Here is a 237,740-nt window from a genome sequence, read left to right as displayed (position 1 = left end):
TTCTGGCAAAAGAGAGTGTGTTAAATCCCAACCGCCAGATCTAATTTCATTCCAGGAAACTACCTTCTGCTGCTCTACACGTCTCATTTAGATCCCATTAGAAAGAGTTTCCTTTCCTCCTAAACAGCATTCAGTAATGTGAAACAGCAACAGAGTAAATACAGAAACTACTGCTACACTATTCCACTCCTTACATGTACAAATTCCCAGTTGCCTTCCCACTAGTGCTGGGGTCAGGCTAGCATGGTTTCTGCTGCCTTTGGTGCAAGAGGTCCACATGTGGTAGACCTTCCTTTGTACTTATCTAGAAGATGCTTGGTCTTGTTCTTCTGTTGAGGAGCAGAGTGTTAAGAGCACTTGCCTAAGAAAACAATAAAGAGAATTTTTAAAGGGATGAAACACGCACACCATTGAATCTCAAGCATCGTTTTCCCTTCAGTGGATTCACTAAACCCATTCATTTTTCTCACAATGTAGGTTTATCCCTGGCTACACTGTGTTAATCTGTGTTAAATTAAAAGTTAAAAGCTCCCCTGATACCAAGCCAGACTAATTGTTTCCTAATTGTTATTTTTTTGACAGGGTGCCAAGGGAGTGCCCAGTGTCACTACTACCATTTTACAGCTGGGATGAACAACTGAGCAAGTAAAAAATTTGTCCTTGACCTCAAAATGGCCCAAAGTATCTAAACACATGCTCTGGCCTCTTGTTTATCCCAGGGTTGTAGATCTGTGAGATAATCTGGTGAGAGAGGGAAAAAAAAAACAACACTAAAAAAACAACAGCAAAGACAGTTCATAGGAGGGATAAGGAAAGGCAAAGTAGAGATACCAGCAGGTACTTCAGGTACAAGACAAAAGGGAAACACACTTGGGATGTAACAATGCACAGTAGGGTTGCAGAGGAGACCACTGTCACATCCATACCCCCAAGCACTCGGGTAATAAGGGGACAATATTTTCAGTAATCCTGCTGGAAGCATGCTCTCTCCAGGACAGATACTGGTCATGTTTTCCAGATGAAGAAACCTTTTGGTTCTCTGAGCAAACCTATGGCAGAAGTTGAAATAAGAAATAGAACGAGGCCAGGATTCTGTCCACAGAGCTATACGAAATGCAGGGTGATTTCTGATTTTTGGAGCTTTTGGCAAAGAAGCTAGCATCAGGATAAACCTCTTAACATCTAATATCACTGTAAACAAACACAAATTGAACTCTATCCAAATGCACGACACAGTGTCCTAAAAGAGTGTAGTCAGAATCCAGAATTCAAAACTCAACAGAATCCAAAATAAATCAGTACAATTTAGATGTAAGCACAGGTCAGCTAGGTCCAAGGAAAAAAAAAAAAAGAAAAAACCAAAACCCAACATATTAGTTACGCTGCATGTGCAATTTTCTGACTCCTGATAGAAATCCATAGCAGTAAATCTGGTTGATTTTTTGTTTTGTTTTTACAAGAGGTTTGTACCTTTATCTATACCATAATTTCTGGGAAATCTGTATCCGTAGGGGAGAGACAATGCTTCTGATTTGCCAGCTCTGAGAAAATATGCCCAACCTGAAATATTTTTGTTCGCTGTGTTTAATGTGACCACTTCTGATCGCTAATCATGTTCATTCCCTACCACAGTCAAACAAAATTACTTAAAATAATGTGAAATACTTTCCTGCATAGCATTTATAAATTATTTACTATGTTTTTTAATGTTACATTATATTCCCAGAAGACTGCTTTGTACTTCAAATCAGGTTCTTTGTGCCAGAGATTACAGGGAAAGGAAGAGATCAAAATAAAACTGGATAAGATGCTATACTGAAATCTATCCCAGTAAGTAATTTTGTCTAGGAGGTCAAAAAAGACAAATCTTCAAGCTTGGGAAACAATAACGTCAATCATAATGAGAAAGTGAAAAATGGTTTTGAACAGGTATTGCAGTAACTCATGCGAGAAGAGGAAGGTGACAAGGTCCTTGGTTGGTTCACAATGCTTACTTGCAAAACCAATCCATCATCCCTTGAGAAAACAGAGGAATCAGTTTCTGGGTAGAATTGCAATGGTGGCGCTACAAGCACAAGAGCCCTGATAAAAACGTTCTTTTAAAATGCCAGCTGCGGGGATGGTCACCAGAGCAGATCTTACATCTCCCTTGCACATTACCTTTTCTTTTAAAAGGACACTAAATAATTGAATATCTCAATTCAGGCTCTTGTGGCCAGCACCAAGCCCAAGAGAATAAACATTATTAGTTTGAAAAGCCAGGCATGAAAGTTAAAAAAAAATAAAAAGGAAATATTTTAATCTAGGTTGCTAATTTTTTTCTCACACATTTTCAATTTTTTTAGGCAGAGCTGTGCTGAGAGTAGGACAAGAAGGATGACCACTATTGAGGGTCTGTTGGGAGTGTGGGGTATATAGGCTACACTGTGTTGTTCTAGACAACATTACAGATCTGCAATGCGTGCTGAAGAAAAACAGGATGAGAAAGAGAGCCTGGGGCAGGGCACAAGTGCCAAACTATATCACTTTTTGAGTGTCTCTTCTAGAGCCTGAGCCATCAAACAAGCCAGTCTGGGTGGATAAGCATCCCTCTCAAGAAGGCTACACCCTGCACATAGCAGAAAGAAATGTTTGGAGTCAAATAAAGTTTATAAAACCCCTGAAACCCTGAAGAGCAACATCAGAATGTAAATGCCTTAACCAGTCAGGCCTCATGCCGTCCCTACGACCTGGGCACATTGTATCTGCTCGCCCCTACAGGCCCCACTGCCCCACAGCGGCCACCTGGTTCCTCCTGCCGTAACACACCAAGTCACTTGACACTGAGAGTATGAGGATATGCCTGGAAAAGGGGTGAGAGGATCCCCATCTTGTAGCAGAATCAAATGACTGCCTCAGATGTTCTTTTCACAACTGATTCCCTTTGTACACCACTGCCCCAAGCAAAATCTACTTTTTCCTTCAAAAGAAAATCCACATTTAACCAGCCTGGCCCCAGGCTTTCCGCCTCTGTACAATTCTGAGTGGCCCTGAAGCTTCACAAAGGGACAACATTTTGCACGGCAGCATCAATGCAGCCCATGCAGAATGAACTGGAAGTCACCGTGGGACACAGATAGGGACATCTTTCCACTCCCTATCCAGAAGCGGGTCACTGCAGTGGATATTTTCTCAGTACTCTCTCAAATGACAATTATATTATATTTTATATATAATTATGTTATATATAATTATATATAATTCAGCCTCCTGAATTAAGGACATGATGGACTGCACACACAGAACTGTACAGATCATCCATTCAACCACACCAAGCCCCAGTGCAGAATTTTCTTTACATTTCGCTACTGTTTTGACCCTTCTTGTACAATCCCTCACCTCAACATCAGCTTACCTTACACAGAAGGCACTATCACACACCTCTATACACCTTGACATCAGCACGTCATTCTTGGGCTGCAGCTTACATTTCCTAGCTGAAAACCTGGCCTGTTAGTTATAAAGCTGCCCACACTGAGCAGTGGTTCTCAGCAGCTCAACTGTCCAGGTATTTCTAATGTGCAATTGTTCCCCTCTAAGCATTCACACATCCCTCAGACAACACATTTCTTTCATGATGGGTTTGCCATGCCACTCCCTGCTGCCAGGCTACGCCTCTTGTTTTAAGAAACCACACTTAAAGCCTTTGCCTTTGTATCCCTGGTTTTCTATGGAGAGTATTGCATGGTGCCTTGCCTTTTCTAATACCAAGACCCTTTCATTTCCAATCCTGTGGCATACTTTCCACTTGCATCTCTGTAAGCTCTAATCTCCCGAGCCCGAGGAAACTGTGGCTGTGTCTTTACCCCACTGTCCCAAGTGTTCTTATCCTTATGGCCTTGCACTCGTCAATTCTGAAATATTTTTACGTTGGAAATGTCTGCCTTTCGTGTTTAACTCATCCCATTTCCCCCTCTGCCTCCTGACATTTTAGTTTCCAGTCTTTAGCTCCATTGTAAGAGCTCTTCAGCCTTCCCCTCAGAGTTTTTAGCAGGTAACTTTAGCACCTACAAGGGTAATGGCTTTTTACTTATGCAGCAGACATTGCCCACCAACACACGTGCACGAGGCACGGCAGCCAGTCAGCATAAGCAGCACAGGCACTGCATCAAGTGTGACACAATTGATGCAAACGGTGTCATAAAGCAAAAACAGCCAGTGGGGACTTTGAGCAGCTTCCACAGAGTCATGCTCAGCACTGTCACACAGCACCTGCTGCACCAACAGGACACCCCAAGGAGGAGGACACCTGCCTGGCAGTCCTGCACTTCCCGCCTGACTGATGGGGAGTTTTCCCTTTTCTCTGCCCCTTCAGGTACAACTGCAGTCCATGCATGCCATCAGCTCTGCTTTATCATTTATTAACATTTATTATCATGCATTTAAGGCTGACCTGCCTTTGTGTAACAAGGCTCATACCCTAAAATCTAGGCTTGGCTGCAATTTTGCTGGCCAGCTGAACCATTAACAAGTGCACTTGAGAAAAGAAATAAAGATTTTGTCATGTCTGCAGATTTGGGTCCTTTTTTATATACAGGATTTTCTTAATGCATTTTATTTCTATAGCAAACTTTATTCTACAGGTTGCAGGAGGCTGTGCATCTTCTCCATAAGTTCGAAGTAGAAATCTTTAGAGTCAAATCAGGAGATTAAGCTTCAGGATGTGCAGGCTGAATTGGAACTGTATACAAACTGTGTTTTAGTTCACGCAAAAAGAGGTACAAAATTACTCAAAGCCTCTCAGTTGATGTTCTGTTAAATAACACAGTTCATATGGATTCAGAAGTCCACAGACACGAATAATTTTCACTCCTGTCCAGAAGGGCCAAAAGCCAAGGGTCTCGCTTGGCTTTTCCTTGACAACTGAGTACAACACTGAGTGTATCCTGATTTTGCAAATGTTTCAAGCATTTTAATAATGGCAAATGAAGAGTTGCAGATTCATTGTTAGTGATGGGCAATATCAGGGCCTCTCTGAGTCTGTAATCAGAGACAATAACCTGTAAGAGGGTGTGTCAATAACTACAGTTCTCTGTGGAGCCGCACCTGGCTTTAAAGGGATGACAAAGGACTTTTAAGTTAGTTTGCATTTTTTCCACTCTGATGAAAAACTGAGCTAGTTTTAGAAGCTAGAAGAGCAATTGCTTCTCCAACAGCACTCTCCTGACGCTGGTTTTAAGCAACAATGTCAGAAAGAATAATTCCTTTGGAATCTAAAGATAATAGATTTTTGGCAGCAGCAGATGATACTAATCAAATCAGGCTATAAAGATATGATCATGCTTTTGAATGAAATCTACTGTGTTAGCAACAAGTAGTGACACAGAGACTGCTGTACTTGAATACAGTCTCAAGAGATTTCATTCAGGGATTCACAATATTCTAGCAGAAAATTGCATCAGTTTGAACAAAGAATTGAACACAAGACTGCAGATAGCTTGAGAGTTCCATGTCTAAAGCCTGCCAACCAATACACAAGGTCAACAACCAGGGTAAGCAACATCAAATACAATGAACAATAAGGTAAATCTTAGAAGTTTACTTTTAAAAGCTCACCTGAAGGTTAACCACACATTCACATTTCTCCTTAGAAGTTTATTTCCCTGTGTTGGTGTCATGGTTTAGGAATGGCACTCCCCAATTTAGTGTTTCCCACTGAAACTCCAAACCACACACCACTTGGTCACCCTCCCCCTTTTCTCCTCCTCCCCTCTGCAGAGGATTGGAGAGGAGAATCGGAGCCACAAAAGGCGAATATCATGGGTTGAGATAAGAACTATTTACCAGAAACAGCAATGAGATAAGAAAATGAACAATATTAATAAGGAAAGTGTACAAAAGAGAGAGTGTAGAGCTCAACCCGCCTGCAGCCATGGCACCCAAAACGCTCCCTGTGGTCAGGACCAGCATTACCCCACCACTCTGTCCACCATATTTTCTCACCTGGAAGGAGCCCCTTCACCTTGGAAGAGAGTCTCTTTCTCTCACCCCTGGCAATGACACGTCCTGGCCATGGCCCCTCCCAGATACTGCAGAAACTTAGCCCTGTCCTGGCCAGAACCTGGACAACTGGCAAATACTACGGGACGAAAGCAGCAAAAGAAATAAAGTGTGGACAAGGGTTACAAAAAACCTGTGTGCCATTCTTTAAGATCAGGGTAACAAACACTGCTTCTGCTCTGCTTCCCAAAGCCTTGTAAAAGGACAGATACATCCATCATTTCAGATACTACAAATATTGTAATTTATAATGTTGCCCATAGTTGGTATTTGAATGCAGGCAAATTTTACAGCTATATTAGATAATCTATTGAGTAAAGATACCACAGACATAGAATATTTCTTATTATTGTTATTGTCAAGATAGAAATAGTTCAGCCTTATTTTTAATGGTTTAACTTAAATTACATTGCATTCCTGATATTAAAATGGGATTAACTTTATTTAAAAGAAACTGTAAAGAGGAGACATATATTGCTACCAAATTAATAATTTCTGTAGGAAGTCCCAGCACAGGTTTTCTCAGTTATATTTAAGGAGTTACTATTTTTTACTTACGGGGGACTTTATTTATTTTTATATACTGCAATAAGAAAGCTTTCACTAGATATGGGATGAGGTCTCCCCCTCCTTGCAACACTTGCCTCTTCTTCTTCACAGCCAGGCACAGACACTCCTTCACAGCTGCCTTCCTCCCTCTCTCTATACTCATCTTCTGGCTACCTGCTGCCATGGAGCTTTTGCCCCCTTTGGATATGCCAGGAGTGTCGGACATTTCTCCCTAGTTAGTGCCTTTCCATTTCCTCACTCCCTTTGCCCAAAGCATTTCTAATCCATTTTGTTTCTTTTTAGAATATCTTCCTTATAAAGTAGCAAAATACTTAATCTCTCACTAAGGTTAAGGCAACACTTCTAAAAGCAAATGCAACTAAAAGCATAATGTGGTCAGCTGGTTCTTCAGAATTGCTGAAAAAAACCCAAATCACCAAAAATCCAACCCCAACACCAATCCCTCCACCACCCCCTCCCCCATAAGCAAAGAATTTCTATAGTTTGCCTAAATAGGAATGAAATGTCATACAGTGTGTACTGGCAGACATGCACTCTTAAATAGAATGGCAGATTTTTCTCTTAAATAAGAGAAAACAGGAATTCAGTGTAAGGGTGACCAAATGCAAATGAAGGTGATCAGACCTAGACTGATAGAAATCACAAAAAAAGTACATAATAAAACCCCACAGCTCTAGACAGTATCATCAGATGGATACTGCTCAGCCACCAGAACTCTGCCATGACCACAGAGCTTTTCAAGCCTTATCACACTCACAGAACTCTGAGGGACATTCTGTAGGAGACAACCATGCTCTGGCAGCAGCCTGAGGTCTGTCCCTGGCACTCTCTAATGGTTTTGCTTTTACCCATCTGCAGCAAAGGGATCTGGGATCAATAACTCAACAGTACCTCCCCCTGCCGCCGACTCCAAGGGACAGTATCAGTGTGCACACGTTTTGTAGCTGGGTCTCCCTGCCTCTGTTTCTACAGGCTGTGAGTACATCCCTCCCTGTCCTCAAACACTGCTCTCCAGAGCTATGGCAGAGCTACGCCAGCTTGTGTCTCTCCTTTGAAGTAACAGTGGGTTTAGTTTGGTGGGGAGAGGAGATTGCTCTTCAGAAGTTGCTTTGGTTTTGGAAAATAAATGTATTGATAATTAACCCCCCCCCAAAAAAAAAAACCAAAAAAAAAAAAAAAACCCCAACAAAAAGTAAAGCTAAAATCTCAATCTAATGAAAATTTATCAAAAAAAGTACAAAACAGAATTGCTTAATTACCCAAGTAGGAGGGAATGGACAGAAGCCAGCACCACTCCCACCTGAAGGATACAGCAGCACCTGCCAACTGGTTATAAGCAAAAGTCATCATCTCCCTCCATTTCTCCTGATGAATCTACACCTGTCAACACAGTACTGCTAACAGTGGTAACACCTCACTCACTAAAATTCTAGTTTTGCATTATTCAGCTTAGCTCTCTCCATCTCTCACAGCATCACAGTCATTCAAGCAGGGAAGTTTCATTGCCATCTGTGGGCAGCAGTAAAAGAAACTGGGGGAAGAAAGTAGCAAGAAACTTGAAAGGTATCTAGGGCACTGTGGATATTGTGTTCCCTACCAATATTAGAGGCAATACAGCCTAGAATTACACTGCTAGCCTCGAACGTCTCAGCAAATCAGAGATTAATAATTTATGACTGGCAATCTGAGCTTCGAACTGAGGACAGTGGAGGCGCCTATTTTCTGCAGTGGCTTCTTCAGAAAGTCTCTCCCTGCTTCTCAGCTAGGACATTGGAAGTAATAATAGCAACACTGCCTCAGTTAAAAACATCATGTTGGCACTGTTTCACAAACCTTTACCAAACTTTGATTAAAGTCAGTGGTACTATTCTATGTTGGCTATATTCTCCAGATTGTTTGACCAGACAACTTCTAGATCACACTATTTCAAAGAACAAAGCCAGTGGAGAAGGAGGGCAGGACATTTTGTCCATGTCAACATCTGATGACCTCTGAACCCGACCCACACTTCAAAGTGGCTAGCCTGACATCTGGCCAAGGGGCTTGGAATTAAGGATGAGCCTCCTCCCCGCAGCTTTCACATTACAGCATACCCAAGATATGATGGTATTTATGAACTCCTTGTGAGAAGGAAAAATAAGTGTCAGGTGTGCCACACAGGGTTGGCAGAAATCTGCAACAGATTTGCCATCACAAACCTGGTCTTGAGTGGTTCTGTTTCAGTTCTGCACAAGAGCCGATCTGCTCTACAAAGGAAGTGCAGCAAATGGGCACCTGATCCCTGGCAGCAGAAAGAGGATACCCCAATCATGCTCACTAATCTTGCTGCTGGCTCGACTGATGATATAAAAAGCCAGAGAGACAATCATTATTTTATATTCTAATTACCTGCATGACAAAAGTCACTGCATTTCCCCAAATTCCCATTTGGCCTCAGCTCTACAAAGTTAAATCATTCTTATACATTTTCCAGAGGTCAAGAATTCAAAGCAGCACTTGACAAATCAGGTCAGTGAGTCTGAAGAGTGCACACCTTATTTTTCTTGGCTAAAATTCATCAACTAGAATCCAAGGATGCCAGACAGGGTGTTTATACTGTAAGGAGACATATATTTTTACTTCTCCTCATTATTCATGCACAGTCCCAAAGCAAATTTATAGCAAGCTTTTAAAAATAGCACGAATAATCTTAGGGGCTGCACTAAGACCCTAATTAAGACGGTATATGAATGTTTCCTGCTTGCACGTAAGATTATAGATTTAAGCTGCAGAGTCTCAAGGCTCCTTAAGGAATTTCTTTTCTTAACACTGGTTTGGGAAAGATGATCGTCATTCCTGCTTTTATACAAGGTGTTGAGACACCAAGTGAAATATTTTGCTACCTTGACCTGTGACTTGTTAAACCATGTTTAGGACCTGGCTTCTCAGTGGACATTATAACTCACAGTGTAACTGCCCTGGGCCTGGTGAAGCTGGACACACTCACCACCTCTGAAAGTACTTTCCAAGATGATGAGTGAGGCATCGAGGAGAGGAGGGGTCTTCTCACAAGCATGCAAAGGCTTTGCTGAGGTGAGACTTCTAGCTTCACACGGGACCTCCTCAGCAGAAGCAAGAGTTTGGTTTCCAACAAATGATGTGGCTGCTTCAGCAGCAAGACCAGCCCCTCATGCAATATTGTTGTTCCCTGTCCACTGCTCACCTGGCAACTTCATTAATAAAATGGGATAGATTTATCAAGCTATCACCTCTCTTTCCCACAGCCATGGCTCGCCTGCAGGGTGAATCCTTCCTGAAAGATGCAGACACAGGGATCACAGCCAGTTTTGGAACAGGTTCTTCCAGGGTCCTCTCCTTAGAAACAGCGAGTGCTGGCACTGCTGATTGCCATTGTTGGAGCTGCAGGAGTACAGCCTGCTGCCTCCAAGTAGGCCTGCAATTTTCTAGGAGCCATGAACTAAAAGAAGAGTTGATGAAAAAAAGTCCAAGCAAGAAAGAAGAGGTTAGGATTCTAACCCCAAATTTCCATCATCAGTCCTAAACACAACTGTTGCTCGGACTGACAAGCCTTGAGATATCATGCAAAACACACCACAGTTGAAAGGGACATTTAGGAACAGCCTTTCGCTCTGCTCGCAGCACGGCAGCAAAACACACCTCCAACTTTTCAGCATGAGTTAAACCTTGATACAACTTGCAGCTTAGGTTAAATATTCCTCCCTTCAGAAGTTACCACACATCGGTGAAATAAGTTCGTGTTGCTTTTCTGTATAAACATCTCAGAGTCTTCTCACTGGAAACAATTGCCATTTAACGAGTATCCTAGAAAGCTGTAAACCTGATTTAACTGAACTGACAGCTCATTCTTACCAGAAGCAATCATACACTCTCACAGTGACCAAAGCTTTCCTGGCAGAGCTCTCTCTCTGGATTTATCATTAACATCTACATCCTAACACTGCTAAATAATTCAGTACAGCATTTAGCCCTGTGTCCTTGCCTCTCTACTCAGAAACCACTCTCTTTTCTGTATGTTTCAGCAACAGGGAAGAAAAACCTGCCTGGATTGTGATTCTTCCTTGTGCTCTGTAACTGAGGGGGGAACCTCAGTTACCCTTTCACTCTCAACATAGAAGCACAGGTTTTATTTATTTCATTTTATTTTGTTGGAAATAGTGTTTATTAGATAACTAAATATAAAGCGTTATTTATCCACACGGAGTCACAATCATGTGGGCTCAGATTCACATGCAAATTCCCCTTTTAATAATCCTAATGCAGGGAGTGCTCCAATCAGAGCGCTATCAGCCCCAGCTCCCAGATACCTGATGCCAGCTTTGCTGGTAATGTAGGCCACCGAAGCAAATCCAGAGAGATTGAGTTGGAATTGGAGAGAGGCTCTGAGATCTATTTGCTTGGCTTCTTGACGACTAGGGGGTGTCTAACGTCTTTTTTTTTTTCTTTCCCACTATAAAGGGGATATCACTTAAGAGGGATCATTAGCTGCGAGCAGCCCGGCTGGGTCAAGGCTGGGAGGCGGAGACACAGTTGCAAGCAGCGAAGCAAGGTGGAGGCACGAAGACAGAAGACCAGGTTAATGAAAGCATGAGGAGGCTCTTGGGCAGCAGCTTGAAAAATTTTGGACATGCTGACAGGGGAAACTATGACTGGCTAAACAGTGAACCAGGTGGGCCACTTCTGGAAACAGAGCTTCAGGTCTGTACCCCCCCGCTCATCTCTGTGGCATTCCTTTGACTTTGCATGTGTGTATATGTCTGTGTAATGCCTCAGTGTACAGTGCAGAGTAAATACCTGGGTATTGGGATGTATCAAAGCAGTACTGCTCAATTACATAGAGTCAGAGCATTTCTTTATTGCTGTTAAGTCTTTTTAAACACATTTGTGGCAAAGAAAAACATTAGATGGAATAATTTTGCTGGGGTGGCAGGTAAGGAAGTTTAATTACTTCTTTTAAGCATAACACATCCTCGATTTCCTTTTTGTTAAACGCGTGTTTACGCCTTGGATCTGGTCCCGTGAAGCCTTTCTGCAGATGTTACCAGTCAGTAGCAGGCAGCAATGAACTCTTGTTCCCTAAGCTGTGCACTGATTACTTCTGCGAGAGAGGATCACACGCAGCCGAGTGGGGGAAGGGAAGTAGCCCCCAGAGATGAAAACACAGCCTGCTTTCTGGCTTTGTCTGGGATACAGCAGAAGTGTTTCTCTGATCAAAAATAATAATTTAAGGTGCACGTACTTCTAGGTAAGTGTCCGAAGTAAGATGCATTAGCAAATGAACTGGCCGCACTACTCAGCTGATATATATAAAGTGTACTGTTGCAAAATAAAAGGGGGTAGGAGTGTGGGTGGGTGTCAGAACAGGAAAAAAAGCAGTATTTAAATGCCTCCACAATTTTAACAAAGTCTACCTCACCAGTAACATTGTCAGAGTTAGAATAGCAATGGCAATGTCTTCACACCTCAAGACTGGTTTTATCTGACAATGAGAAACAAACAGCATCACTAGAGTCACATTTCAACAAATATTTGAAAATTCTGTGTAAATCCAGGCTCACTTCTAAACTTGTGTCATTACTAATGTATACAAAAACACATAAAAATGTTTTTCTATTTGCCAGAGTTACATGTTTTTGCTTTTTACAAGCAATAATGAATCAGCTTCAAGAAGCAGGATAGAGCTTGGAAAAGCACCTATGGGTGGACCACACCCTAATGACTTCAAAGCAAACTTTGTTCCCAATCCGCTTAAAACATTTCAGAAGTATCAGCTTCCTGATTCAACTTCAAAAGATATTAGTATAAATATGGGCTATATTAACAAAATAATTTTAATGGAGTTCCTATTACTCTAGCAAATCATTAACAACACAATAAATCTTAGCACAACTCAGTCACTTCAATGGGAATTTCAATAAGCAAAATAAACTTTCATTTTTCTACCCTTACACAAAAGCTTTCCTTAAACTCATGTTTTACCCTCCCAAGGCAGGTACTACCCCTCTTTCATCTAGACACTAGTTCAGCTCCAAGCCCATTCCATTACTCATCACAGACATACCACACAACTCAGCCACGCTCTGCATTTCATTCTTTTACCAACAGGCATGAGTAAAAGCTCATCTTAACTGATATGGGTCACATAATCTGTAAGCTGGCAACTGTACATGCTCAGCATGTTCAAAAAACATAGGCAGGCAGATTACTAATGAAAGGCTTTACTGCTTCGAGTATGTGCTCAGTGGCTGGGGGAAACTGACCCTCTGCTTCAGTCCCTACAAATATATAAAGGAAAGGAGGAGAATAAACATGAGCCTACAATGTCCAAACTGTCCTACTAAGAATCAATTCTGGGAAAACAGAGGACTTTTTAGAAATATGATCCCTTTTACTCCCATGCTACTTTCTGACTTTCTCTGTTTCATAAAGGATATTTTCCCATATTTATGTGTCTGTAACTTATTTCATGCTGGAAGTCGGATCCTTATTTTTGTCACTTACAAACCTGACAATAGATACTTGTGATGACACAGGCAGAGCATGCTGATCTCCAGTGAAGCAGCATCAAACAAAACCAGTCAATTAATAATTCCATCAGTCACTTCATATGCCTGGTGTGGAAACTTTCAAATGTAAAAGACTAGAGGATTTTACCTTAAATATATTCTGCAGTCATTTTACTTTCAATTAATGAAGATTCAGTTTGATTTCTAGATCATTTTATTTTGCAGTTCTGGCAGCTATTCCTGATACCTATACACAGTGGTTACTAGTTTTAGAGCCACAGCTTCAGAAGTTAGTTTTAGGTCAGTGTAGAATTTCAGTTTTTAGTTTAGAATTTCAGAATAAGGGGGTTTTTTTAAGTGGCCTTTGATACATTGCATTAAAATTATTCCTATTTTTAGTATAATTTTTTAATGCCTATTAGATTTTCTAGTCTTTATGTCAAAATTTTGCAACATTCTTCAGTAGCCCTTTAGGCAGTCATTGCAGAAATGGGCACAAAGCCACAATAGAAAAAGAGGAACTAATATTGATCAATTGTCTCCTAATACATTTGATATATGTATATGGATAAATGTACAAGAAGTCCATAAGCTTTTGGAACTACATCTCCAAGTAAAATCAGTCCACGTAATGTTTGGCAGGAGGCAGCATCAAAATGGATATATAATTCCCTGTTCAGGTTCAGGGCATCTGTGGGGCAGTATTAACTTATGAAAGATTATTTCAACTCAAATAATACACTAGGTAGCCTACAAATTATTTCACCCAGATAGGAAAGTCTTAACATTAGCTGTATTTAAAAAGCTATGAACACTCTGAAACACAGACTGAGCAAAACTGATCTTTATTGTCACCTGTTAGCATACAGAAAAGCATGAAGCTGAGTCAGGGGAGGTTTAGGTTAGATATGAGGAAAAATTTTGCACTCAGAGGGTGATTGGGCACTGGAACAGGCTCCCCAGGAAAATGGTCACAGCACCAAGCCTGACAGAGTTCAAAAATCGTTTGGAAAATGCTCTCAGACACCTGGTGTGTCTCTTGGGGTGTCCTGCACAGGGTCAAGAGTTGGGCTCAATGATCCTGATGGGTCCCCTCTAACTCAGCATATTTTATAATTCTATAATATTGCCTAATTCTTAATCCTATCTGCTTTACATAGTACTATTTTTCAGATCATAGTAAAACACACTTACTGCTCTTTCACAACTATACAGGGCACGGTATTCACTTAATTACTGGCCATTCAGTGTGCTACTTCCCTCACCTTTCCCAGCATCTTTCACTGCATCTCCTTCAAACAACAAATGTATTATGTCTTCTTTTGCACACATTACTGAATAGATAGCCACCAGGCACTTGTGTGGTTATTTTGAAATAGAATAGGATAAAATAGGAGTCGTTCAGTTGGAAGGTGCCTGCAATGAATATCTAGTCCAACCACCTGACCACTTTAGGGAGTGCAAGAGAACATGAGCTACTTTGTAATAACCTATGTCGTTTTTGCCCAAATCCCTCAGTGCAATAAAGTACTTGCAGGTTCAGGGCACTGCCTTTTCACCTTCAGAGACAGCAATACAGATGCAGAATTTCTGCAGACCATACCCAAGGATCTCAAGCCAGGCACTCAAATGAAGTATAACCAACGAGCAACCCACAAGAAACACCTCCACTGATCTGTCTTGCCCCTTCTGTAGAGCATTTAGTAGCAGAGACAGAAATACAGCTCCCCAGGAGAATATTTGCTATCCCACACTAGCAGGCAGTCCTCTCTCTTCCCACAGTCTTCTGACTCAGTCACTACATACTCTACACATCCTGCAACACACAATACCTTGTGGTATTGTGGTGTTCATCTTCTTCCCTAAGCAATCTATCACAACCCCGACGAGGCACTTTGTGCACAATAATGTAATTAAAAATTATATGTATTGCAGAGCAAATTAAGGAATCACAGATTTCAGAAATGCTGTCATTTATTCAGCCTTGAGAGCTTGATTTTGCAACTTTAGAAGCAATGCTACAGGTTACTCTTGGAGGGCCTTTAAATAAGAGTTTTCAGGCCAGTAACCCACTGACACCCTAAGGTGTCCTTTTGTAGCTACTTCACAGACTGTGGCCATCTGAGCTAGCTCATACTACCTGTAGTTTCACTGCTTCCAGTTTTTACCATTAGATGCAAACTGTCCCCTCCACCAATAATATATTTTGCACCTTTCTCTTGATGGGTATTTCATTGCAAGGCTTTGGAGCAAAGTATTTCCCTGAGATCCAAGATAATTTGTAATTTCTTCCATCATGCTTAGCCTTTTTCTGAAGTCCAGTATTTGTATCAGGCCATGTCTTACAGCTCTAACTCTTGTCTGTGCTTCCACCAGCACACAAAGGATACACTGTCCTTGGCCATTATTTACACCCGAATATTGTTTCAGTGAAATTTATAGGGAAGCTGCACTGAACTTAAATTATAATCGGGGCTTTATATACCTTTGACTAGTCTCATGTAGGAAACACTGGCAATCTCACTCTCTGTCCTCACAAACCACCAGAATACTGTACAACTTACAGATCCTAAGACCAACACTTAACCCTGGTGAAAGCCTGCTCCCTACAAATTAAACCCAAAACCTGGACTTGGATTTTAAAAACAAGCTCTTCACTGATTGTGAATAATGCTGTCCAGTATAAGATCAGCTCTTCTAAATATTTACTGTAAGACTATCGGTAACATACCAGTGAGTCTCCACATACGTAGTGCACAAACATAGTATTGAATGCTTTTTTCTCATTTTCCCTTGACGTGTTTTATGCACCTCATAAGACACACCAAAAAAGCATTAACAAACTTTTTAAAAAATCCACTCATTTTAAAGGGATTATTTAATGTCTGCACTAGATGGAAGAACAGCTGGAACAATTTCTTCCAATTCTGCTATTTCCTGTCACTCATTGAATGGCCAGGTAAGACAACAGCTTGTACAGTCAGAAGTTCTTTAATTAAAAACTATCAGTAAATATTAAATACTTCTTTAATATGCTTTTTTTGGGTAAAAGATAGTTGGGGAAGAATAGCTTAATAGTTAATCTGCAAAGGTTTCAGTGTATTTTAAAATTATTTTCATGCATTTAGCTTCCGACCCACAATACCTTAGGGAAAAAATAAAAAAAGTAGAAATTTCCCCTGCATTATTTGTTAGGAGTCAAAGACTAGTTACATTGTTTTTCTTAGGCATCGCCACATAATAATAATTTCATAATATGATGACAAAGCAAAGAGGTTACAAATGCCTGGTAGATAATCAGTTGAATGTAAGTTACAGTGTGATTTTGTAGCTAGAAGAATGGCTGTGATTCCCGGAAGAACGAGCATAGAAAGTTTTTGTAGACTAAGAAGGAGACACTGAGTTACTGTCCTTTCCACAAAGCCATTGCTGCAAACGGCCAGTTTGCATCCCTGCTTCCAAACGCTTTGAGGAAAGAATCACTCGAGTTCTCCCAGCTTGAATAGGCAGCTTCACTCAAAGTAAAGGAAATCTGATCCATTGTTTAGTCTCACCATACAAATGTGAAAAAGCCATCTGATAGCATTTCTTAAAAACTTACAAAGGGAATGAGTTGATAATAAACAGCAGTATAGGGTCTGTGTTTTCCTCCCTCCCTAGACTAGACTCTGAATGAGATCCAATTATTAGAAGATAGAGCCAGACTGGAAACAGGATATACTAAATTTTAAAGCTAATACAACAGAAGAGCACAAATGGCTTTGTTTGTTCTTCTCATAGCTTATGACCCCAGTTAACATTACATCACAATTCAAAAGCTGTGGGACAGAGGTCTTTTGTGCTACATTTTGGAGAAAACAAAGATGACACACCAGTCCCAACTGTTACTTCTCTTACACCAGAAGTTCTTTTTTCCATAGTTTTAAATAGGGAAATAAGAATCTTGGATCACTGGCAGAACAAGCTCAAGAGCCCCACTCCAAGCTGTCCTGACACTGTGTTTTATTTGGAACTGGCCTGTGAGGTTAGAACAACACAAAGAGCAGGTATTGTAGGCAACAGGCCCTGTTTGAAAGGGCTAGTTGTTGTAATAGTTGTTCTTTAAACAATTTTCCAAATACAAAGAAACAACACTAGATGGTGGATCACCAGCCTTATTCATCTGCAATTCAGTGTTCTCCCAAATTTTAAAGGCTTGACTGATCTCCTGCAAAGCCAACTGGTCCCGCTATAATCCAAGAGTAATAAAATGTCATGCAAAATTACATATACTTCCAGGTTGTTGGGTTTTTCCCCCCATTGGAGATAGGGTTTTCTGAAAACACAATACTCTTTGCAACTTCTCTGGGGTTTTTTGTCTCTGGTTGTGATTTGCTTTAATTGGCCAGGAAATAGAATTCATGAGACTGCACAACATATTACTTGAATGATATTAGTGCAAAGAGAAAGATATTTGGAAAAGCAGCTGCTATGTCATGAGGCGGAGATGGGGAATGTGTTTTTGCTCTCTGATTAAGAGATCTCCAGGAATCCAACACACTTCCTATTTGCTTTGGTTACAGAGCAGACAACAGACAAGTTCAACCAAAGACGACATAGAACCATTTCTGTGTATCATATTGCCTGCCACCATGATGCTCTTCCTGGCATTCCTGCTACTCTTCCTGTACCGCCGTTGCCAGCGCCGCACTCAGCAGGGGCAGATCTTCAGCATTGACCTTCCTGAGGCCCTGCCTGAGCACGATGTGTCCCATTTCCTTTCTGCGCTGCCCTGGAGCAGTGAACAGAGTTTCCACTACTCCACGCTGCTCCCTGATGCCACATTCCTCTCTGTGTGTTTGCCTCCATCATATGAGGAAGCCACCATGAAGACTTCCATGGGAGAGGCTCACATTGAGCTTTCTCCAGACCCAGTGCCTCCTTATGAAGAGAGCACGCTGCAGGCCAGCAGCACCAAATAAACTTCCTATGGAAGCACCTTAGCTGAAGCGTGAAGCACAAAGGTAGAACTGCTATGGCCTTTAAAATTTGGGAAAAGATTCCAAATGAGGCACATTTATGAAGGAAGAAACTTGAAGAGACAGGGAATGAGTCTCTTCACCTCATCATAGGATTCTCTACCTTCCATTTTTGACAAGTGTACACACGGTGTAGCACCAAATCCAATCCAGACTAGTAACACAGGGATTCGAGTTAACAAACATGTCATGCAAGGTTTAAACTTATGGAAAGCTGGGAAGCTCTTCCTCTGTAATCCCTCAGCTACAAGGAAATGGCAATAACACTATAGATTCAGCAGTCACAAAAAGGGCTTTTAGCACATACCTATTTCAGTTTGGTTTTTTTTCTACTTTATGCATTTATTTTCAAACGAGTTTTTGACAAGCTGAGTCACTCAGCCTGCGTGTGTTAACATCACATCATTCTGCAGTGCTCTGGAATGATCAATCAGCTCTCAGGAAAGCAAGTAAACATATAACCTCTACAAAATTTCCAGTAACTGTCCCCAAAGGTTCAAATGTGCACTATGAATAAAGGTTGTCTTTTCTCATGATTGAACACGAGGACAACCAGAGGAGATCTGTTTATTCTGGGTGAGGAAGACTCCATACAAGAGTACACTCACACTATTGCTGCAAGCTGCTTGCCAAGTCTGCAAGGTCCCAACATTCCAGACTACTCGCTTGACTTCTTTTCCAAGTCTAAAATAATAATAAATCATGCAACTTACTTGGTGCAGCGTGTAAACAACTTGGGGAAAAATTAATAAAATCTAGTGCACCAAAAAAAAAATCTTGTCTGTTGTTGCTGTTGTCCGCAGGGACAGCACGAAGAACGACCCAGAATTCAGGTCCAGGATAGAATGGAATTATTTAATTAATTACCACTGCATTTATATAACTTGATTCACAAGAGTGGCATAACAACATTGGGTGCTTGACCATCCACCTCCCAGAGTGATTGGCTGAACAGTATAACACCTATTTCAAAATATTTTCTTCAGTGTACCATAACAAGGCCATGCAAAACAAGTTTGCACCTGTGAGATAAAGTCTTGGTTTACAAAATAGCAAACCATTTCTCAGCTAGTTTGCATGAGAACAAAGACTTTCACAGGAGGCAAGCAGGAAAATTTCTCTGCTAGCTTTTTTAGCATCCATAATTCCCCCTTCTTGTTTTAAAGACCAAAACAGTAGCGTTTGTAATCCTCTGCGGGATCCCTTGCAGCAAGGAGAACAAACACAGCATAAGGATCCATTTGGTAGTGGCTGTTACCAAACTAAACCCAAATCAGATACTAACTTAGAGTAGGCAGAGAGATTCTCCAGCAACGCCAGGGGAGATACCTCTAGCGAATCCAGCTATACGTCCAGTCATTAATTCTGAATAGCTTTAAGGGCTCTAACATTCTGCATAACATTCTGACTCCATAACATAAGAAACTTGAAATTCACTCTCTGAAATTCAGTCTCTGCTTGTAGAAGGACCAGGCTGATGGTCAACATCTTGGTCACCATCAGAGGGATCATTCGATGAATGATCTGCATTCTGGTCATCATTTGAAGGTTGCCTTTGAGGATGCCTGTTCTGCTTCTGGTGCTGCAGGTCAGGGTGAACACATCTTGCAGGTAGCCATCGCACCCCAGTATCTGTGGAAACACAAGCATACCCACGACCCCAAGCAATAAGCTCATGCAGGCCTTCCCACTTCTCAGTGAGGAGGTCCCGTACCCAGACTTTCGCTCGAGGCAGGTGCGTCTCGCCTGCAGACTGCAATGAGAGAAAATGATTCAAAATAACAGGATTGTTTGAATTTAGTGGCGCTGTAAGATGATTAGTTGTATATAAAGCTTTTTCTAGTCAGCTCTGTGGGGTTTCTCCATGCATTCCCCCTTTTTGTTTCTCCAGAACACACTTCAAGGTACCATGAGCGTGTTCAACAATGGCTTGGCCAGTAGGAGAATAAGGAATACCCAAGGTATGATCTACATCCCACAGGTGCAGAAACTGCCGTGTCTTCTGATAGACATAGGCAGGGCCATTATCGGTTTTCATAGAAGAAGGCACGCCCAAAATCACGGAAGTGAGTTTCCTATGGGAGATAACATCACGGCCTTTCTCCCCAGTATGAGCAGATGTCCACATAGCTGAGGAGAATGTGTCAATAGACACATGCACATGCTTAAATCTGCCAAATTCAGGAATGTGTGTTACATCCGAACAGCCAAAGCTGCAAGGCCTGTAGGCCTCTAGGGTTTACCCCTGACAGCGGAGGTGCAGCGAGCCCGTGACCGTCAGCACAAGCACTGACAATGTCCCGAGCCTCAGCTGGCGTCAAATGAAACTGTTTCTGCAGGGAATGCGCACTTTGATGGAAGAAATTGTGCGATGCTTTTGCTTGTGCAATTTTGTCAGGCTGAGGCGCTACTCAGGCAGGGTTAGCTAACCTGTCAGCCCTGGCATTGCCTTCTGTTGTGAAACCTGGCAAATTAGTGTGGCTTTGAATATGCCAAATGTAATATGGATGCACTTGAGCTTGAATTGCACTCCACAAGGCCTTCAATAGTGAAAACAGAGCTGCATTATTCACTTCCTTCAAAAGTGAGCAATCTAAGCACTGAGTTATGTCTGCTACATAGGCAGAGTCAGTGACCAAATTCAAAGGAACCTGAGAAAACTGCTGAAAAGCCATGGCAACAGCCCTCAGTTCAACCAGCTGGGCTGAGCCTGACTCATGACCTTCCAGCACCTGCCACTCAGATTCTTCCCTCCGGCTAACTACAGGTCTCCCAGTTTTCCCAGACCCATTGGTGAAGACGGTGGGCCCTTTCACTGGCACCCGACTATTTTTTGGTCGTAAGGTGAAGCTGGTCAATTTTGCCATTCGCAGTATTTTATGGCTGGGCAGATGTTGAGCAATCTGTCCCGAAAAGTTTTGCAGCGCACTTTGCAAAGGAGCACTGTTAGTAAGGCTCCACTCAAAGTGTTCCTGCTGTATCGGAAGAACAATTGTTGCAGGATCCGCTGCCATTAATTGCGGACACTGTTGGCGGCATTTGATTATCAAACAAGCGATCAATTCAAACAATGTGGTGCTGTCTCTTTTGGCTGATGTGGCAAGAAGACCCATTCTAGGATATGTAAAGGGTTGGGCCACTCTTTATTCCATTGGCCAATGATACCTGTGGGATGAAGATCTGGAGTGGTAATGAAAACGGTGATATCAATGGAGGGATCCACTCAATGAACCTGATGAGCAGAAACAGCCTGTTGCACCTCCTCCAGCGCTCGTCGCGCTTCAGGAGTCAATTTTAGAGGTGAATTCAACTCAGGGTCCCCCTTTAAAATATTAAAAAGCAGGGCAAGCTGGGCCGTGGTTAGCCCTAAATAAGGACATGACCAATTAATGATACCCAGCAATTTCTGAGCATCATTCAAAGTCTTAATAGAATCCGAGAATTGCACCTCCTGATGTTGTATGGTCTGATCCAGAATTTTGACTCCTAAGTATTTCCAAGGAGGTTGCCGTTGAACTTTCTCCAGAGCCACCTGCAATCCATAAGAATGCAGAGCAGCAAACAGCCGAGGCTGAATCCTCAGCATCTCGTCCTGGGTGGATGCTGCCACCACGATACCATTCATGTACTGGTAGCAGTATGCCCCAGGAAACTGCTCACGGACTCCGGACAAAGCTTGAGCGACATACCATTGGCAAATAGTTGGGCTGTTCTTCATGCCCTGAGGTAGAACCTTCCATTGATACCTCTGCGCAGGTAACCGCAGGCATTGTTAACTGCAGGCACAGTAAAAGCAAATTTTGGCTTATCATTAGGATGTAAAGGAATAGTGAAAAAACAATCCTTCAAATCAATGATCAGGATTTCCCACCCTGTTGGGATCATGGTGGGTAAGGGCATGCCAGCCTGCAATGCCCCCATACTTTCCATCACTTCATTGACTTCTCGGAGATCCTGTAACAATCTCCATTTCCCTGATTTTTTCTTGATTACAAAACAGGAGTATTCCAGGGACTAGTAGAAGGCTCAGGATGCCCCTGTTGTAACTGTTCCTGGACTAACTGGCGAAGGGCAACTAATTTCTCTTTTGGTAGGGGCCACTGATGAATCCAGATAGACTTGTGTACTAGCCACCACAAAGGCAGCGTAGGATATACTGCGCCCTTCAGTACAGTAGCCCCCATCAAAAATTTGTCCCAATCCGTACCCCCCAAGCTGCCAACACATCCTGCCCCCAGAGGTTAAGCGGAGCTGTAGTGACATAGGGCCGAACTGTAGCTGTTTGCCCCTCTGCATTTTTCACCAGCACAGGTTGCTCGCTTAAATAGCTCTGTGTGGTTCCTCCCAACCCTGCGATGGCTGACCCCACAGGGGCCAGAGGCCACGTGAGAGGCCATGCAGAGAAGGAGATAATTGTCACATCAGCGCCCGTGTCGATCAAACCTCGGAGATGGATCTGGGGTGGATGGGCATTTGGCAGGATTAGGGTACACGTCATCTGAGGCTTTTGGCTGGAGATGTCTGCAGTCCAGAAGACCTGCGGAAGTCCCGTAGAGCCAAAGCTACCATCTCCACGACTTCGTTGTTCTGCCCTAGGAACACAAGACTTAAAAGGGACAAGTTGAGCAATTCTAGTCTTTTCAGGAATAGTAACAGGGGGGGTGGATGTGGAAACCATAGCACAAATCTGGCCTGTAAAATCAGCATCAATAACTCCTGGGTGTACAAAGATCCCCTGAATGGTAACACTAGATCTACCCACAAGCAGTGCGCTGAAGCCTTGACCTAGGGGTCCATAAGCATCAAAGGGAACCTTATAAACACGACTGGAGTCTAAGACAACTGTTACTGCGGTGTACACATCCACCCCGGCTGATCCCCGGGTGCTGGCTGAAAGCCGGCTGAGTAGGCCTGTGTCAGAGGAGCCTGGGGAAACATTTGTATCTGGGCGCAATTCCCCTGTGTGCCCCTCAGCCCATTTTTTCCCGGGCATATCAGGGATTGACCATTGACATGGTAGATAGATTGACAGTAGTCTGAGCTGTTGTTTTATCTCGTGCAAATCTGCCAAGATTTGTTCCCCGAGAGAGTCAGATATTGGGGAGCATGGCCACTGCTGCTTCCTCCCCTGAGCCGAAAAATCCCCAACTGTTGGGACATGTGTATGATAACCAAGGGCTACAGGGCTCGGAGTGGGACAAGAGGACACCGAACACGTGGGTGCGGGTGACCAAGGGTGCTGCACTGAGCCCAGGTACAGGGCTGATGGCGCGGGAGCCGCTTGTGGTGCCAGCGTGGCCGGTTGCGCCATCGTAGGCAGCGGTGCCGAGGCGGCAGTCGCCATGACCCCCACCGCCGCTTCCACGGATGGCAACGGCAGGGCCGCAGGGAGGGCAGATCCCACCGTGGCAACCGAAGCAGGGGCTAAAGAGAGGGGGCACCCCGATCCTCCTACGGGTGAGGGATGGATATATTTCCGGGGACAGGGGTACACACCCTTTGTCTTCCTGCGGGAGGGTATCGGGAGCCGGATGACCGAACTTCCCACACTACTCGGGGTCCCAGGGAGGGCAGATCCCACTGCGGTAACTGAAGCAGGGGCTAAAGACGGGGGGTGCCCCGATCCTCCTACCAGTGAGGGATGGATATATTTCAGGGGGCAGGGGTACGCACCTTTCGTCTTCTCCCGAGAAGGTATCGGGAGCTCGACGACCGAACTTCCCGTGCTACTCGGGGTCCCGCCACCCTCAGAGAACTCACCATCCCCATCTGAGCTAGGGAAGCCCCCAGACTCAGATTCATCTGATCCTGGGTTGACTTTTCTGTCTCTGCTTTTTGTCCATTTTTCCATTGCTTCGTGTAAAGTCCCCCAGGTACGTATCAAATCAGCTACCCCTGCGTCGCCAGCTGAAAATTCATGGATTAGGGCATCCCCCAGTCCCCTCCAGGTGTCTGGGTTCAAAACATTATCAAAGTCTGCAAAATATCCGTGTCCGATGGACCAGGTAGATAACGCAGTGAGCTCCTCCTCACTTATATTAACTCCCGCGATCTGTATCACAGACTTGAAGGCAGAAAATACCTTGCTTTCTTTGAAGGATTTATGCTCCATGTCTCAGTCTATAGTTTCGTGCAGCCCCAGAGGGGGGCCGGTCGCGGTCTGGCACGTACCTTCTTAGGGGCTGCGGTTGCAGTACACGTCGCGGGGTCACCAGATGTTGCTGTTGTCTGCAGGGACAGCACGAAGAACGACACGGAATTCAGGTCCAGGATAGAATGGAATTATTTAATTAATTACCACTGCATTTATATAACTTGATTCACAAGAGTGGCATAACAACATTGGGTGCTTGACCATCCACCTCCCAGAGTGATTGGCTGAACAGTATAACACCTATTTCAAAATATTTTCTTCAGTGTACCATAACAAGGCCATGCAAAACAAGTTTGCACCTGTGAGATAAAGTCTTGGTTTACAAAATAGCAAACCATTTCTCAGCTAGTTTGCATGAGAACAAAGACTTTCACAGGAGGCAAGCAGGAAAATTTCTCTGCTAGCTTTTTTAGCATCCATAGTCTGTATTTCAAAATGGCATTATAATCCTTTCCCCCACATCACTAGGGCAAGGTGAGGCTAATTCAAGTGTGTTGGTGGCAGTGGTTCAGAGGGTTTGCATATGCATACTTTCAGACAATGATGTATGTTATCTTTAACTCTTTCTTACAGGGTAGCATTTTCCCTATGTTAATAGATGCTCTTGTTACAGAAGGTGGTTACTACAGATCCTGACAGCCTCAAAAGTTATGTTGGCAAGCCACAGACAAATGCAGTGTCATGGAATAGCTGACACCTGCAAGGAAGAAACTGTCGTAGCAGCTTGTGCGGTCTTGGTGTAACTTACAAACCCAAACGCTGTCCTGACTTGCACTTGGTGATTTCAACAACTGTCAAGAGGCGTCAACACCAGCCAGTCCTACTTTATGAACTTAGCACATTCCTTAAAAAAAACCAACAAAAACAACAGAAAGAAAAAATCATCACTGTACAGCAGAAGAAAGGCCACTTTAGAGCTGCAAGGTGGTTAAATTTTGTGTTATGTCAACAGTGACACAATCACAGTAACCAAATAGTTCACATCAAAACTGATGCTCCTATTCATATGTTTCTCTTACAACAAGAAAAGAATATGCCTTTTTAATTCAGAAAAGGGGCTATTTTCTTGAACTACAAATTTGAGATCATTCTTTTTCTAATGCTCCATTTGGGTTGTCAAACTGAAGCAGCAGATGTTTTGGAAAACTCCAAATTCAATCAACCATTTTTCTTTTCAGATCTGATCTGGGAACCGTTCCCAGTATTTGCTCATGTGTTTGAAAGTACCATATTCTACTGCCTCCTTGCATTTTCTTTATCTTCTTAATATTTGGTACATGCAGTTATTTCCAAGGAAAGCTGGAAAAATACAAGAGCCCCAAACAACATAACTGATTACAAAGGTGCAAAGGTTTGAGGTTCAAAGATAAACCACTTCTGCCTCTGGTGTTTGTATATTCCACTAACTTCAGCGGAATTTTATGGATATGCTTGAAAACTCAGACATTGTCATATCAAGCTGGTATATTTTGCCTTAAGAAACCTTAAGAGATCTGCTGTGTTCTGAAATGAGTTATGCTGTTCTTCAGCACAATCTCTTGTTTACCCTTTGCCTGGGTAGAGCCTGATACTCAGCCACTGGGCTCATCATTCTAAACTGCTCTCCAGTTACCTTAGTTAACTACTTAGTAGCAGGTTTTCTTAGTTTTAAGAAAAATTTTGACTGGTATTTCTTGTGATCAAGACTGATATACTTCTATCACTAGTTGGGAATTGTTAATTCTCTGCAAGAATATAGAGTCATTGTGTTTCACACAGTATTTATTGGACAACCCTCACATCCGGCTTTAGACAAATGGTTTCTGACTGTTAGCATTGCTATAGACAATTAAAAACAGACACTTGCTCAACCCAAATTAACGGAAACGGTGCCATGACTTAAATTCTTCTTTCTAGTAAACTGCTTTTTAATCCATCTGGAATTAGTATCCCTTATCTCATTCCAACACAGATTTGCCTAGACTTGTATGTTAATAGTCCCTAGTGGGTTTCAACATAACCAGCATCTCCACTCTTAAATCTCCACCCCAAAGAGAAGGTCCACTAAAAAAAATAGAGGATGTTTCTCATGCAAACATACTGAAATTAAATCTCCATTGCCTAGAAGCTGCCTCTGATCCTGTCAGGCTGCAGTGACACACCTCTCAGCAGGCACCGTGTTACTGATGTTAGCGCTACTGATTGTGGAGCAGCTGTCAGGTCCTCTGGGCAAACACCTTGTGCATCAATGCAGAGAGCTCATGACCTGAAAGGAATTCGTGCCTGGCAATAGAGCAACCACAAATGTAATGGGAAGATCTTTCATTTTCTTAGCTGCAGTAATCTGAAAGGTAAAAGTTTAGAGCACCCCATCAAAAAGGAAGATGTTGGAGTTGAGACCACAAACAAAAAGACTGAGGAGAGACATTAAGTTTTCAATAACATAAATGGTAACTGCAAATAAAGTAAAATAAGGATCCCCCATGCCTGCACCAATCTGAACTGGTACTAGTGATTTTAATCTTGAAGAAAGATTCAATCAGAAAAGAAATTTCTAAAAGTGAAGTGCAATCTGAAAAGGCAGTGAAGCAGTGGCAACACCATCTCTGGACACATTGAAAAGGTAGACAAACATCTGTCTAGAGTGATAAAGGCTCCTGATTGGAGCAGAAAATGGATTAGATGTCTTCTCTGTGTCCTTTTCTGTTCCTACGCCCTAAAGTTATATAAAAGTAAATTTTGTTCATTGTTTCCAAATTGTATGAAATCAGACGTCTGTTTCTTTGAAAATCTCGTACTATGAGATTTCATGTGCATCCAGAAATCACTGTAATATTAGCAGTGGACTTTATAGCCACAAGGTTCTCTTTCTTTTTTGTTTAAATCTTGTATCTGCTAGTACACATACAAAGTCTTACAAATTATGAACTTACTTTGATGTGAAGGGTAATTGCATTTCAGTTTTCTATTAGGAAAATACTGAGGAACCACAATGAGATTAATTATGTATACACTACCCCTTGTTTCTATTTAGTAGGAAACTATGGAACAATACAGGCCCCCTCATTAAGGAGGCTTCACCAGCGTAGAGGGCAATCTCTGTGCTTGTCTTCCCTGTGAGAGCTGCAGAGTCCCTCACTGACATGGATCCATTGTTCTGCAGACCCACATGAATACACGTCTTGCACACATGGCAGATTCTTGATCAAAAGACATTTAATGGAAAACAACACAGGTAATTTATACAAAATAGCTCTTCTAAATATCCACTGAAAGTATTCAGCACGCATCTCCAATAATGATACAGTGGTTTCATCTTAATAGAATAGCCTGTCTCTCTCATTTTAGCTGAAGGATGAAAAGATGACACAGCTCTTTGCAACTACTATGGGAGCTCAGAAACTAACATCTTGGATAAAATTGATTCATGCTTGTGCATAGATTGAGCATCTGGCACCTGATCTTTGCTGAACTTAAAACTAACTCATGACTCACTGGTTTGCACTTGCCAGTGATAAAATGTGTTTTTTGAAACAGAATAGTCATTGCTTGGCCTTATGAAGTAACCCTTGGTCTAGGAAAGGCAGAATAAGTGTTTCAGTGCAGATATTTCACTTCAGAGAGATGCTGACCTGCAACGAGTATCTTGACTAGAAATTTAGATCCTGTACTAAAGTGGAAAAAACTTTAAAAAAAACCCAAACACACCCTGACATCAAGTCAGAATATCTTTATGGAAGTTCAATAATATCACAGTGGTCAAGAAAGAACTGCTCCCAAAATAAAACTTCGCTTAATCCATGCTTACAAGGATTTTACTTGGATCCCTATGCCAGCAAAGCCTCCAAATACAGACACACAACTACTTTCACTAGTACAAACTCCACTGGCATGAACTATATATGCTCCAGTAGTGAAAACTCTTACAAATGTAGGTTTTATCAGTATGAGAAAGTGAGTGGGTAGTCTTTTTCTGGCTAGGAGAGTAATTTTATTTGGGTGTGGGGTTTTTTGTTGTTATTGTTTTTTGTTGGGGTTTTTTTACACATTTTCAAGAAGGAACATTGCACAAAAACATCAGATAAGGATGAGCTGAATGCTTATGGCAAATAAATTATTCACCGACTCCTCTCTCAAAAACTGTCATAAGTGAAACAGTTATGAATTTTTAATAATGGAATTTCTTAATTACAGTCTGTTAGTAAATGATCATGTCATGTCATGACTTCCGTTACCAAGTAGCTCTATTCATCACTTGGATAACGAGGTCTTCTGCAGAACAGGAAAGGCATGTGAGTGTGGGGCCTAAGGAAGGTGTCCTCCGTAGTAAAGACAGCCTGCCATTCTCAGCGGTATGGCTAGCAAGGCTGGGCACAGCCAATAAATCAATGCTGCAGATGCATGGCTGCTGATGAAGACAGCAAAACCTCACTGAAGACTCTTGGATACATGACTAGGCTGACAGGAGTGTAAGTGTAGTTTCACACTTTCACAAGCTTTTCATTAAAAAGGTAAAAAAATGCCAATGTCTTTCATGTTTGTTGAGGGTATGAAAGAATCAAACTTGTCCGTGACTTTGGCTCCATCAGTGGTTTCACTTCTGATTATTCACAGGAATATCATGTCTATGAGAGTTACCTGTCAGAAATTAAGTTTAAGGAAGAAGCAGCAATCAAAACTGTAGTACTCAGAATTTCATAGAAACAAATCATAGAATCATTGAGGTTGGAAAAGGCCTCTAAGATAAAGCCCAACTTTTAACCCAGCATTGCCATGTTCACTGCTAAACCATGTCTGTAAATGACATATCTACATATTTTTTTAACTCTTCCAGGGATGGTGACACCACCACTTTCCTGGACAGCCTGTTTCAATGTTTGATAACCCTTTCAGTGAAGAAATTTTTCCTAATATCCAATTTAAACCTTCCCTAGTGCAATTTTTCCTCTCTTCTTGTCACTTTTTACTTGGGAGAAGAGACCAACCCTTAGCTCACTACAAACATCCTTTCAAACCAGTTGTGACATTAATATCAGGTTATCTTCTCCAGCCCCTTCTATATTCATTTGTCCCTATAATGTCAGCATTATTTTATTCTCGAATGCTTATTCTTGTTATTTTTTTTCTTGAATGCTTACCTTAGAACTTTTCAAACATTTCCAGCTGTGACAAAAATAAATATTTCAAAGCAAGAGAGCATGGACAGGCAATCCTCTCTAGTCATGTCAAGCACCTTCATAGGTTTATCTTTTATTTTGTAGTGTTTTGGTGTTGGGGTTTTAGTTCTTCTTCTGCTTTTCTTTTTCTCTTAAAGGAATTTTCCCCATACATGTTGCCAAGGGGACAAATTACTGGGTGCTTAAGGAAAACAAAGGACCTGGCCATAGGGGGAGGGGTCCATCTCTTTCACCTGGGTTTGTGGGCAGTCAGTTCCTGGCGTTTGGACAGAGAGAGAGGTTGCTTCTTCGGCTGCCTTCCTTCTACCAGAGAAACCCCAGGATCCCAAACCCGCCTTCCCTGCCCCGCTGGGAGCCGGGCCGTGGCCAGCCTGCCCCCACTGTTGCTGCTTTGAGCCTTCGCTGCTCTGCAGCCCCGCCGTGCCCTGCCCGCCAAGATCTCTGGGGGGTTCCCACCACAGCTCCGCAGTTTGGATACATCTCATCTGCCACCCGGGATTTGTGCTCGTCCCTGCTGTTCCAGCCTGCTGTTCCCGAGGGTGCGGCCGGACACCGGGATCGGCTGCCCAGGGGTTTGTGAAGCCTTTGTTCCATCCTTCCCCGGGATCCCAGGGCACCGGTGCCGCGTGCTCCCCGAGCTCGCTCCGGAGCGCCCCCTGCAGCCGCGGGGGAACCATCGCACCTGCCCTGCTCACCGGGAGCCGCCAGCGCCCCTGCCGGCTGCGAGCGGAACTGCACCCGAGGGGAAAGGGCCCGACAGCCGAGAAGGCTGGCACTGGGTTTGTGATTGTTTGCTGTTACTGCTGTTTGTTTGACTGGTTATACACATATAGATATATCATAGTAAAGAACTGTTATTCCTATTCCCCGTATCTTTGCCTAAAAGCCCCTTGATTTCAAAATTACAATAATTCGGAGGGGAGTTGCATCTGCTGTTCCAAGGGAGGCTCCTGCCTTCCTTAGCAGACACCTGTCTTTCAAACCAAGACATTTGGTTTCTTGTTTTGGTTTGTTTTTTCCAGGTTCAAACTAGGAGAACTGAATGCATGTTGTTTTGGTTCTTTGAGTGCTAATGAACTGAATTGCTTTAGTGGCCTTCCAAGCACAGAGGGCAGGAAGAAAAGCCATACTTTTCCTGCCCTACCTCATCAAGTATCCTAAAGGGAAAGGAATGTGAAAAAGATCATAAATCAGGATGAAAAAAGGTAAGAGAAATGCCCATCCAGAAATAAGCCTCTCACAAATTTGCTTTCTCCTCCCCGACTTCCTATTTTTCACTTTCCTCTCCTTTAGCTTAATTTCAATTTTCTGCCAGCTATAAAAAAGACAACACAGAAAGGAAAACTACCTCCACAGACTGACCCACAGCTGTAAAGAGCAAAACTAAGTGTCATTTATTATGGTCTTTTAGTAATCTGGAATATCTTTTTGTCATTATAAAGTGCTTTTTTTTTTTTAAGTGGAAGTCAGTTTCCACTACAGGTAAACCAGACAAATTCAGACATTTCTACAAACACGTTTCCCTGGTTATTATTATTTAAATTATTTAAACAGCACAATTAAAAACTCAGTATGTGTTTCAGTTCTGTGGCATTTTTTCTCTCTCTTTTTCTTCCATTTTGGAAAACTCGCAGTTGACAACAGTCTCAGAGGTTAGTATGGCCTAAGGTTCTTCAGAAAGACTGTACACTTATGTTTTAGAAAAATAAATAAACTTGAAGGGAATTAGCTTGTTTATAAACCCTATCTTCAACTAACACTCACCCTTTCTCAATTCTGTTAATGATGCAGAACCTAAACATTTCTATAAATAGCTGATTTCTAGTAGTTTCTAGCAGCAAAACATTGTGGTCATCAGAAACGAAAAAATGCTGCTGTCATATGCAACGAAAGGAAAAAAAAAAAGCAGATCCATTAGCACAACCCTTCAGTGTTTGGCTGCATCAGGAAGATCAAAGCAAACAGAGGACATTAGTTTGGAGACAGAAGAAGCCACATAAATACAGTCCTGTCTAGCACAATTCTGAAACTATCACAGTAGTTCTTCTCCACAGCATTACCAGAAATCATCACCTGGAGAAGAAGCACAGTGCTGCATGACAGAGGAGCATGGTGCCCTGATGCATGACTGGTGACACCTGAGGCATTGTCATCAATGGGCCCACGTGGTGCCACGCTCCACCATGAGGTCCTGCATCTCTCCAGCAGCCCCAGTCCTGACACTCCCACCCATGAAAAAGAAAGGCTGACTGGTCTCAACCTGCCCAGTAAGACCTCTACTGGAACCAAAATAAAATAATCAAGTTTTAGACCCTTAGAGCATATTTTTATTACAAAAGTAGCAAGTTAATACCCTGCTAACATCTAGACCTTGTGCCAGTTGTTATGGCAGACTCTATAAAATACAGACACAAATTCTACTTTCTTTACCTAAAAGCATGACCTAACATAAACTAGAGCACACGGAAAGAACTAATGTTTGATATTGCATTTTATGCTTTGCAGATCATCCTGCAAGTCAGAGGGCTTATTTTCTAATCTATTATTCTTCATCTAGTTTATGCATACCTTATTTTAAATAAGGTTAATAGATATTGTAGGGATGGCAGGCAAGCTAAACTATAAGCATGAAGTATGCCTGGATACTGTATCTGAGAGCTCCACATGAACAGCTCTCTCTCTTTAGCTAACATCACTCCAAAAAATTATCACCTCCTATGTATTTTCAGTTATCTGGACTCCTTCCACATGCCCACTCCAACTACCAACTGACCACACAGTTGTTGGAAACATTTATGACTTTGGTTTGTCCAGTCTTATTAAATAACAGGTTTTCTGTTTTAGCTGGGACTGAGTTTCAGGAAATATTTACACTACATGCATTAACTTCCAGTAAATATAATTTTCTAGTTTTGTTACAAGACAACGAATATTTCCAGAATGGCTTGCATTTAGAGCAATTATACTGATTTTTAAGGAGCTGAAAAGAAATTTTTATGAGAATGACAACCTGCTTCCCTGACCCAAGGTGTGCTGGGCACCACTCCCAGCTACCAGAAGAGGGGAGATTGGCAAGGCCTTCTCTCCATTAGGTAGCTTGCCATCATGTTTAACAGACACTAAGATTAAATTCCCAATTTTTCCAGGCTTCTTTGGTGGAACTGGATACCACCACATCCAACAGCTACTCCAAGGGAGGTTGGATTTCACTGCTGGTGGGCCTTAGAGAGTTTCCAGTGACTCCTGTTCACTGGGGGCCTCTTGCCCCCAGTGCTGTATCAGCCCTTTTAAAAGTTGTATGCCTTTATTTAGTACTTCTCATAAATTACCACAATGGTACCCAACAACACAGACTACTCCAAATGGTATTTTTCCTGCTAAGACTGTTTTGAACAATAAATTTTGACAAAATATGTATTATTCTTAACCCCGGTCTTTAGTTCTCAACTGCCTCGCTCCCGGTTTGTGACAGCTGCACAGTAAAGGTTCCTTTCTGCTCATGTCTGCCCAAAGCAGCAAAACAGTTGTCAGTGCCTAAATAATGCCTAGTTCCTTGGGCTGGTACAGGATCAACTGCCCTGAATGGCACCAGGGCTTCTGATGGAGCCTGTCAGGAGATGTTTCCCTGCATCCTCCAAGTTTCTGGAAATAAGAGGGAACTGCCAAAGCTGGACCAAGTGGCAGCTTCATCCAGAGACCCCAGTGACAGTTCAATAGCTCTGCATCGAACCATTAAGTGTCTGGCAAATCAGCACAGTTGTAAATATTTAATACCAGATAGTCTGCTCAGAGTAGACCAGCACTTACTCATATCTGTCTCAGTTTCCTTCCCTAGGCACTCTGCACAGAGAGGACAGACAAATGGCCTCCAAGCCCCATCAGTGTTTGCTCCTGTGTCCCCCTGCCTGCACACTTTCCTCGGGGGGGTGTCTGTGACTGGCAGATACCCTGATGAGGTAACAGCCCGAGCAGGTACAAGGCCTTAACAGATGGAAAAGGGTGAGTAAAGTACATATAGGAGGATTAGGAGTGCTTTTTCCAACACCAAGGGAAGAGCCTGGACACCCTGCCAGATTCCTAGTAAGGGTCACCAAGTACCTGCTGAATTATGAAGGTTGCTTCACATCCACAAGGATCCATCAGCACAAATTACTTTAATTCGCTAAACACAAAACTGCAGCAACCCAGAAGGAGACTCACAGTTCTGGCTTTAGAGCCTTACAGAGAGTGGTAATTGGCAAACATGACACATACTGCTGCCCAATTTTAACCCACATCCTCCATACCTCTGCCAGTCAGGGCACCCTTAATCTAGCTGCTGGTTCAATCAAGGGCACAGAAGCTAATGGGTAGTAGCAGTCCTTACAGCAGTCAGCTTAAGAACTAGAATGAAAAGCAAAGGCTTTAAAGTCACACCCTGTTCACCAGAAGTGTTTACATAGCTCCTTCTACTGTCCAACTTCTTCCTCTTAAAGAGGAAGTTTTGCATCCTCTGGTTCCACTACTCACCACTCAGAAAGTTATAATTTCAGATTAAATGCAATTTGTATCAAAGAATAAAAAATGATATGACAATTTCTATACTGTTTAAGGCAATTGAAAATTTGACCTACATTGAAATACTTGATTACAACCATTTTGAGAGGATTTAAATAGCTGTTTTCCATTCTGTACACAGGCTTTCTTCAGTTTTGATATAGCTCCCTGAACAACAAATTTTTCCTGATATGGTATTATGAAGGCAAGGATACTTTCAACAGAGGGAATTCTGTTCTGGGTAACAGTCAATAAAATAGCAATAAATCTTTTAACTCAGTGCATTTAAAAGTATTTAAAAGTACCTATAGCAAACACTGTTGATAAGCCATGGGAAAGCAAGACACAGCCTTACAGACGACTTCAGGTATAACTACCTCTTTCATTGTGCTTTTCAAAGCTCCCCCCCAAATTAACTTTAACTTGCAATCAGATTTCACCTGTGGCTTGTTTCCTGCAGAGCAATCAAGGGGTTCTCAGGACTTAAAGGAACCCTTAAGAAATCATTATGCAGCCAAAATTTAACTTTCTTGGTTAGTCTGGCTAGTTTCAAATAGGTGCTAGTGCTGCTCCAGACTTTGACTTGGGTGCTACAACCTGGCCTAGTCTTCCCAATCCCACAGGCAGCTGTGGTCTTTTCTTGTGCCCACCCCTGACTAACTTAACACTTTCCAGTTCTCAGTGAGGAGAAAACGACTGAGCTGAATAAAGACCACTTAGGGGTAGGAACATTTGTTTTGTCAGGTCTGCAAAGTGCATGGCCCACAGAGAGCTGCCTCCATTCCCAGCAGGCTTGCTGCAAAACAGTGTTCAGGATTAGTAGTGATGCTTCAGATGTACTTCCTTGGGAGCTGAGGAAAAAGGGTGTGCTGGGTAGCAAGGTTTCCTCAGAACACTAGTCTAATGTAATGTGATTATGCTGCATGGGTTCTGAGTCTATTCTCTTACTGGCTTTTCTGCCCTGTTAAGGCCTCTCTGTGAAATCTGTATGAAGTCAGGTAATTTCAAAAATATGAAGTTTCTTCAAGTTTCATGGAAACTCAAATTTCAAGGAAAGTGACTACAACAATGACCTCACTATGGGAAGGACTGTAGTATTCATCTCTTGTAAGACACTGAGGAAAACCCACGTAGAAGAAAGCCTCTGTATATATGGTAAAAATGTTATTGCAGTGTGCCCTCTGCAATGCAGCAGAGAATCCAACAAGTTGTAAAGGTACAGAAAAACAGCCATTTGTACTTTGTTGCCCTCAGAACTACAGCAGAACAACAAAGTTATATTAGATTTATTTGCAGAATTAAAGGAGCAAATGAAGCCACTGAGACAGATGCTTTCTTGAACTCCATGCTCTTTAGCTGATCTGCCTGAGTTTCTGTGCCATTGAGTTGTTTTCACTTACCTGATCTTCTGAAGGGATGAAAATATTGATGGTGCCCCAAGTGAGCCTGGTGCACATCCACTCTGCATCCGCCTTTGCAGTCTTCTCTTAATGCCATTCAAACACAGGATAATGGAATTAATCTCTTGGAATTGGGTATCTTTGCTGAAGAAAGAGGAGAAACATGTGGGTCTGCCAGGTGTGAATTAATTTGTGTGGAGCTGTAAAATGGTTTGTGTCCCTATAATCCAAAGGGAATCTCCAGAATAATAAATTTGGATAAAGTACCTACTTTCCTGCATTAGGGAACTAAGTTTTCATTTTCATCAACCAAATCATGTGCTGCCTGGAGACAAAACCTGGTCTGAATTAGCCTGTAGTACAGGAAGTCATTACCCTCTTACCATAGGCATTCACTGCCTATGAATTCAATTCTCACACAAAAACCTCACATTTTCCTTTTATTCATCTTACGAAGGCCACAAGTTATGCAGATTCTGTCTCACCAGATTATGTATTACTTTCTATAATCACATGCTTTCCCTGCTTGATTGCGTGAGTCAGCACAGGCGAGACACAGGAGCAACCACAAAAACACAAAGATGATGTTCATTTCCCTTACCTCATTGACCAGGAGATCCCCAAAGCAGCACCCAGGCAGAGGCACACAAGTGGGACACAGGCACCACAGAGCTTGGTCCATGCTAGAGGATCACCAAACCTGCTGCCCTTGCCTGTTTGTCAGGGATTCACACAGGTATTTCGCCACTGTGCTTTGATCTTTCCTGAAGCAGAGCAGGAATCTCAAGCATGTCTGATAGGGTGCCTCTAAGTCTCTCACAGGCTTATGTTATCTAAACACAGATGTTCTACTTGTCAAACACACAAGGCTAAACAACAATTAGTATGATGTATGTGTTTTTCTACACCCCAGCTGCAAGTCACTTCAGTGTGTTTATAATCCTACTCACCAGTCTTCTGCTATTATCCCAAGCTGGTTGTTCATATCACAATAAAAACATTGTGCCACCAGGAGCTAGGGAGGGAGGAAAAACTTGAACACTCTGCAAATGTGAAGGAAACAAATTGAATCCACATTCCAGTATCTCCTCAGAGTTACAAACTGCTAAAAAATGGAATTGAAGACTACCAGGTAAAATTTAAGATTAATTTCCAGTGTTCCCAATTAGGCCCTATTTGATGGAATTCTACTTTTGAGGTAGAGTGTCTCAGGACATCAGGTTCTTAAGAAATGTGAATCAAGATGTGCAGCCAGTTATCTCACCAGTTTACATCACCAGTTTGTTCATTGAAAAGTTGTTTAGTATTTGCCATCTTCTGTCCTAAGGGGCACCTCTCTTCAAAGGCATTTTGGAAACCCAAACATTTGCAGGTGAGGAGAGGCCAGTAAAATAGACCGTAGGCACGAGTCTTGCAAGGTTTAGGCTAACAGACTGCAGGAGAGACCCCCACACTGTGGGCACAAACCACAGCCTGATGTCAGGTGCTGAGGGCAGAGACACCTCCCTCACCACGAGCGCACAGCCAGGAGAGCCTGCCTGTACTGTTACTGCTGGAGTGGTGCCACTGCTGTCTGCAGGCCTTTCATGGCTGCAGGGATGAGGTGGAGTGGCTGAGGACACAGACCTGAGCTTCTCGTTAGAGGGACATGGGTGTGAAATGGGACAGTGAGCGAGAGCTTGGAGGTCAGTGCCAGTCTCTGGAGCTCTGCTGGAGCAGAATGAAAAGGTGGCACCTGGGGCTGGCATTAAGGAAAGCAGGCATTCCAAGAGGCATGTCAAAGATTTGGCAGGTCATGCTAGAAAATGTGAGAGTACCTGCAGGAAACTCTTCTCTGAATCCACAGTTTAGCAAAAAGGTTTTGGCTGTCTGTACCAGCTGAAGAGCCAACAAGGCTGGAGGCCCCTGTGCTGTCAGGTATGCATGTGGACTGGCACAAAAGCAGGAGTTGCTTTGCCTGATGGCATTTTCCTAGAAAGATGAACTTTGGGAAGTCCATGGTCTACAGACTAGGGCATAAAGGACAATCAAGCTCAGATTCCCTTAATATTTATTATTCTTGGCACGCCTTCCAAAAGATGTATCAATATCACATAGAAAGACTCTTGATGCTAGCAAGATGTTTCAAGCAGGATGAGGAAATACCTGTTGAAAGAGTACTGCTAAGGCACTCTACAGGAATTAATAGATGACATGAGATTTGGCTTATCCAAAGAAGGAAAAGTCCAACAAACAAGAGTAACAACCAGAATGACTTTTGAGAAAGACATTTCAGTTTATTGTCAAGACACTTTCTTCCCTCTTTTCTCAGCAAGTATTTTAGATAATTTCTAACATGGACTTTTAGTTCAAAGAGGTCACTACAATTTCCCAGACACTGGTGATCATTTGAGAGAGCAAGTTTGTGGCACAGAAAATAATTTTTTAGATTCTTTGTTCCCAAAATACAACAGGGCTCCACATGAGGTTGTCACATCATGCAAGAAACTCATCCCATGAATTTGATGACTAAGTTGTTGCAGTCAGTCCTGGACTTCAAAGCTGCACTTCAGAAAAAGTTTGCTTGCCTTGGGTTGTGCTTAAGTCTAAAACCAGAGTACTGCTTGTGGTTTTTTAAACTCAGAAATAACCTATCAACTACTTTTCATGTTTCCACAAGTCACAATCTTAAATTCTGACAAATTTTGCAAGGCAATGCAGTGAATATAGAAATCAGTCTTAGTGTTTGTTGGAACAAATAAAGGGCTGTCTCTTGAATATGACATTGAGGTACACTTTTTTCCTGTATATCACATCACAAGAGACCTTTCTGTGTAATTTAAGTTTGTTTGACGTTTGCCCTAAAGATCCAAGTGTGCTGTGTATGGGGATATGCCAACCTCCTTTGGGATCACCAGTGGTTTGATACTCTGTATCCATGACTTGCAAATAGACTTAAGCTACCTTAGACCCAAATCTTGACTTCTGTGCAACTGCACGACCTCTGCTCACAGCCACATGCTCCCTGTGCACACGTTTCCCTTAAGATCTCCTTTCTGAAATGTACTTGTGTTTTGTATTAGGACTCTATAAAAAAAGTAAATACATTAAAATCATTATCACTCCATAGTCTGTGATGGCTGTACTTCCAGGCAGCACACTACAACATCCCGATGAAGGCAAAAAGGATGGGACCATCTTCTACTAAGGCAGCTTCTCAGCTGGTGACCCTGCACTGGGCACCGAATTCTTGTGTCATTGTAATGCTCTTTCACCTGTTTTAAATTGACCTAGAAATCAGGATTTTTTTCCAAATTTAACTCCTAAAGGCAGGAATTTCTGTGTCCATTTTCTGCAACCCAGTGTGAAAGGACTGTCAGAAACAGACAGTAATTTCATTTGGAAAAAGTAAACTGAGTTGATATTCGACTGACTTTTGAAGAAGACATTAGTGCACTACCGAGATGCACATGAGTAACATTCCTCTCCAGATGACAGACAGGTCACTTAGTTTCTTTTATTTCTTCTTTGTTTGTAGGATTTAATCTTGTGGTGTTTTGGGGTTTTGGATTTTTTTGCAGGGTTTTGTTTTGGGTTTGGTTTTGGTTTTGTAATTTACACATTTTGTTCCTCCCAAATTAGTTTTTACTATCCAAACATGGAACTTAAATTTTTACCGTTTTTTTCCAAAGATAGTGAAAATGCAGGAACTTCTGTTACCTTATGTGTCCTGACAGATTTTCTTTTTTTTTTTCCTTCAGTAGCTAACAATTCTGGTTTTATACTGAAGGTTGGTGCACAAACAGAGCAGTATACTACAGACAGAAGCAACTCATGTACATTTGGATTGGACTTTCTTCTCTATATACCTCCTCTCATGCTTATACACATACATTTTGGATTCACTACTAACAGACAATTTCCTACTAAAAATGGATGACATTTTCCATTAGCATTGTTGGGAGAAGCATTGATTGGCCCTTAAAAGGTTGGTTGCACATTATGTGAAAGAACCCAACTGCAAAGAGCTAAATTTGCAACATAAAATGTACCCAACATTCTGCAGGGGAAGCATTATCAAGGCTTTTACCAAGTTTTTCAGGATAAGATATGACACAGCACATCTTTATCAAACATTGCTGTATTTTTACTCTGTTGAGTGTTAATTAATTCACACCAGTGTAGCCACAGTTACAACCCAGCACTGAATGGTTGCAAGATTTTAATCCTGCACTCTGATTTAAGTTGGTAACACCTCTTTAGAAGCAAGAAAATTATCAATTTTGTCAGAAGACTTTTCTAGTCTTAACTATGCAAGAAATCCCTTCTGAAAGTTACTCAGAAAATAAGGTGTAAGGGGGGGAACTCATAAAGCTACCAAGGGCATTATGTGTTCCCTTTGGTGAGTACTGAAGTTATTTTAAATAAAACAGATAAAATGATTCCTCATTGCCACTGTAAGTTATGGAACACACGGTTTTACCGTTGAAGTCCATCCTTTTAATTCTCCCCTATAAAAGCAAACAATGCATCATTTTGAATCACTCAAATGTACTGTGGCAACAGCTTTGTTTGAACAGTAACTGCTGCTATGAATGGCTTTTCCAGAATTTTGGGGTATCCAAAGAATACCTGACAAGATCTATTAACACATTCATCCCTGTGCTGCATGCATCAGTGGCCTCTCTTTGCTTCAGGAAATGACTGAAGGTTTAGCAGGTTATCCCAGTGCAGGTGTCTGGAGATCTGTAGCCAGTCCATTGGGACCAATGGATGCAGAGTTCTTGGTAGAAATTAGACAAGATCAGTCTGAGCTTTGATCTTCCCAATCCCCTTTACTTTTTCTAGACTTCAGGCCTGGTGTTTCTACAGAACTCTCCCAAGAGCCACCTATCCAGTGCTGCCTGAGGTCTCCTAGAGCATTCCTCACTCCAGCCTGTTACTGCTCCTCTAAGCTCACCCAATTTTGCATTTTCCTCCTCTAAATTGTTAGGAGTTTTGGTTTTGGCTTTTTTTTCCCTCCATGTTTGACTGTCTTCAGACTTCTGCACCCTTTGAATTAGAATGAAACACACAGACTAAACTTTCTTTTTCCCCTTGCTGTGTTATTCCATTGTTCCTTCGCCTTTTTCTCTCTTCTGTACTTGCTGAAACTTCTTTATCATCTAGAATCTGCAGTAGCCTGCCCACCCCATACCTTTTTCTGTGCATTCACTGTACTTCTCAGTAATCTCCTTGCTTCACCTTTTCTGCCAGTGCCTTCTTTCAGGCAGAGCCTTATGCATGAACCAGCATCCCAGTCCTGGTTTCTCAAAATCCTGTCTCCATCATAACCCACTTCTTTCCCAATTCTTTTAACTGATATCCAGTAGCCTTCCAAACCTCCGCTCACCAAGCTATTGCTCCTTGCATAACCTCCATCATTTCAATTAAGGTATTAAGTTCTCCTTTCCAGTATACAAACAGTAGTTGAAGGCTTGTAAATGCCCCAGAGCCTTGTGAACATATTAACAGAATAACTGGAGAGCTCCAATTCACAGGGGGACAGGGGCTGCCTACATCTGACAGCAGAACTTTGAACATAAAGGAATGAAACAAGTTAATATAGGGCAAAATTTAGAAAAAGACTGAAGTTGAAAACCATTCCAAATAAAAGGAAAACCAGAAACTGATCTCACATCGAGCTTCAATAAAGATTCTTGTTTCAGAGGCAAACTGCAGACCAGCTGTAAACTCCGAACAAGCCCTGTAACAGTATGATGCATTAAGCATCAGGATGACAAGTCTGCTTTTTCTCTTCAGTACAGCCAAGTTTGCAAGTGTCCTCTCTCCTGCTCTGGATGTCTTTAGCAGAGATTTGCTAAACTTAATCTACAATTGTAGACCAATAAAACCACAACTGCAAAACCTCCCTATGGAGAAACCTTACTGTCTAAGAAAGTAACTTTGAAGTTGTAAGAGTGACAAAATAATTAACCAGTTCTGCCTGCGGGGAGATGACACGGTGACACCTCCGTGAGAAAGTTTCATCACCTACCTAAGTAAATATTATAAGCACCATTAAACACATTTCAGCACATTTACAGCATTTCACTACATCTTGTACTGTGCAAAATGTAGTCATGCAGCAACATCAGTAGGGCTGCATAAACACTGCCTTCTGCATTATCAGCCAAAGCTTGAGCTTCAGCCCAAGTTCACCTTATATCAGATGGGGGTGTTAGAGGAGCAGACCAGAGGAGCAGGCCAGAGAGGGAGAGAGGAAATTCAGCCCATGCAACACTCAAGTTTAATCTCATGTATCTGCACTGACAAAATGGGTGTGCATTTAGCCTGGCTTTTCCAGAGAGTTCCCCACATAGCCCATAAAAACAACGGGCAGCATCAGCTGGCCAGCACCAGGGAACAAACTGGCTATGCTCCCTCCTACAGGCACTTGATGCATAATGCTGAAAAGGGCTGCAGAAGTTGCAGTCACCAGAGCTATAATTTTCCCCAGTGCATCAATTTTTCACTTAGATGATTTTCCCATTTGTAAACAATAACATAAAGCCTGAGTATTTTTTATTACACATTATCCTGTCAGGATGGTGGCATGAGGACTGGCTAGCATTTAGCGTGGCTTTTAAAGGAACAGTACCTGCTGTGAAAAGGACGTAGTCCTTTCATGTTTCATATGATCAGCTGTGGGAGACAGACCAAAGCAACATTCACAAGATGTTTAGCGCAAAACATTCTGCCACTGCTACTCTTTGTAACAGAACATAGTTCAGATCAGTATTAATAATATCTGAAACAACCTACTTTATCCAATTACGTTGTATTTTCATTTTAAAAATCCAATGGTTCTTTAAATATCATTGGCATATAAAAATGGTAGAAAGTTCACTGCGCACCAGTTAATCCCACCCTTGTTCCACTGAGTGCAGCTGCATTCAACTTGTCCATTTCACTTCTCACTCACTCTGCTTATAATCTGGTTCTCCAAGAATTTTAGTTTTCTGGGACAGGTTGCAAGCAGGAGAGAAGTAGTAGAAACACTCACCCGACACTGGAAAAATCTTAGGATTATTTCAACTTTTTTAGTCTCAGAATTGAGATACCAAAATGGGATGGATGTGTAAGTACACTTTAGTTGTCTCTAAAGTGCATTAGCAAATTTTGCAATGAAGGCTGGAGATTAGTAGCAAGATGTATGGATTATGGCATTCAGTGGGTTGCCATATGCTGTGGGACACATCTTTTGAAGGAGATTTTAATCAACTCAAAAGACAATATGGCAACTGGCAGGCTTTTTCTTTATTGAAGCAAAGTCACAGCATTTTCAGCACTATTCCCCTCTTGTGAAGGGAAGAGTTAAACGAAGGCCCCTGAAATTTACATAACTAACAAGTAAAGGATTGAAGAAAGAGATTACAAGCATATTTCTCTAAAATAAATAATCTACAAAGAGTGCTTTTTCTTCTTAAAAGCAATCTAAAAATGTAAAAATTCTACGGTAAGGAGATCAAAAGATATTTTAACAACTTTCAATATTTACAAACAATACAAAAACTGCGCATGCCATCAAATGATGCAAAATTCATATTAAAAATTAAAAGGTTCATTCCTACCAAGAACCAAAAACTCCAGCCAATATTTCAGTTCTAATTAAATGGTCTTCTTTACAATTGGAAAACCCTTAAATGTTTTTATTATCTGTAAAATATACAATAAAAATGAACCTCACTAAATTATTAAGGTTAAAAAAGAAGACCAATACTGCAGGCAAATCAGAAAGGAAAGTAACTGTAACTTATTCTTTGGTAACGAAAAGTTAGCAAGTATCTGTATTTCAAGTGATGAAAAGTAATAGTCTCCCCATTTTGACAAATGAACGACAGATTTCTGGCAAAACACAACTCCCAAGTTTCAGTTTTGAAAGATGGGCTCCACCTACAGCTTTGTAGTGCAAGTCAACTTTCTAATTCAGAAACACAACTGTCCTGGTTCCGGCCAGGACAGGATTCATTTTTTGCAGTAGCCAGGAGGGGCTGTGGCCAGGACACAGAGGTTATTCTACACCACCTCACAACACTGCTGGGAACAAGGAAGTGGGGCAGCAGGTCACACATTACCGGGCTCTGCTCTGTGTGGTGAGCAGTCACATGTGAACCATTTCTCTTATGTGTGCACTGTAACTATTGTTGCTGTTACTGTCCATTTTCTTATTTCACTGTTGTTTCCAGTAGATTTTTCTTCTATCAGCTCCCAAACTTCACCTTTTGTGCCTCCAATTCTCCTCTCCAGTCACCCGCAGAGGTAAGAGCAGAGGGGAGTGAGTGAGCGGAACACGGCTTGGAGTGTTTTGGTGGGAACACTAAATTGGGGAATACCATTCCTAAACCATGACAGGAACCCTTCCAAATTCTGGCAGTACACTGCTTCATTCATCTCCCACTTTCCTGTTGTCTGCTTGCATCCTCCGCACACATCCAGCTGTTCTAGTTCTCTAAGGGAATACTCCAGCCAAGGAAGCAAATCACTTGGAAATGAGTGTTTCACCAAGCGTATGTGTGTGGCTGCATAGCAGCTAGTAGTGTGTTATAAAATCAGCTCCCTTTTCCACATCAACTACATAGTTCATTTTCCCTCAGGAAAAAGAATTAAAAGTACAGTACCCTGGACCAATCCATAACCTGGTGAGCTCATTGCTCGAGCAGGACACACTTCATCAAACACGGGGTCATACCCACTAAGGAGCCATGTAATCCCAGCACCAACCCTACCAGCTTCTCTCAGAGGTGAATGTGCCTCATTGTGCCTCTCTCTGCTTAACAAATGCACTACACTGCATAACTACAATGCTTCTGAACCAAATGTCCAGCTTGTACCACAGGAGCCTTCCCACTTCAGGCTTATTCCTAAATTTTGCTTGCACAATTGCAGTCTCAAGAAAAAGAAAAACTTCACACCCTGACAGACTCTGAGAAAACTTCCTCACCCCACCCCACAAGAGGACTTCTAAGGCTTTACACAAAAAATTCAACTGTTAACTTTCCTTAAGCCACAGACCACTCATTCAAAGCAAGTGCTCCCCACCCCAACCCAACCATGCAAAACCATCATTGCTTTAGCATTTAAACATACACATGCAGTTCGTGAAATAAATGCTCAGCAAAGTAACCTTGTCCTGGTCTGGGCTTTCTTCTGGAATCTAGTCCCTGTGATTTTCTAGACTAATATCCAAAGCCTTTAGTCACACTGCCTTTTAACTTTCTTCAGCTGAAGAGTTTAGACACTTCCTTGAAGCACCTGGTTGAGTCATTAAGTCTACATGGGCTGGATCCAAGGTCTCCTTGCAGCTTGCCTCCTCAGCATACGGAAAGTCATTCATGTCCATTTCATCACTGTTAAACATATCAAGCTGCCTCTCTTGCTGCTCTTCCAAAGTCCTCCGGACCCTGCCCTCTGACTGTTCCACCACTTCCCCATCTCCTTCACTAATGACAGTCATGGGGCTGCTCTGGATGCGGTTGCGGACATTGTACTTGCTGCTGGCAGCAGATGGGGGTGTCCGTGACCGGCCGTACCTCGTGCCAGAGAAGGACATGCTCCTTGGCATCAGGCCCTCACTCTTGGCCCACTCTTCCTGGGCCCGTTTGCTCTTGCTGGGTGAGCAGCTGGCAGGGATGTCGGAAAGGTCAGGGGAGGCATCTGTCTTTGTCCGGTGGAACCTCGGGTCCGTGTTCTTCAACATCTCTGCTGCGGACATACGGGAACTGGTGTCACAGCGGCTCCCTTTCTTCAGCAGCAGGGCTTTGAAGTTGTCATTGCTGGTGCTGCTCTTGCGAACGCTTCTCTGAATAGATCCGGCTTGTTTGAGGGTAGCTAAATTTGGGGAAGCACCAGTGGGAGTTACGGGGGGCGATGGAGAATGGTTGCGGGTACGGTCGTCTTCAGAATCTTTACGGCCAAGGACTTTCCTTTTGGATCTGAGTTTGAAACACACACAAAAAAGAGGACAACACAAAAATGAAACATTTTACCTCCCCTAAGTAAACTCAGTTTAGAGGGATGACAATGAATTAAGCTAAAACAGAGACAGGGAAAAGGGAGAAGTGATCTAAATCTAAAGCATGAGTAAGAACACCACCAGAACTGCACAGGCACTAACGCAGGTATCGGAGATGTAAGTTTATTACTCTTTTTCTGCAAATCTGGAACAATGAAACTACCAAAACTGGCAATACTGATGTTCAAAACACTTCTGCAAATTTAGTGAATTGGGTTTTCTGGAGTCAGTATTCAACTGCTCAGACTAATGCGCTATAAAGATTTATACACCATGCTGTTCCTCTTTACTTTGGGGACTTGATTCAAAGTATGTCATCTAGAGTATATGGGTTGTTTTGTTTCATTTTATGATTTCATTTGACACTCTCTGGAGAATTAGAGGTGTCGTTTAGTGCACTTTCCTTTAGAGAAAAGGACACAGCAATGCACTGCTGCTGAAGATGAAGAAATGGGTGCCACATATAACAATTCCAGATTAAATGATTTTAAAAAAGAACCTCCCTAATCCAAATATTAAATAAATAGCCAAAAAAACTTCTCCAGCTCCTCTCAAGATGCACAGACAAAATTCACAGTTATGTTGGTGCTCTGTCATTGCAATTTTTGACTAAATGAAGGAGAGACCAACTTCCTGACAAGAAAGTTATCTTTCCAAATGAAAAAGCAGAGTGTTTATCTATTTAAATGCAAAGTGCAGGGGTAACACATAAAAAAAAAAAATTAAGAAATAACCATGGAACTGGGAATAAGTGGAAACTGGACTTTCATTGCCTCATTTTCACATTACTAGAAATCTTAAAGAAATGTCCATGCCTGGGATCTGCAGCACAGCTGCTTTGTTTCTTTGCTGAGCAAGAATTAATTAAAAAAGATTGTATAAAGCCTAATATGATATTTTTGCACAAACTTGAAACAAGTCGACGGACTTCTTAGAAATATAAAATTATAATGCTATAAAACTCCATATTAATTTTTATCAAGCATGTGTTCAATCCAGACCATTCCCCTTGTAAAACAGATTTCTACTTAATGTGATCTTTAGCTTTACTTTCTTAAAAGCCTTGAGATTCTGCCAAGGCAAGCTCAAATGTGTTCATGCATCACAGCCTACTGATAATTTAAAAACCCCCAAAAACAAAGAAGCAAGATCCATCAGCTGAGTAGGTGGCAGCAATGGACACTGCCATAGGCTGTGCCAAGACCTTGGAGTGATCCCATCTCTCCTAAGTGGTGCAGTTTATACATAGCTCACTTGTGATACCCCCAAAGGCAGCTGTACCAGCTGTTATTTACAGCAGCTGCTGCTGCCTCCACCTGTCTTTCTGGAATAAGAATGTAATACCAATGCCCATTCAGCCTGAGGATGAATGGACACCAGAAGACAGCAAAGGGATAAAATGATGACTTCAGAAGAGGCCAGTGTAGGAACCTCATCTAGATTTAACTGTGTTAATGTGTAGGCAGCAGATAATCTTGGTGCTTGGATCCTCTGCGAGTCTGTATGTGAACATTTCTGCATTTGTTACAGGGAAAAGATTTTCCTTCCTTAGGGTTTTGGCTACCTATGGCTATCTTTAAACACTGCAATGCTGGGGTTGTATTGCTAGCAAACCCGTAATTAAACTGGAAAAAAAAATTCAATTGCAAAGATCTGCAGGGAAAGGCTTTGTGATCCTAACTTGGAGTGATCCAGTAAGACTGCGAATGCAGGGCAGAGCAGTCAGTTTGCTGTCAGCACCTAGCCAGCTTTCCTCAGTATATATTAATTATGGAAGAAACTTGAAATTAAGAACCAAATTTGGTTTCGGTGGCTTTTAAGACACAGACAGGGTATATGTTCAAACAAAACTGTGACTTAAAATTGAGGACTGTTCTTCCTGTCCTTAATGTACATACCACTAAATTTCTTATCTTGCTCCAAAGCACATATTCAAGAGTGCCAATTACTGAAATAATACCTCTTAGGAACAGTGGGGGCAAACCAAAGCCTTTTTTATTAATTAACAACCCAGGAAGATATTGGTTTAAGTCAAAAGCCAGCAAAAGCAAGGTCTTAATAAAAAATGTGTCAAGTCTGTCACATCCAGTTCCACTGTCCATTTCCCCACAGACTCATGAATTAGGGGTATGTGCATATACACAGAGATCCACTCTGTATCTGCATACATAAAGGAGAAAGGCTACTGGCCAGAATATCTCATTCTAAAACCAGATTTGCCACAGTTCTAGCAAGTGCCATGCAACATGAATGCAACAGACCATTTTCAGAATGGCTCCTACAGGTCAAGTCCTAAGGGGTAACAGTAAATTATAAAAAGTCAGTATCACATATATTAAATTTTTGTATTGTCTGGAACGGACTTGTTTTCAAAGACGGAAAACAAATAGCATTTACATCCAAAATGCTGCAGCCTCCCAGCTTCCAGCTGCTCTCTTCCCGTCCGTCCCTCCCGATGCAGACCTCGGGCAGAGCCGTGCGAACTGACGGCACACCGGGATAAGCCCCGGCTCGCCGGCAGGGAGGCGGCCCCTCTGCGGGTTGCAGTGCGCGGCGCAGCCACGCGATGGCGCCGGCGCCACGCCCAGCCCGGCCCGGGGCGGCTCCGGCCGCGCTGCGGGAGCGCCGCTCGAAGGCAGCGCGCGTTCCCTGCTCTGCCTCTGGGCGCTCCTTTCCTTGGGGCTTTCTTGGGTTTTTTGCTTTTTGACACCTAACGTGAACAACACGTTATCTAGCTGCCATTCGGGACGATTTTGTTTTCAAGGGAAATGAATGATGTCATTAGTAATAGGGCCAGTATTGCACATTTCATTCACGAATCAGTTTGACACAAAACACCCGACCTCAGGCTGGATTATGGCAAACTATAATCCAGCGTTTGCCATATGTTTTGCCATATGACTGACATGTTGTGTTACTTGCCAGTTTCAGCCACGCTTGCCATGAAGCATTAGCGTTGAGCCTCTGTCCCAAACTGCACCATATAAGCAGCGAAGAGAGTAAAAAGAGATGGAGAAGAACGAGAATGAAAACGAAAAGATACACAGAAAAAGCAACAGTAGAGTTAATAGGGCAGATTGAGAACAGTACAATAAATACTAGACGTAACTTGATATTTTAAAGGGCAAGGTATTTATAATATAATTTACATCCATTTAATCAGGTTGGTTTTAGTTCAGAATGGACTAAATACATTTGTAAAACAATAAAATGTAAGTTCTTTTCCTCATCTTTTTCACATACAGGCTTAGTAGAAAGTTGATAAATATATGCTTTCTCTTAAAGCAATGACTGTTGTAATTGGGTGTTTTAGTAAAACAATGTTAAATTTATTTTTCCGAGACCTACCGGACGTCACAGTACAGGAAAGGCAGTTTCTGCAGTACCTGTGAATGGCTGCAAAAAGATCCTCAGTAGTCCTTGGTCTTGCTGGTGTTGCCACTCCATCTGTCTCTTCCCCATAGCCACTGCTCGGCAGGAATGAACTGTTGGCTGTGTCTGATTCAAACACCTCCACTGTGCAAAGAGAATGAACAATGCAGTCAGTCTGTCATGCTAACGCCACGGGCATGTAATCCTGAAACCAGCCCTCACTGCCACTAAGGAGAAGCATCCAATGGACTGAGTACAGCGCTGTCATTATGGTGATTTCAGATCAACGCTTGCTTAGGGAACTGCAGTGCATGAAATGCCTGTGCTTGCTCACACACAACAGGCGGAGAACAGTAACAAAAGAAAACTTGTATGGTTTCCACTAAAATACAAAACCAAAATTAACGAATTGTTTTCATAGCATGCTTTAATACTAGCACGGGTAAATAAAGCATCATTTTCTTTCTGTGTCTGCAACAATGCAAAGTCAGAAAAGAACTGCAAGAAAACTCATTAAATATAATCAGATCCCTGCGACGTTTTAGTTGTAAAAATCACAAGAGGTTCTGCCCTCTACAGAATCCCACCTCAATGCTAGGATGGCTATTCTCACTCCCCACCTTCTCTGAAATAGCTACTGCTACATCTGAGTTAGTCAGAAAAGAGACTCACCACTTTCGTTCTCTTGAGATAGGTGCCCGTCAGTGTTACTGCCACTGTCTTGGCTGCTCCCTGAACTGCTTCCTTCATCAAAAGCAGACTGCTCCTCCTGCCTGGGTTCTTCTTGAACTGGTGATGCAGCAGGCTGTACCACAAAGGCATTCGCTCCCACTGTCTCAGAGAAGGTGAATCCAGCAGCTCCTCCCTCAGGAACCAGGCTGCCAGAGTCCATCTCGCTAGAACCGAGTCCATCTGTAAGACAATTTCTCGCCTCCTCACAGTGTGCAAGCACAGCGTCTCTCTTAGTTGGGCTTCTGGCAGTATCACTCACTTCAGCTGCTTTCTCCACTGTAAGGTCTAACTGTGGAGGTGGTACCAGAAGGAACAGCTTGGGTTTCTTTGATATAGGAGGTGGTTTCTTGCTTGGCAATACAACCAGAGTCTTGTCAGGAGATGTTGGTGACCCCTGAAGTGACACGCCAGAAAGGAGGTCTTCACTCTGCACTGAGGACTCAGGTGTGTCATCAGTGGCTGACCCCAGAGCATCAGCTTCAGGAGACTTCTTCAGACCTACTGCACTCACAGGCTTTTGATCACAGTCAAGTACACGTGTGTTATCAGAGAGAATGAGAGGAGAACCCCGAGACAGTGTTTCAACTACATTTTTAAATGAAGTGCCTGGAGTTTTCATTTCCTCGTCACCTAAGCTGCTACTGAGTTTTAGTGAGAGAGATGGCTTTAGCGAAGACTGTGATGATGAATTTGCAGTACCCTTTTCCTGAGAAGTGGTTTCAGAAGCAGATTCAGCTGATGGTTCACCTTCTGTTGATTTTTTCACAGACCTCAACTGCACCATTTGCAGTGCTTTGGTGGTTACTAATGGCATCACAGGTCTCGATGCATCTTGCTTAGTGAGTGGCTGTTTCACTGGACTGTAGCAAGAATCGTCCTGGTTGCGTTTCTTAAAAGAAAACTGCGGGTATATTGTTGCACCTTTTGTTATTTTGGGATCAAGCGGTGGTGCTGGTGGCGGGACAGCTATGGAGCAAGAAGGAGGAGGAGGAACAGGCGAAGAGAATGAACTGATGGAGGCTTCTTGAGGAAACCATGGAACAGTCTGAGCAAAGGAAGAATTTACACTGGCTTCTGGCGGAGGAGGGGGAAACGTGGGAGAGGCAGACAATGGTGACAGATCCATGACTTCTGCTGGAGGAGGAGGAGGGGGAGGAGAAAGTTCAGGGCAATGTGGAGGTGTTGGAAGAGGAGGTGGTGGAGGAGGCGCACCAGAATCCGGAGGAGGGCTCAGAGCAGGGTCCAGTTTCTTCACACTCACACTCCCTTCAGTAGATGTATTTGAAGAAAGAGAAGTGGATGATGAAGACATGGAGACTGAAGACAGAAGAGAGGACTTCCTTTCAGGCACTTTAGGCTTCAGCTTGGATTTCCCACTTCCTGATGATGCAGATTTTACAAGTACAGGCACTGGAGTAAGCGCAGTGGGTGTATTGGACTGGCTGGAGTACCCACTTGATGGTGATGTGACTCGGTGGGATTTCTCTGGAGAAGCACTCTTTGGTTTGGCCAGTCCACTGGGCACTTGTGGCACAGAAGCCCTTGAGCCATCACTGAAGTGGCTGATGCTGTAATCGCTCAGAGCAGATGATGTACTGGCAGAATGGGTCACCGGAGATTTCACCTGGTCGTCTGCCACTGCGGCATAGTCGCTGTAGTAACCCCACTGATCAGCGTACTCCGACTTTATGCTACTTGTCTCACTCTGGGAGGGAGTGACTGTGCAGATGGAGTACAGGTTTGGAGCAGTGGTGGACATCATGCTGCTGCTCGCACTGACCGAGCTTTGGCTGCGGGAGCGCAACACCCAGGGATCCTCATAATCACTGCAGGGGCTCTGGGAAGGGGAGCTGCCATTTTTGCACTTAAGATTCAGCTGCAGAGAATGCTGGAGCGTGGCAATGAGTGTTTCATCAAGTACCTGTCCATTGGATTGGGCTTTTTTCTTAGGTATCCTTCTGAGTGAGTCTGTTCTGGATGGTGGCAAAGGTGGCTTCTTTGCCTTTTTCAGTGAGATGTTTCTTGCAAGGGATTTGTCACCTTGGCCTGACTGGTCATCCTGATGTTTCTTCTCCTTTCCTTCAAAGACATTTACCACGTTGTCTCTGGGGTTCTCAAAACCATTAGTACTGTTGCATGGAATGTCTGACTTCAGTCTGGAGTCCATATGCATGGGGCCGTAATAGCCATCGTGGTCCAAAGAATACAGGGAAGTCGAATCGTCCCTGACCGACGTCCTCTCCAGGCTGCTGCTGCTCAGGTTGCTGCCGGGCGTGGCACAGCCTGGTGTGGTACAAACCACCTTGCGTGAAGGGGTCTCACTGTTTTCTGAAGACTTGTACAACCAATGCTCTGTGCTGCTCACTGCTGCGTGTGCTCTCTCTCCAGAATAGCTGGATTCACTCCGACCATCGCTGTCCTGGGAAGGGCTTGCTAAAGCAGCAGTGTTCCTACAGCTGTAGCTCATGCTCTGAGACCCAGCCTCTGCATTCCCAGGAGTGCTAAGAGAGACAGCAGAGTCACCAAGAGAAAGCATCATGACGGTGTTAGATGGGATGGTATCTGAAGTCTGTGAGTGACGTGTGGAGCTACTCTCACTCCAGTTACCACTTGAAGAATGGTGATCTTCTTTCCCACTTATTGCACTGCTGGCAGCAGGATTGTCTCTTGGATTTGGGTAGGCAGTGGAGCTGGTAATTTTACTATCCAATGATCCAACACTCTGGGCAGCGTGAATAAGGATAACTTCTGAGGAGGATGACAGTGTTGCATTGGGTATGATGCTCGTTGAGTAGGTGGCATGAGGAGAGACCACACATGCTGGGCTTGAGGACTTCTCGCTATCACAGCTTCTCACCTCTTGGGACTTTGGCCTCGACAGGGTCCCCATCGTGGGATTATTCCTCAGATGCACAACACTATCATCCACTTGCAATTTACTTATCTGGTGGGGTAAAGTGCCAGCAATGTCTTCTGTCTGCCTCAACATCATGCTCTGTGTCTGATCTAGGGACTGCAGAGACACTCTCGCACCAACCCGAGGCAAGCTGTGAAAACCTATGTCGTCGTTTTGGCGGGAAGCAAAAACTGCAGCAGAGTCACTCATCACCGACATGTTTCCAGATGAGCTGGAGAACTGAGACATCTGGGCTGCAATGCCTTGTCCTTTCTGTGCTCGTATTCTTCTCATTGAAGGGGGCACAACTTTAACTTCCTCCGTCTGGCAGCTGGTGTCCTTGGTTTCGGAGCGCTGCATAGCAGAGCGATAGCTGTCTAGTCTCCCTAGCGTGGAACAGTGATCTGGGACATACATCGAATGCCCTCGGAAATCACTTTGGCCAGTACCAACTGCTGGAGTCAAAATAAAATAATTATTTCTTGAAGTGCAAATTCACATTTATCTTCTCACTCATTCAAAAAAAACCCAACCCAGCAAACTGCTCGATCCCCTGCTCCTTCTTCTGAAGAAGAATCTGCAACAATGGATTTTTCAGAGGCATCGTCTGTTTTCTGCATTTCTCTTCCCTTTTTCCATATTACCAGGAACCTCTTGCTTACAGAATCGTCTGCGTTCCTGCCGCACATTCGACACATGAAATCCTCTGTTTATGACATGGCAATAATTTCCATAGTAATCAGTTGTGTCAGAAACCAAGTAGTACTATTTGACTTCCAGTAGGCAACGCAGCAGGAACAGACAAAAGCCTGAGAAACGTGAAGTGTGTTCCCATGCTAATGCCTCATGCAATAAAGAAAAGGGGAAGGAAATCTGGAGACTAATACGAATAAAAAATTCTGCTTTTTACAAGCATTACATTTCAGAAAAAAATATTTCAGGAGACACAGATAGCTCTCCAAGTCCTGCAGCTTGTCTGAAAGAATGCTACCACATGGAAACGTGAATTGTTTTACCACAAATAATACATACTTATAACAGCATTTATATAAACATTATCCGACACTGCAAAGAAAACTATTAGATAACGTTTCTCTATACAACTCTATTTTCTATTTACCATAAAGGAAAAATTCTAAGAACTGGGGAAAAGAAACAGCTGGTATTGATGGTTGTGTCATCCTCAGCACCATCAGGAAATAAAAAAATAACCACTTTTTCTAAAAGAAGGAATAATCACATTGGCATAACTCTCCCCACCCCCAACTTTGAAGATAATGGAAAACCAGTTTTAGTTCAAAATATAGTTATCATTGGGTCAACAGAAAGGATTCTAGGGCTCTTTTATATTTACAGTTTTATTGGTAGTTGCCTTTTAAAATCACAAACCAGAGGACTGCTTTAAAATTAGTCTGTGTAAGGCTGTTGCTTTTGAATTCAGTTGCGTTGCTGTATAAATAGCAAGAGGGAGGCAGGCGTGCTGCTGGAGATGCTGGTAAGGATGCCACACATATGTCACTGTGGGGGAAAACTGGTTATTTCAAGTCTCCGCCTTAGCGAGTCTCAGGAGCAATGAAGTAGCACGCCTGAAAGGAATGTTCTCCTTTCATATTTACTATATGAAACTGCACTGGGAGGATAGGTATTCTTATCATGCAGCTTTAAACACTACTTAAAGGACATTTAATCATCCTGCTGCTTGGCAGGCAAAAGAGGCATTTAGGGTAAGGAAAACAGGGCTCTGAAAAGGCTACAGTTAAAGCAGCACACACAAAAAAGATTGTTTACTTCTTTTCCTCAGGCATGTAAGCAGTCTTTCAGCAGCTTGAAGCCTAGTTAGTTTGCTTTGTGTAAATTCTCTTGCTCTCACAAAAATGCAGCCTCTTTCTGCTTCTGGTAGAGGTTTGCTGCAAAGCTAGATACTCAGATGCTGGCAAATGTCTTGGATAATCGAATACGAGATACTGTCAGAACAGATGGACTACTGCAGCCAACCAAGAGAGGGATTTGCATATTCCGTATACAGTTATTAAGAACTGTACAGTAAGAAAAATAATCTTCCTTTCCAGGTATATTTTTTCTATGTAATCAGTGCACCCCTTTGGTTAAGACAGAGAAAAACAGCAAAGTAGACATTACGAATGTTTCTGGAACCATGACATCACTGATATTAACTGCTGGTCAGTTAAAAATATCTGGTAATAAAGGTCTGCATGCTAAGATATGTAAATAACCAAAGAGAGGGGGTATTTTTCTTCTTCTGCCTCTGTGAAATACACACGTGCACACAAATTCACACACGCAGATGAGACAAAAGGATGGTGCTGGTGGAGAATGAAGCTGGCAGCACTACAGCAAGTATCTAATACTGTCACATACTGACCTGTGGCTGAGAGCACTTCATTTCAGTATGTGGCATGTCTGTATTGTATTCACAGAGGAAGCTAAATGCACCCTTTTTCACAAGTGCTGAAATGCAGATGGGTGTTTTATGTCTGTTCAAAATGTTACTGCTAGAGAAGGTAAATGGCAAAGCAGACCAATGCTGGACTTGCTAACCCCACCTTTTTCCTTCTTCCAAAACAAGGACTGTTAGAATGCATTTATTGGGACATACAGCTCATGGTAAATGCACAGTGATGTCTGAAACAGAAAATTAATGGCACGGAATAAAGGAGGCCACTGAATAAAAGCGGCCACTGATGGCTATACCAAAATGCCTGGCACGGCAGCTCCTGTCCCATCCCTTGGCACACACACCCCAGCAGAGCCTGGGCACTGCCGGCTGTCCCAGCCAGAACAGTGCCAGAGCAGCACACTAACAAGAGGGCAGCATCAACAACCAACTGCAGGATGCTGCTGAGAACCAGGGCTTACCCTGGGTTTGTTACCAGAATAGATGTAATTTAGGGTCCAGCCTAATATGGTCTGGGAAACCACATAAATTGACTCAACAGCAGTAAATGTTCACAACCTCAATACTGCAGGGAAGCCCATCAGGGCAAGTCTTTGCACTAGGTGTGAGGCCTCTTCTAGTTAGAATGATTCAGAGCCCAAATAAACACAGGATTATGGAGGGCAAGACAGCACAGCTTCAGAAATACAAACTACAGGGCTACATCCTTCAATCATTCTATGGGATATGGTCAGAGAAGGATTTTTTCATGGGTGTTACTATTACAGGAATATAGCTTTGAGGTTTTAAATACTTTTTTTTTGTAGAAATGCAGCATATTCTGAAATTCTTTCCGCTTCAGTTTTGGCTTTACATGTATGGACAATATCATGCAAAGCTGTGAGGATTTACTCATTTTATAGTTCTGTTTTCTGAAGAGGGACGACAGAAATCTGCAGGGAAAATGGTTCAAAAAACCAACCAGAGGAACATTTAAGACTCAGGTATACTGGTAAAATGCTGAGGTGTTTATGATTCTGGTGAAATTCAGAGGAGGGTAGCGAGGAGTATTTTATTTGCAATCTACAAATGCCCTGTAAAACCTGCACCCACTTCTAGAGTAATACTGAAAAGTAAGGATTTTCAAAACCCCTTAAAATCTTTGTTGGTAATGCAGCTAGAAGACAAACAATCCCATTCTAAGGGACAGCTCACACCTTTGACTACTACACTGATAATGCTAGGTTTCTCAGAAAACATCTACTTAAATAAGTAGCAGTCAGAAGATACCTTCTGCCTGCAACACAAAAATTCTTAAACTGAACCAGATCTTTTTAAGAATACCATCCACAAGCCCATCTAGTTGCAGGGACAATGTGTGAGCAGAGGCAAAAAATGTTGCAGAACCAGACATCAGGTTACAGATGCTGAACATCACGAAGTCAGAAGCAGCTGCAAACTGGGCGTGTGATAAATGTGGCTGAAAGTAATGATTGTCCTGTCTGCCTTTTATATTATCCTGTGTCCAGCAGTACTGCCATCAGTGCTATGTCCACCACAGGAGACCTGTATCTACCCTCTTTTCTTCTTCATTACCCTACTATGCTGAAAGTCTCTCTTAGGGCAAATGCTCTTCTCTAACTCACATGTTTAGAGCAGGCTCCAGCAGCAAGTAAAGAACACCCATTCTGTGGACTCTGATAGTCACTGGTGTTGCTCATTAGAGAGGACAGGGATTGAGAATGACAAATTTGGCAAATTTGATGGGGAAGAAAGTATGTCTGTACATCATCCCTGAGCCCAGGTACTGGCTACTAGCAGTCCCCCTGTGACTCTAGCTGATGTGGTGGCACCAGCAGAGAATCAGATGAAAGGTCCTCTGCATTGAAATGAGCATGGAAAACCGAGGGTCTGAAAAGATAAACAGAGCTTGTGCTGGTGTCACAAAGCACATGCTTGTTTCAACTAGAACAAAGAAGTAGTCTCTCTTACCTTCTGACTAACCAATTCTAATGCAAGCACTTGTCTCTTACGCCATAGGCACATTCCTAAGGTGTGGTACTCTCATTGCCTCCTCATGCCTCACCTAGCAATCCTCCTGCCAACCTACTAAACTGGCTAAGTCGCTGTGCAGGCACCACAATTTAGTGTTTCAAAAAATCCCCAGAGACTCTTAATCTGTTTTACCCCAGCACTTACATACTGAGTGATTTTTAACAGACACTCAACAAGAAACAGACAAGTACATTGGGCTTATGACAATTTAAAGGAATTTTCACCGTGCTTCATAAAGAATCTGTAATCTCTCAGAAGGGAGTAAAAATATTGCAGTGAATCCTGTGAAATTTTTCAGTACTGCCAGCTGAAAAATACCCTGAAATATCCTTGCATATATCACTGCCACCCTGAGAGGGAGATTTCTGATGTAAATATTGGGAATTCAAGTTTTGTTGATTCTGTTCATTTCCGTAAACAACCGACCTCTGGTGAAGTTTATATTCCTGCCATCTGTCTTTCCTCCTCCCAGTATCAAAAAGCAGATTACACCCGCTTTCTAGCACCTGATTTATGGATGGATAGCACTGGAAATGTACAATGTTAAAAAACTACAGGTATAAACCCAGTACTAGTCAAAAGGCACAGTAACTCTGAAACAGAGATATTCTCTCCAAAGAGTGCTAAAGTTGCAAACAGAAGCAGGTGCAGAATTACTTGGCTGGAACAGCTAGGTATTTGTGTGGCACTTCTGTAGGACCAATGGGTATCTGGGACTCTTCTTACCCATGGGACCTGTAACTTGAGTGATTGCTAGCTCTGGAGGGACTAACCGGAGAAGAGTATCAGTTAAGAGGAGTCTTTAATAGAACAGCTGAGTTTCCAGAGATCAGAAGGACTTATCTGCGCCCACGTTGCTGAGATGGAACTGTTTCCTCTCAGGCATGTCAAAGGAGAGCTTCAACAGTCCCAAATAATACCTGAGACACCAAATGGTACCACCAGGGGTCTGAGCTGTCTGGCAAGAAAGCAAATGAAGGACTGACAGTTCAGGTGTCAGTCATACCCATCCCTATGACTGACACGACATCCTACAGGTGACAACTCCTTGTGAGCTACTGAAAAAATACACTTTTCAAAGTACTTTCCCTTTTCAAAGGTAAATAAGCTGAAAAAATGGTACAAGGTCATTCTAACCCTTTCAACCCTTAGGTCAGGAAGGGGGAAAAAATGTACATGGGGCAAAAAAAATCACAGAACCAAAAAGATGATGACTTTCATGTATAAGATGGGGAAAAAAGCATTTAAATAATCCAAAGGAAGTACACACAAAGCATAAAATCAAAAGACATTTTTGGAGACCAAGAGGACAGAAACTTTCTGTTGGAATTAAAAAAACCATCAAAATGCTTGTCAGAAGAAGGAGGAATCAAAAGGTGGAAAAGTTGAAGATGTTTTCCTCTCCCCTGTTTTGGTGAGGTATGTTTATTAGCAACTGTGGTGGAACTGATACTCAGGTCTGGGACCTGCTCCTCCTGAAAGACAGGGAGGGAGTCTGGGACACCAGAAGCTGCCCACTGGTGTCTGGTGCTGAGCTCTGGAGAAACACTCACAACCAGGTAATTTGGAACCTCCACAAAAACAAATTTAGTCTGAGTCAGACCCTAGAGCACTGACACAAAGAAAGGACCATGGAAAGGTGGAAAGCATTTTGCTGCCTTTATTTCATCTGAAGAGTTGGAACACGTGAAGGAAGCTGATGATAACCAAGAGCCAAGAAATGAGCAAGGCCAGTGACAGGTTCTTCTAGAGAGGTGCTCATCTCAACCAAACTTCTCTTTGGGAATCACCTTCTTGTCTGACAGGGGGGAATATAGGCTTGCATCTAAGGTACCATCTGAAGAAAACATCTAGACACAATGGATAATGGCAACACAGAGCAGAGAAACTGAGAGCACTTGAAGTAAAACATTTCCAAGTTTCTTGCTCTTTCTGCAGTTTTGATCCAACACTGACTCCCATTAAATATGTATGTAATATTTATGTTCTGTAAGACAAGGAAGGTAATTCAGAAGTATGCAGAACTAATTTTTTTCATTGCTGTGTTTGGCAGAGAGAAGAATGCTTTGCCTTCTCCTATTACTTTGGTGTCACTCTGCTAAATAGTACTGAAAGGGTCCTGCTGTTAAAAAACAACTTCAAAAAGTAACTCCTATCTCTAAACTGGTAGACACCTCACATTCTTACTCTTTCTCAGAATCCCATCTATGATGTTGCATTTTATTTATGCAGAATTTTCTATGCAGAATTTTCCAGTCTACACAGAGAGACTGGTTCATTACTGGAAGACACCTGTGAAAACACAACAGCATTTCAATGCTAAAACGCAGCAATGTTTAAAGATAGCTTAAGCACATGGGTGCAGTTAATGTTTCCTTTCAGTATGTCTGGCTGAATTCTATGAGGGTACCACATCCGCTGAGCTCAGGCCAGCAGCCAGTGCAGGCTTTCTCTTCTGCTTGGTCCCTTATGTTCCAAAGGACCCGAAGCAGCCAGGGGAGAACCCCAGCAGCCTGGCCCGGCAGAAGTTCTTCCAGGCTCTCTCACAAGAAATGAAAATAGTCCAAAGCCTGGTTGAAGCTTTGAGGTTCTCTCAAGTTTCTGCTTCCTTCTGAAGGATAAACAAGACGTTACAAGAATCTGCTGTATATGTTAGTTATTTAGCCTGCACGCAGCAACTCTGGTGTACCAAGGGATTTTAATCTTTGTGTAAATATTATAGCCATTCACAGCAATGCTTTAGGGGAGAAACAAAGAGATTTATTCAGCTGAAACCACAGGGAGAATGTCAATAGGCATAATGCAATTGCTTGATTTGGAGTTTAGTCCAGATACTTGTTCTGATCAAATGAACTGTGGAATGTTTTAAAACAACTCCTTGCTTGTTTTGGGACAGCGTAAGAGAAATAGGGAATGGACTGCTACAGAAATATTTGGGGAGTGACGGGGGGGGGAGGGAGGGGAGAAAAGGCAGAAAGAGCACTGAACAGGGATGGGGGAGACTTGCAGTTATTCCCAGCCTTGTCAGCAGCCTGGTGGCTGACTCTGGCTAAGTCACTTCACTGCAGCATGTCTGGTTTCCTCAGGTGCAAGACAAAGACACTATCACTCTTTTCAAGTGTACTTCATGTCTTGTGATGGAAAGCAATACGCTGACAGGATGGACACTGCCCTCACAGACTTCTCCTGGCACACAGTTTGCTCTCTGGAAGACACACAACCACCACAGAAACAACATGGAGCTCCTCAGACAACTTTTGCCATAGGGCAGATGGCTGAAGCCTTAAGTGCCTGCAGGTTGTGGGCCAGGGAACCATCCCAAGAGAGCTCCTACGGTGGGATACTGCCAGTCCACAACTTAAAACAGAAGCCAAGGAAAGCCTCCAAGCAGTACAACATGAAATGTGCTCAGCACAGAGATGAAAGATGAAAATCAGGGTATAAAACTTGTCACCCTTAGTGAACAGATTGGCAAAAGTCACAAACCTCTTTTAAGGCATTAACTGAAGAATTCTTTTTAGGATAGATGCCAACTGCATTCTCAGTTTACTCCACCAAATAAAACTACAGTTGATGTTTTCAAGCATGAAACATCTTTTTGAAGTGGCCAAGATGTAACCTCTACGTTTTGTAAATGCTTTCTCGAGGCAGAGGATTCCCATGACAGGGCACTGTTTCATTACAGATGCTGAAGGAGCACAGTTCCACTCACAAACTTCTCTGCATGTAATTGTTTGTTTCTTGGCTTTCTCTATGCCTGACCCTCTACCTCATTTCAAACCTATCCAGACAAGCTACAAATTTTTGCTTCTGTTTCTGAAAAATCCAGAAAAATAACCAAGAATTGAAGACATAATTAAAAAATAAATAGATGCAAAACACAACGTAGTAAAACTTACTGAAATCATCAATATATGGAGATGATTTCACATGTAAAGCACCAAAATTATGTTCTGCCAGACTATTTTAAAATATATTCCTCCTCTACTGAGAAAAAAAAAAGGGGGGTGGGGAGGAGGGCATACTTTTATCTCTGAAGGTGTAATTTGGGAAAAACTGAATTAATTTTTCAAAAAATAAACTAAACACAATTTAAATCGAAGAGTTCTGCAAAAAGTGTCTGAAAGGTCTGCCAAAATTCAGCTTTGAATTCACATCTGCTGCAAAGTATGAAGGAGGACTGCCTGAGGTAGTGTAAGTGGGACCAAATAGGTAACTTTCCTTTAGAATATATGGAATAGCTAAAAAACCCAGGTAAATTACTGCCAATCAAAACCACAGATATTTAAGGGGTTGCCACAACTGAACTGGAAAATAGGTTTTTAACTCTTGATGCAATCCTTGCCAGATTCAGGAGGGCATCCATGAACTGATTTATTCCACTAAGTAATTACTCATAAGCCAATACGCCTGCTCACTTCAGTTTTGCTTTGGTGAACATCCTGGAGAAGATGACCAAATCTGAAGGAAAGCATTGAAGTCCACAAACTTACATCCCTGCAGATTTTCATTGTACCAGTACACCATTTTCCAAACACCCTGTTCCCTTTAACAGATGGAAGTCAACAGATTAAAGGTCCCAACTTCCCAATGCAAGAGGCGGCAAGGAGGCACACGCATATTTGGAACTGAAATAGGCTATCAGACTGTATTGGTTTCATGAGCACTGGTAATGTTATTAGTTGAGTCATGATAAGCAGTGACAATGAACAGTGGATGGAATACAGTTCTGATGAGCCATACCTAGCTCCTTTTGTATGTTGTCAGGGATTCCTGTAATAGTCTTTCTCCTTTTGACTTTCTTCGGCCGTCTTACCACCGTGTCTGTGTAAATTAGAGACCGCCGAATGCTGGCTTGGCGGTCGAAATTCTCCCCTAATACATGGTAGAACAAGCAAAGCAACATTACTTCCAAGCACACTGACATCATGCACTTTCTTCCACTAGTTTTGTTGTAGAAATGGAAAAAAAGGCATTAATAAATGATGTTAGCTATGTCCTACAATGAAGGTTTACACTGAAGGAAGATACAGCACACTGTCACAGTAAGGCTTTACACACAAATATCCATTACACAGTACTGCATGTTTTAAAAGGAATTTTGGCTTTCTGAGCCCAGTTCATATTTAGTGAGAGGAGCTCTAATTCCACAAGCAAAGAGAATCCTTGCTTTAATTTGGCCCTTTATAGGTTTTTCTGTGGTTTTGTTAATTTATTTTTAAGTAATGAGCTGCAGAAAAAGCAAATCTGCTCATGAAAATGAAAGATCTCAATGGTTTACGCAGGAACAGACATTCCTACTGGCAACAGCTATTATGATGTCTTTGCACAGCTCCATCATTAAGTCACATGAGGCCCTTCTTTTTCATTCCAAGTTGCTCTGAACCTGTCAAGTGTACCACATTTCTGGTGTTGATCTTTTAACACAATACAAATAAGAGCTATGGAGCACGCAGAGATCAAACTGATCTTGTGGACTCATAAATATTTCAGAGTGAAAGCTGCTTAAAATGGAAACTTTACAGATGATTATAAAAATATACCATGGCAAGAGCTGAAAAAATGTGTAAGTGCACTTTGCCAGACAAAGCCTTATGATGACCATGTGCTGTATCATAATGGGACCCAGAAGCACCACTATCATAAAGCAGCTTTTCTTTAGGAATTCACTTTAGTTTAGAGGTTTATAATTTGGCCATTTTACTAGTAGTAAGATAAAAATTGCCCTATAGATCGTGAACTAATTCTCTGTCACTTTAAAATTTTAAGAGCTAATCTCCGTAGCTCACATTAAGTTCCATTTTTAGAAGTTTAAGCATTTTAAAGCACTGCTCAGTGTCCTTTAGATGGCCCATTTAAAACTTAAAGGCAGAAAAACTTTGATATACATTGTACATGTTTTTTTCCACCGTACACTTCTTTGAAAATCGATGACCAAATTATTTACCTCTAAAAAGTGATTAATGCACAGTAACTAATACATCATAAAAATTACCCCTGGCTGACTGCACATCAGTATGATGTGCGTCGTGCGAGTAGCGTAGAAAACCTCATTGCCTCTATAACAGTTAAAGATACAGTCATATATTAAAGTATAGCATGTGGACTTGAGAAAATGCAAGGAAAAAATGTAGCATTTTCATTCACCATGTTGTAAATAGAAAGACTCTGACTCTGTTTGACTGGAGCCTTGACCATGGGCCACACTTGTGCTGAATGGAATTCTTGCAGTTATGAAATGCCGGTTTCATCCAACTTTTGGACTGACTGAAATCAGATTAAGGGGAGGAGAGGAAGCCCATGGGAACTACAAAATTTAGAGCTGTGGATCCCACTGGCTTAGTAGAAGTCCTGAAATACTGAGACAGACTATCCACTGTCTCGAGCAGTACCAGTATTAGGATGTTAGGACCCATACGGGGCAAGAGTCAGGACATTAGGTTATCCTGTCATGCAGGATGATAAAAATAATTCCAGCCACATTATAATGAATCCAACAGATTTGAAGGATAAAGTTTTGCATCTCTCATCATATCTTTATCCACTCAAAGGCCAACAATTACGCCTGAGATGGTGATTGCAATGAACTATAATGTAGCCAGATCTGAATGCCCTGGAATAAAATGTTAAGTGATAAGCACAGGGTGCAAACAAGGAGAGAGTCTTTCACATGAAGCCTCAGACAGCACAAACAGGATGGCCATGGGGAAATGTTACTGTGCCAACTGATCCACAGTAACTTGTTCCAAAGGAGCTACCTAAGAGCTAACTCAACCAATCCATCTTTAATGGCTTTTGATACAAAAGGCCACAATGCAAATCCGTAGAATTTCAAAATAACAACTTCAATGAAATCCAACAAGCAAAATCAGAATGTCTCAGTCTTTTCTTTCTTCATTGTCACCTTTTTCATTTTAGAAAATATCAATGTCAATGTGAAGTATATTTTACAGATACAAGGATACTTTTCTCCTTCTCTTACAGGTTTGTAATAAATCATCTGGGTATTCCTTATATACTTTACTCAGTTGTCCCTCATGCAGTATATTCAGTTTCCATGGATTCACAGAAAATATGTAAGTATGTGCTTAAATCTCACTGAAGTCAGTCAAGCTGGACACAAGCAAATGCTTAAATATTTTGCAGGATCCAGCCTGGCACTGATCACCTCCACCATTACCAGACTCCTCCATCTGGAAAGAAAGTTAGTTCCGGAAAACCCACAAGAACAGACACCATTATATATCTTTTAACCCACAGGATATGTAAATGCCAAGACTGGCCACCACTGAAAAATTCAGTCCAACCCCTTCCAGGCCAGAATAAAGCTCAGCCCAGGCACTTCTCAGACTTAAACCGCTTCCAAATCTGGATGTCTATTCAGCAGCTTGTCAGCCTAATGCAATGCCCCTGCACCTTCAGGCTATCCAACAGATTTTTATGACTACTGTATTAGTTGCAATCTGTTCACCAAAGAGCCCTGAAAGCTGAACTCATGGAGCATTTATTGCACAGCCACGTGAGAGGCCTTTGTAGCAGAATCACTACTAATGCACTGCTGAAAACGTTACCAATTGCCAGCAGTCTCTTCAAAGGTTAACCTTTTATTTCATGCCAGGAGTAATAAAATGGAAGTGTTGTGACCTCTCTTCTGGGAGAGTGAGAAAGAGAGTGTGTGAAGGGAAAAGCCAAATCAAAACAAAACCCCTCAATGGTTTGTTCCATTTTATGTTGAACAAACTGCACAGAATTTCTTGTCAGTTTTTTTCCTGTCTCGTGCAGTAACATAAGGAACTTCACAAAATAAAATTACTCGGTGTGTGGGAGAGCAGAGGAGGGGAGCAGATTGTGACTTTTTAAAGAGGAACAAGGACAGCAGTTTTTTCTGTATGTTGTGAGTGGCTCACCTCGCTTGCCTTGTTTCACAGTAACAATGTAATTATTTCAAGGGAAAGGGAATGGTGGATCCTGGAGACCAGACCACATGGTGCAACAGCAGTCTTCCTCTAATGCCCTCCCTTTTTATCTCTTCCAATTACCATGTTTATAAGGGAGTAAGTGCTTAACCACACACTCCAGAAAGGCGAGGTAAAATATGCACGTGCAGCATTTCAAACAAAAAAGTTGAGAATCGCAGAGTTTTCCGAGTGCTGTTACTAACAATTTAGTGCTGAACTAAACAACTCAGGGGACACAAGGTTCACTACACCAGTCAAATTATGCAGGTTGAAGTCACAAACATAATTTATCCAAACAAGGTGATGTTCTACATGATGATGAATTAAATCTATGAGTTATTTGATCCCTTTCCCTCATTCTTCTTTCCATCTGTTTACTTCCCCCGTACCTTTTGCAGTATGCAGGGTCATTAAATCAAACAACAGATTACTGTTTCTCCAAGTATACTGTGTTCCTGCTGTCACAACATCTAAGCCCTACTCAAGCTTATTGATTATGTCAGATTATCCATTGTTCCTGTAACTTGGCCTTCTGCATCTGTATCCTAAATTCCCTAGATGATGCCAACTGCCCTAGTAACATTTCAGCATTGCATATATTTTCCTTCTATTAGTTTTCCAGAGGTGGGGTGTTCATGATTTCATGTTGTCTTCATCTGTTTACTTCAAATATTTTCTGCTGTTTATTTAAGAAATAATTTCTCGTTGATTTCTCAGAGCTTGCTAATGTTTGTTACAGATGTCCTGCTCCTATACTAATAGAATATTTAAATAGTATTCAATAATACTAATTAAAATACTAGTTTATAAAAATACAGGTGAAAAAAGCACTGCTAGTCATGCAGGGAAAGAGAACCTAATTTACTTTCAAAACAAAACCAAACATTGCAATCTATTGATTGTCAGAGTAAGCGTGGAGTCAGAGCATGCCATATGGCATTTTAAATAAATTGGATATTGAGTATCATCCTAGCTTTGGCAGGCAAATGGTCAGTTATTTGAATTAACTAGTAACAGACAATCTTGATACTGTGCAGAAAAAAAGGGGTTATTAAATTGAAGCATTAATTCCATCTTCTGCTTTACACACAACAAAGTATCTATTTGGCATTAAGCTTTAATGTAATGTAACTTCCACAGAGTGAGAGTTCTGCAACGGTAAAATCAAAGAGCATTTTCAAAATGAAGAGTTAATACACAGTTCATAACAAGAAAATTTGGACTGTGGTTATGTAAGTGGAGTGTCTTACCTAGAGTACTGCTCAAAAGTGTAGCCTCACTATCTTTTGCTGTTCTAACCCTACTCTCCTTGACACCTAAACCTTTTGTTACTGATAAAAATTAGACCCTAGAGCTTTTTTTCTTGATTTTTGTAACATTTAGTCTTTGGAACACAGAAGTTCCTGACAACCTTCCTTAAATAAAACTCCTAGAAGAAAATCTTGAAATTCATCAACATTGGATAAAACATGATTTTCAATTACATATCCTCAGTGTAGTCCACAGCAAAACATTGCTATTTATCAGTCCTCTTCTTGCATTTCATGAATATCTAATACTGTTTCAAGCCCACATATTTTAACTATCTCCATTAATGATAATTTTAAGGGATTCTGATGTTTTCTAATTAAGTTCAGATTTAGACTATTAAAAGCAAAATGGTTTTCACAGAAAGGTATGGTAAGTAATTTAAAATTCATGCACTGAATATATGAATGTCCAAATACTAGCCAACTGTATGGATCACCTTTCATCTCTGTCCTCCCTCATCATGTAGTGCAATTACTGAAATTAAAAGCCTACCAGTCACATTAATAGGAACCACATCTGTTTGGACGGCTTGTGCTTGTTGTCGCATTTTCTCTTCTGGCGTTGGCAGTGGAAGAGACTTAGTCCAGTTGGTTTGGGTGTTGATATCTGATAACTCATTTGTAGCTGGACTTTTAGGCCTTTTGATGGTAATAAGCTTTTCTTCTTCAGGGGGAGAGACGGGACACTACAAACAGAAATACATACAACAATGTGAATTTACTACTAAAATATCCGTAGGACTATGGTATTACTAAGGTGCTGCTGCTGTAGTCAGCATGATTGTGTGTGGAGCAAAACATCCTCATAAATATCACACTTCAACCTACATAAAGAGCAGTTTTAAAAACACACAAATAAACACACAACGAAACACCTAGTTTCTATTTTTCAAGACATTTGATTAGTCTAAGGAATATATACCAATGAAGGGGGGAAAAAAGTGGTCTTGCACATAGCAAAGCACAGTAACTAATTACACCTTACACACTGACATAACTCCTGCAGTGATTAACCCCTGTCTCCCTGCACCGAGCTTTGCCTTCCCTTCCCCTCGCATCTCCCCAGGCTCTACTAGAAGAGGAGATCTGAGCACTGCTTTGCTCCAGGTGCACTACGCTGTACGAATGCGTAAAGTCCCAGCAAGAAGCCTGTTATGAAACGACAGATTTCAGTAGAGCTCAGTAAAAGAACCAATCAGAACACTCCACAAAATCATCAGACATGCATCAGTAAGGTAGCAATTAACTTGGCTTTGGTCTTGGAGAAACTGACCACAATCCAAGGGGTTACTCATTTTTCAGTGATAAAACACTTAATATTATTAGTGCCACAGAGTGGTAATTTTAAAAGTCAGTTCTTCGCAAAGTGGCAGATTTCAACTCCATGAAGTGTTTTACTTAAAAAAAAACAACAAAAAAACTCCCCAACCAATGAAACGAAAAACTTTCCACACAAGAAAAAGAGATTGCAACAGCATGTGCAAATCCCTCCACCAAAGTTATAAGCCAAAAAACCATTTCCTTTCAGGAAGCAAATCTGTTTTCATTACAAGGTCCTTGCTTGCATGCCAGTAATGGCAGGGAAAGCCATAGCACAGCTTTTTACTGACAGGACAGTACCTGTCCATGGCAAACACTGAGGGCAGGCAGATTCAGGCCATGCAGAAGACATCACTGAGGCTTCTAGTAGGTGGTCACAAATGCAAGTGAACTTGAGAGAAGCAGCCTTCCCTCCTCCTTACTCCTGCTTGCAAGGCACTCCAACAAATCCCAGAAGCAGGAGAGGAAGGAAGACCCGGAGGAAAACCAACCACAGTCTCCTTCTGCCCCCCACAAAACAAAAAAGAGAAGAGAACATGGAAGAGGAGTTGCATAGTGTTTGCAGCACTAGCAGAGACCTCTCTGCAACCTGTTGACTCTTCTGTTTCAGAGGAGTTTGCTTTGGGACCTTCCTCCCTACCACCAGACCAGAATTACCCCCGTCTTTTCTTTACTCCTCTCTCCCTTTGGAAAGCCAAATACTACTCAGAACAGGGTTGTCAGTACTGCCTCTTCCCCCCCTCCCTGCTGCACACAGGCATGGAATGAAACATCACAGCTCTTTATAACAGATGGATTTTTTTTATTATTGTGGGTGTTCAGTCTAAGTGATCTGTTTTCTCTTAAAGCTGAGTGCTATAAAAAAGACTTGCCCAAACACTGTGCTGCAACCACTGTTTATCATTTCTGATTTTAATTTTCTTCCTGTTACTACGAGGAGTTCCCACTGTTTATAAATAAATAACCATTTATTTATTCTGTTGTGCTTTGACTCTACATCCTTTAGGACAGAGTCCAACATTTTATTAAATAGAAAACAAAAAATAAAAGCAACTTCCAGGCAAAAAGTAAAAGAAAAGTAAAACCTCTTCAGGCAACAGTAAAAAAAACATTTCAGGCAATGAAACTATTACTAATGTCGTTCTGTGGTTTGGAACCACACTTCAGAACGTGGGAGCTTTTCTTCAAGGATATAATCCATTTCTAACAGCCTTGTATTTCTTTCCTAGAGAGGCTGTGGAAGGGACAGATGCTGCTCTGTAGTTAAGGGCTCAGCCCAGTGAAAGCTCAGCAGTTCTATCAATACAATCTTCTTAGAGGACACCAACATTTTTTCAGACCTCTGCTGTTTCTAAAAAGCTCTAAAACCAAGTAATAATATGATGTGAGTGCTTATCTTTTTTTGAGAGTGTGTCCATACACTATTTATATACATATACAGTGTGGGCACATATATATGTACTTGCAAACACAAGGACTTTCCCACTTCAAATCACCCAAATTCATAAAGACCTTCATTACCTTAAGCAATTTGGGACAGGAATGCCATTGAAGAAGGGAAAGCTGCCTCCAGGCCATGCTTCCCCCCCAGTTAGGTTTAAAAACTGGGCAAGGGAGAAAGGGTTTGCAAGGAACATGACAAGGGGGTGATAGTCCACTTGTCACAGCAGGCATTGTACATGCACTTAAAGGAGTAAGCAAAGGTTGAGGCAAAGAAATACTGCTTTCCCTGTACTACAGTGAGCTTTTCTCCACCTGAATCAGGGAGACCAAGGGAGACACCTCAAGCATAGTTTTGCAGTTTGTCTGGGGTGAGGATGAGCACCAGTGACCTTCAAATACACTGTTTGGTTGATACTGTCAGCATCAGTATGTGTCACCTTCAGACTGTACTGCAGTGTCAGGTCTCAGCTGTCATACAGAAGTCTCTAAGGGCTACTCCACTATGTCAAGTGGCAGAGATACTGGTTACAAAGCCATCCTTCCTTATCAAAGAAATTACCCAAGCCAAGCAGAACAGCTTTTTTGTTAAGAGTATATGAACAGAAAAACTGAAGAAGTGAAGCATCTGCTACAAGGGAACCCTAATTATCCAAAGAATGTGGAACATCCATCAGAAATTTTGCAGAATTAGAAGTTGAGAAAATTGGGGACAGATGGAGTAAGACAGACAGAAATGAATCAGGTTATATGAGCATATAACCAACCAGAAGCAACTGAAAACCCAATGGTGCAGTTGAGTTCAAGGCAGTATCAGTGAGAATGGCTTCCTGCCGCAGGACACACATACGTACTTCTACAAAATAATTCAGTAAGAGTTGGAGGTGGTTTTGGGTGTAAGAGTAAGTGTTCACATTTCAGCTGTAGGTACATTTTCCTGAAGAAACATGACTGTCTCTACTTATAGCCTTTCTTCCAAAGTACTCTCAGTGATAATGGGGTAGGCATGACAAAGCTGTACACAGCTATATTACACAGAGAGGAATGCAAGAGCTCATCTTTCAGCCTTCTTCAGACAGAAATTATTTACCCCTATAATTAGGATGAAAATGAGATTTACATATTTTTGGCAAACATTCCCAGATTTACAGCACAGAAGCTTGCTGGAAGATGCAGTGAATTGCTGCTGTGTGGCAGGAATGTCTTCTCCAGTCAGGTCTGTTACACCAGAAGTAGAACGAGGCAGTACTTTGAGAATATTTATCTGCTTAGAAAAGCTGATAATAAACTCTATGTCCATAACAGAACAGAAGTACTTGTCCCCTTTTTAAAGCATCTCCGAGTCATAACAACTTTACTGCTAGACTTAAATGGCCAAATCTCTGGAATGGGTTGTCACACTCATCTCCACAGGAAAATTTGCTGGAATTCATTCCTTTTCATGGACATGGTAGGAGGTAAAGGTGGGATGTGAAAGGAGCAGCCTTGGACCTTGCAGTGTTTCCACAAACATGCTCTAGGGATAAAAAACCTGAACCTTCAAAGGGGAGTTAAAATGGAGAATCCAGGAGAAAAATGGCCTATAAATATCCTACACATGTGGCTACATGGCTCAGTGAGCTGGAGCCTCTCCGACAACTTGTTGATATACTGTCCCCCAACCAACTCAGCTGCTGAGATACAACAAAAGGGTTTCACTATCTCAGCACATTCATGCTATTTGAGAGGTCCCAGATGACAAATGAGTTTATGCTATGTATCTCGCAGCACTCTCTGCCTAAATAATCTGTTTATTCTAAATCCTTTTTATATAACAGGGATTTATACGACAGTGTTTAAAAAAAGATCGAGCCTCCAGGAAGAAAACTCAATCCACAAAAATTTTACTTTTCAGCAAAGAGACTTCAAACTTCTAGTCATGCCATTTACCCTACTGTCTACTAAAATTACTTCTAAAATCATAATTTATCAGAAAAACAAAATAGAGAAAAAAAAAATCAGTGTTGGAGACAGCAGCCATACCAGTTCAACTGTCTATTATATTTGCCAACATTCTATTTTTGCTCCAGTGCTTTACTAGATTTGATGGCTTCAAGTGCCACTTTCCCAACAGCAAGGGATCAACACAATCAGTAACAGAGAAAAGAAACCCAAGACCCAAACCTGGCCAACTGAGATTGGCACTTCACATGCCTAATTCAATCTGTGGGGTTTCACACTGTCTCATGGAACACTGCCAAATTATACATTTACATGAATTTACACTTTAGATGAATTAGTCATTAGACTCTATTTGGTGTCCTCTAGACCAAGGTCACCAGTCTAGTTCCCCCAGTCTTCACAGAATATTCCATTTTATTACTTCTACACACAGATCTCCAGTTCCACTAGCCAGCATTGCTATCCTACTAAATTCTTCACTTCATAACCTTCATTAGGTCTCAGTTAGGAAGAACTTTTTTTGTCAGCTGAAATTACTGACTAACAAGCAAATTATCACCTTAACAAGCACCACAGAAATGTTCTTTTCTTCTTCCTCTACTCTGTGGTAACGGGATAAAAAACACAAGAAGATCTGTACTGCTTGAAACTCTGAAAGCCTGTCTAGTATCTGCCTTAAGATAATGGCTAATCAGTGATATCAAGGTGAAATTCAAATTTGAAGATGCATAGAGAAGATACTTTTTCCTGAATATTCTCTCAGCCTTGGATGGAGTCCTCACCCCTCAAGAATGTACCCAGTTGCTTTCTAAACCCGTGTAAACTTTCGGCATCCACAATTCCCACAGCAGCTGCACAGTCTGAGTATGCAATGAGTGAAGAATTACCCTCTTTTCTTTGTTCAAAGATTTTCTGCACACAGCTTCCTTAATGCTTTGGCATTTCATGCATTATGAGCTGCTGGTTTAGTTCAGTAAATGGTGCAGTATTTAAAAAAAACAAACACCTACAAATGGTGTAAAATATGTGTGGTGCTTACAAGAGCAGTGCCATGCAACTGCAGCAGAGGACAGCATCACCCAGAGGTATCTTCGGCTCTGCCAGACCTCATGCCTCAGGATTTTTTAGGCATTCCCACCTCCAAAACTGAAGTGCCCAACTGCTTTACCTCCTCTTAACACCAAGTAAAGTTTTGGATTAGACTTCCTCAAATCAGTACAGTTAGTGCACTTGTTTTCACTTAAGATACTGAACAGTTTCTTGCAGATATTGGAGAGGCAACTAACAGTTCAGATGAGCACAGTGACAAAAATACACTCTCCCACCATCTCCCCCTCCAAATAAGAAAAGTGTTTTTTCACCCAAAGCATCCAGCTTTGTTTCTCAGCAACTATCAAGGCAAAGTTCATAAGCCAAATGACACAACGTAAGGAAAAACACCACGAGTTTTGGGTGCACAAACATTTTCATAAATGGAATAAACAAATAATATATGCAATACTGCATGCTTAGGAGCAGGTATTCTCTGTAGTTCACATTTATCATTCAAGAAAAGTACATTCCTCCAAATTAGTAGAGTTTATCCATGGCTCATTAAAAACCAATGAAGCAGCCAATTAAATAAAACACAGTGTCCATTGGAGGAGGGGTTTCAAAGGAGGCAAATATTAATAGACAAAAAACAGAGTAAAAAATTCTGTAAGTAAATACAGGATACTGTACTGCAGACAAAAAGGAGTACAGAGGAAAAAAAAAGGAAACAAACGTGGCATGGGACTCTTCCGTTGAGCGGTTGTTTTTTTAACTGCTTTTTATTTTAAGCAGAAAAAAGCAGCAGGTAACGACTGAAGGCTAAGAGCAGAATAAGATTGCATATATGCTAAATGCTACAGGTAACATCAAGCTGCAGATACGGCAGCTGGATGGTCCCACTTGTGGGCAAAGTACCTTGTTGTTCCAGGGAACCAAGTTACAGCAGGCGCTAATGCAAGACTGAGAGATGCAGTCTAACAGACTAGACTGTTGAGTGAGACAAAAAGAAACAAAGAGAATGAGTGGTAAAAAGGGAAAGAAAAAGGAGTAAGAAAAAAACCACACAAAAGACAAATACAGTTAATATACACATGCATACATTTCAGAACATAAGGAGAACTGGAGTTTGAAAGTGACATTTCAAAACATCTTTTACACTGGTAAAACAGAGTAATACTATAGCACAGGAATAGCTCCCAAGATGTGGCACCAACAGCAGCATGTAAGATATGAGAAAGGAGGAGACTGGTCACAGTACTGAGATGTAAAATCCAGGTAAACCAATTTAATCACCAACAAACTCAATTAGGATCAGTACTACACTGGAGTTTGGCCTGTGCTCCATTAATCTAACTTGTAAGAATCAACATTAAAAGTAGAAGGGCAGATCCAAACACTTAATTTTATATCAACTTCCACTCAGAGACTCCAGCTTTCTATGTTTTCTAATTTTGTTCATTCGTTTTTGAGTTGTGACTGCTTCTCCCTAGTGGTTTTCCCTTGGAACAGCACATGTTCTGCTTACCTTAGACATTTCCAAAGACACTGAACCAACGTGCCTGGTGGCGTGACTACTACCCTCTGCTGACAGACACCCATCTCCACAAAACCTGAGAATGCTGGTGGATCTCCTCTTGCATCACCTAACCATGGTTTCATAATGTCTCCAGCATAAACAGACAAGCAGAATATCTGGCTATGGTTTTTATTTTTAGAAGCAGATTAAAAACAACAGGAAAAGCTGGTTTCCTTTGTGAAATGACCCACTCTTTTTTTCTGCAAGTTGGCAATTATATCAACTACAGAGTTTCTCAACAGCAAATAGGTATTCATCCACCCATCATTATTTCACTGCTCTCAAATTTCAATTATTAAGTACTGCATGCACAGAATTTAAATGTCGGCTTTTGCCTTGAATAGACAACAAAGCTATGAGGCTTTCATCTAGTGGTAAGGAGTTCACATTTTGAATCACAGCATTTTTGGTGACCCCAGTTCCACACTGTTACTGAAGAACTCTCCTGACAGTTGAAATATGACTCCCTCAAGGCATAAGACTTCTTAGAATTACTTGGCTCTTTACCAGTAGGGTAATAATTCAAGTTCAGAAATCTGTTACGGTAAACATTAATTTAAAGAAAGATTAAAAATTTACACCCTTGCAAAAAAAAAGAAAAACAAGGGGAAAAAAAAAGAAAGGAAAAAAAAGCCAATTAAACAAAGATACTGGTCAAAAGACTCCACAAAAGAGAGTTATACAAATATGAATGGAGACTCATGCTACAGTTTACAAGAAATTAATGTCTTTGTGAGCTGGAAATAAGAGTGGCAGGGTTAAGGTTAAGCTTCTGAGATAATCAGTAACAGCCAAGACTGTCAGTTTGGCAGCTATCTTTCTCCACAGCTCTGAATCATCCTTTCAGCTACAATATTTAAAGGAACCTATTCCAATTTGAAATGGAAGTGCTATCCTATATTTAAAGCATACTTAGTTGCATTAATTTTCTCCAGAATGCACAGGAATTGTTAGTAACACATTATGTTAACACTGAAAAAACCCTTAACCAAGAAAGGGTGACAGCTCTTAAGTCTCCAAGAATCCTCACCCATGCTTATATACCTTCATTCAAATTGTTTAAGGAAAAATGTATTTATATTTATTAAATGTTACATTAGTTTTACATGTGCAGATGGTTATGCTGCACAGCACTGGCCAGGACAAGCGGATGACATGTATGTATGCATTTATGTGCAATACATTAATAGCAACAAACAAGGTGTTAATACTTTCCCCAGTGGAAATCTTAATTCCACTGATTTCAACATGGTTTTGCAAATTACCATTATAATGCATTCCACAGTATGAATGTGCTTTACATTCTCGGCTTGATGCCAGTGCATACCACACATAGCTAAACAAGATGCTCTGACATTCCCTGCCAATACACAGATAAAATGCAATCACCACCTGGATGAGAGACTCTACATATTCCACAACACCTTTTATTATGTGACTAAAACCCATGGAGGATTAAACTGAGAACACAGTACCCTCTGAAGTGCATTCTCAGGGTCTGCACATTTTGCTTATATAGTTATTTGGTCTATACTACAGAGGGATATATGGTTTAGCAACAATTCAAAGAAATTAAACTGTGTTACAATCAAGGACATCCTCCCATTCTCTAAGCAACAGCAGTTTTTGGCAAAGTATTCTAGAATATCTATCTTGAAAATGCCAGGAGCTCTGGCATTTCAGCTTTAGACAGGCACGCTCCAGTGGATCTTGCCATCCACCCCAGCAGTAACATCCCAGACCACAACACCAAAGTCAGCTTTTCCTTCAGAGCCCACAGGCACAACTGGATAAAGTAAAGACAGGGGAGCAGAATTTCTTTTCTTCTTCAGAACAATAATGCAACTTAACAGTACTGTAACTGAAATCTATATAAATTGATGTATAAATAAATATGGCTTCATAACTTTCTTAAAACTTGTGATCAACTGTTCCTTCTCTTTATTTAAATTATTTCTAGATTCTAAGCTAAGCACACTGGGAGTTGAGATGTGGGGATATAAGCAAGAAAATCATGAAGTAAACTGAAAGAAAGGCAATAAACCCAACTCAGTGGGCAATCTTCATTTTCTGGATGCCTTTACCAAACAGTTGTGATGCATTAGGACAAAGCCTCTACCTAACTGAATAACTGCCTGTATTAGCAATTCAAAGTGTGCACCTATCCAAGTTACAATGCAAGTATGCTGATGGCTGCTGAATAGCTCTTCCTGCTACTTGAATGTAAACACTTAGCAGCTACCCTTGCTAGGGTCTTCCCTCCAGAACATTACCAAACCCCTTCCTGCTTTCACTCTCTGAACATGCCAGTGGGAACTTTTTATCAGAGCATGGGTAGAACTGGGATTTTTAAGAGACCATGAAAGTCAGATGATCTACTATCACTGTAATTCAAAGGAATAAACATCTTTGTGGTCCTCTAAAAATCCTGCCTTATTTGAACAGTGTTATGGCAGGCAATTAAACTGCACCAGGCAAGTATTTTTTCCAGTGCTTTGCCCCCCACCATTACCTTTTGTTCAATTTCTTCATAATCATCCTGGTAACTTCCACAGATTGCACTGGAGGACGAGGAGAAGGTGGGGCCCTGAGAGTAATACTGTGAGCTCCGGTAGCCATCCCGCCGCAGCTTGTCACACTCTGCCGAAAGAAAGAGAAACAGGAGGTTAAATCATGGCAAGAGCCATTACTGTTTATGCTTGGTGTTCAGTGGCACTTAAGTACTGAATGTCTTTCTGAAAATGTTTACCGTGCATTAACATTGTCTGCCCCAAGTGACAGAACCCAAGGGCGCGTTCCTCATATTTGTTTCTATATTTCCTCCTCCCTCACATGTATGACACACGTAAGCCCACACATAGTGTATTAACCCAGGCGATGGCAAGTGCTTTGGAAAGAAGGGGGAAATAGATTTATTTATTTAAGTGAGGCCTGGCTCCGTGTCTTGACAGATGGCATCATCTTGCAGGATGGGAGACGGATGCATGCGAGTAACTCCAGGGGTCTCATTTGCCAGGCCGGTAGACATCTATTATATGCCTTACACTTGAAATGATGATGATGTTGCTCACTACTCAAGCACCATCTGCTAAATAACTTTGGCACTGACCACTTGTCTTGTCTTCCTGTCCATGGAAGAGACCATTTACTGTGGTTTTAGAGAGAGGAATACAAATCATGGGAATAGCAGAATCTTGCGCTGCTGCACAGCACATGTAGTTTAGCACTAAAGAGTTTCTAAAGTTCAGAAAGAATTCAGAGCAAACATGCATCCCCACTCACAATAGTCAAAATTCCAGTCAGCATCGCATCCCCCTCACCAAGTTTTCCACAATCATCTTCCTGCCTCCTAATTGATATTCAGTGTGATTGTGCTAAAGAATAACAGACGCCAGAGCATAAGGAAAAATTAAATGTTCAAGATGCGGCAACCAAACTCATCAGACCAGTTTAAATTTATTTAATTTAAATTAAATTTCCAAAGAGAGATATCTGAATCTGTTGAAAGATGATGAAAGCAAGAAGAAAATTAAGTATTTGGTGTATTTCCATTTAAGGAACTGAAATTTCTGCACAATACACAGGCATTATCACGACACAAAATGCTTTTATCATCACTTGCTGGAGAAAGGCTTTCTGTGATTATATCATCTGTCTGCCTATCTTGATCTTTTGAACAGTCCTTAAAATAGAAAAGATGCAATGTTTATACCAAGGGCAAGGTTTTAGAGAGGCTTTTGCCTGGCAAATGATTAGGTGGAGTTACAATCTGCACCTCCAGCATACATGTCCTCTGTTATGCTCAGATGCTTCTGAGACTGAGGTCTGGAGGACTTGTGCTGACAGGTTAACTGACCTACAGCAAACACACTGTGAGGATTTCATCAGTAAGGACTCCCCTGTATCTGTACACAGACACTGAGGAGGCAAGCTTACAGTCTGACAACTAGCCACTTCCATCAGTGCCGGACATATGTCCTTGCCTATGTATCCCTATGGCATCAAAAAGGGCAGTATGGCATGAACCTTCCCTTCTCTCTCAATTCAAGGACCAACAGTGGCAGTGTGGGTTTTGAGATCCAAATCAATGGCTATGTCTCAGGAACAGAGGGTTGGTAATCCTGTTTACCCGTTCCACATGTGTGAGCATGCTGACATTGTGCACATCTGGCAAACTGCTGCCTTACTTCAGGAGCAGGGTGAAAAACGACTGTCAGCAACCACAGCAAAGCAAATTCCTCCACCACCCTTCCAAATTTGGTACTGGATCCAGCCAGATCCAGCATGTAACACTCACAGATGTGAGCACCCTGATGGGCTGTTTGTTGGTTTGAGCTACAAATGAACAGGGATAAGCGGACTGTGGCAGAACAAGACAGCCCAAAGACTTGCATCAGCTTGTAGTGTGGGTTAACACGCTAAGCTGTCAATTTAGACACTGCAACTTTTACCTTCAGAGCAATCATTAATCACTGCAAACAAACATGAATACAAACTAAAGGGTGCGTAAGAATGCAGTTATTTTTCCTCCCATTTTTGGAGTAAGGCTTAAAGTCCTGGCTGGCCACTCCTGCAACTCTCCAACATCTGACATCATGGCACACCCCAAAAAAATACCTGCGGTGGTTTGACCTGGGATGGATGCCAGATGCCCACCAAAGCTGCTCTATCGCTCTCTTCCTCTGAAGAGAGCTGGGAAGGAGAGAGAAAATGTATCAAAAGGCTCATGAGTTGAGAAAAGGACAGAGAGAGATCACTCACCAGTTAAAACCACAGGCAAAACAGTTTTGATTTAGGGAGCTTAGTTAAATTTATTACTGATCAAAATCAGAGCAGGATAATGAGAAGTAAAGCAAATCCTAAAAAACACACTTCGCCCCCTCCTCCCCTCATTTGCAGGCTTAACTTTATTCCCAGTTCTCTACCTCCTCCCCATTCAGCAGTGCAGGGAGATGGGGAATGAGGGTTATGGTCAGCTCATCATGTTTCTGCTGCTACTTCCTCTTCAGGGAGGTCATTCCCCTGCTCCAGTGTGGAGTTCCTCCCATGGGAGACAGTCCTGTAAAAACTCTCCAACGTGAGTCCTTCCCACGGGCTACAACTCTCCACAAACTGCTCCAGCAGTGGTTCTCCCATGGGCGCAGTCCTTTAGGAACAGTCTGCTGCAGTGTGGGTTCCCCACACGTACAGAAGTCCTGCCAGCAAATCTGCTCTTCCTTGGGCTTCTCCATCCATGGATTCCCAGAGTCTGCCAGGAGCCTGCTCCAGTTTGGGCTTTCCCATGGAGCCACAGTTGTCACAGGACTCTTCTGGAGGCGACAGGCTCTTCTGAAGCATGATAAATGAATGCTCTGATGTTGACTGACCTTATTTATCTTCCTAACCAAGAAGGTGAAGATGATGAACAGTGCACCTCATGAAGCCCAGAAAAGCTCCAAAAACTTAAGGAAATCAACACTGAAGGTGTCAAGTCCATCACAACTTCAGGTAGACTGACAATAACAACCTGTCAGCTTATCAAGCTCACAACCTCCGGCTGTCCACAACACAAAATCCATGTAGCTTCAGAAGCTATTGCAGCAACGTTGCTGATGATGCCAAAATTGCTACAAACTGCTAGGTGAAACCAAGAAAAAGGTGATTTGTACCTAAGAACAGCTTTTCTATTAATGTACTGTCACTGTACATTTTGCAGCACAGCCAGAAACACAGTGTGGATGGCACCCTAGGCCAACAAACCTCATCAGGGGCTTTAGGCAGGTATCTTTTACTTCGTGTTGCAACAGCCCACAAGCACAACACAAGGTCACACATTGCACCTGACTGAAGGTACTGTCACTGCCAAACCAAAGGTGGCAACTGCTGTTTAAAAACTGAGGCTCCTTCCCTCCACCTCCTTACTATTATTAGAGATGCACACGGTCTTCTGTAAACAATCAGGTTCATCTTTTTCAGCTACAGGGGTTTTATTTTCGTAAAAAAAATACCGATGAAGAAGCTAGAGATACTTACTCTAGGAAAATATTCCAGACGCTTACTCTAGGAAAGACTCCCTTCTTCCCAGAGGAGCAATGCGTTGTCCTATTCTGACAACCCCAAACAGAGAAGAGCACTATACACTAAGTGAAAAAGTTCTTACAGTTATTTCAGAGACGTCTGTACTGAAGCTGACTAGGTAACAGAAGGATCCATCCAGCTCCAGTTAATAAAAATCTTCATTTTAAAGAATGACAATACATTAGTGCCAGCTGAATCAGGGACATACACACTCTTGGCTGGACCCTGCAGCAGGGATGCCATTTCCCACATTATACAACATTAAAACTGTGCACAGTGTTTCCATACTTCTGCCAAAGAACTGCCAGGTTGAACCCCAGGACGCTGCATCAGGCAGGACACAAACGCCTGCTCCTGAGGACACGCTCGCCAGTCCAAATCTGCAGCACACGCTGCAGACAACCTTGAAGTCACAGTTTTTGCGTGAATCTGATCTGAAATGTGCAACAATATGACTATGCCCTAGATGAAACAATTTTGCTCACACAAACACTAATTCCAGGAAAATCAGGAAAGTGTCTCTGCCTTGGCAATTGCACTCGGTGGCTGCACTGGGTAGTGCCACAACTCAGAAGTCTGAAGCTACCTCCCCTTCATCTCCTGACTGCTTCTGCGGCCAAGTGCACAGGGACACTGCCTGTCACCTTCTGCTGCTCTGCAAGTGCTTTTCAGGCTAGGTGAAACCATAGATTAGTTCTTATCTTCTTCTATACTAATGATACATTAAATTTCAGAACCTCCTCTGTATTACGAGCATTGCTTAAAAATGACAGTCATTAGATTATATTATATTTCCACTTATGTGGCACAAGGTAGAAAATGAAAATTTTCCTGAAATTTCTCCTTGTGTTTTGCTGTTCACAGGGTGGTTTTAGTTAAGCGTGAAGAAAGTGCATGGGAAATGTAGTCAAAACCCTTTTAAGGGCCCCCTCATCATTTCCACAGTTATTAGAACAGGCTTCAGGAGATACAAACAAAGAAAATGTGTTAAAGCTGTCAGTGCCCAATACAATCATGCCCAAGTCTCTGCTATATACCCAACCACTCATATACTTGCCCAGGATTGCAGTATTGCAGCCTTTGCTAAATCTTGGCATCAGAGAGAAGTGTGCTGGGGACAAGTCCTGTGCATCACCCATCTCTGCTCAACAGCTGGGGGACAGGCAGGTACCTGCAGCACCAAACTGAGACCAAAGGTTCAACCAGCCATGTGCAATCCTGCACCAGAGTTTTGATCCACAGGCACTGAATTCAGCACTGTTGCGAATAACTCAGCCTCTCCATATAAAAGCTTATGGCCTTTGTGACAGACTGTCAGGCCAAGTGTATGAAAATACCTCCAAGGCCTCTCAGACTAGATCTTTCTGTTTCATACAAGGACTTGTATGTGCCCCATAGCCAGTAACACACAGCACCAAGTCCCACACACAGAGGGAATTTACTGCTTTTCCAACAACTGAAACCATATTCTTGCATGGTAATTTGAGCCACAAATCATGGGAGTGAACAGAAGGCACAGCACTGATACCTCAGTAATTCGTCTGACATGGTATTACCATGGTAAAGTAGGATTAACATTTACCTTGTCAGACCTACATGCCACACCGTGCCGCGACAGATGGAAGGCTGAGTTGCTGTGAGGGGACCGGATGCATTGGCTCTTTTCCTCTTCTTTAACCAACTTGGTTGGACCCAGCAGCAGGGATGCCATTTCCCACATTATTACCCAAATATGGTAATGTTTTGTACCTACTCAGCTTCCTACCAGTAAAACTTGTTGCAGCATCTTGAAGTTTATATGATGGAAAATTCATCACCCTGTAAGAAGCAGAACTGGTCAGAGGGAGATGGATTCAGTTATTTTCAGAAGTTGTGCTTAATTTTTTTCTTATTGTAAATGAACTGTGCAAGAGTCAGTGTTATTTTTAACAAGCTTCTTCATAAAGCAATTATTTTGCCTGTCAGTATTAGGGTGCCCCATATATACCTGTCTGTAGGGAGAAAGCCTCCAGGTGCTGGTTTTCAGGGCTAGAGCCCATCTGAGCCTGAGATCTGTCCTTAAGGCACAGCTCCAGTAAGAGCACAGAGCCATAGCCTTATGCCACCACCCTGGACCAGTCCTTCACATCTCAGGCCTGAAAGTACACCCATCACTCACTAAATTAGCCCTAATGAGATTATTCAGATTACTCCTGTAAGCAAACACTGCTCACGTGACTGTTGCAGGATCAGGCCTTAAGCTCTGTAGCTGCCTACATCCACATGTACACACCTGGGCACACTCTCACAAGTATATATTGAAGAGTCTAATACTAAAAAACTAAAATCTACATTTCTAAATATTTATTAGTAAGCAGCAAAGGCACTGGTTAGAGAATTAAATTACCATGCTACGTGGAGATACAGCTAGAAAGCAGAAGTGAGAGCATTGCCAAACTCATGTCAGCAGTGGACATGGTAATGTTGCTAGGCCATAAGCTACGGCAGGCAGTATAGCCTACCACAAAATAGCCAGCGTAAGGGAAAGGCGTGCTTGGTATGTACCTGTGTCAGTTAGTGCTAGCTTCTAGTTTTGCAATGTTATTAAGAAACACAGATATGGTTGTTATAGTGATTGCTGCTTATATAAGAATTTATTTTTAGTAACTGCTGAAAAGGTATAAATACTCAGCTCTGTATCAATAAAAACGGCTTATTGCACCCACGCAATCTGCCCCGTCTCTTTCCTCGCCGACCATCTTGTGACAATGATATTCACTAGTATAAACTTAGCAACTTGGCATCAAAGTTATTCAGACATCTAAATAGCTCCAATTTGCTTGGAGTAACTACCCATCCCATTGCACGGGTCAAGCAATGAAAGACAGAAAAATCATATCCTGGAAACATCTGAATTTGCCCCGTATGCAAGAACAGGACCTGGAACTCACAACTAATTGCTAAAATCCGAAGAGAAAATGTAAGTCAAACCAGGAGCAGATGCACTGCTCGCCTGGGAGAGCTGCCCAGAGTTGCTGAAACAGAAACTCCCAGGTACAGAGGTAGAAAGGGGAAAGATCAGACAAACATCACTCACTAAATTTTACACCACCTTACTGTCTCCTTGTCAGCAAGAAGGGACATCTGACAAGGTGACAGCTGCATCTGTAAGCTGGAAAAACTATCTCAGCTGAAGTCTGGGTGACTTCTTGGCAGAGCCTTTCATGTTGTAACTTGTATTTTTCTATTTTTCTTTTTTTTCTTTTTTTTAACTACAGAAAGCCATTAACTGCTCGAGTCAGCTAAACTGTCAACTACAGAAATAAATCTGCTGACTAGTATATTAAAACACATTTATCCATTCACCGCACATATCACTGGAAAACCACTCTACTCCCCAGGGTCAGAAATCTTTCTTTTTCCAGTCTTCAAACATTGTAGTCAACTTCTTCTGTAAATATCCACAAACCATGTTCCTCCCTAAGTCACAATTACAAACACTGTCTTACAAGTAGCTTTTCAAAATTTCACCTAAACCCAGACAGACTTCAGTATAATATACATTTGTCTTGTAAATGCAAATTGTTTAAAATTACCTCTTATTTTATAGGTTACACTGCACTTTAATAATCAAAGTATCACTGCTTTTGGTTTTAAAAGAATTTACTTTCACCACTAGCAAGTAAATGCATATAATTTTAATTTACTTGATAGATATTTTCAATTTGTTTTTCCAGTTGAGTTAAGACAACTAAGACCTTGTGGGCTTGTGACAGACAGGCGTGGGTGTCGAAGACCTGGATTTCTGAGCTGGCACTGCTGCATCCAAGCAAATCACTTTGGGTTAGATCCAGTCAAGGACTTACACCCTACAGACAGACATGACACGATCTAAATGTCATGTACGTGCCTCCTAAATTCAGAGTCCAAACAGGTATGTACACACAGTCTGCAGCATATGAACACACAGAGAGGCACCTCAGGAAAATTCCAACTACGGAAGAACTCAAGATACCTTAACTCACATCGCCACCACACCAGTAACGACCAGTGCTGGGTCCAGTGCTGCAGGCCCTTCTCATGAGGGGCAAGAGAACCTAACAGGGATATCAACATCTTTACTTCTAAGGATGATGTGCTTTTGCAAGTTAAAGTATTCTGCATTTAGACACAAATTTTAGTTCTTTACAGATGAGGTGAGCACAGGCTGAATCTCCAGCTTCATAATGGTGTACTTTGAACACTAAGCAAAAAGTTGTCACCTGTAATGGCCGGAGTTGTGCTTTGTTTGGGACTGTCATATGGTCTGGTGCTAAGTACTGAAACATACTCTGAGCACAGAACTAGGACCTCTTCAAAGGGTATGGCTGCCTCTCTGCTTGCTCACAGCACTGTGGTAAGATGTGGATAAAACCAAGGTAACACTCGATTACACAGTTAACTGGGGAATTTCAGGGAGGTAACTTTTCAAGATAAAGAGCTTGTTGAGAATTATTATGCCTGGGACCATAATTAAAACAGACACCCTAGTTCAAAGGTTTCTTTGGTTAGTAGATCTAACTAAAATTACTACCTTTCACTCTGCGCCCCTTTATGGTTCCCTCATTTGTAAACTGGGGTTAATGCACAGTTCTCTGTATGTGGATGAGACAGGCTATGTAAAAGCACAGCTGTACAAAGGCAATCTTGTTTCTCACAAATATCTCAAGTTAAATATTACTTCAAAAAAAAAGCAGCTCAATTTAATTCCAACACAGCACCTATTTTTGTCCCTGGGATCTAAATATGCAGCAGACAGCTTGCCTCTACCACTTTACATTCCTCCCAAAAATTCACTCAGTTTGGATCATGTCCCATTTTCTTTAAATATATAAATCCCCATATCATTTGCAGAACTTGACTATCACAGAGACTGCTCCTATATCAAAGCTTTAAAATATGTTGTAAAGCCACAGCAATGATGCACTTGTGTAACAACTGAACTGTAACCAATGCTGACTGCAAAGCAAGTTCATGAACTTCAGCTGTGATATATCCAGTGCACCATTTTGTTCAGACTCCCAATTAAACAGGTCAAGGATTTCAACAGATGGAGTTCTGTTGCCACCCAGCTGAAAAAAACTTCTGATCAACAGCTCAATCTAGGTGCTTTGGCTAGTACCAGCCTTTGTCAGTCCAGCCAACTTCCTTATTATTCCCGTCCCTTGCCCCAAAATGCAGTTTTATTCTGATACCTCTACGTCTTTTATCACTACATACAGAAAAACCCAAGACAAGCCCAGACACAGCAAACACTGCTACCAACACATTTCTTCACAAGCACCATTTAAAGTGGCAAGTTTCCAACCCACCAGTAAAACTTAGCTGTTTGCTTCAAAGCCATCTTACTTGATGAGTAAGTAAGTACTTGAAAGGTCCATTAGACTTTTTTAAAGACTATTTCGCATGTTCCCTCTCATTAAAAAGTAGCCAAGCCCAGACACACAGGTAGCTTTTAATGACAGATGCTGTCCAGTGTTACCCAGAAACAAAGATGTCTCGGGCTCCAAGAGGCTGAAGGTAATCCTAACAGAGGGCTGCTGGAGTGTGACAGAGATGCTGAATGGGTACTTCAAAGAAGTCTTACTGAAAGTGAGCAAATGTATTTATGTTAGGTCTATTTCCTCCAACACACAAATGTTGGGAAGCATGCCCTGCCATGGTAACTAGAGGCCAGTCAGGCTGGGAAGCCCACCCTTCCAAGCAGCTTCAGGGCTCAGCTGTGCAGACACTTAGAGTAGCACAAAGACAGGGCAAGAAAGTGCAACATTAAAGGAAAGCAAGCAGATATATTTATTTTCAAGTTTAAATCAGATGCAGCTGTTTAAGAAGGATCCAAATTAAAAGGAACTATTCAATGTCAAAATACTGTTAACAGGGTCAAGTAAACGCAAATGCATTGATCATTCCTTTCTTTTCTTGGGGCTTTTAAAAAACAAGTGCATTTAATACCAATCTTTAATTCCCCAGGTGATCTGCATGATTTAGCGATACAGAAAACCCATCTAATGGCACCAAAATGCAACAGCCATGACAAATTATATTTGTTAACAAGCTGTCACTAGGGAGTGCTCAAAATAATTATCACCGTTTGTCTCAAGTTAATTTAAATTTCTGCAAGTGCCTTATACGACTGCATTTAGTGGTGACAAGATGTCTTGAGTTTAACAGTGCATTTGCTTCCTTTTTATCTTTGATGCTTGCATTAAAATAATGCTCCTTGCTTTTTCTCTAGCATTTTTATGGATATTTTTTGTTTCTTAGACAACTGAACACAGCTAATGTAAAAATAGGAAGGGATTTTTCATTATTTTTCCTCCTAGAACATTTTAAATGTAAAAGCTATCTAAAATGCTACCAACAAGCACATAACATCCTAATCTAAGAGAGTAAGGGGGAAGAAAAACAAAAAGGAAATTAACTGGAAGTTCAATATTCCTTGTGATGGGAATTGCTTTACCTAGCACTTAAATATGCTACAGACAGTTAACAATTCCAACTTATTCTTTCTACTAAAGGCATGGATCTGAAATGGGTTCAATAATCGTTCAGGTATAGCTTCCTAAAAAACCACATTCATCTAGCTCAAGAAAAAAACCCAGTACCATTGGTATTATTTTGAAACAAATTTTATCTTCTTGAAAGCTTTTCACTGGAATTTCTTTCACTGCTCATGTGTATCATGCAATCAATCTACATATAACCACTCTTTTATGTTTTTGCACTCAGCACTGCACTACATAAACTAAACCTAAAAATAGGCAACCTAGATGCTTCCAAGTAGTTCAGTTTTGTAGCACAAGACCAGCTTTCAAACACATGCACCGTAGCCTCTTGATCAAATTCTGTTTCATTTGAGTATTTGCTTTTTGAAATTCCTTATTAGAAAGGGTAGTTGGGAGTATGGAACTTGGCCAAAACCATCAACAGATGTACGGTGAATTAATTCAGTAACAGTAAAAAAAGCAGAATACAAGAGCAGAAGCTCTGATAGGAACTTGACAATTGAAACTAAAATAATTAAAAACAAATTGATTTCCATTTTTTGATTTTATAACTCCAAGGCCTTTCAGGAACACATGGTCTACTCCTAGCCTTTAATGGCCTTTACTTAAGTTTTCCAGTTGGTAGGGAGTTCACATCTTGACATCTCTCTGAACCTGAACCACAGCTATTGTCAGTAAGAAGTGGTTTCCCCCTATTTTGCAGCTCTTTAATGAAACATAAGATTATTTTAAGTCCATAATCTTCTCAGCAGGATTATCGACTAGTAGGTCTGACCCTAATATTGCTCATCTGAACAGTGATCTGGCAGACGCACTGAGAAAACAAAGGCTGAACACATACCTGTCTGGAGGGTCTTGTAGCAAGACATAATAGAGGCTTTATGACTAACTACTTAAATCCGGTTTTATTTGACAATGCTAACCAGATGTCTTCTGGAAAACAAATCAAGTGTTTCAATCACTGCTGCTTAAATACATTCCTTGAATTTGGCCAACAAAGCTAAACAGAAGCTAGAGTCAGCCAAATCCAGCTCTTCTGAAGATGAGATAATAAATGAATCATCGCAGACATTGGAACAACGAGCCCTATATTATGTATGTAGCTTGAATCAACACAATTATCCTGGGGAGGAGGGGGGAGGGTACAAAGTACAGGCAGTTGCGCAGGAAGTTTCAGCAGTTATAGTCTGAAAAGGAGTATGAAAGTCGGCGTGTGGACCGTTCCCACTATTTACAGCAACACCTTCCTCAGTCACAACGAACACTTTGTTACCTGCTGTAAAGGACAACCAGTCTGGACAGTGACCAGCAGTGCATGACATGACACTGCAGCTCATCTGCAACTTCAAGAGTGCAGAGAGGGTCCACAACACTCTTCAGAAGCTGGATATCTCCTAACAGCCTGGTATCATTTCAGTCTGGCTGTGTTTGACCTTTAACATTAATACACTTATTCCATCTCTGCCCTTTATGCCTGTTGAATCCCAGCTCATGAAGAAATGACAACACACAATGGTGGAGTTTGTACTCCCCCCACTTTTTTTTTTTTTTTTTTTTAAATCAAAAGTGCTCTGCGTTGCTAATTGCAGGAACTGGAAGACAAGTGCCCCTCGGAAATTCAACTATATATGCCCTGCTCTGGCTCCCATCACTGCAACTGACATATATCCACATTTGAGGGAAAATTTAGAATAGTTCAAAAAAAAAGTAGAAACGAAGAGTTCAGGTACATGGTAAGAATTCCTTTTTCTGTTCCTTCACTTCATCATAATTTGCAAGATTATCCAAGGCCAATGCATTTCAGATTAAACTTTAGGCTTTCCTTTTAGGACATTGGACCTCCACCGGTAACACACTGTTCATGTTGCAAACCTGCTCAGAAGGTAAACAAGGCACACTTATGATACACCCCAAGCAGTTAAGCAAAGCAACACTACAACAGTGCTGTGCCTCCTCCCCATCTTCACACTTCACACCTTATTGCTTGTCAATTTTAGAGTATAACAGTTCACAAAATGAGGATTAGTCTCAATTTACTTTTACTACCAAGTATTTGTGTCATTGCCATATACTACAGCTGTTCTATCTGAGCTCCCAGCTGAAGACCACTGCACTTCAGAGACTTCCTCAGACACCTTTCTTCAGATAGGGCCATGCAACGAGCCAGATCTGTCAAAGCACTGCGTCAAGGATGGGAGCTGTTTTACAGTGCTACCCTCTTGACTCTGGTTGAACACTCACGGAACCGCTCACCCTCAGACCAAGAACACTGTAGGAAACACTGCAGTAGGTGGCACTGGGCCCTTCAGCACAGATTCAGCAATGCCACTCTGAGCAACACCAAACTCACAGCTGTCCTAGTGCCCAGACCAGACTCAGTGCAAGTCCAGCCACTCAGCAGACATTAGCAACATGAGACTAGACAAGTCTAGTAGTCCTTCAGCCCCAGAGCAGAGCACACAGCAAGGGACAGGACTTGTTTTTGAGGATTTGAGGATCCTGGCCCCATGCAGAGTCTCAGCTCTTCTTTCCCATCTGTCGTTTTCATCTCCTGTTTTCATGACAGGACAAAACAGTGACACAAAGCAAAGAGTCATGTTAAGACTCCTCAGTGGCTAGTATTGTTTCTATCTGAACATCTGTATATTGGGAAACACCTTTCACAAAGTGACCATGAAAACATTATGAAGAGGCCGCATAGGACAGGCTTTCAGGAAAGGCCAGCCAGAGTAGCTTGGCCCTGAGGGCAAGAAAACATGCATCTTGCAAGGCACATGGCACCCCATCTACTTCAGCAAGCACTCTGAGGTGCTGGCTCCTTCCCCAAAGAATAGGAGAGTCTGCTTTATCCAGTGCAAACAAAACACTAAGAAAAAATATAGTATCTACCACCACAACCCAAGAACTGCATCATTTTCCAAACGTTTAAATCAAACTGCAAGGGCACCATGACTGTGAAGTGCAGCTGAAGTTACTCTTCTTCCCAAGCCATCATATTAAGCCACTGAGACCTTTCATTTACAATGAAGTAACACAGCCTGGGCTTAAGATATCAAGCCACTGATTTTAGTCAATAACAACTTTCAATTTTAATATAGGTTACATAAAGCAACTTCAGTTCTCAGGAACAGATAGACTATGCATCCCAAACCTTCCAGGTTCCAGGTGCTTCATTTTCTAATTCAGATTACTGGACAATACTGCTTTTTAAAACTTCAAAGGGCAGCAGAGCACCTGCATGCCTAAAGAAGGATAAGAAGCTCTACCTCACTTACGAACAAATTTCAATGCAAGATCTCACCATTTACACTTGAAAGTAGCTTCATAAAGGAAAAGCACAGTATTTCCCCTTCATTTCAAAAGGATAAAAGGCTAGTTCATAGGTAAAAACCTAAAATATCTTTCTATGCAACATCTACTGTCACATACCACATCCATTTCCACAATGTTGATAAGCAGGGGACATATCAATATATAATATACAAAGTAAAATAATCAACTGCACAAAAACTAAAGGCAAAAATCTTTTCCTTCTCCAAACACAACACTGCTTCCTGAAAAAGTATGCAGAGATTAGCAGACGGTGTACTTATTTCTCTCAAGACAGGTTATATACTATTTATTTTAATATCTCTAACTTTTTATTCTTAAACCAATTTAAGTAGCTATTCTTTACTAGCTTCTGCTTCTTACGTGGCACTTAAAAGTTTATTCTAGATAACAGACTTGACTTCACGCGATTTTTTTTTTTATTAGACCCATGCTGTAAAGAATTTGCTGTTAAAATCGTACCAGAATAAATAGTCTACCTTTGCACTGACTATCTTAAAAGCTAGCCAGGATTCCATCTGGTTACTATTAGATGGGTAAAAATACCCTGATATAAATACTTTGCTTGAATTATTTTGAAAGATTTTATACATTTGATACTTTTACAGGTGGTTTAAATGTGCTCTACACATCAATTACTATTTGTTACCTAAGTTTTATACTTCTTTTTCCATTCACAGGGGAGCCACGTGTACCAACAAATTAATAGTTTTCAGTCAAGCTGCTATGTACCAGTAACATCAGCTCTCATAATGTGAACAAGAACAGGACTGGAAAACTTTCAAACATGCCTTTTGATGGTCTGAACAATAGCTGCTTACTTAGTCCTCAAGACCCCATTATCAGGTTCAAGGGGATCACCAGAGGTTCTTTCTTCCTTCCCAACCTCCTTGAAAGATAGGATTAAATATACACAAATGATTTTTGAGTAGTGCTTGTCTCACCTATTCTTAAAAACCTTAAAATAGTCCCAAAAATTTATGAAAGGCACTTCAATATCTTTGCCCTCGTATTTCTCCACTTCTGTAACATGTCCACCGCTTCATTTCTGACTTAGCATAAAGGAAAAATTGTATTTGCTTTAGTTCTACTTCCTTCCAGTTTCTCTTTGTGCCACCATTTTTTGGAGACAAAAGAGATTCATCCCACTTCCTGCACAGAGTATAGTGCATTTTGTCATCCAGTGTTACTCTTTCCCCACTACCCATACAGCATGTTGGGTCACATACAGCTGTCCTACTGCTCCACAGTTTACTTCAAGCAAAGAATCTGAAACACCAAAAGGATGGCAAAATGCAAGCTTTATCATGAGGCCAAGACATGCAGAGCTGAAGTCCCCATGCTAGCCCAATGGTGCTTCTCATGAGGCTACTTCAAGCTCTTCTATGCCATGGTCACACAGCACTGAAATTCCTTTCTCCCTATTAAGAAGCTTCAGAAAATGTTGTCTTTTCTAAAGAAACAGGTGGAAAAGCAGTTCGGCAGTTGTCAAAATTATGTCACAATTCTGACAGTGCTTTTACACTGAATGAAACTCTGCTCTGGATACAGAACTCTTAACCCAATTCTCCAAGTATAATCAGAAGCACCAGTGCCTTCCTGATTTTACAGTGTTGAAGCAGCAGCAGAGTAAAACTGATAAAACTTTAGTCAGGGCTTCTCTTACTACTACTCATGGCTGTAGCTTCTCAGGACAGTTACAGGGAACAGTAAGGAGTTATTTAAAACTGTACTTAGGGAAAAAAAAAAACATGGCTCAAGGAAAGAGCTTGAGGCTAAACAAATAAGTAAATAAATAAATAACAGAGTTGTGTTCACTAAATCAGCAGTATGAGGTCTGGTGAAGGTATCATCACAGTTTCTTCTCTCAGTTACTACCCTGAAAGCATGAAACTGAAACTCACTTCATTGCTAAGCAGTCCTACATCACGTACACAAGCCAGTTTACTTAACTCAGATGGCTAACTGGAAAATTGTAGTAGTACTGAATAGCTTCTTTTTTATAATGAGCAGCACCTCCAGAGAAAAATCCCACCCGACCAAAATAACTCCAGGTGTGTAAGAGGAGGAAGCAGCACATATTACTTGGTTTCACACAAATATATTAGACATACATTTTTTCAAATAGAACACAAAAATGCAGTAGACAAATTTCTGATAAAACTCAAGAAAATCAGCGCAGCATTTTAGCTTGTGCAGGTTTCTTTTTAATAACAGTCCAAAACAAGAACAGAAAACAATATTAGAATGAGTGGTTAAGGTTCACAAAAAGCTAACAACAATCAGTATTCTTTTTCATTTATAGCAGGCAAATATTTTTATTTTGTAAAGGACTGGTAAGTGTGCCTGCAAGAGAACAATAAATGTTTCAAGGCTAAGGAACTGCACAAATGTATTAATCCTATAATAAGTATAGAGGGCACACAGGCTATCTGCTGAGCCATGCAGGAGCCAATAACACTGGCTGTCAAGACTTCCCTATTAAATGATAACAAAAAGCACCTAGTAAGAGACAGTGAAAATCAATTAACTGGGGAAATGGCAAGAGAAATGAAATATGGCGGTCAAATACTTCTCTATTCAGACATATAAAATGAAGCCTTCTTCAAGTCTAAAAAGCAGTAATGTCATATTAAACAAATAAAAAATACAATCTGCTTTTAAATCAGGTTAACTTTGCAAGGTATCAAGTACCTGCAGTTCCTGCTGAAACAAAAAGGGACTTGAACGAGTTGGCTCTTTGCAGGGTAACCCCCTTTGTTAAATAGCCAGTGTAAAGAAAAATCTAGGTTAACCATTTCCAGAACACGAACATTATACTGTTATTTTAAACTTTATGTCTGGCCCAGGGACAGACATTCTGCAGGCCTCCTTGCTGGCTGCCTGTCTTTGTTCTCACGGCTGCACTGACACAACACAATGCCTCCCACGACAGACTGCACAGATATAGCCCCCAATGAAGGTACTATGGGTAAAAACTGGGCCTTAAAAATATGCTGAACCCTTCTACAAGAAAGCACTTTTATTACTGGAAGAGTCCTTGTGAGTGCCCTGTTCCCCATGTCCCTTTTCAGTCCTCAGCACTTCTTCCAGCTTCTCACAAGCAGCCACAACCCTGGAAACGACACTGTACAACAACAGAAGAAATCACCAAATGAAACACCTCTGATGCACTTTTTACCCTACAAATGGACTAATTCAGGACTTTCTGAAATTGAAGGTATCATTTTGGAAACACTCCAAAGACTAAATGGAAATGGCCAAGAGATATGCTTTTCTATTTTAGAGTGCTCTGTCAGGTAACACATGTACTTGTCTCTTCATAGCAAAATAATTTTTCCCCTGTCCCCTCATTTGAGTGGGAAAATCCCACTAATGTTCTACACGTGCTGCAGAAAAACCAAATAAGCCTGCAATTTGGATATGTTTGCAAAGACTGTGGCAAAATGTACAGTCCTTTTAGGACATGTCTGTGTCGGTAGCAGTGTCTTACCTCTCAGCACTGACTTGAGGTTCAGCTTGGCTTGTCTGTGCAGGTCCTCCACACAAGGTGGTCTTGAGGAGGGTAAGAAGACATTTTCCTGCTGGTGCCATGGAGCAGTGTAGTGCACAGTCCATCTACTCTCTTCATCTAGGTTGGAAACAGCTGCAGAGAGACATAATAAGAAGAAAATTAAATGTTATTGCAGATAGCTCTATCACGAAATCCCACGTGTAAGTTTCCCACACAACGTCTACAAATGAAAGAAGCACTGTTTGCCGCTGCAGACCCATCAAAATACTCCCCAGAACCCCACTTCCATGACAGCTAAAAAACCCTTCCTTGCATTTCTACTCTATGTTCTGCAGGAAATACCTTTTGCTCTTCCCATTTCTGTAATTGCTGTTTTATTTACTCTAAACTTGCAACTCTGTTTCCCTCCAGCCCTCTAGCTCCCACTCTTCACAAAGGAATCAATTTTCCATTCCCTGATCATGGAAGGTGCTGTGCAGTGCAGAATAGCTTCCTCTTGGCTCAAAGGTGCCCCTGGGAATATGACAGTCTTCATGAGAGATGACAACAGATTCATCTGTATTGGGAAACAACCTTGTCTGACCTCATGACTGCTCAAACCAGAAAAGAAGATTTCAATGAAACAAATAAATTAGCGACTTTCCCTTGTGGTGAGTGGAAAGCAGATATAACAAAAGCAACTCCGTGGACAAATACTGCTCAGAGCACAAATGCACTGAAGAGGGCTATCTCTGGCCACCTCTTTGCAGTCAACAGACATGTGAAAATAAAACACAGACCTTGTTCAAGTTCAAAGTTCCTTACAGACAGTCTAGCAGTGAAACAGCCAAAGCACATATTGCCAAGATTTGTTTATCATTTATGCTTCCCGAGAGACAGCCACTGCCTTTTGTTTCCAGTTTATCATCAATAAAAACTTCTACAGTTGAACAGCCTTATCCTCTACCCTGCTGTAAACAGAAAAAGGGCAGTTGGGGGTCATATTTTATTGTTCCCCAGCCATCCCTTGGCCAAGCATGCTGCACATCCTTGCTTTTCAGCTCTCCAAAGCAGGAAAAGCAACTACAGATGTGCTGCCTTCCAAGCACCTGCCCTGCTGCCACAGCTCCACTGCCCCTGGCCTTGCTGTCAGTTCTGCATCTTCCCTTTGCTGCTGCGCTGCCTGCAGCATCACTTTGTGGTTTGTCTGATGCCCTTGTGATAGCAGAGGAGGTATGTAAAACTGAGAAGCAAAAAGTAGGCAACAGCCTCCTGTCATTTGAAAAATTACCCTTTCCTTAACACTACTGTGTATCTGCTGGGATCATTTCAGACGGAAACAATTGGTATTCATTATGGAAAATAAGCTATGCCTCTCACTTCAAAACCTATCTACAGCCTAATGCTCAATGTCTGTTCCTTCCTAAAATGACTTGGGGTAGAGGGCAGCTTCTTATCTGCCTTCCCTCACACTTTTTACATTAGTTTCAGACCTCGAAAAAGGTTTTTAAAGCCTTTCAGTGAGTGTCCTCATCTCTGTGTCTTGGTCCTGCACCCTCTCACAGACTGCAACAAGGCAGATACACATTCAGCCTGTGCCCACTCTTCCTGTTCTTGCTAACCAGCGGTCAAACCTAAATCACAGAAAACGGAGAGGTCATCACCTACCTGGTTACAGCATCAATCACCCCCATCTAACAGAAAAGGTGACACTTAAAGTCAATGAAAGGCACCCACGCCATTCCCTGGCTGAGCCGGCGGATGGGGAGCGGGGCAAGGCTGGAGGAGGAAGAGGAGGAGGAAACACCTGCTGCCAAGCCCACTGTCTGGCTGCAGTTCTGCCACACCAAAATTAAGATTTACTGCTCGTCAGAGCAATAATGGTCATCAGAACTAGTCAACAGAAGTGCTGTGCACAATTGCCAACTGCTCTCTCTAGCGTGATTTGTCTGTCGTTCATGACTTAAAGGAAGATCCACGTGACTTTAAAAGCCACTCTGAAACTAGAGCATCTTTAAAAACAAACCTCGGCTCTGAACAAACTTTATGTAGATACCTCAGTGATACAAGCCCACAGCCGCATAAGCAGACAGATGTCTGACAAACCATAAGGACAACACGACACACGGGCACACCCTGCCTCGTCACTGAGTTGCCCATTTCACACCGAGAACTTTGGCTCCTTCAAAATCACCGTGACAAAGCACTTCCAAAGCCAGTGTCCCAAAGGAGAGGTCCTAAAGACCCTCACAAGGCTGCCTCCACACACTCCACAATGATAAACAATGAAAAGAGCGAGATAAAAAGAGGCTGCAGGAAGCAGAAGGGACGCCGAAGGGACCTGCACTTTCATTCAGAACTGGGCTGCCTCCTGAAAGAACAGTGAGCACACACAGCTATACTTACTCTTTCTCTTGAAAAGTTTCATGAGAGATTTAAGCTTTGTGTTGATGAAAACCACCATTTTCAAGGTGCTGAACCGTGATCCTGGAGCCGAAATCCCATAGAAAGGAGGAGCTGCAGAAAGGTGACTGCCAAACCGAACCTGTTCAAACTCCGCACACCAAATTTCTCTTCTCCAGGTTTCTCCCCTCTGCCTTTGTTTTCTGAAATCACTTTAAATATGTCTAGAGCTTTCTGATAGGCGAAATAATTTACAATTCTTTAGCCTGAATTTGTCCTCCTCTCATGTAACCTTGTGGGCTGAAAACAGCCAGATCCAACAAGCAAAACAGGAGAAAAAAGCGCCCCAGCTGTTATTCACGTTTGCGCAGGATGAAAAAGCCTTTCTTGCTGTCCACAGCAGTTACTCAGTTCTTGTTCTCCTCCTTTCCTCCGCTCTTCAAGTTTGGCTGCTCGACAAAGTCCCGAGCTGGCAGGTGCTTGCTCTCCTTCCCATGGCTCCAGCCGGCAGTGCCGGCGGAGCAGCAGGAGATCCCGGCACCTTCCCTGCCCCCGCCCCCTCCCGCCGCACCTCCCCGGCAGCCCCGGCCTCCTTCCAGTTGCAAATGAGTGTTGTATTTTCGTGCTAATCAGGACGCTCTGCTTTCCCACCGCTCCCATCCTTCCCCCATCTCCCCCCACCACCCCTTTTTTTATTTTCACCCTCTTGCTCCCACTTTATTAAGGATCCAGAGCTGCGCCTTAGCTGGCTGCAGCACGCAGTCTCGGCTCTGCATTGCCTCCCCTTCCAGTCCCACTGCTCCCCCCGCAGACACTGCCACTGCCTGAGACATCAGCACACTAATTTTACATATTGAATTTTATTCAGTTACACTCCTAATTTATTCTTATTAGCGTCATTTTAGACCAGATACATGAAAAACGAAATCGAGTTACTTCTGGCTAATAGAGATTCTGTTATTCATCAAACGAAACTTGTGCAGGGAGATGAAATAGCCCAGCTTTTTGAGATGCACATTATATCCTCATGTCTTAAAAAATGTATCTGTACAGAGGTCCACAGGCATCCTTCCTAGGAATGAACTGCAATTTTGCAGAAGTTAAAGAGAAAATTCTAAGCACCAAATGAATGTGCTCAGCAGGGCATGCCCTTCGCACAATGTTCAGGCTCAAGAAGCAAGCCCTCCCTCACAAAGCAAGCTTAGGAAACTCCCTCGAGTTAACAATGAAAAGGATTTTTTTCCTCAGGAAAAAGAAAAATGCCAGCAGCGGGGGGCTCAGGCTGACCCCAAACCTGCAGCAGGATCCAGCCTCTGGGACCACAGCATGTAAAAAGCAGATGCTCCACAGAAACTTCTAAGTTTCAGCAAACAGTTGAGATGCAGCACTGCAAAGAACAGACTGCAAATGCAGTTGTTCATCATTGTCTGAACACGCTATCATCAACATTTCATCAATATTTTCGAAATCCAGAGTTTTTGCAACTGCAACATGGGCTTCACATCAAAACTACGATGAGCAGCAGGTCTCTCCAGCAGCTGCTGGTCCAAGAGCCATTTTGACTGGCTCAGCTCTGCCAAAGGGAGAGAAGACCATGCTGCCATGGCAGCAATGGCAGGGAAGGCACCTCTGCTTCTTGCATTGATTTCCATCAAGTACCTTACACAAAAAATTACTCTGGCATCTAAGTCTGATAACAAGGTAACTATTTAGTGCTGTTTTTGAATGAAATACACAGTAATACCCCTGTCAGACATTTGCCATTACCTATAAGTCCACAAACCATAAAACCAGTTTAAATTAGTGCCTGCTGGATACACACTGGAAGTGAGTGCAGAGTGACTCTATTTCTAACTGCAGCTACACTGCCATCTGAAAGAAAACCAAGGAGATGGTAACTCCTTTTCTCTAGTGTGGTGTCGATCTTTTGTATGATGTAGGAAGTGGCTCTTCCTACATGTGCCTCTTCTTCAGCACGTAGGAAGGGAAGCACAGGGAAAGGAGACAGTTTCAATCTATAAAATGATGGAGTCTGGGCTGCTGGAAGTGAGACACTCTTCCAAAGCTCAATACAGAACCTCAACAGAGCCTTGCAAGCCCTGGGAAGCAAGACTTCATTACCTTTTCATGGTCAAGACATTGTGAATCAACATGATCCTGGGTACTTTGGGCGGTTCAGAATCCTTTCCATTTTACCCCGGGCTACAATGTGTGCCAAGTGCAGTGTGCTCTTTGTTACTGGATCCTCAACCCACCCTGGAGCATTTCTCCCACCTGGGAACAAGCACTTGACCACTATCCTCTAGCCCTGATCTCAGGCATGGAGGCAGACATTCAAACAGCAACAAACAATACCTAAATTGATGTCTGCCTTTCATCCCCCTCCCCGCCCCGACTTTGCTTCCACCTTCCCTCAGGTCATGCTGTTAAAGAGGTCAGACATCAAAAATGGCTATCATGAGGGACTACCCTAAAGGAAACACCGTCTGGCTACTCATCTGCACCTCTGAGAGTCTGCACTAGTTCAACAACGAACAAAATCTCTTCCCCACCTGAGACAAACCCACTGACTTCCATAAAATTCATCACGTTGTCTCAACCCAGCTTTCTGTAAACACTTTTTCTGTCTCAAGAAAATGTCACCACATACGGCTTCTAACAGCAGTTCTGAGAACTTAAAAGCATGAAATGCCTGTGCTCCTCTGCGCTTGGCCTCCCTACATTGAGAAGAGAAGGAAAAGATGGGGAAGTTGAGAAAATTTATATTGTAGTCACTATGCAAACAGATAAAGGACTTCAGCCTCAAACATTGGCAATACAGCGAACTCACAAACCCCCCCACCAAACAACAAGAAAAAACAACCTAAAATTAACTTGATAGAATGAAATTAAAAAGCCTGTTAAAGCTAGATAAACTCAGCATGAACAGTAGGTGTGTACACTGTGATACCAGTTCTTTAAATGCTAATGGCTCAGAGACAAGTAGACTGGGGAGACTTTGCTCTGTGACACACTTGCTACTCCACCTTGGACAAGTTAATATTAACCCACCGCCTGAGTTACCACATAGAAGCAGGGATCACAGTCGCTGCCACACAAGGATCACAGAAATACAGAGGAAACAGGAATATCACAAGGAATACAGAAAACATGGAGAAGACGTTCAGCAAATAGTAATTTTCACTTCGTACTGGATGGGATTGGTCACAAAGTTTGGCTCAGAAGAAACTCCTTCCTACAAAGTCAGGGACTGGAGCAAAGAAACTGAGAGGCGCAAGATGCAGTGCCAAACAGCATCCTCAAAATCACAACTGTGTAATGAATTCATTAGCAAAACGCTTTTTTTAGTTCAACTATAATAGTTTTTAATCCCTGAGTGATTAAACTGATTCCAATTTTCTAGTAGAGGCCACATAAATGCAGAAGAGAAGTAAAGAAGAGTGGCTGCTTGCATATGGCATGCCTGAAACGCTGTAGCCATTCCTTCACTCCTCTCCCTGCTCCATCCCCTCTTTAGAGGGGCTTTCCAGCTGACCTGCTCCACGACAGCCATCTGGGGCAGCCACCCCTCCACATTCACGGCTACATAAAACATCGAGGCCTGTGAAACAATCTGGAAATATTAAGCTTCCATGGAAATATTTCCAGCCAGCCCCTGGGGGAGAGGGACTCTCCTGTCTAGCCCCCATTCACAACCCAGTGCCCTGAACCTTAGCACCAGCGCACAAGATCCACTGAAAAAGTTGAAGCTTTATAAAAAGGCAAATGTTGAAAAGTGACACTCTTGGGTCATTTGTAACCACAGCCGGAGCAGCTGCCTGGCAGCAGCCCCAGGGGCAGCTGTCCACAGGGACACTATGGAATCAGTGAAAATCAGCGTTCTCTTCCTAATCACCAGCCCTGCATATATGCAGTAAGAAATTTAGGAAGTATTTAAGTTTAAGAAAACCAAATAAAACACAAGAATAGCTAAAGCAATGCTTTCCTGCTCCCTCCCACAAATGAAGACAAATTTTACCACTTCATTTTCATGGAGGAGAGGTAAACGCAACACATGATGTATCAAGTTCATTAAGGGAACGATGCATAGAACTACTAAAATGTACCATCATCTCAAAACCTAAACTTCAAGTTGCAGGCCTTAGCAACTTTATCTGGACAATGGAAACATCCTCCATTAAACAACTATGTAGCATTTATGACATTTTCAGAGGAAAGAAAAAGTAAAATCATCCAACTGATCTGGGAACTAACTGCATTGTGAGAGCTCTTCCAGTGAGTCTCTGTTCAATGCACAAAAGGGAAAGTGGAAATGCTGGCAAGCAGATGTACTCAAAACAATTAAATCGATGCCTTTGCATTTACAGACACATCACTCAGCTGCTCTGACTAAGTTTCCACTGTGCCATCCTACAGCAGCTCATGGGATGCATAGGGAAGAAGCTGTTGAAGGGCAGTTGTTTCCAGCACGTCTGCAGGCATGCGTCTGTGTAGGACATGCTCGGGATTGCTCCCTGCCACCCCCACCCACCCATTCTGAGCAGCTGTGGTGTCTGGAGTGGTGCAACTATCGAAGTAACCCCCACGCACCCCCTCCCCAGGCTGCACAGAGCATCCAGGCATCTGCAGGGCAAGCCTGAACCTGAGGAGGGCTATTAAACCCCTTCCTGCAGGTCACAAGGCTCTTGCCTGCCTCAGACCAACACCACCCAGCTTTGAAAGCTGCACTTTTACTTCTAGGTGAGACTTCCATCATGAAGAAACATCAGAAAGTCCAAATGCCTCAAGTATTTTCAAAACTGACGCCCAAGCGTTGTGCCTGTTCTGACCACCTTCACCCATGCTGTTAACCATTTGCTGGTGCCTAAATGGACTCCTTGCAGAGCACAGGAGTCAGTAATTTATGGTCAGAATGGGTTTCTCCCTCCCTGAGACCCTGTCCCGGCTGGCCCTCTCCCGGCATCTTTCAGGAGAACAAAAGTGCTCCCTCCACAAAGGCCGTCCCAGGCGGCACCGCATTCAGCTGCCCTCCAGTCTCCAGCTCTCCTCACTCACAATGGCCTCTTTCAAGGCAACCTCAGCCTTGGTGAAGCGCAATACTGCCCTGGCTACTGAGAAATTACAATTCATTAAACCTGGGATCAGGAGGAAGAGGAGGAGAATGCACAGGGGAGAGGGAATAAAGAAGAAAAAGTATTTTATCCTAAAGCCACCACAACGACACACCAAGAAGGACCCATGCCCCAGTGCAGGGGCAGGGGAGTCAGGGCTGAGCCCGGGCCTGTGCAGGCTATTATGGGGCAGGTATTGCTTGGAAAGAGGGTACCCGGCTGTGCCCTCCTTTATCCAAGATCATAAAGGATTATGCCTGAAGGCTCTGGGAAAGGGGCTGCCCGGCGGGGGCAGAGGGAAGAGGGAGCAAGATGAGAAGGAGAAGCAACACAACCTAAGCCAGAGAGGACAGAAAAGCAGCAGACTGATTGATCTGATGATCCTATTTAGGTCACAGCACAATAAAGCTAATTCATTCCTTTGACAATTCAAAACATCTTTCCACAGGATCCTCTATCATGCAAACACATCAGCGGAGAGAAAAGGCAGCATTTGGGCAGGGCTGCCGGCAGACAAAGCAGCAGTTTCTTTTGGTTAGAGCATCTCCCCACACAGTAATGGCAGTCAAGAGAACAGAAAACGTTTAGTGAATGTGCAATTTTGTTTTATTTTAAATTGCAGGGCACAATCCTTTTTCCTCTGGCCATTTCTGAACCCCAGTTAAGGCAGCTTCCGCTCTCAGAGAACAGAGCTCTCATTCGCTAGGGAGTAATACCCTTTTAGGATGTCTCCAGGAAATATTTTCAGCTTAAATTCCAAATCCACCTGAATGCTCCTGTGCTACGGCTTGTCCTAAAGAACTGATCAAAACTGGCTGGGGCAAGTAAATTAGTTTACAGAATCTTGACTCTTACTTGCCCTAATAATGCACAACAGAGAAAATCCTTCTCTTCTGAATTAGTGATAGAAAAAATACCAGGCAGAGAAGTTTGCAAGTCTCATTAGAATCATCCTGTAGGACTAGGAGCAAAACCAATGAAACCAGACTGCAAAAATTCCATTTCTGAACTTCTGTCCCAAACAATCTCCCTGTAATTCCATCTTTGGCAGCTGTGCACTTGTGCATCCACACTAATAGCCAACAGACATCTTCAACTAATCTCAGTCTGCATTCTCCTTATGGGTGTCCTGAAGGAGACATGCTCCTTACTCATTTCACTTATTTAAAGGTCACAGAAAGAATTTTTGTAGCTTATCTCAGCCTCCCTGCCCAACATTGCTCTTTGGCATACTTTTATTTATATATGGATTATCCTGGTATAAGGGGTTACAGATTCTTCTTTTTTTTTGTCTTTCTGCTGACTCTCAAGAAATTCTGGGTGGGTCTCATTTAAGCTTGGAGGCACAGTCCCTTAAAATTAGGCAACCACATTCTCTAGTTTGCTAAGAACTTTTACAACCTATAAATGAAAAAGGTTAAGCTCCTTGGAAAATACCAACCTGCAGAATCATACAACTGCTCATGCCAAAATCAAGCATGAAGCACCCATTTACTGTCTTCCACAGCAACTTGAAAAAAAGGTTTTGTTTCTTCATTAGAAACCTTTAAAAACTTTACCTGAAAAATATTATCTGCACAATACAATACTAAAATGATGAGTAAGGGTAAAGGCTCACAAATAATAAATGGACTGTAGTGACATTTGCTATTGCTCCTAAAGCACTAAGATTTTTGAAAAAATCTGAAAACCTGCATGTGTTCCATTAAAGAACGACACAATCTGCCTTGAAATAAAATAGTGTACTAACTAAGGCATTGAGTTCCCGTAACAGTGACCTAATAATTATGTTACTGCAGGATTCAGCAACCTGTAGGGAAACAACTGCACCAACATCTGTACCACAGAATCTCCAGAGAATGTCTTTGGCTGGCCATGGGCATGTGGACATGATCAGACATGATCTCAGACATGATCAAATACCAGAAGATTTTGAAAACGATTTTTAAGATTATATTTGTGTGGTCAGCATCTTCTTATTCGAAGTCCTCAATAAAACCAAATGAAAGGACTAATACTGTTAATTAGCTGAAGTTTCAAAATCTGTAACGTGAATACCAACCTAAAATTTTATTAGCACTGGTTTGATTAAAAGTTTCAGAGATCTGTTATTAATCATACACAATATAGAGGCCCAAACCTCACAAGATGCCATGGTAGATCAGCACTAACTACTGCATAACAGTTGTGTTTCTTTGGGTCACTAGCGAAATGCATCTAACAGTTTGAGTGATAAAGGTGCCTTGCCACACAGCATCTTCAGAAAACACTAATGAGCACATTGCCTATTGTGCATTTTAGTATTGTGGCAGTAGTTTCTATAAGTAAGTATGTGTGGGCAGTAGGCAAACAACAGGCACCACCATCTTCTTCATCAAAATGTAATCCACAAAAGATTAAAAAATAGAGATTCTCTCCCCTCCCGCTTTCAGTCTTCAATTTCTGCCTCCATTTCCTGTGAGACAGGGAAGGAGTAGATCCCTTGCTTTTCCTTCAGGATCCCCACTGCAGATACCCACACTCTTTCTCATTTTAGAAAAATTAGTTATTCCTTGCTGTGTTAGTCCTTGTATGCTTCATAAAACCAACCAAACAGAAAAGCTATAACACAGCAAGGGGTTTAACATACACTATTTAAAATGGAAGATACCCTTTTTAATTGCAAAAAATGTCTCTTTCCATATCTTTGGTTTCCCCACTAAGGACAAAATATAAACTGCAGAAAAGTGTGCATTTTGTTGGAGAGCTGAAGCAGAAGTTGGAAAAGTGTAAATATAAAACCTGAGACAGCTGATGCTAGTTTTAAAATTATTTCTCTGAGTACTTTCACTATTTGTACCTGAAAACCTTTGAAAGTGGGCAGCTATAGCACCATCACAGCCACTTCAGTTCTGAACAGATCATGGGCTGTGTAACCTGACATCATGGCTTCAGAGTAACTTGCTTCCAGTGGTGAACCCTCACTTGAAGAGAACTGAAATGCAAGCCTGCATTCACAGTTCAGATTAGCACCATTTAAACTAAAACTACCAATTTATTTTTGGAAGAGCTTCTGAACGTATCGTCCCACTAATAGGAGGTACACTGCAAATCAGATTTCCAACACTTAACTGGAGACACTACACAAATAAATACAGAGAAAACGATGCAGACTCTAAAAATAAATTTCTGTGCCGAAATACCATGGGTTTTCCCACACAGAAAATAAGCTAAGTAAATTTCATTCCTGAAACTTTCCAGTAGCTCTTAAGACAACAGTAAGAACAAGGCAAAAGAGTATCAGTAGTTAACTACTACTAAGCAAACAACCCTGCCACCTCAAGATAATTGATGAAACTACTGTGTATCCCAGCAGTTGCATTTTTACACTGTGCACAACAATCCACATTCAGCCTTGGGGTACAGATTTGTCCAGAAGACTGTTAATTACTGATATGTGCTATTACAGAATTGAAACAGGAGAGCATTTTTCATTATTAGTTAGTGAGAAAAGGGAAGGAGCCCAGTATTAGAAGTCTGGAAGAATCAGGTGTGAAATTTTATGCCAGCTCCAGGGCAGGGCTGACCCCTGGAGCAGAAGATTCCATTTAAGCATAAAGGAGATAGGAGATCATGGTCAATGTGAGTAAGTTTACACCTTCAGGAAAACCAGTCAATAAAACCACAGCAGTATTTTCCCAAAATTGGTATGCAGTATGCATGAAAAGGCTCTTCCTTTTTCCCATCCTGATGGATAATGACACAAGTAGTCCTAGACTCTGGTACCCTTTTAGGATGCTTTGATGCAGCATTAAAAAACTTTGATCCCAATTCACTAGAGTTAGACACAAGCACCACCTAACAGGATCCCTGCTTTGCCATCATGCAAGGAATTGTCTAAGCTGATGCACACCAAAATTTACATCTTTGTTTTTCAACCATAGTTTGAAGAACATACTTGTAACTAAAGCCATTAAAAGTACCTGACACATCCCACAATGTCTAATATCTGTACAGAGCACACACTCTGCTCCAAGAACAAATACATTAAAACACTGTATTCTTATAAGGCTTTGAAAATACTCCTTTTTAAGTCAGGGCCATTAGCATCTTGCTCCTCTTTGGATTAATTAAACCTATCAGGAAAAGGTTAGCATCACACCCAGGAAAAAAATTGTGCTCACCTTCAGCTACTGGACATAAAGTAGTGTCTTTTTCTTGGATGTTATTAATTATTTACCCTAACATTGCCATCAGCATCTGCTTGGGGACCTGCTTGCTCCTCCCAAACAGCAGCTCACTGTTCCTGGTCTAGCCATAGCATTGTGTTTGCGGCAAATATCTGACAAACAAAAGGAGGGCCAGGTTGGTTAAAAGATACTGAGAACAACTATGAGGGATCATTCAGTTAGGCAGCGTGCCAAACCTGCTTCAGAGATGCTACCCAGCTCCAAGTTTAATTAGCCCTTCCTGGAACACATCACAAAACTGCACAGAAATGCTTTTATAAACTTCTGTTGGTGCCTTTGGGCAATGGCAAATGTGCTCTGCAACCCTTGTGTGGGAAATTTCACTGTTCTTAAATTCCTTGTCAAACCGCCTAAAGGACAATGAACAAATGACAGCACTAAACCAGAGGAGGAAAAGTTGCCCCACAGTCATTGTGGCTCAAATCAGAAATCAGTCAGACAGGAGATGAGACCTTTGGGATGAGCAGCACACGGCCACCGACCCCACAGAGAGCGGCTAGCTGAGCACTGCCATAGAAAAGGCATCACAGTCAGATAATCTGTCTTTCAACCACACCATTTACAAGTTTTTTATATCTTCTCCAGCGACATCAGTTCATGCTCAGCTGGTGGGATCAGCCCTCACTGGTAATCTAGTCAGTCCCCAGTACACTGAGATATGGTTTCCAAGCAAATGCCAGGAGCTGCAGCCTGACAGCCACAAGCAGTGCTTTGGGGAATTCAGCCCTTAAATTAGTAATAGTCAGGCCCCAGCCTGCCTGGCCGAGTAGAGAAGACATGGGGAGGCTGATTAAGTACCCTTATGCTGGGACTGGAGAGGTGGCATCGTGGGGTTTCACATTTATTCTCTTCCAATGACTCCAAGTCAAAAGTGGTCAACTCACAAGTCAGGCACTGTTTCTGTAACTGCTGTAATGGCAGGCACTGCTTGCAATCCAAAATTCAAGCTATGCCTTTCCAATCATGCTTTATCCCTATAATCCAGACTCCACACTGCCATTTATTGCAGCACCAATTGAGACAAAATTGCAATGAGCCACCTAAAGCATTTTTCTTATTAAAAAAAAAAACCACAAGAAAACAACCCCTCTGCCCCAATTTCTGGTTAGGCATCAGAATGTCACCATTATTGTTTGGTTTGCACTGCATATTCTTAGAATAGATCAGACCCAATTTACCTGTCAGCTGCTTATTTGCAATTTCTTAACTGTGCAACTCTTTGTGTCTCCTTTTGTGCCTTCCAATACAGTTTGAAAAATGTTTTTTAGGGAGGTTTTTTGCAACAATATGTTAATTAAAACAAAGGCTCTGACCCCCTCCCTTTCCTTTTAACTGGCCAATCTCTCAATCCCAGCTCTTCTGAGAGACACAGGAAATGCAAGCAAAATGCCATCTGTTGGCAGTGAGGTGGGACTAAGCCTTTAACATTGAAATATTCATTTTAGAAAAGCCAAGCAAAAAGATTTAATTGACTGACAAGACTGAGTTCTCTACATCACTGCAGATTCCAGGCCCAGTCCTGCACTTCTTTTCACAGTAGACATATTTCCATTCGATCTGCCATTAACTCTTTCTAAGAAAGCAAAGAGCTGCCCTTGGGCCTTTGTCCTACCAAACCTACTGCCCCTTCAGCTTAAAAATTGCAACATGGGTCTTTGCTCTCCCTTCTAAAGAGAAATGAAGGGGAAGCAGAGAAAATAAACTCAAGGTAGACCTTGAGGGCTTTTTTAGGTCTTAGTCCAGTAAGCTTCCTTTGCATGTATCATATAATTTGTCCCTACTGTGCATACCTGCCTGCAGGACAGTGCTGCTTGGAGGTAGGAGACAGCCACCCCACAGCCCTGCAGAAGGAGTTGCTCTACAGACCGTGATAAATGTCAGTCTGGGGGTGACAGGACAGAAATCACTTCATGTCTACTCCAGCCTGCACCTGCTGCCCGACAGAACTGCTGCACATCTGCTGAGAGCGGCTGCTGCCTCCACACAGCAAAAAATAAGAGGAAAAAACAAGAAGTTGAGGGCATTTTTCTCAAGTCTCACTTTCAAGAAGATAAATTAAATATCATTAAATATCCTACTAGGTAATCTGATGCCAGACAAATGCAGCAGGCCAGGCCACTACTGTTTACTTTTTTGCTGTAGGTATTTTACACCAGTTAATCCACCTATGTCAAGGTTTTTATTTTTCACTCTAAGAAATCCAGTTCCATTCAAGACTCACCACCATTATCTACAAAGACTACATACTTGGAGCAAAACTGCATAAAATATAAAACCCAGCAAGTTTTGTACTCCTCTTGGATCTTCCAGCCTTGCTCCTATGAGAAGTGATTCCAGGCAGTGCAGGTGCATCCATCGGCACAGCAGGCAGACAAAGGCAGACGGCCACGTGCCAGCAGGGCTGCCTTCTGCAAATTACCCAACAAATTCAATACCAACTTGCATAGTAGTATTTTCACAAATATGCAGTCACCATGCAAGATGCAATCCTTTCTACTCAAATCCCTCTCACTTTTAAATACAGTAATTTCGATGGGGGAAAAAAACCCAGATCGCATGAACAAGCTCCAGGCACCCTATCATTCTAAGATTTGTCCTCTGCAGACACCACTCTGCCAGTTCATTTTCTCTTTTCCATCACTAAGTAGCCTTCACTCTACTCCACTGTCTCCCATATGGTTAACATGAATGTGGCAATTAATATGCAATTAATAAAATGGTGCGATCAACTGCTTTTGTTCACAGCAGCAGCTGGCCTGCATGTTAGAGCGTAATTAGACAAATTAAGACATACCGCTTTTGTTTGCGGATGGACTGACAGCATCACTCACGCTTAAATGTCACTAAGCCTATTGGCATTTGGGTTTATTTTAAACGTGTCTTTCTTTATTAACACTACAAGGTATGAATAAACCAGATTTATATGCAGCCAGCTCCAATGCCAGCGAAGTTCAAGTTTGCTTTACCTCCGAGATGTTTGCACAAGCCAGCTGAGAGCTGAGGAGAGAAGTGATGTATTTCAGAGAATGAGCACCTTTTAAGTATCACAGCCCATAGGATGGAGCTAGTGGCTCTGGATGGGTGAAAAAAACAGAGCTGATCTACAACTGTGTCCAAGTAGAGGTTTGAAACTCTTGAAAATCAAGCAACATGGGCATTTGTCAATGACGTGTCATTGGATTAGGGCAGGGAAACAACTGAGGGCTAAAAATCTGCTGTAATTATCAGATTTTTTAATGCCATTTCCTTTGAAAGGTGTCAGTTTAGCCTAGGCAGGAGCTGTATGGAAGAAAAGGAGTTTCAGGGACAGTCCTGAGCTCTTTGGGAGCTGAGAATAGGAGCAAAAGACCCCCCCTCCCTCCCCCCACTCTGGCAGAGCAGAGGGCCAGGGACCACAGCACCAGCTCCAAGCACCAGCAAATCCACACAACCCTGATGCCCCAGTGGGCAGAGGTGCTGGGGTAGGTGTCAGCGATGCTCTGCCAGCCTGTTCCCCCCACAGGCCTCTCCACAGGAGCTGCCATCCAGGAGCCAGACCCCTTTTCCTCTGCAGGGTCACCCAGCAGAAGCCCATGTCCCCATCACCACCAGTACACTGCATAGCCCATATTTTCCCCTCTGAGTACATAAAGGTCATCAAGACCACCATATAAATGGCAATATGATGTTTTAATCATTTCATTACCACCTACCATGGCCTCTGCAAAAGCAGCATTGGAGGTTACCTACATTCAAATTGGGGCAGCCCATATCATACACAAAGCACTGAACATGATACTTGATAAGTCAAAGTATTTGCAAGGCAACATACCTTTCCAAGGGGTCGTATACTGAAGCTTCTAGCTTCCCAGTAGTGGGAAAAAAGCCCAAAACAAGGGAAAGAACACACTCTGTGAGAAGCAGTTGGCACACGAAAAATAAGGTCGTGTCAAAGAAGCCTTTGAAGATTTTCACATTTAGTAGCAGCTAACAAGAAAAGGAGGATTTCAGCTGCAAGAGCACTGCAAATGTGCCAAGTGTCACAGAAGCCCTCTACCACTGCAACCCTGCACACACAGGCACACAACCCAATTCAGGAGATGAGTGGAAGTCACCAACCTGCAGAGTCCTGGAAAATGGGCTCCAGAAGGGATGACACTAGTATCTGCCTTGTTAATCAGAAAATTTTCTTCTCTACTCCTCCAGCTCAAGAGAATACACTTAAAAGGTAACCAGGTTTCATAGCTGTATCACTTCATCACCATGTGCTGGCCTGGGGGATGGTGGGATGCAAGTAAGAATGGATTTTGATAATGCTCCCATAATCCGTTTCTGATTGTCAGTATGACTCCATTAGCCAGCTTGATAGAGGCCTCCTTTAAAACATTTGTGCCCTTTCTGTGGAGTTTCACATTCTCCTCACCACGTTTTTGCTTTAATATGAGTCTGATTTTCTTACAGCACTCAAAACCATTTCTTGACTTCACAAGCAACTCACAGTAAGATCTGCAAACAGCCTGCACCCAGCATCCATAAACCCCAGAAGGTTTAATCAAATTAAGCACTGAAGAACCTATTCAGTGTACCATTAACCACTATCCTCAGCCACAGGCTTTCCAATCTTACTTGTTCCACATGTGGATTTGCACTTACATTGCTCTAGCTCCTTAACTACAGCAGATGCTCCCTTGCCCCAACTGCAAAAAACACTACACGAAAGATGTCCCTGAACTATCTGTTTTTTCACACTCCTCCAGATGCACTTGAGTGGTGTTAATGAGGTCCATACCAAAACCTCACCACCTCTTCCTTGTGCTCCTGAGTACCACATACAGTTTCTTGTCTGCTCACAGAGAGGAATGTATGAAATGTCCACCACCAGCACCTCCTTGCACATCAAGCTCAGGTTCACACCTAACAGTGAGCAGTCAGACTAGCAAAGCGTTTTCTTTCAGCAAGGAAACTCAGCAAGACCTTCATATTCACGTTAGTGGTTCACTTAAGTGTTTTACAACCCAACATTACCATCTTTTGACTCATCATATTTCAAGTTCTTCTTCATCCCTCCCTTCATCCACAGCACTCTTGCATTTGATGCATGAAAAGACATAGGAGACCAAGCGCTGGACCTCCATGGCCCATCCAGAGAAGGACAGGCAGGGAGGTTTGTTTCCTATAGAACATGCAGAGAATGTGCAGCAAAGTGAGTAAAAAATGCAAGACTCATATTGAAACACACACCAGAAGAGCTGTTATTTATCCAAGGCCTGAAGTAATTTTGTCCAAATTGAGAAGTTCTCCTGCTTTGCAACATTACCATGGCTTGTTTTAGCCAAATGAACAAAACCTCCAAGAAAGCTCAGCAATAAGACATTAAGAACACATAGAAAAAAGCGGGGGGGGGGGGGGGGGAAGAGGGGAAATCCCCCATTTTTTGTACATGCAATAAAGATGATATCCAATTTACTTTTTCTTTTCAAAACAAACCAGTTCCTGGCTTTATCTGATGCAATCCGACATGGGAGCTGTTACGGTGTGCGCTGCTATGGTATGAGCTGGACGCAGCAGATAAAACTGGCAATGAGGGTGGCCATCACTTGCACGAGGCTCTGTAAGTGGCTGTCCCAGCCATTCACCACACAGACTGAGTCCTTGTGTCACTTAGGGCACGAAAGGCCACAAAGGCTTGCTCAGTGCTCCGCATGGCCCAGAATTTGCAGAGATGGAAAGCCTTTGTTTCACACTGCTAAATGAGAAAGCAAAGAATGAATCTTCACAGTTTGCAAGGATTCTGGCTTTTTTTTTAAGTATAACATGTTTAAATTGGGAAATTTAAATCTCATAGCTATTGGAAGAGAAACCCAGAAAAAAGCCATAGCAAACAGTGGATAATAAAATACCCAGCTTGGTTCACAACATCCTATTAATTTATAAATAGATTTAGTTATTATTTCAAATTTTATGTTTTTCACAAAACACAAATCACACAGACAGGTCTCAGCTTTACAGATAAGACAGAACTGTTGTCCTTAGAGAGAGTAATGAATAAAGAAGAAGAAAGCATTCTTTCATGAGCTAGCAGGCAACAAAACACTGAGAAAAAAAATCCCCATAACTGAAGCTACTGTTTAACAAACATTAGAAGTAATCTGATATTGCCACTGGCTTGCTCCTGCATCTGTAAAAGAAAGAAAAATCTCCCAAAATCTTTATCAAAACTTTATCATCACAAATAGCTGGCAAGAGCATACCACACCTTTAAACTTTGCAAATTTGATAAAATATCAAGTTGCAATGGGAACTGTAAGAGGCAGGTGATGCTCTAACCAGGAGGTGACAGCCTCCCACAGCATGAGCCACTGCCAACAGTGAGTGCCTCACTGCCTCACATTTCAATTCAGGAGGCATTTAAACCAAACTAAACCAAGCCCTTGACATTTCTGCCAAACCTGGTCAGTGGAGTATCTCTGCTTAACGTTGCTGCAGGAAAACCAGCTAACAAACACTCAGTAGCCCTGGAGTCTGTCTGTAATGGTGAATGAACATGTGATGGTGACAGCCCCTACACCACTCTAATACTGCTTTTCTGGCAGGCAGACGGGCTGTTAAAGGATGTATTGCTGCACTCTGGTTGATTTTAATCCTACCCTGTCTATTTGCACTCAATCTGGCAGCAAAGAACAGCCACAGATGATGGAACAAGGCTGAGCTGGTAATGCAGAACTTTCACTTCACAATATGACTAATTTAACAGTTTTATCGGAATAGTTGCTAGAGCTTAAAAAAACCTCAAATCCTAAAATGGTAACCTGATTATTATGGCTGCTACATCATACAAGTATTTTGATTATTGATTATTTGGTAGCAGGAGCACCAGGACTACTGCTGCAAACTAGTGAGATCCCCTCAGTGAGGATGCCCGCCCCGCCCATGAGGCAGTTCAAATAGTTTGACTGTATTATGTTTTCCAACAACCCTAACACTACTGGGAGCATTTTCTGTGGCGTGTATCAGCACTGTGAAACCTCTCCAAGTGCAGTTCTCATGATGCTGGATAAGGACCCCAAAGGGAGGCCTTTATCAACAGAGATAAAGCCCAGCCAATAAATCCCCTGCTGTGCTCTGCAGTTATCACTTGACCTGGTCCCAGAAAGCACTTCCACTCTTAAACACTTTTGTTCCTTAAAATAAACATTAACAAAGTTTAAAGTGACAGAGTCTCCCTATGTCAAAGAGAAATAGTACCTGTCCCACCCATAACACTTTTAACTGATGGCTTAATTACTCTGCTATTCTTTTGTTTCTATGGACCGGGAATGAGTAAGAAAGGAGCCAGTGAGGCAGAGCTGGTGTCCCACATGCACACACTTGTACTGTGGTGGGACACCACCACTGAAGCACTAGAGGTTCTCCTAGGAAAAGTCAGGGCAGAAAGCAGGGTGACTGATTTTTGTCATTCACTGTTTCATTGAAAAATTTTCATTGAAACTCCGATGATTTGGAATTCAAAAAGAACAAATAAAATGTATGGGGTCACACCACACATCAGTGAAACTCAACATAAGGGATACAGCAATAAATTTGGTCTGAAACATGTGAAAGTTCATTTGTATGGACCAAAAATTACATTAAAAAGCTTTGGTAGATCACCAGTCAAAGAATTCAATTGCTTATATAAGTGCTGTACTATAAATCAACGAAATTACACACATGTGTACAATTTTTAAATTATCTTCTGAAAAGTTTTATAATTTTAAGTGCATTTTAGAGAGAAGGGGCACAAAGAGAAAAAGGAGGCAGGCTGCAGTGAGGGAACAAAGATTTCTGAGTACCTTACCCACACTCCTCAATCCCATTTCCACACTCTGGAGATGCAGATTCAAACAGAGCGGTTGCTCACAATGCTCTGAGCAACACCTCCGAGGGCACTGCGAGAACCAGCCAACGTCACAACTTTGTAGGAATGAACTAACCCCTGTCACCCAGCAAGAAAGACAAATCCCAAATACACATACACACACCCCAGGCTGTCTGGGGCAGGAGGGACCATATTTTCTTCCGTAAGAGCACCCCTGGAGCTGCTTCCTAGTCTCTAACCTCTTCAGGGCTTCCCCAGGTCTGATAGTGACTATATAGTTTTACATAAAGGAAGAATTTTCATTTTCCCTCTGAATGAACCAGAATTGACCCTGTGCTCAAAAATATAAAAATTCTGCAGAAGTCATGGATTTTTCTTTCCATGGATTATATAAAATTACTTCCTCTTGGAAAAGGCCTGAAACAATCATGTAGTAAATCACACTCCTCCCACAGGAGGGGACATCAAATGAAGCTTGTTTAGTAATGAATGGAGAATATGGTAATTCAGAAAACAAAATACAGGTGGTTTTGCTAATCAGTGTTAGCATCATGTGGCAAGATGGGTATTTTTCAATTCCTGGTAATAACGAGCCATTGTCAGATAGTCAGTGTGAGACTAATGAGGAAAAGAAAAATCAATACAGTTGTAAATATACTCATTTACCTTTTTTTTTTTTTCTTTTTTTTCAAAAAGACCTGGCACAAGATACCCAGCCAGCTGGCTTTTGCAGGAAAAGCTTTCTTTGTCTTGTGAAATTTCTCCCTCATCACTCTTAAATAGACTTTTCTAAGCAACCATTCCACAAACAGCTGGGTGCCTTTGCTTAGGTGGTCAGAAAGGAAGGGAAGGCAGGCAATACGGCTAAAAACAAAACAGCTGAACATTACCACTGTCTGTCCTCTTCTCTCCTTATTTCCCATCTGTATTTGCCAGTGAAACTTGAAACTCTTCAGATTAAAAAAGGAGAGTCATCACAATTCAGGAATTCTTTCTTCTCACATTCAGAGGGAAAATAACCTTAGACCAAAGGTTATTCAAAAGCAGACTGGTTTTTTAAAATAAGTACTCATCAAGTGCATTAAGCACCTTTGGAGACTGTTAGACCTTTTTCTTATTTTTCCTGGCCTTTTTATCCACTGATTGTTCCTATGGCTTTCAATTAGAGTGCTACGTCAACAGCTCCACTCATCTAAAACAATAATTTTGCTGAAAAGGAGCATTATTGAACTGAAAGCGAGTGCTCAAGACCTCTCAAACACAGACATATCACATGCACAAAACAGTACCATCCTGTATCAACTTAGCAGCCCCATCAGATACAATATCTACATACACTGTCCTGAAGGGGAAATACATTATTTTTATAAGAAAATTGTTCCCAATGCCTTCATCCTCTAAAAGAGCAGTAAGAGTATTTTCCTTGTTTATGTTTGTTTTATTTATTTATTTCCTCAATAATGATAACACAATACTAAATGACCAAAACAGCTAAAGAACAGGAACTGATCTTACTTGGCCAGAAGGAGTTGTTGTCTTTGCTCAGTAACTTTTTCTTGAGGCGCCCAGGCAGCTTGGTGTGAGTGTTGCCCATTTTGCTGGAATACAGCGGGATGAGTTCCTCCTCCTCCTCATCGTTGCAGCTGGGCTGCCACTTGCTCCTGCCGAAGCACCCGACCATGGGGTCAGCGGGCAGGCAGTGCACATAGGCGATCATTGTGAGATGCTGCTCTCAAGGATGTCCCTGCTGTCCCCAATGGCTAGCTCTGAGCAGAAGGGAGTGGCCTGCTCATAACCCTTGAGCGGACGCATTCAAAAGGCTGGGGAGGAAAAGATGTTCTCCTCCTTCGTACTTAGGCAAGCTAAGCTATTTGGATATCCTGAAAACTGTTTGAAATAGGATTCTCTAAATCCTTAAAAAAGAAGGAAAACAACAAAAAAATCAAGCACCTGGTTAAGCAGCTCACTGTAGCTACTGGCTGCCCTGTTCCTGCCCTCCTCCTGCCTGCAGCTCACAGACACAAGCAGGAAAATAGAGGCTGCGGAGAGCTGGGAAACCCAGCCACTTGCCACAGACCTTGGCCTACTCCCTCTCTGCTTCCTCTCCAGTCTGTGGCTTCTCTTAAGCCTTATCCCTGATTATTCACCACTCTCTGAACAACAGGTACTACAGCCACACACAGATGGCCGTATCCAAGAAGCTTATTTAAAGCTGAGTTGCTGTAATTGCTGTGACACTGGCAGCTACAGAACAATAACTGGGCAGGCATGTGCCAAGAGGAAGAACACATACCTTCTTCTAGGATGCAAAAGCAGGAAAAAACATACACACTAAAAAAAAAAAGGAGCAAAGTGTTGCGATTCCAGTATTTGGCTTTTATTAAAGAAGCTCCCTTTCAAAGTTCGAACCATAATGACTGTCACCAAGACAGCAGCTTCCAGGTTAGACTACAACACAAAGCATAAGCAGTTATCGGCTTGCCTGCAGTACAGCATAAATACATACATCCTCACAATGCCTCTACAGCATAGCCATTATTCCTATTTAAAGATGAAGCATAGTCTCAAAGGGATTTAGTAACCTGCCCACAAAGTGGAAAAGCCAGGATTAGAGTCGAGGTATTCTCAGTTCTTTAGCCTCATCCACAAGTCACTAATCCGTGGGACTTCTCCCAAATACTGCACTACTAAGCAAGTTTCCATTCTGCTAATGGTCCCATAGTGTTCTTCTCTGGGATTCAGGAAGCCTGTCCTTCCTAGGCTTTTGAATTGGCTGTAACAGCACAGTCAGATTGGGAGAGCAAGGAAAATGTCACATGAAGAGAGCACTTGGCATAAACTGCCGTCTTCAGCAATTTTTAAAGTTTTATGTTGTTTGAAAGATTACATGGGAGAATATTTGTTTATAAAAATGGGAAGATATCAAAACCCTGAGTAAAGTACAGTGAAGAACAATTCTTAGTCTGCTTTCTTAACTGTTCTTTATAAATGCTTTGGTGGCAGCCCATACCATTCATGCAAGTGGCTGCTCTCTATATAGGAGCAAAATGTAAGTACCTACACATAATAAAAAAGGCTTTATGTGCTATTTCTATTACAGCTGCAATAACCTTTTGGTCAGGAAGAAAAAAAATCCCAAGCCCACTGTTTTAGAAAAACAACACAGAGATGCACATCTCCTCTTTCCCCCTGACACACACACATATCTCCTGCTGCCTCAGTGCTGCTGCTGCCTGCACTGGCAGCTGCAGCCTGGGAGCAGGGTGTACACACCAGCTGCCCACAGGCACTGCACCAGCGTGGCATCAACCTCCAGAGACACAAAACACAGAGCACCATCCAGCACAAACTGTCTGCAACACTGACTCAACAGTGCTGGCAAAGCATAGAAAGTTTACGAAAAACTGGCTAGTTTGGTGAGGGGGTTTTGTTTATTTGGGGTTTTTTGTTTAACATCCTGTTACTCTGCACAGCAATCTGAGTAAATAATTTTCACTATAAAGCATTTCATACACATCTCACATGACTGAATCTCAGCAAACTGGCAAGTAGATGAAAACAGGTCTTATAATGAACTGTGCAGATACGTTTAATAAATCGAGATGAAACAAGCCCTGCCTGCAATTCTACATTTTTTGAGAACAATTTCAAGTATCTGCAAAAATATGGATGGAAAGGGGAAAATGTGCCAAGAGCAAGGGCAATAGCTGTTGGTACCACTGGCTTGTCTGTATAGACAGCAGAAACTCACTGGCAAATGCTGAATGCTGGCAAACAGGCCTTTGAGGCAAATACAAATTTACAAAGCCAAGTACATCTACTCATCAGACTATGAGAAAGACAAACTGTGATTAACATTAACAGAGCTCAATTCACTCATCAACTGCGCTGATATTCTTGCGTCTGCCAGAATAAATGAATGTCTAGACAGTCCTCCTGGGTGGAATGAAACCCCAAGAGTGCAGTCAGTGAACCAGTTCATAAGAAGGCCCTGTTAATGCCTCCCTAATGGGACAGTACCTCTATAACCCACTTGTCTGGTCACTGTGCCTGCTGTCTCACCCTTTCAATTCCCTGTGATTATCAGGGTCCTGGGAAGAGTCACTGTCACAGATACGATGCACAAAACTTCAGAGCAATACCAGGCTATTGATAAAAGTGTGCACTTGGACATGCATTTATTGCTCCTGCAGACAGGAACAGTATCTTTTATTACATAAAAATACGGGTGGATTTCAGTTATGGATTTTTTTTTTTACTTTAACAACTCAAAATCACACTATCAGATTACATTTCTAAAGGATACTGGCTGATGTTTGCATGCAGTCTTTCTATCCCTACACAATCATACTGGAGTTACTTGATCTACACACCAAACCAGTATTATCAGGTAACATGGAGTACAAACCCAGGGGCAAGAAGACAGGGGACACCAACAAAATTCAGTGTTCAGCAGACTCCCATGCTCCCAAACACTTATCAAGATGACACAAGATAACATATTGCCCTGGAGTCCCCATGACATTTACCATGCACTTCTCTAGACTACAGACGTACTCAATTATCCATGTTTCCAATGCATGCTCACGAATAAGGCTGATGCACAATAATGGGATCATGGATGAAATCGAGTTTAACAAGTATATTTACCATATGGCAGGCATTAATGTCCCCACAAGTTTTTTACTTGAAGAATAAATCTGTTCTTCCCTGAAGCCTGGAAGACCTTGGTAACATAAATGATAAACAATTTGGTGATGGTTATGGTCTCAGCTATTAGCAAATGTAAAACCATAAAGTGTTGCCAAGATGTACCATGGTCATGTGAGAAAGATACTGTGTACATTGCCTCTTCACCTCCCCCCAAAAATCCTGTAAAAAAACCCAGTTATTTTATGCTATGTCTATATGGAGCAAGAACCTAAGTTTGATAAAGTCAAAATTTTATCACAAAACTTTTGATTAAACTTCATGTATTCTACTGCAGCTGTAGTGCGGCTTTTTTTTTTCAAATACACAAAAGTGAGGCTGTTCATTTTTCACAGCCTTGAGCTATCTTTTATAGAAAGATTTCCCAAAAGTAACATTTTATTTCCTTTATTATTCTTTTTCATGCAGTTTAAAAATGGAACTATTAGTAATGCAAGTATGAATGCTCTGAGCAGGCTGTTAAATGTGCATATTTATCAGCATATTTCGTTTTTGCTAAACCAACTCCTCACACTCAGGCTCTATTAGAGAGAGCTTGAATCATTAGGAATAATTACAGAAAACATTTATTTCCTTATATTGGAAACAATGTTTGGTCTAAACAAAAAAGATCATTAATAGTTTGACAGGACTCACAAAACTGTGACTAACTCAGGTGTGAAAGAAACAAAATTATAAAGAAAAAACAACCAAAGAAAACATTATCCCTTGTATTAGACAAGCATATGTGGTCCTGAGCTCTGAGATCAGCAATGATACTGATGAATATTACACATAGGAGTTTAAAAAATATATAGGATACATCTATTGGGAACTTGGGGGATATGGAATCACAAAGGATTGTAATGTCAGCCCTACTCTGGCATTAAGATAATCTTTATAAATAGGCTACATAAGGAATTATATCATCAGTCTTTATGTACAATTTGTAGATCCTCTGGATAGAAGGCAATATGCACCATGAAGTGAAATAACAGCACTTTTACGGACACCTTGCACAACAAAACCATCAAATGAAGTAATTCCTGATGCAAGCCCAGCAGCCAAACCGGAAATTAAAGACAGCCCTTAGAAATCCATGGGGATAAACTTTGCCCTAATTAGACACTGATTCTATTTTTAGCAGTGATGGATTGATGTATTCTGGGCTTTTTGGATAAGCAGCTGGAGCTTTTAAATTGTACTTAAGTAGTTATTTTTAAAACAAACAGGTAAAAAATAATATTTATATATTAAACATATTTCATCAGACCATATAGCATTAACTAAGCCTTAAAATAATACTCTCAGAGAGAAGTATCCTCCTTTTATAGATGGACAACTCAAGACACAGCAAGAATCAGCACATGTCCTTCATGGTGGAGCACCCAGTATCCTTTGGAACTGGAAATGGCTAGACTGGACATGGGATGTCCTGCTCTCCTGGCCTGTGCACGTACCTTTCCTCTTTCCTGTGCATATAGTGTGTGTGGAGTCTTAACTCATGTTCCTTTAACACAAATACAGCATATAAAAGCTAAAGAATTTCAAAACAGAGAAAAAAACCCCCACCTTGAGGTATTGTAAATTTGCCTTTTAACTGAACACGAAATCTCTCAAACAGGAAGCGAGCAGGAGGTATCAGCTTTACAGTGTTTAAAGCAAGCCCAGCATTTGAAGAGCTTGTACAGTACTTGCCGACATCAGGGTGCAAGGGACATGAAAGGGACCCAGGGTGGCAGGGATGCACACAAAGCTTTGTGATGTTCCAAAAAGCTCTCTTCATTTGGCCATATTCAGGCTCTCCAGCATTAGTTCTATCCCCTACTACTTTCATGGATGTATTTTTATCCTATGCTTGTGACCACACTGTATCTATGAGCTTTTAGCTCTTTTAAAAATTTTTTTAAGGATATAAGTAATAAGGTATGTGCAGCTTAAAGAGCTTGACTGGCATGGCAGGTAAAAGCAGTCCTAACAAGCAAATATGCTTTGTAAAAAGCTACAGCAAGTGTCCCTGGCAACTGTGTACCTAACAAACTGGAGGCAAATCCCTGAATGATGGGGCATTTGGCTGGCTTAATTCCTGGTACCCAAATAGTCACTCCCAGCTTCAAGGTGTCATCCTTAGGCAACCTCAGCCCTCTGCAAGGACACTGAATCTGCAAACCACTGGTTATAGCAGGCACCCGTAAAACACAACAAAAACCAACAACAATAAGACCAAACATAATACACAACGATCATAAGGAATCTACGTGCCTGTATTTCCTCTGCTGTACCAACTCTGAACATACCCATTACCCTCTCTTTCATAGCTTAATTTAATTTTTCCTTTGCTGTTATGTAATAGCCCTCTGCAATTATTTTTAATTCAATAAGGAATTTTATACACAGTACATAAGACACTAGACAAGAAAAATATACTTTGTGTTCCATTATTGGCAGTCCTGTACTTTAAAATACACTTCTGTGTTCTAAGTATTCATCTCTACTTTCAGTTAGAAAGCCTTCTTAAGAGCAACAAGCAATATTTTATGTTTGATATTAATGCTTGATCACTGCTTTGCAATATTTAAACGAGAAAGCAATTAAAGCCAGCAAGATAAGCAGCAGGTAACTCAGAAATGCCTTCCTATGCCCTTCTGGTTTAGCTCTGCTGCCATAAAAAAAGAAATACAAAGTACTTTGGTCTGTGCACTCTGTGACCCGGACCACCTTTGGGAAGGGGGTGATACATGTTTGGGGCAGAAGACAGGGCTGTGAGTGAAACAGAAGCAATTGGGTATCACTACTGATAGTTACAACAAGCTATTCTTGCTGCCTTACTCTAGCAGTTGGGTCCCACACATCTCTGATCCCTCTGAAAATGCAGAGCAAAAGATGATGCTGCCAGAAGCCGGGGGAGAAGACGGTTTCCAGTCTGGGGCCACAGTGGATGGCAGTGTTGACACTACTGCTACACCCACACACTCTGTGAGCAAAGGAGTCACATCCCACCAGCTTATTTTACAGTTCATATTAAACAGCAACTCAGACAGGGTTGGGTAGGATTACCTGGTTCAGGTCTGCTCATTAAACTTATTACCATGGTAACAGGAAGAGAAAGAAGTCACCTCCCCACTCCTATTATCTCTCACAATTCTTTTTTAATGGATTTAAAAGCCCAAAGAGGGAAGCACCTTCCTGATACAGAGCAGCAGCAACATCTCTGCCACCTGCACAGCTCACTGGAAGAGCTCACACGCAGTGGGGTTTTCAGTACAAAAACCAAAGCAACCTACACTACTTGATAAAAACCACTGTTAGAAAGCAGCCTCCAGTCAGAAGGCTGCAGCCTCCTTGCCCTCCTCCTTCTGGAGGAAATGGTGTGACCACGCTGCCTTCTGTTCATGTACACCATCACTGCTGTCAAAAATGCAGTGCCACCTCCTGGACACGCACATTCCTGGGAAGGCCTGCTTTGGCCAGGTGTGCCATGGAGAGTTAGGAATGCTCTCAAGACTAAAACAACAAAAATGGTAAAAAGAATGCAAACCTGTATTGAGAGAATTCATTATTTTTAGTGAGTACTTCTAAAACATTTTGGTTTTACACGGTCAGTGTTTCAGTAAGTACCTCATAAAGAACTGCTTTGAAGCTCTGTGTAAGATGAGGGAAATGTTGTCTCCTTAGACTTCAGTAAAGCCTTTGAGAATTTCCCACAGCATTCTCCTGGAGAAATGGGCAGCCCAGGACTTGGATGGGTACAGCGTTTGCTGGGTAGAAACCTGGCTGGATGGCTGGGCCCAGAGAGTGGTGGTGAATGGAGTTACATCCAGCTGGCAGCTGGTTGCTAGTGTTGCTCCCCAGGGATCAGTGTTGGGGGCAGTCCTGTTTTAATATCTTTTATCAATGATCAAGGGGATCAAGAGCACCCTAAGTCAGTTTGCAGATGCCAAACTGGGTGGGAGCGTTGATCTGCTGGAGGGCAAGAAAGCTCTGCAGAGGGATCTGGACAGGCTGGATAGGTGGTAAGAGGACAACTGTGAGGTTCAACAAGGCCAAGTGGCAGGTCTTGTCACTGAGTCGCAACAGCTCCAGTCAGCACTAAAGGCTGGAATAAGAGTAGCTGGAAAGCCACCTGGCAAAGAAGGACCTGGAGGTGCTCGTCAACAGTGCCTGAACATGATCCAGCATGTGCGCGGGTGGCCAAGGCAGCCAATGGCATCCCAGCCAGCAGGACCAGGGCAGTGATTGTCCCTCTGTACTCAGCACTGATGAGGTCATACCTCAAGTCCTCCTCACAATAAAGATATTGAGGTGCTGGAGCAAGTCCAGAGAAGGACAACAAAGCTGGTGAAAGGTCTGGAGCCCAAGTCATAAGGATAAGCTGAGGGAGTTGGGGGATTTAGCCTGGAGAAAAGGAGGCTCAGGGGACAACTTAGCGCTCTTTACAACTCCCTGAAAAGAGGGTGTAGCCAGGTGATGGTCAGCCTCTTCTCCCAGGTAAAAAGCGACAGGACAAGAGGAAATGGCCTTAGGTTGCACCAGGTGAGGTTTAGATTGGATATTAGGAAAAACTTCTTCACTGAAAGGGCTGTGAAGCATTGGAACATGCTGTCCATGTGGAACTGGTTGAGTCCTCATCACTGAAAGTATTTAAAAGACCTGTAAATGTGACATTTGGGGACATGGTTCAGTGATGGACTTGACAGTGCTGGGTTAACATTGGACTAATGATTTTAGAGGTCCTCTCCAACCTACTTCAGTATATAGTAAAAAAAAAAATCTCAGGATGTCAAAAGATGAGCTGATCCATTTTGCTCATCCATTTTAAATAGAAACTGGCAGGTAGTACTTAGCCCGACAAGGACTGGATTTTCCATTCTGTAGGGCACAACATTCAACACTGAAGAGCCATCGTTCAGTCTGCGCAGAGCATTCATTCATTGTTTTTCAGACAACAGAGCAGCAGCTAATACATCAGGCACACGACAACAGAATGCAACAATATTAAAACATCAGTGAAGGAGCAAGAATGGCAAACCTAATTGTCTAAAAGTAAGAAATTAAATAGTCATGTTTTTCAATTTTCAGCTTGAAGGGGTTTTCCTGTGTATTGGTGTACATTTCAGCCATACATTGGTTCCACTCAGAGATGCTCTTCCACATCCCATGCCACTGGTTTGCATGGCAGGCACAAGGATGTCACACCTACTCCACGCCACAGATCCCTCTCCTGTCATGGTAACTTGCCAGTGTAGACATAGCTTCTCATAATCATTGCATATGCTTAAGATAAAGTAGTTTTATTATTTTTAAAAGCACAGCCAATGAAAAAAAGTAACCTTGTCACATGCTTCTGTCAGCAGCCTAAGGAATGGTCGTAACTCAGCGAAGATAATTAATTACGTTAAAAGAACTAAAACAAAGCTTTGTATCAAATATAATCCCATTAACCTGGAATGGTTCAGCAGTAAATTTTTAACTGAAGTGTCACATTTACTTGAAAATCATATCTATGCAAGATAAGCCAGTTAGCACTAGCTTCTTATGAACTATGACTAAATACAGCCCACCTACTTTCTAAGAGGTCACATAAAGGCTTTCTGTAAAGAGTAAGTAAACTCTTGGGTTTACAGATCAGGCTAGAGGAATGCATCAAATTCCATTAGAAAGAATAATGACAAAAATATGTACCCCTTGCCAAAGAAAAGATTAAGCTAATGAGGAGCAGTACAAATTAGCAGTATTTCAATCCAACATGAAGTCACATCCTAGGAAGAGCATTCCTGTCGAGTCCCAGTCAATAAATATATCTGAATGATGTGTGAACTTTTTACTATCAATTACACAGTCTTGATGTTTTTTTAGAGAAAATTCATATTGACTTGTCATTTTTGTATCTTTAACAATAAACTTTCTGGACTGCTTTTTCAGGCAGAATATGAAGTTACCAAGTAAACAGTCAGCTGTTCTTACAGCAACTGATTTTCCAACAAAATGATTGAATGCAGGTGCTACAGCTGCTACACAGCCCACCAGGGCTGTTCTTTCTTGTATCTGGAGTTGCTGCTCTGTTAAAAAAAAGTCAAATGGTTGAGCTTCACAAAATGAACTGGAAAGAGCAGCCATCTGTATACAAGACCACAAATTAATAGACCTACTTGTCTATGAGTTTCATTTTCAGTCTGTTTGCTGGCCAAAAAAAAAAAAAAAAAATTAATCCAGGATTTCCAAGGAATATTATTGAAAAGTCTCCTTTCTGATTATCCTCCCTGCATGCCAACTTTCTGTTAGAGAAGGCTCTTCTGTGCAACAACTCTAACTGAGCAATGCAAAATGCCTTGGTTACGACAAGGCCCATATCAAAGCCACAAATAAACACATGAAAAATTTATATAATTCTTCAGGTCTATGCTTCAGTTAATTTCAGAATTATGTATTCTTAAAATTCTGTATTTTGACAGACTGTAGGCCACTGAATCAAGATAAATTCGAAGTTGAACAGATTATAAACTTTTTTGTTCTTAAAAAGAATCACTCAGCCTTTATACGTATTTTGCACTAGACTTTTTTTTAAAAATGAGAGTAAAGCCACACAAATTAGCATGATAATTCAAGAACAGGTTCCAAAATTTTAGGAGGAAAGTAAAATTATTTTTAACTGACTTGAAAACGATCCTTTAAGATGACAAGCAATAAGATGAGAGCAACCTCTGCATGGGAGAACAACATCAGAAACCCTTCAAGATCTTTAGAGTGGAGCTAGAAGCTGTATGATCTGACAGAGTGGAACAACTCTCACCACAGCAATCTTCCAGGCAGGACCACTGCCCTAACCAGCAACACTGCTCCAGAGCATGCACTGACTCATGACAATCCACACGGACACACTGAAGATGGAAGAAAAAAAAGGCTTTGAAAATAATAAAAAACTGTCTTCCAAATAGCCATTAGGCAGGAAACACAGTTTTGCATTTTCTTCTGTTCTCTTTATATGTCAGCCACATTTACTCTAGCACTCTGCCTGTAAGGAGAAAAGTTAACACTGACCCTTGCATCCTTCTTCCTCAAGAAGGACTCAGTGTTCCCACCATCTTCTGTTTTCTAGTATGGTTTGCATGAGGAAGGTCACCTCTCCAGAGGGTGCTGCACAAATGATGGCTTCTGGTTGCTAGCAACTACAAAACCCTCCCTGTGATCTTGGATTCATCTGAGATATGAAACCAAGACAAGAAAAAGCAAACCTGAATGACTGAAGAAGGGTCTCTTTGTGCATTCAGATGGTGGAAAGCTTTTCTCCCATTTTAACACAAGTTTCCCTGAAAATTAAACCTTCAGGCAAGAGTTGGCAACTTGTTGCCCTAATAATGAAGGGAGGAAAAAGCTGGGTTTTCCTCATTACTTAAGCATCATGCTTCGTTATCCCATGTAAGCATGTTAAAGATGCAGCAATTCTCTTAAGGCTAAAAGACACACAAAATAATCCAAGACTTTGTGGCTGAGATGCAGAGATGCAGTCAGAAAGCACATTACTGTCATGAAAAGCAGGATCTGCCGATGCTGGAGATGCCTCTGCTTGAGCACCACAAATGTTAGTCCTTCTCTTAACTACGGGATGTGGCTAAAATGCCTGGCTTGTATTTCTGTTTAAGCACTATTGATGGGTTTAAATTAAAGTGGAGATGCATTAAAAGTCAGAAAGAGAAAGGGGCTGGGATGCTATGCTGCAAAGAGCAGATTTTCAACACATCTCTGGATTTAAAGGTTTCACAGGCCAAGGAAGACCTTGTAACAAGCAGCCTGAAGTGAGACACAGCAGTATCTCACTATGTGAGTAAAAACAGTGCGTCACAAGAAAAGAGCAAGAGAAAACTAAAAGATGTCAGCAAGGTCTGGAGACTTTGAAAGCAGGAAATCCGTAAGATAAAACTTCTAAGGAGAGTGCAGCACATCTGGCACTAGAAAAGAACAGGAAAACTCCAGCAAACCCGACCAGGCTGAGCTTTTGGGGAAATTTCCACCTCAGCAGTACCTGTTGATGAGTCTAAAGGAAAAAATGGGGTGAGCAGGGCACATCTGTGAGATGGTTTGACGCCATGAGAACCTGCAGCACATCCTGCTCTTTGTCCAGCCTTTTCCTGCAGCCAGCCTCCAGTGAAGCAGAACCAAGAGAAACTTCAGAAGCTGCAACTACATATTTAAAGGGATAATTCTTCCTGGTCTTCACAGGACGACCAACAGAAGCACTTAAACATGGGACGACTACAACGTTTGCAAAGTGCAAATGCAATCCTGTCCCCAAGTTTCCATGTAGCCCTCTGTCACAAAGTTCCCTTACCAGCTCCAGAAACTCTAACTTAAAACTCTCCACAACATTATCAAGAACGATCTTAAAAACATTCTTTGTCCACATTATCCTCTTTGGATGTCTGTTTCACAACTTCCCTCCTCAGATGGTTTGGAACCTTTTAATGTCTGACTTCAATTAATTCAGAACACAGTCATAACCATTTATCTTGTGCCAATACTCTCCTTGGACTTCAACAGGCTTCCTCCCTCCTTGTGGTATTTATCTCCCAAGCTACCAGCTAGACTAAATAACCTATGCTTTTGTAATCTCTGCATATGACCAGCAATTAAGTTTAAAATATTTTAAAGTCTGAAAGTCCAGGTAAGTTATACAAGAGCTTCAAATGCCAAAAACATTTTCTGAATTTTTTTTAAATATAGCTAGAAAAAAGTGGGATGCTCTGGATGACTGGGATAGTATTAGAAAGAGATGCCTGAGGTAATTATAGACTGTTTTGCCAGCCATTAACCACAGGCAAGATCACAGCTGTGACAGGACTCCAAATAAAAGAATTAATGAAATTTCCATTTCTTAAGATCAGGCAAAGTGCTTTCACAGAGAACGGGTCTCCTATTTGACAAAGGTTTATGGCATTTCCTTGGAAGTAACAGCAGCCTTCTGCAAAAATGCTGTTTGGGGGGAGGATGGGACTGGGGGAAAAACCAATGTAGAGAAGTAACAAGCACAGAGAATACAAATCTGGTAACACAATACTTGTACAATGTGCAATCATTACCATGCTTAAAGCACTGAAAAATGCATGAAGATTATTAATAGATTTCGAGTATGTGTATGCTGTCTCAAAGACCACTTCAACACAAAATTCTTTAGTGCTTATTAATCCAATCAGCTGTGCATGCTACTTTTACATCTATTTTAATATTCTCTAGCCTGCACACATTTTACTGCTTAAAATTAAGTGCTGGCTTCTTGCTGCAATGTGACAGAAATTCACTGCCCTCTACTACTGCTTTGCACAGTGATGGCCAACTTCATTGTACTACAGCCCTCCAGACAATGGAGGAGGTTAACAGATATTGCTTAAAAGCAAACATCAGCAGGTCAAGGAAAACAGCAGATGATCTTTCTACCTATGATTCACTTACCAACAGGCCCTCTTCAGAATTGCAGTGCTGTGTGAATTGTGCAAATGGCTCCTATTGCAGCCTCCAATAAAGAGCCAGATGTGGAACAGAAAGGCAGAGCATGCATTAAATGCACATGTGAAGGAAAAGCTGTGTCTTAATTACACAATTGTGACAGCAGAGGAGTCAATTTTCATAGTCTTAAAGAACACCACCTGAGTCAACGAAAATACTACAAACATCAAGTATTTTTGTCTGTCTGTGTTTATACTGCACAGTGTTTGAAAAGCACAAGCTGAATTCAAGTACTGAGGGCCAAGCACATACAGTAGTCTGCCCTGACCTCCACATTTCCAATCATCACCTAAAGACTTACTGATGGAGAGCTTTAATACTAACTGATTTCACAGCTGAATCTATCTGGCTTGCCTTGTCACCGTACCACTTCAGGGTGAAAGCCCATGTGCCCTGGGAAAGAATGGTGTACCTGCCAGAAGAGATTTTTACCTAATGCCTGCATATGCTCACCCTGCTTCACCAACTGCCACTGACCTTCTTAAAAATTCAACGGAAAAAACAGGCACCCACACCCTGTTCTATGACCAAAAAAAGCAAAGCAAAACCACAGCAAACAATAGGCATTCATTCCGCAGGTTCTGTACCCGTGCCATTTGGTGGTCTCCTCAGAGGCAGTCAAATGAAACAGCTCCAAGGAGTGGAACAACACGCTTCCACAATGTGGTGATTAAATATATTTGCAGGCAACCTCTGAACTGCAGAAGCAAGAGCTGGGGTACTCCACTCTCCCCCAGTGGGTCAGCATGGCACAAGTACTCCCTGGGATTTCCATCTGCCCATTCTGCTACAAACAGAGCCAAGAAACATGCAGGGTAGGCACCACAGGCAGGCACCACAGGCATGGCTACAGCTCTGCTATCCAGGCATTCCACTACCTTTGAAAATTCCCTTTTATATATATATGCTACCCTCTTCCAATGCACTTAGATTGTAAATGAATCCAAGCAGAAACAGTATTTTGTATTTTAAGTACATTAGACAATAGGACTGTAGCCATAGGTGAAGGACTTGAACAACACTTAAAAGCAGAAGTATATTTATAGTATTTCTGAGCATGGACTAACTTCAGTAAGATTGTTATTACCCAGACCTATAATCTTCCTTTTGTTATGTTCAATTTCATTCCATACTTCCAGGCACAGTTAAAAGCCATTCCCATTCACTGCAGCCTGACAGAGAAAGGCTGCTCCTGTACCAGATACTATTATCCACACTCAGCCATGGACACATCATTCCCCACCTCCACTCCTCTCCTTCCTTCAGTGTGAATTAATAAAGCTGTCATTTAATGAACAAAACCTTCAAACTTTATGCAATCTTAAACAGTAAAATCTTGCCAGCAGCTAAGTGGAAACTGACTTTTTTCCCCCACAGCATGGGAATACAACATGTCTGACAGAGCTCTCCTGGCGTGTCCAAGGTTCACACAGGTGTAACTGAACTGAGAAGTAGGGGGTTTTTGTAATTCATAGTCATATGCTTGATACTTAAACGTCAGTGTGTACTAATTCTGTCTTTGTTCAAACTGCTTTTATACGTCGAAGAACTGGAGATAGTAAGTGTCCTCAAAGTTACTCACCCTAATAAAATAAAGCATATGATATAAAAAACAACTACAAAAAGAATGGATCCCATTGTGATTATGCATAACTGAAACAAATAAAAAAATTGAAATGAATACAGAGGAAGAAATACCACAAGATCAATCTAGGCTTAAACTAAACTCACTTAATTCTGCCAGGAATCTTCACTTTGACAGATCCCTTCATTTAGATTATTTTAAGTCCCCTTCCTCATTTTGGCCTGGTGTTATACACACAAAAAAGTAAAACTTTAAACAGAAAGAAAAAAGAAAGCAACTTTTACAAATTTTTTCTTGTCTAGTTCAACTTGGAAAACACATTTATTTAAAGACAGAGAAAATCTGTTCCTGATTTCAAACATTGGATATTTCACGAGAAAATTGCCAAGAAAGGAATCCAAGGAATGTCCTTACATACACACAACACGAGACAACTGGTGAGCAGCCTTGTGATCTTTGACAAAAAAAAAAAAAAAAAAATTAAAAATCAGCATTTCAAGGATGGAACTCTTCTCCAGAGAGCAAGCAGCACATGCCTGGGATTTTTCATGGATAGCTTCTATCATAACTTCTTGCTATTATTAGTATAAAAGACTTCCCTCTCAAATGCACAGCTGTAAGACAAGCAAGGATGGAAAATACTGCCCAAGTGCAGGCAAGCAGTAAGCACACATGCCTGCTTTACAGCATTTCTTGGCACTATTCTTCCTCTACAAAAGCTATGAAGGAAACTCCAGGCAAGTATCACAAAATCATGAGCTCATTTTTCAGCACATGCCAATGAACTGCTCATGACATTGCTAGGAATTAATTTTTTACCAGGGAAATTTATTTCAATATTCCATCTGTACTCCTTCAGTCCCAAAGATCAATAACTAGCATGCACTATTGCCTCTGCTGCAGGTGCCCAACTTAGGTCAAATTCCAATACAACCCATGTTTCTGGCTATGGGGGCACCTGAAGGTTGTGCTGAAGAGCTGAGAGCTGCCCACAGACTGGTGCTGTGTGAAGGCCAGCCTGGACCAGCCTGGGAGCCGGAGACACTGGGTCACCTGCCATGCATGGGCAGAGACACCCAGCTCGGAGCACCTATCTTCCCCTAAAAAGAAAAAATTAGATAGAGGCAGCAGACTTCTAGAGCTCATGGAGGCCAAGTTTTAGAGTGGGGGGATTTCATCACCCATCCTACACACACCAACAGACTACACTGACTCAGACCTGGGATTCATTTATCAGATGGAGTGTGCTTGACAAATCAGACTGAGCAAACACTGGGAGCTGGCAAGCCAGGGCAGCACCTGAACAACCACACTGCTTCTCCTTGAGCTCTCAGAGCCCAAACAAGCCAGCAGCACCTGAGAGGAAGATGTGCCCTGCTGTTTAAGAGACCTTCTCCCTACACAGGCTACCATCAAGCCAGTAAAAAGGATGGGTGTGTCACAACATTTCTCCTTTGCATGTTGATGTTATCAGTATTAACACTCCGGCTGATTATTTCAGGATCATGATTTTCAGTGCTCAATAATGTAATACACGGTAGCTGCTGATGCTGAAGGTAGGGAGAAGTCTACTCCAAGCTATCAAAATAGAGCAAAGCACAGTGACAGAGTGCATGCAAACAGGAAAGAATCAACACAATGCCAAAATATGCTGCTATGCAGCACAGCTATCCAGTACTTCCACTGCTTGTAAGAGAAGCCCTTAGATGGGGTTTTTGTATCTTGGAACTAGCAACTTATTCACAAATAAAACCTGAAAATGTTGAAAAGTCTTTTCCTATGCATTCTACTTAAGATTTAAAAGAAAAAAGCTAGCGTAATTGAATTTAATTATGCAAGGCAAAAATATTTTGCTTCTGTACAAGCTCATTTGCTGCACACAGGACAATCTCTGAAAATTTCACTCCTTGTTTCATTTTCAGTCAGGTGATCTAGATTACAAAAGTCTCAGACTTCAGCTGCCTCAACAGGCTTGAAAAGCTTTTACCTATTATACTCTTCCTTTAAACGATTTGTCCTGTATCATTAGGTTAATGCTGCAACAAAAGTTTCATCTTTTATTGTTTTGTAATTCCTGTCATCTGCTGAATTGTTGTGAATTGAAAACCTCTTGTGGCGTTAAGAATTTTAAACTGTGTAGGTTTTTTGTATGCAGGAACGATTTTATTTAAGATAAACCACTGCATAGCAAATTGAGTTGTGCAATTCGTTCAGGTTTTCTCTAGGAACACTGGATCACTACTCCGAAATTTGCAGAAAAGGAACTATTTTTAATGTCTTTTTAAATTTATGATTGCACCAAGACCCTTTAGAGGGAACTTTGCATAAATAGAAGCTATTAGTAGAATAAAAATAGTCAATGTTTTATAGAATCATAGAATCATTTAGTTTGGAAAAGACCTCTCAGATCATGGAATTCAACTGTTAACTCGGCATTACCAAGTCCACCACTAAACCATGACTCTAACTAACTAAAGAGAGAAAAACACTCTGAGCAAGCACTGATAAGCACTTAAGTAATTAACGTAATTGTTATTCTTTCCCAGGGAAATTGTTTCTTTATAAGTCCTAAACGCTTCCTTACAACGGCTCTCTGGTGTCAGCTTTCGTCTTACTTCAGTAAGAAAAGTAGTAGTATCAATTTTTAATAAAAACAGAAATATGGGCGTGAAACAAAACCAGTAAGCTTTTCATAGTCTTTTCGTTTCAGAACCACGTGCTGAAGAAGTTTAATTTAAAATATAAAATAAGACTATCTCATTGGACATAAAAACTCTTCTTGTCCCGACGGTCTGCACCATCTCTGAATGAGAGGAAGCATCACCTAGCGTAGCAGTAGAGTTTCTATCAAGCATCTGCAGTAACACAGCGCGACCAGCTAACTCTCTGCTCTTCTTCGGGTGACATCTCACCCGTACTGGGGAAAACCTAAATAAAGGCAAATTCGCCTCTGGTGCGGTGTCACCAGGAGAGATGTTCCACACGCGAAGCCCCGCGGCCGTTCCCGCGCGGCAGCGCACCCGCCCCGGCCCCGCTCCGTGCGCTCGCACCGCGCCAGCCTTTTGTCTGCCGGGCTGCCCGGCACCTTCCCGCAGGACCGCGCCGGGCAGCGATGGCAATCGCCCCAACAAAAGGAGCCACAAATCCACGCGCTGTCCCCCAGACCAAGCGGCCTCGCTGCGCACGGCGGCGGCCGCTCCCTGCGGCGCAGCACCCTCACCTTTCAGGCAGAACATCCTGCGGCCCGGCGGGCAGCGGCGAGGCGGGGCCCGGCCTCCCTCCTCCCGCACCGCCCGCCCGGCCCCCGGGCACCCCCGCCCGCCCGGCCCGGGGGAAACGCGAGCGAACGAGCACGGCCACTCACGGGACGGGCCGCCGGGCCTGGGGAGGGTCAGTGCCGCTCATCTGTCAGCATTTGTCATTGCCCTCCTGCAGCTCGTGGGCATCCAGGGGTCAGCGCTAGGGAAGGAAGTCACTGTAATCCCGCTCGCCTGTTCTTACAAATTACTGACTCTGCTCTTTGTGATCGTTCCCCGCCCCCCACACCCCCGTCTGGTCTGTCTTCAGAGAGTGCTTTGAGCAGTTTTCTACTTCATCTATAAATATAGGGTTTATTCATAACCCAGAATCTTTTAAGTGTATCTGAACTGTCAAGATAGAGAAAATGTTTATTTTTGTAATACTGTGTATGCCTGTGTGCTTTACGACTTCTGGCGGATGCCCATCTCTGGAAGTGTTCAAAGGCTAGGTTGGACGGCGCTTTGAGCAACCTGGTCTACTGGCAGGTGCTCCTGGTCAAAGTAGGGAACTACATGGTCTTTAAGGCCCCTTCCAACCCAAGCCATTCTATGATTCCTCTGCTCAGCACCACAGATGTTGTGGCTAAAAAGATTTCTTACATTATTCAGTTTCTGCAGAGGAGATCTACAGGAACAGAAGCACACAATCTTGTAAGCATTTTAATTTATAAGGGTCACAGAGAGCTGCCACCAGCACCGTGCTTAGCCACGGTATTTGAGTCTAAATGAAGCTGAGTTGTGTTGACTAACTTTTATAGGGCTTGGCCTTGTACAGCAAAGAAATACAAGAGCCAGGGAACAAAGTAAGGGTCAGGGTAACCTATCTTGCTGAACAAACAAGAATTGCAACTGTCTCCAAAAGCACAAGTTCTAAAATCCTCCACGTAAAGCCAAATGAAAATAAAGAACACATGCAAACATGTTATCTTTACGTGGAGCTCCAGAAAAACAGTAATTCAGACCCCAGATGAAGCAGTGTTAATGAGATGCTGATTATCATTAGCTGGGCTTCAATATTAAAGAATCACATTTCAAGTATCTGTCCTCATGTAAGAAAAGTTACTTCACTTTAGAATGGACTATGAGCAGGCTGCAATGGCAGAAAAATGGAGACATTTCATTGGAATAGCTCAAAATCCAAAAAGAACATTTATATAGCTTAGCCTGTCTTTTCTCTTTCAAATCCTGCTAGAAAGGGTACAGACTAATGTAAAGATTTCCTTATGCTCTAAGAAGCAAAGGGGCCCTTTCCCCTTAATTCCATTTTCTGGTGCTCCATGCATGCATGTGCTCTTTCCTACCGTAACTTTTCAGAGGGCTCTGGGAATAAACAGTTTATGGAGGCAAAATAAACAAAAACTTATTGTAGCTGGAGGAAGATTATTTGGATACCAGAGGGATTTTAAGGTCCAATCTTGTTAAATCTACTCATTAATTACCTGGAAAGGGAAGTAAGAAGCGCATCAGTGATAATCACCAGGGACTGAGCAGCTGCCAACACTCCACTGGGGACTAAGAAAGGACAGAGCAGATTCTAGGGGAATCACAAACACAAGTAGAAAATACAAAAAAAAACCCAAAACAAAACAAGAAAAAAAGAAACAAAACCAACAGTCTGTTCTGCACATGGGCAATGGGGAAAACTGTGTCAATAAAACAAGGAAGAGGAAGCCAACTATGGAACAATAATAGCGTCTGAGACATTATACACAGCTTAGAGACAATAGCTGAAAAGTCCAATTTGCTCTGGGCCATAACACCAGTGGCACATACTTTTCTGGGAAGGTTTGGGCCCTTGGGGAAGTGTATCTTCCTTGGGGGGATACACTCTGTCCTGTTCACCAGCTTCCTCTCCCACCCTCACCAGGAACAGAGCAAAGAAGCGTGAAAGGGATCCCCACTTTCCTGATGTCTGCTGGGAAAAAGGGAGTGCTTAAAACAAAGAATAAGTGAAATAAAAATTCACGTATTTCGGAAGGGAGCAGAATTATCAAATCCCAGACAGGCATAAAGCAGTTCAGCACCTATTTTAGCTTTGTTAGTGTGTCAGGACTCTATGAGTGATCCAAAGACAGATGTGCAGCTTTACAGCAGCAAAACCAAGGAGGCCTGATATCCATCCCCCTGAAGGCCTCAGAGGTAGTGGACCTTGACATCTAGGAATCTGGCGGCTCCTTGCCCCAGCTCTTCTCTTGCCTGGCCATTTGCAGTATGAAATCAAACTCCCATCAAGGAACCAGTTCTCCTACACCCTGCATCTCATTTTGCAGTCTGTGACACTAGGGAATCAAATTTCCCCATCACACCTGGGTGAACTCTATGGAAATAACATGGAAATATCTTCCAACAGCCGTATTACAAAGCGTGCTGGCTCTGTAAAGCATTACATGTTGTGCTGGATACCAAGAGACAGCTACAAATGTGGAAGAACATATCCTACCACATCTATCCCATGACAGGAGAAGCACCTCTCCCAGCTGCCATAATGCCACCTGCCATTGCTACCTCTCAGGGGAGCACTGCTCCCACTGAATGGATGCTAAGTGGACTGGCTCCATAGAGGAGACCACAACTGCCATGGAGAACTGTGCATATATATCCATGTTTAATAAGGAATGGTCATGATCTTTTAAAAAGAAATGTTTTAACCACGTGAAGTCAGGAATTTTGAAACACCAAACTACATCTTTCATCCTCTCCCTTACTCTCAGCTCACTGAAATGTCTATCAGCTCTCTGACCACAATTAGAAGAAAAGCTGCAGTGCCATTTTTCCCTTGTTGAAACATAACATTGCTAGTGCCATTTCTCTTAGCTGCCCTAATCTGGACATGCAACACGATGGGAGGGAAATAAATTCAAGAAGAATATGTACATACTTGCACCACTTTTTGGATACTAAAGATTGTACCATTAAAACGAGCATGAAAGAAAATCCAGCTCGGACCTGCCCAACTTATAGAAAAAAATGATAAAGGTTTAGGCTTTCTGTCCTGCTTCATGTGTTGCCGCACATCAAAGTGCATCCCAGTTTGACTGCCAGCTAGCAGGGCTGTTGGGACATCTAATTAAGTCCTGTTTCCTTTTAGAACCAAAGCAATCCTTGGAGACATCCATTTCTGATACCGTGGATGGGTGCCAACTATCATTTTTCTAAAGCCTGAATTCTTCTGACATGTTTGCCTTTCAAGCTGAGTATAACACCAAACCAAGAGCAGCAGAACAAAACAAAAACCCCAGACAAACAAAAAAAACCCACCCTGAAAAGCTATCCAAAGAAAGCAGCTGGAGTAAAAATAAAATTTTCAGTGTGAGGGTTGACACAAGGCACACCATCTAGTCTGCAGGCAGCTCAAGCACTAAGGAAAAGACAGACCCAGAACCTACCAAGCCCTGTGGTCTCACTGGTGATAAGAGACAGGAAATAAGGGGAGGTTAGTTCAGCCCCAGCGTATCTTTAAAGAGTCAGCATTGACTCGGAAACCAAGCAATGGAGAAAAAGATATTAACCATTATTTTGATAAGGAAAACCAAATATTCTTACAACTCCAAAGATAGAGAAAAATATTTTGCTATTATCTCTTGCAGTTGATAGCGCATATTATATTACCCATTCTACTTGAGGAGTGAGGGTGGAGTTTCCTCATACAGTGAGGAAGGAAAGAAGTATTTCAAAAATTATTTAAGATTAAGAAAATCGTTTGGGGAAAGTCACAGCAAACATAATGAAACAAGTAACTTATTCAAATGATCAGGCAGAAAGTATGTCCTTTAAAGCAGTAACTCAAATTGCTAAGTATTCACCATAGCAGGAGCTAAAAAGATGTATCCTGTCCTGCAAAAAGTAATGCAGGCAGGTGACTTGTGATGAATGGATCTTTCTAAAATTATCAGTGAAACAACGAGTATAGAGCTACTCTCCCCCTCCCAGATTTGCAGCTACATTTTTGCCATCTTTCAAGACTGGCATGAGGAACAGAATTTTCCAAACCTTCAAACATAGAAGAAAAAATGGAATTTTTTGATACCTTTAAGGAGCAGGAATGAACAGAACCAATATACACATTTGGGGGAAAAAAATGTATGCCCATAATTAGAACAACTTTCTTCCAATAAAACTTCTGAAACTATGTCTAATTGTTTACCTAGAGAATTAAATCTAAAACAATGACTTTTTACTTGAAGGAGGGACACAGTTCCACTTCAGTCCTGTGTAAACTCAGGAGCCAAAGTAAAATCCTTTATCTATGTATTTTTTTCATCAAAAGCTGATTTTCAATGAAACAACTTTATTTTTAATCCTACCCTAGCTACAGCTATACTGATGGGGTTTTCAATTAGATACTGCAGACAGCATTTGTGAAATCCTGTTGTGGTTTCTGATTATTGCAAACAAAAAGTTCTGTAATAAACGCAGCAGTTTTTGCAGGTGCAGACACAAAGTGCTTGGCCTTAAAATTACTAAAATAAATGGTTTTAGGAATGGACTGCCTTCTGCCTTAAGTGAGGAAGAAAACAAACACAATGAAGTCATGAATTACTTCACCTTATCTTTTGTTTGCCTTACTCTTCAGACAAAGGGCACAGAAAGGGCAAAATCTTTTAAAGAGCTGCTGTAGGTCAAGAAAGGAATCTGTAACAAACTTCTCCAAATTCATTCAGGAATTTCTTTGCCACAGAATTTGAACAAAGAGGGCATTCCTGGTTGTGTGGGTAGGACCAGAGTGTACAGAGCCTTAACGCATGACCAGAAGAACACTAATTATATGGAAACAGTGACTGATGGTCCCAAATTTAAAGAGAGGCTAGAGCAGAAGTTCTGAAGAAAAAGCCTGGGAAAACAACAGGCAGTCCAGTAATTTCAATCTGCTGCTAAAAGATCTGCTTCTCAATAAAAAAAGATTCATTGTTTTGCAAGGGTTGTGTGCCAAATTAGCTTTGATTAATGGATGTAACAGGGCTTTATTGATAATGTTTACTATTAAAACAAAACAAAAATGCCCCTCACGGGCATTTTCATTTGCCCAGTCATCTGTGCACTGCTCCAGAAAATTGCCACAGGCTGGCAAGGGCTTGTTCCCTCAGATTGATGTCGTCAGTGTTTCACTAACCCTGGTAACAACAAGCCACTGAGGAATGCTCTGAGGCCACCTTTGGGTAATCAAGAATACCAAAAGCACAGGCAGCATGAAGGACATATGAATTCCCCCCCATTATCCTGGCATCCAAAGACAGCTGCACCATCCTACAAGGATGAGGAGAAAATAACAGGTTGTTTCCTGAAATATGCACAAAAAGAGCAATGGTCTTGTATCAAAAAAACTCCCCAAGGCTGAAACACATGCCAGAGCAACACAAAACAGCAAAGAGAAAAATCAGTTTTTCTTCTGCCCTATGCAGACCCACCATCCGTACTACCTGGGGAGCTGTTTTCATTCACACCATCACAATGCTTACCTAACAAGAACAAATAGGTCACTGAAATACTGAGGTAAAACCAGCAGCACTTTAAGCAGTTCTCTTCTGATTTAAAGCTATGGGCCAAAAAACACTCAAGCCCTTGACAAAGAATTACAAGAATTGGCACTTTAGCATGAGCTGTCCTTGGGCAGCAAACTGGGCCAGTGTTCTTATCAGAAACCGTGCCAGGGCAGGGTGATGGGGCCATTTGTAGGTTGTTACAGCTTCACATGTGTGGTGCAATGGGAACTATTTCTGCATTCCCACCTGTTCTGATTCCTTCCTTGCTACAAACCTGAGACAGCACCGAGGTGTTTTCTGCCATCATCCCTGGGGCAGAAACACAACTGCTTCTTCACTGAGATCCCAGCATGTGAGAAGTGTCAGTGCAGAGCAGCCAGAACGAAACGAGTTACTCCTTATTCGACCTGATCAATTTAATAGATTTGCTACCTTCCTCACAGTCCCAGCTGAACGACAATCTGACAGAGACTGTGCAAGAGCTGCAGCCCCCTTGCTGTTGACAGCTCCACCGTCAGAGCCAGCCAGCACCCCAGTGGAAAGGAGTTGTGCTGCTGAGCACAGGGCATCTTCTCTCTTTGCAAAACCAGGTCAAGCTAGCTACAAGTCAAACGCAGAATTTAATATCTGATTCTGCCACTACATGTCACAATACCTCATTTCATTCTGAAATGAAAATGCCGTATTTACCATATATGGCATTACATGCACTACTCAAGGTTAATAAAATTGAGTTAGTAATTCCTGGATGAGAGTTTCCATGTAAGTGTACAGTAGGCTGTAATCAGTCACGCTTACTCATCAGCTCTTTGGCAGTCTGGACTACAAGGGAGAAAGAGATACAAAAGGCTCCATGGAAATTACAAGCAAGTACAAACAAATTTCAGTTTCTGAAAGGCAACAGCCTCCACCATTCATTAGTTTCTAACCCCATTTCAGGCATTAAAATTAGACATGAATGACAGAATCAAAATTAAGAGGCTGTTTCTTCCAAAGGTCACTCTTTAATTAATGTAGTCATTAGCAAGGTGCTTACAAGAGTGTGATTCATAGTATTAAGCCTAATACATAAACTGTGAGCATCCCTACTGCGTTAGGGAGCAAACACCTGTGTAGGCAAAACAAAGCCATAGGGAAGAAAAAAAAAAATCACATGAAAACAAGCAAAAGGAAAAAGAGGCAGCAGGTGACAGGAGCAGCTCTGATGGGACTTGACTGATGGGGACATGCTGTGAGCAGCCGGGCATACAGTGCCTGGAGGACAAGTGCCCCTCCAAAGCAGTCAGGAGGCCAAGCCGTGCCTCCCTCCAAGAGCTGTTCCTATCAAACCTGACCTGCTAACTGGCAAGCACAGCTTCTTGTAGCGTGGTTCATGGACATGGCCCACAGTTCAAGCAAGAAGTGGGAGGAGGTGTGGGCAGAGGCCTCCCCTCTCCCCTCCAATACACACAATATACAGTGGCACTGTTACTATGGTCCTGTGTTACCCTGGAGAAAGTGTGACCAGGGATAACTTCTATTTAACATCCATCCCCACGTGCTACTCTCAAGCAAAATGCAGCCCTGTCACTCCCCTCTGCTTAGGTGTTTGATCTGACAGCTTCTGAGCAGCTTTATGTGACAACCTTCTATGTGCTTCTCAGATCTCTTAGTTTGGAGTGAATGGGTAAGTAAATGATGCACCAGTTGCAAAGCACCTAATTCACAGCCCATAATTGCCTTCCAAACACTACAAGTTCACCACGACTCAATGTCCAGGGAATCCATCTGCTTCAGGGAGATAAAGTGCCAGGCAGAAGCTGCCACGCTGTATGTAAGGGAAGCTCTAGACTGAGCAGAGGGTGTACATATTAATTACCTTTCCTTGGGATGAAAAATGAGCCATTCTCTTAAGTGTCCAAAATACACACTCACATGCTGAAAATACACCTTGCTTAGGTATCAAAAGCACCTAGGCCTTACATTTTAACAGACCACTTCAGCTCAGGCTTTGGAACAATAAGCTACACATTCAAGTTATAACAGCATTTACACTTCAATTCTCCAGGAAAAAAAAAAAACAAAAAAAAACAACACAGAGGTTTCCACTTACAAATGGGAAAGAGAGGCTGGTAGATAAATTGTTTTAATAGACAAGTATATGCAAAAACGAACACACAAACAAAAACCCAAAGCAACCCCCAACAAGCCAGGTAGATGGCAAACCTAGTTTAATTTCTTTATTTTTATTGAAATTCTGCAACTAAAAGACAAGAAGAAAATTTATTTCACAGTTTAAATCACAAACTGTCAAATCCACTCTACTTAATTGTTCCAAATATTATAACAGAAGCTAAATATGCCCTTTCAAAATTCATTAACTTCAGTTATTTAGCCACATTCTTAGCCTTTAACTTCACTTTCTTTTCATTTGTAACAGATTGGAGGAAAAACAAGAAGTTGTCATATTTGCAATGTCCTGCCAGAATGGTGAGCTATGACCATGCTGGAGACAAAGGTCCCCTCAGTTTTAGAGGACAATTCATGAAGCAGTTGGCTAAGAACTGCATAGAAACAGAATTTTTCGTGTACTCTATTACTTGATGAGCAGTGCACAGGAAAGCACATACAGCACGCTGTTTCAGCTCTAACAGTGCATCCAATCACAGGAAAACAACCAGTCTGCTTTATAAAATATAGCTACTTAAGAGTAAAATGTGAAGGTCAGGAGACATCAGTTTTGAGCCCTAGTGAGGGGGAAACATTCGCCCCAAGTTTTCAGCCTAAGGATAAGCTGGACATCAGACACTAGCCTGGGAACAAGAAAAAGTATATAAAGTGTATAGAAGTATAGAGAAGTTTATGTATCATGAAATAAAACTGGAAACCTTTCAAAACAATACACTCTCAGAAGGAAAACCACAGCACCTCGTGTGTTCCTTCATGGCTGCAAAGAAGCAAGCAAAGGAGCGCTGCACCAGTTACCCTGCTAATCCATACAGCACGGAAACTGCAGGACCAATTGGGTTGCAGTGTCCTTGTCACTTTGGAAACACACGCTTAAGTCAGGTGCTACTCCATTTGTTTGCATTTCCCAACACTTTGGTCTTCTACAGTGCGACCAGCCAAGAGAACTTTGGCTGGAGCTACTCTGTACTTGAAATTCAAGGTGTCCTACTGAAGGCAGTCAGGGTCTCACTTCACAGCAGCACAGAGCTGCCCAGAAGGAACCGGGATCTGCCCTCGGAGTTCTCAAACACCAGGGGTTAACTTCCCATCTGCCTAAGAAAAGCACATTTCTGAGACAGCAGCTCTAATACACGGATTCAGCAACACCACACAAGCCTGTTCTTCCCTTCAGCTCCTCCATCCTAACAAAAAACATTCCACAATCCCCTGAGAGATTTAGACTCTTCAACACAGTAAACTTACATTAGTTATGGCTCTTGGAGTAGGCAGTGAAACCAGCCACAACTCTTCATAAAAAAAATCTACTGGGAAATGTCCTTTAGGACAGACTGCTGTTCTCTAGTCACTGCTTCCTGGAGAGGCACGGACATGCTGGGATAGCAACTGGGAAAAAAGGAAGAACTGCAGTAAATTTGTAAGATTATAGAAATTTTTTTTGAATTTCTATTTTTACCTGGAACACTGATCAGATAACAAATTTTATTATTTTTAAAGTACTAGATATTTGCACTTTCAAAATAGCAAAGACTTGGAATTTGGCAAGGTTTTAATAGAATAAATAACCCTGATGGCTGGATCCCTGTTTTTTTGATAAAGCAAAAGTAGAGATGTAGGTCTAACCAAATGGTTCTGTGATACCAACACAGATACTCTGTGATACCAACATTTCTTACTTAAACTTGTTTCTGTAGCTTACAAATTTTTGCTTAGCAAACCCACTTTCAAATTCCCATCTGTGGCAATGTTTGCCAGAAGACATGGGAAAGACAGCAAAGTTTTGATTAAATTTGTCTTTATGTACAAGCATGCAAAAGTTGCTGCTTCAAGTTATAGTTAAATGCAAGACTTGTGACTGTCCCCAGCTGTTTTACCAGCGTGAAAACTTTGGATTGCCACTGTATATCACAAAAGTTTCACAGAACCCTCTGCTGTGCCATGATACAAATATGCTAAGACAAATAGCACATACGTCAGTATTTGAAGTAGTACCTCTGCTCCCGGCTGTGCTTTCATAAAAGCACAACATCCAACAGTCCAACCACAAAAATTTGATATAAACTTGACCAATTGTTACAAATGCACAGAACTATATCCGGTTTTATCTTTGCACACAGAACCTACAACATGTAAATGGTACGACAAGACACAAAGTTGGCTTTTGTATTGAATCTCTCATTTTTTTCCTTTCAAACATTCAGATTTGCATATGTGTGCTTATATATACTAAATAAACATCAATTTCTTTTTAAAAAAACCAAAAAATTCCCCCAGAAAACATACAAAACAAAAACAAACAAACAACACAACCCAAACAAAAAAAAGAAGTCTTTCAGAAAAAGGTATATAAAGCATATATTTGGTTTGGACTTATTCCAGTCTCTTACACAAATGCTTTTTGAGGTTTCCATAAATGATTATTTATGGACTTGCCCAAAGCTTCAAGAATCGTTTTTACAGACACACATGCCCCTACACTACAATCCATCACATGTTATGGCTGCTACAAATGCTAACAGCTCCCTTTGGGTTTATGGGCCTTTATCTATGTAGTAACTGACATGACTTTTTCCCCCTTTGAACACAAGATCTTGTGCAAAAACATACAGGAGAAAAAGCCCAATATAATGATTTTACTTTGGAATAGCAACAAGAAGTCTGGATTTGGTAATCTTGCTTACGGGAACTTAATAGGTCTTGGTACTCTTACATCTCATTACTAAAAACTCCCTTGTAAACTGTATTCACTACTTAAAAACCTAGAATTTAAAAATTATTTGAACTAAAGAATGATGTGATGGCTGTGGTGCTGCAGTCAGGTAAGATCAGAGTTGCCTATCCCTACCCTGAGTTTCTACAGGAAACACTGAAAATACAAGCTGCAAAGACCAAAAGCTCTTGAGTCCCAAGTCTGCCTCTGGAATGTGAAGAAAAAATCATCTGATAGTATTAAACTTTCATGATGCACATTTAAACCAAGCACAGGTAATACAGGCATAACTAAAGAACATCTTTTTTACTGACATAATAAAGCAGCACCGATACTGCTACTGTGACAATTCAGTAATTGTTCAGTTTATGGAAATCTGACCCCTTGGTAAGTGTGATGCTCTCAGACAACGATAAGCAATTAGGAAGTTAACTGACAGCTTTGGTCAGAGTTGTCATCAGGATGTCAGGATTGCTTCCATCAGACACACTTCAAGGACACAAAAGGCTCAGCCCACAAGTAGTTATTTATGAATTTAAATTACTTTTAGCATTAAAGCAAATTTTCACATTTAGACTGGTTTTGCAAGGAAGAAAAAAAAATTGGGCATTTCACACACTTTGGTATTAAAGCAAACAGCAGAAAGCCAGTGGCTGCCACCTTCTGAACTGAGTTTGATCAGTCCTTGAAACCCAGTAGTTACCTGAGAAACAAGGTTTCTCTGACTAATGACTCTAAGTAAGTTTCCCAGGTAATATAACCTGCAGTAAAAAGCAGCCAAGACTTTTAACTTGAGTGATTCAGAAAGATTGGAAAGCAACCAAGTGAAATGGAGGGAGTGGGTAAAACATTAGAGCAATAAACAGGGACAGGAGCTGGGGGGAGAGCAGGAAAACCTCGTTGGGTAACAGCTTCTTCTGATGCATTGCCACCTGTGGCCAGACCTGACTGCTAGTTGTGCTTCTCCAGCACCTGGCCAGAAAAGCTCAGTTAAGATGTTCTGGGGCTGCCATGCGACTCATTTCCTTTTCTGTAAAATTAAAGTAAATACAGTGAAGCCTGGGCCATGAACTAACTCGTGTGTTATCTCTATTCAAAGTTACCTGCTGTGTCATACTCGTGGTAAACAGCACAGGCAAAACACAAACGACTGTCCCATTCTTCCACCCATCAGAAACCCTCTGCAACACACCCAAGCTCCTTTGTTTCAAAGGATACCTCTCTCAGTCATTTTCCAATAAAGTGGATTTTAAAGGAAAAAAATGCTCTGAGCTTCAGTCTGAAAATACATGCTATCCCACAAAGTTAAAACATCTGAATTAAAAATGCTGATTAAAGAAGAAGAAACGTGAGAGTTACAGTGTGCCCTCATTTCAAAGGGCCTCCAGCTGACTTCTGAGGAGGAAGAGGGCTGAGCAAGAAATGTTTCAAACAACAAACCTTTATTTTACTGTCAACTCTCACCATCTCTTCTACTAACAGCTTTATCAAATGTGAAGTCTGATTGCTGCTACCCGTTCCAAAACACTCTGCATCAGTGTACATTTTAAAAAGAAGAACGAAGCAGCAGCCCCACAGGCACAGGCAGGGATCAGCCACGTAGGGCACCGGGGTGTGCCCCAGGTTCACAGCTACCGTTTACTTTTGTTCCTCTTGCTCATTTCAAACTGAGAAATCCAACCAATCTCTGTGCTCGCTACTGTGTGCAAGCTCCGGTTTGCAGCCAAGGCAGATTAGCCACTTTGCTGGTGAAATACCACGCAACACATGCTGCCTTGTGCCTGTCACCCAGCAGCCTCGTGGGAATGCAGTCTGAGCCTGGAGGAGCAATGGAGCGGCAAAAGAAGACGTTTAAAAAGACAGGAAGAGAAACAGCTCAGAAAGAACAATAATTCCTTAATTTCCAGCTTCTGTTATTAACACTCCTGCCTTTACACGTACAGTTAGGAGAAGAGCAGCTAGTGATTACCTGAGGAAGAACTGGAGGGAAAACTATTCTGACAGCCGAAAAACTATTAAAATTTCATCTAGCTTAAAACAGTGTGGTTTTGTCTGTAACACTTGCTATCCTGCCAGTCTGCTGTGCCTCTCATTTCTTTCTAGTTTGTGTTAATTTAGTGATGTGGTTAATTTGAGCACCAAAGACAATACTGTTGTTTTGAGCCCTCAGTTTTACAAAGGTTGGCAAGCAGTAATGCAACAGAGCAGTGGAGCAAATTAATTCGAGAACACAAGTGGCCATTTATCACACACGTTTTGCCTTTGAACACAAACCCAAGACAACCACTCTGCCAGGTATGGATACTCAAACTCTTCCAACACCGTGCAAGCCTGATTCACAGCCCAGGGTATAACACCTGCAGCCGTGACGAGTTTCTCCTGCTCCAGTATATAACCCCCCACTCCCTTCTGCCCTGGCAATCCCTGTTAGTCCAGAAGAGGATCCTGGTCAGACAGATATGTGGTTAGATTTATGATCCAGGCAGATTTTACAAGTTGAGTCAAATTGTTCCCTGCAAAGAGGAAATAAGCCCTGCATAATCTACACCTCCCTCCACCTTCCCTTCAAAAATGACATATTGTCATCTCTATGGGCAGGCAGGGAGGCTTTCATAGCTTGCTGCCCAATTATGGGAGGAATTCTGCCCTCCCCCTTCAGCCTGTACAATGGGTTCTTTATGTAAATCACTCAGAAAAATTAATACACCATTAATCCACCAGTAAAGCTTCCTTTCCCATCTCTGCCTTGTGGCGTGAGCACGGGCTAAGAAAGGCAGCACGAGAAACTCTATGGGAAGTTATATAGAATCCAGCAGCAGGGCTCAATGGTTCTTCTGATCCATGCAGGATCCCACAGGTGTTAGAAGCATATCCAGCATCACTGTACAATATCAATATACCAACAGTCCAAAGTAAAAACTACTGGTTGCAAATGCAAACTCCCTTTTTAGAAGATTTTCAACAGCAAAGTAGGTTAAAAAACAATCTTCAAAGCACAGATTAAAGTTGTGTCCTAGCGTGCAGGGAGCAAAGCACAAGCATATACATCCTGTGTTTGTGTTCCTGCATACAATTTACCAAAGCCACAATCTGTTCTGACACGGAAGTGAAATTCTGGTCAAGTAGCTATTAACTGCTCCCAGAAATGAAAAGAAATAAAAGGCCCTTTGAAGATCAAATGCCCTTGGAGAGTCTGCCTGCTCTTACAAAAGTGACCTTACAGCAAAACTGAGTCAACCTTACACTTCCTATTAACAAACTACTGCTCTGGCAGCACTACAGAAATTACAACCAAATCACTCACTTTACGGAGTATTTTTAACCTCCCGTGCATGCACACCCCACTGCCTGCCAGCCAGCTACTGGTAACTGTACCTCACCAACTCGCACAAGCAAATTTCTGACATTTGTTTTGATTTATGGCAAATAGGAGGTAATTGGTTATTTAGTGACCTGACAAACTTCATTCAAAAACAGAACACAAAAAATAAACGTACTTTTTAAAGGTCTCATATAAAATATACTCCAGGTTTGAACATTTCAAGGGTTCATTCAGAGCGGCTTATCTCGTATCCTAGATGTCCTTCCTCTCTGTGGAGCAATTCCCATCACTTTCTCATCATCTCTTTTATTTTGCATCTGGGACCTCTTCTCAATCTGCCCTCATAAAACAAAATACACTTAAATTTTTCCCAGCAGGACCATGAGGCAGTCATCCAAGAAAAGCCACCCAGTCATTTAGAAGTGGAGTCTTAAATAGCTTTGGGTTCCACATTTTGAAGAGAGATTCTTGCAGCACCTGCCCAAAGGCTCTGCCACCAGTGACTACTGCCTACAAGAAGCATAAACAAAACTTACCTATGCCCTACACAATCAGTACCCAGATAGGGAATTAAAGGATTTTCCTGTTGATAACTATAAGCTTTCACAGTTTTAACCCCCCAAAAACTTGGCAAGGCAGTGCTGCACCTCGGTTTTTGTGCTGCCTTCCTCCTCCTACCCCACCTGCAGCTCCCGGTGGGACCCGAGCAGCTGGACGGAGCAGCATGGAGCAGGGCTGACACTTCAGCAGCAGTCACAAGGGTTAAAGAGAAAGCAAGTCACCTTTTCTCTGCTGGCTCCTGTAGGTCCAGTTCTCGTCATCCTCATCTACCTGCTGCACGCACATGGAGGAGAGTTCCCCATCGCTGCGAAACAATCTCTTTGTCTGCCTTGACAAGGAGGAGAAATTTATCCAGCTGACAGCACGCGAGAGGGAGCCTGGGTTTTGTTTGAGTTTGAAAGATCTCGAAACACACTCCTTTTTCATTTTCTTTCAAGCCAGCCACTGGCATCAGCTCCAAACAGACCTCTCTGAAATTGTTCCTGTCCCCTTTCTCAGCGGTTTTCGCGGGAGACTAAACAAACTCAATCCAACTTCAGTCCAGGTTTCTTCTCGCTGCCTTTAAACCAGCACCAGTATGGAGGTAGGTGGCTGTGCCAGCGCAGCTCCTCTGAAGCTGCTTTGATACAGCACTTCGGGAGCTGCCAAAGAAAACAAAGAGCAGAAAAGCAGCAGAAAGTGGCACCTTGCAGCAGCTCAGCGGAGCATGTAAGGGCTGAGCAGAGTACAGCACTGAGGCAAGTGTTTTCCCCATTCTCCACTCAACAGCAAAAACTGTAGCTCCGCTCTTCTCCCCGGCATCGCTCCCCAGGAACGGGCATGCAATTCAATCCTCTTCTGGCTCATCAAAAACAGCCCACGAGGAGGGAAGAGCAGGCAGAGATCACGCCCTGGCATGGCACAGCTCATGAGGGACAATAAAGCGACCACACTTCTGCCTCCTCATTCTCAGGCTTCCCTGCTCTCCCTTAGAGAAAAGCCTGGTGAAGGAGCTCCAGGACGGCTTGCCTAACAATAAAACCGACTGCGTGGCTATCGCTTAGGATTAGAGTGAAATATGATAGGCTCGCTCTCCTAAAAGCAAAACTCCTCCTTTCCTCAGCCAGCTAGCTCAGTGGCAGCACAAACTTCTGAACTCTGCGTGCAGAAATAGGAAAGCACTTGCCGCACCTCTGCAGGCTTAGAGAGGGGGAAAATAAAATCCTAGAGCTTGTCCACACCAAAAGCATCCTGAACAGTGTGCTGAAAACATTAGTGCCCCCGTAACTGGTGGTACATTTGAAAAGACACTAAATAAAAGTGTAGAGACAAACAAAATCTGAGCAGATATTTAGTGATCAGACTCTCACTGGGATCACTACAGCTCATAAAACAGGTTTTGCTCCCAGCTCTCTTACGTTCTGCTGCCTTCTCTTTAAACTAGCAGCTAGGAAAAGAACTCCACAGTGTGAAAGTTTTAAGAAGTCAGGCACTACTGAAAGCTGCAGTGCTTGCCCTGCATGCCAGTACCAATGCCGCTCGCTGAAGGGAATAAACCTGCAAGGTGGAGAGGCAAAGAGAGCATTTTAAAGCAGAGAGGAGTTGATTATACCAAGGCACCCCAACACCCATGCGTTTTGCTGGAAGTGGTCGCCAAGACAAAAGTTAACAAAAAAACCCCAGAGCTTCTATCTTGCAGAAAAAAATAGACTTGAATGTGGGAGATAGACAGTAAAATCAGCTCAGTGAATCCCCAAGGAGATGGTGGTAGCGAGGAATCCAGGGGGGAAAAAAAAGAAAAAGAACACAAAAACATGGCCTTTATCTGAAGAACAAACATTAATGTCTGAACATCCTAACGGCTGCAGATGATGTTATCAAAAGGACAAACAAGGGTGCAGTGTTCCGGCTCCCAAGCTGGCCGTCAGATTTACACTATTGCAGAACACGCCCCAACCCCCTGGCAGATGCTATCGCAGCCCTCTGGATTGTGCTGCACAGCCTCTTCAAAACCATTAAAAACAAAGGCTCTGGCTTTTTCTGAAACTTATGGCTCTCTGACTCATAATAAGAGGATAAGGTTTAACCCACTGACTGGGAGGCAAAAAGCTAAGTACTGTATCAGATTACTCTATGAATCAACCAGGCACACCAAAGTGACCTTTGGCTCCCACTAACACAGCACAATGGGTTGGCCAACTGTCTTCTGTAAATAATTTAATAGGCTGCATTTAAATTGACCTCACTCCACGAGGTAATGCATATGTACATACACAGGTCTCCCACCACGTCCCAAAGTCAGTGGTGCTGCAGTAGGGTCATAGAGGGAGGGGGGTGCAGGAGTGCTAAGTGTGTGCGAGTGAGTGCGAGTGTGTGCTAAGTGAGTGCGAGTAGGAGCTAACACACTGCTAACACTCGCGTTTCTCACTATGTCATCAAGTCTTTCTAGGTTGGAGGGTTTTGTCTTTGTTAACAGACACCACTCCCCATTCCTGATGAGACAAGAGACCTGTGCAGGATTAGTAGGATTGTTTTGTTTTTCTTCCTTGGACCTTTTGCTTGCAAGACTTGAGAATGTGGAGTGAGATATCCCTAGAGATCCAAACACTGAAATAACCATTTTGGGGCGGCTTATGTACCAATTGTCAGGATTTAATATAAAAATTAAAGAATCAAAGACCATGCTTAAAGTAAATTTATTTCTTTTGACAAAGAGCAAACATTTGGAACTGCCAGTACTGAAAAGTACAGAGAACTGTAAACTACCACAGCTATTACTGGCTAAATTATACAGAGCCAGATGTATAAAAACCCTGGTAGGAACAGCAGAATAGTAGTCATCTCCTCTCCACTGTACTACTTAGAAACAGAAGATCAGAGGAACCAACAAGAAGGAAACCCTTTCAGGTTAACCCAAAATGCCAGGGTAAATCCCAAAGACCTGTCCAGAGTCTAGGCAGCAATTTGATTGCAGGAATTTTCCTGACCTGTCTGTACCTCTGCCTTTTTAACACGGTGCTGAGTCACAACTTGGTGATGCAAGGGCAAAAGCACCGTGACTGACCATAACACTTCCATTGTTACTGTAAACAGAGTAGTGCAATGCTTTGCTCAGAGTTTAGTATCATTCCGTTTCATTGCAGGAAAAGATCCATTGCTATCCACTGGAACACTGTTGTTACCACAGAATGTTTATTTCTAGGTGACAAGCTTAGTATCAATATAGTCGTTGTGCATGTGGATCTAAAGTAAATTTCCCAAGATGAAGAGAAAACAGCAATTACCATTTGAAAAACAATACATGTTGAGTAGCTGTTGCAGGTTAAACCATTCTTTAATCAGTAGCCAAATGCAAGGCCAAGGAGCTGGAAATTTTAGCATCTGAAACACTGCAGAGGCTTACATTTAATTATGTAAAACACTCTACAAAGCCATTTAAAAGAAACAAGGTACACTTCTAATAAACTCAGCTAATTTTCCAACCTGGCTATTTTCTCCCTTATGAAGATGTCGTACAAGTATATAGGCTTCATATTTTCCAGGTTATGTATATAAAGATTAAGGCATTATTTTTGCTACATTTTTAAAAATACAAATCCATCCCAGTAAAAAACATGAAGGAATCACAGAAGAAGAAACACACGGCTTGAAGTAGAAATCTAAACTGGTTCCTTCCCCTGCCCTTTTTTATTTATTTTTAGAGGTGAATGAGAGCAAATATGTGTGTGTAGTCTCACATACCATCAGGATTTTTACCATCTATCACAACCTGATTGTCTAAGAATTCTCTAAAAGTTGTAAAGCAAATACACGCACATGGTTCACAGCCACTGTGTTCTCCTAAGGCCAGAAAAAACAGCAAAAAATGTTTCATAGGAAAGGTTTCGGGTCAGTGTAAAAAATCAACAAAGCAGAGAGACAAAAACCCCAAAACGCCACAGACATGCTCCGGTTTTGGTTGGGCTGTGGCTTTTGGCACAACTCACATGTTAATTTAATTCCTACATTTCCTAGTCTATCATTTCTTATGACTCAAGGAGACAGTAACATGGATGATCACAATTACAGCTTCCTGGGACAGCTCGTGCTCCAACAGCTGAGAGGACACCTCTCTCTCAGGCTTCCTGGGTGTTTTCCTTCAAGTGGTAACAACTCATCTTCAACCCAGTCATAAAGCCATTTGAATTAAACACGGGCAAAAGCCCATTGAAAACACCTTCCCTGCAGTCTCATCCCATCCTTACGAAGCTCTTGCTGCAGCTCGCAGAAGGAGAGGGGTGCTCCAGCAGCCCTGAGAACCCCTCCATCCCAGAAACTGCCCTAACAATACCAGATCAGCTGCACCGGTCACCTCCCCAGTGTGCTCATTATCTCCCAGGCAGATGTGTGGGAATTTCAGTCAGTTTTGAAACCTTGTCAACATGACCTCCATCAGAGGTCTTTATCTACACTGTGCCTGTTCTTTTAGAGGTACCCTATGAAGTGCTCACATAGCAAACTCACAAAGTAATCCATATTCCAGCATGATTATTTACAGCAAAACAGCCGTGGAGACCATTTTGGTATAAGAGGGTCTCAAAGTTCCAGTTAAGGCTGTGTCCCTTTTTATGTGCAGGGCACATAAGTGAGAAACTCTTTCCCTCTCAGTGTGAATGAATCTGTGAGGGGAAAAAAATAGTAAAGAAAGAAAAGGATCAAAAATGAAGTTACTTGCCCAAGATCACAGAAAGGATAAGCAGCAAAGCTAAGAAAAGAAAGTAGGTCTCCTGGCTACCAGCCTCACGACCTACTTAAGTAGGCCCTGTCTCACACAAAAGCAGTGCCTATTAATTGTTTCTATCACAACCCTTACAGAGCCTTTGAATGCCCTAATTACAAAGAAGAACTTCCTTTCTTGTTTTGCTACCCATTTTACCCTTTTGGTCTTGGGATTTTTTCAGCTTAAAAATACATCATACCAAAACTAAAAGAGGAGGGAGTTTTATACTGTAAGACTGCTTCCAAGCATCCCATCCACATTTCCAACTTTATTAGGTCCACAAGGGAGAAAAAAAAAAAAAAAAAAAATCACACTGGAGACAACTATTTTAATCCTGCAGAGGACAAACTAGCTTTTGGACAGGTCTCTATGATGCATCTGCCACCATTCTCTGTTCCTCCTTTCAGCTTCTGTGCCCCAGAAGGATTCACTGCATCAGGGCGATGTTTTCTCTGATTCAACAGCTGCGCTTGCTTTGATAAGGAGATTTTGTAAAAACAGGGATACAGTTTCTATTAGAGTGCTAGGCTAACCTGGAGCTGGTTCTCCCCTCAACACCAGCTGTATGTAGGGATAATGACAGCTCTTACTGAGAGACAGAAATCTAGCAAGGAACACAAACAGTACAATCTGGTTGTTAGCCAAAAAGATATTTGTAAGAGGGGCAGAACCAACACCAGAAGTGCCCAGGAAAAAAATACTGTTTATCTCTAAAATAGTTTGATGCCAAAAGAGCAGTCAAGTTAACTGCGCCTAGAGACACCTACCTGCTTTAACCATATACAAATACATTCACAAGCTTTTCGGTTTCTTCATCAACATAATTCCAGAACTAATGCAAACCCCAAATTTCATAGAAAATGTGCTTGCACGTATGCAAGGAGTAGAGCAATTACTGATGGCGGGAGCAGTTTCAAGTACTGAGCTTTGCTAGGTAGGAGTGTGATGGATACCCTTACAGTATTTAAAAGACCTGTAGGTGTGACACTTGGGGACATGATTCAGTGGTGGACTTGGCAGTGCTGGGCTAACAGTTGGACTCAGTGATCTTAGCGCTCCTTTCCAACTTAAATGATTCTATGATATTCTGAGGAGGAAAGGGCTCGAACTGCATTAAGTTTCAGCCTTGCCTACGCACGGACGAGTTTTTTCCTTCGTGAGGTTTGATGCCGTCGTACAGTGTAAGGGGACGAGTAACGAGGCTTTGGTGACTTCGGGCAATGTGCAAATATTTGGGTACTTCACGGGCAACCCTCCCGACCAGCAGCGCAGCCCAAGGACCGCCGGGCCGGGACCGAGCCCGGGTGGGAGGAGGGCAGCGCGTGCCGGCAGGTGGCAGCAGGGATCCAGCCGGGATCCAGCCGGGATCCGCGCTCCCACCGCCCGAGGCGGGCCGGGCCTCGCCAGGGACGTCAGCAGCGACACAGTTACGGTGACACACGGCGGTCTGCCTGTAGCAAGCTGTTATTATCTCTGCTTGAACCGTAATTAACAATTTCAGTGGTTTTTGATTCGGGCATGACAACTCACTAATTAAGACAGCTCTGCTAAAAGCTCCCACTAACTGTAGTCACCGCCTCAATTCCTACACACGTTTTCCTGGGTTGAGGGGCTCTTGCTTTCGTAACACAAAATCGTTTTTAAAATCCCCTAACCATAGGGTCACCTCCCTTCCAAAGCTGAGGCTTGGCCACGGAAGTACTCTGCTCACAACTGTTAGCCAACACATCCCAAGTGCTGATAGACCGGGAAGATTAACTATCTAAGTATGGAATTTTTGCAGACAGAGTAAGTTTTCTGTCTGAAGAGAAGGTTGCTGGCTTTTTTTCCCCATGCACTCATCTGTTCACTGAATCACCAGAAGTTATCAACAGCAGTTCTAATCAACACGAGAAGTCACCGAGTCTGGGAGAGAAACTGGGGAGGTGCTCCAGCAGCATTCAGCACCTCGGTACTCTGCCACACTGCACTGACCCTTACTCCACCAGCACCCACCCGCTCCAAGCCGCCGGCACAGCTGGCACAAAGGATGCTCCGAATGAAACCACTCCGTGTCTCACAGGGCGACTCCAACGCCCCCGAAAAGCTGCGTGCTTTTGTGATATCCTGTATCCACATGTATTCCTCTTTGCTCTGGAACACTCTACAATGAACGTATGAGTTTATAAACTCAATTGCACTGCTTTAATCTAAATTGTAAGATCAGTTCAGTCTCTCCTACTACTTTACTTAGCATATGCTGTGTTCATACTAAGAAGGGGCTCAAAACACTTTTAATACCTGACTGTGCACAGAAACTGCAACACACCAGTTACATTAGAAATTTAGAAATAGGAGACTTCAGTGAAGCACAAGAAACTTCTACAGAATCATCCAAATTTCCTGTGGAAATGCTAACGGCTGTATTGAAAGTAACTGGAAGCCGGTTAAAAACAAACTATATAAAAAATTAGTTAACATGTAATTGAAGATCGTTCTGCCAGCAGGGAAGTACCCTAAGAACTGAATAAATGTCTATTTCCCACTTCTCTGATTAAGAGGATACCAGCAAGACTGCAGAAGGGATAAAGCTGTTTGCTTTGAGGTGGAAGCCCTCTGCTGGTTAACATAAACTAATTAGCACACTAATCTAAATGTTTTTGTAGATAAGAGAACCGCAAAGAACAAGAAAGGAGACAGTGTCTAAAGAAAAAGCAGAGAAGAACCAACAGCATCTCAGAAATCCTTATTTTTCATATTCTTTACTCTTTTCCTGTTTGTATATACATACACTTTGGATTACAAAATATGCAATTTAATAAACCTTACTAGGTATTTGCAAAAATAAAATGCTAAAAAGGAACTTTAGAACACTGTGAGGCACTTGGGCAGACCTGACCATTCAAACACTGAAAACACAGTTCATCTGAGTGTTATAACCAGGTCTCACTGTTTGATGTATAAACCACAGGAAACTATTGCTTCCTATAGATACAAATGCTATTTGAGTACATCTTTGTCTTGAATCCTGTATCTTTAAAACACATTTCAAAATTATTTACCTTACTGAAACTGTATATAAGTCTCTTCTAGCCAACCTAAGCATGTGCTGTTTCTGTAAACCATTCATAAATACTGAACTTCAGAAGACAGACAAAGGGCTCACATTTGCATGTGTGCACAGGTATAGGACTGCAGCACTGCTTTTTCAGTTTATTGCCAAGTTTACACGCCAGCTAAGCCTGGCACATGCTAAGTACAGGGGATTGTGTTGCAACTCTGGACAAAATTTGTAAATGAAACCCAGCCCCACCACGCCTGGAAGAATGCTGCAATCTCCTCTCTTCCTGACAACAGGCCCTAGGTTAAAAGAAACTCATTTCTAGGCGGAGGACAAGCACAAGAAACGTTGCTGACACGCAGAGGGTGAGAAGGAAAACGCTGGATTTGTGTCTTAGTTACTGTCCTACATAGTTATATTTAATCCCAATTAAAATAGCTCTGTTAAAAGCTTGATGAAAATGCAAGAGAAAACAAAACTTCTAAAATAATGAACATATGGCCCATGTATGTACTCTCTCTGTATGGAGTGCCTGTGCATGTGCTCACTCTATATAATACACATCCACATATTCAGCAGGAGCACCAACTGTGACCAACAAGATAAATTTTCTCCCTCCCTGCAATTTCCCTGTCTGCCATATACAGGTCTGAAATCAACCTTGATTTCTTTTTTTTTTTTTTTTTTTTTTTTTTTTTTTAATCTGAAACACTAATATTTTCCCCTACCAACAGAAGTTTCTAGGTGGAAAAAACCCTGAGAATACAAAAGAATAATATGCAGGGTCACAGGTCCTGCAGAGCCTGTGGTCCCCACTATATAAAACATTTGAGACACACAAAGTGTTCATATTCATCAGCTGCCAAAACAAGGTGAGAACAGGAGGGAAAATTAAAGCCCAAGTTATCCTCAGTAGAAGAGAAGACAGGATAAACAAGGACATTCACTCCAGCAGCAGGAATAATCTGATGCTACCTCCTAACCACTGGCATGTGAAATAATCAGCCTCAACAAAACAGTTGCTTAGTCACAGTTAAAAACTCAAGAGTATCAATTCTTAAATCACAGCACAGAGAAACTAAATCAAGGCTTTGCAATCTTCTGTAATTTGCACCACATCATCTTGTTTATGTATCTAAAGAAAGCTCATCTGGCACTCACTGAATACAGGGTGGGAGAGGTAGAAAGTGAAAGAGAAGTCGAATACTATTGAAATTACAGGTGTAAAAAAATGTTTGTTCATCAGATACTAATCTGTTGAGAGCCCAGTGGATGTCTCCCACAATACTAACACCCCAAACCGACTTCTCCCATGCAGGAGAGTTTAGAAAGCAGACTTACTGCCTCCTCACAGCCAATGCCAACCACCAATCATTATTTCAGGTGGTTTCATCAGGGCAAAAAAGATTCACACCTTGATAGTCGTTGTTAAATGAAGTCATCCAGCCATTGCACTGTTAACCAGTGGACTAAATTACAGGCTTAGTCTTCACCTAGTGCTTTTTCCTGCCCACAAGACAACCTGCTTGGATTATCCTGCCAGTCTGAAAGCAACTCTAAGGTCCTCATCACACAGGTTCTTCAACACCTTCCTTTTCAGATGCTTGGAAAGCAAGTATCAATCCTGGTGCATCCTTCAGCTTGACTTCTCCTATGGCCAATGCCAAAATATTGCTCCAATCTACACCATTGGTTTTTTCCTCTTTTGGCACAACTGGCAGCCCACATGCTAAATCGAGTATTTCATGAGGTCTTCCACCTTCTCCTTGGCAGAAACAAGGAACATGGCTCGAGCTGGATACCCAAGCTTCCACACTCGCACACAAAGAAGTGGAACAGCAAATATACAGGAGAACATGCCCAGGTCCCAGGGCAGCACAGCACCATACCATGGCAATAATATGTCTTTACATCTTTCAGAAGGTGATTGGTGAGAAAAAGAAAGACCCAAATTGGAAGCCAACACTTTTCTTACTGCATTTTCTGTGTAAGTGTAAAGGCCACTAGACATAAAAGGATTTGTTAAATTAATTTAAATGAAACATCTCCCCTAAAAGAAAATATTCAACTCTATACATTAAAAGATTTTTATTGTAATGAAATCAAAATGAAGATTTAACTGCCGTGTTTTTCATGTAATTCTGCATGTAAAGTCAAGCCACCTTCACCAACAAAAACACTACATCACTAAATGCAAATGGAAAACAAATGACATTGAGAAGAGATACTTATTATTTCATTTGCAATAGATATTCCTTATTTACAGGCATCTGGAAAATTGCCTGCATTAGAAAGAGATACCATGTAGATATTCTTAAAGAAATAACAATACAGACACATGGGATTAGATATGAAATAAGTTTATGCAGAAATACTTATTATCTAATCATGTGCTCTATCACATACCACATTCTTGTTATGCAACCAAGTTTATTCACCCAGAGGAATCCACAAAAAATGAGAATGCTTCATATGTATTTATTAATCAAATAAAAATAACAATGGTTTCTAGATGGAACTACCATCTTCTTTTGATTCATATGCCTCCCATGTTACCTGTTCTAAACTCATCAAGCTGACAAGATTATCAAGATTGCTTAGAGAGCCAATATTTCTTTGGAGTACTTTTTTTCCCCCCTGACATAGCAAAGTGGAAAATATGCTGGCTCTCCCAGCCAGCTTTGGCATAGAGATAATGCCATGCTCTGTGGTTAACTGCTAGCTCTTCTTCCTCCAAGGCACTGAGTCATCTCTGCTTTCCACAGTGGTGTCTTCCAAACAATTCTGGGTAAAACTCTGCTAGTTCATTCTCACCAAAGACATTGTATGAGAGCACAATTACACAGAAGGGATCACATATTAAACAATTTTTTTAAGCATTCCATTAAAAAATGTGCAAGGCAAATAGTGCAGTAACTATTAATCAAGTCTAAAAATAAATTAAAACTAGCTTCATGAAAGATGCCTGGCCATTTGTCGGCATTTAAAGCTTTCCCTTCAAGCGCAAGCACAGTCACAGCAGGATTTGCTACTCTCATCCAATGGCACCTTTTCCCAGGCTTAGACAAACAGATGTGAGGAGACGCTTTCAATCCCTACTTGCAGACAGTATTGTTTTTTCATTATGACAAAGCGTTGCTGAGCTTGGCAGTAGAAACCACCCACTTTCAGGAACTCCCAATGTAGTTAATATTCCTCTGGTTAACAAAAGATGCCTTGGTCTGAGGCTGTTTCTACAGGCTGTTGTTATAGCACTGCACCCAACTGACCTTAATTTATGAAGGGCTGCTCTGGTTACAGGATCCTGAGTTATTCTGCTTAGTTTAGGGCCAGAAAAATGCAACAGATTGACAGCTCTAAACATCACTCAGGAGAGGAATGAATAAATAAATATATTTTACATACGGGCTAAAATATTTGGTACCTGCCAGCATCCTTCAGCAATGAATGGGCCACCTTCAAAGACAGTTTGATTGCCAAGTTAGCACCCTACATGGTTCATCTTAAAAAAAAAAAAAAAAAAAAGTGTGCCACTTTTTAGACACTTAATAAAGAAACTAAATGACAATGCAGTTTCTTTATGGCTCCCAAATTCTGGGCTTCTCTAGGGGTCACTGCAAGCATCTCCAAAAAAACCCCTTACAGCATTCACCAGGAGATTGCTTGCAGCCCACCCTCCTGCATAGTCAATGGGATCTACCCTGAGGTGAGGGCATTACAAAGCACCTTTTCTCCTGCTCACAAGTAAAGCCAGGAAAGCAAGCTCCTGTCATTCCCGGCCCTCTGGGTGCACTTCAGCTGGGCTCATCCTGTGCAAGCACTGCTGCTTCAAGCACTGCAACCCCAGCATCCCAGAAATACTGGGATTTCATTTAAGTCACTGCAGTGACCCAACTCATGGCCCCAAAGCTGCTGTGTCAGCACGCCCAGGAACACTGTAACCTGAAGGAGAAGGGTGGACATGAGCACTGAAAGAAGAGGAACTCCTTCTGAAGCAGGGTGTGGGAGGTTAAGCTGCTGTACCCCCAAGGCTACAACTGTCCAGGAGTTCTGCAAACTCTCCAGTTCACTGGTGAACAAATTCAGGGTATTGATAAGGAAAAGAAGGCCCAAGCACAGTGCTTCCCCTGGATCTCTATTCAGCTTGTACTTCAAAGTAAAAAAAAAAAAAAAAACAAACCCAAAACAAACCAAACAACCAACTTTGGTTTTCAAACAGAACTCTTCTTTTGGGGGAAAATCTGTTTATAGTGGTGTTTTTGGGTGTGGGTTTTTTTTTTTAAAAGCACTTTATTTTCACTCTGTGTGGGAAAATGATGCCTGAAGTCTTTGGCAGTTTTCAACATGGGAAAAAAAAAAAAAAATCTCCATAGGGGTGAGGTCAGGGTTGAGCAAAGAGAGCACTCAAAACATTCATGTGAATTATATCACCAAAATAGACTCAAAACACTTCATAAAAATGTGTGGAAAATTCACTGAGATGGCAGAAAAGGAATATGGCATCCAGGATCTCCAGAATGTCATTACTGGATGCAGACTTTCTTTTTTTTAGGTTTGGCAATCAGTTTTGCTATGTTGGAAGTTCTCTCCTATGCTAAGAATTATATCCAAAAGCATCTCAGCAACCAGCCAAGACAGGGATCAAGAGAGGGAAACATTATTATGTTCTCCCCAATTCAGGGAAGGATGAAGCCAAGGTAAATAATTTGAGAGCCGTCTTCCGAAGTAAACTTTTCTTTTGGTTCATGAGTTATTTCTACATTGTCAGCCAACTATAAACATTACAATTTGTTAGCCCATTGAAATTAAGTGGAAATGTATTTCCACCTTAATTCCAGAGAAAATTGTTTCCCTTACAAATTTTTTAACTCCAGGCCTCCTTGACAATGCTGTTGCCTGCTACTTGGCTTTCAACACTTCTTTTGATTTTTCATGGAAACCTTCAGCTTCAGACCATACTGTAGAAAGCCAGTGCAAGACAGGGCAGACATACATTTCTGTGCTAGAGTGGTAAGCAAGGAGAGAAAAAAACCAAGATGACAAGTCAGTCATGCGAGTGAGGGTAAGACAGGCATCCCTGGCATTCCAGCCCTGATGGAAAAGAGATGTCACTGCCTTGCAGCTGAGGTGTGCACACACAAGCTCACTCCTCAACTAAAAGCACATAACATGCACACGCCCCTTCTCGGAAAAAACAGCTCAAGATGCATCCTGAAATACCCTCCCTGCCTTCAGCAGCAGGTCCACTGGGCAGACACTCATCCTTTAGGCACTACCACCTAGTTTTAAGCTTAGAGAGGGCTGTTGCCTTTGCATGCCTTCACCAGAGGTTCATCTGCAGTTGTCCTACAGGTTCTGCCTGTAAAACTGGGTCTGCTGTCTCCTTGCAGGGAGGCTGGCCTCCTTCCTACCTTCCCTTCTCATCCCACAGCTTCTCCGTAATGACTGTTTTCTTCTCCAGACATGGACACTGTTAGTCAGAGCCACACACTGACACATGAGAAAATATCTTTAACCTCATCAAGCATTCTCTCCAATATCACTCCCTCTCCTTGTGCAGCTCCCCAGGATAGCGCAAGTGGGAAACTAAGCCAAGGAAGGCAGGATAGCACAGAGCAACCACCGAGCCACTCTGCATGCAGGGTGTGGGGGGAAGCAGCACCCATGTGCACGATTCCCTCATGCCTTTCACAGCACTGCCAAGTCCTGCAAAATTCAGGGTGAATCATATTTGTGCTGCTTCTTCCCACATCCCAGTTCTTGGGAATCACATATCTGGGCAAGAGTCATGTCTTTTATCTTCAAAGGAAAGTGAAAATTTCCAAATTTAATTCAAGGGATGCCGAAATTCACACAACCTAAACATCATAAAAGTTCAAATCCCAGGAGGTATTAAAAATGCTTGTTTCCATATTTCATGATTTTTTGGAGGGTAAGCCTGAGATCGTGAATGCTTTGCTTAAACACACTTCTACAGGTGGGAAAATCCAGATTCTCTGCAATGGCAGGAGTTAGACTGCAGGAATGCAGCTAGAGCAGGATAAGGGATGCTTTTCTGAGGAGGGTGCTGAATGCTTGCATACAATAGTTTTAACTCCTGTCAAGGAGTTAAATGCCCCGTCAGGGTGGAAGCAAGAACAAAAATACAGGCTTTTCATTATTGGATAATTGGATGCACGCCCTTAGTAGTGAAAGTAGTTTGTTAAGTAATTCGTCACCTCCCAGCAGCTAGAACGAGAACACTAATAAATATACTGCAAGATCCCAAGCATTAGAAGAGAAGCAAGAGCTGAAGCAGCAGCTGTATGAAAATAAGTAAGAAATCTTTCCATATTGTAAAGGCTTTAGCCAGTACAAACCAACAACGCATTATCTTCCCAAAAAAACTGCAGCCAAAAATTAGCACAAGTGGCTAAAATTATTTCGCTCAATAATTGATGAAACTCAAAACCTTATCCTACAATGCTTGTTCTACTCAGAGAGCTTATTGAAAATCTGATCTGTTTTTAAAAAGTTTCATCACTGAGTACACTCAGATTTTATTCAAGCTTAAAAAATACCCCCAAACTTTAAAAATCTTTCATTCTGAAAAGAGCAACTTTTTTGTTAAGCACAAAGTAAGCAACATCCAAGATGACCAGAGTCAGATTGTCACTAGCAAATCCACCTCCCTCCCCTTCTTTACTAGCTCTGTGTAAAATCTCTTTCTCCATCACACGAAGCTGGGTGTGTATAAAGGCGAGCAGGCAGCTCTGGATGGATGCCTCCACCTAGCTATCAATTACTGTCACAAGATTTGTACTTCATCTCTTTTCTGCCTCTCCCATTTCATTTTTCCTGCATTAGCAATGAATTTAGGACAAAAACACAAGACTAAGAACTCAATCACTGACACCTACTCAAGCCAATTCACCAATAAATGAGCTTACCAATTTTTATATTGCATGATGTGAAAGATTAAACTATAAATTCCTATCGAAAAATTTGTTATTTATATTTCCTTATTTTCTTCTAAGATCCAGGTTACTACTGAGTTCACAGATCAGCTTCCAAAAAAAGCTACTTTATTCTCAGAAAAAGCAAGAAGGGACTGAATTCAACATTTAACACTTTGTATCCAAAGATGAAACATGCCTACTAATTTAGTCAAGTGACCTTTGTTTGCTATACACCGACATTTTCTTTTGTCCTTTCTTAGAGAAAATTACGCCAGTATATTGAGAGGGGTGAGAAAGAAGCAGCAATTAATGACTGACTATATAAATCAGGCAATAGTGAAAAAATTTTAATTGACATTTAATAAACTAAGCCATTAATTGATTTGCCTTGAAAACAAGAGGTGTAGCCCAGATAACTTTTCTGTTATGATCAAGTGAACAGACAGCTGGCAAGAGATAAGTAGTACAGAAGAGTCAGTTATTCAAAACAAATCATAATTCCTTTAAACCAAAATAATGCTTTGGAACTAGAACTAAACAATAGTTTAGAACATTTACAAAAAAAAAAAAATCACATGCTTATGCCATGCAAAGGAAGACGATGATGAGTGTGCTGGGCAACATAGGAGTCTGCTAATAAAGATTTGAAAGAAAAGAAGATAATCAGCAGAACGAGAGCTGGTGTTTCCATCAGGAGGATGAAGATGATCCCCTGTCCACAGGAAAGATGCCACAATCTGGGGACAGAAAAGATAAGTATTTCCCTCACCCATGTAAGGTGTCTGAGACCTAAAGCTCCATCATCTTCAAAGATTCTACAAGTGTGGGGCATTTGAACATAGGTTGGTTTTGTTTCGGGACTTTTTTTTTCCTGTTTTGGGTCGTAGGTTTTTTTTGTTTCTTTTGTTGTTGTTGAGGGGTTTTTGAGAACTCAGCACAGCCTTCATATGATGTAAAATGAAAAACTTCTTCTTCCATTTTATTGATCCCTTTCAGTGCTCTGAAACACAAATAATGGGTAAAGAAACACAAGCTGTGCTCTACTGTCAATCTGTTGGTCCACGGCTGAAGCAGTCTGCTACCATCTCCACTATATCTATATTACTGCTTAATTTCCTCTCCTCAATTTTTGGCATTTCTGAATCATCAACACAAAAGACCAAAATAGGGTCCTGGTCCTGGGAATTGGGAAGTTCTCAGGAAACTTGGCAAACAAGAGAAAAGACATACAAGGAAAAATAAACTCCATTTAGTAGGATTATATAGTCAAACTGAAAAATGATTTTTTGATCTGATGTATGGCTTGTTGGCCTTTTGTTAAAGCAGACACACATATGTTGAATGTCTTTTTAAAAGCAGAATACTTCACTAAAATATACTGAAGCCAAAAAAAAATATTTGCAACAGAGACCATGAAAGGGAGAAACCTATGGAATGTGTTATGTTCATCTAGCAAAGCTGTTCCCTAGCAATCAGCAGTTTCAGGCAGCCTATATCAATCCTGCTCTTAGACACAATAGAGCTGAGTCTGAAATACAAGCGTAAACTAAGACAAACCATTAGAAAATTCTCCAGAGATTTCTTCTTCTTTTTTTTTTTTTTCCTCACATATCTGTGGCAGGAAATCCTGATGGCAAGAAAATCAGGAGTTCAAAGTTTACTGCTCTGACTTTTTAGCAAGAGGATGAAATCAAAACACCTCCCTACACATTGCCCTTTAAAAAAAGGAAAAAAGAAAGAAAGAAAGAAATTTAATAAAAGGAAAACATCTACAGAGGTCTTCATCACAGCGAAAAAATGTCTGGAAACAATTAGGAACTGAAAAATGGAAGAGGAAAAGTAATAAAAATTTTAAAAACCCTTAAAACACTAAGTAGTAAATATTCAATTTTTAAGACTAAAACATCCTAAAAATTGCAGGCATGTAACTTAAAGTTTGATACATGCTTCCACAGAATTTAATGCTGTTCAAAATAAAACCAACCTCTTTAATTATTGACATTCCAAGGCCGTAAACCTACACAGCAAGTTATCAAAGCAAACCATCTGTGCACTGTCCATACATGCAGCGCGTGCTTATGAAACAGAAAGAATGATGTCATTGCAGCCTGGTTTTTATTATATCCCATTTGCTAAATTCTCAGCACTATGGCCCTACCTCTGCCTCTCGGAAACAGCCCAGTGTTGCTTTGCCAGCACTCGGGGCGCATTTACAGGGCAGGACACTTGCAGTGTCCCATGGTCCAAGGGCTCCCTGTCATGAGCTAAAGGAAGATGCTGCACAGTTTCATTTACCTGCCACAGCTGCCAGCAAGCCCTTGCCTATAAATGAACCTGAAGTGATACAGATTTTGTTAGCATGCCCCTCATGCCACCAGTGCAGCCAGCAGCCTGCTCCCCGAACACAGGTGGCCTCCTCTAAAAGTGCTCAAGTCCATGCAAAGGAACACAAACACAACATTAAAACCAAGTTTTTTGTGGAGATAAAATCCACTTTCCAGCAGAAAGCCATTGCAACCAAAGCTGAAATTCTCAGACACCTACTGTCCCCAAGGCTGACATGTCTCGAGCCCACTTGACACAGCAAGGAGGGAACCACATGTGCAAGAGAAAATATCAGAGTCCAAACACTCCATCGCTTTTCCAAGCCAGTTGCACTCTGTCCATCAGCCATCATGCTTCAACCTGTCCCCCTCAGAAACTGCATTTGCACCAGCCTCCTCACCACTGGTTCAAAAATTCTCCCAAACAAGTGTCCATTTTACCACCTGCCAGTCGTTTCTTGAAACCAGCCATTCCCTCCATTCTCTCAGCACTGTTCTCCCTCATCTGTTGCTTCTCCTGAAGATGATCACTCATGTTATCAACACATTTTCTACAGAGACCATAAGCAGGAGAATTACTGCTGCAACCTGCAGAAGCGCTAGAAAGCATGGCTAGGCTAACACAGCACTGTGCTGCATGTTTCTTCCCCTTTGGGGGAACTTAATGTAAATAAAATGAACAGATTCCGGGCCTGGAATATTCCTAGCAACTGTCAACCAGACTGGCTTTTTTTTTTTTTAAATATACCATGCTAAAGAGAAAGACGGTGTTATTGAGCAGAGCATATTGTTTTATAAACTTGGCAATTCATGTCTTGTTTTTACTTATTTGAGAAGGACTAGCACATTTTAATGAGGTCTTTCTAAATGCGGACCCTCGGTAGTTTTGTGGAAGGATACAGAGTACATGTGTTTCGCTCAGGCCAGTTCCAAGAGATGGTGGAAAAAAGCCATTCCCCTTGATTCAAATGAAGTCACTCCTGCTTCTCTTCCAAAAATTACAATAGCACCATGTACAAAACTCATCAGTAACTGGAGAATCTTGGAATTCATTATTTAAACCTGGACTTGATGCAATATGAACGCTTTTTCAAAAACAACTTTTCACATAAAGGCATTAATATAAACGCCATCATATGTTCTGGGGGTTTTTTTCACACATACCAACACTTTCTTGTAATACTCTTGGACTGTGTAATATTGGCCTTGCACACTGCATGTAAAAATAGTCTGTCCTCTTACCAAATAATGGGTTTGAGGAACTCCAGGGATTTTAAATCTGGACAGACTGTAATAGAAACACAGGATCTGCTTGTGGACTCTGAATGGGAAGCAAGTACCTCTCCTAGGGCTGCAGAGGCCAGCCTCCCCACGGGATGGTCCACTTGGCTGCCTCTCCAGCCAGAGTCACTGCAGGCACACTGCCTTCTTTCCATCCCTGTCATCTCTTCTGGCCCTTACCTGGTCTGGTATCAGTGTTACCAAGGCAGCAAATGCATACAGTACCTGGACAAACTGCACAACAATTCTCTTGACCCATGCATGCAGCATGTTAACCCACACATTCATCCAAACTTTCATGAGTGCTGTACTAGTCCTGAAAGGAATACAAATTTTAAAAATTCCCAAACGTAGCAATTTCCTGCTTTAAAATAGTCTTTGCATATAAGGTGACCTAAGCCAGCTAAAATCCAGTCTCTAGTGTCTGAAATTCTCCTGGCTGGAGAACTGAGAGAAGTATTTAATTTTGAAACCCTAAAGTAAACCCCAAAATTCAGGTTTACTCCAAACAAAACCATCAAGTGAAACAGTTACTAGCAACAGATAAGGAACTTAAAATTGCACAATTTTACTAATAGAAATTAAACTGAGAAAGAAAATACTATGGGCACCTTACCATTCCTGTAATTGATGATAAGTTCTTTAATACTCTAAATGTATATGAAAGCTATCAATAGCCAGAAGACTTCATTAAAGGCTTTTGATGTTCTATAAAACACATACGGGCACACACACACACAAACCCAGGTGCAAGAATGGAGTGCATTCAGTCAGCATCTTCCCTCTGTAGGAAATTACTCCCATCAGACATCTGCGTATATCTATTTATACATATAGACAGAGAGATACACTTTCCATTCCTTTTATGTATTGCAGACTATTTAAATCTACCCAACAGTTAAAGTCCCAAATACAAAGCAGCTAACAAAAAAGGTCATCCAAAAAGAGATGCTGCTCCTGGAACATGTGAAATATTAAATCCCATTTTAAAAGACGTTCTTAGTTATACTTCAATTTATAAAACTCCTCCATCTGGAGTGAAGCAGTATGAGAACACTGACACTCATTTGATTGTATTGTAAATTTGAATTTTGAAGTCTTCCAGGTAAAGATTCCATTCACCAGTATTGCTTTAAAACCGAGGAGTTGAGAGTCTTTGCCTTTTTTTTTATTATTTCCTTTGTTAAAGCGGTTCAGTGAATTAAGTTTACTGAGCAGCATTCTCTGTTGTTATTTACGCTTGGTTTAAAATGTATTGTGCACTCAAAATGACAAATACTTAGGTTAGAATCTGTGCACTTGGACTCTGACCTTTTATACACACCAAAATAAACTGTAAAATTTTCATCCATAAACCAAAATGTGGCCTTTAGCTGCATAATTATAAATGCTGCACAGTTTTAATAAAAACCTTCAGTTGCTCCTGCTGTAGTCAACTGTTCTCTTTTAAATATAGAATAATGCCAGGCCTAGACACTCAGGTCACCAGGTAAAGCTTTGCACAGCATAAATCTGTCACCACCTTTGCTCAAAGCATCTCTTTAATCAAAATTCTTTTACTGTGACAGTGAAAAGCAGCCAATTTAGACAGCACAGCCAGATAAATTTGAACCCGTTCATCCTGTTTTCAAAGGAAGGCGATCACAGTGGAAACTCAGAGGAGTCAGCAGAAACTCTAGCAAGTTGTCAGCCTGCCAACTGACCTTTTTATTTTTTTGTTTGTTTACTTAATCATCTTCAAAAATGCATGCTTCATTGCAATCGTTACCAAGCTCCAAAGAAATTTATGTGGCACCAGAAAAAAACCCCATGTTTCTGTTTTACTTCTATGTAACAATTACAGTTATTAGATGTATGGGTAGCCAACCAGTACCACAAATAAGATCATGTATTCCCCATAATTATAAGGGGAAATATTAAGACTAATATTGTTCAATTTTTCCCATGAATATAGTTACCACTGAACCCTAATTTGACTCATCTGTGTCAACATGAAGAGATAATAACAAGTACACTTGTAAAAGGAGGGCATTTCACTTAGTGATGTCTAAGGCATAAATGCATTTGTAGTAAGCAGCTACAGAGTAACTCTACATATTTATGTATTTCTTCCCTCTTTTTTCCTTCATACACATATTTTAAAAAATAATAAATCTACCATTTATCCACAACTAAATGAAGACATTTGCTTTAAAAATAACAGGAGATATTCACTTTTCTAAAGCAATTTACGTTGTACGAGACACAGTGACACTGAGCTTTAACAAAATAATAAAGCTGTGTTCCATCAAGATCTGTTCAAAGTACCTTAAAATATTTAAGTATTCTTATTAAAGTGCAAAGCTGAAAATTTTACTGGAAATGAACATATCCCTACAACTTCAATAAATGCTTCAGTCCAGGCTAACTGGAATAGAGACACAGTGTTAGCACAGTCTCACAGGTTACTGAAATCCAGCCATTCTTGGGGGAAAATGGAATCACACAGTTCCCTATGGCACATCACATGGTTAATGAGGGAGGAATTAGTCAAGCAACGTTATTACATTTAAGTTTTCATTACAAATGGCTTTCTCTAGGGAAGCCCAAACAAATCACGCTGACTATGAGAGCGGCGCAGGACACACCAGAGCTGTGGCCTGACGCCTGCGCCCAGCAGCGCCCACCCGCAGCTGCTCCTGCCCGCACCAAGGGCACGGCTGCCCCCGCACACACCCGGCCCCACGAGATGATCCGGCTGAAAAATAACCTCGCCAAGTCAAGTAAATCAAATCAAACCTTCTGTGGGCAAGTTTCCATCCTCTCCACCGCCGTCTGATCCCCCGTGCGATCACAAACACACGTGCGCCAGCGCGAGGAGGGCACAACAACAGGCACTGGGGGCCAAGGGTCTGCTCAAAACAGAGCCCCGAATTGTCTTCACTTCCCAGTGAAGGCCATCAAGAGAAGAATACGACTGACCAGCTGCAGAGATGTAGCTCCAGCTGCAGCACTCCGGGAGCTGCGCTGGCAGTGACCCCCTCGCCAGCCCCAGCAGCTCCTGCCGCAAAGCTCGCTGCAGTCGGAGTGGAGACCGGCTAGTTACAGCTAAGAGATGAAGCAGAAGGAAGCCCCGAGGCCCCTGTTTCGCGCAGCTTAAGCCGATCTAATTGCTGTCTGCCGGCATCCCAGCCCTCCACTCCTGAGCCCATTACCCAATAGAAAATAATCTTTTTTTTTCCTGTTGTGTCATCCCATGGGTTTTGTTTCTGTCTGCTTACTGAAATGGCTCAGCAAAGAATGGAGAGTGGGACCACAGTAGTGGAGGAGACACCATTCAGTTCACAGATTGGTTTCCTTAGGCTGCTGCTGACCTACAGCCTACATTAAATCATTTTGCAGCAATTCCTACTTCAGTCTTCTTTTAGATATAACTCACCATTGCCACAAACCTTTGCATCACCCATACTTCTAATTTAGCTTTGCCTTTGCTCATAGGCTGTACATTAAAGTAAAGAGATGTTGAAAACACTTTTCATGTCTTTCAGGACTGTAGAACATACAGGTCTCACCGCAGCACCGCTCCACAATGCTGCCACAGCAAGTCATCAAAGGGATGCAAGGGCTGGCTGAAGATTCCTATGGGTCCCATAACTTGCATACTAAATCCCACCTCTGTAAAGCAAAAAATCTATCAGGACTTTCTCCAAACTGCCCTCTTCAAAGCCACAGAGAAGGGCTGTGGTGAGACATGGGGTGGAGTGGCATCTCACCACAGGTTGAGGGAAGTCCTGACTGAAGCCCAACATTTGCAGGCTCACTTAAACTCCCACGACTGACATTCAGGCTCAGTGGAGCTCCCAGGCTGGGCACTGAGCAGGGGGCAGGTTGTACAGCCACTTCTGAGCCTCAGATTCCCAGCAGTGCACCACTGGTGGGATAACCACTGCTATGCCTCGGCACCTTGGTTGATCTTCTCCGACACGAGAGATCCGATGCAACACAGCTAGCACGACCGGTCATCGTTTGCATGTGACAGCGTGGCACTTTTCCACAAGGAAGCACAGCATATACTGCTGTGTGAACATGCTGTGAAGGCAGGGCCACGATTCTTTAATTTCCTGCAGTAGGTGGAAAAAATACAAAGAAAAACACCATTGGGATCATCAAGGAGGAGACGCCCTTGTCTGAGATCACCATCCAGCTACAGATACCTTAAAAGAATTAATTGGTATCTGCATAAATATACCTTTGTTTAATAAATGAGATTTCTTTCTGCTGCGTTTCCACCAGTGAATTAGTATGTAGGGAGGAGACAACTTTCTTATTTACAAGAGACTCAATAATCTATCTACACACCCACATCATGCTTCAACCAATACAATCAACACTCCATTAGAGATTATTAATACATGAAGCCCCACGACCACCTTATGATTTGTGGTATTATTTCCTCCACTTTACAGAGAAGACTACACAACAGCAGTTATCTCAGATGAATAGGTTATTTAAAAACTCTGTGAGGAAACCCACAATGGAAGACAGTGCATTTCTATGGGGCCCGGATTTTTCTCTAGTCTATGACCCTGTGCCTGTGCTTTAACTTCACAATTACTACCAAACTTCAGTGAAGCAAAGCTCAAATAATTAAAGAGACATAGCCTGCTTCCACTGAAGCCTGTGGCAAAACTCTCATTATTTTTAACAGAAGCAAGACTAGACTAAGTGTTCATAAAGCAGTTGTGATCACTGGAAGGCACCACTGAGTTCTCGATATTATTAGCTGTGAGACTGTATCTATCTAAGAGCAATTAAAAACCTACCAGGTTTTTAAAAGCTCTTGTTCTTCAGAAGAAGATTACTGAAAAAACACTGAATGGTTATTACTTATATTGAAATTTTTTGTATGAATAATTTAAATGTGTTGCTAAAGCGCATACCAAAGGCCACTTCAGCAAGGGATGGAGTCCCTCTGAGGATTCCCACTTCTTTCATATCTGCTTTTGCCCCTGGTTATAACAGCTTTTCCTTCATTTTCCAATTAAAATAGTATTGTAACGAGATTTGGAAGATTCACCCAGTCAACAAGCTTATTGCTGTATTCACTGAAAAAAAAAATCATTAAATACTTCAAAATGGAGGAAGGAAAGCTTTTCAAATCTTTTAGATCAAGTTCTTAATATGAAATTGTTTGGATTATAGGCCATGGCAGACATACAGAGTTTCTTGCACCTCGCTGACCTGTTTTTTTTTTTAAATAATGAACTTTCCTCTACATAGATAGTGTCCCACTGAAACAAATACATCCTAAAGATCATGAAAGATGGGTTCCCTCCACACTTCCTTGCTCAATTTTAAAACAGAAGTTATATCCTGAGTATGAGATATGCCTAACACAAAGGCATACACAAGTTCTCACCAAACCTTTTGGGCAGAAAATGAGCAAACATGCATTACTTCATTAAGCTTTAACTATGACCAAATCATTGCAGCCAAGGGCCTTCATGTACAGAATTGTGCCAACAGCACCAAAGGACCTGCCTTTATTAAGTGTAAGCAAAAACTACACTGACCAACATGAGTACAACAGCTCTCACAGGAAAGGTCACAGGCAAATGAACTGCTGTGAGCCACACCAGGCAGCAGGGAAGGGTTCAGTACAGCAGCTGAATGACTCTCCCTGCAAGGAAAGTGATAAACAGGAGGGTCTGCTCCACTCTGATCTTGCTATACCTCTCACAGGATTTTAAAGAGAAGGCTTCATTAAGCACCTCTAGAAGCCAGAAATGTGTAGCTAACAGCAGCTAGTTTCACACAGGAGAAAAATGCCACGATTATTGCATCAGAGGATTCTGCAGGAAACAAGGGATGCAACAGCATCCTAAAACCACACACACCTGTATTTCAAATAAATCTCAAACAACAAAATTTTTACATGAGCTTTCCTTGATTTTGTAGCACAGTATAAACATTTGTCATGTGGACAATAACTGTTGTGTCAGCATAGTTTTTCAGACATACCCTGATTAAAGAGAATGGAAGTGTAAGCCCAGAGTGCTGATGCTTAAAGGAAATTCCAACATTTCAAGTGTCCATAGTTTTCACTAAAAACATGTAAGGCCATGGGAAGGCAAAGTATGCAACTTCAACAAACACTGCTTCTGACTTACCCAAAATCACAGGACAGAATTACAGAAGACTTCAAGCACTTAGAAAAAGCAGCTTAGATTGGTCTTAAACAAGAGTATCTATGAATACTCAAAGCTCTTACTTATTATTTTAAAAGGTATGAAAATATTTTTGCAAATCAGCTTTAAAGACATAAGAATCATCGTTCTTTGCCAGCCTTAGTCTGCAGCTCCTGTGAGCTTACCAGTATAAGGAAGTTTAAGATTTTCACAGTCTTCTTACATGAGTGTTTTTAATAGGGCAATGAATCCTGTCATTCCAGGATTCATTCCAACAAAGTCCCTCACAACTTCCCCACATTGCATTCCTTACTGAAGATAAATCAGTGAATAAATTTATTCACTTAAAGCAAAGAACACACATGTTTCTGTGCAGCACCAGACCTTGTGCATTGTATATGGTTAGACAATTTTTTTTAAACTAGCTTCATTTTCAGAGGAAGAGCAATAGTATTCTCAACAGCAAGGACAACTTGTTCTTTTACAAGCATGAAAGCAAGTCCTTTCTTCTCTTTGGTCAACTAAATGCCAAAAATATAATCCCCTATTTAAATTTACTTGCAGTATGGAGGGACTAGAAATCTGTTTTACATAGAAACAAAATTATTTATTTCACCAACTAGTGCCTGCATCCAGAAATGGCCCTACTTGCCTCCCTTTGACCATCCACTCTCTCCCCAGATTAACTCACAAGAGATTTGCAAACTCAAAACACATTTACAAAAAAGCACAACCTGCTGTCTCCCTGGAGGAACATCATCTAAGTAGCTCCATTTTCCATAAAGGAACCTGAACTGTCTCCATTCTTCACAACACAGGGGCTTCCCATATCACAAGTAAGGATTTTATCATGCTGGTGAGCACAGAGCAATTTCAGGTGCTTAAGCCATCTGTACCACTGGATTTCTTTGTTCAAACTAATCCAATTCAATCTCATTTGTGTCTTTTCAGTCGTCTACATATTTTCATCCTTGCAGATAATTGTACATCCATGCCAACTACTAAATATTAATCACTCACACACTTTCCCTGCTCCCCAGTCCCTCTCTAAATCTCAGACACTAACCAGTTTCACATTACTCCATGATGTGCCAGGTAAGCATTAGTCTCATTTCACAGCTGAAGACACAGATATATAAAAAGGTACTGACTTGGTTAAATGGAGGGGAAAAAGAAAAAAACAAAACAAAAGACTTGAGTTAACACTTATGATCAACAGAAACACAGTAAAGGATGAGAACTATTTAAGATGCCGTTAGTACTATACTACTGAAACTTGAAGTTAATACAATACTATCATTATCTTTAGCGAAGTAATATTTTGACAGCACTCATTAAGCCCAACTTTGATCACAAAAAGGCCATATGCTACTAAAGCAGATTTTTAAAATATAAAAAAGAGATGCACAGGACTGACATTAATAAACATTCAGGAGTCCACATGTAAAAATAAAGGGGGGGAGGGAAAAAGCCTATAATTTTTCACACGATCTTTTATTCCATTTCAATTGTACTATTAAGCTGTGCTACTAAAGAAGAAGTTGGAAACCTACTTACCAAAAAGGTAATCCTTTGCTTTATATACCCCGAAGCAGATAGGGCAATTAAAGTACATTTAATATTTGATATGAAAAAGAATTGAAGAAGAGAAAAATAAACTGGTACCAGATCTAATTTCACACTCAGGGGATTACAATGTAGAGAATACACACAAGCATTCTTCACTGACAACAGCACTGTGAAATGCTCAGTAGATTGGTGGCACTCCTAGGATTTAAAAGATTTAATGTTCTGCTTCGTTACTTCACAGCATGCAAAAGTTTGGAGGCCACTGGGAGACCAAGCAGCTTAGCAAGGAAAAAAAAAACAGAAGAAAAGGGCCTCATCAAACTTACAGGATCTTGATGGACCTTATTTGACAGCATTTTACTTAAATTGTGCTTAAATTGTGAAAATTAAAAACCAGAGTCCTTCTGTTATCTTAGTGTAATCAAGGCCATGTAGTGGGTGCCATTCTGACTGCCCCAAAAGTAGCCTGTACATGTACTGACATCCTATTTTTAATTAACCAAATTAAAAGAAACTTCAGTCCTTTTCTCCTGTAAGGAATAACACCTGCCTCCCTTGAAAAACATAAATACTTGCAAGAAAAAAAAAAAAAAAAAAACCAAAAAACAAAAAACCCCCCAAAAACAAAAAACCAGAAACAAATTGATCAAATTCACACCTGGAGTAGATGAATTAGAGATTTTCTTTATCCCTGAATACAGGTCATCGCTTGTCCTGGATCTCCAGGAGTGTACACTTGGCAAATACTTGCTTTCCCATGGTCAGCACTGGGTTGGACCATTGCTCCTCAATGTAAGAATCATAATTAGGGCAAAGCATCCTCGTGAGCTGCAGTAATTTCCCCCTTTTCTCCCCCATGCAGCCAAGCAGGAGCAACCCTGCAGGGTAGGTGACAGCACTACAATAGCTAATCCCAACAAGAGAAACTCTGAGCAAGGAAATGTGCTCTGAAAATGCAATATGTATTCTAAGAGGATGAGACTCCTGAGAAAACAGAAGGCCTCAGTAATTAGTCTTTGGGATAAGAAGGTGGCTCTTTTGCCTAAGAAGTCCTTTCAAATCTTGGATATGTAGTTTAGCTCAAAGAAAACAAGCTCTTTTGTTAAACAAATATCTAAGCACCTAGAAATTTTAGAGGCACACATACAACTTCAACAAAAAATAACTTCAAACAACGGAATTCAGTGTTTAAGGTGCCCACTGAATTATCTGCGTAACACAAAAGGGTTTGTGGTTGTTTTTACACCGTTTATGGAGAAACGGGGAAAGGTTTTGTTCCTCTTGTTCTGTTTAGAAAGAGCTTGAGGGGAAAGTCAAAATCCACACAAAATACATCTCCCCTGCCCACCCCTTCTTGTGGTGCCTCCTAGGGCCTGCCATAAGCTCCCCAGTGCTGATGAGCACTGATGGGTCTGATACGCCACAGGCACAGCCTGAATGCCTCAGGGGGACCCCCTACTCTCCTTATGCTTTATTCCCCTGTCTTGGTAACCCATTCACCAAGACCTGCCCTCACATACTTCTTCCTATTTTCATCCCTGAAGAAACCCATCCGGACCAGGAAGAGCCCATCCCAGGAGGAGGTGGCATGGTGGCTCCTCAGGGACCGCATATGGGAAGTGGTTTCTGTCTCATGCATCTTCAAAAGTTACAACCTGTTAGGAGAGAGCTGGTCACCAACCTCACGTGGTCCTGAGCAGTCCCAACTACGTGATGAATCAACCACACGAATTTTGTTAAAAGTGTACACAAATAGCAAAAGCATCTGAAGCCGTGCACAGAAACGTCTGAGCTGGCAGTAAGGACGGGTGGCTGGCGTGCTCTGACACCATGGCCTCACCACTCAGAGCGAGGGCAGCACTTCAGCTGAACAATTGCCATTCCTCACCACCTCAGCCCTCCCCTCCCTTTCCCCACTAGCTGTACCCAGCAAGGATGTGACACTGACAAAAAAAGCCTGATCCTTTTCCTGTTTTCCTTTTCCATGCCAGCTTACACTTCAGCTCACAGGAGAGCTGCACAGCTTACAGAGCTGCGGTGGCACAGCCAACCCACGGTGTGAGGCCACATGGCCATGTGAGAAAAGGATGTGCCAGATGAAGGGACAGCAGGGGGCAAGGGAAGGACAGCCAACACTTTTGAAACCACCACAGTTACACGATTTTTTGGTGATATAGGCAGCTTCACATGTGCTCTCCCATCATGCCACCATGGCTCTACATAGCACGGAGAGCTCGCGGGGCATGTGTTGACAAATGGAAATTCTGTAGCTGACTTACTAATTGAAAATAATACAGGCTGCATTTCTACCAACAGGATCATGTTCTCTGTGAGTTCATCCACTCCCAAGTCTTACTGAGTGCCATCACCCACCTCCTAACCCTGTCATATTATTTCAAGTACTGGGAAAAGAGACAAGGTTAGCAAAGAGTATTCAGACTCAACAGCTTTCATAGGTAAAACTTGGGAAGCAAAAGGAAGACAGAATTGAAGAAGAAACAAACCAGGATTCCCTAAGCAGTTCTAGTTTGTGCAATGTTTGAAATATCTAGCTCTATTTTATTTTATATCTCATATGAAAATGTTTGTTACAGCAAGTCCAGCACAGCATGTAAGTAATAATTGCTTTAGAAGGAATAGTAATACGCAAGATGAGAATTAGTACTGAGGCCAAGAGAGTCCAGGAAGGCCTCATTTGCAAAAGAAAGATATTTGAATTAAAAAGTGTATATTAGTCAGTAAGGGTCACATCAGCGTATGTATTTTCATCAAGTATAAGGCAGCTCTAAATGCAGTATGAAATAGCTGCTATTTACAGGACGTTACTAGAGCCATACAATATAGTGTTTCATTCTGAAAGCTTACTAAACTTAAACTAGACTGGATAGACAAAATAGAAGGTTACTTATTCTTTAAGCAGCACTCATCTAAAAGGATATTAAGTTTATAGCCCGATGCTGCTTACTCATAACAAAGTCTAATTACGGCCTAGCAAGCACACCCACTGGCTTCAGCGAGACTCGGCAAAGAATAAGACAGGATCCCCTGTACGCCAGGTTTGGCAGCGCCCTGATGAAGTGCTCTAGAGGAAACAAACCATTCGGCCAGTTAATAGAGGAAACTATTTAACACGGAAGCCGGGGAGAAGTGATGCAACTCGCTCACCACCGCAGCAGTCGCTGCCAGGGCCAGAAGCACGGCTTGGGAGCTCTGCAGCTTCCGCGTGTGTGCACAAAACCATCAAATCTCCTCATGGAAAATGATCACCTCCAGCAGATCTTTCATTTCATTGTTTGTTTACAGCTTTGAAAGAAAGTTACTGAATCACTAGCTTTTATTACACTGGTAATTGCAGAGGGACTTAAGTTTTACATATATGTCACCATCTTCTGTTCTATTAGAGGAAAATACTCTTCTGCAGCTGTAATAAAATGCAGAAAGGCAATAAAGGAAAATAACTAGGGAAGAAACTGAGGACTAAGTGACTGTTGTTTGCAAGCTCCACCTCCCATCATGAGACAAACATCAAGTAGTAAATCAGTTCTGCATATCAGCCTGGCATACCACAACACACAAAATACACACCCATCCAACTGGTATCTCTCCTTCAAAACACTGAATATTCAATGCCAGCAATATCAACCTAGACACCAATTTCACTCCAAGAGCTATCTCTTGGTTTTGAGTTGGGCTCTCTGCTTTGCTCTTCAAACTATACTCCACATTGCCTGTAGACTACTCTTGATCATAGTCCCTGCTCAAAGCATCTTAATCCAATCCGACCAGATGAAGTGGCCACCAACAAAGTGGCTGTGAGGTGCCTCTGTTACAGGGTGTCACAGCTGGGACCACTGATCAGGGCAGAACTGTCCTACAGAGAGCATCTTGAAAAGCAATGCTACTAGTAATGCAGGGACTGCAAGACAGTGACACATGGTGGGGAAACTGCGTCACACTGACTAAATGTGGATTCTCTCTTACCTAACTTCTGTATTATCTATTTATATTTGTAAAAAAAACCAGACTTTCTTAAGCTGTGCAGACTCAGGTGTGGAGTTGAACCTGACTGCACTTAAGGACTGGCAATGTATAGGGAGAAGTCTTTGTTCTGTTCTTAACAAGCTATGTATAATTTGTTGCAATGGTAGAACCATGGCCTAGATAAAGTGAATATCCACAGCAGTTGTGTTCCTGATGTATCACAGTGCTTGCAGAGTCTCAAAAGATCTAGGGGGCCAAATGCCTGAGTTTCTGAAAAATAACGAAGAGACATCATGGAAGGAGGAAGGCATGGATGTGAGAGTAGAGCACAGCACATGTCTCCACTGAAAAAATTACAGCTTATATCTCTCCATTAAAACATTCAAACCAACTACATCAATGATACTCATTTGATCTATCACAAACACACATGTGCTTTTGAAATGCCTTGGAAGCCAGTTCATCAAAGCAGAGCAGCCCAGCAAGCCATACCCACATGTGGTTCTCCCACACTGGAGCTTGCCCCAGAGCCTACCACCCGGCTGCAGTAAGCAGAAGGATAATGATGAACCATTGCAGGCATCAGCCATGGTGCAGGCAAGGGGCAGCAGTGGCTCCCTGCACACAGCACGCTTCCCATCCTTTTTGCCAAGTCTTCTGAAATGCTTGATCTCCATGCATTAAGCACAGGGGTAATTGCAATCATGCATATACAAAATAAGCCAAAGCCTAACATGACAATTTTGGATATGTACTAACTGGTGAATCAGGCATTTTTCCACCTCTCATCTCTTTCCTCTGTTAACTGACAAGTCAAACTAATTCCTCCCCTTTGAAACGGTAATACTCAGATCAGAAGTGTAAAAGCAGACTTGGTCTTTAATTCTAAATTCTACATGTATTTTGGTTACAGTCTTAATAAGGGCATGCTACAGGCCCTTCAGTCGCTTCCTTTCCTCTTGATTTTATCTCATTTCATTCAAATTACTATGCACAACTTCATACAATTTAGCTGCTTCAAGCATTGAAACCTGCATGCAGTAACAATCAGACCAAATCCTAAGGCCTCCCCAACAAACATGGACAACCTGCAATTTCTTTTGCATGCCAGTCCTAGCACTGCTGCAGGTGTCTATGCATGGTTTCAGGCATGCATTTATGTGCTTCTCCTCAGTGAGCTGGGAGGAGGAGAAGGAATGAAGGAAAAGGATAAAAAACCAGAGTGGCCATTATGTCACCGCATCCATTTTTCAGGATGTGGTCCTGAGGAAATGCTCTTGGGTTCACGTATCAGCAGGAACAGCCAGTTGGGATTCCTGCCTTACTCAAGAGGAAGAACTTCAAAAAGCACACACAACTGGTTCTCAGGCTCTTCAAAGAGCTCTAGAAGCAGGAAAATACCAGACTACAACATATTCAAAACCCAATAATAACAGTGGCAGCTTCTGCCATCTTCTCACATTAGAGATGTATCTGCAACCAACCCCAGCAGTGAACAGAGATAACAAGCCAGTATAATCAGCCCACAGGAGAAAATGGAAGTCAGGAAGAGGGAAGATGGAGGCGTATCTCAAAATATTTAAATTTAGCTATTTTGGTCAACTACTGCACTGGAAGTTTTAAAGATTAACTTGAGGGGAGGTAGAGGTTAGGGTAGAAGTAGAAAAGGGAAGAAGTAGAAAAATGCTTAATTTTGATCAGTGTTGTCAGATGTGCTCTTCAAGTTTTACTTCTGCTTCCTTGGTGTAGAAGAAAGTGAGCTATAAAGGGGTTGCCAAGCTTCGAAGCAGAAAAAAAAAAGGAAAATAAGCAAGCAGGTAAATGTCTCAAAGACACAGCTTCAAAAGGAACTGACAGTGCCAAAACCATTAACTGGGGAGACTGCCTGCATAAATCCATCCATATTTGAATGCGTTAATTTTCCCAAAGCTTACAACTGAATCAAAGGCTATTTCATACTTCAAGGAAAGAGAAAGAGTCTGAATGAAGCAGGGAAAGAAAACCAAAAATCAGCATGACTGTGCCAGTGAGAAGAGCACAGGCTGACCCCCGCACTGACGTGCTGCAAGCTCATGATATGATTTCTGCCGCGGTAGAGCCTGACTGAAGTGCTGCTGCCTGCCCCTACAGCGATGCCAGCACACCAGTTTACACAGCCACACTGAGAATCAGATCTGGCTTCACCGTGCAAAACAAAAACCACAAAACACGTCGGGCTTTTTTGCATTTTCAAGCCAGATCCAGTCCCTGTTCTGGGTCACATGAGAGTTGTATGGCTGTGCCAGAACAACCGGTGTGCATGTGTGCACAGGGCTGAAACAGGGGATGAGAATTCATCTCGTAAAAACACAGTTAAAGCCAGCTCTCCCTGCCAGGGACAGATTTATCTAGGCTTAGAGGAATTTATAAATGAGCAAGTAAAACCTATCCACGTAAGTCTTTCTGGAGAAAAAGCTACATCTCATGCATTACTGTATTGTGTATCCAACAGGCATTTTCAGGGGATGAATAAATCACACCATGTTCCAAAGATGCTGGCTCCCTGTCACTGTCAATGTCTGCTGTCACTAGACTGCAGAATGGAGTTCCCTACAGAGTGTAAGACACAAGCCACCTGCTGAAGGAACTGCCTGTGGCTGGCAAGCCCAGGCTACAGCCCTGATTTTAAGTTACAAAAGGACAAACTGTGATATGGCATCCCAAGAGAGGCAACTGTCCAAGGCTTCTCACCTGTGCTCCTGAACAGCCACATGCAAGAAAATGCACACAGAAAAGCTTTACTTGCAAACCCCAAAGCTCTTGTGTTCTAGTGCATGTAATGCTGACATTCAAACAGAGCTCTGAATCCAAGGGGAAAATGCAGTTGCTGTAACACCTGTATTACAAGCAGGGTTCTGAGCACAGTTAAATGCCTGTTTCTATTATTCCATTTCAATTTCAAATCCCCTCAACTCAATGTACTTCAACCTTTAAAGAGATAAAATTCCTCACTTAACTTGCATTGCTTTTGCAATCTCTATGTTTTATTTCATTCATACATCCACAACTGCTTAAACGATCTTTGATTTGAGAAGCTGAATTCTCATTTGCAAGGCAAATAGCGTTCATGCCCAAGGAAAATAAAATACTCATCACTTTTATTAAAATAAAAATACCTTTCCACTTTTTCAAATGCTTGATTCCTGTTCCCCTGAGTTTTAAGTCTTCTGCAGAGTTATTACAGCACATTCCAAGAGACCTTTTCCACCACTAGAGTGAGAAAACACTTAGATGTGAACTCTTGCTTTGAAACAGAACAGAAAATCCTGGCAGGCTTCTGCGGAATGTAAAAGAAGCCTTATGTGCAGTAAATATCGCATGTGCAACAATGCAGAGGAGAAAAGTAGCAAGAGTAATTGGTCTGACTAATTCTTGCACAGATAAACTTTGGAGAATAAAATAACCATATAGAAAACCCTTATACACTGAAAAAAGCAGTTTGAAAAAGGTATCAGGGCTCATTTTTTGTCTCTCCTCCATCCCAGCAAGCCTCACAATTACTTAGAAAAGGTATTTTATGCCTTTTATTTACAGAAATTCCCAGATCCATGTAATCCGTATAATCCATATTCCATGCATAATCCCAGCATCCATGTAATCCACATTCCACTTACTTTTCTAAGTTACTAATTTGGAAAATTAATATATACAGAACTGAAAGTTTAACCAAAGAGCAACTCCATGAAGTGTCTTAACCAAAACTAGTACTAACACACAGAAGCTTTCAGCTCACTGAGAAATTAAGTTGCAAATCTCGATCTGTAGCTCTTCAGGTCTCTGGCACTACACCATGGTATGCAGCTGAAAAAAAATCATCAAGATTTGGAAGCACATCTTAATGATGTTTATTTATGTGAAAACTGGTGCAAGTAGTCAAACTCACACAAAATATATTTTATCAATTCTCCCAGCTACCTTACTCAGGTTTACTTCGGTTTAACAGCTATTTTCTTCTTATTTGAATATTTCATTAAAAGCCCCCAAAAGAAGATTGTAAGTTTCTAATACTGCATTTTTTTTTCAGCTCTGACAGCAGTGTGAGAACCTTTGGCTCCCTGGAATGACACCAGCACAAAAATACACCATGGGTGCGGCAAGAAACTTCTGCTGCTCACTAAATCTTCTCAGAGTGTACTGCACACACCATGTTCGGAGCAGTTACTGTGCTTTCCTAGAAAGATGCATTTGATGTACATCGAACAAAACTGATTGTAGCAGTTGGAAAACAAAAAGAATGTAACAATAAGGTTATTTTTCTCCCATTTCTTAGACACCATGGCCTGACAAAATGCCATCTCTAAGGAAACCTTGCTTATCTGGTAAAAAGTGTTAGCATTAGAAAATTCCCTATTGTGAGGATGCAAACTCCAAAAGTTTGATCAAGAGTTGTATGACAGATACACATTGATAAAGCCACCATTTCCAGCTTTACAGCCAATAATACTCATGTTTCTTTCTGCACTAAGTTTTGGCTGAGTATGTGGCCTCTGTGAGTCCTTTTGTGCTGTCTCTTGAAATGATGCAAATAAATTGCAAATTCAACATTTCCATACACATAGGACTATATAAGTAATGCCAGGACAACCCAGGCTTACAAGAAAAAAAATATATTACTCATGTTCAAATATTTTGTAGTTATTTTTTTCACTACTGAAAAGAACTTAAATTTATATTTTTCACATATGTTGCAGAGTACAAACTCTTAGGTGAGAGAAACACACTTCAAAGTATACCTTCAGAATACTTCTCTTAGAATGAAAAATATTTTTGTCTTTTATAACTTTTAGTTGTCAAACATATTTCTAAGAGAGATGATCAGCTCAGACACACGTTAATGAGCCTGGTAGAGAGATTATTGGATAAAATTCTAGGAGCTGTGCAGGTCTGACTAAGCATTGCTCTGTAAAAGCTTGGTATGAAGCTACAGACTTGAGCAGAACAGAGAAACAGGCTACTCCAATTTTGCACCCAGGTCATAATTTGGATCTTAGGCTCATCCTAAAACTGGCCCTACCTCTTTACTTTAATGTTGGTGCCAGAACTGCTGTCTTTCACCTGTGTCACTCCCATGGAAAACTCCCATTGCCTACACTAAGAGACTCCAACCCGAGCTGTACGCCCAATAAAAGACCTTTTCTCAAAGTCATTTAAAGCCTTGAGAGAAAGTAAAACAAATGGGAATAACAAACAAATGTCAAGGTTGATGGACAGAAGGAATGGAAATAGAGAAAAGAAGACATACAGCTTCACAGTACTATTGTAAGTGTGGTTAATTGGAAAGAAGCCTATGGATTTGTACTGTTTATTTTGAGCTACAAAATATAAATAAAATACTGCAACAACTATTTCCTTACTCATTAGACTCAGGTATGTATTAAGCCTTTATATATTAAAATGATGAATAATTCTGCATATATCACTCAGTAAAAGCTCATGCATGCTATATGACATGAAAGAAAAATAAAGCAACAAGCAGGGAAAGACATTCAATGACTAAGCATCAGAACTGGCAAGGACAACAGTGAAGTAATCACTGCACTGACAGGTAGAGTTAATACACAATGCTGACAAGGTGGGCCAAACTTCTTGTGCCTCAGAAGGCAGCAAAGCCTGGAAGAACAAGATAATAGCAAATAATTGGAAAGACTGACATGCCTACTGCTTCCCGCTGAAGAGCGGTGGTGGCAAGAGCACTGCTGCGCAAGGAGCTATGGTTGGCTTCTTCCCTCTTCCCTGGCCTGCCAGCTCTGCAGCAGGACTGCAAGGAAACAGCACAGGCAAAAGCACAGAAGACATGGTTATCTAGCCAAAGCTCACTCTTTTTAAAACAATTGTCTCTCTAAAAAATCTTTCTGAATAGTCATCTTGATGGAAGTGGAGAGGGATTTTTTTACAAGGGCATACCGTGATAGGACAAGGGGTAAATGGCTTAAAACTGAAATAGGGCAGGTTTAGATTGGGAATTAGGAAGAAATTCTTTACTGTGAAGGTGGTAAGGCACTGGAACAGGTTGTCCACTGAAGCTGTGGATTCCCCATCCCTGGAAGTGTTCAAGGCCAGGTTGGATGGGGCTCTGAGCAACCTCATCTTGTACAAGGTGTCCCTGCCCATGGCAGGAGGGTTGGAACTGGATGGTGCCCTTAACGTCACTCCCAGCCCAACCCATTCTATGCTCCTATGAAATCCAAGTGTGCAAAACCCTTAAGTACCTGCAGTGTAGTAAAGCAGTCAGTCAAAACTGCAAAAGTTTAGGCACATGCTAATTATGAAATAGGAATATAGCAATATGGACAGTTTTAATGCTTTTAAGGAAATCAGATACCCTCTGGAAAGGGCAAATTTCCAAGAGTCACACGATATCTGGTTTGAATTTTTACTGTCTTGCCATTTAGTATAATAAAGTGTGGTTAAGAATTTGTGTAAAAATTGGAGCAGGTTACAGAGAAGTAAACTATTTCTGAATTTATAAAATGAGCATGAAAATGTTCTGCCTTATTTACATCTCTATTATAGTGAAACCTCAAAGTAGATTGAAGGTACTTTTAAAGGAGTTTCATGATAAAGCAGCACTTGATAGATAAGCTTTGGAAAAATCTTGCTGTCGGGGCACTAATCTGCAGCTGAGAGTTCAAGGCAGGAACTCCCTAAACTTTGCGGTAGCTCCTTCCTCAGACACCAAAACTCACATCAGGTCTCTGACAGATTTGTAGCAGTTGGTAAAAGTCAGACAAGTAAAGTAGCTACTATCTCCACCCCCACACCCTGTCCCAAGGCAAAGGTTCCCAGTTTGCACATGGAGTAGCTTGGGAACCAATGTAGTTTTCCTCCCAGAAACCAGAGTCTGTTTACCTTGGTATATGCCCAGGTAAAATGTGTAGATTTCTACACAGGAGCAAGTGGAATTGCTTGCCAGTTGTAGCCTCTCCCTGAAACACTGCTTTTGGCTTCCATATCGTTTCCCATGACAAGAGCCCGACAACCCCACTAGGAAATGGCTCCAATAGACCCAAGAATGAATGGGATATGAACGTACTCATCAAACCAGGTTCTGGCTGCACAGGCTATGGTCAACTGCTCCTTGCTGCTGTATCCCACAACTCAGCATAAGGAAGTGTCCAACCAAAGGACCATCTTTTACTTGGCGGGTAACCTGGTAAAATTATAACCTTGACTTCTAAAGGATATTCTACTATAGCTTCAATGTCATGCTGCACTGCTTCCAACACGACATCTCCTAGTAAAATTGCTTTTATGTCAGTTAATTCGCATTTCAAATCTGCTCACATAATATCAGTCTGTGTAACATTCAAATAATGTTATGGATTAACATTAATATTTTATTTCGGCTCTAAAGACACACAGAGAAAATTACCCTAGTAGGAGAAATATGAAGGAAACCTCTAACTAGACAGGAACTGTGAACATCACAATTAAATGCAACAACCAGTTATAAACAAAATTCTTCAGCCAAAACCAACTTCCAAATTATTTGTTACCATGAAAGCAACTTCCATTGTTCTTCCCAAGCCAACCTGTCTGTATGGGACTATGAGCACCCAAGGATATCAATCTCAGTGATGGTCTTCCAGAACTCTTACCACAAATTTTACATCACATCCAAATTTAGCATTTACCAAAAACATCACAAATATTTTCCTATGTTCATTGCAACTTACATTCAAGATTTATGCAAAACTGGCATTTACTCCAATGGAATTTATTTTGATGAATGATGGCAAGACACACGACACACCTGACAAATAATAAGTCTGGTATGGGGAAGCATGAATATCAGCAAGCTCTCAATCTTCAATTTATTGTTTTCATCAACCTAACCCCAGCTCTAATTTGGGAACATTTTATTTTGGTCAAAGAGCTCATCTAGTAGAACAAGTCATACTTTGTTTAGTTCTTGCCCAGGGGATAGGTGTGTTTCTCAAATTATACTCTCACAGACTAGGAATAAAGAGGATAGGTTGGGAAAGAAAATCATTATTGGAGCTGAGCTTCAATTTAGTTGGAGACAGTAGAAAAGAACATACTGACAAGATTTTAGCACACTTGGATTTTTTTCATACAGTGAAATATTGGAAAAAAAATTCAGCAAATGTAACTCTTAAAATATTTTTAATGCACCTTATTGCATTAAAAATACCCTATTTCACTTCATGTTTCACCCACTAATATTATGACCCTGTGTCCTGAACAGCTTTTGTATTTTGTACATGTATTTTCTCTTTGGCAAACATCTACTCTATGAAGGCAAATTTTATATTAAAGCTACCAGAATTTAATTCTCGAGTGCTACTGGAGATGCGTTTTTTTTTAATAATCCTGAAAATTTGTGGATATTACAGTATTTCACATTTTAAGGAAAATTGCTGCAATTGACATCTTAGTTTTGAGTAAATTAATTACTGCTCATGAGAAGGCGCCAGGTTAATAACTCTGGAGAAACTTGTCTATTTTTGTTCCATTTAGATCTGTAAAAAGTCTGAATTTTTGTATCAGAAATGCAGGTCCTGTCTAGCTTGGAAGATCAAGAGTTTGCGAAACAGTGACACTGCAAGAGTAACAAAATCAAGTTCAGACAACAAAAAAGCCAATCTCATTTGGGCCTCCCACAAGTTTTTTAACCCTTTTGAAGAAATAAAGCAACAGAAGTAATTTGCCAGTTAACAGAAAATAGAACTTCATTCATTTTGGTCAACAGGTCAGCACAGTTGTTTCATGTAAATCACAGAGAGGGTCAGGAGCATTTCTGCATGGCACACAGAAGGCACAAGGCCCTCAAGGCATGCTGCTTCTGAATTACCCACAGGCAAATTAGGAGGATCTGAAATAGAGAAGTGTAAGTTTCAGCTCTGGCCTGTCCTATCCCAAACAAAACAGATGGAAAGAACACAATTGATAAAAACTCTAAATACAACTTTGCAGTTCAGTTTAACCTTGTAATGTTTTTAGTTTACACTGCTTTCCCTTTGCCTACATTTTTTTGGAGGAAAGAGACAAAAATGTGTAAAAATTATTTAGCTATTGAATTAAAATATCTATAAACAATTACATAAACAACTTGACTGCAGTTTACTTGAGCTCTACAACCATATGAGCAGCATCTTTAAATGTAATTTCTGAGTGACTTCAGTTCCTCTATCATCTATTGCCTGTGAATTCGGCACTTCTGGGCAGTATACATATTTATGATCTTAAGTTAAAAAAAAAATAGAAAAAAACCCCATTACTATCAAATCTACTAACATCAAATAATGTGTTCTTTTCCTCAAATTTTTTCAGACCGTAGCCGACACACAGTAAGTAGAGGCACATTTGTGCATTCATGCTTTTCCAAATAAAATAACCACCTATAACTTCTCCCAGTGGGTAGCATCAATTTAAAAACAATCAGGAAAAGCTTTACAAACTAGCAGTGAACAAAAGATGTTTCTGGTGTCATGACGAAGCCAACACTGACACAGCAGAGTTAGCAGGGCATTGTATTCCTCTTGAGCAGCTTCTGCAAGCTTCAGCAAATGGAAAGACCAGCATCATGATTCAATCACAGTGTATTTCTGAGTTCAGATCAAAGTGCCAGGCTGACAGATTTCTGCCAGCTAAAAACCAGGTACAGTCCCTTTGTCAGGAAAAAAAAGTAATTAGATGGAGGACTAATGTGAAAACGAAGAGTAAGTTTCATTTCTGCCCTGGTTGCCTCCTCAGTGCTAAGCCAGCAGGCACATCCCCACACCAGGGACTGCTACTTTATGACCAAGTGCATCTGCAAGTGCATCTGGGTCGAGCCCCTGTGCAGAGGCTCAGAGATGTGGAGATTCCAGCACTGGGGGGGAATAACCAGAGCCCAGAGCAGGCACAAAGGCTGCCAGCAGCCATCACGGAAGCTGCAGGGGCAGGCGAGAGCACCAAGAGCTGCAATCCTGCTCTTCACACCATTAACATTAGAGACAAGGATGCAACCAGTGCCTATTACTTAAAATATGGCAGAGAAAACCAGAGTGGATTTACATATCACAGGACAAAAATGAAAGCAAGTTAACATTTAAGCCTTCCCTTATACTAAAGTTGTCACTGTGGTTTTCCAAAGCTTCCTTTATCCCGACAAGATTAAAAAACTGACACAAAGAAGCAAAGGGACATAGCACACACAATTCTTTACCAGATAATAATAAAACAGCAGGTTTTATAGAACCTAAGAGGAGGAGAGACACCAACACTGGGTGATGGGCTTAATCAGCGTGCTGCTGCAGTGGACAGGTGCCGTGGCACAAGGCTGCTCACCATCCAGTGGAAAAGGAGCAAAAAATGGAAGAGAATACCTGCAAACAACCACCTTGTGATTCACAGTTTCCTAGGAGGATTAAGGAAGCACATGTTTCATTGTGACAAAGCAGCAGCCCAATTTCATCAGCTTAAACAAGTATTAAATTCACCTGGCCAGCCATAAGAGAATGAATTTAAAGCTACTGACTGTATAGCCATGAAGAAACTCTTCTCTCAGTAAATGAAGTTTTATTAATTTAGTTACGTATTCCACATGTAAGCAAAAAAAAATTAAATGTGCTCTGGAAATGATTTTATTGGTACTTTTCCCTCCAGTCCTTTACACATCTCCAGCTATTTACAGAGTACTTCTGTGTACCTGGCATTCACGTATTTCAATTCGATAAATGAAAGCAATGAATGCTGGAACTGCAGCAATAACACATCTCAGATGTGGAGATTCCCACACCAGTAGGGAATAACCTGGATTAGTGACATTCTGCAGGGAAACCATGCACCTCTCAGTACAAGGGGCAATGATTTAAAGGTCAGATCCCAGTGCTGACAATCCCACCTCGCTCAGCAGTGATTCAGCCAGAACAGAGCACCTTGGCTGGGTACCGCGGCACCGCTCCAATTCTCTATTTATGGCAGCACAGGAGTGCAGGGGTGCAGAGCTGGCACAGCCATCAGCCTTACTTCACTCATCAGGGAGCTGCAACCCTGCAGCTAGCAGCAGCACTGCTGGCTGCATCCAGAGCCACAACACAGCATTTCCCCTCAGCATCTCACTTTTCTGATATTTTGCATCTCTGCTGCCAGTTACACTCCCTTTGTTCTAGCCCACTATGTGATGCCATAAGTCACATGTTAAATTTCTGTGATTCGGGAGAAAAAGACACTGCATTCTTATTGCACTCTCTCCAGCTGTCCCCCTCTGTGCTGCCCTAACTGCTGCATCTGTCCTCACCTCATATTCCCTCACCCTCCGCCTGGGACACCCGGCTCAGGACCTGGCTCCCCAGTTCCATCTCTTCCCTCACAGGCTTTTTGCACATTAAGGTGTCCAGAAATATCCAGGACTGCTGGCTCTCCCTTGTTATAATGTCTGCCTTGCTGATATTTTATTTTTAAGAGAACCATATGAAAGTCAGCGTGACAATGAAGCAGGGCCAAGCCACTAATCAGAAACCATTCGAAATTAATTTCCATAAAAACATAAAATATAAACACTTGCACAGTAGGAAGAGGAACAAAAGCTCTCCAACATCAAAATGAAAACTTTTTTTTCCCTTTTTTTAAAGTATGATATCATTGTAGCACCTCTAGATTTTTAGAAGCAAGTAATTTTTTAAAATACCCTTTGGTGTTAAAAAATAAAAAGAGAGAGTGAGCTTGTAAAAGAGAAACAAAAAGAAAGAAACAAATTGGGGTTTTCCACCTTAGAAATGATACAGAAACATACCTGAGATAAAACACAAAAACACCGGCTACCTATATATCTTAAAAACATTTAAATGCATAAAAATATTTTGGACAACTTATTTTTTTAATATTTAATTCTGCAAAGGCTTATGCATTTGATTGACTACGTGAGCAGTTCCCTTTAGGTAGCGCAAGAAAAAAAAATGTACATATCTGTGGAATTGTGCCCTAAGAACTGCATTAATTCCTAAAATACAAACAAGGATTCTAGAAACAAATCAGAAAAGTTCCTTTGGAGCACTCTTATCTAATTTCAGTATTTGATATGGCACTAACTGAGCAGAAAAACCTTTAATAAATTAAAAGTGCAAAGAATGCAAGATGCAGTGCACAGACTTTTATATATCCTTTTCATCCATACCTACAGATTTTTGTGCAATCTTCTCCCAGAACTTAGCACCCTGTACCCATAATTTCAGGCTTTTCTCCATTTTTTTTCCTATTTCACCAAGGCAGGCATTCCAAATACTCTTTTTTTGGTAGCTCCTCGTCAGTTCATGCTATTTAGCTTTGGGGCGCCTATAAAGTCACATTTCACAGAAGACCCTTGTTCACTATCAGATGATGTTACTATCCTACACATTTTTGTAGGATTTTTATGTTTTCAGAAATAACAGAAACCAAAAATCTTCCTTTGTTATCACAGCACTATTCTGCAAACAAGATTTTTTTTTCTCTATGCAGTTTGTCTCTTTTCTATATGTTTACAGCCATGGGATTTTGTTGGTATCCAGAGCTCTATACAGTACTGTGACCTCAGCCACATGCAATCAGAGCCATAAAACATGTGCTGGACCTGAATAAAATCAATATCTCTAAATACAACGACATAAGTAGAAGACTCATATTTACCATTCGGCTCAGAATATTCTGCGTCCATCATCAGGTGTCAGCAGGGACAAAGCGAAGCGTCTCGGAGCACCAGCAAATGGGCTGCTTCCACTGAATAGTTTGGACGTGGTTTGACAATGAAAACACTTTTTAAAACAGAAAACAAGCAGGCAACGGCAAGCTGAATAGTGGGTGGAAAGCTCTAGTAAGCGCATTCTGTGGCACAGGCAGCTGCAAATCACAACAGGCCATCCCGCCCGTTTGTCAAGGGATCGCTAGGAGTTAACACAACTTACAAACAATAAATATCATTCTGGCCACTCGTAAAGACCCATTAATTTTGTCCACGTTTATCAGAGACTGTATCTCAATTCATACAACTCTGTGTATAAAAGAGCCTGTCCTCCAAAACAAATTACACCAGCTCCTCATTAGTAAATATCTTTGGAAACAAAACAGGAGTCAAAGTTTTCACAGTTTGAAAGGCACAAATAAAAACAGTAGTTTTAAATTGACTCTGAATGAAAGCATGGTAGAGTGAAACAGCTATATTCCCAGCATTTGTACCAGGCAAAACACCCATGCAGATGGTTTGCTCAATATCACTTTTTTTGTGACAGAAGAATCCATGTTGCCCATTTGCATTAGAACAGCCAGACAAAATCTCTGTGTGTGATAATTTGCTGTAGCTAGAGAGAATTTGCAATGAGAGCTTGAAAGTTTTCATAGCAACCCCCAGTGTCCCTGTGTGCATGAGGGATTAGAAAGGAGATGGATGCTTCCTTTGCTGGCTGCTCAAAACCAGTGACACAGGGCACAATCCCAATGCCACACACCTTGAGCTTCAGCTAGGCTGAGCTCCAAACTTCCTGACCTTTCCTTCAGTGTTTTTAGTTATTCATCATCGTCCTCTTGCCTAAACACCCTGCTTTCTCTTCCCCCTCTTTTCCAGCTCTCCATTTGAAGCTGCTAATGCAGGTCATTCCAATTCTGACAATTGATAGGTGCTTTTTCGGGTTGAGCTGTACAGTTTGGCTCTAATTTCTTTTTTTTAATAAGTCATCTGAATGAAAGGCAGTTCTTACACACTAAGACTTAGGCAGATTAGTGACACTGTACACACATACAATTTTTAACACACAAACACTATAATTGATTGACAAAAAATTATTTTATACCTCGATGCTTTTATGCAATAAAACTCAAGAAGAAGTTAAATAGAAAATCCTCGATGTAAGAAATGGTTTATGACATGCATCAGGAACTGGAAGCATTTAACTTGATATAGTTTACAAGGAAAAATGCCTGCCCAGCAAAATCAACAGATTGCAAGGCCAGTAGATAGATAGGTCCCTGGTAGAACTGGAGTTTTCATTAGTACCTGAAATTCTTGAAAGGCTATAAAAAGAAAATGTAAGCATCAAAGATAGTACAGATATTTTCTAGAACTCTTCTGGCTGCTTCCTGCAAGGGCATATGATAATGCACAGGTAGATACAAACCACGGCTACCACAGTGCTCTCACTCAATTCCTTGAGAGTCTAAAGAAAGCAGATTCCATTAGGAAACAAGAGTACTTCAGCTAACTGCAGGGCTTATTACCATGCAAAGCTTTTCCAGAATAGATGGAAAAACTCCATGGTGTGCCAAACTCTCGTTCAAACTAGCTTAACTCACAAACTATAAATGTGTAGTAATAATATACACATTGAATTTTTAATGTCAGGTATGCTTAGCTAAGAAGGAAGCCCTTTAACAGCTGCATAAAAAAGGCAAAATGAAAGGAAAAGTTTTGAGAATTACCTATTAAGAGAATAAAATATGCAAGTCTGTGCTGGAGATCAGAAATCTTACTTTACAATACGCAGTGAGAGGGAAATAGTTAAACAACATCAGATAACATGATATCCCTGGAGAAACACTGGAGAAAAACTAACTTGCCTAACTTCAGAAACAGAGAAACAAAGTAGCAAAAAAATTGAAGGTCTGTGTTTTGGCTAATTTATTTCACCATTTAAATTTTATCCTTTAATACCATAAAGATGGCCACCGTTATTTAAAAAGCAGAAAAATACAGAATAACGCGAGGCCCTTGCAGACTCAATAAAGATACAAACTGAATGAATTACTGTTGTTAAATGTCAATAATATCTTCCACAGACAGAGCAGATTTTGTAGGATACACGGTCACAACAAGAAGTCCTTCATCAGTCTTTAGTGACAGTTACACTATCACCTTTATTGTCTCAAAACAACCCAAGCTGGAGAAAAACCTTGCTACTGTAGCCTCAGAGAGCCCTTCACCATATTATCCGCTACATAAATGTAGTATGGTGGCTTTGAATTCCCTTATGATTAAGAGTAGGGCATGAATCAATTGCTCACCCTTTACCTCATCCCAAGCAGTACAAAAAGGTGAGCCAATTGTTGTGTTTACTGCATTTGATAAAATACACAATGTACCCAAGAGCATGCCTGTGGTACCCGGCCTGGGATGCCAGCAGGTATGCTGACAGGGCCCTGGGTTTTCCTGCTGCAGAGTGAGGTCTTCCCAACAAGTAGGAGCATTTCCAGAAGCCCCTGAAAGGAACAGCATTTTAAAATGCCTTTTCCCTATTTCCATGGCCTCTGAGGTTTTTCAGTCTCTTGACAGGATTGGTTTCTCTTTCCTCTTACTCCAGGTAACAGCCTGTCACAGAGGGAGTGATATAGGGCAGAAAATACAGCTGCTTGCCACCAACCACAGCTGCCCCTCTTCAGGGACCAAAGGGAAGATGAAGAGTTACCATAAGAGCATGAAACACAAAAGGCTGAGAAGCAATGGCAAGAGCCTGAATGGCTGGTGGCTGCACTCATTAAAAGAAAAGAAAAATTAAGTGAAAAATAGAGGGAAATGTGCCTAGTCATATTAACAGCATTTGGAATTGTTTAACTAAACCTGACTCTAATATGTGTGTCCATTAGGAGACTTGCAGCAAGCGGGTACAAATCTCCACCTTAGAAGTACTCACAAAAAGTAAGTGACCATCCCAATTTCAGCCAGAATAAAAGTTGTTTTGTCTTGTTGATAAATCATGTAACATGCAAGCATCTTTCCTTTTGTGAATAACAGGCATCACTTACAAACCTTAACGCATTTCATCTGTAACATTGCTTCCTGTTCCTGATAGGGAAAGGAAAATTCATGAGGCAAATATTTAGCTCCAGGCAACAGGCCAGTATAGCAACAGAAAGTTTTACACTTGTGCCAAGATTTCTTGGTTTCCTTTTAAAATGAAAATCGTGACAATTATCTTGATGCTCTCTGATGAATCAGATCTGTCTATATGAAAAAAAGACTTTTTTTTGTTTCCAACACACTATTATACAAGCTTATTCACTTTCTTTAAAAAAAAGCAGCTTATGTACCAACTTAAAAGCTAATGTGCTTGCATGAAAACATTTGTAACCAGTCAAGTCACAGAGATTTTCAGTCAGTAAACCTGAAATGTGAATTGAAAGAGGTACAGAATCTCTCCAAGGGGATGAATTTAAAGACACTTTTCAAAAAAATAGTTACTGTCCGCTGTGTTCAACATTTTCCAGTCCTCACTATAAATCTGACTGACTTGTACTGTCAACCCTTGGTAATGTCAGCATTTCAAAACTTATGCACCACAAATTAAAGCTTCAGTTGAACTTGAGAAAAACCCAAGTACTTCACATCCATGCCCATGCTGCTTTACCACCACAATTCTAAATTTAAGATTATTATTCCGATTCTTTGTCTCATACATGCTTGATTTGTTCTGAGGTCTTCTCAACACTACTCTTGGGTTGTTTTCCCACCAAGCATGGAAAGCGTCCATTGATTTGCAGGTAGGAATATGAACTCTGCTTGTTTTTAATCCCTGTTTTAACTGTGGTCTCACACTGAGCAATTTAAGAAAGGCTAAGGTCATTCCAGTTTGCAGAAAGTTCTGGCTCATTTCCAGTAGGTTTTCTAAAGCCTAAGTTATCCTGTTATTTTTCAATTTGCTAAGATTCAGGAATCTAATCTGTTTCTAATGTGTATTTGTTTCCATTGCCTTTGCAGCTCTTCCCCCAGAAATCTCCTCCTGGCTCTCATGAACGTGCTTCTTGACCAGCACCTAATTGCTCCCACTGGTAAAGCTGAATCCAAGAGCACTACAGGTACAAAAGTTCACAGCAGAGAACAGCATCTACATTCGGGCAAGAACTTACCATTTCCTGGAGTTCTGCCTCTCCCTCCTTCTCCCCTGCCCAGCAGAGCAGCAACTTCTCTTTCTGCTCCCAACAGAAGGGGCACACAAGCATATTTGCTACGAGCAAACTCTTGTTAAACCCAATGTCATACGCAGAGTTCAAATCCCATCACGCACAGAACCCAATTCTTTTGCCAGTCAATTTTCCCCACTGTGAATTACCAAAATTCATTACTGTCAGGAAGGGAGCATAAAATAAGGTAAGTAAATAAATAAGAGACAACTTGACAATAACCAGGGAATCCCTCACTGTCACCCAGCAGCTTCTCAGCAGTCAACCTGCCCCACTGCTGTAGACACGACAGATCTCCTCCACCACTCTCTGCTTACACTGTTGCTAAACAGAAACATTATTTTCTGTATAGGCAGAAAGACCCTGAAACCAGATACTCTGCAGGTCTTCAATCAGTGCTTGTAATTCTTTACAGTCCATCCCCCAAGACAGAGAACAGCACGCAGAAGAAGTATTTCAAGCCCATTTCAAAAGGAATCATACATTATGCAAAGCTCCTTTCACAACAGATACCAGGACTAGAGATCCATGGTAGGAAGCCAATAGACCTATGAATAAAATACAAAACCAGGACTCATTGCATTGGATTCTGTGCTTCCCTCAGCCATTCACTTTCTGTATTATCCAAACCCGAATCTCCTGCCCTTAATAACCCTGTGGTCAGACATGCCCCTCTGCGCCATACGGTGTTCACATGATTACATACCTGAGATACTTGTAGACATGATGACAGTACCTAATTTTAATTGTTAGATCTTTATCCATGAGTTCACTTTATTTTCTTAATACATCTGGTATTAGTCCAATGATTGCAAAACTACTCCAGTTGAGAGCTTCCTTTTTACTGGAAAAGCTTCCATTGATTGTAATTAATTGTAGTTAATTAAACTGAATTCTAGAGGTTAAAACTGACTCTTTTTGGATTTCCTTGATAAAAACTACCTCAAATCAGTTTTGCCCAACCAGAGCTTTAGACCTGAGAGAAGAGCAATCCTTGCATTCTTTTAAGCACACCCCATCAAAATCTCGTGGTAAAAACCACTGCTCTGAACATGCTCCATCTGGAGTTGTACAGGATCAATGCCCAAAACCAAACTACCAGGGACGATGCACAGGGAAGAATATAAAAAAAAAGCCAACCAAATAACCAGAATATAGTGTATTATTACGCCTGCGGCATTATATTATTTGTGGCTGAGTTCTATTTCTGTTAGCTTTTAAGTGGACTCAGTTAAGTATAATTTCTATATTTGACCTCCCCTGAGATGGCCTATTATGATTTTATGAAGTTAGTGTACATTCCAAATAGCAGCTAAAAGTGGAGAAAGTGGAGAAAAGCAAACCCTTGAGGAAAAACAAGCCAGAGGATACTTCCACAGACACTGCGCTAGAGAATGCAGGGATTGCCTTTTCTTTTTAGTATTCTTTTTTCCCCTGATCCCACTCATTGTTTCATGGAAAAGATGGAACCTATGTTTTGGTATGAATATGCAAATCTTAAAAATAAAAATGCATGGCTATTCCTCTTAAAGCATATAGCAACCATTATTGGGCAAGGGCAATGAGCAAGGTTGGGCATGCTAAAGTAAACAAATTGTATTTCAATCTTTGGAAGTTAAACAGTCATTCAGAAGGGGCAGGAATCAAACATTTCATCATGAATGAATTATACATTGGTTTTACTTTCTTCTGCAAGATCTTAACCAACCTCAGGCATGATAAGGAATGAGAAGGGCAGCAGAGAAACGCTCTGGTAGCAAAAGAGACATACCCATGCACAGCAGAACATCTGCTTTTTCTGAAATGCCACATTCCAAGCCTAAACCATGAATCTCTGCAGTATTTGCTATAAGTATCAGGTTTTGTACAGAAGAATGCAGGCACTAGTTCCCATGCTTACAAGCACAGTAGCTGATACACCCACCCAGTCTTAACTAGGCTCCAAGGTTCAGTTTCTCTCTCCACAAAGGCCACTTCATGGCAGGTGTTCCACCTGGTTGTTTAAAAATAAACAAAAAACAATACCCTCCTCTTCCTTCTCTTACTCTTGCTACTTAAATCAGATCTCTTCTGTTATCATTTCTCCTCACGTACCCTTCCTGCACCCCCAGCGCTGGCCTGCCCTCTCTTTTGTATCTCTTTGTGTCACTTGAGGCCTCCTTCCCTTCAAGCTTCCCTCTGCTCCATCAGACCCTCCTGCCAAGCCTCCCTGCCTGCATGTTATAAGATCACAGGAGAGTGCTCCTACAGGTGTTTATGTAAGACATGGGCTTTTGCCTTACTACTTCTTCTGCGGTACGCCACACTTAAAATTCCAATTCGGGACATGATGAAATATGTAACAGCAAGAGAAGCAGCTGATGCCCCAAGGTCAGCTGAATCCAGCACTCCTAAATAAAAATGTGGCCCCCATCCTTCCCCACTGCCCTGCTTGCCATGATTTAACTCTTGCTCTTGGACAGGCAAAGGGAAGTGCTGGGCAGGAAACGCCCCGATGGAGGAGGATGCACCAACCTCCTCCTCATCCCATCTTTGCCTTCAGCCACAGCAAAGAGATGCAAGTTGCAGCACTGGCTTAGGAGGGGTTATTAATGGTAACAGGACTAAAACAGGAACTGGAGAGAGGCCTTGATTTCAACAGGAAGAGCTGAAGAAATGCACTCTTCACTGGATTGTTCAGTGCTTCCTATTAGCTCACTTGAATTAGACTTCCTAGTAAATATAAGGACATGGGAACAGTTTATCCCTGTTCATGTTAGCGATTAATGATAGAGCAGGAATTAGGAGACCAAGCCTACTCCAGGAGTCTACTCCAGTGCTCAACCAAGTGGACAATGTTATATATGCCAATGTAAAACAGCTTTCAATAGCATGCTGCTCTGCTGCTTACAAAATGCCCATCTCTTTTAGTTAGTTGTATTCAGAAAAAGCCACAGAGAGGAATAAAAACTGTAGCAACAGAAGGCAAGGTTAAAAGAAAAACCTGAGTGCCAAAACCAGAGCTCTCTGCATTTTTGGGTCTGCACTCACATAGGCAAAACTCTACTTCACATTAAGAGACTTAAGTATCACTATCACCGTGAAACCCTTAACAGCCCTCCTTCCACGCAGTGCTCACAGGCAACCAACAAATGCATTTTCCAGAAGCCAAAGGGCACAAGGAATGTGACCCACGCGTCGGCCAGTAGTGGAGCACCGGTTCACATCCAGTACGGATCACTAATGGTCAAACTGCTGTAACACAGCAGCTAGCTCATTTTGTGGAGGCAGTATTTGATCAACTCATTCACTGGTATTGGGACTGTAATGACAGACTGGACAAGCACAGTAAATTCACACTTGCTCAGCAGATGCAAAAAGATCTACTGTCCTTTGACAACACTGGTATCAAAACCAGAAGTCCATGCCATGCTAAACTCCAAGAAATCAAGCAACATTGCAGAGAATCTACAATCTGAGTACTCGGGATAAATGTTAGGAATGACAAGGCATTAGGAATGGGGAAAAGAACCACCATTCTTTTTAAGCATTTCCTTTGAATGAAGTTTTCTATTAGTGACACGAAAAATGAAATAAAAACTTCAGTGTTTTGATTGTGGTTTGGGCATGACTTTTAGACAGGTAGTCTTCTGAGGAGACAAAATTCAAAAAAGTGACCACAACCCAAAACATCCCAGATATACAGCCTGTGGAGTGGCACCAGCTTCCCAGTCATCAGACAGCTTCCCAAGATGCTTAAGACTGGCCTAAGAAATTAACACAGGTGGAACCAGTTTAAAAAACAACTCTAATGAAAAGCAATTAAGCAGTAATTGTACACAGGGCAGTAAATAGCTACCCACCAATATGCCTACTCCTACCAGCACATCTACTAGCTATTCTATAGAGTGTTCCCAGCTAAACTCCCTATATAGCCATGCCTCCAAACACAGTCAGGTGAAAGTGTGCTGAGTCATAATCTCCCCCATCCCACGGGGAATTTCAAAATCAGGCCCCATGTGCACCCTACATAGAAGACAGGTAGTATTAAAGGACATGCTTTTTAGAACACTAACTTGTCCTAACAGGAGAGGTTTTTGGGAAGCATCAATACCAAAGGAAAATGTACAGAACATATGAAAACAGTAGAGATGTGCAAGGGAGGAGGGGTGGAGGAAACAAGCAGGAAGAGGAAACTTGATTTTAATGCAAAAAGAGATGTGACACCGCTGAACGCGGCAGACAGGGTTGAACTCAGAGAAGGAGAACTCCTCCCATCCTGGCTCCCAGAAAAGCAGGATTATGGGGGCAAACTAAAAGCCCTGGATTTCCAGCAAAACAGAACAAATCAAAAACATGACAAGCACAGACCTGTCTGCCTGGTCATTCACGCTAGTTTCTGGTTGAATTAAACCCACCAATTGTGAATAACCATATTAAAAAAAACTTCTTCAATTCCTATTAAAGCAGCTGCAAACAGGAAGGAATACCCTGTCTTCTGCCTGTTTAGTATCTGAGAGGCAGCTGCTGTCCCCTTAATTCCAAACCAACTACCCTCTGCTACTGCAACACAAGTCACAGACAGTTGTGCCAGGCTGGGAAGTTCAGTGACTCAGGTTTTTCAAGACTTAGGCATTTTTAATTAGTGAGTTGTAATGTAGACTAACGTTGAGCAAAACTGGTTTAATTTGCATTTAATTGCAGCAGTAGATCAAGCAACACAGGTCTGGCATCGATTTCAATAGAGGAAACTAATGAATACTCAAGGTGTGCAAGACAAACAGGAATTTCAGCTAAGCAAAAATTCCAGTCCCTACAGACTAAGACAAGAAATGGGGAGAGAGCAGGGAGGCATACTCAAGAGAAATACAGGAAGCAAAGTTTTCCATTTTGACATGCCAAAAATACTTGGTCCTCTAGGTAAAGGAATTAGATTTATAAATTATGTGGAATCAAGAACACAGACCTGGATACACAGAACTTTTAATTATTAATCATTGCCTTATTATTAATCAGAGACATGAATAAGGAAAAAAAAACATTGCTGAACTAAAGCAGAAGAAAACTCCCAGTGTGCAGACCAAAACCCACATCAATCTAAACCAGCCAACAGCCCCAAGTCCCAGACTACAAAGCCTGCGAAACCTCTTTTCCAGTTTTGTCCTTTCTGGTCCTGTTACCATCAGTTCAGCAGGAGGGATAGAAAGGGCTCCTATTTCACACCAGCCCAGCGACTGAAGCTCCTGCACTCTGACTGCCTTTAGTCTGAAGAGATCACCTAATGAAAAAAACCCATCATTGTCCTTAAAGAAGTAAAAAAAAAACAAAAAAACACCCCAAAGCTAACAAACCAAGGAGATGGGTATCAACTGAGTTTAGGCATTCAGGGTTACCATGCAAGGTAAGTTACTGGACAGGAAATCCAGGCTCCCAGGTCAAGCAACCTCCCAAGAAAATGCTTACTCATGAATGGTTGTAAAGTAAGAAAATGCTGGATAAAGAGCTCCTACCAGGTTCTTTTACGTCTTCACAGTTACCTCCGCTTGGCTTATTTCTGTGATCACTTTGGTGCTGATCTGGCACACTGGAGAGAGGGCAGAAGCTGTTAAGGTGGGCACTGCTGAAGTGAATGAACCATGACGCCTCCAGCACGGACATTACTCCTATTACAGTAAAACGGTTGTCCCTTCTGCCAGAAAGCTTGCCCTTGGGTTAGCAGGCTGAATTAGCACTGCACCTTCACTGGATCTGGCCCAAGGAGCCTGCAGCAAGAGCAGGAGGAGAGGACAAAGGGTGGCAGCAACCTGCAGCTACAAAGATCAGGTGTGGTGGGCTAAGCCCTGCCAACAGCTTGCTACCACCGTCAAAGGGGGCATTACAATTCTTCTACATATTCTTGGGGTCATAATGCAGCTGAAAGAGGCCTGAAACATTTCATTGGTGCTTTGTTACTGCCACCTCAAATACATGCCCCGCACCAAGCTCTTCTGGTGTATTAGCTATGATTGGGCAGGTTATGCCAGGGCACAGTGTAGATGTTCCAACAGATAAAACTTACTGAAAAGACACAGAAGCCAAAATCAGCACAGACTGAAGTGCACTGTAGCTTTATGCAGAGCATCATTCCAACAGCTAAGCACACATGCTGCACACAGCAGGGAAGACCTGTTCATGAATTATGGTGTGAAATAAGCATTCTGTATGGGAACAGGCAGCAACCATACCCCTCATACTTTACCTCAAAACAGTAAGAGCTGCAATATAAATCCCTCTCCCAATCACTACACAAGTCCTCCTGGTTACTGCTCTAAAAATCCCAACTCAATCTTATGCACTTGTTAGATCCTTGCAGGCAGCTCAGGAGACACTGCTGACACCTGTGTAGTGACAACTCGCAGCCTGGTGTCTGAGAGCAGCAGGCACTACCTCCCACAGCCTTGCCACAGCGCTGGAGCCCCTCTGGGCTCCCCATGACCCTGCACAGCAGAGAGTAAAGTGAAAAGCTCTCCAGGGAAAAGCTTGGTAAGGTTGGTAACAGCCATGGCTGTAAAATAACACAACAAAAATATGACACCACAGGTAGAGGAAAGAAAAAGCAAAACCAAGAATTTTCAAAGCTTTCTACTAATACATGCATAAACTAAAAATAATCAAAGCACCTGCAAGCAGCAGGCACAGACTTCATTTAACAGGTGATGAAAGACACTTATATTATTTGTATGAAGGTACAAGGCTTCCATGGCAGCAAAGAAACCAGAAATAGAACATTTGTTATCAATTCTGTGCTCTAAACTAATACCTCATTGTTTTTATCCCTGCTATATTTTTTCTTACTGGCTTCTTTTTAAACAAGATATAATGAGTAACAGATGCTACAGCAGTGCAGGCCTCAATGAAAGGGTAATTAACAGATGAAAGTTCAGCAGTTGTTTCTAGTTACAATCAGATGAGCTGTATACTCCTCATCCCCTAAGTGAAGGGCAGGGATGAGCAAGCCAACCTCTGCCTCCATTCCTTACTGTAAAATGGTACAAAGCAGTACCTATCAAGTGGGACTTGGAGGTACTGAGATAAAAAACCTGAGTGGTCCAGGTTTGGTTTAGGTGTTGCCTCCAGAATTTAAGAATTGCAAATACTTACAATATTAGCTTCGCCAAAATTTTAAGACTATTCACTGCATATAGTAAAGCTGATTAAATAATCAGTCCTAGACATCTATTTTGACCAGTGAGAAATATGTATTACACAGATTCATTGCTAGTTAATCATAAAAACCTGTGCTTTTTCTACTGTAAATAAAGCTTATGAGGAAATAACTCCTGGAGCTCTGCTGATCTTCCAAATGTAAACAAATGAACGGAACTACTTGAAGAATGTGGAGGAAATGCAACGTTTCAATGAATGAATGCAATGTATGGCTTCAAATAACTCTAACCCAGTGTAGTTGCTACTTGTTTAACTCCATTGGGCAGAGCATGGTGCTGGTAACACCAAGGTTGTGGGTTCAATCCCCATCTGGGCCATTCACTTAAGAGTTGGCCTTGATGATCCTTGGGATCCCTTTCAACTCAGAATACTCTGTGATCTGACTTAGTAGATTGCTTAGTTTCATTGCTGCTTAGCTAACCTTAGAAATATGTCAGTTTGGGCTTGGTTGCCATTTCTGCTTCAGGGTTTTGTTGTCAAATACTTAAACTGCAACCATAATAACAAGCAAACAAGGCATAAAATAAGGACAAGCTTGGTTAGTCCTCATAATTATTCAGCTGAACTTTAATTCCTACGAGAGTAAGACCAAGTGCCTCAAAAGATTACAAATGAAGCATCTTTCCATAAGTGTAAACTAGAGTAACACTGATACAGTTGAAAATATCAGTGATGAGTGATGAGACACACAGTGTTTCAGAAATAAAACAACATTTCTTTGGGGAATTGCATTTCCCAGAACAAATTTCACCTGGCAGTAACATGAATGACTCCATATCAGAGATCAGGCCACACATGCTTATAGGTAGCATGGGAAGTGGGTTAATGAAACTCAACCTGTAATTTCTGAATTACTTTTGATAAAAAAATAATGGTTTACAACATTTTCTTTTGGGGAAGGCAGGGCTTGGGAGAGAGTGAAGCATGTTTTGTTCTAAGGACTGTGAGGAAAACTTTAAAAAAAACCAAAACCACAATACCCTAAAAAGAAAAGAAACCCTAAAACCATCCCCAGTATACCTTTGATACTAAAGACAATAAATTACTACCTAATGGTATTTAATTCAAAACCCCCTATTTTAGATTAATACATATATAAACAGATAGCAATTATTTTTTTCCTCTAAACAACAGGCTACCAAACCCACAAGCTGAACAAAACTCCTGAAAAACATACTTATACCATTAACTGCTCTACAGCTTTAAAAATAGTTCAGGACAATTTACTCAAAACCATTTACTAAAGAAAATATGTAGCCTTATATTTAAACACTTCAGTATTTATTATATCCTCTGGGAGCGGTTATGGAGACCTGAACTACATACCAGCTTATAGCAAAATAACTAAATCTGTTTTCATTTCACACTTTGTGCTAATTTTCAGGAAATCTGCATGTGCACATTTATTTTGGAATCAGATGCTTTTTCAAAATGTTGCCACTGGCATTGAAGAGGTGGAAAGAGGCACTGCCAACACCAAGTGGTTATAAAGCAATGGAGGGCTAGCCAGCAAAGTACCACAGCTGGCTCCTGTTTGATGTTATTTTCTTGAGTACCATCAAAACCAAGGGCTGCTCCAACTCCTATTTATAGGCAGTATATGGCCATGTTTGCTCAAATCATTCCCCCCATTTGCTCATCACAAGTTGCAAGATGCCCCGTGCACGTCCCATGCTGCCTCTCTGCCAGCCAGTGATGTTGTCCATCCCCCTGTGGAGTATGGGAGCACCTACTTGAGATCATTGCTGCTTTTTCATCTGTTGTTGTTGTTATGTGCACACCAATACAGAAGAATGCAAAGTCAATGACTTTTTAAATGAATGCAATTGTGAACTAATGTCTCTTTCTTTCCTCAACATTAAAAAAACCAAACGTGTGATTTTCAGAGTTTCATAAACTCCAGTTCCGTATAGCATTTCCTTTCTTGAAATCCAAACCTGTTTAAATGTCTTGACTTAAAGCTGGAGGCTGGTGGAACTACTACTGCTGCTTCATCACTGCAACGAGGGTGCTTTCCTCCTTGCTTCTCAGTACTCCCCTGCGTCAGGTTCTGATCTGGGCCAGCTATGGACCAAGTAAAATACTACAGCAGGAAGTTACTGGTCACCAGCTGAACCATTTCAAAAGATCAGGCTCCTCCTACAACAGAAAGGGCAGTGCTGCCCTGCATGGTGGGCCGCAGATGTGGGCATCCCTACAGAAACAGCACCAAACACACAAAAATGCTGCACTACATTCTTACATAAGCAAAAATTCTCTTCTTTTTAATAACTATTCAAGTCCCATTGCTACATCACCCTGGTATCTCAAGGTCTGTACTACGGCCCTCTAAGGAAAACTGAACACCAGCAAATCAATCAGCTGTGCTCAACACTGGTCATATTTGTCAGCTCAACACAAACTGATATGGGCTGATTTTATTTTGGTTTGCTCCAACACCAAGATCTTCCCAGCATCCAAGAAGAAACCAGTTTGTAACCAAAGTGAGAGTGGTCACACCAGTACCCTACTGGACAAGCCTGAACTGCCACTTCTTGGGGGGAGAGTGAGGGGGCTGCTGTAAGCTGTCATCACGGAGCTGCCACTGACACAGCATGGATGGGTCAAACCTCTCCTGCCACAGATGGGCACAATTAAGACCTGAAAGCCACTACTGCCATGTGCACAGGTCCAAAACCACAGCTGGCATGATACCACTCAAAAAGTTGACTGAGGAGTGCTAGACAAAGCCCAGCACCAGGAAACACAACTGTGGAAGTGCAAATCATAGGTGAAAACGTGAGTGCATCAGCAACCTCATCATTGAAACCTGCTTTTGAGGCAGTAGTGAGTGCAAACAACGAACAACACAGGCAAGATAAGCACAGGCTGTCTGCCTATCTGGATTGGAGATCTCACACTTTCATGTGTTAAAGTATGCTTTCCTTTACCACAACAGATGTTTCATGATATTTCCTTTACACCTAAGTACAGAAACTGTTTGTTTTCCCCATCCCCTGCATGCAGCAAGCACAGGACTCCCACAACAATGCTGATCTCAGCATTCCAGCACAAGGCATGTCCCTGTCCTGCCCCCAAACTCCTCAGAAAGGCTATGCCCTGGCAAAGAAAACTCATGATCTTCAGGTATTAGTACAGGTATTGTGAACGCTGAAATTTAATTTTATATATATATTGAAAACTACTACATGTTCAGCTCAGTGTTTGTCCATTTCCCAATTCTGGGTTGCCAGCAAAAACCACTCTGAAAAATTTAGGACTTCCTATAACGAAGAAAAATTGTTAATCATCCTGCTGCCAAAAAAAACATCTTTATTCAGGTATTTAGAAATAGCACCCTATCATACCATCTGAAGTGTATTACAGCAGATTTTCACAGGCAGCAGTTGGAATTAAGTACATACCTTTCCATTTGGTATTTTTCACTGTGCAGCCTTAGTCTAATTTCTTTGAAGACACTCAACTATTGGTCTGGCAGAAGCATAAGGAACAATTTATAGCAAAGCCTCAAAATTTTAAGTCAGTGGGAGTTAAACACAAGGCCTTAAAAAATTCTAGACCCTATCTCAGAAGCTATGTAAAATATTTTTCCCATTAGCACTTTTCACATCTAAAATTTCAAAAGCCACTGCAGACATTTACATCTACCATTCACAAACTTTTTACTGGGAATCCTTCTGAGATTCATATTACATAACTCAGCTGGGATAAGTATTTGAGAGCAATTAATCACTAGGGATATTGCATAGACATCTTCAGTGAAATTTACTTAACCAAAGTCAAAAAAGGCATTTGACCCTTTGCACAGGAATCCTTAGATGTACCTCATAAAGTAATTTTAGTATGTACATCACCATACTTTACCAATTTATGTGGTAAATCCATTCTTCAATTTGTTTGCAAGGGGTTGCTAGAATTAATCAAAGCAGGGATTCTTGAGGAAGGCTTTTCAGGACTGTTAAAGCAGAAGGAAAGATTTCAGCCCAGGCATTAACCAGCAGACTAGCAAGAAGGCAAGCTGGATTTGAAGGAGCAAGCATGAACCACAGTGCTGCAGAGTGTGTCTCTGGGCATGCACACAGCCAAGCAGATGAACAGGAAATCCAAGACATTTTTGGGCCACTGCAATATTGATCACTAGAGAAGGTACTTTTGTGGTAGATTTCCTACAGCACCAAAATAATAGAAATACTAACTTCATACAATGCTGGGGTAAGAATCAATGCCTTGTATTTAAAGGTCTATGGAATGTTACAGGAAATAATTACATTATTTTCCTTTATTTATTAAAGTCATCTTAATCATCACAATTATCTCAAGTCTGCAAAATACCAGGCACTCCTACTGCCTTCCTCCTCAGATCTGGTGGATAGATTTGGCCCTATGCATCAAAGCCAAACAGATCAAAGTGCAGTTCAACAGGAGGTAAGCCAATTCCAGCCAGACCTTGTGCAACCTATGAACTGGAAGGTAGCTTAATCCATTGGGATCTCCTGTTTCACCAGTGCTGAGATGCAGGCTCTGATACTGGTTTGTATGGATGTGGCAGTTGACCTTTGAGTTTTCTTTGGTTAACTGTAAAATGGGAATTCTGCCATCCTCAAAGCCCTTTTGAAAATTATGAGTGAGAACATCTTTAGCTATAGGTATGGCCACATCGCAACGGCCCCATCCATGCTGTGGCTCCCGTTGAAACATCAGCCTTCCAGGAAGGGATGTTGCTCTTCCATTTAAGGATGGCAGTGGTATTTTCATACAGAGGTTTCTCACTTTGTGCATCAGCCCATTATTCTGCACCCACAAATTCAGTACTTCCAGTTTCCAAAATCAAGGTCTGTCTCTACAAGATTTGCAGAGGAAGATCTCTGATCTTCAAGCAAGCCTAAATCATCCTAAAGGAGAGTTTGCAAGGTTACAGTACAAGACTGCTATAATCTCTATAATTTTTAGAGATCTCATAGGGATGCTGGCAACCATGAGCACTCTCAGCATCTGCGGTGCTCATAGGATTTAATCCACAGCATTTTAACATCTGTTGATTTTTCACATTCATTTTGGTTTTTCCCTAAAATTCCCTCTAGGAAAACAAGTGACACCCCTCCCCTTCTCTGTTTATTTTTCCTTCAGAAACAAACCAGCCCCCCACTGGCAACACTAAGACAGCACATGCAAGAGTCTAACTTGCCTTCAAAATGAGTGCAGAAGACAGAACTTCTTAGTTCAATGGGACTGATGCCTGCCTTATCCTAATTTTGTTTCTTTTCAGTCCATCCCTTTCCATTTGCGCCATCTGCTCTTGTAACCACTTTACTTTTTCCATCCACAGCAAAACAGATTAATTAATTAAACACAAAGGAGGCAGCTAGATGAGCTTTAAAGGTCCCTTCCAACGTAGACTAGTTTATGATATGACAGCACAGGTAGCCACGTTCCCCCACTTTGTCATCTCAGGTCTCCCCAGGCCACTGGCAGAAGCCCAGCTGGGAGCCACACTGCCAGCCCAACAGGGCACTGCTACAGCTCTGCAGGAGTCCTGCTCTTACACCACACTCAGTACTGAATATTAATGAAGTTTGATTAAAAACACAAGGAAAATCCTGAGTTTGGGGGAACTCTGTTTTCAGATTTCAATATTGCAAAATAGGGCCTCCAGAGTGTGTTCCTGGATATATCACTGCTCAGGTTGCTACTTCCACTGCTGCTAATTCCCTCTCCCCCCAAAACAACACCCTCTCCGTTTTTATAGCATTTCAGTGAAGAAGATTCTCAGCAATTTTGACAAAAAGCAAACTTGTGATAGCTAGAGGTACTGAAGTAAATGGGGGAAAGCTAGAGGGTAATAGGGCTCAAAAAGGGTTTTTCCATAAAAAAGTAATTTTTAAAAAATGTACCACAATCCACACAAAGCAAGCTGTTCGCAGAGAGAAGACAAAAGGAATACAAGAGCATTTCCTATGCAATAGATAGGCAAGATGTTTATCTAAAACAATTACCTCATTAGGAAACACTGGGGGATATCCTCTCCCTGAAAGAAAAAATTAGAAAAAAACCCCCAAAACTTACCTACACACTTTTAACTTCTTTCTCTCTCCTACATCTTCACTATTATAAACAGACTCCCAAAGTGCCAGCCTCAGCATTTTTATCTCCTGAAGCAGCAGACTCTTGCCTATGAAGGCAGCGCTTCAGCGTAAGGATGCACTGAGCTCTGAGGATGTGAGCATGGGGGAGGGAAGCTTCAATATTACAACCCATCCATCAACCACTTCTATAAAGCTCTTTTGTTCCAAGTTCATACTTAGCAACTCAAGGTCAAAACCAATGTTGGAAAATGCAAATCGTAAGTCAACCCAGACTTTCACCCCATGTGTCTTCTTGACCTCAATCGCAAACAAGAAACAGGCAAAAAGAAGTTTCAGCTACACTATTTAAATAAAAATGGGTATTGAGGAATATTAACAAATGGGTATTGAGGAATATTAACAAATTAAAAATTACTGTGGGTTAATCTACACTACTACTGATACAGATTAAAAAGACAAAATCAGAATATATGCATTTAGGATTAGCAGGCCTTTACTTTTTTGGGTTTCTTACAGTTTGGGCAAAGTCAATCAGTTGATCTCACCTGGTAGGGGCTTTTCTGTTTGTTTTTTTTTTTATCGTATATTGGGATTTGATTTTTAGTTTTGAGTTGTTTTTTTTCTTTTCTTTGAGAGAGAGAGACACACACACAAGGTTTGATTGAAAGCACCACAGGGAAAACTAACTGGTTTAAAAAACCCCAACCTTTTCCTCTCTGGTACAAAACAAAGGAACACATCTCTATTAGCCTTTGTCTTTAAGAAGTCCTGGGTCAGATGTTGGCAGCCTTCACAAAGAAGAAAAATAGTAGGTATTACCAATAAAAAGCAAGGGTTTCATTGCAGCCGAGAAAACAGGATGTATTCCACAGGCTATAACTATTCTCCTCAGAAACACAATACAGGGGGGAAAAAAAAAAATCATTCATTATGCTGAAATACTTAAGAGCAGACTTTTCAGTGAACCCCATTTTTGCAGGATTCCACAGCAGAAAGCAACAGAGGTGCCAAATACCAGAGATTACAAGCTTATCCAGTGGATATTTCCCAGAGGTACTGTAACAAAAATCAATTTACATGGACAATAGAAAGACAGTGTAAGACAAGAGAACTCTGACACAGAACTCTGATCCAGTATTTAAAATCTCTTAATTTCAGATGATCTGGCAGTCTTTAGAATTGTCATCACAAAACTTCTTAGAGTTTTATTCCAACAGCTTACATATAACATCTTTCATATGGGAAAAGTCCTGCCAAGAGCTTTAAATATAGCTGTATTGAATGCCAGTTTGGCTTCCTCCATGTGAATTTGGACAACTTTAACAAGAGTTTATGAACTTGCATTGGGAAACAAATGAATGTATAATGATAGTTTGCCATCCATGTATGTAAGATATCAGTTATGTAAAATACCAGATGATATTGCAGTCTAACAAAAACATTTTAAAATAAAACTATTTCTCTCCAATAGCTTTGATTTAGCCCTTAAATCACAACTTTCTTCTAAAGCACCATCACACAGTCCTGGCAATTAAGTCAATCTAAAGGGTTGCTTACTTAGGGGAAGGACAGGAAAATGTGTTTAATTAGCAGCAACTCAGGCTACTGAGGAACTGCTTTATTTGATCAACTGCTGCTGTGGATGATCTTGTAATTCTCATTGGAGTTTGCCTGCTTGCCCCAAGCAAGATGAAGAACAGAACTATATGGTATGTTTTCCATCCTGCTTAATAAAGCTCCCATCAACAAGCAAAAAATAGGGTACTGTAGTAACGTAACCTAGATCCTAGATAGTTTCCAAAAACCCAGCCAAGGATCTTTGTCAGAATTTCAAAGAGAAGCCGCTGCTGAAATTCTTAAGCATGCGGAAGGGTTGTTCAGGACTCCTCCTGCGAACAGTGGATGCTTTTCAATCCCTAAGAGATTACTGCCAACAGTATCTGTAAGGTGAGACACTGGAAACAGTTTCCACTTTCTCCACTGGAGACAGTTTCCATCTTTCTGAGATCGAGTTTATCACCTTGCCTGTCAACAGAAACAGTAGGTATTTTTATGGAGAGTATTAAAGCTCTTCCCAAGAAGCGCTGCAAGGTCAGAAGTCCTCAAGTAAATAATTATATATAAAAATAAACAATATTAATTATAATTCTTAGAATGTGATTTTTGGGTCCCAGCTTTATTACTCAATTAACTAACGCCTTCCCTTGCCCATCCTTTTCCAAATAAATGTGAAACAGTCATGGTTTAGGAATGGTATTTTCCAATTTAGTACTCCTGTTAAAACCATGCTACCACTCGCTCCCCCCCACTCCAACTGGAGGCACAGGTGGAGATAAGAACAATTTACTGGAAACAGCAATGACATAAGAAAACAAACAGCAGCAATATTAATAACAAAAGGTGTAAGACAAAAACGATTTACAAGGAAAGCCCACAACAATAAGCAAATACCAGACGGCTTCCCTGGACACCTTTTCTTAACTGGGGAAACCCCTTCTCCCCAGAAGAGAGAGAGAGTGAGAGTGAATCCCTTTCCCCCCTGCCTGCAGCAATGACCTGAGGTGGTACAGAATAACATCTTCGTCCTGGCCACATCCCCTCCCATATAAAACTTAACCCTGTCCTGGCCAAAATGAGGACAGACATTTACTGAAGGCCACAGAGTACCCCAGCTCTCTTGATCAGGTTGTCCACCTTGGGTCCCATCAGCACTCCCCTTGGACAGCCTCCCAGTAAGAAGAGTGTATTAGTGTTCCTGGTTACAAGGCTTTGACAAGACACAACGAGAACAAACTGTAAAACAAGAAATTCCATTTAAGCATATGGAAGAACATTTTTACTGTGAGGGTTGTGATTGCTCCATCCCTGGAGATATTCAAAACCTGATTGCACGCAGCCCTCAGCACCTGGCTCCCATTCAGCCTATCCTGAGTAGGGGGTTGGGTGGCCACAGTCAGAAGGTAGTGACCAATAACTCAATGTCCAGAGGGGGATCAGTGACAAGTGGGGCCCCTCAGGCGTCCGTCTGTACTGGGACCAGTTCCGTTTAATGTCATCAATAACGTAGATGAAGGGATCAAGTGCACCCTCAGCAACTTTGCAGATGACACCAAGTGGAGTGACACGCCTGAGGGTGCGGGATGCCATGCAGAGAGATCTGGATAAGCACAACACATAGGCCCATGGGAACACTATGAGGTTTACCCATTCAGTTGCAATGCTCTCAAGACAGGACCTTTGGTGACTAGACAAGCAGCCTCAAGAACTTTTCCTTGAAAAGTTTCATTCCATTCAAACTCACTGTCTCAGCTTCAACAACAGCCACCAAGGTAAGGGGAGAAAGGTACTGCAGCACAGGGCACACAGTTAAAGTATCTTTTATAACACCCTGCAAGTGGAGGCTGTGCTCTAGGGCTTATCATGCAGAACTTTCAGGCTGACAGTGAGAAAGACTCTGCTCCCTTCAGTGTTCACATACAGAGTTCATACCCGTGCTTGCTATTTGGTGCTATCTGCCTTTTGTCAGTCAGCCATTTTTCCAATTGGCTGTTTCTGTCAAAAGCAGAGATATTCTGGGGTTCTCCCTAGAAAGTTCAAACTTGCACTAGAGGTATACCCACGCTTTCATTTGTCTTTGGGATTAGGTTTATTCATATTTTTATAAGCCACTAATAATAATCTAAAATAGAAATACCATATGTGCATAGATGTAACTAGTGATAAAACCAGTGGAGCACAAACACACCAAGTTGACGGGAGCTCGAATGAAGACAAGCTTTTGTCTATCATGACCTAATTCATTTTTCTACCAGTTGCACTACAATGCATTTAAATCATTTAAATATTTGATGTGTTAACCTGCAGCAGATTCTCTCTACATACAATGCTAACTTACCCACTCTTCATCATACCTTTTACAAGCTCCAGCTATTTCCAGACTGCAGCAAGTTTCACAATTAGTCAGCAAGGTTACTAACAGTAAAAAAATGTTTTGTAAAGAAAAAGCTACTGTATTTTGTATGTTGGGAAAAGGAGTGGGAGAGGAAAACATGCTCAGTTAGAGCAACAGGGTCAAAACAACATGCCTTGAAGAGCACTCCCCTCCCATGTTACATACCACACTCTTCAGAGGGGACATCACAAATTACAGAATTCAAACCAAACTCTGCAATGAGTGGGAGCAGGCAAGATAATAAGCACTGCAGATGGTTTTAGTCTTCATTACCATCCAGTAGACACAATGTCTCTGTAACAGATATGGACAAACAGAGGCTTTTGTAGCATGACAAGCTAAAAAGCACCAAGAGGTCTATGTTTTTGTGGTATTTTTCACCTCAGGCAAGAACTCTGTGGATTTCTAATTACCTGCTCTTCCTCTAGACCTCAAAAAAGCCCATAACTGTTGTGAAACAGACCTTTTTAAGCCACACTTAACTAAATTACCATATTCTGGATTCACTTGTATGTGTTATGACTAGACTTTCTCAGGGCAAAGAGCCTTCTAACTCAACTTAAATCTGCATTGTGGCTGTGCTGTGTAAGTGCTTCCTAATGTTTTAAGGAAATTTGTTATCACAAACAGGCCAACACTGCAGTTTAACCTTCCTTCAGGACAAGCGAGCACTGCCTCTCTCCTCTCCATGCGGATTTGGCGAAGGGTAGCCTTGTCCTACTGCTGACCATCAAGACAAGGCAGGGCAAGAGAACTGACTCACACTTGTCTTGTTTTCTCCAGCTTTCCTATATTTCCTGAAGGTAAAGATCACGATTATAGATTACAATTCCACATATTCCATAATTATTATATAATTATAACTGCAACAGTAATTTCAAAATCAACTGCAATAAAGTATTTACATTGAAACCACCCTTGTTATGATCACGCTTGCCTACCCAGGACAAGGCAAACCCTGTGCGATGCTACCCAGGATTTCAGAAGCGCAGAGGCAGAGCCACTTCAGCTCATGTTGCACAACCAGGGCTGAGCCCAGCTACAGCCCAATGGGGTCAGGGCCCCCCCTCCATGGGACTGCTCCCTGAAGGGCTCAGGCTGCCCCAGCCTGCCCAACAGGACTGCACATGCTCCTCACTGCGAGGGCAGCAGCCAGAGATACCGGGAAGGGTGTTGGCCCCGTGGAGATCGGTTGCCGTACCAGTTTCCCATATCTTGGTTTCCAACAAGGTCACGAATGCAACTGGTACAAAACCATTCAGTTCTGGCCCCATTAATCACCCTTCTAGTTCCTAGCATAGCCATTCCCTACGGCATGCATTCAGCCATGCAGAATGAGTTTATGGTAAGTATGCTTATGCCTTAAAATACTCGATCTTCTATCACACGTTATTAAAATAAAGTTAGCAGGAGGAACCACATAGTGACTACCCACCTTTACTGTAATAGAACAAGGGAATAGCTCAACAAACAAATTGTAGAAAACTGCATCTAAGCTAACACACCGAGACATTTATGAACGTTACTGTGTTTTCATTCTTTCTTCCTCATAACAAATCTAGAACAAACTTCTTTCTCATATTTAAAAATCTTGACGTTCTCATAAGAGGGCCTCCATGTTTCCCACACTACAAATCAAAATAGTATAAAGGAGGCTATAAGCATGTACTTAATTGCATTGTTGTTCATATACACATGAACATATATCTTTGATCTTACAGAGTGGTCATTTTCAGAAATTCTTGGGTTCTTGGACTTCTGCAAAGAAATATTTTTCAGTGTCTAGGACATATATTGGAGGGAGGAAAAATAATTCAAAATTTGAGTAGGAAGGATTTTATTTGGATCATGTCCACAATAATGGGTGATGGGTCTTGCTGTGTTATCAATCAAGCTTTGCTTGTGCTATCTTTCTTCTAAATTGAAAATCAAATACCGCAATTAATGAAAAGTTTTGTAAAAGCTTGTTCCGATTTCCTGGTAGTTGGTTTCTTTTTTCTACTTCAAAATGTTTTAAGCATCTCTAAGGACAAGGTGGGTAACAACATTTTGAGATTTTCATTTTAACTTCTAATGATATTGCATTAGGCAACCATCATTTGGTTTCTCAATCCTCCCAAGCAGATTCAGTTACCATGAACGAGATACCGAACAGGAAGGGAAAGACAACACCATTTGCTTGGGAGCTCTTCCCTCCCATACAGCAGGAACAAAAGGTGCCACTAGAGATAACCCACAAAGCACTCATCTCGGGTGCTGCTGAGCTTCCTGCAAGCAAACTCCATCTCCTGCCAAAAGCTAAAACTTGCTAAAGTAGAAAACAAAAGATAGATACCCATTTGCAAGGAGAAAGACTGAGCTTGCTTTCTAACTCAAACCCAAGATTTTGAGAAACTTTATGAATGTAACAGCCAGACACAAAGAATGTATATAAGCAAGCAATATTTATCCCACCACATAAAAGCTGATGAGAGCTCTTCTGTAGCCAGCATTTTGACCCTAAAAAAAAATTTAAAAATTGAGAGGAGCAAGAAGAAAGAAGAACATGCAAGTACCACACATTACCACTTAAAACATACTGTAGAAGTCTCTTGTCGTCATTTTCCAATTGGTTGCTCAACCAGAAAAAAAAAAGAGAAATCCCACCATTGTCACTATTACTCAATATGCTTGAAATTGCCATAATTTTCCCATTAAGATTAACATTTGCATTTAGTGCTAGTAGAAAAAAATAAGTTCTGTTCTTCAGATATCATCCATAGTTCCGATATACTTCAGGAGGCAGCTGTTCTAGTCCTAATCTCTGAAAAGTAGGAGCTAAGTTAATTTAAAAATTACAATCTTAGATTAATCAAAATTTGGTTAGCTAGGCTACAGCCTGATTACAGTAAAAGGAATGTCCAATCAACTAACTTAACAGATCTACTTGTTATCAAGATGCCAAATTTCAAATTAAAACAGAGCTGCTGCTCACATTAGGGAAATTAAACCTACTGAAACATTAAAATGTCCTTTAAGTTCAAAAGTTATAAGAACTCAGCCACAGACACACATTAAAGTCAGTTCCTTTGAGGATTTTTTTATTTCAAGTAATACCTTGATAGTCTCACTTCCACCATTGTAATGGTGTAAATGGTTTTGCTCTTGATTTATACTCCTATAGCAGAGCAATAGACATATTTGGAAGGGAAGCAATAAAAATGAAGAAAAGGGCATGCTCAGACAGTTATTATGGTGCTATCCACTGTGCCACAACCCCAGCCAGTAAGGCCTTACACAGGAGCTAACACCAAGGAGTTACAAAATAGAGGGGTTGTCATGAGAAAGCCAGAATCTCCATCAAATTTCACCCTTCCCTGTCTCTGCCTCCCATCTCCTCACCTCCTTCCTCACTAATCCAACCAACAGGCCTGCAGAGAGTGTTGTGTTTGAGGAAGGGGAAATGCTGAGTTTTAACAAGTGACATGGGTGGCAAGGTGCAGAGCAGACACTGAAACTGTCACACCTCAGAACAGGCAGGGCTGGAGATGGAGAGGCAGCTCAGAGCATACCTGGAGTAAGTGAGGAGTCTAAACTACTAAAGAAAATGAGGAGGAGAAAATAAGAGGAAGGAAATAAAAAAATTAATCAGGTCTTAACCTAAAAACTGTGTAGTCCAGTGGCTTCAACAGGGTAGCTACCAAGAGGAGTGATAGCAAAGCAATTATTTGGTTCTGCCTCTCTGCAGGAGTAACAACCCTGCCTTCAGATTGCTTAGTGCCCTAAGCTCAGTCACATTCATTGGACCTTAAACATTTATATTCTAACTACTCCTAGTTTTTAAATGGCAATGAAATCTCATATGCACAATGCTGATTAAAGGACAAGAGGCCAATAAATAAATAAATAAAAACAACCTAACTTAAACCACCATAATTTACAAATGACAAAGAGGTAAAACCCATGACAGCCTGAAGCCAGAAGCAGCCCTGCCCAACTAAAATATGGTAGGATATAAGTACAAACAACTTGCAAAGTCCACCCACATTAATCTGTGCTAAACCCACAGGTAGCAAAATATTTTTTTTCTAGTCTCTTAAGTAGCATGTCATCCAGGCTTTCTGGAGACTGCCATCCAACCAGCAGGTTTCCTATCCAACCTACAGCCAAGAACAACATTTAATTAGCATGTTTAATTGATCTTGTTAACTGTTAGGGTGGACAGCTTTGATCTCGCCTGCTGATAGCTAGTTTAGGACTACAAAAGAAACTGGGGCTTGCATAATTGCCAAGCTTTCGATGTGTGTCTTTTAATTCCTTCTATTTCCTAATCCCCCTTTCTGTTTCTGCTGCACTAGTGCTCTGGATAACAGGAAGCAAAGCACATGCCCTCATTTATTATATCATTTATTTGAGCATGCAGGCAAAAAAAAAGGAAGATGAGGAAAGGGAAATTGCTGCTCCTTCACCCAGAAATACAGAAAAAGGCCAGGAATTACCACAGTGAATCTGGCCTGGGCAACATTAAGTGAAGTACCCCACAGATGAGAGCAGCCAGCACCAAACACTTCAGAGGAAGATGCAAGAATCACTAAGCACATGAGGGGTAATCTGCTCCCAACACCCCTTGAAAGCCTCTTGCCACTTTCTGTTGATTAGAGGCCGGTTTAAATTCCAGGACAGAGGGTTTGAGGAACTTCAGTGGCTTTCCACTGTGTTGTTTTATGTTTGTTAATAGGTTCATCCAAAAAACTGTTCTTCTGCTGGAGATTCATATCAGCTTAGAGAGAAGCCTGCAAGACCAAGATTACTAGCTTGCACTCAACCAATACGAGACTGTGCCAATACTAATAGGAAGAGAAACTTCTGAGGACATTTTAGTGTATCCTGAAATATCAAGCAACCTTCAAAATAGATCCTAATTGAAAACAACTAAATGCAAGTATGTTTAATTCATTAACTACCTCTCCTAAACACTGTTTTCCTGAATGATCAAGCCAGTCATAAGTTCTACGGAAATAAATGTTCGTAGGTGGTGTATAATAGGTTCCGAGCAATGTACAAAGCAGCTCTACATTTCAGCCAAAGAGTGTCAACTGTTTTCAGAACAGCAAGCCAAACCCTCATCAAACTGAATTCAGCTGGAGCTTTGCCACTCAGCAGGACAACGACTTGGCCCACCATCCCCATGGGAAATCTTTTTCTAACTCAGACTTTCTTCCTGCTTATTTCAAGTGAAACCTCCCTTGGATCAGGTTGAATTTCCACAGATAATTAGTCTTGCACTAGCTAAATAAAACAACAGTTGTATTGCTTCTGAGCAGCAAACTGAATAATTACAACAGGGTTAAAGAGAAAATTTCTTCTTTTCTTTCCCAAGGGGGACTTAGGAATTAACTGTTTAACATGGTTGAACTTTGCTGTTGAATCTTCGTATTGCACAGCAACAGAGAGAAATTCCACAGTGCAGTCACCTCAAGCATCTGCAATCATAGATGAACTGTAGCTCCCAAATAGTGCTAGAACAGAGTTCTTCACCTAAAAGCCTGTCTTTTCTCACCAAAGCTTTCTCAACAGCACACCGTGGTTTTGGTGGTTAGTTTGGGGATTTTGGTTGTGGTGTGTTTTGTTTTCTTTTGTGGGGGTGTGTGTTGTTTGGCTTTTTTTTCCCCTAAACCTTTTCCTAAACAAGGTTTCTCCTTGTTGTTGCAGGATGATGAATATCTTGTATTCTCTGTCCTTACACCAGAAACTATAGAAAGCCAGCCAGCCCCTTCATCTCCTGCCCACTGCTGATACTGTCTCAAATAATGCTCACTTTTGGTGGCTTGGGATGGAGGAGGGGTTTCCCTAGGAATAAGCTGAATAAAGCTTCCTGTTCAGCTAAAGCAGGAAATGTGCTCCAGTACTGCCTTGCACACAAAGCGTGGAAAATACTTACTAAACAAAATAGCAGGAGATGAAGTGTAAACTGGATTGTCCTTCCATCATGCAGACAAATAGAAAGCCATACTCCCCACCCCCCCAGCTCTCTTGCATTAATGTGCTTAAACTTGAGGGGGTGGGGGGGTGGGGGGAAGAAAAACATACCTATGTATAGATGTTGGGCATCAAAATCAAATTATTATGCTGTGCCTTTAAAATCAAACACTGAAGGATTTTAAACAACACTAATTAGGACGCAGCATTTCCTCTCTCCCACAGAATCGGTTTCTTCTTGTTAAAACAGGAGGTGCAACTGGCCAAACCCCATCCTGCTACTGCAGACACTGAACCAGAAGTTGTCTTTAGGTTAACCTCTCAGCATCTCTCTCAAATCATCTCTTCAGAAAGACTTCAAAATAAATAGCAGAGAAGATGGAAGGGACAGCCTTCCAGTCTGTCGAAACATTGTGATTTACAGGGTTAGGGTTAACATTAATTTTTGCATAAATAACAGCAGATGGCAGAAGACAAATATTAATGGAAAAAATGTTGTTCTTCATGCCCTACAAAAACAATGACTGTTTAAGGCCCCACAGCATTTCCCAAGAGCTGGCCTTGTAATTCATGTAAGATTTCTCTGCTGCCATCATGTGCCTTCTGAGGAGCCATGATCACTTCAAAGAGGCACTTGTCCTCATCCACCCTGACGTTTAAGAACCGAAAGTGATGAAAAACTACATCACCTGATGCTAGGTCACAGCTACAGATGCACACTGCTAGAAAATAAAAAGCTGTTAGGCAAGTCTCATGGTGTAAAACACATTATGGCAGCTGGATGCTGGAAACATACGACAAAACATCATGCAAAACAGCAACACACATAAGCTTAATGAAAACCTGATGAAAGACTGTTAAAAAAGTACTGAATCTAATTAATTCTCTAGACGTGGCTAGTGCAGCTGAACTAAGGTCACAAGTACTGCATATTACACTTGAATTTTACAAACTGCCTTGAGCCATTAGTGCCTCCCACCACCATGAGTTATAAACCAGTCATCAGCCCATAGGGACGTGTCTCATCATATTTTGATGTCCCTTCTTGTGGCACAACACCCTGCTCATTATGCAAAGCTCAAATACATGTCAGGAAAGCATTTTACTAAGTGGCCTTAAAAATATCCTTGTATTGAAATCAAGTCAAGCACAAGTTTCTCAGCTGGGGGGATATAACGAGAAACTTCTCTACCACTCTAAACAAAAAGTTAAAGAGAGCTAAACCAAACCAGAGAAAGCAGAGTTTATTCTAGTGAACCCCTGAAAACTCAACTATCACCAAGACTGCATGCATCTGAAAGCTACCTTCAAAATCCTGAAGCAGACATGAAATTAAACTCCCCGAGTATGTAGGGCATACGAGTACAAAACCCTCTGAAAGGAGGCCTTCCAGCTGAAGGGCATGGCAGAATTCCAGCCACTCTTGAGAGATGGGGAAGTCTACCCCCAGTAAGGGTTGCAGACATAGCACCCACTGTACTACAGCACATCCTTAACCAGTTTGCCACATCTGAAAGTTCTCTCCCATGTGGAGCAATGAATGGATGGAACTAATGCATTCACTACAGAATACCAGGGAGTATATAACAGAAGAGAAACAGCAGAGATCATCTGAGACACAGTTACCTATTCATACTCTAATATCTAGATCTAGGAGCATATGGATCCTCCACACACACAAGGACACACTGTACAGACAGACCAGCAAGCACAGTCAATGACTGCAGAGAGTGACTAACTGAAGACAAAAAGCTTTGTTCTGCCTGCTTTCCCTCCCTCACACCCCTGCCCATGCTCAGCAAGGAACAAACACTAATGGACCCCTGTTATCTGAAGGGTACTGCATGTAAACTTTACTTTGAAACAAAACTTTGATAGCGCAAAAATAAAAAACCCCTGCAACTTTGGTATGTACTTTCCCAAGCACCATAGACACAAATAGCATATCTTTTACCAGCTGCCAGTCTGCAGCTACTTCCCAAGAAGTGGTTGTGACCCAGATTTGAAGCTTCCTAGTCCTCTTCTGGTCCTTCCCATACAACATCATTCTGGGATCTCCGAAGTCATTCTGGGACCTTCAGTTGAAAGAGGAAATTATTGTCCAGGCCCCACAAAGAGAACAAAAGGCAATTATTCAAGTAGAAATTAGCCATGATTTGAAAAGCAGGTGAACAATGTCCTATCCCCTCATCCTGAATGCAAGAGCAAATTACTCCAGTCATCTGACACAATGTCATGCTGTACCTGTGTACTTCTGCATCACAAGAGGTGCAGTAGTTCACAATATCTGCCCCACAAAAAAAAAAAGTTTATGATTAGTAAAAATCTAGTAAATGGGAAAGTAATTATACAATCCTTGTTGTTCTTACAATCCTGCACCAGCAAACAACTTTTTCCATGAGGCTTCAAAAATGGGAAGGAAAAATCCCCCTTGCTGTTGTTCCCAAACAAAGACAGTATTATTAAACCATTGCCTTTGTTTTCCATATACTTCCCTTTAATGTCAGGAACAGGGTTAAACTTGCAGACAAGCCTTGATGGCGTGTATCACAGAGATGTTCATGATTCTAACTGCAATGGAGCATCCTAACTGATCTCCTTGGCCAGATTGCAGTATCTAGAAAGCCTATAAGAATTGTCATGGCTTTATGTGCAACTTCGTGTCAATATGCTTCGCCTACACATCAATTCCTAGTGACTGAATAGGTAAATAAAATAACCTTCCTTTACAAACAAAACAAAAAAACACCTCAAAACAACAACAACAACACCCCAACAACAAAAAATCCAAACAAAAAAACCTAAAAAAAATTAGAAAGAAATAATCATTAATTCTCTTAGACTTCAGTGAACGAGATCTTTGAAAAGTAAATATTGGCAGCAGCAATGCAGCTTTCAAGTAGCAAAACTGAATGGGCAGAGATGGCAGAGATGCCACTTAGCAAAGAATTTAAAACCAAATAGAAAAAGCCAAACATAAGAATTGCATCCAGTTTTGAGCATCACAATGACAAGAGCAAAGACCATCAAATTAAAAGCAATAACAGGCTTAGCCTAAAGAACCGAGTTGTAACAACAACAAAAATTCATGAATATACAACTTGTGCAAAACGATGACTAAGAAAGAAGACAATCACTAAGAGTCTGACACATAGAATTTCGGGGTTTGTACAGGGCAGCAGAAGCTTATTTCACCCTAGCCTTTATATACTTTGCATCAGTGTATGGTAATTATTTATTTAAACTAAGATAAATAAGTACTGCTTCCTATCAGGCAATCAATTTAATACACCACTATACTGCAGGTATCCCCAGCAATAACACACTCACATTTCAAATGTGACTGCACCATGCCACGCCAAATTAACATAACTATATTGGCAGAAAAGGTTATACTTGTCTTGGTGAGGAAGAAATGGCCCTCAGTTTATCATACAGTTATAAAGCACCTAAAAAAGTAAAACTAGTTAGCACAAAACTTTAGCCTCACATTTAAAAACCACAAGGTTTGGTAAGGATGGCGAAGGTGTCCTCCTTTGGAGAAACCACATACTCAAGCATACCATAAGGAATAACTCTGCAATGAAACAGGTAAGTCACCCATACAGGGCTCATACGCTTTAAATCTTATTTGTGAAAGGCCTTCCTTATCAATTTTGCTCATAAGTGTGCCATATGCAAAGTAAGCTTTCTACTTCCATTTAAAATAAAACTGTCGGTGGTGTCTGAGCAGCAACCCTATTTAGGCTGAGCTTACGCCTTATACAGCTGCCACAAAAGTTGCAACACAATTCTTTGGGTTCCTGAATGTTTCCAGCACATTGAGAAAGCTACGCTGATGTTGCAAGTTATCTCCCACATTGTCTGTGGGGAGCTTGGTCACACATAAACAAAACTTCATGTACCAGATGCAATTTTTACTGGATCCTTTCTCCAAAGTTGGGCCAAGCTCAGAAGAAAAACGAACCTTTTCCTATAGCTCTGTGTAAGGTGTACAATTAGTCCCTTCTGAGGGCCACTTTACAGACTCTGAAAGAAACTTAAGAACCGTCTCCCCATGCTGCCACTAATTAGGAAGATAAGGCCGATTCTGCATCTTGCTGCTTGGGCTCTGTATGAAGTTGAAATTTCAAGTTTTCAAGTGCACAATGAACAGAAGCTCGAGAGAACCGAGAGACACAAAACCAGCTGCTAAGTACATGCAGGTTTCTATTTACTGAGGTCTTCCCATGCACATACAAAAGAATTAATCAGGCATGTGGGCTGAACTGTCAGAAGCTCGGCTGATCCCAAGTCTAGCGCAAACCCGGCATAAACACATAAACAAACTCCCCCGGCATCACAGCGCTATCAGCTCCCGGCGCTGGCGGCCCCCCGCCCCCGGCCAGCCCGCTGCCCGCCCTGCGGACACGCTCTCCCCGGTGAGCGAGGGTTCCGCCGTACAGAAGCACCGGGGAAACACTCGCAGCCACCGGCCCCACTCGCTGACACCGCCCCTCCCGCCGAGGCCAGCGACATCCAGGGCCGGAGCCGCTGGGACGGAGCCCGGGGCCGGGGTCTCCCGGAGGGGGATGAGCAGCGCCGCGCTACAGCCCGTGGGCACCGGCGGGGCCCGGGAGGAGCCGCGGCGGGACGGGGGGCGGCCGCCTCCACCTGAGCACGGGAAAAGCGAGACGGGGATGCTTAAGTTTCCCTCTTTTCCCTCTTTCCTTTTCTTCTTCTTCTTTTTTTTTTTTTTTTAAATAAATCACAAACTAGAGCCCAGCCTGCCGTGCCAACAGCCCCGCCAGCGGGCGGCCGCTCTCCGGCCGGTCCTCCCGCTCCCCAGGTCACCCCGCCACGGTCCCAGACGAGCTCGCAGCGCCGGGGAAGGGTGGTACTCACGGATCTTGACTTTGCGATGGTCGAGGCGGGCGAGGAGCTCCTCCAGGGCGCCGAGGCGGCGCTGGAGCCGGGCGTTGCGGTGGCACAAGGAGTCCGCTTCGCTGAGGATCCCGCCGAAGATGTCGCCGGCGCAGCGGGAGAGGTCGGAGAGCTGCATCAGCAGCGACACCAGCGCGTACGAGCTGACCTGCTCCAGCGACCCGAAGAGCGGCACCGCGCCGCGGCGGCGCCCGCCGCCCCCCTCCGTCGCCCCGGCGTGGTCCCCCGGCGCCGGGCCGCCCCGCTCCGCGCCATCCCCGCCGGCCTCTTCCAACCTGCACAGCTTCAGCGGCTCCAGGGTCCGCAGGGGAAACGGCATCGCGGCCGGGGACGGGGGGCAGCGCGGGGCACGGCAGCGGGAGGGGTGGCGGGGAGAGCTAGGCGTCCCCGGCGCGAAAAGTCTTCATCCGCGCAGCGGCCGCGGTGACAAAAGTTCAGAGAGAGGAGAGGGAGGGAGAGAGGGAGAACAGCACAACAACAACAAATGAATCGGGGCGGGAGGGCGGCTGGACTACGCGCTCCGGGGCCGGGGGGGAGCCGCCGCCGCCTCGGTGCAGGGGGAGCCCCGCGCGGCGCCCATGTGCGGGAGCGGCCCCCGGAGGCGGGAGCGGCCCCGGGAGGAGGGAGGGGATGGGAGGGGAGGGGAGCGCAGCGGAGCGGGGCGCAGCACCGCCGCACGGCGGGCGCGGTGAGAGCCCGGGGCGGCCGGGAGACAGGAAAGAGCCCGGCTTTCTCTCCCCGAAGTGAGGATGAGGCGGGGAGGGAGGGAAAGAGGAAGCGTGGGAGGGGGACTGAAGCGCCCTGGATGCGGCCACAAAGGAGGAAAGCCAGCCAGAGGAGGAAGGGAGAGAAAGCCGGGACCAGCTCCACCTGGGGAATCCCGCGCCGTTGCAGGCACTTTTCTGAACGCACCAAACACCCAACCCGGAAAGCGAGAGCTGGAAAAAGAGGAGGAGGGAATGGAAGGGGAAAAAAAAAAACTCCACGAACCTGGGAAAAGCAAGAGGCCGCCGCCTACCTGTGGCTCCCCGAACTGGAGCCTCACCCTTCCCGGCCAGCCAACAGCCAAGGTAGCTGCTCCCGGCCCGGCCCCGCGGCGCTCGGTCCAGCAGGGCTCCCTAGGGAGAAGCCAGCCCCTCCGGCCTCCCCTGCTCGGCGAAAGGGGCCGAGCAAGAGAGGGGGCAGGTCTCGCCTCAGCCCTTTCCCGTGCCGCGCTGTGGGTCAGGCCGGAGGTGTTGCTCCGAGGCAGGGGAAGAAGAGCAGCCCGTCTGGGAACGGCATGTTCTCTGTGGTTCATTTTTAGTAAGATTGACACTAAGGTAGGAAAAGCAAAGTCGGACCCATGACATCGACTGTAGGAGCACCAAACGTTGCATATAATGCTGGTGTGGACCGAAGGCAGGTTCCAGCCTTGGAAGCCCCCGCACTTTGCCCGCGTAGGATACAATCAGCTCTTCATGGAGATGACGGCTCTAATGAGCTATTCCCCACAGAACCAATTTAGCCCACAAGCAACTGTCAACAGCTGCTATTTAATTTTAATTGGACAATGCCCTACTGGCTGTGGCTCCTGCTATATGATAAAGAGAGGAACCCAAGCACTCTCTTCTTGTGGGAAAGGGCCCTGGGGAAAAGTGGTTGTATAGTCCCTTCCTGCCTCATAGCTTGTTCTGGCTCCTGCTGCAGCTGATGAATCTGTGTGATGAAAGAAAGAGAATCAGTTGGAGAGAGAAAGGTCCGGGGACATATCCAAGTTCATTAGCATCTTGAGGACACACAATTTATGTAACAAAATATTCTGCACCATAGTATGTATCATCCGTAGCTTTAGCATTCGTTACTTAAGGGAAACCTGAAGAAAACCATTCCACCGGTAGTGTTTCAGAAATTCCTTGGTGCATGGAGAAGCATGGGGGCAAGGCTGCAGAGAGAGGAATACAAACCCAAGGCTTAGTGGCACACTCGAGAGTTAAGATTCACAGGAAATACTTGGGAGGGTGATAGTCATAGTAAAAAGTGCAAGTCACTAATTCTTCTCTTACATTAATCAAGGAAAGTTTCATCTTCAAGTTTTCCCTGGGGGGTGGGGGGAGGAAGCAATGCCATCTAGTGTTAAAAAAATAAAGAACAAAGCCTTCTTTCTTCACACCTCTGTCCAAACAGGTTACCAATGAATAATTTTGCAACTTGGAATGCTCTCCCTGGTTTTGTGTTACAGACAGTACCACTGACTGCACGTGTGCAATATATATAGAAACTGATGAGAAGAACATGGTGCAAACAGGCAAAATGGTTTTTAATCAGGGGTTTAAGCACATAAAGAATCCAAAGAAATAGTGTTGTGATGGGGAAGCTGTCAGGATTGATTGTCAGAGGATGGAAAGCAGTCATTTTGTCATATTGAACTCTCCTGCTTTTATTTTGGGACATAATGTCTTCTTTAATTCTTAGATGTGTTTGTTTGCGGTAGTCAATTGATAAAAAAATGTGTCCTGTTCACCAGCATGTTTGAATGGAGAGGAGTGATTCTTTGTATGCTTTGTTTAAACTACAGGAGTACCACAAATGAGGTGGATTTCAGTATAAAACACAGTAGGAAGAAAGTGAGCGAAGAGGTCAGTTCAGGTGTCAGCTGAAAAGAACCCACAGCAACACATCTGCCAGTGTAGATACCATAAGGCTGTGAGTGTGTCTGATTGGAAATTACTAATTTTTAAGTTTAGTAATAGGTGCTTTCAAAAAGGTACATTTACCAGTCTAAACTTTTTTCTGAAAATGCAGATCACATCCTGATATTGCAAATACTTTTGTATGTTCTTATCTGTAAGCAGGAGAAGATACTTAGAACAGATCTAAGCACAGTAAGAATAATAGCCAGGAATCAAAGCTTTAGACAACCTAATGCAGTAAAGAGCCTTAGCTACTGTGAGTGAGTGGGATTTCCCTGCCAGTGAAGTCTACTTTACATATTTCACTGGGTCATATGTTTGCCAACTGTAAAATAAATTACTTATTTATATTATAGCTTGAATATTTCTGGTGGGAATAATGTATCATAAAAAATAAGGCATTTTTAGGACTGCCAGTTAAAACCAAGTTAAGAAATAAATCTGAATTTTAAATGCACCGATGTTCTTGAAATATTCAAAGCCTCTGTGTTTATTCCAGAACAATACTTTTTTTTCCTCATTAATATATATGGTCTATTTTTCTGGGATGGTTTGTTACCACATGGAATACTCAGGAAAAAACAGGTGTAAAATAAATGTAAATATTGAGTGACTAAAATGTGAAGATTGGTTAACTGAAACCAGTAAAGGGTGGTCTCAAGCTTGTTTCTTTCTGTGCTAAAGGAAGTGACATAGGAAAGAAAATGAAGCTTAAATACTTACAGAGTTGGAGATTTAAAGTATTCATCATGCTGAAAAGGAAGCATTTAAAATTTCTACATTCAGCAGAAGTACAGACTTTCTTAGGGACACCCCATCTCCCTCAGGTAGCCGTGCACATTGTCTGTGTTCAGAGGTTATGACTGGAAAATGTTTCCTTTTCTGGCAGAGCTGTGAGGATGCTCCTGACCCTTTTAAATACTCCTGCAGGCCCAGGGGGACACTGAGTTAAGGCAGGCACCACTGGCCAGGGGGTGATAGCCCCGGTGCTATCCCTGCTGTCTGGCAGGATGCTGCCCTCAGGTGAGCCATCCCTGCCCTTGGGTGAGCTCATCATGACCCTGCATATTCACACAGTGTCATTTTTTGGCAATTGTGATGTATAACTGGTGGGAGCAAGAGGCTGCTTTCCATGTAGCTGCATCTGCTGGAGAAGGAGGTCTGTGAGCTCAGTGGCCAGCAGTCACTTCCACTTGCACAGCTAGACCTGGCCGACCTGTGACCCAGTGTTCTGGATCTCACACCTCCAAATACTCTCAGTCAGGAGTGGGAGATCTTCTCAGAAGAGGAACAGAGCCTAGAAATATGAGAGATAAAGGAGGAAGGTAGGCAAAAGGACAGCAGAGACTTCACTAAATATTTCAAGCCAATATTAATTGCATTTTTAATCAAAGTTCAAGTTCACTGGAAAGTTCATTATGTCTGAATTGTAGCTTTCATCCTTCAGCATTTTAAGCCTCAAGTTAAATTACCAAATTAAAGACCTAATAACTTTCATGCTCTACTTCAAGAAACAGAAGAAAAGTCTTGTGGGACTTAACTCATCACCCAGTGCAGAATGAACTCTTCCCTCAGCTTGCTTCTGCAATCCTTTTGGGCTCTCAGAAGCAAGTGGTGAGCAGTAATACAAAAGCCACGTGGCCAAACACATAACATCAGACAGCTCTTCCTGAAATTGTACTTATGTGCCAAGAGGGTAGTTTAGATGTAGTCAGCTGGGATCTCCAAGCTCATCCATTGTATTTTAGCCCACAGATTGAAGATATTTGCCTGCCTAGGCTAGGAAAACCCAACCAAATGGAGACACAGCAATACAAACAGTACAACTTGGAGGGATGGAGGAGGACATTACTTCGTCATTCTCAGAGCAGCTCTAATGAGCTCTTGTTTGTAGTGGAGAAAGCAAGCTCAGTGTCCTGGACACATAGCAGCTTATGTATTTTTGACTTATTTTAGCTGTTGAGCTGTAGAAGTTTGGTGTAAGCTTAAAACAGAGACAATTCTGCAAGAAAAGTATGTTTTCTGACATTTTACTCTTTCTTGGTTAACCAAAAATATGTGGATGCTTTCAGTCTTATTGGGCCACTGGGCTCTTTTAATCATCATGCAGTTAATTTCTGCGTTAGTGGAAAACCTTTTCCAAGGAAAGCTGCATAAGACAGGTAACAAATGGGAATAGATATGACTCCTGACTAAGTTAAATGGCACTGGAATTTTTTCTGTCCCTCATGACTACATACTTTTTGTGCATGATATAAATATCAAATTATAAAATTAATTACCACTAAAAAATTATAGCTGTTTTGCTGGGTTTCTCTAAACTTCTACACTACTACATTAGGCCACAGATCAGCTTTGCTTGACTATGCAGCAGAACTGTCAATCCTCACTTTTCTTCCACCTTACCAATATCAGGGACTGGTATTTTTGTGTGCTTGAGTTCATACCCAGCATGGCCCAAAAGACCTTCCTTGTCCGGAAATGGAACCTTGGATATTCTTTTAAAACTAATAGCAGAACTTCTCTGATGATGACAGGTTTCTCTCTGACACGGGTTATTTACAAGGTCCTGTTTCCCTGAACATTCATTATTTCCAACTTCTGTAAACCCCAAGTTCTCCTTGTCTGACATATCCCAGGATCATGCATCTGCTTGAAGCCTGGAACTGAGCTGCATTTTCTGTTTGATTCTGCAATATTTTTTTCTGATTTTCCTCACCATGTTATTGTCACCGTTAAACAAAGGCAGTAGCGTAATTCCAACACCTTCACCCCTGTTACTCAAAGACCTGAGTAGATGTATTCACACTTTCAAGGTAGATGAGTTCTGTATTTTCTTGAGCACTCTCTTTAAGATTAGTGGTTTGTTGCACCAGCCCCAAAGATTTTCTCTCTTTTCTCAGTCCTAGCATTAAGCTGAAACTTATTCTTTGAGTCTGCCCAACTTGTGGTTTAGACCTTGAGTTGCTCTGCTTAGCTGGCCCCTGAGCTTTTCTGAGCTGCAGTGCTCTGCCTACCTACACAAGTGTGACAGTCAGCACACTGTGTTCTGCCAGCTTATAACCTCTCAAACCCTTTCTCATTTTTCTATCTATACAGAGTTGTTTTTGGAAAAAAGCCATACTACTAGTGGTGCAGTGGAACAATCAAAGCTAACTGCAGTGGGAATGACACCATGGAGGAAGCGGTAGTTGTGATGGCCTAAGGATATGATTCAACAGCACACCAACGACGCATAACAGCTCTTTGCCTCTAAAAGAGGAGCTCTCCCACCCTTGCTTCCTTCCTTCCATTCCTGCTCACGGATGCATGATCTGAAGCTTGCTCTGCAAACATCTGAAGTCATCAGTGTAGAACTGTCACAGCTCTGCTGCATAAAAAGAGGCAGCTGACATGCTGTGAAAAAAATTGCAGGAAAATGTCCTCTTTGCATTTTGAGACACAGCAGTATGTTGGATCATTCTCAGGGAGCTGAACAGTGGAGGCAATAGAGGCTGTGAATAGAAACACATGCAAGAGATCATAGAGCCTAGGAAAATACAACTGTAGCAGAACAGCCCCCTTGGAACTCAAGTGATCATCAGAGGTTTTTGGTCCTGGTGTTCCATTGAGTGAGTAGAGTGCAAAAAAAAGACTGCCAGTCACCATGGTTCTGTGGCATTCAGAGACAACCTGCCTTTAAGACTCCAGTCCTCGGAAAATTGAAACAATCCCAATCTGTATTTCCCCAAAGAGAAACCAAGTTGCTGAGAAATTATCTCAATGGATCAATAATAGTACTCCCGAAGTTGTCATAGTAATTTTCTTCATTTGGTTGAGGCATATCTGTGTCTCTTAACGAAGTGCATTCTGTGCTTCCACTTCCTCCATGTCAGAAAAAATTCTGATATATTTGGTTTTTTAATTGATAAAGTGGAAACACTTTCCACTTGACCAGGTTTCTCAAAGCCCCATGCAGCCTGACCTTCACAACTTCCAGGGATGGGGTGTCCATGGCTTCTCTGTTCCAGTGCCCCAGCACCTTCACCATGAAAAAATTCCTCCTTATATCTAATCTAAGTTATGTATATATTCATTATTACTGAGTTACATAGCTACAGGTATGCAAACAGCAAGTGACTGTACATCAGGAATATGGATGCTACGATTTGTGCAAGAAAACATTCATCTGGAAAAACAAAAGCTGCAGAAATTATCGGCTGAAAATCAGAATAAACATACGGAGATTTCATAAATGCTGACCAAAGTCTTTTGCTGCTGTCCTTAGCTTTAATGACAACAGATCATGTTGAAAGCTTGTGTAAGATCTGTATATAATTTTCATTTATCTGGGACACTGATCACATTTATGTCTTCTCTAATTGTATTGTATGTGGTCTCCTTTGAAGCAATTACACAGTTTACATTTTGATTCACTAACTAAATATTGTAACAAAAAAGTCTAAAACAATTTGAAAAAACGTTCCATCAAACAAGACGAATTTGTATTCTTTTAACAAAGCTGATTATCTTCTCAAACGAATGCCTCAGGACTCAGGGTAAACAATACATCCAATGGACAAAAGCCTCTTAATTGCATCCCAAACATGCAGACTGTGCTGGTCACTAAAGCAGAACTGAATTTCTCCTTAGGTATTAGCTTCCCACCACCAGGCACTACAGCTGCAGTGAAGTACTTCTTTAAACTGTATATATATAACATTTTTTTAAAAAGATGCCACCCTGTTTCATTTCAGTTATGAACACAGATGGATGGTGTGCCAATCAATCATGAATGAGTTTTGATACATTGTAGCAGCTCCTGCCCCATAAACAAAATGCAGAGTTTGGTCACTGAAAAAATGCAGGCCATGATTGTGAGTGAGTTGCACTCACTTGTGAGTGAGCATGGCTTGTCACTGAGATCTCCACCATGGATTAAACAGTCACCAGTGAAATTACAGTGGATGTGTGTGCAGCAATCTGCAACTCCACCAGTCTAAACTCCCCTCTCCATTTTCAGATTTAAAAAAAAAGACAAAATATTTCCTAAATATATTTAGCATACTATCCATTTTCTGTATATTTACAGGATGCCAGAAAAATTCTTTTTGTTTTAAGCTGACATCAAAAAATATTCATTTGGAAAGAATTTGCCACTGTGGTAGATCATTAAAGGTCTCTGGCTGCCTTGTTTATTTTCCTTTGCATAATTTCATCTACTTGGTGACTGCTTGTGATGAGATACAATGTTTCTGTGCTGCAAAGCTCAGTGGTTTTGTTTATATGTAAAGTCAGTCTCAAAGACTGGCATATTGCTAATAAAGTAGAATAAAATATTTTCAAATTCCAAAATAATCACTAGAAACTCTGATGGTATTATGGCTATCTAGAAATTACACCAAGTAGTAAAGTCTATGCTACATGGAGTAACAGCTGAGGATTGCTCAAAGCAATACCTGTGACAAGTGGCACCTTTGTATTTTCTATGACCTATGCAATGGCAGCACCACTCTTTACAACTGGTGCAAATGATCTGAATTACTGTTGTTGCAGAATCATTACTATTAAAATATCTAACTTATACAAACAAAAGCCTTACATTAGAGATAAAATAAATTGAGAGTAACAGAGAGGGTAAAGTAAATTAGGATTTTTAGCACATACTTCTCTTTGAATATTCCCAGAAGTTTGGGAGTGCCAAATATGTGATTATGCAATCACTGTAATAAATGCAGCTGTGTTTATTTACTGCATGGACCCAACAAACTGTACAAGCTAAGCATCAGTGACTTGTTCATAAGTCAGTACAAAAAAATGTAGCACAGTATGCAAGATATACTCAGACCTTCCTTCTATTCCAAGTGTTTTCAGATTTGGCAGAGTATGCATTCTTTAGAGGACTATGAGCATGCCCAGTTTTAATAATTTCTAGCAAAATACATTTTTAGTTCAAGAAAAAAACATATGAATGCTTTGCTTAATAGCAAATAGAAATAGCATAGAAATCAACTTTTAAATGTAGTGAAATCCAGCTAAGGAAGTTCTGTTTAGTCTTTCTTAGAAATGTGGTGAAAGAAAGTGTAAACAATTTCAGTGTATTTCAGGAATAGGAAAAAAAAAGTTGACTGTATTTAGCTTCCTTCCAGGACTCACCCTTATGGTGTCTTTCCAGAAGTTTGAAAATTTAATCCCTGGTTGTACATACACAGAAAAAAGAAAGAAAACCCAAACAAAACCAAAAAAACAGTGTTACAATGATTCCAATTTGTCTCTTTTCTGTGTCAGTTTTTCTGTGATTTGGATTTAATGACAGCTGCAACTGCAGTTTTGAATACTAACACAAACATTGTGATCCACAACCAAAACATCGAAGTCATATAGTCAGTAATTTTCCACTGAAGTCTATAACTCTTTACCATGCTATCCAAATAGTTGTTAATAATCTTTATTAACATACCTTCTAAAAGGAGGTCTCATTTAAACCAACTATTCTATTACTATTAATTTAAGGAAACCTTAAAATAGAGGTCTTCTGACTAATATCTGCTGTACCATACTACAATGAACTATTAGTCTGGATACAATTGCCTTCAGTGAAACAGTGCTGCTTGCATGCCCTCTGTATTCCATCACTGATTTATTTTAAAAGCTCATATTTAAGCCTTAAACCATTTTCACCAAAGGCCCTCTTTATTCTAGAGCACTATGGTGCCCACTGTTACAGGTGTCCTGTTTGGAGCTGAGAACTCTAGCTGCTATTCCTCTTTAGTATTTCCAATGCAAAGGAAAATGCTTCAAATGTGTAACTTTTCCTTTGCTAATTAGAGTTACTAGAGTAAAATCATATTAAAAAGAAAACTTTAGAATACTGTTTAGTGTCTGCATTGCTTGGAAACAGTTTTCTGTACAGATATTTCTGTGTACACTTATTCTCTTTAGGGAATGGATTTGTGTTTGTTTTCAGTTCTGCATTTGTATATGTCTAACAAAACAGAGTCTAAAATTACAAACATGCTTCCCAATGTCTGTTTGAGAAAACAGACATTTAGTCAGTGGAACTTCTCAGCAATACATCTTCTAGCCTGGAAAAAAATAGTCACTTGATGCTCTTAAAACATCAAAGCAGTTGTATTTGAACTAAGCCACCAAGCTATAGAAGGGGAATGGAATTAAATTTTCCAAACAACACAGAGAAATGACTCAAGGCCAACTACAACTCTGACCAGGAAAAATTGCAGACTGCAAATAACTCACAGTCCTACTTTGATATTAAGATAACAATCTGAGTTATATTTCTAGAATATAAGTTTATTTCTATAACTGTAGATATGAGAGCTATATTTCATGCTGTTAGCACATTCAGTGAAGGAAACCTAGCTGCTTGCCTTCACAGATCTTGCAGGCATAATCTTCACAGATCTCACTTAGAAAAATTACTGGATTTTCTTGAGTTGAAGTGTCCAAATAAGGCTCATCATTTTGCATATGGAGTTTACCATTAGGAAAAAAAAAAAAGCATATTTGAGATAGTTTTATATTGTGTTGCTTAAAAAGAAAATAATAAGTTTGACCAGTTTTCTTTCAAGCAAAATGATCCATCAAAAAAAAAATGACCTACAAATTCTTTCCTGGATGCTGTGAATTTGTCATTACTCATGATGCCAGCAGAACCTTTGGCATGGTAGATCATGTAGATGCAGGTTATCTAATTGTTTCCTTTCTCCGCTTTTGTCTTGTATCCATCTGTTTTATCGTTCATGTGATGGGAATTGCATTTATTTGCTCCCTGAGTTTGTAGAGTCTCACACCACTGGGATTCTTGCCCATGACATTCAGAGGTGCGTACAGGTGATTACGTCCACAAGCCCATGTTTGTGCACAGTAGAGGTGAGGCTGAAATTGCTTTGAAAAGTTAAAACTTATTTACTCAACCTTCCCTGGCATGCCTGGGTTACTCTGTTCTAGTAATACTGTTCAGTGGCATCTCACAGAGACAATATGAATAGCAGTTTCTCCTACTGACATGGAGTGTAAACACTGGCAAAGAAAATAAACCCACTTTTGTAGGCACTTAGCCAAACTATTAAAACAACTGAGCAAATATTTTATTTCAATTGTGACCTTAAGACTGTTGTTGGTTTTTTCCCTGCAAGGTCTTACTCCATTATGGTCCTCTTGTGATAAATTACTGCACAGTTTAAAAAAAAGGCTACAGAAAACAAAGGATGCGTGTTGGTTCTTTGTGATATGAGCTGCATGTTCTATCTTGTACTAAATTAATCATAAATGTTATTCAATATTTAAAAGGGGAAAAGAGCAGGTGCCTGCCAAGAACAGGTGTTACCAATTTTAGCTTAAACAAAATCCAACAATCCTTTCCACATATTACTTCTATAAGATGCATCAGAATGCATACCTAGCACTAATACATCTCCAGCGGTAGAGAAGAAGGTTTTGACACACGTTTCCTGATCTGATCTTGTTTCTAGAATTTACTTCCCATTTTGGTTCACAAGGTTTCAGTTTTGCTGACTTTCATGGAATTCTGTAAACATGATGCTAATCTTAGAGTGATTGTAATCATTGTTACATTTACAGTGAGTAGCCCAGTGAGTATCTGCAAAAATAATTCAGCAGTCTGCCCAAGGGCGAAGAGTTTGCTGAAGGTTTATTTTGATTTATTTTAAAAGCTCATATGAAGTTCATCGTTGTCAACTACTGAATATGCACGCAGGAGTGATGCCATCTTATCCCAGCGTTTTCTCATCTATCAACGGGTTGAGTCCTGTGGGAAAGGTTATTTATGATAAAATTAGTGAAACAGTTTGGTAGATTGAATCATTTGATTATAATGTATTTTAACATGTAAACAAGCATTGTCCAAGCAAGACAGTGGTGTGAGATGGAAATTAGCTATCATCCTTATCCTTCAGAAAACCCTACTCTTTTTACAACATGCCAGCATCTAAAACCATGGAAACAATTTTGAAATAATTCTAATGGAGAACACAATATGCACTAGGGAACCACCATTGCATTTATGGATAATCTTAGTTTTACATCCCTGGTAGAGTCCGAAAAATTGTGTTAGGTTTGGGACTGTACCTGAAATACTGGTTGTGCTGGCAGAGCCAATGACAGACTTGTTGCTTTTCCAGCTGGAGGATCGGGATTGCTGAAACAACTAGAGTACAGTTCAAAAGTGCTTTTCATTGGGGATCTTAATGCATATTACAATTAGTTAAACTAAATATTTAGAGAAGGCAGATGTAACTGTACAATAGCTTCTATATCTACTAAACACATACAAAACATTAGCGTGTTTTTACATAACTAAAAATCGTATAAGGAAAAACTTCTTCACTAGGATAGTAATGCACTACTGGAACAAGTTGTCTGCAGAGGTTGTAGAGTCTCCATTCTTGAAGGGTTCAAGGCCTGGCCAGACAAAGACACACCTGGCCTGATGTGGCAGTAGCGCTGCTCTGAGGAGGAGGCTGTGCTAGAGGACATTTGTGCAGATTTCATCCTGGAAATTTTTCAAGAGAGGCTGGATAAAGCCCTGGGAACCTGGTCTATGCACACAGCTGACCTACTTTGACTCATACCTCATGATGTCTCTTACAAACTTAATTGGCCCATTATGCTATGATCTCAAGAAGTGCTTCCCAACTATTACTTCCATGATACTGTGAATGTGAAATCCAGATTCACTAGTGGATATATTAATAACATCATTTAAAAATAATTTTCCAGGGGTCCATCCAGGAGCTGAAGAGAGAGCTGAAGACCCTTAGCTTAGGCAGGAATTGAAGGCCTTGGGCTGAGCTGAAGTGGGGCTCCTGGACTCCTGGGCAGTGGGGCAGGGGACAGGTAGGGCTGTCCAGGGACATTCGGGCCCTAGAGGCCTAGTTCTTGGTGCTTTCCAAGGGATTCAGCAGGTCCCTTCTGTTCTCCCTCCTTCCTTCCTTCATCACTATGTCCTGGGTGCCCAAATCACCACATTGCTGGCCCAAAGAGATAGTTTATTCTTCATCCACATTCAGGTAAAAGATTTGTTTAGTTCTTAAGCAGGTCATGTATTTAATGTCTTGATAGCTAATCAAGTATTGATTTTTTGCAATAACAACACTTTATAAGCACACAATACTGGTGGAGGTTATAAACTGCTTGCTCTTGTGTAACAACACTGATTTCAATGGACTATTCATGCTAGAGATGTGGAAACTGATCAGTAATAATACATAAGTCCAGATATTTCTATATGATCATATTCCTCCACTTAGCACAATGACAGTGTGGGGAGAGAGAAATACAATGTAAGTATATATGCTGACACATTTTCAGTCACATATCTTGAGGACATATCCGTCACCAATCTGTAAAGAATACATGTGTCTAACCCACGCAAATCTACATCCATATTAATCTAGTGCTAATTAATTATATGTATAATTTTAACTTTGCTGCTTTGTCCTGCACGTTTATCTGGCTGATAGATATATACACACCTTGTTATGCAGCTCCTCACAAACCTACAATAAGTACTTTCCTTCCTATGAACAGATATGTCCCAGACCATGCTCTTTTTTGGAAGGTGATGCTACAGCAATGTCAGGATTCCATGAATACAAGGTGCCAACCTGTGAAATACACCTAAAATTAATTATAGAAGCTAAAGAACCCAGTGCTTTCATCAGTGTCTTGGAAGCCTTTAGAAACTACTTGCCATCTCATGTTAACTGAAAAGGGTTTTCAGAAACAAGAATCTGATTTTATTTGCATGCCTATCTCAATACAAAGTACAGACTTAACTTCTTTGAAGTTCTTCTTCAAAGCATCTTCAAAGGTGGGCCTCTAGTTTGTAAGGAGATATACATGTAAATAAAATCAGATTCAATTAACTTTTTAATTTGCTGCTTTAACAATAACATTGTTGCCATTAAAACACTGTTACCTTTGGAGCATTTCAGTCAACAAGTATATACAAATGCTACCACTGTAGTGCGTGGTGGAGTTGTCAGAAAAAAAGCCTTTTAAAGGAAGAAAAAAGCCTTTTCTGGACTGTGAATCATTATCACAATACAAAATTATGCAAAAGCTCAGACAGAGGTAGTCCAAAACATGCCTTTTTTCTCTGTCAAACTTTATTTGATTCTACGCAACAGTGTTATCTGATAGGATTTCTAGTATCAAATCAAGACCATGCTACCTTTGATTCTTTGCTCTTACTATTATCTTTTAAAACAAATTCATTATTCACTATAAAATCACTTTATGAAAACAAAGTCTGATGCTTTCCAATTATCTGCCCTTGTAGGCTCTGCTAAATCAGATATAAAAATAACAGAGGCACCTTAAAAATAATTCTAATGTGATGTAGTGTGCAGTGATAAGAAACTCACTTGGAGCAAAATATTACCTGCATGCTAAAATTGATTGTCTTTTCTGTAGCATTTGACCCCCTCCTACTGAGAGACACTAAACTGAAGCAGGGTTAACTGTGGAATCTAACTGCTTCCTGAATATGAAAGTAATTTTATTTTAAAATTTCTTAGTGATGGAAAAATTTCCCCTTTATTTAAAAACAGACTATAAATCATTCTATTTCAACTGCTTTGGTGGAAACAAAGGACACCCAGTCACCTTCCATCCAAACTGTCAAACAGAACACCTTTAATCACACAGGGAAAAACAAACCACACCTCTATTTACCAACTGCAAGGTGAGTACATTTGCTTGCTCATATAGCATGTCAGAAATGAGCTAAATGAACACAAACATTTCCAAAGTTACCATGGAGAAGCAGTATTTATCTCATACAAATTTCCCAAATGGCAGCAGAAATCTGCCTGTAAGTCTCAATTCGTCCACTTTTTGTAGCCCCCTATATATTTATGTATACAAGTATATGTATCTGTGCAAATGAGGATTTTACTTGGGCAGCCCTGCGACTGAGAATTTGTGTCTGGCTCACAGCCTGTGTGACTTTTGCTAGCTCTTGTTTCCCTGTAACGCATGCCAAACCAGGTATCAGAAGCCCTTTGTATTATAGAACCAACTGTTTCAGCTTCTCTACCTGTCCCTTAAGTCTTGTACCACTGCCTTTTTGCGTAATGCATCTCCAGAGTTACAGGGATTGATTTCTTTCTTCTCAGTTGCTTACATGCAAACACCCGTAGGCTGTTTATTCCTACAGGTGAACTGTCAGTGTATCACTGGTCTATCACAGACCTCTTGCAACAACACCGGGTGTAAATGTATCAGAATTGATTCAGCTCCTCAGACCCAAACTGTGTCCTGCTGCAAGAATTACTTTCACCATAGGATGACCTTCAGTGGACATTTGGTCCCTGTTGTTCACCTGAGAATCAAATGCAATCTCCCTTTGACAGTGCCCCTTTTTGGCCTCAAAGTGGCCACTGAGTCTCACAACTGTAATGTCCCGTGCAAGTCTTGATGAGGCACTGCTATTTAATAGCTCTTCAGGTCTAACTCAAGGTCCAGGATCAGGATCAGGATACAACTGAAAAATCATTCTCTTGGTATCATGTAAAGTTGAGACAGAGGTAGGGATGCATTCTAGGTGCTGCACACCTATTAAACCATGAGGTAGCTTCATACTGAGACACACACTTGCAACACCAGTAAAGCTTTTGGTCAATGTTTTCACTGTGGGTGATGAAGATTATACCACCCTTCACAGCTGGTGTGTGAATAATGTCTGAGAGTCTTCATCAGAAAACACACAGGTATGAACATCATGCTTCTCAAGTAAAACATAAGATCTCGCTGCAGGTGGAAGAAATGCAAACTGACAAGTTGTAGAGATAGTTGATAAGTTCATTTCTCTAGGCAATAAACTACTGTTAGATGGGGGAAAACAGCTCAGGCTACCAGTCATGGGCAGGAAAGATGCGCCGGCCATTCAAGTCCACAAAGCCATCATTGACAGGGATCACTGAGGTGAGAAGTGATGACCAGCAATGCAATAGCGACGGCACCAGGAAATAGCCTTGGTGGGGCTGAACTCGATAATTACTCAGGCTAGGTAGGCACACCCTGCTAATTATACTGCCTGCCCTGAAAATTAAGTTACTGCAAGCCAACGATTCAGGACTGAAATCCAGGTCGGAAATGACACAGCTGCATCCAACTCAGCGTGGCAGCGGGGTTCCTCGTTTAACTGGGATCGATAGCCGTTCCGGGCACATCTGTCGCAGGAATGACAGCGGGTCCTCCTTGTCCATGCGACCCGTTCCTCCCGCTCGGTGCCTCCGCAGGGACAGCCGGGAAAGGAGCGGCCGCCGGGAGCCCCGGAGCCGGGGAGGTGCTGCCCTCTCCGGGCGGGGACCGGCACTGCCGGGGCCCGTCCCGCCCGTGTCGCTGCGGGTGACACCGACACGGCCCCGAGTCCCCCGGGCACGGCCCGCGCTGCCGCCGGGGCTGACGGCCCCTCTGCCGCCCGCTTTGTGAGATCTCCTCCCAGCCTTCACCCTCCAGGGCTACGGAATCACAGAAACAATGCGGTTGGAAAAGACCTCTGAGATTATCGAATTCAACCTGGGACCGAACACCACCTTGTCAACCAGACCTTGGCACTCAGTGCCGTGTCCAGTCTCACCAACCTCCAGGGACGGTGACTCCATCGCCTTCCAGGGCAGTCCGTTCCAATGTCTAATCACCCTTTGTGTAAAGAAATTCCTCCTAATGTGCAACCTAAACCTGCCCTGGCTCAGCTTAATACTATGTCCTCTTGTCATCTGGAGCTTGCTGTTCCACCAGTGGCATTCCTAGACCATATAGCTCCATGTGAACATACTGAGTTCTTCCAGCGTGTCCTCTTGGAGAGAATTCCTATTGCTGACCCTATCTGGAGATAGCGATGCCTTGCAACATCTGAGGATACTTTTCCAGCGGGCTCAGTTGCCGCATGTATAAGCACAGTTCAACTGGCTATAAACTTATGCCGGTAAACTCAGGTAACAAAGGCTATAAACGAGTCAGGTCCCTGATTAGGGCTCCACAAAGTCAAACAAGATGTTTCACCTCAACACGAGGCAAGAGCACTGGAAGAGGCTGCCCAGGGAGGCCGTGGAGTCTCTCTCTGGAGACATTCAAACCCCACCTGCACGCGTTCCTGTGTCACCTGCTCTGGGTGACCCTTCCTGGGCAGAAGGCTGTACGAGATGATCTCCAGAGGTCCCTTCCAACCCTAATGACTCTGTGATTTTCCATACAGTGTAAAACACTCATTTGAGGCGCCCGGTGCTCAGGGTAGTCCTAAAAAT

The 237,740-nt window shown here is 41.8% G+C and overlaps 3 protein-coding genes across 15 annotated transcripts; 1 reads left to right on the top strand and 2 right to left on the bottom strand.

The window, feature by feature from the left end:
* The first annotated feature begins 10,924 nt into the window (after window positions 1-10,924).
* SMIM28 (small integral membrane protein 28) lies at window positions 10,925-18,926 on the top strand. 2 transcript variants are annotated; one of them, XM_048299719.1, is made up of 3 exons: window positions 11,243-11,325; window positions 16,005-16,092; window positions 17,696-18,926. In XM_048299719.1, the coding sequence occupies exons 2-3, from the start codon at window positions 16,015-16,017 to the stop codon at window positions 18,092-18,094; spliced, it is 477 nt and encodes a 158-aa protein (XP_048155676.1). In that variant the 5' UTR covers window positions 11,243-11,325; window positions 16,005-16,014; the 3' UTR covers window positions 18,095-18,926. The 2 variants fall into 2 exon arrangements, with proteins under 2 accessions (XP_048155675.1, XP_048155676.1); XM_048299718.1 differs by lacking the exon at window positions 16,005-16,092 and having other exon boundaries at window positions 10,925-11,325.
* A 10-nt stretch (window positions 18,927-18,936) lies between these two features.
* On the bottom strand, window positions 18,937-36,240 carry LOC125324131 (calphotin-like). Its single transcript, XM_048299717.1, has 2 exons — window positions 35,398-36,240; window positions 18,937-24,372 (listed from the first exon to the last, which is right to left on the bottom strand). Exon 2 carries the CDS (start codon window positions 24,261-24,263, stop codon window positions 22,335-22,337), a length of 1,929 nt encoding a protein of 642 aa, XP_048155674.1. The 5' UTR covers window positions 24,264-24,372; window positions 35,398-36,240; the 3' UTR covers window positions 18,937-22,334.
* A 1,408-nt stretch (window positions 36,241-37,648) lies between these two features.
* On the bottom strand, window positions 37,649-222,067 carry NHSL1 (NHS like 1). 12 transcript variants are annotated; one of them, XM_048299705.1, is made up of 10 exons: window positions 221,817-222,067; window positions 220,760-221,199; window positions 92,862-93,014; window positions 75,970-76,097; window positions 72,797-72,868; window positions 66,642-66,834; window positions 61,624-61,755; window positions 49,475-52,885; window positions 48,817-48,946; window positions 37,649-45,350 (listed from the first exon to the last, which is right to left on the bottom strand). In XM_048299705.1, exons 2-10 carry the CDS (start codon window positions 221,115-221,117, stop codon window positions 44,627-44,629), a joined length of 5,301 nt encoding a protein of 1,766 aa, XP_048155662.1. In that variant the 5' UTR covers window positions 221,118-221,199; window positions 221,817-222,067; the 3' UTR covers window positions 37,649-44,626. The 12 variants fall into 12 exon arrangements, with proteins under 12 accessions (XP_048155662.1, XP_048155661.1, XP_048155663.1 ...); XM_048299716.1 differs by lacking the exon at window positions 221,817-222,067 and adding an exon at window positions 48,353-48,404 and having other exon boundaries at window positions 45,229-45,350; window positions 220,760-221,751; XM_048299704.1 differs by lacking the exon at window positions 221,817-222,067 and having other exon boundaries at window positions 220,760-221,748.
* Between the last annotated feature and the right edge of the window lie 15,673 nt (window positions 222,068-237,740).

This window comes from Corvus hawaiiensis, chromosome 3 (genome assembly GCF_020740725.1).
Source record: "Corvus hawaiiensis isolate bCorHaw1 chromosome 3, bCorHaw1.pri.cur, whole genome shotgun sequence".
Lineage (NCBI taxonomy): Eukaryota > Metazoa > Chordata > Aves > Passeriformes > Corvidae > Corvus > Corvus hawaiiensis.
This window is presented reverse-complemented; position numbering and strand designations above follow the sequence as displayed.

Coding starts and splice junctions, on each gene's coding strand:
- SMIM28 (XM_048299718.1), top strand. CDS start 11,215: ATGAGGAGGCTCTTGGGCAGCAGCTTGAAAAATTTTGGACATGCTGAC. Junction 11,326..17,695: donor TTCTGGAAACAGAGCTTCAG/GTCTGTACCCCC, acceptor CTTTGGTTACAG/AGCAGACAACAGACAAGTTC.
- NHSL1 (XM_048299705.1), bottom strand. CDS start 221,117: ATGCCGTTTCCCCTGCGGACCCTGGAGCCGCTGAAGCTGTGCAGGTTG. Junction 72,869..75,969: donor ATGAAGAAATTGAACAAAAG/GTAATGGTGGGG, acceptor CTCACTCAACAG/TCTAGTCTGTTAGACTGCAT. Junction 66,835..72,796: donor TGGTTCCCTGGAACAACAAG/GTACTTTGCCCA, acceptor TTCTGTTTGTAG/TGTCCCGTCTCTCCCCCTGA.
- LOC125324131 (XM_048299717.1), bottom strand. CDS start 24,263: ATGGAGCATAAATCCTTCAAAGAAAGCAAGGTATTTTCTGCCTTCAAG.